The sequence below is a fragment of the Chlorocebus sabaeus genome, chromosome 16, assembly GCF_047675955.1.
Source record: "Chlorocebus sabaeus isolate Y175 chromosome 16, mChlSab1.0.hap1, whole genome shotgun sequence".
Classification (NCBI taxonomy): Eukaryota; Metazoa; Chordata; class Mammalia; order Primates; family Cercopithecidae; genus Chlorocebus; species Chlorocebus sabaeus.
In genome coordinates, this window is record NC_132919.1 from 26,188,154 (window position 1) to 26,476,511 (window position 288,358).

General features: G+C 41.3%; 3 protein-coding genes, 1 non-coding gene and 2 pseudogenes across 5 annotated transcripts; 4 read left to right on the forward strand and 2 right to left on the reverse strand.

The window, feature by feature from the left end:
• Window positions 1-29,188: 29,188 nt before the first annotated feature.
• On the forward strand, window positions 29,189-29,295 carry LOC119621976 (small Cajal body-specific RNA 20). The gene has a single exon (XR_005238605.2).
• A 19,101-nt stretch (window positions 29,296-48,396) lies between these two features.
• On the forward strand, window positions 48,397-208,127 carry NLK (nemo like kinase). 2 transcript variants are annotated; one of them, XM_008010765.3, is made up of 11 exons: window positions 48,397-49,099; window positions 136,201-136,330; window positions 146,125-146,180; window positions 173,792-173,898; window positions 176,195-176,280; window positions 181,103-181,312; window positions 185,281-185,382; window positions 197,965-198,051; window positions 202,734-202,932; window positions 203,840-203,933; window positions 206,342-208,127. In XM_008010765.3, the coding sequence occupies exons 1-11, from the start codon at window positions 48,642-48,644 to the stop codon at window positions 206,394-206,396; spliced, it is 1,584 nt and encodes a 527-aa protein (XP_008008956.1). In that variant the 5' UTR covers window positions 48,397-48,641; the 3' UTR covers window positions 206,397-208,127. The 2 variants fall into 2 exon arrangements, with proteins under 2 accessions (XP_008008956.1, XP_008008957.1); XM_008010766.3 differs by lacking the exon at window positions 197,965-198,051 and having other exon boundaries at window positions 48,420-49,099.
• Window positions 129,746-130,138, reverse strand: LOC119621909 (small ribosomal subunit protein uS14-like; annotated as a pseudogene).
• Window positions 208,128-239,541: 31,414 nt separating the features above from the next.
• Window positions 239,542-241,890, forward strand: LOC119621925 (putative peptide YY-3). The gene is made up of 3 exons (XM_073005547.1): window positions 239,542-240,807; window positions 240,974-241,343; window positions 241,668-241,890. The coding sequence occupies exons 2-3, from the start codon at window positions 241,156-241,158 to the stop codon at window positions 241,792-241,794; spliced, it is 315 nt and encodes a 104-aa protein (XP_072861648.1). The 5' UTR covers window positions 239,542-240,807; window positions 240,974-241,155; the 3' UTR covers window positions 241,795-241,890.
• A 32,741-nt stretch (window positions 241,891-274,631) lies between these two features.
• Window positions 274,632-275,761, forward strand: LOC119621897 (leucine-rich repeat-containing protein 37A2-like). The gene is given in 2 exon segments (XM_037992555.2): window positions 274,632-275,423; window positions 275,425-275,761. Coding segments are annotated over 2 exon segments (960 nt in total). The 5' UTR covers window positions 274,632-274,734; the 3' UTR covers window positions 275,696-275,761.
• Window positions 275,762-283,475: 7,714 nt separating this feature from the next.
• Window positions 283,476-287,070, reverse strand: LOC103242608 (keratin, type I cytoskeletal 18 pseudogene; annotated as a pseudogene).
• Between the last annotated feature and the right edge of the window lie 1,288 nt (window positions 287,071-288,358).

The following is a 288,358-nucleotide window of genomic DNA, read 5'->3' on the forward strand; positions in this document are numbered from 1 at the left end:
GGCTTGTGGACCTCTCGCCATCCTTCCATAGCATTGCCACAGAAAGGCAGGTCTCCATTTGGTTAGCCTCCCTCTGTTCTCTTCAGTGTTTGGGCACCCCCAAGTTCTTTGGGTTTCCTTTTCCATCCTACCAGGCCAACCACTCGCTTTCTGTTCTCCCTGCCTTTCCCAAAAGAATGGACAGCAAATTGCTTGGTTTCTACTTTGTACTTACAGTCCCTTTGGGAATGCCTCCCTGGTCACCTTGAATGGCATTGGAGGTAGCGGGGAGGGAGTCTCAAACTCTTAGGTCACATCTTCACAGGCTGATTTTTATTTCACTGCAAGTGGCTATTCTCACCCATTGTGTAAGGATCTAAAGAGTCTGCTTCTCAAACGGAAACTTTATTTTCCATATCTTCATCATCTGGGTAGGGGAGCCCTCATTATCATGTATGGGTAACATTTTCTTTACAGGGTGGAGGTGAGGATTAAATGAGGTAGTAGCATGTGTGTGTATTGGTATTTGAGTTCTTAGGCCAATGTCTCACAAATCACTCAATAAATCACCATCCTACATCTCCTACCCACTACATGACCAATATGTGAGAGGAGAAAAACAAACACAAGAGCCTCAGCATCTTAGTCTTCGCCAGGAATAAAGCTGGGCTATGGAATAGGAAGGAAGAGGAAGCTGAGGAACAGACATACAGTTTTGATATTTTTCCCCACCCAAATCTCATGCTGAATTGTGATCCTCAGTGCTGGAGGTGGGACCTAGTGGGAGGTGTTTGGATTATGGGAGTGGATCCCTCATGACTTGGTGCTGTCTTTGTGATAGTGAGTGAGTTCTTGTGAGAGCTGGGCATTTAAAAGTGTACGGTACCACCCTCGCCACTCTCCCTTCTTGCTCCTGCTCCCCCTTTGCCTTCCACCATGATTGTAAGCTCCCTGAGGGCTTCCCAGAAGCCAAGGAGATTCCAGCACCATGCCTCCCATAAAGCCTGCAGAACTGTGAGCCAATGAAACCTCTTTTCTTTATAAATTACTCAGTCTCAGGTATTTCTTTATAGCAATGCAAAAAAAAAAAAAAAAAAAAAAAAAAAAAGGCCTAACACAAACAGTTAGTGAAAGAGGGGAGCTACAGCTCAAATTTTCTCTAATAAACACAAGATTTTTATTGAGTCTCTCCCCCTGGGCTAGACACTGTATTACAGCACCTGCCCTTAAGAAACATAATGAGGTCTAGACACATCAAAAATCCAATTATGTAATCTAAGTGTCAAGGTCTGTGGATATAAAATGGGGTCCCATTAACTTTTACTGCCCACATGACAATGACCTGGGCTCCCACCTCATCCAACCTCCCTTACAAAAGGCATTTCCCAGTTATTTGGAGCAGTCCTAAAGGGCATATCTTATATACTCTTAAAACAATCCACCTACTTACAATCACCACACAGCATCCATCATATTCTCCTTCTTCTATTTCAGGTGCCCTGTCCCATGACACAGCCCTGGTAACATTGGAGGGAGATTCTTAGATGCCCCTTCTGAAATCACCAGTGATCTTTGGAGGGTACCAGCTCCTGGTGCTCTCAATATCACCACTATCTAGAGCCCTAGCTCTGTGTCGGTGTCACATTTTGTCTCATGGGCCCCAAAGCAGCACTCTTTGAGCTCGGAGTCCATAAAGCATCTCACCAAGAAGATTCAGACCTCCCATTCTTCCCCTCTATGCCCACTCCCTGCAAGCAACTTACCATGCCCTAACCCAGTGAGGGCGTATGTGGAAATAGCCAGCCAGATAACCTTTGCAGCTATTTGATCAACCATACCTACCAACCAGAACAGTAAAATGGTTCTGCACCTGGTTTTGAAGACAAGCAGTCCTGGGTGCCAGAGGCAGCAGCTCTCCTGTTTGTTAGCTACTTGACTTAGGTATACCATATCTTATACTCTGAGCTATTTCTTCATCTGTAAAATTGAGATAATCATGGTAGCAACTTGAGAGAGCAATTGTAATAATTAATTGACATAAATCGTGTAAAGCACTACTTCCCAAACTATTTCCCATTATAACCAGTGGAGGGCTCCTGTTAAATCTATGGGTTCCAGGGTTTTACACCAAGCCTAGTGAATCAGATCTTCAAGGAGGGGTTCAGAATCTGTATGTTGAATGAGTGTCCCAAGTGGTTCTTTTGAGCTTATGGGAAATGCTCAGTAAATAGTAGCTTTGCAAAGTCACAATTTACATTACTGATATCTATAGTCAGTTTAACAATGATGTCACAATTTCCATCAAGAACAATGAGTACAATGTTTTACTTCTGGATAACAAAAGGGCCATTCTGAGATTTTTTTTCTTAAAGCAGCAGTTTCCTCCAAAGGTAAACTAAGGTCTGTAAATTTAGATTCAGAAAATGATCTGCAAATATTGTTTTATTTTATTATTGTTTTATTTTTTGAGACAGGGTCTCACTCTGTCACCCAGGCTCAACCTCCTCATTGCAGCCTCGACCTTCCAGGCTCCAGTGATCCTCCCTCCTCAGCCTCCTGAGTAGCTGGGACTACAGGCATGTGCCACCATGCCCGGCTAAGTCTTATATCTTTAGTAGAGACGGGGTTTTGCCATGTTGCTCAGGCTGGTCTCGAACTCCTGGGCTCAAACAATCCTGCCTTGGCCTCCCAAAGTGCTGGGATTACAGGCATGAACAACCACACAGGCCCATAAATTTAAAATGAGTACTTATCCTGCTTTTACCTAATGTTTCGAAAACTTTAGGGACTGCTCACATACAGCTAGCCCTATTATATCATATCCTCTGTAGGGTCTTGTACATAATAATCATCTTCAGAATTATGTTAGGTTCACATATGTAATGTCAACACACGTACAATTTTCAAAATATACCAGACTCAAAAACGTAACCCTTGCAAACCTTGGAAAGTGTTCATATACATTTTACTCAATTTTTTCATCCTCTCAAGTCTTCCACCCAACTGTGATCAATGAAGGCTATCTTTATAATCATGGAATTTCTATGATCTTTTCCACAAAAACTTTCATCTCATTTCTGAAGCATCACTTCTCTTCTAATATTACCTAGTTTTCCAACTCATTACACTGATACTTTCTCCTCGGTGTGAAATTACTGACATCAATGAGGTGTGAATTCACCCTCCTGGGTTCTGCTCCTGTACGAATCCTCTGGAGAACCATGAGTCATGACTTCCAGATGAGACGCTTCGCCCATTTTTGTTCATTAACTTCTTGAAGTAAGCTGTCTATAAGAGTTTCTCTATGTCAAATGAGGGTTGAGCTATATTTGAAGGTTTACCCATGTTTTGTAGACTACAAGCCTTTTTCATACGAATCTTCTGATGTTCCAATTCCCTTTTGAGGTGGTCTGTGGTATCTCCACTGGCCTTTTATTTGTGCATTTGTTTTTGAGAGGGGCTCACCAAATTGCCCTCCACAGCCCTACTTGGGGGGCTCTGCTGGCCCCTTCCACCCACCCAGATCACAGCAGAAACATGGAAGGCAAAACTTCCAACTTGGATCCCTTCCAGGAATAATAGTAATATCAACTATTCTGCATTCTCCTCAAAGCTCTATCGAAACCATCCCATTTAATCTTTAAAATGGCCCTTCAAAGTGGAGATTATTACAATACCCACTTTAAATGTTTGGTTCAAAGAACTTAAACAACTTGTTCAAGGTCGTTGAGCCAGTAAGTAGCAGAGCATGATCCTTTGGACACTAACTATAGCTTCCAATCTCCATACAGTTGCCCCAATTCCCTCTCACTTTTCATCTTCTCCCTAGTGACCTAATGGGAGCCCCAATCTTGCCAAGAGAAAGTCCATAGTCTTTAACACTTTCAGCCCAGCTTGGCACCGAGACCTTGCCCAGTCCAGCTGGACTTGCATGACAGAAAGGCTTTATTCTCCAGCCCTGTGTTCCTCCACAGCCATTCTCTGACAGATGAGGTCATTCCTCATAGAATTACTTTCTGCTCCTCCAGCCATACTCCCCTAACTTCAGTGCCCCTCAACATGCTGTAGTCTCCCAGTTCCAATTATCATCACCAGGCTGAGTGGGCCCTTGGAGACACCTCTAGGCAGGAGAGGACTAAGTTAAAAGTCCAGGGCAGCAAAGATACTGTATTATCTATCTCTGCATAACAAATTACCCCAAAGTTTAATAGTTTAAAACAAAAAAAGTTATTATCTCCCAGTTTCTAGGGGCCAGGAATATGAATGAGTCTTAGCTGGATGCCTCTGGCTCAAGTTCTCTGAAGAGGCTATAATCAAGCTGTTGACCAGAAACATGGTCTCATCTGAAGACTCAACTAGAGCTGAAGGCTCCAATCCCAAGCTTGCTCGCATGGTTGTCATCAGGCGTCCATTCTTTGTGAGCTATGAGGCTAAAGATCTTAGTTCCTTGTCACACCACATCGGCCTCCCCAAAAGACTACTCACAATATGGCAGCTTACTTCCTCTACCACATGTGATTCAGGAAAGACAGCAAGAGAGAGCACACCCAGGGTGCAAATCACAGTCTTTTTATCACCTAATCTCAGAAGTGCCATTCTATCACGTCTACTGCATTTTATTTGCCAGAAGTGAATCATTAGTCACTTAGTGGAAGGAAATTACACAAGAGCACAAATACCAGGAGATGGAGATCATTGCCGGAGCAGGGGTTGCAGGATGGTCGGGACTTGGTAATCCTACTGCAGGGAAAGCCACTGAAAGCCCTCGGCCCAGTACTTGCATCTCAAGATGTCCAGAATAAGAGATCATGGCTGAGCATGATGGGTCACACCTGTAATCCCCACACTTTGGAAGTCCAAGGAGAGAGGATTGCTTAGGCCAGGAGCTCAAGACCAGCCTGGGCAATATAGCAAGACTCTGTCTCTACAAAAACATATTTTTTAATTAACCAGGTTATAGTGGTTCATGCCTATAGTTCCAGCTACTTGGTAGGCTGAGGCCAGGGGATCTCTTGAGTCTAGGAGTTGGAGATTGTACTGAGCTATAATTGTACTACTGCACTCCTGTTAGGTGACAGAGAGGGAGACCCTGTCTCAAAACAAAAAAAGAAAAGAAAAGAAAACCAAAATAAGAGATCACGATCTCAGTAACTGAATCCTATGGAGAAGAAAGAATGGGGTCCTTTGTTTCCAGTCTTGGCTCTGCCACTATTTGATTTGCAAATCTGGCAGGTCACTTGGCCTCTCTGACCTTTGGTTTTCCTCCAAGGAAGGAACCCCTAGAGACAAAGATCTTGTCTGATTTACCTCTGTATATATCAAAGACCTCACAGAGCATTTGGCACACAGTCAGAGCTTAATGAATATTTGCTTAATTAATTACACTATGTTGAAAGGTTGTGAGGATCAAACAATATAGTTGAGTGTTGTAAGTCATCAGATCCCAGAGACCTAGTGCTACAAAATCTTAACCATATGAAGGTCTTATCGTGAAACAGAAATGGACTAAACCATGCTAAAGGGCAAAAAACTATTAGTTTGGTGCAAAAGTCATTGTGGTTTTGCATTGAAAGTGATCACAAAAGTTGTGATTACTTTTGCATGACCTAATACCATTCTCCCATCTCCCTGTGTCCGAAGCAAGGTTCTTCTCTTCCTTCCTCAAAATGGAATGGCCCTGAATTACCTGTTGTTTACATGATGGCTTTTCTTATCTCTTTTGTTTCAGACTATGCCTACTATAACTTTTTTTTTTAAATCTAAAGTGTTTTATGACCCCCTCATGGAACCTAAGTTATCCTGTCTCATAAATAAAATGTAGACAACTTGAGGGCCCTCAAAGCATAGTGGTAGACTTAAGAATGAAGAAAATATCTAGAATTGAGGACAACATTAGTGGTACTATCCATTGTAGGGAAAGAAAGTCCCAGGAAGACAATTATTGGATGCATTTTCTCCTACTCTTCATCATGGGATCAGGGTTTTTGTGGGATGGAGGAGACAGAATAAAGGTGGAAAAGATAATAGTGGCAAAAACTTATCTATAATGTCTCTGTAAAGTCTCTTCTCCAATAATCTTGAGATGTCACATCATTTCCTCCTGTGTAACCTCTTGCTTCATAAGGACAATACATTTCCCAAATCTCTGCAAGCTGAATTCATTCCTCTGCATAACCTAAAAGGCCACGACTAAAGAGAAAAGCAATCCTGTACAAGTAAAGGAGACAAGAAGGGAATGTTCATGGAACCTGTGAGGCAGTGTGTATGAATGCAGGACCCACCTGCACCAGGTCACCTAAGGTACTTAGGTTAAAATTCAGAGGCTCAGTCTTTACTCCAGCCCTGCTGAATCGAACTCTCTGGAGAAGAGGGAGGAATAAGAGTAGAAAATCTGTCTAGTGCTCTTTGTTGGGAAGGTGGGAAGAGTTGAGAAAGATCTGCGCATGGCAAGTTTCCAGCCAGGTAGAGTGTTATCCAAAGCAGACAGACTGGAGATACAGGTCTGCCCTTGAAACCACTAAAGGTCAAGGTAGAGATGCTGAAATGAAGGTCATCTTTAAATTCTAAAGAGCAGGACTGAAAGCAAGAGACCATGCCAGTGGAAAAGGAACTCAAAAGATTCTTTCATCAGTCAGGGGCAGGAGAAGGCGGAAGGCCCTAATAAGCGCTGGTAACAGAAAAGGATTGTTATTTGTCATGGTGGTCTGGTCCATGGGTGGGTCTGCCTAGCCTAAATGTTTTTCTTCAATTGTTGCACACCCAAGAGGAATGCTGTCCCGGCCCACCATTTCCCCTGCTGTCACCTTCCACGACTCTAACTCAGATTTGCTGAGATTGACAGAGCTGCCAGGGGAGCCAGCCCGGCTGTCTGGTGTGTGTAGTTAAAAATAATCTTTAGAGTTTGCTAAGCTGGCTTCTGAATATCTGTGGCTCTAATTAATGGGTGATCGTCATGCTGTTATTTGAATTTGAAAACTACTGCTTCCAGAATGCATTGTTGCCCCAGTTACTGTCTGCCAAGCCACCGCCTATTGTCCCCATCACCCGCTGGCCCCCACTCACCCAATCTGTCACCTCCAGGGACTAAAACCTGTGCTTGATCCACTGGATTCTGAGTCTTGGCCTGTTTACCAAAAGATACCCTGAAAAACAGCTTGAACGCAGAGAATAACGAGGGGGCTTCATCACAGCTTATTTTACTTATTTATTTTTCTCAGGGATTTCTCTGCTTCAGCCGCCTCAGGGGGCAGGTACAACAAAATGACAGAAATGAAAACACTGAGCCACATTAAAATGCTCTACCAGCAACAGCCAGATCCTGAGCCTTTGAGAATAAGCTGACAGCAAGTGCAGCTGTCCCTCTACTAGCGACACGAGTGTAGGCTGATTGATGGTTTTGGGCTTAAGCCCAGGAGTTTAATGATAATGATGATGGTGGTGATGATAATTATTATAATAATAACTAACTTTTATTGAGTGTTTTCTATGTGCCAGAAACTGTTCTATGCGTTGCGTATATATCTATCTGCATCTCTCTATATAATATCTACATATCTAAAATCTTATTTAATTCTTACTGCAGTTCTATGAGGTAAGAAGTATTATTATTCCATTTTACAGAGGTGGAAGCTGAGGCCCAGAGGATTTCAATAACTTGGTAAATGAGTTGTGGGGCTGGGACATGAATGGTTTCTCCTTCATCGTTACTCAAGTCTTCCGCAGAAATATGATGAAATATATTGCAGAAAGACAACCTCTGGATCCCCACTGTTTGAATCCATTCCTGAGTTCACATACCAGTTCTGATATTTACTAATGGTGTGACCTTGGCCTCAGTCTTCTCAACTACAAAACAGGGAGTCAATGCCTCCCTCATTTTTTCAGTTGGGTCCTTTTGAGTGTGAATTACAGAGTCATTCAATCAAGTCACCTCAGGAAAAGGGGAATTTATTGAAAAGATATATGCTGTACTAATATATTTTTTAGAACTACAGTATTTGAGTGCGAGTAATAGAAAACCAACTTAAACCAACTTAATCCAAAAAGGAGGTTCCTTGGCTCGCATAACTCAGAAGGATGAGATGAGGTGCGGGTGAGAGAGAGCTTCAGGCCTCTCTGGATTTGGGGCTCAAATGATGTTCCTGAGCAACTTTGTCACCCTTTCCATTTCTAAGTTCTGCTTCTCTATCTGTATTGGACTTGTTCCTTGCTGCTATAGTTGGGCTTCCTCCCTTGAGCCTGCAAAAATGACCACAAGCAATCCTAGCTTCCACGAGCCGGGAATAAGCAAGCAAAAAATCTAACCAAAGTCTTAGAGACAGTGCAGCCCTGCTAATACCTTAATTTTGGACTTCTAGCCTCCAGAACTGTGAGATAATAAATGCCTGTTGTTTTAAGCCCCCCAGTTTGTGGTACTTTGTTATAGCAGCCCTGGGAAGTTAACACAGTTCCCTTCTCTTTCCTCACCTTGGGAGGTGAGAGCTGGCAGGTGATCCAGCTTCGCTGTGTTGAACTTCATGTATGCGACCGTGGCGTCTGCTCCTTTTTATGCCTGGCCACCTCTGCGCCCATAAATCTGTCACACAGGGAGTCCTGAGACTCACGTCCACAGCATGGATGTGGACCCAAATAGTTCCTCAACCTGGCATTCCTTAGCACAATTAAGTACCAACCAGATACAGAAGATTGCAACCTGAACGCCATGCTTGATTCTCAGTAGGTAAGCAAGCTAAGTGTCCTCCTGGAGTGCAGTTCTGCCTCGCCCAGTCACAGATCTGCTATCATACTTTGCTCCTCAGGGGTCTTAAGATTTTTGCATTAATGAGACTTTAATGGAGCAAAAAACGTGGTGACATCTAATGGTGCGCAAGATAAACTGGGCCAGAGGACAAAAAAAAAGCTTGGTAATAACCACATAAATTATTCTACAAAGCCCTGCTTTAGAAATTCTTAACCCCTCAAACCCTTCCTATACCTTATTTTCCATATCCAAACAATTACCAAAACCTGGCAATTCTACTTTTCAATGAGCATTTCAACAAGTAGTTGTTGAGTGCCCACTGTGTGCTGGAAATTGCTCTAGGAACTGGGGACATAGAGGTTGAGCAGAACAGATAAAGCATTTGCTTACACAGGGCTTATATTCTAGTGGGGACCTGGCAAGAGAGAAAATAAGCAAATAAATAAATAGATAAATACTTAATATGTCAGGTGGCTAGGTGCTATAAAGAAAAATAAAAGAAGATAAAAGGATAGTGAGGGATAAGGGGACATTTTCACATAGGACAGTCAAGGAAGGACCATATGATGAGGTGACATTTAAGCAGAGACCTGAACGAAGTGAGAGAGGGATCGCAAAGTGCTAGACCACGCAGATGTCTGGAGGAAGAGCATTCCAGGCAGAAGAAGTGTAAGAGACCTGACATGGAAACAGGCATGTGTTGGAATAATGGCAGGGAGGCCAGTGTGGCTTGAATTTGATGATTGATGGGGAATGGTAGAGAATGAGATATGAGAGGTCGCTGGGGGCCAAATCGCGTAGGGCCTTGGAGACCACTGTAAGATGGGTCATCTTCTGCATGAGATGGGAAGCCACTGGAAGGTTTGAGAAAGAAGCAACACAATGTGGCTTATCTTGTAAAGGATCCCTCTGGCTGTCATGCAGAGCAGTGGCAGGATCACAATTCACTGCAGCCTCAAACTACCAGGCTCAAGCAATCCTCCCACCTCAGCCTCCTGAATAGCTGGGATTACAGGCACACACCACCACATCTGTCTATTTAAAAAAATTTTTTTGTAGAGATGGGGGCTTGCTATATCGTCCAGGCTATTCTCAAACTCCTGACCACAAATGATCCTGCCACCTCAGCCTCCCACAGTGCTGGTATTATAGGTGTGAGCCACTGCACCCAGCCAGTTTTATCTATATCTTGAGGGGCAAGAAAGTCCCCTAGTTGGCATCTGCCTGACATGTAGAAAGTGTGCAGGCGAAGCATAATAATCATGCCTATAATTCCAGTGCTTTGAGAGGCCGAAGTGGGAGGAGAGCTTGAGGACAAGAGTTTGAGACCAGCCTGGGCAACATAGCAAGCCCCTGTCTCTATCAGAAAAAAGAAAATGAATAAAAGAATTAGTTGGATATGGTGTGTCCACCTGAGGTCCCAGCTACTTAGGAGTCTGGGGCAGGAGGATCACTTGAGCCCTGGAGTTTGAGGATGCAGTGAGCACTAATTATGCCATTGCACTCCAGCCTGGGTGACAGAGAGAGAGAGACTGTCAAAACAAAACCCCACAAAACAAAAGTGCTCACAATGTTCATTATTAATATGATTAGTCGAATGCTTAAGTCCCTTCTTACAGAGTGCTGTTTAACTTTCAGCTCAACTCCAAAAAGCTGACTATGAGATTAAGTAGGGGTTCCCGACTCTTGGCCCATGCTCTTCTCCTTATCATCACTGACTGGGTCCTTTATGCAGACCACAATGGATTCACTACCAACAGAACCCACTCCACGTCGACCTAGTGGCTCACGCCTGTAATCCCAACACCTTGCAGGGCTGAGGCGGGCAGATAACTTGAGTCCAAGAATTCGAGACAAGCCTGGGCAACATGGCAAAACTCCATCTCTACAAAAAATACAAAAAATTAGCTAAGTGTGGTGGCGCGCATGCCTGTGGTCCCAGCTACTCGGGAGGCTGAGGTGGGAGAATCATCTAAGCACAGGAGGTCAAGGTTGCAGGGAGCTGTGATCACGCCACTGCACTACTCCAGCCTGGGTGACAGAGTGACCCCCTGTCTCAAAAAAAAAAAAAGAGAGAGAACTTACTCCTTGGATTAAACCATGCCCAGTTAAATCATGCCCAGGCTACTGACAATGACCATCAGGGTAATGTATAGGTCTCAGCAACAGTGCAGGAGGATGAGCAAGTGATGTGGCAAAGGTAACAATAATTATAATGATCACTCCTAAAGCCTGTGGCTCTGAGCTCCCACAGTAAAATCCTAGGTTCCCTACCCCTTCTCCCTCATCCTAAGGCCCTTCTTCTTCCTCCCTTCTTCCACCTTCCCCAGTCCCAGGAGAGTCCCTGAAGGGTCCACTGGCCTTTTCATTACAGAGATGAACATTACAGAAAGGACTTACACAGAGGACACTGCCTGGAGGGACTAAGATCAGAGACTGAGTCCAAGAGCAGGAGCTGGGGTGACCAGCCCACTGTCAGTCATTCTCTCCTTTTAACTGAATTGGTCTGTATTTTGAGCATGATATTAAAAAAAAAATCCTTTGAATTTCCAAAGTGCTTTTACATCCATTATTCCAAAAGATGTGTAGAGTGTGTCTATTTTGCAGATGAAGCAGCTGTGCTTTGAGAGGGTAAGGCATTACCAGAAGGTCACCCAGCTAATTACAAAGGATCTAGGGCCAAAAGATGGTTCCCCCACTTGGACTTGAGTCTCCTGTTGGCTGCCATCACCAATGCTTCGCCAGCGAGAGTGACTCCCAGTCTCTTGGTGGAGGATGGGGGAGCTCCGATTCAGAATATGGAGAATTTTCCAGATGTCAACATTTTAGCCTTAACAAATTTATTGAAAACACATTTCTTCAAAATAATTTATTCCTAAACAGTTAAAGCAGGGGGAAAAGGCAGTTGTCAAAGAACGAATTGAACAGACAGGATAACAGACAGGTTAAGGGGAATAATTAGAGGCTTTTTCTCATTGTTCAACAGCTTCTTTTTCAGGCCTGTCAATCACTGTTTATCACACTTGAACCAAAACAATGATTTTTTTTTTCCTCTCTGAGGCCAGGAGGACCTACTGGGGAGATAGTGACTAACACTGAGGCAGGATCAGTGTGTCATACAGATTGAGACTGCAGCAGCTTAAAATTGTTTATGGCAGCACAGAAACTAGGAGGACCATGCCAATGGGAAGGGCCCATGCCAGTAGCTACTATTACATCTGGCAGAAAGAGGTGCAAACATTTTTCTGAGTTCCTATTTGGGCAGGTATTCTCTATTTAAACTTCTCAACAAACTTGCCAGGTGGACACTTTTACTCCCATTTCATAGATAGAGATACTGAAGCTCAAGGTTGTTAAAAAGCTTGCACACACAAAAAGAAAAAGTGCACGGCTCCAGTGCTAACAGAACAGCACCATTCCAGAAGAGCTGTCCATGGACACAACTAGTATGGGTATTAGGATCCCAATAGCAGGCTGAGGTTCAGGCAAGTCCCTGTCCCACTGGGACCCTAGGGACTAAGAGCAACCAATCTGGCTCCAAATAAGCCATGAAGCAGAGGAAGACCTAATGTTTAACTCGGGGCACAGGGTTAGGGAGGGAGCTCACCCTTGGCAAAAGAGGTGCCTAAACTGGTTAGTGGCACAGTCATGTTCCAAAGTGCATCAAATGAAGTTCTGAGCCTTTGGATGAAGCTTAGCCACCTTGGAAGAAGTAAGCCTGACAAAGGGAAAGAATGAAGGGTGTTAAGTGGGTGCAGAGGGAGGAGCTTACCCAGGAGGATAAGAGAAGACTTCCTGGAGGAAGGGGTGGCCGAGTTGAGTGGTAGCTACGTATGTGAAAGTGGAGAAGAAGAAAAGAGAAAAGAATTCCCAGCAAAGAAGACAAGAAGCAAAGACACACATGTATCAAAAGCATCACAAAATGGGAAGAAAACTATAGCTGGATATAACTTGAGTGTTAAACTTGAAGCAAGAAGTGGCTATTAATAAGCCAATAGCTGATAATAGCTAACGTCTACTGAATGCCTACCACATTCCAGATTTTCTCAGAGTTTTACATATAGTATTCATTCATTCATTTCACAAATATATATTGAGTACTACAGGGATGGCTGTATGATGTGAGGGTGAAAACTTCCAGTGCACATTGAAAATGTGGGGCCCCTAGTTCAAAAGCAGGAAAAAGCTTTTTACCTCCTTCTGTGGTCTCTCTCCACTAGTCATGGTATTTTTCATTTGCTATTTAAGATTGTATTCCTGGAGCACAGGGATATTGGCAGGGCAAGTACAGACCCTCACAGCGACCCACTGCCCTGCCCTGAGACTTGGATCGTAGGCCACACATATGCCCAACTCTGACCCTCTTCATGTCTATGCCCAAGGCCCCTCTGAGGCCTAAGGTGGCAGTTGCTGAGAAGGAATGAAAGAGGAGGTAGGTGAGAACCCATCTGGAAAGGGTGAAGGACAACAGAGGCAAAATCGCAATGCAAATTGGAGCACCAAGCCTGTGGAGCATGCTCCAGTGTCCAATCAGACTCACTTACAAAATGCAAATGTAAAGATCAAATTCTTGAGAATTTCAAGATGGCAACCACAGAGCATTAAACTCCAAGTGTAGGGCCCCCTATCTGAGCATGAGCCCCATGCACCTGCACTGGTTGCATGCCCTTGAGCCCATCACTGGAGTACCACCATGTGTTAAGTTCTGCTCTGGACTCTAAGATACAGCAGTGAACAAGACAAAAACACCTGCTGTCTTGCAACTTACATTTAAGTGAGGGGAGCAAACCAACAAAATTAATGAGGCAAATATATGGTATATTTAAGGGTCATAAGTACAATGGATGAAAATGATGCAAGAAGAGAGTATAGTAGTGCTGGAGAAGGTGCAGTTTTTAAGATGGAGGTCTAGAATAGGCTCATTGAGAAGATGACTGTTGAGCAAAGGTTTGAAGGAAGTGAGAGAATAAGCCAAGAGCACAGGTGGGGAAAGACTGTTCCAAGCAGATAAAAGAGCAAATGTGAAGGCCCTGAGTCAAGAGTGTGCTGGCTTTGTTCATGTAGGGCCCTAAAGGTCATTTTAGGGACTTGGGCATCTCTGAGTGAGATGAGAATCTGTGGAGGGTTTTAAGGGAGAAGTAATACAACCAGACATTTTAAAAGAGTTACTCTGGCTGCTATGTGAAGAAGGGTTGTCTGAGTTGAGTCTCAAATTCTGAATGGTAACAATACAAGTGAAAATGAAGGATGAGGACAGGAGAAGTAGCATGAACTGGAGAGTATTGCAATAATCCTGGTGAGAGATGACAGAGATTTAGACCAGAGTGACATCAGTGGCAGATGTGAAAAGTGATCTGATCTTTGCACGTATTGTATTCTGTTTTGGGGGGGAGCTTTTTTTGTTTTTGTTTGTTTCTGAGACGGAGTCTGGCTCTGTCACCCAGGCTGGAGTACAGTGGCATGATCTTGGCTCACTGCCAAGATCTTGAACCCACTGCCCAGGTTCAAGCGATTCTCCTGCCTCAGCCTCCTGAGTAGCTGGAACTACAGGCGCACACCACCACACATGGCTAATTTTTGTATTTTTAGTGGAGAAGTGATTTCATTATGTTGGCTAGGCTTGTCTCAGTCTCCTGACCTTAATTGACCTCAGCCTCCCAAAGTGCTGGGATTACAGGCCTCAGCTACCACACCTGGCCCCATGTATTGTATTTTGAATCAATACATTTTCCCCCAAACTAGATATGGGATAAGAGAGGAAAAGAGGAATCAGAAGTTACTACAGAAATTCTGGCCAGAGCAATTGGAAGAATGTTGTCATTAACTAAAATGAGGATGAATGTGGATGAATTCTCCTGGTTTCAGGAGAAAACTGGGAATTAGATTTCAGACAGGTTGGGTTTGAAATGCCTATTACACTCCAAACAGGGATATACAGTAGACAATTGCATGTAAGTCTGAAGTTTGGAGGTGAGGTAAGACTGGAGATAGAAATACGTGAGTAGTTAGTATAAAAATGGCATTTTTAAAACAATGAGACTGAATGACATCTCCAAGGATCTGAATGTATGCACAGAGAAGAAGTTTTTTTTTTTTTTTTTTTTTTTTTGAGACGGAGTCTGGCTCTGTCGCCCAGGCTGGAGTGCAGTGGCCGGATCTCAGCTCACTGCAAGCTCTGCCTCCCGGGTTTAAGCCATTCTCCTGCCTCAGCCTCCGGAGTAGCTGGGACTACAGGCGCCCACCACCTCGCCCGGCTAGTTTTTTGTACTTTTTAGTAGAGACGGGGTTTCACCGTGTTAGCCAGGATGGTCTCGATCTCCTGACCTCGTGATCCGCCCGTCTCAGCCTCCCAAAGTGCTGGGATTACAGGCTTGAGCCACCGCGCCCAGCCACAGAGAAGAAGTTTAAAGACAGCCCTGGGGTACTCCAACATAAGAGTTTAAGACGAGGGTGAACCAGAAAAGGAGATTGAAAAGGTGAGGTCAATGAGATGAAAGATAACCAGGAGGATGTGGTGTCTTCAAAGCCAAGTGAAGACAGTGTTTCAAGAAGAGGTTGATCCTCAGTGCAAAATGCTGCTGATGCATCATTATGAGGAATGAACCACAGTAGATTCAGTGGTGTGGTGGGAATGAAATCCTGGCCAAAGGAGATTTAAAAGAAAGTGAAACTGAACCAATTCATTATTTTGAAAATTAGCAAGCAAATGGGAAAAATACTCCCAACATCTATCCTCTTTTTCCTCAAGGTAACCAGAGTTAATGAGGAGAAGTTTCATGTAGATGTATTCAGCTAGCAAATAATGAAGGAATGAAGGCCTACTGCAGTAGCTCATGCCTGTAATGCCAGCACCTTGGAAGCCCAGGAATTCAAGACCAGCCTGGGCAACCTGGTAAAACCCCGTCTCTACAAAAAATACAAAAATTAGCTGGGGATGGTGGTGCACCCATAGTCCCAGCTACTTAGGAGGCTGAGGTAGGAGGATCACCTGAGCCTAGGAGGGTAAGGCTGCAGTGAGCCATGTTCATGTCACTACACTCCAGTCTGGGCCACAAAATGAGACCCTGTCTCAGAAAAAAAAAAAAAAAAAAAGGAAGGAATGATAGAATATCATTTTTGCAACTCCTGATGAATGAATGGATCTTGACAATGCTCACCAATGGCACTACAAAAATAAATGTTACTTCCAAATAACAAAGAGCCTGAATCTGATTAAGCCTCTAGTTCTGACTATCAATTTATAAAAACCACAGGGAGAGAGGAACCCATTTAGCAACACCACCGGGATGCAACAGGAAAATCCAGTCCGGGGGAAACTCTACAGGAAAAAAATGGTCTTGTTTCTTCAATAAAAACATTGCAAAAATGAAAAAAAGGATGGAGAGGGACACCTATAAATTAAATGAGATTTAAAGGTACATCAACAAATTACAATGAATGATTCTTATTTATATCTTGATTCAAACAAACAACACTGAAAAAAAAACTGACGTTTGAAATAATTGAAAATTTGAACACTGACTGGATTCTTGATTATATTAAAGAATTACTGAGGATAGGCACAGTGGCTCCCACCTGGAATCCCAGTACTTAGTGAGACTGAAGCAGGAAGATCACTTGAAACTGAGAATTCGAGACCTGCCCAGGCAACATAGGGAGACCTCCATCTCTACAAAAAAAAAAAGTTTTAAAATTAACCAGGCCTGGTGGTGTGTGCCTGTAATCCCAGCTATTTGGGAGGCTGAGGTGGGAGGATTGCTTGAACCCAGGAAGTCAAGACTGCAGTAATCCAGTCACACCACTGTACTCCAGACTGGGTGACAGAGTAAGATTTCATTACTACAAAAAATAGGGAAAAAATTACTGTTGTTTTTTGGATATGATATAGTGTAAAGTTGTTGTTTTTTTGTGTGTGTGTGAAAGAGCGCCTATCTTTTAGAAGTATATGTTGAAATTTCTACAGATGAAATTGTATGCCTGAGATTCATTGCAAAATAATCCAGGAGAAGAGGTGAGAGATAAAACATTAGCCATAAATTTATAAGTATTGAAAATCAGACGATGCGTACATGAAAATATACTAAGTCTTTCTATCTTTGATGTATGTTTTTTTGTTTGTTTTTGAGACAGAGTCTCACTCTGTCTCCCAGGCTGGAGTGCAGTGGTGTGATCTCAGCTCACTGCAGCCTCCTCCTTCTGAGTTTGAGCAATTCTCCTGCCTCAGCCTCCCAGGTAGCTGGTGTTACAAGCACGTGCCACTACACCTGGCTAATTTTTGTATTTTTAGTAGAGATGGGGTTTCACCATGTTGGCCAGGCTGGTCTCAAACTCCTGACCTCAGATGAACTGCCCGCCTTAGCCCCGCAAAGTGTTGGGATTACAGGCACAAGCCACTGTGCCTGGCCTTCATGTATGTTTGAATCTTTCTATAATAAAACGTTTTAAAAATCCTTTCAAAGAGTTTTGCTGTAAAGGAGATCAAAGAAATGAAGCAGTAGCTGGTACTATGTAATCCTCAAGAACAACTCTTTGAAGAAGATACCATTTTTATTATTCTCATTCTATAGTTATGAAGACTAAGTTAAGTAACTTGTGCAGGGACACACAGTAAAGGCAGAGCTGGGATACAAAACCAGGTAGTTTGGTTCTAGAGCTCTCACTCTTAACCACTGTACTATGTTCATTACATTAAGTGTGGGGAAATAACATGGTCAGCTTTGCATTTGGGATTATACTGACAGACTTGTAGAGGACAAAATTGGAGGCAAGGGGACCAGCTAGGAGTCTACTGCAATAGTCTAGGCAGGAGATGATGGTCACCTCCACCACGGAAGTGGCAGTAGAAATGAGAGAAGTGGAAGAATTGCAAGGATATATGGAGGTAACACCGACCAGGAGAGCTTGGCAAGGCTAGAAGAACGAGAATGAGGGAAGAGTCAGTTATGGATGTCTGATTTATAGCTTGGGTCAGTGAAATCACTGAGACAGAAAGGACAAAAGGAAAACTAGGGTGAGGTAAGAAATGAGTTCATTTGAGACTATTCAGTGCTGCCAGTGCTCCCTATTGGGGAAAATATCAGAATTGAGGTCACCTCCATTTATTGGCAGAGTTGGTCTCACCTTGTTAGTAACTACAAATGATGGGTTCCTGGTTGAGGAAGAAGGTAAGCACTATTTTCACCAGATGCCCCTCTCAGGCAGAGCAAAGGCCATGAAGTTAATGTAGTGCCTCCAGATTCTGGCCTAAATACCTCCTTCCTGAGTCAATTTCCTAGGGCCACCCTCTTTTCCAACCAATAAATATGGTTCTTGGCTTTAGCCCTAGGAAAATTGCACGTGGTAAAAGGATAAACCTTGAAAGTTAGACATATTTCATACACAGAGGTTGAGATTTCAGGAGGATGTCCACTTACTAGTTGTGGAACACTGGATAAATTTGCTTAACTTTTCTGAGTTTTTGTTTCCCCCATTTGTGTATTTATTTACTTATTTATGTATTTATTTGAGATAAGTTCTTGCTCTGCCACCCAGGCTGGAGTGCAGTGGTGCAAACATGGTTCACTGCAGCCTCAACCTCCTGGACTCAAACGATCATTCTGCCTCAGCCTCCTGAGTAGCTGGGACTACAGGTGCACACCACCACGTCTGGCTAATTTTTAAACTTTTTCTAGAAATGGGGTCTTACTATGTTGCTCAGCTGATCTCAAACTCCTGGATCCAAGGGATCCTCCCACTTCAGCTGCCTAAAGTGCTGGGATTACAGGCATGAGCCGCCGCACCTGGTCAGTTTCCCAGTTTAAAATGAGGAGAGTGGCCGGGTGCAGTGGCTCATTCCTGTAATCCCAGCACTTTGGGAGGCTGAGGCAGGTGGATCACTTGAAGTCAGGAGTTTGAGACCAACCTGGCCAACATGGTGAAACCTCGTCTCTATTAAAAATACAAAAATTAGTTGGGCATGGTGGTGGGCACCTATAATCCCAGCTACTCAGGAGGCTGAGGCAGGAGAATCACTTGAACCAAGGAGGTGGAAGTTTCAGTGACTGGGATTGCGCCACTGCACTCCAGCCTGGGTGACAAAGCAAGACTTGTCTCAAAATAAATAAATTAATTAAATTAAATAAGGATAGTGGACTGGGTGTGGTGGCTCATGCCTGTAATCTCAGCACTTTGAGAGGCTGAGGTAGGAGGATTACTTGAGACCAGAAGTTCAAGGCCACAGTGAGCTATGCACTTCAGACTGAGTGGCAGGGTGAGAGGCTGTCTCCAAAAAGAAGAAGGAGAAGAAGAAGAAGAAGAAGAAGAAGAAGAAGAAGAAGAAGAAGAAGCAGCAGCAGCAGCAGCAGCAGCAGCAGCAGCTGTATCTTAAAATTAAAGAGTGATTGGAAGTAAATAGTCTATCACAGCAGTTGGGTGCTCAGTAAATGCCAATTTTATACCTCATACCCTCTGTGACATTCTTGGGATGTGATATCTCCAACTCCTGATGGTGTTTGTGAGTCATATTCTATGTCTAGACAGAGCAAGGACAGCAGGTTTTGATGGCCTTACCTGATTCGAGTGCATTCCATCCTGATCCATGAATACCCCAAACCCCATTTGAAGTACATAAATTCACAAGGTAAGACTCTCCCAGGACTCCAAGATTGTTTCAGGCACTGTTGCTGCCTGTAGCCTCACAGTGGCAACTGGCTGGGGTCGTCAGCACCATGTGTACGGACAGCTCCTCCCCCAGGACTTTCTTAACTCTAATTCCAGAACCTGGCCTCTGCCCATGGTTCTGATCCAGATTTCCCTGCCTTTCTTGCCCTTCTTGCTATAACACAAAACAAACCAGGTTAGACAACATTTTTAAAGCCTGCTCAGGTAAATACATTTTCTAAACCTGTATCACCAACTTTTTGGGAAAGGCTGCCTTGTTATCTATTGAGGCTGATTCTGACACAAAGCTTATGTTTTGAAAACAGTATAACTTTGTAAAGTTTTTTAATGAGCCCCTTCTGGGTTGAAATTAATGTCTTTTATAGTTGCATTCTCCCTGGCTTTATTTTCCATGTCTTAGGAAAATGCTTATGTAGCTGCCTCAGCTTTCCACAAATTATCAAGGGAATTAGGGCACATTTTGGGGTGCTTATTCTTTGGCCTTATTTTGAGAACATGTTACTTAAATAATTCTCTATCTTCTCCCCAAGACAGGCGTGGACTATGGGGGAGGAGAATAATAACTGTTGCCATGGGGAGTAATTTTTGTTTTATTTAAGAGAACTAAACTGAAGCATACCTACACTAACAAATAGAGCAGACTCTCAAATTTTAACACAAAGCCAAAGTGTGTGTGTGTGTCTCTGTGTGTGTGTGTATATATATGTGTGTGTGTGTGTGTGTGTATTTTATATATATATATATAGAGAGAGAGAGAGAGAGAGAGGATCTCACTCTGTCACCCAGGCTGGAGTGTAGTGACACCATCTTGGCTCACTGCAATCTCTGCTTCCCAGGTTCAAGTGATTCTCCTGCCTCAGCCTCCTGGGTAGCTGGGATTATAAGCATGCACCACCATGCCCAGCTAATTTTTGTATTTTTTTGGTAGAGAAGGGGTTTCACCATGTTGGCCAGGCTGGTCTCAAACTCCTGACCTCAAGTGATCTGCCTGCCTCAGTCTCCCAAACTGCTGGTGTTACAGGCATGAGCCATGGTGCCTGGCCACACATTCTTAAATTGGGGTCTTTCTTCTCTAAATTGGGTTGTGGGCTGACAAAGGTACTCTGGTATTAGGACACCTAGAGGAAAATTCCCATTTAAGAGTTCCTAAGAGTACTGAACTGACCCTACTTCTGGAAGGCGAGAAAATGAGCCAGCATTTACCGTATAACAATCATGTACACAAATCTCAAGTCACAAAGCTTTACACATGCTATCTCAAGGAGCTGTTACAGCAACTCTGGGAGGAAGGTGTTACTATCACTGTTTCACAGATGGGAAGCTGAAGTTTGAGGAGGGGTCACAACTTACTTAAGACCACTCAGTTTGCAAGTGGCAGAGGCAAGATTTATGCTCAGGTCAGTCTTAACACCAGACTATAGTGTTAAGCCACTGTCTGTGACATCAGAAACTCCAGTAGGGCAAAAGGCTCTGATGGCATAATAGGGATTGAGTGAGGGGCCTGAAGTTGCTGATTCCAGAATGAATGTGGGAGTTTCAGGAGAATCCTCTACATCTGTGAGCCAATGCCTCTCTAAAGTTGTCTTAGAGGCACAGGCTGGTGCTAGGACAGCTGCATTAGAATCATCTGGTGGGCCTGTGAAGAATGCAGAGACCTGGATTCCATTTCCAAAGAGTTGAATCCAGTAAGTGATATGGTTTGGATGTTTGTTCCCGCCTAGTCTCATGTTGAAATGTGATTCCCAATGGTGGGAGGTGATTGGATCATGGAGGCAGATCCCTTATAAATGGCTTAGTATCATCCCCTTGGTGATAAGCGAGTTCTCACTGAGTTCATGTGAGATCTGGTTGTTTAAAAGAGTGGCACATCCTCCCTCTCTCTTTGTTGCTCTTGCTTTTGCCATGTGATGCACCTGCTTCCCCTTTGTCTTCCATCATAATTGGAAGCTTCCTAAGGCCCTCACCAGAAGCAGATTCTGGCACCATGCTTCCTGTAAAGAACCATGAGCCAATTAAACCTCTTTTCTTTATAAATTATCTGGCCTCAGATACTCCTTTATAGCTATACAAATGGACTAACACAGTAGGAGTGTAATAGAGCCCAGGAACATCAACATTAAAAGATTTCTAAGTGATTCTGATGCATAGATAGATTTAGGAACCACCACTGCCCTTGGCAACATTTATAATCCTCAGGGTTCCTCCTTCTCTCTTTAGCTGTAACACAATCCCCAGGGATTCAGAGCCAAGACAGTTCTGAAGGAGGAGCTATAGTCACCATAGAAGTGATCACACATGTGCCACTGCACTCCAGCCTGGGCAACAAGAGCAAAACTCTGTCTCAAAAAAAAAAAAAAAAAAAAAAGGGGTGATCACACAGATTCAGACTGGTTAGAGCAGAGTGATTCTCAATCAGAAGCAGTGGTGGCATGTGTCAGTACCAAGGACACTTTCTCAAACTCAACACACTCACCTCAGTGGAGAACCACTGCATTAGGACTGTTTGGTTCTCCTAGAAATTAGCTTATTGGGACATAAGAGATAACTGTTTGCTCAGGGATCAGTGTTAATCACTTCTGCATTATTACAGAGAAGCCACTACTTTCTTCATCATATGGCACATCTTCCAGGAGGACTATCTCCAGGAATGTCTCGTGTTTTGTCCATTGCAACTAAAGGGGGTTTGCACTTGGGGGTTCTTGTTAGACTTTTCTGGTTAGACCTATGATACTTCCTTCTTTGGGTTTTGAGTGGTCTGAGACATGTCAATAGCTTCCTGTACACTGAAGGAGGTCCGAGATCAAATGGCCTTGGGTATAAAAGCACATCCATGTGCTGTGTGAGTGGTGGGAACTATGGTGAACTGTCCAAGGGAGAGGCTACTTCTCAGTTTCAGTCTATTCTTGCCATGCAAAAATGCAGAATCAGTATTACCAGAGCTTCTGATATGAGAGAGAGAAAAGCAGACAAGGAGAGGGAGGGGGAGAGAGAGAGAGAGGCATAGAAAGAGAAGAGAGAGCAGGTACGAGGATTTCTAAATATTGGCTCAAATGAAAATTAAAAAATATGTGGGCCAAACAAAAGATTTATGTAGTCCACATCTGGCTATGTGTGCCAAAGAAATAAATTCCATTTTGGAAGCTGCAATTCCAAAGCACTTAGTCATCATGCTGTGTTGATTTGGCCACCTCTTAGGGTGAACCTCTCAGTGTGGTCTTTGCTTTTAGGGAGAGAAATTGAGGGAGAAAGGTGGGATAAAGCCAGTTCTTACTATCACCAACAGGCTCTGGTAGATTGTTCTAAAGCAACTTACTGACACACTGACAGACTTAAATTTCCACTGCTGAAAACCACTCATATCTTACTGTTGTCCAAACCCAAAGAATCAAATGGCCAACTCAATGCTGTTAGAATTTTAATAGTAATACTAGTTCCTCTTCCTCTTATCTTCCAAATCTCCCATGGAAAAATGATCATCTCTATTGACAAGCACTGCCATCTGCAATTGGAGTAATCTGAAGCTGGTATTGTACTCTGCTTATCTCATCAACCCAGATTTCAAGGAGTTGAGGGATTTGATCATTTATGAAGGGGATTCGACCTGCATTTCTACCCTCTACCACCACAAAGTAAATTGTGAAGTCATTCGCCCTTTTCTTCATTTCTAAAAGCCTGTAGTGTCCATCTTTCCTGTTGCAAAGAAGTAGTAGAGAGGCAGAATCAGTCTGGAAGTGACAAATATTCTTTTTGCCTTGCAGCTCCTACTTCCACCAGTTCTCTTCTTTCCCACTCTCTGGTGGGTGAGAACTCTGGTGGGTAAATGTCTTTCCTGAGAAAGAAAGCCTCAACTAGGTGGGTGGTTCTGAAACAAAAATAGTGGCGAAGACTTGGCTGATGGAGAAGTATCCAAGGCAGTTTTGTGGGATCTTCCTGTCCCTTCAAAAGCAACTGGGCTCTGGATTCATATATTAAAGGGATAGTTCCTTTGGTAAGCATCTCTGTGTGTCAGATTCCTGCCCAGAGCCAGTAACCCCACTGAAGTATATGATAGTTCTCACAAGGATGGGAATGGAGAAAGTTTTTCAGAATCGCCAGCAGAGATTATCCAAAGTATGCATGCTTGTCCACTCCACCCACCCCAATCCTCTGGTCTATCAGAATTAGCTTGGGGTGGGATTTTAACCATATAAAGTTCAGAAAAATCTTCATAGATGATTTTACTTCACTTGATTTAGTCCTAATCGAAAGCCACTGAACAGAGAATTATCCAGCCATTTGAGTTACTTTGGGAGTATTGTGGCTACCTGAAGTCTATAAATGAGGTGCCCATCAAAACACACATACACACACACACACACACACACACACACACAATGGGCCTTAAATAAGCTATGGATGGGATTAGACATATGCTTAGTCACCTGAAGGAGACAGGGGCAGCTCCTAGGTATAATTGAAGATATTACCAAGCCTAAAGAATGTGCTGAATTGAATGGATGATAGTGCAGAGGAAAGAGAAGGTTGGTCAGTCAAGAGAACATAGACAAAGGGAAGCCACTGAAGCAAGGACTGGTAGTGCCCATCCCTGAAGGAGCCTCAGCAATTAGACCTTAAGTATCATGAACCATTGGCAAAACCATCACTATCACAAAAAGGATGAGTCAGGCCACCCGAAGCTGATGTCAGTAGGCATCTATCAACCTAATATCTCTGGTGTTAATTCCTTGCTTCTTCAAACAACCTTCTGGACCCCTCTCTTAAAGGAAGAGAAAACACTGGTCTATATTTCTGGTCCCCAAGACAACAGTCTTTCATGGTGAATAGCTTTTGATCAATCATGATTTGGCATCCCATAAAGCTTGATTCCAAGTCCCTGCTTGATATGGCCTAAGCTTACTCTTCAACCTTATCTTAAACCACTAAAGATGAAATTATATAATCTGCTTAAAAGGACTTTTTGTTTGTTTTGTTTTGTTTTTGTTTTTGAGAGGGAATCTCACTCTGTCTCCCAGGCTGGAGTGCAGTGGAGTAATCTTGGCTCACTGCAACCTCTGCCCCCTAAGCTCAACGGTTCCTCCTACCTCAGCCTCCAAAGTAACTGGGACCACAGATGCATGCCACCATGCCCAGCTAAGTTTTTGTATTTTTGGTAAAGACAGGGTTTCACCATGTTGCCCAGGCTGGTCTCAAACTCCTGAGCTCAAGCAGTCCAACCACCTTGGCCTTCCAAATGTTACAGGTGTGAGCCACCGCCCCAGACCTTCAAGGACTTTTTTTTTTTTAAGATGAAATTCCCAAACATAAAATTAACCATTTTAAAGCGAACAATTTAGTGACATGTATCACATTCACAATGTGGGGAAACCACTACCTGTATCTTCAAAAACATTGCATCACCCCAAAAAGAAATCCCCTAGCTATTAAGCAGTTTCTCCCTATTCTCTCCTGCCATCAGCCTCTGGCAACCACCAATCTTCATTCTATCTCTTTGGATTTTCCTATTGTGAATATTTCATGTAAATAGAATCATGCAATAGATGACCTTTTGTGCTTGGCTCCTTTCATTTGGCATAATGTCTTCAAGGGTCATCCACATTATAGTGTGTACCCGTACTTCATTTCTTTTCGTTGCTGAATAACATTCCATTGTATGGATATGCCACAATTTGTTTATACATTCATCCATTGATGGATATTTGGGCTGTTTCCAGCTTTCAGCCATTGTAAATAGTGTTGTTGTGAACATGCATGTACATGTCTTTGAGTAGCAGACAAATACAGTCCTCATTTATATACTTCTTGGAATTGCTGGGTCATATGATAATTCTGTATTTAACTTTTTAAGGAACCAACAAACTGTTTTCCACCACGGCTGAACCATTTTACATTCCCACCAGCAATATAAGAGGGTTCCAATTACTTCACATCCTGATCAACACTTGCTATTATCTATCTTTTCTTAATTATAGCCCTCTTAGTAGGGTCATTCCCTAATAACTAATGATGCTTAGTATTTTTATGTGCTTGTTGGCCATTTGTACATTCTCTTTGGAGAAATGTCTATTCAAGATTTTTCCCATTTAAAAAATGTATTTATTTATTCTTAGAGCCTGGATCTTGCAATATTACCTAGTCTATACTTGAACTCCTAGGCTCAAGTGATTCTTCTCCTGAGTAGCTGGGGCTACAAGCACATGCAACCCTGCCCTGCACTTTTTGCCCGCTTTAAAGTTGGGTTGTTTGTCTTTTTATTGTTGAGTTGTAAGAGTTCTTTATATTCCAGATAGTAGACCCTTACCAAATATATAATTTACAAATATTTCCAACCATTCTGTAAGTTGTCTTTTTACTTTCTAAAAATATCCTTTGATGCATGAAAGTTTCCAATTTTGATGAAGTTCAATTTATTTATTTGTTTATTGCTCATACTTTTGGTGTTCTATGTAAGAATTCATTGCCAAGTCCGAGCTCATGAAGATTTATCTTTGTTTTCTTCTAAGAGTTTTGTGGTTTTAACGCGTATATTTATGTTATTAAAGCATTTTAAGGCAATTTTTGCTTATGATATGAAGTAGGTATCCAACTTAATTTTTTTGTATGTGGTTATCCAATTGTCCCAGCACCATTTGTTGAAGAGATTATTCTTTCTATATTGTATGGACTTGGTGTTCTTGTCAAAAATCAGCACCATAAATGTATGAGTTTATTTCTGGACTTTCAATTCTCTTCTATAGGTCTACCCTTACACCAATACCACACAGTTTTAATTAGTGTACCTTTGTAGTAAGTTTTGAAATTGGGAAGTATGACTCTTCCAACATTGTTCTTTTCCTTCAATATCATTTTGGCTATTTTAGGTCCCTTGCAATTACATTTGAATTTGAAGATTGGCTTTTCCATTTCTGCAAAAAAAGTCATTAAAATTATGATAGGGATTGCATTGAGTATGTAAATTACTTTGGGCTGTACTGCCGTCTAAATAATATTAAGTCTCTAACCTTTGAACAAGGAATGTCTTTCCGTTTCTATAGGTCTTCCTTAAATTTTTTCAGCAATGCTCTCATAGTTTCAGTGTACAAGTCTTTCATCACCTTGTTTAAACTTATTCCTGGGCATTATGTATCTGGGGAGAATGCCAAAAAGGATCATTCTTACTGGTGTGCAGAGAATAGTCTTCACAGGAAAAAGATTAAAAGCAGCAAGATGCATTGGATATTCCTGGTGAGACATAATGGTGCCTTGGGCAATACGTTAGTCTCAGGAATGGCAAGAAGAGGTTGAATTCAGGATGACTTTGGAAGGTACAGCCAAAAGACAAGACTGACTGAGATATGGGGAAATTCTGAGTCAAGGATCACTTCAAGGTTTTTGATCTAAAGCAACTTACTGACACACTGAGTAATTGGTGAATGATGGTGTCATTTACTGAGATGCAGAACACTGGACAAGGCACAAGGGAAAAGAGAACTTAATTTGGACAAATTGAGTTTGAGTTGTCTGTTAGAGATGGTTATTGTTTATCACCATTTATAATTGCATATTCATTTGTTTATTTATTATCATTATTATTATTATTATTTGTAGTTTCGATGGCTAGAAATGTTTACTTTATTAACTGCTGTGTCCCTCAGTAGACAGCAAACTCCATGAGGGTAAGAACCAAATCTGTCTATTCACTGTTGTATCCTCATACCTAACACAATGGCTGGCACATAGTAAGTTATCACTAAATATTTTTTAACAAATCAAAATGCAAGTCCAGTCAGACATAGTGGGTGCGTCTGTAGTCCCAGCTACTCAGGAGGCTGAGGTGGGAGGATCACCTGAGCATGAGAGGTCAAGGCTGCCAAGACTGTGCCACTGCAGTCTGGCCTGGGCAACAGAGTGAGACCCTGAAAAAAAAAGAAAAAAGCCAGGGCGGGTCCAGGTGATCTTTCCTATATTCCTAACGTATAATACTACTTTCAGGTGTACATTCTTGTTCTTTACTTGTTACTGCATTTCCAGTACTTTTTATTTTTGTAAGAAGTGAGGTTCCTTTATTCAAAATTTGACAAATCATGAAATGCCTCTCACCCCATCTCCTTACTCCTTACACTTTACCTTTCCATCCATGTGATCTCTGGCACTATGCCATGACTTAACAAATGCCAAGAAATGTAAGAAGAAAAGACCTCGTACTTCTCAATAACAATAGCTAATATGTATTGAGTGCCAATTATGTGTCAGGCACTGTGTAAAATGCTCTGTATCATCTCATCCAATGTTTTGAACAAATGTATCAGCACAAAACCTGAAGTGTTGTCGCATCTTTTCAGTTTTAGGGTCATATGCTTTGGAATATGAGCTTGTCCACACCGTCAAAGGGAAGAGTTGAGATGGGTACATGAATTTACTTAAGTGAATATATATCAATGTCATTTTTTAGAAAGATGCTGGCTCTGCCAGCATAAATAAAGCCTTGGAGAATCTTGCAACTGGGCAAATGAGTAACTTTAAGGTACTCATAAAAAATAAAAAAAAAATCCATCAGGCACAGCCTGGGCAACATGGCGAAAATTACCTCTACAAAAAATACAAAAATTAGCCAGGTGTGGTGGTGCCCACCTGTGGTCCCAGCTATTCGGGAGGCTGAGGTGGGAGAATCAGCTGAGCCCAGGAGGCCAAGGCTGCAGTGAGCTCTGATTAATCGCACCACTGCACCCAAGCCTGGACAGCACAGTGAGACTGTCTTAAGGAAAAAAATGCTGAGCACGGTGTCTCAACACCTACAATCCCAGCACTTTGGAGGTCAATATGGGAGGATCGCTTGAGCCCAGGAGTTAGAGGCTGCAGTTAGCTATGATTACACCACTGCACTCCAGCCTGGGCAACAGAGTAAAACCCTGCCTGAAAAAAAAAAAAAAAATCCCAAATTTGAGAGACATTCTACAACATACCTTACCAGTACCTCTTAAAATCTTTAAGGTCATCAAGGACAGGAAAAGTCTGGGAGTGTCACAGATCAGAGGAGGCTAAAGTGACATAACAACTAAATGTAATGTGATATCCCAGCTGGGATCCTGGAACTGAAAAGGGACATTTTTTAAAACAGTGAAATTGGATAGTGTGTGGAGTTTAGTTAATATTAATATACCAGGGTGGAGTGGCTCATGCCTGTAGTACCAGCTACTTGGAAGGCTGAGGCAGGAGGATCGCTTGAGTCCAGGAGTTTGAACCCATCCTGGGCAATATAGCAAGACCCTGTTTCTGAAAAAAAAAAAAAAAAAGAATATATATATATATAAAACAATGTACCAATGTTGGTTCTTTAGTTGTGACAAAAGTACCTTAGTAATGTAAGATGTTAGCAATAGGGGAAACTTTGCAAGGGGTATATGGGAACTCCATACTCTTTTTACAACTTTTTTGTGAATCTAAAACCCTTCTAAAATAAAAAGCTAATGAATAAAAAAGGGTACAGAGATCGGGGCCAGAGCAGAGATGACACATTTCAGATCTGTCATCCCATGCAGCGCCCCCGGGTGGACTTATCTATGTGACCTCCCTCCAAGTCTATTCATCCCTTAAAGAGGCATGTCTGAGATGTTGCCCTCTGCACAGTGCTGGGTGTCCAGGTCTGCATAACAGCTCTGGGGAGCTTTGCTGCTTCAGCGTCATCCCAAGGAGAAACCTTTGGGAAGGAAGCAGACACGGGTGTGAATTCAGGCAAAACACTTGAAACCTGGAGTGGAAGTTCAGTCTCTTAGAATTTTTTATTGGCAAGGACCTTAGGTGCTTGTTTCATTTTTGTAGATCGGGACACTGGGAGGCTCCCTTTTCGCCCGAGCCATGGCTGGAGGCCAAGACCACCCCTCAAGGATCATTGTCAGGACCACCACGAGCTGGACAGCCTTGTTTTCCTACCTCAGATGTAAAAAAGAAAAAAAAGGAGAGAAACTGGGGCCCAGTAAAATTGAGTAATTTATTTAAAGGCCATTTAGGGCTAGTTATGGTGACTCACACCTGTAATCCCAGCACTTCGGGAAGCTGAGGTGAGAGGACTGCTTGAGCCCAGAAGTTCAAAACCAGCCTGGGCAGCAGAGTGAGACCCTGTCTCTACAGAAAATAAAAAATCAGCCAGGTGTGGTGGCACATGCCTGTACTCCTAGCTGCTCAGGAGGCTGAGGCTGGAGGATCACTTGGAGCCCAAAGGCCAAGGCTGCAGTAAGCCATGATCACATCAAAGAAACTGGGGCCCAGTAAAATTGAGTAATTTATTTAAAGGCCAGTTAGGGCCAGTCATGGTGACTCACACCTGTAATCCCAGCACTTCGGGAAGCTGAGGTGAGAGGACTGCTTGAGCCCAGAAGTTCAAAACCAGCCTGGGCAGCAGAGTGAGAACCTGTCTCAAAACAAATTAAAATAGACCAGTTAGTAGCTTCAGACACATTTCTCAACAATGTTAGTTTTTTCAATGTTAATGAAACATCCTCCCCTGCCTTTTAATGGATTCTTACTCAAAACCCTAATACATAGAACAGATAGGAAGAGAGCTGTTCTGTCTAAGGAAAGAGGTGGGAGCCTCAGTTCTATCTACACATTTACGTTTTACTACCTTCCAATAGGTTAGTAAAAGGATTCCATAGGGTTCCGAAGAGTTCTATAGGATTTCTGTGGAACCCTTGGAAGCAGAGTTTAAAATCTGTATCACTTTAAGGCTGCATATTATTCCGGTATGGGGTTATTCTGCAATTTACATAACCAGTCCCCTATTGCTGGCCATTTTATTCGGTCAAACTCTCAATTTTATGAACATTCATCTCTGCACTTATTTCTATTTTATCATGATATGGAATTTTTGGGTCAAAGGTATTTTAATGCTTTCAAGACATACTAACAAATCACTCTCCAAAATGGCTATAAGAATTTACAGTCCCAGCAGCAGTATATTCATGAGTGGCCAATTTCCCTATAAAAAAATCAACACTGGATTTTAACAGTATTTTTCATTGGCGAATCTGATACAGAAAAAAATGGAATCTAAGTATTGTTCAAATTTGCATGTCTTTGATCATTACTATGGCTAAACTTTTGGGGTGAATTTTATTGGCTATTTAAATATTTTCATTTGTGTTCTTTGCCCATTTTTTTCTATTTGGATTTTTGTTGTTGTTATTGTTTTATAAAATTTATTCACAAACTAAGACTAAACTTTTTTTTTTTTTTTTTTTTTTTGAGACAGGGTCTTGCTCTGTCACCTAGGTGGGAGTGCAGTGGTGTCATCATAGCTCACTGCAGCCTTGAACTCCAGGGCTCAAGCCATCCTCCAGCCTTAGTGTCCTTAGTAGCTGGTACTTCAGGTATGCACCACTATGCATGGCTTTTTTTTTCAGGGTCTCACTTTATTGTCCAGGCTGGTCTCAAACCGGGGCTAGGCTCAAGCAATCCTCCCACCTTGGCCTCCCAAAGTACTGAGGTTACAAGCATAAGCCACGGTGCCCAGCAACTCTTATCTATAAGTAAAGATTTCTGAGTGTTAAATTTGCCTTTTGCTTATCACATAACTTTTAAATATTTATTTCAAATCTAGCAATCTTTTTCTTTACAGTTTCTGCTGCAAGCTAAATTTTGTTATTATATTGAGAAATGTCTTCCCTACTCCAAACATTTTCTTTTAGTGGTAATTCCTCAGTGGTGGGGGGATGACGGGAGTGTAAAGGTACATACATCTAAAATAACTCCAGGACATCTAAAGGGCAGCTTCACTGCCCGAGCTCTAGCTGATGTCCTTTCTTCTCCCTGAAGCTTTCAGCATACTCCATTGCATGAAGATTTGGTCAGTCCAGATTACTGAGGAAGAATCCTGTAATATTTTGTGACATCTTTTGTTCATTTTTATTTAATTTCCACTCCTGTTCCTTGAACACAGCTTCTACAAATTTACTTGCCAGACACACCTCTAGATAATAGGATATAAAGTGAACAAAATGAAGACCCTGCCCTCATGGAGTTTATAGTTTGAGTAAAGGAAGACAGAAAATTAAAAAAAATAAGGATGTAAATATGTAGTTTGCTAGTTGGCAATAAAGGATGCTTTGGAGAAAAATAAATCTGCATCAGAGGGATAAATATGCAGTACTTACTACATTGTGTTGTAACTCCTCCCCACTAGACTGAGTGCTTTTGAGGTCATAGATTTTGTTTTATCAATCCTTGTAGTTGACTAGTCCAGTGCCTGGAAAGAGCACATGTCTAATAAAAATAGAAAAGCAATATAGGTTACACCTGAGTGAGGCTGCCTTGGCCCAATTCAATCTCTGCCACCAGTTAATCATGACCTTGAATAAGGTACTCAGTTCTGTATGCCTCAGTTTCCTTACCTTAAAAATGAAGACTGGCCAGGCACGGTGGCTCACGCCTGTAATCCCAGCACTTTGGGAGGCCGAGGCAGGTGGAACACCTGAGGTCAGGAGTTCAAGACCAGCCTGACCAACATGATGAAACCCCATCTCTACTAAAAATACAAAATTAGCCAGGCGTGGTGGTGCACACCTGTAATCCCAGCTACTTGGGAGGCTGAGGCAGAAGAATCACTTGAACCTGGTGGGGGTGTAGGTTGCAGTGAGCTAGATTGTTCCATTGTACTCTATCCTGGGCAACAAGAGTGAAACTCTGTCAAAAAAAAAAAAAAAAAAAAAAAAAAAAGAAGGCAAAGAAGGTACTATCCTCATAGGGTTGCTAAGAGAATTAAATAAGATAATATATTAAAGCACTTAAAATTGTCCCTCTGCATAGGTAGTACTCAACAAATGACAACTGTTATTTCTCAGCAATGGTCTGTAATCTGAATGCATTCCAACAACATGGACCTTAGGGCAATGAAAATAATTTACTGTCAGTTGAAGATATTGCTAGTGCTAGAGTCCGATTCTGAATTGACACCAGTATATCATGCAGCTCAAATGCTATCTGAGACATTTACCCAGAACATGGCGGCATGAGCAACTGACACAGCCCCTGGCTGTCCTTTCATGAACTTCAGACCCCACTGTGCATCTAGCAGCCCACCAGAATGGAGGCTCTCTGCCTTGTTACCAGGTTTGGGAATATGGCATTAAAAATAGGATTGTCGAGCCAGATGCAGTGGCTCACACCTGTAATCCCAGCACTTTGGGAGGCCGAGGCAGGCAGATCACCTGAGGTCAGGAGTTCAAGACCAGCCTGGCCAACATGGCGAAACCCCATCTCTACTAAAAATACAAAAATTAGCCAGGCATGGTGGCGCACACCTGTAGTCCCAGCTACTTAGGAGGCTGAGGCAGGAGGATTGCTTGAGCCTGGTAGGCAGAGGTTGCAGTGAGCCAAGATCACGCCGCTGCATTTCAGTCTGGGTGACAGAGTGAGATCCTGTCTCAGGGAAAAAAAAAAAAAAATTGGATTGTCCAGATTTATTTGGTGATAACATGTTCTGACAGTATTTAGCCTACAGGCCATGTACATTTTCATCATCTCTTCTCAGTGAAAGGATTGACTGGAGCGATGTCATGTGTCTAGAAATATTGCCTTCTAAATTGTCAACAAAGTAAAAGAGAGTCATTTCTTAAATTCGTCTGGGGATGCTGTAGTTTGCAAAGCACTCTCCTATCCATTATCATTCAATCTGCAGCAAACACTCCAGAGAGGCAAGACAGGGTGATCATTTCCACTTTACGGCGATGAAATTGAGACTTATATAGTTAAGCCTCAGCCAAGTTCTTCTCACTCATGATTCTGTCTCTATGCCCTACATGAGGTTTCTCACAAATCCTGGGTTCCCTCAAACTAGTCAACATGTTGACATGGACCCTTTATCTTGGTATTTACCAATTTTTATGTATTTTTCAGCATATCCAAAACTTCCCCATGTTTAGAGCCACAAAGTGTATAACTATCTATTTTTTTTCAGGTTAGGTGAAGCCGACCTCAATCCACTGGAGCAGCATGAACCTTCTGCACCCAATACCTTACAGCTCTCTGTCATGGGGGCCAACAACCCCTGGTTGTAGGATGAAGGCTAGAATTCTGAAGTGACTCCAAACAGGTCCATAGTTGCCCTGAGTAATAATGATGACAGTCGATCTGTTACCACGGCACAAATCAAGGCGTACTGGAAAATATACTCTGCTATATACTCAGGTCAGTAACTTTTAAAAAAATTGGTGGTGTGTAGCATACAGTTTGCTAACTTATTATACCATGTAAGGATAGTAAATCATCATCATCATCATCAACATCATCATCAAATAACAATATAGGGACATTTTGACACCAAGAAGGTAGGAGAAATAGAATCTCAGAAGAAGGGACAGTACATCTAGCTTTACAAAGAACTCACAAATCATCCTAATATTTCCTGTTCTAACGAGGTCTGTGTAAAACACTTCATCAGGCACTTGCTCTAGGGCTGGCATTTGAAATCACTGCTCTGGGAGTTATAACATCATTTCTACACTTTTTGGCCTGGTATCCTTAACTCCTGCTATGTTCAGAGCCGAAGAATTCCAGGCCTAAGAAGATAAAGTATGGACTAACAATAAAGGTTCTCTGCACATCTGAGATGGCACCAAGACTTGTGAATCATTCTTTCTGGATATACTATTAAAAGCAGTGGGGGCCAGGCGTAGTGGCTCATGCCTGTAATCCCAGCACTTTGGGAGGCCAAGGTGGGAGGATCACGAGGTCAGGAGTTCGAGACCAGCCTGGTCAGCATGGTGAAACCCTGTCTCTACTAAAAATACAAAAAATTAGCCGGGCATGGTGGCATGCACCTGTAGTTCCAGCTACTTCGGAGGCTGAGGCAGGAGAATTGCTTGAACCCAGCAGGTGGAGGTTGCAGTGAGCCGAGACTGTGTCACTACACTCCAGCCTGGGCAACAGAGCGAGACTCTGTCTTAAAAAAAAAGCAGTGAACATGATATAATTAAGTATCGTTTGGAACAGTACATTTGTTTTTGTAGTGGTTGGAACAACATGTTAATCCCAGGAAGTCTTACCCTGGGAATAATTATGGAACCTGCAGTTAGCAGAGAGAAGTGCTTGATTGGATGCCACAAGTTATTGCAACTCATGGAGAAGTTGTCATTCATAGATGAGATCCTGACCTTTGTATGTTACCAATACCCACATTAAAAAGCCCTATTGTGAACATTTGGGTGGACATTATTATTATTATTATCATTTAGAGAAACAGGGTCTCACTCTGTTGCCCATGCTAGAGAGCAGTGACATGATCATAGCTCACTGTAAGCTCAAACTTTTGGGCTTAAGTAATCCTCCCACCTTAGCCTTCTGAGTAGCTAGGACAACAGGTTCATGCCACCATGCGTTGCTTATTTTTTTGTTTTATTTTTTGGTAGAGTTGGGGGTCTCTTTATGTTGCCCAGGCTGCTCTTGAACTCCTGGCCTCAAGTGATCCTCCCACTCAGCATTCCAAAGTGCTTGGGTTACAGGCATGTGCTACTGTTCCCAGTCCAGACATTATAAATGTCATTATAAAGTGAAAAGCATATTACTAAAAAAAGCAAGAGGAGAGAAAGAATATTTTTTGAGTGTCTATCATGTGTCAGACACAGGCAAGCAAACCAAATACCATTCACAATAACCTTCAAAACTAGCTATCCTTATTTTATGAGTGAGGAAATTGATGTAGATGATAGAGAACTAGAACAAGATCACATAGCTGGAAAGTGACAGAGTTCAAGTCTATTTGAATCTGAAACCATGCTTTCTGTATAATATTACTAGGGAAAAGAGAACCAAGACCTAGAGTCACACCATCTTTTAGCATGGTGAAAATAAACAACTGGAACCAAAAGTACTTGCAGATTAAAACTAAAGGGGGACTTCTTAAAGCTGATAAATACCATCTATGAAAAACCTACCAATAACATTATTCTGAATGCTGAAAGACTGAATGGTAGAAGACTGTTTCCTAAGATTGGGGACAAGGCAAGGAAGTTTTGCTCTCATCACTTTTATTCAACTATTCATTGGAGGCCCTAGACAGTGTAATAAGTCAAGAAAAATAAATAAATGGCCTAAATATTGGAAAGGAAGACATAAAACTGTTTTTATTTATAGATTAATAAGATTAGAGAATCCTCACGAATGTAGAAAGCAAGCCACTAGAACTAATAAATGGATTTAGCAAAGCTGCAAAAAGAGTCAATATAAAAAATTCAAGTGTATTTCTATATACCAGCAATGAACTACTGGAAAATAAAGTTTAAAAAGCAATGCCAGCCTGGTGTGGTGGCTCACACCTATAAACCCAGCTCTCTAGGAAGCTGCAGCCGAAAGATCGATTGAGCCCAGGTCAATCGAGATCAGCTCGGGTAACATAGCAAGAGAGACCTCATATCTACAAAGACAAACAAAAAAGAATCCACAGCTCATGGAACTTAAAATATTTATTGGATGTAAATTACAGCTCAATAAAGTTGATTTTAAAAATAAAAATTAAATTTTGCATTGAAAATTTAAAAAATAAATTCCTAGTTGTGTGCTTGTACTAGCAACTGTAAAGAAAGAATTGCATAGACCCAGTCTCAGGTTGTGAACATGTACTCTTTATTTGGAAATGATGGCCTACGCAGGTAAGCAGAGGTAAAATGTCTGACCAAATAAAAGAAACTAATTGCTCCAAGATTTGATTTTTATTACTAGAGTACTACTTAAAATCTGAATGTATCAACAACAGGTTTTGAAGGCAGGAGACAAGAGTAAAGTCACAGGGACAGCCAATGGAGAGAATTAATGAGGCCATGAGAATCTCACATAGGGCAGTAGGAAAGTCATTAAATGCTCTACTATCTTCAATCTTGAAAGGGTTCCTGAAAGGAATCAAGACTGAAGGCTTTAGGAGAGAGGATATGCACACTCTAGCAGCCAGGAGTTCTGAGGTTACAGTAGGCATTTCGCAGTCCAGGAGAGTAATATTAAACAGAAATATTGTGTAATGGATGGACCCATTGTAGGCATGTATCCTAAAGAAATACTGGGCCAGGCATGGTGGTTCGTGCCTATAATCCCAACACTTTGGAAGGCCAAGGTTGGAGGATTGCCTGAGCCCAGGAGTTCAAGACCAGCCTGGACAACATAGTGAGACTCTGTCTCTACAAAAACATTTTTTAAATTACCCGAGTAGGCCCAGCGTGATGGCTCATGCCTGTAATCCCAGCACTTCGGGAGGCTGAGGTGGGTGAATCACAAGATCAGGAGATCGAGACCATCCTGGCTAACACGGTGAAACACCATCTCTACTAAAAATACAAAAAATTAGCCAGACATGGTGGCGCGCACCTGTAGTCCCAGCTACTCAGGAGGCTGAGGCAGGAGAATCGCTTGAATCCAGGGGGGTGGGGCGGAGGTTTCAGTGAGCCGAGATCACTCCACTGCACTCCAGCTTGGGCAACAGAGCAAGACTGTCTCAAAAAGAAAAAATTACCCAGGTGAGGTGGCATGTGCCTAAAGTCCCAGCTGCTCAGGAGGCTGGGGTTGCAGGATTACTTGAGCCTAGGAAATTGAGTCTACAGTGAGCAAGGATAGTGCCATTGCACCTCCGCCTGGGCCACAGAGCCAGAGATATCTCTTAAAAAAAAAAAAAAAAATGTACATGTGTATAAGAAAACATGGATGGGAATACTTATTGAAGAGTTGCTTGTGAGAAAAAAAAAAGGAGAAATGAGAAAGGATTTAACGAAGTAAGGTACAAAGTCACATCTGTTTTGGAGCAGATCCTATCAGTTCCCCACCCATATGACCTAGCACTTACCATGTCTGTGTATGTCAACTGACTTTCAATTGATAGCACAAGCACCTCCTTGACTGAAGGCTTTTTCTGGCCACCAGAGCCCTCTCTGCCCAGGTGTATGGCAGGCCAAAAGTCCTGAGTCAATGTGCCTCTGAAGTAGCCCTCGATCAATGGCAGATGGAAGTCACTGGATAAATACTCCAGCTTTCTTTAGGTAGAAGCGTTGGACAGTTGTGTACTACACTGGCTCCCAGTTTCCCCATGCAGTTGAGCTCCAGTTTTACGTACAGTGATGACTTGCTTGAAAAAACGCCGTTTATTGGCTTCCTTCCCTTCCCTGTCTCACTTCCGCATTACCCTTACCTCCCACATAAAGTAATTGCACTTAAATCCTGTCTCAAGGTCACCTTTCAAATTCACCATTATGAAAGAACAAAGCACATTAATAAACAGATTATGAAAAGATCCTCATAATATATTAAGTGAAAAAGCATTTTATAGAACAATATGTATAGTATAATAGCATGTATTTTGAAAACACAAAAAATAGAACCATACTTCATTTTTTCTTGAGACAGAGTCTTCCTCTGTCATCTAGGCTGGAGTGCAGTGGCACTATCTCAGCTCACTGCAACTTCTGCCTCCTGTGTTTGAGTGATTCTCGTGCCTCAGCCTCCCCAGTAGCTGGGACTATGGGTGTTTGCCACCACACCCAGCAATTTTTTGTATTTTTTGTAGAGACGGGGTTTCACCATGTTGACCAGGCTGGTATAGAATTCCTGAGCTCCAGCAATCTGCCCACCTCAGCCTCCCAAAGTGCTGGGATTACAGATGCGAGCCACAGCACCCAGCTGAGAACCATACATTTTAAAATGTGCATGTGTGTGTGCAAATGCCAAGAATATATTCATGAATTACTTGTGATTTTATTTTATTTTATTTATATTGAGACAGGGTCTTGCTCTGTCACATAGGCTAGAGTGCAGGGGTGCAATCACAGCTCACTGCAGCCTTGACCTCCTGGGCTCAAGCTACTCTCTTGCCTCAGCCTCCAGAGTAGCTGAGACTACAAGTGCCCACCACCATGCTCAGCTAATTTTGTTTTTATTAGTATTTGTATAGACAAAGTTTTGCCATGTTGCCTAGGCTGGTCTCAAACTCCTGGGCTCAAGCAATCCTCCTGTGCCAAAGTACTGGGATTACAAGCACCGCACTCAGCCACTGCACTTGGCCTGCTTGTGTTTCTGAAAGTAAATTTAAAATACTTTATAATGGATGGAAGAGCTCACTTTACATCAGCTTAAACCAACACTGGGCACTGGGGATGCCTAGCAAAATAGGAGCCCAGTCTCTGCCCTTGGGGAGCTTGTAGAGCATTAAAGGCAACAGATGAGTAAACATCTGCAAGGCCAGGTGGCAAGTACTATGACAGACATAAGCAGAGGGACTGCAGTAACCCAGAGGTGGGGCCCGACCAGCCATCTGCAGAAAAAATTCATTCCTCCCCTACCTGCTCTGCAAGTCTTAGGTACACTTCAACCCGAACGGCTAGAGCTCAGTCAGCAGAGCTGAAGGTATAACGATTAAGAATTAAGCAAATCAGGTACTTACCACCCAGTCAGAATACAGTTTTAATGGAAGGATAATGATATCCCTGGAGCAATGTCCTGGAGCAGGAATTTATCAGTGTTTCTAGCACCCCCAGGAATTTCTAGCGGACAATTACATTGACACATTGCCCCTAGTTTTTCAGATCTCTCAGCAGCCTCCCCTCCAGGACCTCCCACCCGTGCCCCATGCTCTGAGATCAGTCCACGGAGCAACCTTCTGCTGAGGATTTAGCTTTCCATGGAGGCTTGCTAAGGGAAGAAAGTGTACTTGGGGAGGCAAGCGTTACAACCCAGCTGTCACTGGAAGGCAATCAACTGGCCGGTTTCTTGCTTCTGGGACCTTATTACAAGGCCCTTTAGCCCAGTCGTTCCCAACTTTGCTGCATATTAGAATCTACTGGGGAGCTTTTCAAAATCCTGATGCCTACGTCATACCTCATACCTACTAAGTTGTGTGTCGAGCGGGGAGGAGGTGACCAGGCAGTGGTGTGCTAAAGCTGGCTGCTACCTGGCTCTGGAGAACCTATTGTGTACATTTCTTCCCAATTCTGTCTTCAGTGATGTCATACTAGTAGCTTGAAATTAACTATGGCCGGGCATGGTGGCTCACACCTGTAATCCCAGCACTTTGGGGGGCCAAGGCGGGTGGATCACCTGAGGTCAGGAGTTCAAGACCAGGCTGGCCAACAGGGTGAAACCCCATCTCTACTTAAAACAAACAAACAAAAAAATTAGCCAGGCGTGGTGGCACATGCCTGTAATCCCAGCTACTTGGGAGGCTGAGGCAGGAGAATTGCTTGAACCCAGGAAGCAGAGGTTGCAGTGAGCCAAGATCGTTCTATTGCACTCCAGCCTGGGCAACAGAGCAAGACTCTGTCTCAAAAAAAAAAAAAAGAAATTAACCATGATCGAAGTTTTTATGCCATGGATATTGGTTATAAATCAGGGCTTTCTTTTCTTTCTAAACAGCCGATTGTTAAAATATTTACCAGCATACCACTGAAACCAGGCATCAGTATTTTTTGAATATCCTCAGGTGATTCCAATGTGCAGCACAGTCTGGAAACCACAACTGTCTTAGTCTTTCCCAAATAATGCTCATTGTAGTCTTGGATAATTTGGTGTTACCTGCTAACCCTAGCAATAGCTTTTTAAGGTTGTGTCTGTCTAATCTGGGACCACTGTCTCTGAGGACTTTCAGCAAGGACAACTTTTATTCTGCCTTGGAGGCTGAGCTCTGGAACATGGTATATTGGGGTGGATAGGAGGTAATTTTGTGTATGGTTCATTGCTGCCCTTTTGATGAAAAGTACCTTGTTGTATTTGGATTCTAAGCTGAAAATAGATCCACAGAATATTGTCTGTATAACATTATGAAACCTTCCTCATTTTACTGATGTGTCCAATGCATGTGAGTTATACTTTCATTTATTAAGGCTTAAGATGTCAAAGTGATAAAGGGCACTTACAAATGTTAAGCACAACAATTTTGTAATCTATTTTTAAACTTTCTTTTTTACCAACTTTAAGATAAAATGTTCACCACTCATCTGGGAAGAAGGAAGTTTGGGACATTGCCTGACTCACATGGCCAAGAACATGGGTCAGGGCTGAGGTTTGGTCCTGGGGTTTGGAGCTGGGATAAATATCCCATCCAGGGACTGAAAGATGCAGAGGGGTAAGATGAGGCCAACATCCTGAGATACATGCAAAGGGAACTCTCCTGGGGCTCAGAGCCTGTGTTATTAGGATGGGAAGAGGCCCAGCTGTGGGTGAAGAAGGACCAGGTGGTACATGAACTTAGATTTGTCTGGCCTCCCCCAGTCCCCAGCTTGTTGCCATGTCCTGTCTCTATCTTAGTTGCTAATGGCTCCCTGACTGATTCTTCCACTGTCTTGTCTGGCTTCTCTTGTTATACCTTCCAGTAGCTGATCCTGAACATACACGTTGTCCTTCAGCAATACCAAATGCCTGTGAGGTTTGTAGCCTTGCTCCCACTCTCTCTTATCAAGCCTGCACCTTCACTTTGGCATTGATGACTTTATCCCCTGTCACAAGACTGATGGAGGGCCTGTAGGGGCTCAGAAAAATGGACGAAGGAAGATGTGAGAAGCATTTTACAATTTACTAAGATTTAAGTATCACACCTCATCTCCCCAATCAACTCCCCAGACAGACAAACAGAAGAGCACTGGAAGTGAAGATACCAGGAAAATAATGACAAGTAAGCAATGCACAAAAGTGAGGAAAGAGGCCAGGAGTTGTGGCTCATGCTTGTAATCCCAAGACTTTGGGAGGCTGAGGCATGAGGATTGCTTCAGCACAGGAGTTTGACAACAGCCTGGGCTGTCTCATAGTGAGACCCCATCTCTAAGAATTAAAAAAAAAAAAAGTGAGGAAGGGAACTACCGATCCCAAGTGGCTACTCTGTGTCAGGCATTGTGCTAGATATTTCATATAGTAATATATGACCTTAGTTAATTTTCTCCATATTACCTTCTACTGCAAAATAGGTGTGATTATACCCATTGTTCAGATGAGGAAACAAGCTCATGTCAAGTCCCCAAGGTCAGACAGCTAGAAAGTTTTTCACAGAATCACATAAATAAGATTATATACATAAGAGTGCATGTTTCAAATAAATATTGCAGACATTGAACGTCTATATTTTCAGGGGAGAGAGAGATCCAGATTGACTTGTATCAGAAAAACACTTCATGAAAGATCTGAGGCTACAGCCCAGTGCAGTGGCTCACGCCTGTAATCCTGGCACTTTAGGAGGCCAAGGCAGGCAGATTCTAATGAGCAACAAGGCAAAACCCCAACTCTACAAAATACAAAAAAAATTAGTCGGCTGTGGTGGCACATGCCTGTAGTCCCAGCGACTCAGGAGGCTGAGGTGGGAGGATCACCTGAGCCCAGGGAGGTCGAGGTTCTTAAAAAAAAAAAAAAAAAAAGACGACAAAGAAGAAGATCTGAGGCTCCAACAGCAAAGCCTTAAAAGTGAGTAGAACTTGAGACTTGAGTAGAAGAAGAGGTAGAAAGATAAGCCAGGCCCCAAGCGTAGAGACAGAGAATGGACGGGGTATGACCCAGAGGAATGTGTGTGCTAAAAGGTCAGAGGTGATTCTACTGCCTTCTGCTAACAGTTTTGGGTAAGAAATGTTAAAAAAAAAAAAAAAGTGTCATGCACCCAGTGAGGGGCGTCCCTGGCTGCCAGGCTTGAAAGGGTAAGAATTCTCTGCCTGCCCTTCCCGGTACTCCATAGCATCACTTATTTGCCCCTTCCCTCCAGCCGTGGGGTACAGTGGGAAGCCAGCCAGCCCCAGCTTTGTCACTCACTAGATGTGTGAGATTTGGTAAGGTACCTTGCCTTCCTGAGTCTGTTTCTTCATTTGCAAAATGGGACATATTGATGATTGATCACACGAGAGAACAGGTGTTGAGCACCCAGCACTGTTGAATATGAGTTGCTCCTTTTGTAGTCCTTTAATCTTCCTGGGCCCGGTCCAAGTTCTGCAAAGTCTCTGCAGACAACTTATGGGGTGAGCCAGTTCTTGGAAGAAAGGGAAGATCACCTCCCACTTCCTGCACATTATATTCCTGCTTATGCATTCTGATGTCCTGCTTGCTTTTTTAGGCTCTAAGTGCTATCCTGCTGACTCACTTCCGACTTCTCGTTCATCATGCTCAGCTCCTGAAAATGGAACAGAATGGAAAAGGCCGGAAATTGTACTGTCTGATGATGTGTTTAAGGGGCCAGCCACTCCACGTGGATGGAATGCTGGGGACATGAACTGAGTGGTGCCCAAAATGATTTCTCCACTGGACACTTGGGACACTTTGCCTTGGATTGTAATACCTGTACTAATAATAACCATCCCACTTACTGCCAGCAAGCCCCAGGCTATGTGCTTTCCATGGATTGTCTCTTTGAATTATCACAACTGCAGATGTCAGGGAACCTCTCTGTTTCACAGAAAAAAAAAAAAAATTCACACTAAGATAGGTTAAGGAACTTACCCAAGGTCACACAGCTGGTAAGGGACAGATTAAGGATTCAAACCCATGACCTAGATTTGTGCTGTCTAACATAGTAGCTACTAGCCACATGTGGCTAATGAATTTTGTTTTCCTTTTTTTTTTTTTTTTTTGAGATAGGGTCTCACTCTGCTGCTCAGGCTAAAGTGCAGTGGCATGATCACGGCTCACTGCAGCCTTGACCTCCCTGGGTTCAGGTGATCCTCCCACTTCAGCCTCTTGAGTTGCAGGGACTATAGGCACATGCCACCATGCCTGGTTAATTTTTTTTTTTTTTTTTTCAATAGAGATGGGGTTTCACTATGTTGCCCAGGCTGGTCTTGAACTTCTGGGCTCAAGCGATCCTCCCACCTTGGCCTCCCAAATTGCTGGGATTACAGGTGTGAGCCATCACACCTGGCCTCTTTTAACTTTTTAGTGTGACTACTAGAACACAACATTTCATATGTGGCTCTCATATTTCTCTAGGACAGCACTGATCTAAACCATAAACATTATTAAATGATCATCAGACCAATGATTTCCCAGTGTTTTTGATAAATTTTTGAGCACAACTCCTCAATTTGTATATTCTTATTTATTCATAAATGCTATACATTTGTACTACTCTGTAATATTGTGTACATTATAAATCATTGACAAAATGGATATTTTTAAAATATGAAATAAAAAAAAGAGAAACAGAAGAAGTTGTACTAATTTCTTCCAGGAGCCTAGTGGGTCACTTTGTGCACCCCCCACCACGGTATGCACACACCATTTTGGAAATTCTTGCACCCAGAGAGACTTAGAGCTCCTGGGGGCAGAGATTTTAACACAGATTATCCCTGACTTATGATGGTTTGATTTTTCTAGTTTACCATGATTTGAAAGTGATGCTCATTCAGTAGAAAGTGTACTTTGAGTCCCCTTTCAACCACTCTGCTTCTTTTTTTTTCTTTTTTCTTTCTTTTTTTTTTTTTTTTTTTTGAGATAGTCTCTCTCTGTCGCCCAGACTGAAGTACAGTGATGTGCAAGCTCCGCCTCCTGAGTTCACGCCATTCTCCTGCCTCAGCCTCCCAGGCTGGCTAATTTTTTGTATTTTTAGTAGAGACGGGGTTTCACCATGTTAGCCAGGACGGTCTTGATCTCCTGACCTTGTGATCTGCCTGCTTTGGCCTTGCAAAGTACTGGGATTACAGGCCTGAGCCACCGCGCCCGGCCTCAACCATTCAGCTTTCATTTTCACTACAGTATTCAATAAATTATGAGATATTCAACATTTTATTATAAAATAGACTGTGCTAGATGATCTTGCAGAACTGTAGGCTAATGTCAGTGTCTGCGCACGTTAAGGTTAGGCTATGATGTTCCGTAGGTTAGGGTATTAAATGCATTTTCAATGTACAATGGGCTTACTGGGACACAAACACATCATGAGTCCGGGAGCATCTGTATATCTATCTCCTCTCACTCAGAGTTGAAGTTAGCACCGTGCCTAGATATAATCGGTGCTCAATACATGTTTGTGGAAGGAATAAATAACTCTTAATGTACAATTGTTTTCTCGTGGGTTAGATTAATTTATTTATTTCACACGTATCAAGCACTTTCTATGTGTTATTATAGTAGTATACTAAGCGCTGAAAAAGAAAGTTTACAAAGACTAAGCTCCTTTACTCTAGGCCTGTGCTTCTTAAGCTCTAGTGTTTACAAGAATGACCTGGAGAGCTTGTTAAACAGATTCCTCCTCTCCTCCCCCAATTCTTTTCAGTAGGTCTGAGGTGAAACCAGATAATTTGCTGAACATCTAAGAAGCTTTTAGGGAACTACACTTTGGAGGAGAGTGCTGTGCACTGGAAAATTGGAACCATCTCAAATACTACGTGAGGGTGAGTGTTGAAGAGAATTTATATTGCATTTTCACTATTTGCCAAGCATGTTTAAACATATCACCTCATTTAACCCTTGTATCGACCTCATGAGTCATGTATTATTATTTCAGTTGAGACGACTGAGATTGAGAAAGGTTAGTTAAGTTGTCTAAGCTACAGAGTAAGTAAATGGCAGAGCTTGGGTTTGTACCCACTTCTGCACTCGGTAATTCAGGCAAATCTGTAGCAAGTGTCTTCTTTTTTTTCCAGGCACTGTCCTAAGGAACTGGGCATACAACACTGAGTGAGACAGACAAGCTCTCTGTCCCTGGTCAAACTCAACAAGCACTTAAAATATAGATATGAGGGAGGCAGTGTCATGGAGATACACAACAGAAACATATACTCTAGAACAGAGTTAGAACTTTCCAGGAAAAAAAGTAAAATTTACATGAAGACCTGAGGGATGAATGAGAGCAGTGAAGGATGGGCGGGAAGTGTTTTGGGCTGAAGATACGCATGAAGGCTTGAAAGTATTCAAGGAGCTGCAGGAAGTTCAGAATGTCTGAAGTGTAGAGAGTGGAGGGGAGAGATAAGACCCTTGAGGTAGGTAGGCAGGAACCAGATCATGCCAGGCTATTTAGGGTACAGCCAGCCTTTTTTTTTTTTGACAGGATCTCACTGTCACCCAGGCTGGAGTGCACTGGTGGGATCTCAGCTCACCACGGCCTCTACCTCCCTGGCTCAAGCTATCCTCCCACTTCAGCCTCTTCAGTAGCTGGGACTAGAGACATGTGTACCACTAATTTTTGTATTTTTTGTAGACACAGGGTTTTGCCACATTGCCCAGACTGATCTTGAACTCCTGAGCTCAAGGGATCCACCTACCTTGGCCTCACAAAGTGCTGGTATTACAGTTGTGAGCCACTGCCCCTGGTCTCAGATTTGTATTTTTAAAAATTTACTATGCCCCCAGAGGGGGATGGATCAAAGGAGAGCTAGCTTGTAGGCAGGGAAATGGTTAAAGATGCTAGTGGTGTAAATTTGGGTAAATGCTGTGTGACTGGGAAGAAGCAGAAGTGAGAGGGATTTAAAATTGTTTAAGACTTGATGATTCAGCTTGGGCAACACGGCAAAACCCCATCTCTACAAAAAAATACAAAAATTAGCCAGGTGTGGTGGTGTGTGCCTGCAGCTACTTGGGAGGCTGAGGTGGGAGGATCACCTGAACCCAAGAGATAGAGGCTGCAGTGGGCTGTGATCATGCCACTGCACTCCAGCCTGGGCAACAGAGACCATGTCCCCCCATCAAAAAAAAAAAAAAGAAAAAAAAAGACTTGATGATTGATTGATTGGAAGGGACAATGTGGACAGGCAAAGGAGGGATTGAAGATGACCTCCAAGTTTCTGAGTAAACTATGCAGTTTCAGTAGGGATAAGGTTCTGTAAGCTTATTATTTCACATTTTAAGAGAAGGGTAAATTCAGATAAATCAAGTGATGTAAAGGAAAGATGCTATTTTAGTAAGATTTCAATGACAGAAACTTACTTAATAGAAAATATGGGAGAGGCTGGAGGCGGTGACTCACGCCTGTAATCCTAGCACTTTGGGAGGCCAAGGTGGGAGGTGGGAGGATCTCTTGAGCCTAGGAATTTGAGACCAACCTGGGCAACATATTGAGACTCTGTTTCTAAAAAATTAAAGAATCAGCCGGGCATGGTGGTGCACATCTGTAATCCCAGCTACTTGGGAAGCTGAGGCGGGAAGATTGCTTGAGCCGGGAGTTGGAGGCTGCAACGAGCTAGGACTGTGCCACTGCAGTCTAGCCTGGGTGACAGAACGTAACCCTGTTAAGAAAGAAAGATGGAAGAAAAGTATTATTTTTGTGGTCAAGTTTACTTTTTTGTTTTAATTTGCACCCAACTTTATCATCTGTTGACAGTGGAGTTCTGAATGCTGGAGATTCCTCCTCTTTTTGCCAAGATCAGGATTAACCATGGAGAGGACCGGCCGTAGACTAAGAACTGTCAGTCTACTGAATTTCTTTTGTGACTGTCTTCTTGTTGAGTGACCTTGGAACTTGACTTTCTGAAGCTCAGCATTCCCTTTTTCTTACCCTATTTTTCCCCCACACTTTACATCTTAAGTGGTATATTAGACGGCTCGGGGATCGGTGGACCAGTGGTGATTTGGGGTCCGCCTTTTTCGTCTAGGTCCCGCCCACTTTAAGACCCCACCCCTTTCCTAAGCCCCGCCCCTGGAAGAGGTTGTCTCGATATGACAGCAAATTCTCCACAATCCTGTCCTAGAGGAGCTATAAAGGGTGGGACTTACATCAATCTTTTTTTCCATTTGTCAGGTCAAGTGTCTATTTGGCCCAGGTTCCCTCCTACTTCATTTTCAACCCAAGGATTGGTCACTCTGTTCTTTGCCTCTGGCTCATGATTGGTTCTTTCATTCCGCCCCTCTCTTCCAGCTTTTGCAGGCGGGATTAGCACGCAGCTTCCTGCTCCTGCCAAAAAATAAATAAATAATAAAAGAAGAAAAAAGAGGAGAGAGGCGAAAGAAAAATGTCACGAAGATCTTTGCTTTTTCATTGGCTTTAAGCCTTGTCGGTCAAGCCAAATTCTGCCTTTGATTGGTCTTTCTATCTGCCCATCCCGGATCGGGGGCGGGATTTCCCAGAAGACCCACACCTTCTTGCCACTGGCCGAACAGTGCGCCTGTCTGAAGCTCCTGGCCCAGGATTGGAGGCGGTAGCGGACAGGTGGGCGTGGATTGGCTAGGGCAGCCGGTCAGTGCAAGGCGGGGGCGGGGCCTCGGCGGCTGGTTGCGCGTGTCCGCCGCTGGCTCCGGTCTATCCGGCTTTGCTAGGGGAGGTGAGTCCGGCCGCGGCGGCACCGGCGGCTGAGGAGGCGGCGGCTGAGGAGAAAGCGGCCGCGGCGGCTGAGGAGAAAGCGGCCGCGGGGACGGAAGCCGGGTGGGGGGGAGGGGGGGAGACGGAGCAGCCTTGAGCCCTGAGGGGCCGTCGCGCGGGGGACCCACCCGCTCTCCCCCCCAACCCTCCTCAGCAGAAGCAGCCGGCGGCGGGGGCAGGAGTCAGCCCGCTTCCGACCGTACCCCGCCCGCCTCCCGGGGCTCCTATTCTTTGGCCCCGGGACCCTAACCTTCTCCCGGGGCGGTTCCCGCTGTCTGGGCGTCCGAGCGCTGCCCACATCTTTCATTCTTCCCTGCACCTCCTTCCCTTCACTTTTGCCCTAGCTCTCTTTCTCCTCTCTGTCCTGCTGTCGCCTCCTCTCCTCACTCCAGCCTCCTTCCCTGGCTCATTCTGCCCAGGAAAGTTTAGAACCCCCGCCCCCCCCTCCCCAATCAGGTCAACCTGACTAGGAGTAGGGGGAGATGTAGGAAGGCCTGAGAGTTCGAGGGGGGGGGGAGCTGGAAGCTGGTTTCCCAGAAAATTTCCCCCCATCTTCTCCATTTAGGGTAGTGGGAATTTTTTTTAATCCTGTTTTTGAGGAGGTGGTAGGTGTTTAGAAAAGGATGTGGGAATGGAAGGGGTAGATGATTCAACCCTCTTTCAAGATTCCAAGGGTGGTGTGTTACCTGATCCTTTTCGTGTGTGGAGTTCAGGGGGTCGGGAGGTTTGGCCTTTATTCCCACATTCAAAGTTGGAACCTCCCCCAAATTAAGAATGGAGTTTTAGTACCCACTTGTGGCAGGAATCCTGGGGGGAAGGGGTCCTTTTTTCCTTTTTCTTTTCTTTTTTCCTTTTTTTTTTCCTTTTGGCAACCCACACCCTTCCACACACGCTCACCCCAAAATTAAACACCAAGATCCTCTAACTTGTTTGGATTGACTGATGAAGACATAAAGCCAGTTACGCTCTATGTTTTTTGAGGTGGAGTGAGTGGTTTTTCTTCATTTTTAAATGGCCAAATGACAGCTTGACCCAGTTTGCTTTCCAATCAAAGGGCATTTATTTTGAATGTCTCTTTGTGGCGCAAGAGCCAACGCAAAAATGATGGCGGCTTACAATGGCGGTACATCTGCAGCAGCAGCAGGTCACCACCACCACCATCACCACCACCTTCCACACCTCCCTCCTCCTCACCTGCACCACCACCACCACCCTCAACACCATCTTCATCCGGGGTCTGCTGCCGCTGTACACCCTGTACAGCAGCACACCTCTTCGGCAGCTGCGGCAGCCGCAGCAGCGGCTGCAGCTGCAGCCATGTTAAACCCTGGGCAACAACAGCCATATTTCCCATCACCGGCACCGGGGCAGGCTCCTGGACCAGCTGCAGCAGCCCCAGCTCAGGTACAGGCTGCCGCAGCTGCTACAGTTAAGGCGCACCATCATCAGCACTCGCATCATCCACAACAGCAGCTGGATATTGAGCCGGATAGACCTATTGGATATGGAGCCTTTGGTGTTGTCTGGTAAGTATCCAAAGAAAAACACAACCTCTCATGGTTTCTTCTGATGGTTGTGATTGGGTGAGTGCATCCCTCGTGGTTTTCTCCATGTTGACCAAGGTGGAGCAAGCTTCTCAACCCAACTGTAGGAAGCCACCTTCACTTATGTGGTAATGCATTGGCTGTCTAGGCCTAATGCATTGGCTGTCTAGGCTCATGGCAAGTTTTGATGGAGGACCTTCTCATGAGCACCACACATAAGTTTGCTGTCTACCAAACTTTTCTGTTAGAACCTAAGCAAGCCACTGAACACAGCATCGGTAGATGAATGTATGGAATACTAACTCCTACAAAGACCTTGGTCATTTCGTGTGTTTGATTTAGTTTGGATCGGTTGCCCAATGGCATTAAGTGTTAGCAACTGATCCAAACTGAATTCCTTTATAATACTCTTGTCATTACGATATACTTTGCATAACTACTTTCCTATCCTTCTGTCTTTTCACTCCTTATTTTGTGATCTTGATCTCGAGAAGAAAGATAGGATTCATAGTTGAACCAGTTAAGATCATTGCTTGAGTGGTTTATTTTAAACCATGGAGCTACAGTTGGGAAGTATGTAGCTGTAGCCTTTTGATAAGAATGCATTAAATATAGCATCACACATGAGTACCACAAATGAGGTTAGTAGACTAGCTATGCAGTGGCCCACATTCAGTGTAATGTTTTAGTGTCATTTAGTGCCTCTTAAGTTCCTATTATCTGTTGGTCAGTTGCTGTAGTAGGAAATAATACTTTTTAAACAAATGACACTACTTTTGCTAGTGCTAGGACATTTGTAAAAGCCTAAGGGCTTCTTAAATATAACATTTTGGTCTATTTGATCTAACCTTAAAAAGATTAGTAGTTTATAATAAAATATGTTTATTCCTGTCAAAACTAGAATGAACTGGGTTTTCTCCCAAGGACTAATGATTCCACTTTGGATAGATGAATTGATATTTTCAGTGCATTCAAAAATTGATTCTTGTTACTGTCTAGAAATCCCCCATTACCACAGGAAAATGAACTCTTTGGAACTGGCCCGGTAAATATCTCCTTTCGTTATTGTTTTTGAGGCTAAAATTGATGGGCGCATCGTTTATGCATTTTAACTGGCCATCTTATTTATATTTCAGATTTGACAATCTAGGCTACTAAGTGATCTCATCCATTTTTTAAAAAAGCTAGTAGAGTCCAGTATTTTCTCAGCTAATCCCCAAGGAAGTTTCTGCTGCAGCGCAGCCCTTTCTCCAAAGTGTGTGGGATTCAAGGTGGGAAAGAGTATAGCTGGTAATGGTGCCTCGGTCATTCTGCTCAGGGACTCGCCTGTTCCTGCCTTCCTCTCTCCCTTCCACAGACTATCTAAGAGATTTAACTGTGAACTTCCTATTCTTGCCTAACTCTTGAGGATTTCCAAGCTTTGGTTGGGGGATGGAGCAGACAGGAAAACGGTTGTTCCTTGGTTTAAATTTTGTCATTGATTTACTAATAACTTTTAGCACTTGTTTGGATCCTCTTAGATGTGGATGCTTGCTGGCTTTTTTAGTGCCTTACATACAATGCTAAAAACTAGGGATACTGAAAGGGAAATGAGTTGCAGCATTCTTGAATATATTCAAAAGGCATTTTTCACTTACATTTCTATCAAAAAGTGATGTGACTTGTAGCAGTTTTAACTTAGGTGGCAAGGGAAGATTTTTAAATTTTATTTATTTTTTTAAGGAAGGGGTCACTGACTACAAGACAAACCTTGTAAGCCCCTTGAGGGTAAGGATTGTCTACTGTAGTAATCCTTTTCTCCTCAGCGCCTAGCACAGTGCTTTGGCATCTTTGCTGCTTGATTAATTGATCTAGTCAGGTCCTTCTTTGTTTTGGCTTAAACAACAGAAAATTACTTCTCGCAGTTCTGGAGGCTAGAAATCCAAGATCAAGGTACAGATTTGGTTTCTTTTGAGGCCTCTCTCCTTGGCTTGTAGATGGCCACCCTCTTTCTGTGTCCTCACATGATTCAGGTCTTTTTTTTTAACCAAGTTTTTCTAGTTAACTATATTGAGTGTTTTCATCAGCTGTAACAGGTGAAATACAATTTGGTGTGAAAAAAGAAAGAGTTCCAGGTGTATGTTTTAGTATGCAAATACTTTTCTATTTTTATATTTACATGTCAATGACATGCTGTCTGAATTGCTTATTATATTTGAAATTTAACTGTTGTATGACCTAAGTAAGACTGTTCAGAGATTTGAAAACCAAACTACAGGGATTTACACTAGTATTCTGAAACTCAAGGTAAAGATATTAGTGAGGTTTTTTTTACTTTTTAACTGAAACAGAATCTATCTTTTTAATTTAGGAAGTACCTTATGAATTGGAAACAACTTTTTTCTAAAATGATTATAATGGAACATAAAAATATTCTCCCAATATTACATCGTTTGATTCAAACCACCACATAACTAACCACCTGGGTATTATAAGATTCACTTAATTCAAACATATATTCATTTAATGCATTTTGCAAGTATTCTTCTGGAATAGCATGTGACAAGAAACTGTAGTTTGCCCCCATTTCCTTGGGGACATATACCCAGGGGTACTAACTGATGGCTAAAAAAGTGGCATGTAGTTTTGAGAGAGATTGTTGTTTCTCCATGTAGACAAGGAGAGATATTTGTAGAAGTGATGCAGCATTTTACCAGATTTATCACTGAACAATTTAGTCTAGCTGACTTGATTTATCTTTCTGTTGAATTTAACTAGTGGAATAACTTACCAGTATTGGATAGTTGTGTAAAAGTAGTGAATTACTCATTAGCCTGCTGGTAAAGATGGTGCTGTGACAGTTCAATTAAGGTTTCATTAGCAACTGTCTGCTGTATTTTATCTCAAAGTAAGAGTTCCAGTTTACCTGGTAATGTGATTGTGGGATAGCGTGAGATAACATTTGTTGCCACTGATAGAACGTTGTTTATGGGTTATCAAAGTATCATATATAATTTGACCTTCTTTATGAGACATTACAGCCTCCAAACATCCACATGGACATTTTCATAATGTGAAAACAAAACACAAAGCAACCCACAAGTAGTAACTTCAGTCATTTGGTGAGTAATATAAATCTACCTTTTTGTCTGCAGTTCACATTTGCCAGAGGAAAATGCTGTGGTTAAAGATGTAACTACTTTGGGACAAAGAGTTTCAGGGGCTCATAATTTTGAGAGATAGAGGAAGTTGACCACATGAGAGTGGTTTGAGGATTGCTATGCCTAGACAGTTTTTGACATTGGCAACTTAACATATTAGAGATGGAATTAATGGCACATATTGCCACTTTGGTAAAAGTGAGTCTGGGAAAAGCTTTTTTTAAAAATAAAATTAGCGTTTTGGTTTGTGATTTGCCTGATTAATTAAAAGATCAAAAAGCCTGGGATTCACTTGCTCTGTTGCCTTTGTGTACTCCAAGTAATGTTGGATGTCTTTGAATTTTATTATTCTAATAACTTCAGCAGGTTACTTTTATCTGTCTTTCAAAACTGTAGTAATAGTTACTTATTAGCTCTGTGATCTTGATAAATTATTTGACTTCTCTGTTCCTTATCTATAAAATGGGGATAATAATAGTATTTACCTCAGGATTGATGTGAAGTTTAAGTGAGGTAATTCTTGTAAACCGATGATTACACTGTCTAGCACGCAGTAAGCATCAATAAATGTTAGTTGTTTTTGTTGTAGTTATTGTTGGTAGAAAAATCAAGCTGTTGTGTTAATGTGCATGGAAGTGTCTTCAGAGATTGTCAGATTTATCAGGTGAAATCAGCATGCAGACTATTTTTGGAGGCATGACTCTAAATAACATAGCATGTCCCCTCAGTTGTACTGTATGCCAGGGAGATTTGAAAACGGTTGAATTTAAAGCCAAGGGGAAAATACTCTGTGCTGTCCTGTCAACTAATAAAAAACAAATAAAAATAATACACATTTGTATGGAGTTCGTAGGTGTTTTAGTCAGATCATCTGCACTGTTTTAGAAAGTATTATGGCTTTATATACTGGGAGGGAATTATTTTTTTCATTTCAATGTAACAAGTGAAAGACATCCTTATTGTCGAAGTTCAGCTTTAGTAGAAATTCACTTTGCTTATGTTTGGATGAAAAAGTGTGAATTGCTGAAGATCCCAGTGAGGTGGGAGAAATACAGTGATTTAACAAAAAAATTATTCAGTATAAGCCCTTGTGCATGGTAGAGATTGTCTGTCTCGCTCATCTTGTGAACATGAGAAGCATCTTTTTTTCTTATGTTTTCTCTGGTCCTCTTACTCCGTATAACAAACTGTAATTTGGAAAAATGGAGAATGCTTTTGGGATGTGTTTGGGGAAAATTCTGGAGTAAGTTATATCAGAAAGAGTAGTATACTAAAGGGCATTTTGTTATTAACTGTGTTTTACAGGTTAAGAATCTATAGCATTGAGAAGTTTCTCCACTATCAGCCAAGATTAACAGCCACAGCTGGATTCTTTGGGGGCTGTGCTTTGTGAAAAGAGCTTTGAAGAAGCAGAGCCTGCACCATAAAAAGGAAACGGTTGCTCTTCTAGACATAACAAAGCATCCGTGTGAAACTAGAAATGTGGAAATCTGTATTGTTAATTTTAACTGCAAACGAACTTACTTTTAGAAATTACAGGTTCATGATCATAAAGTAGATAAAGCAAAGAGTAGAGAATAAAAGTAACAATCTAATGATACTGCACCCACTTCTTAGTGGTTGAAACTCCATAGCCTGTAACATTGCAAGTCATTTTGTACTTAGACTCCTGAAAAGATTATCCAAATTATGTTCAAAAAACAAAACCACAGCACAAAAAATAAACTTGTTTTATTCTTGGGGAGAAATTTCATGTTATACTGTGAAATATTAATTTAGAAAAAAAGAGAATTTTTTTTTTTTAAAGGCATTTCAGAAACCTTGCCCTTTCAAACAAGCTGAAACAATATCCCTCAACATTAAATGCCATCTTTTTAGCTGTCAGTACCACCGGGCATATGTCCTGAAAGAGAAATGGGGGCAGATGTAGTTCCCTTTCATATGCTATACCAGAACAAAAACTTTGTAAAATGCATAAGTGCGTTAACTGAATATGTGTTTGAATTTAAATTCTGGGTTTTTACCTTCAAAGCACAGGCAGCTGTAGATACAAAAAGTCCTATAATGGAGTACTGGAATGTTTCATTGTCTTCACAACTAGGAGTGTCAGAGTTTTCTCTGCCTTCTATATTGTAAAACTGAGTGGCTATTCTTGTGGTTTTTATTAGATTTATTGATGTCCAAGCAATTCAAGAATTAACTGTTCATATACTGTATGTTTCCTTAATATGCTTATTTGGTTTCTTTGGAGATTGTCAAGGCCAAAGAAACTTTTCATTTGTCGTCCAGCCAATAAATGGACAGAAGCTGTTAGAAGCTCTTTAATTATGCATCTGTTTGGGTTTTAGTTCTGAGTCCCTTTGTCTCTATGCTACTCCAGTGAATTATTTGTTGATTGGGTCATCTAATACAGGTCAACAATAACTAAAATAGCTTGTCAGTGTGATCCTGATGTTGCTTAGGGGTAACAGAGTCCCTGAGGCAACAGTTGTAACACTGTCAGTGAGCACATAACAAGTTATGATAGACATAGTCAGTAGTTGTAAGGTACCTAGTGCGGAAACAGAAAAAGCTGGTACTCTGACATTATGGAAAGATGACTTCTAAGTGAACTCTACTGAGATTGAACTTTAACACTTAGTTGTAATGGTGTGAGTAGAGGGAGTATATACGGGGGTGTCTGTCACTGATAATGATTGGTGCTCTTTACCTAAACCCAGTTTTGAAATAATTTGGCTAATTGAGTCGTATCTCCTATGAGGCAGTGAAAGTTTTTTACACCTTTGGAACTCACTAGTCTATATATTTTTATTGTCACTTTGCTGTGGACCAGCACTTTCGCAGGCACCAAATGGGGATATTTAGTCTCATAAATAATTTTGCGAACCTTTATTAAGCTGCTGCTGCTGTTGTCTGTATTGTGCTTAGTACTGAGGTATAGGGATGTTTAAGTCACCATATTGTTTTGGAGGAGTTGACAGTCAAGTAAACAATATGAACAATGACACATACCTACTCTCAGGGTGTCCTCAGCCTTGGTGGAGAGGTGAAACTAAATTTGAAACCATTAAATAAAAACTTAAGAATATATTATTTTCAGGCTGGGCACAGTGGCTCACACCTGTAATCCCAGCACTTTGGGAGGCCGAGGAGCAGATCACCTGAGGTCAGGAGTTCAAGACCATCCTGACCAGCATGGTGAAATCCCATCTCTACTAAAAATGCAAAATTAGCCAGGCGTGGTGGCACATGCCTATAATCCCAGCTACTCAGGAGGCTGAGGCAGGAGAATTGCTTGAACCCGGGAGGCCGAGGTTGCAGTGAGCCAAAATCTGGCTGTTACACTCCAGCGTGGGCAACGAAACTCCGTCTCAAAAAATGTATATATTATTTTCACTTGTTCTTACAATATTCAATTATTGTGTGTTACTATTTGCCGGGCACTGTGCTGGAGATAAGGATTAAAGGTGATTATGACCTACTGGGGGAAATAGATTTGTAAATGCATTATTATCCATTTATAGTGCCATAAATGCAGCAATAGAGATAGTCCCTGGACATTAAGGGAATGTAGAGGAGGGATGTCTATGGAAGGTCAGGATGCTTCCTAAAATAGGTAATTCTTCAATGAGTTTTAAGAATGAGAGTCAACCAATGGGGAAGGGCAGTGTAGGTGGAAGGGCCTATATGTAGGAGACTACAGGGCTGGAGATGCTGAATGTGCAGTGCAGTGGGTGGTAGGAGGTGTAAGCTAGAGCTCAATCATGGAGAGGTTGGAATGTCATGGTTGAGTTGAGGCACTAAAAACAGTTTTTTATTAATAAAGCATATGTGTACATATAGCACATGAACAGTTAAATAGCGTATCTGTGGTATTAAGATTTTACGAGGGGAATGATTAGGAAAAAAGCCTAAAAAGGCTCCTTAGGCGGTCAATGATGGGAAAAGGTTAAAACTCTGCAAATGGCAACTACTGAAAGTTTTTAAGTAAGAGAGACTTGGTCAGATTTAATTTTTTTTTTTTTTTGCTATGTAAAATAGAAGAGTAGAGAGACTGAGATCTGTCTGAGTCTTAGGGAGTGTTCTGTGTTGTAAGTGGAAGAAGCTACTGGAAGCAGAACTAAAGGACAGTCAGGAAAATGTGTTCACAGTGATTGATAATCTAAGTATGGCAGAAGATTGTTAGGAGAATGGGAGTGATCTTTGGTGCTAACAAAAAGTCGAAGAAGGCCAGCCATGGTGGTTCACACCTGTAAACCCAGCACTTTGGGCAGCTGAGTGAAGCACACTTCAGCCCAAGAGTTTGAGACCAGCCTGGACAATATAGTGAAATCCCATCTCTACTAAAAATACAGAAAAAAAAAAAATTAGCCTGGTGCGGTGGCATGCACCTGTAGTCCCAGCTACTCAAGAGGCTGAGGTTGCAGTGAGCTGGTATCGCACCACTGCACTCCAGCCTGGGTGACAGAGTCAGAACCTGTCTCAAAAAAAAAAAAAAAAGTCAGAAAATTAAGATGGAGAAAAGGCCATTGTATTTAGTGAGTAGATCATTGACAGCATTTGAGAGAATGATTGTGTTTGATTGTTTTTCCCTATACTGTGTATGTTTGATTCTAAAGAATTCTTAAGTATTCAGTATTACTTTTTACAATTTGTTAAACTTATTAATACAATTCTTCCAAATCTCAAGTTTTTTTTTTTTTTAGTTCAATAAACCGGAGAACTTAATGTTCAAGGTGCCATTTCCTTGGGAAGGATTTTTTTTTTTTTTTTTTTGAGACAGAGTCTCCCTCTGTCACCAAGCTGGAGTGCAGTGGCATGATCTTGGCTCATGCAACCTCCACCTCCCAGGTTCAAGGGATTCTCCTGCCTCAGGCTCCTGAGTAGCTGGGATTACAGGTGCACGCCACCACACCCAGCTAATTTTTGTATTTTTAGTGGAGACGGGGTTTCACCATGTTGGCCAGGATGGTCTCGATCTCTTGACCTCATGATCGGCCCACCTCGGCCTCCCAAAGTGCTAGGATTACAGGCATGAGCCACTGCGCCTGGCCTTTTTTTTTTTTTTTTTTTTTTTTAAACAATAGGGTAATAGATTACTAAACTAAACTTATTAGGAGGCAAGGTTCTGGTCTTAGCCTTGCTGCCAACAACACTGTGACCTTGGTAAAGTTATCTAAACTTTCTTAGCCTTGGTTTTCTCATTTATAAAATCCTGTGTTTTCTAAGATTCTATTATAAAATGGTATTAATATTTGCACGGCGTAGTGGCATTGGAGTTTGCTGGTGACCACAAGACAACTTTCTCTCTTCAGGACTACAGTGTTGAATAGCTTCTAAAATTGTTTAAAGGAGAAATGAGATAAATGTCACCCTGTTCCAGTGTGGTGACTTTTATAGTTTTCTAATTTGGGATCAGATTTTAAATGTTCATTTTTTTCAAGAGACTTGTTTTCTTCTATTACTGAGTTATTGGTAAGGATTATACGTGTAGTTCAGCTGTGGAGAAGAGCAGGCCTATTTGCAAATGAGCAATCAATTTCTTCCTACATGTCCATTTGATACTACTATTTTCTTGATAATATTTACCTTTTTAGTGTTTTAGACTTTAAAAACTTGCTTAGTTTCTTATAAATCTTATAGTAGTTTTCTTACAATATTTTGAGTTATTTTTAAATTTTTAAATAAAATTTAATGTTCAGTATTTTGTCATCTTTTGTGTGTGAGTAATCAGGTAAGATGATTTGGGGGCCAGTGCTTACATTAATTTGCAAGTTTCTTTAAAACAAATATCTTTCCAGGAGTCTCCTTTAAATTCTGAATTTGGGTAAGAGACTTACTAGTTTGCATGTGGGCCTCCCAGAAAATGAGCTTTGACACAGCTTTAAGGCTGTAGTAATTTAGGGCTTACAGTGCCCAAAGAGGGCACTTCCTAAAGCTCTTGTCCAAGACACCCTCAGCAAACCAGCAGTGCTATCCAGTAAATACATAGTGAAAGTATGCAATCTTAAATTTTCTAGTGGCCACAGTAAAAAATGTAAAAAGAAACAGGTGACATTAATTTTGGCAATGTATTTTAACTCTATATCCAAAATATTGTCATTTCAACATGTATTCCCTATAAAAATTATTAATGATTTATATTCCTTTTTTTTCCATACTAAGTCTGCAAAACCACTGTGTATCTTTATACTTAGAATATGTCTCAGTTTGGTCTAGCCACATTTTAAGTGCTTTGTAGCCACGTGTGGCTATTGACCAGCACCAGCATATTGATCTCTGGCTTTTTTTTTTTTTTTTTTTTTTTGAGACAATCTTGCTCTGTCACCACACCTGGCTATTTTTTTTGGTTTTTTTGTAGAGATGGGGTCTCACTTTGTTGCCCAGGCTAGTCTCAAACTCCTGGGCTCAAGCAGTCTGCCCACCTTGACCTCCCAGAGTGCTGGGATTACAGGCGTGAGCCACTGCACCTGGCCTCTCTTTGGCTTTTGTTGGATTACATACTCATTTCTGAACCAATCACTGTCAATGAAGATAAGGTTACTTTTGGAGCAATCAGATCCACTTCTGGACCTGGAGATGGAGTCAGTTTTAAAGGGAAGGGATGAATACCAGCAGTGAATGCCAGGAATGCAGTCATTAATGACCAAGATATTGCATTTGTCTGACTTATGTCAGACTCGGAAGAACTTGACTGGGTACATTTATGGAACAAACTGGAATAATGATCTCTATAGAGAAATCCTGTCTGCCCTGAGTTATTTGGAGGCATTTTTCCTTTTCTTTTCTGAAGCTTTGTTTGCTTAAAGTAGCAGAAGGTAAAATTGGTACCTGATCCTTCATGTTTGCTTTCCTTACCAATTAGAGCAGATATCTCCTATTGATTTCTCTTTTTATCCTCTCTGTGTTGTGGTTTTATTATCCGGATAAGGTTCTCAGTCTTGCTTTCAATATAAGCAGTATAGAGCTCAGTAGTGTCAGGCAGCAGACTTCTTACAGGGGAGTGGACAACACAGAAACTTTTTGTTTATCCATTCTTTGACCTAAAATTCTTGCTCTGAGCTACAGAGAAAAGGTGAAAAGAGACATTTGAACAAATAGATAAAATTAGTCATTTGACCCAGATTGCAGCTTTTCTTTCTGTCTGCATAGATAAAAATCATCCTCCAATTTACATAAGCAGGTGATTTTTCTTACATGCTAATTTTCTTAATGTACCATGGCAGGGAGTTGCAGATTTGCAAATTGTGAAAGTTAATTGAAATAAGCCAGGTGACTTTTATTTCACTGTATTATCTTACCAGTACAAAAGTAACCAAAGGGTGCAATTATCAGGTGATTGTCTCATTGCACATCTAAATTAACAGGCAGCGTGGTGCAGAGGTTTTTCCCCACCTTCTCCACTTCCCTCTCTTTTCTAATTTTTTAAAATAGGAAACTATTGATTTCTGTATTTACTTCACTAGAGCTGGAAATTTAGTAGTACAGTTGTGGAGGAAATTTGGACTTTATTAAAAGTAATCCAGAAGCTATAAAAAATTGGCAAGTAATGTGGGTATTGTGCAGAAGAAGGGGCTTGGTTTGGGTTTGAATTGCCTCAGAGAATTATGTGAGCATCTTCAACCATGTTTAATTGATTGGCTTCCTCTGTGTTCATTTTCCCAGGTTCTGCATGTTATAGTAATTGGGGTTATTCTGAAGTTAACTGGGTGTATACCATAGCCAGTGTTCAAAGCAAATATTGACAGGCATTCTTTTAAAAACAAAAGCTAATTGATTATAACAGTGTTTAAGACATTTTAATAAAATATAAATTTTAGAAAGGCACAGCAGTTAGTTGTAGGGATTCTTTGCAGAAGATTTATGAGGACAAATAATGTCAACCAACAAAGCACCTTTCTTTATTAAGACTTTCCAATGTTAAACTTAATAATTAATGTTACTTAATTTCTCAGATGTTATAATATTATTCACTTAGTGATATGTACAGGGAATAAATCATACTCCTTATGCTTTGAAATAATGACTTAGAAAAGAATCATAATTTTAAGCTCGTAAAAGTTGGGCCAGTCTTTTTTCAGTTTAAAGAAAAATAGAGGAACTTTTAGAACAAAAGTAGTTAAAGAATGACCTGAGGAGAACAGTTAACATTTAAAGGGATAGTATGCCTGTAAGCCCAGCAGTTTGGGAGGCTGATACCAGAGGATTGCTTGAGCCCTGGGCTGTGTAGCAAGAGCTCATCTCTACAGAAAATAAAAAAATAAAAACTAGCTGGGTGTGGTGGCACACACCTTTAGTCCCAGCTACTTAAAAGGATAACTCTCTTTAAATCCTAGCTCTGCCCCTCATTATCTGTGGGTAAATTATTTTATCTCTATGTACCTCGTGGTCTTCATGTATACAGCGGAGATAGTATTCCAGTAATTGTAGGGTTGTTGTGGGGATTTTTTTTTTTTTTTTCCCAGACGGTGTCTTGCTCTGTCACCAGGCTGGAGTGCTGTGGCATGATCTTGGCTCACTGCAGCCTCTGCCTCCAGGGTTCAAGCAATTCTTCTGCCTCATTCTCCCGAGTAGCTGGGACTACAGGCACATGCCTCTATGCCCAGCTAATTCTTGTATTTTTAGTACAGACGGGGTTTCATCATGTTGGCCAGGATGGTCTCAATCTCTTGACTTTGTGATTCGCCCACCTCAGGCCCCCAAAGTGCTGGGATTATAGGCATGAGCCACCGTGCCAGGTTGGAATTTTTTTTTTTTTTTTTTTTTTTTTAGTATAGTGGTGCCTTGAACTCCTGGGCTCAAGTGATCCTCCCACCTCAGCCTCCTCAGTAAGCTGGGACTGTAGGTGTAACCCACTACACCCAGCTGATTTTTTTATTTTTTAAGAGGTGGTGGTCCTGGGAGTCTTGCCATGTTGTCCAGGCTGGTCTCAAACTCCTGTCCTCAAGCAGTTCTCCCACCTCAGCCTCCCAAGTAGCTGGGATTACAGACATGAGCCAGTGTATCTGGCTGTTGTGGGGATTAAGTGAATTATTATATATTTAAAGTCTTAGAGCTATGTTTGGCATTATGTAAATGGTAGCTATCATAATTATTATTACTGGTTTCAGTATAAGTGAAAAAAAATAGTACCTCCTGAAAACTTACTAATTTAGGGAAAATAAACAGCTTTTGTGTGATGGTTGACAGGTATCAGGTATGTGACTTCACTAGAGATTTTTTTTCTGATTAACTCCAACTGTTTTTGAAAAATTCATTCAAATTCTAGAATGCTTTCCAAATGTAAAATTTTCTTTAGCACATAAAAGGAAGGTTTTTTTTATTTGTTTTTCACCCTCCTCCCTATTATCAGAGTAATAGTATGTTTATTGTAGGACCCTTAAAAAACACAGAAGAGCTGAAAGGAAAACCAGTTGTTTGTAACCTACAACTCAGAGATAACCACTGATAGCATTTTGGTGTATTGTTTACAAGACTTTTACCTGGAATGTGTGGGTGTGTTTGTAGATTTAGAGTTGGGATCATGATCACACTGTATTTACAATTTTGTATACTGTTTGTTTCACTAACATTGCAGAATGAGATTTTGGTCTTTTGAGGGCTTTTTCATTCTCATAAGCCTAGAGCTCTGCCTCAAAGAAACTGGAGAGTTGTAAGATACTTTAGAATGCATCTAGTCTAGCTGCCTCATTTTATAAATGGGAAAATTGAGACGCAGAGAAGCTAAGAGATTTGTTCAACGCTGCAAAGCTGGTTGGGGGCTAAGCCAGAGATTTTGCTGTTTTGCTACTTTACCAGTAATATCTGTCCAACTAAATGCCTATTGAAAATGGAGGAAGTGTTCTTATAAAAACAAAACAAATAAAAAATGAAAACTATATATAAATGAAACCAGGAACATGCATCTGAGAAAAACCATGGAATATTTAGATTAATCTGTTGGTTATTTTGTGTGGGCCAGTGACTGATTAAATGTTTTCTGATTAAATGTCACAGACTACAAGATTTTTGGTGAAGAACAACTCAGTCTTTTCATGTAATATGTAACTAAGATGTATATCTATTTTGAGCATATCATTCTCCCACATATTTTTCAAAAAGTTTTAAAACCTCAGGAAATTTGAGAGAATTATATGATATATCCGGAAACCACTCTTCTAGATTAACATTTTGTGACTTTTGCATTACCTACTTTTTTTTTTTCTTTTTTTTTGAGAAGAAGTTTTGCTCTTGTTGCCCAGGCTGGAGTCCAATGGCGTGATCTCGGCTCCCTGCAACCTCTGCCTCCCAGGTTCAAGCGATTCTCCTGCCTGAGCCTCCCGAGTAGCTGGGATTACAGGCGCGCTCCACCATACCTGACTAGTTTTTGTATTTTTAGTAGAGACGGTGTTTTGCCGTGTTGGCCATCCTGACGTCAGGTGATCTGCCCACCTTGGCCTCCCAAAGTGTTGGGATTACAGGCGTGAGACACCACACCCGGCTGCGTTACCTACTTTCAGGCTATTTCTACAGAACTTGCGGAGATTGGGTTATGATTAATTTAAGACTTATACAGTATTAAGAAATTTGTGGTCACTGCATCAACTCACTGTTCCATGTAATGAGTTTTGTAAGCTCTCCAACTAGAGAAGGAAGTCGAAGTTTAAAAGCTTGTGACTATTTTGGAATGCTGTTTATTCTCTTAATAATTAAAACAAAATTCAGTGTGAATCAAATGTGTAAATGAAACATGTGCCAGTCAAAACTAAGCTTCAGGCAGTATAGAAATATTCCATTCTACAAACCTTTTTTTGTGTGTGTGGTTTTTATCTCAGGTTGAGACTTAAGGTAACATTTTCAAAATAGTCTAAGATCTGGTTTCACAATTCTGTGACAGAGGGTATGATTTTATTGTTGAAGTTAAATTTTAAGTTGTAGGTTTTTTTTAAAGTAAATTACCCTAATGCAGTCATATGAGCTGATGATGCTGTGATTTGTGTCACCCAATTCACTGCTCTGTATTTTCAGTACGAAATAATTCCTTTGTTAAACTCATTTTCAGTAAATGAGCCATTGTTTCCCCAAGGGTAATGATTGTTTCCCCTATATATAGTACAAAGCCTTAAGAAATAGATTTTTAAATCTGAAATATTAGTTAATGATTGGAAAAGGCTGAAATCGTCACTGTATCAACTATACGTGTGAAAAGGGCAACTGCTGTGTTTGCTGCCTAGGCTATAAGATAAGATACTATGTTTACAAGAAATCAAATGACAGCAAGCCTTTAAAAGTGAGGTCTTAAATGCAAAAAGGGTGGTTCTGTTGAGTCAGCCCAGCTATTTCATTGCATAGTTTCGTAATGTAAACACCTAGAATGAGGTAGCTGGAGTGTAAATCTAAATGGCTCATGACAGGTAAGGAAGTACATAGGCAGCGGTTACTGGTGTTCTTGATGCAGTTGATATCAGTATCTGCAAATAAATCACTGACTTAAAGTACTTCAGCAGGAAAGACATTAAATAGGGACACTGTAATGTTTAACTGGTATAGGTGCTGAAGGTCTAGTTATCAGCATGTATCAGCTTATCTCGGTAGGTGGGCAAATTTTAACTAGTTTTTGTACCCTGATTTTCTTTTCCTCTTAAAGTAGATACTCATTCTTGAAGACAATCTGTTTCTCTCAAAGCTAATGAAAGTGCTTATAACCACTTGTGACACATTCTCAACCCACTGATCCACTAAAAATGATGAGAGATTCAAAGATTGGGGTCATGTCTTAGTTGCTTCTTCAGAGCCTAGCATGGTCCCATGGTTGGTGCTTGTTGGTTGTTGAATTGGAAGTTTCTAGGCTGGACATGGTGGCCCATGTGTGTATTCTCAGCTACTCAGCCTACTTAAGAGGCTAAGGCAGGAGGAGCTTTTGAGCCCAGGAGTTTGGGATTTTGGTATGCAGTGATTGCTCGTGTGAATAGCCACTGCATCTAGCCTTGTTGACATAGCAAGACCCATCTCTATGTAAAAAAGGAAGAAAGTTTCCAATGCTGAGTTTGTATGTGATGCTGACTCTCAAAGAAGAGTACTGTCAGCAGCCAGGCGCCGTGGCTTACACCTGTAATCCCAACGCTTTGGGAGGCCAAGGCAGGTGGATTGCTTGAGTTCACGAGGTCAAGACCAGCCCGGGCAACATGACAAAACCCCATTTCTACTGAAAACACAAAAATTAGCGGGACTGGTGGTGTGTGCCTGTAGTCCCAGCTACTTGGGAGGCTGAGGTGGGAGCATGGCTTGAGGCCAGGGGGCAGAGTTTGTAGTGAGCTGAGATTGTGCCACTGCACTCTAGCTTGGACAACAGAGCCAGATCGTGTCTCAAAAACAAAACAAAACAAAACAAAAAAGTACTGTAGTTGGTTCTTGCCATTATGTATTAAAAGATCACCATTTCTTCACACACTGGCAGAATTTTTATGAGAGAACACTTATTATTTACTATTTATTATTATTATTATTTAGACCCACCCCATGGTGGTAGTTTTGTTTTCTTATGTTTGGATTATTTATTTTTTTTTAAGAGTAAGAGCCTTAATCTAAAAATAGTGTATGGCAACCAACTATGTGTCCAGAAATAGTCCTTTATTTTGAAAAGAAATAGTCCTTTATGTATACTGTTTTCTATAATCTACATAAAGTTAAGAATACTATTGAATTGTTTAGGGAAAATACGCTTTTCTTTGCAGTACTGTGATCTATGTTGGAAAAATAGAGATCCAGTTAATAGAAACTGTGTCCAAAGTCTTATCTAATATATCGAAACATACCAAAGTAGTCTGTGATGCTCGAGTAGAAAAAAAAGTTCAATTCTAAGCTCTTTATTCTGTTTTATAAACTTAAGAATAATGGCAATTTAGTATACACCAGAGATCCTTTTTCAAATTAGCAAAGAATGGCTTATTCCAGTGGTAAGGTGGCATATGTTTAACAAAAGGCTCTCTGAAAAATAAAAAAGCTGTAGTTTGTAGGGTTTGCTGATCTCTGTGGTATAAATACTATAATGGCCAATTTCAAGCCACTAATGTGAAGTCATTAAATGCTGAATTGGAGAAAGATATGCACTAGCACGTCCTTATGTAGTATTTTCACCATATAGATAAAATAGGTGTTAGATAACCTTAACAGCATCAATCGTAATAAAATAACTAGGGAGTGATGATTCCTGAGTATTTGTTACCTTTGTTTTAAATATGATTTATTTTATTCTAAGTTTATATAACATAGTTTTTTATGGTTATGTTTCACAGTCAGCTTACAAAATTCCAGAAAAATGTAACTGTCATGAGCAGTATGCACCAGTTCTAGCACACTAGTTTATTTTGTACCTTTGTTGGGATACTTAGCAAGCAGTGGGGAAGAAATACAAAAATGAAGTCCAAGTGGATTAAAGATTTTAAAAAACAAAGCCAAAAAATAAGAAAATATAACTTTTTATAATATTGGAGGGAAAGACGCTATTGACTTCAAAGCAAGAAAAGAACATCAGATTTGTCTATGAAGACATCTAAGATGTGTATTTGGTAAAATATACCATAAGAAAATGCCTAAAAGAAAAAGCAAAAACTAGGGGGAGGATATTAGCAATATATGTGAAAAATGGAAGTTAATATCTTTAATGTTAAAAGAGCTCTCTTTTTTACTTTTTAAAATTAGAGACAGGATTTCACTGTGCTGCCCAGACTGGTCTCTAACTCCTGAGCCCAAGTGATCCTCCTGCCTCCGTCTTCCAAAGTGCCAGGATTACAAGCATGAGCCACCACACCCAACCTAAAGAGCTCTTAAAATCAACAAGAAATAAACTTGAAGAACCCAGCAGGCAAAAGCTAGAGAATGAGCACATAGAAGAAATACAAATTGTTGAAACACATTAAAGGATTTTCACTTTCATTAATAAAAATGCAGAAATAACACTTTTAAACTGCTAGATATTTTAAAGTAATAATCCCTCTAGTTGTTGCAGATGTAGTGAAACACACACACACTCAAGTTTTTTATGATAGCATGGATGGATGGAGAGCAGTTTCTCAAAATTGAATGCACATGCTCTTTGGAGAAATCATTGACCTTAGATACAAAGATATATTTATAAGGATGTTCATTTACTGTTATTTATAATCTTCCCAGATTAAAAGCAACCTAAATGTCTATGAGTAGTAGAGTGGTCATCTTTGAAATATACCCACAATTTATTAAATGAAAATCTGTGTCAGTGACCCCTTAAGATGAGGTCTGGCTCTGACACCCAGGTTGGAGTTCAGTGGTGTGATCATAGCTCACTGCAGCCTTGAACTCAGGCTCAAGCGATCCTCCTGCCTCAGCCTCCTGAGGGCCAGTTGGTTTTAAATAGACTCCTCTAGTAATCAAGTTGCTGAGAGTTGGAGGTTGATGTGCTAGTTTATCCAGTTTCAGTGTTTTACCATTCTGTAATTCTATGAGCTATTTTTAAAAGGTGTCTGTAACCTTATAGTTAGAAGCAAATTGGAAAAAAGACATTAAAAGAAAAATGGTCTTGAACGAACCCAGAGATGATTTTTCTGCTGCCTTAGTTATGATTCAACAGTGCTAGTGACAAAAGTAGCACTAGCTAATGGGTGTGATATTTCAATGTCACTTGAGTTTCTAACGTGAATTTGAGAGTAATATAAGTTATTACATGGTTTGTGGAGGCCTCAACTGTAAGACACTTCATGGTATCTGGATGTATTCTAAATACCAAGAATATGAAAGTGGCTAATGAGAGTCTGTTATTCCTTAAAACTAGAAATGCAATTTTATTTCCTTAGAAGTTTTATTTTGTGGCTTGAAGATAGAGGAGACACAGAGAGATCATTTTGTCTGGTATACTAGATTAATGCCCTAGTAATTGGTGATTTCTACCTCCAGTTTTTCTATACATGGGATGTATTTCTCAAATCATTTTATATATGTGGGTATGCATATATATATATATAATTTTTTTTTAGAAAACAATGCCACCATGTCAGCTTTAGTTCAAGCAGTTCCTTCCCCTTGCTGGACTTTCCATCCATCTAATCCCTGAGCTCGGGTTCCAGACCTGCAGGTGCCTTCTGACCCTTAAAAAAATGCCATGTACTTTAGTGGGGAAAGTTTAGGAAGTGTTGCCTATTGAAACTGCATAAGTAACACTGGGATATTAAAGTGCCAAAAAGAGCAAGAGTTATAGATGGAGCAGCCTGTTGTCATTTTTCTGAGGATGTCTAGAATGGTGACTCCATAGTCCTCATTTAGTGGCTTAATTCACAGTTTTATTGCCCTCATGATCAAAAGAGTTCTGTGTCTAATACTAACTTTTTGACCATTTCCTATCATTTGGTTCTCTTTTTCTTAATGTAAATACCATTATTGAGCTTCATATAACACTTAGGAAGCTGCTGAAGATGACTGAAGAGTCTTGAAATGAATGTATAGATATTTAGTCCTTTTAAAAATCAAAACCTGGAATTGTACAGTGTTTTAAGAAAACATTTTAAAAATTTACTATAAAGTGTGCTGTTCAGATAATGATGAAAAGTTTAATATTAAAGTCATGTGTATTATAATCTGAGTCACACAACAAATCATAGGATAAATAACATTTTTCTTTTTTGAGACAGAGTCTCGTTCTATTGCCCAGGCTGGAGTACAGTGGCGCAGTCTCAGCTCACTGCAACCTCTGCCTCCCGGGTTCAAGCGATTCTCCTGCCTCAGCCTCTTGCATAGCTGGGACTACAGGTGTGTGCCACCACACCTGGCTAATTTTTGTATTTTTAGTAGAGATGGGATTTCACCATGTTGGCCAGGCCGGTCTCAAACTCCTGACCTCAAGTGATCCACCCTCTCAGCCTCCCAAAGTGTTGGGATTACAGGCATGAGCCACTGCACCCTGCTGGGATAAATAACTTTTATCAAAAATTATTAAATTAAGACAGATTGACTATGTTTTTATTTTTTATTTTTGTTTTTGAGACAACTATATGGCCCAGGCTGGAGTGCAGTGGCACACGGTCATGTCTCACTGTAGCCTCAACCTCCCCGGGCTCAGGTGATCTTCCCATCTCAGTCTCCCAAGTAGCTGGGACTATAGGCCTACACCACCATGTCTGGCTAATTTTTTTTGTATTTTGTAGAGATGGGGTTTCACCATGTTGTCCAGGCTGGTCTCAAACTCTTGGGATCAAGCTATCCACTCACCTTGGCCTCCCAAAGTGCTGGGATTACAGACATAAGCCATGGCAACTGGCAACATTTTTATTTTTAAGGAGTCATTTCTTATCTTTTTCTCTTTGTTACATTGTTAGTTTGATAACACAGTGAGAACATCTTAACCCCAAATAAACACTGGCGAGCACTCTCAATGTTGGATTATAGCATACTTCAGTTTAGTTTAATATGGCATCCAAGAGGAAAAGGAATTTAAAATTGAGGATGATTTATATATATACACAATGTTTTCATCAGTCTATTCATTTTCTCATCTCATTTCTCAGGGTTTGGGTTTTAAAAACAATACATTTTTTGAACTGTTTTGTAAAAAGTATTCACTAAAATTTAGCTCTCCTAAGGGGAGGTAATTTTACCGTCTGATAGTTCTTTTATGTTTTGTCTCTGTTTACATAAAGTTCCTAATTCCCTTTCTCCAAAGATACTGTTTATATAGTCAAACTTGTAGAAGTTTTATTCCCTCACCCTCATAAAAATTCAGTTTAGTAATATGGAACACCTTATTCCTTACTCTTTATTCTCTGGAGCTTTGCAGCAAATAGGAGGTTAGCAGAAGAGAATTGTGACAAAATGAGAAAGGCTTAGAAGTGCATTTGGAAGCTAAGAATAATTAAACTGAACAAAATGAGACAAGAGTGTTGATTTACCTGTTGAAAAACTGCAAACCTTGACAAAAGGTAAAATAATGTTTTATGGAAAACCTACCAAAGTAACGGGTCTGTTCTTTAGCCATTTGAATAGTTTAAATAGCTGTGATTTCAGTTAAGTAGTTGGGTGAATGTTCAGGTTTGAGATGTCAAAATAATTTACTGAACATAAATATAGGAGTTTGCAACACTTTTATTGATAATTTGTCAGGAACATAGTAGGCTTATCAAATTTACTGATCAGAGGAAGTCAAGAAGGATGGCTAACATAGTAGATAACAGGTATTCAGAGAGCTGAATTTAGAGTCATCTTTAAGTTAGCAAACTTTTTTTTTTTTTTTTTTTAAGAGACAAGGCCTCACTGTCTTGAACTCCTGGGCTCAAGTAATCTTCCCACCTTGGTCTCATGAGTAACTAGGGCTACAGGCACGTAACACCAAGCCTGGCTAATTTTTTAATTTTAAAATACTTTTTGTAGAGATGAGGTCTCTCTATATTACCCAAGCTGCTGTCAGACTCCTGACCTCAAGTGATCCTCCTGCCTCATTTTCCCAAAGTGTTGGGATTAGATAGGCTTGAGCCACTGCACCTGGTAGTTAGCAGACATATTTATTGAAGGCCTGTATACTAGGCTTTGAGTCCTGAGGGTAGACTGGGAATAAAATTAATATCATACAAAGCAGGTAAGGCAGACATTTAACACATTATTTTTTAAAAAGTGTTTTTCAGGGATGGGGGTCTCATTATGTTGCCTAGGCTGTCCTTGAACTCCTAGGCTCAAGCAGTCCTCTCGACTCAGCCTCCCAAGTAGCTGGGACTACAGGTCTATGGAACCGAGCCTGGCTTAAACAAATCATTTTAAATGTGCAGTCTCTTAAGATAGTCTACCTAGATTCACATTCTGCTGTTTTTTATTGGCCATGTGCTGTTTGGCAAGTTGCTGTACTGCTTTGTGTCTCAGCTTTCTCTTCTATAACATACAGGTTATAATAGTACCTATCATAGGTTCTTATGAAAATTAAATGTGATAATGTGTATAAAATGCTACAGTGGCTTACCTGTAGCCAGCACTCAAATATTAACTGTTTTAATTGTTATCTCTTAGCACTTTCCATCTTTGTTTTATGGAGAAAAACAGAGTGATTAATTAGAAAATCCTAATTTAACCTAGTCCAAATTATAAGGTCAAGGAAGCTTCCTTGACATAATTCCTACCCAGGGGAAACTTACACTTGAATATTTATAAACAAATTGCAATTAACATATACATACAGATATGTACAGAATGGTTACTGTGGCAAGATATAGATAGGATACCAAGGGCCTCAGTTTGTACAATTCTGATGTGACAATTTTTACATTGTATTATGAATGGTACCCCCTGCAGTTGGCAGTGTAGTTTTTTTCTAGGCAGTGTAGGCCTGATTAGGGGAGTGATATTTGAGTTAAATTTTGATGATGACAGGGGATGAGGGAGAAGGGCACCTGAAGCAGAGGGAATTTCATGTACAAAGTCAGTGAATAAGAGATGACAGTATTTGGGGACCTGAAATTGGTTTATTATGGTTAGAATGTAGGATGAGTGTGATTGCTAAGAGAAGAGAACAAGAGGTTAGATTATGAAGGACCCTCTTTGCTATATTAATACCTTGAGATTTTATCTGAATCTGGGTAGCTATTGAATGACTTAAAGAAATGATTAAAATGATCAGATTTATTTTTAAAAAGTGGCTCAGGCAATACTAAGAAGAATGGTTTGGAGTAGCAACAGGTCTAGAAGCTGGGAGAAGGTAGTTGTAGTAGTCTAGGTGAATGCTACTCCTATTGTGGACCCGAACTTTATTACAAGTTGGCAGCACAAGATAAATAAATACATTTCTCCTTATGCCATAACTTGCTTGAGGCTCATCCCCAGATATTTAGAAACTTTTATGGCAGTTTGACATGGTTCATGGTATATAACCTTTGTTGGGCCTTCAGTGTTCTCTAGCAAGTCTTAGACTTGTCCCAAGTCAGCTCATTTCTCCGCTGCTCACACAGGTATTTCAAACTGCTACCACTTTCCTCAAGTTCCTACTCCACCTCTTCCTCAGTTTCTACAGATGACTTCATTCCCCTATTTCACAGAGAAGATAAAGCCAAAGGATGCAGGAACTGGGTAACTTCCTGTTACACCCACAGACGAAGTTACGTCAACGTAGCTTTCCTCTACTTTTCAGTCTCCAGATCTTGTTCTCTTCCAGTTTTTCCAGAGGCTCCACTATTGTCTTCTTTCAGGTGTTCAACCTCTGCCCCTCTCCCTTTCATCTTACCCTGTAAACTTGCTCAGACCACCACATCCCTAAATTCAACACTTATCCTCTAGATTACCAACCTAACCTCTTTATTTCCCTTCACAGCCAAGGTCCTTGAAAGTGTATTTGTCCATTGCTGTCTCTACCTCTTCATTTCTCATTTATTCACAGTCCACTGTGCAATAATTTCTACATATACCATACAGCTCAGACTGCTCTGACAAATACACGAACAGTTAACTACCAAATCCAGTGGGCACATTTCAGTCCTTACGATTTATGTTGCATGTACTGATAGTTTGTTCTTGTTCATTGTATTAATATATCACAACTTTAAAAGCCTCTTCACTTGTTGATGGACATTTAGGTCATTTCTAGTTTTTGGTTATTACAAATAAAGTTGGAATGAATATTCATTTACAATATTTCTGTAGACATAGGCTTTCATATCTCTTGGGTAAATACCTAGGAGTGGAATGACTGGTTCAAATTACATGTTCAAGCTTAAAAGAAACTACCGAATTGTTTTCCAAAGTGATTGCAATTTGCATTCCCACCAACAAGGTTATAAAAGTTCTAGTTGCTTGTGAGCATTTGGTAGTATCCATTTTTTTCTTCCTAATTTTAGCCATTTTAATAGGTATGTAATACTGTTTAATATTGCATTTCCCTAATAACTCAAGATGTTGAGCATCTTTTCAAGTGCTTATTAGCTATCTCTGTGTCCTTTTTTGTAAAATATCTATTCAAGCCTTTGCCCATTTTTTAATTGGGTGGCTTTCTTAGTAGGTTTTGAATGATCTTTACATATTCTGGATGTAAATGCTCTTTCAGATAAGCGGCCTGCAAATATTTTCTCCCAGTCTGTAGTTCTTTTTTAAAAAATTCTCCTTAATATCTTTTGCAATACAAACATTTTAATGTTGTTGAAGTCCAGTTGATCCACTTTTCCTTTTCAGACCATAACTTTTGGTGTTAAATCTAGAAACTCTTTGCCTGACCCAGGTCATGAAGAATTCTACGTTTTCTTCTAGAAGTTTTATAGTTTAATGGTTTACATTGAAGTCTGTATTTCATGTTTGGGTTAGTTTTTGTACTAGGTGTGAAGTTTAGGTAGACCTTTATTTTTTATGTTTTTTACAAAAAGAACATCTATTCATTTATTGAAGTTTTAACAGTTTTTATGTACATGAACAATGCTTGCACACAAAGTCAGCATTCTGATAATGCACTTTCATGGAGTCAAATTTGCAAAACATGCATAAAACAAGTTAGAACTCTCTAAAAGTCTCTATACAATTATACCTCCAGTATTGGAAATGATGGGAAGATTAACCATGGCACAGAGAAGTGTTAAAAACTGAAAAATTTCAATATATTAAAAAAAACTGGTACTAGGGATAGATCTGGGCAGTTTGCATGGAAATAGTTCGTAAGATCTGGTCAAACATGATGCAACTATCCTGTGATGGTGACTTTTGGGACCTTAGATGTTAAGGATTTAGACTGGGGATTTTGCTCTTTGGGGATTTCAACATTGAGGATTATGGCATTCAAAATTGTGTGTTTTGGTATTATGATCCAAACTGTAGGTAGACCTTCTTTTAAAAAAAAAAAATTGTATGGTCCAGGCGTGGTGGCTCACGCCTATAATCCCAGCACTTTGGGAGGCCATGGCGGGCAAATCACCTGAGGTCAAGAGTTTGAGACCAGCCTGGCCAACATGGTGAAACCCAATCTGTACTAAAAATACAAAAATTAGCAAGACATGGTGGCACACGCCTGTAATCCCAGCTACTCTGTAGGCTGAGGTAGGAGAACTGCTTGAAGCCAAGAGGTGGAGGTTGCAGCGAGCCGAGATGGAGCTACTACACTTCAGCCTGGGCTACAGAGCGAGACACCGTCTCAGAAAAAAAAAAAAAAAAGGTATGGATGTTCACTTGTTCCAATACCATTTGTTGAAAAGTTTGTCCTTTCTCCATTGATTTGACAGAAGTATAACTTTTCTCAAAAAATTAATTGGCCATATTTGTGTATCTCATTTATTCTTCAACCTATAGATTATTTAGAAGTGTGTTTTTAGTTTTCTTTTTTTCTCTTTAGTCAAGTGCAGTAGTCAGAAAGGGGAAGGAGTAAAATAAGGAGTTGTATTTGGAACTGACTGAACAGTCGAGAGAACTTTTAATACCTTCAAATGAGCCTGTTCTTAATTTTCAAAAATGATATTTGTTTTTAGGTTACTATCTTGTGATATAATTTTGTTGTGATTAGAATATGTGGTGTGCATGATTGATACCATTTTGGGGGCAGAATTTGTTGAGATTTACCTTGTGGTCTTGTATGTGACCACTTTTTTAAATATCCTTTTGAACGGGCCGGGCAATCCCAGTACTTTGAGGGGCTGAGGCGGGCGGATCATGAGGTCAGGAGATTGAGACCATTCTGGCTAACATGGTGAAACCCCGTCTCTACTAAAAATACAAAACATTAGCCGGGCTTGGGGGTGGACGCCTGTAGTCCCAGCTACTTGGAAGCCTGAGGCAGGAGAATGGCGCAAACTGGGGAGGTGGAGCTTGCAGTGAGCCGAGATCACGCCACTGCACTCCAGCCTGGGCAACATAGCAAGACTCTGTCTAAAAAATAATAATAATAATAATAAATAAGTAAATAAATATCTTTTTGTGTTTAAAATGTATATTTATTCTGCAGTTGATTAATGTTTTGTATATGTCCAACTAGATAAAGTTTGCTAATTGTATTTTAATTTTTAAAATTTTTTCTATTTTTTAGAGACAAGATCTCTTTCTGTTGCCCAAGCTGGAATGCAGTGGTGTGATCGTAGCTCACTGTAACCTCAAAATTCTGAGTTCAAGTGATCCCCTGCTGCAGCCTTCAGAGTAGCTGGGACTATAGGCATGTGCTAATTTTAAATACACCAGGCTAATTTTTAAAATTTTTATAGAGATGGGATCTCACTATGTTGCCCAAGCTGGTCTTGGACTCCTGGGCTCAAATGATCCTCACGCCTCAGCCTTCCAATGTGCTGGGGTTATAGGTGTAAGCCACCACACCTAATCTTTTTTGATGTGTTTCTACTATAGTAAGCACCACCCAATCAAAATACAGAACATTTTATCACCGCAGAAAGTTCACTCAAGTAAATTCTACCATACATCCCCCTCCCCCTGCCCTAGGCAGCCACTTTTATGGTTTCTATCATCTTTGATTAGTTTTGCTTGTTCTTAGGTTTTATATAGATAGAATCATACAATATGCATGTACTCTTACGTGCGAGGCTTCTTTCACTCTACATAATATTTTTGCAATTCATCCATGTTGCTTGCACATATCAGTGTTTTCTTCTCTTTTTATTACTGAATCATATTTCAGTGTATGAATATAGCACAGTTTGTTTATACATCCTTCTGTTCTTTCCAGTTTTAGATTATTCTTACATAATGTCTTTTTGTGGATATAAGTTTTTATTTCTCTAAGGATAAATAAGGATGGAATTGCTGGGTTGTAGAGTACATATATATTTAATTTTATTAAGATTGCCAGAGCAGTTTTCCAAAGTGGCTTTACCACTTTGTACTACTGCCAGCAAAGATGAGAGTTCTAACTCACTTGCAAATCCTTGCAAAATTTGATGGTCTTTGAATGTAGCCATTTTAGTGAGTGTGATGTAGTATCTCATTTTAGTTTTAATTTGCATTACCATGATGGCTAATGGTGTTTGCCACATTTTCATGTATTTATTGGCTGTTGGCATGTCTTTTTTTTTTTTCCTGAAAATTCTGTTGAAGTTTCCTACCCATTTAAATGATTGTTTTGTCATTATTATACTGTAGGAGTCTTATTTTTTTTTTCTGAATACCAGCCTTTTAACAGATCAATCTATTGTATTTTCTCCTCCTGTAACTTACCTTTTCATTTTGTAAATGATGTCTTTTGATGAACAGAAAATTCTATTTCGAGAAGTTAAGTTTATCAATTTTTTCTTTTATTATTGGTACATTTTTTTGGTTCAGTGTAAGAAATCTTTGTCTAGCTGGGCAAGGTGGCTTGTGCCTGTAATCCTAGCATCCTGCGAGGCCAAGGCGGGCGGACCACCTGAGGTCAGGAGTTCGAGATCAACCTGGCCAACATGGTGAAACCCTGTCTCTACTAGAAATACAAAAATTAGTGAGGCATCGTGGCCTGTGCCTGTAATCCCAGCTACTCAGGAGGTTGAGGCATGAGAATCACTTGAATCCGGGAGGCAGAGGTTGCAGTGAGCCAAGATTGTACCACTGCACTCCAGCCTGGGTGACAGCAAGACTATGTCTCAGAAAAAAGAAGAAATTTTTGTCTAGTGCCAACGTCATGAAACTATTCTCTTTTGTTTTTTCTAGAAGTTTTAGGGTTTTAATGTTTATGTTTAGGTAAGTTTTCCATCTGAAATTAATTTTTTTTTTTTTGTGACTGAATCTCGTCCTGTTGCCAGGCTTGAGTGCAGTGGCGCGATCTTGGCTCACTGCAGCCTCCACCTTCCAGGTTCAAGAATTCTCCTATCTCACTTCCCGAGTAGCTGGGACTACAGGCACGCGCCATCATGCCCAGCTAATTATTTTTATATTTTTAGTAGAGATGGGTTTCACCATGTTGGCCAGGATGGTCTTGATCTCTTGACCTCGGGATCCTCCCACCTTGGCCTTCCAAAGTGCTGGGATTACAGGCATGAGCTACCATGCTGAGCCTGAAATTAATTTTTGTATGTGGACTAAGATAAAGGTTTGAGGCATTTTTGTTGTTTTGTTTTTTAAAATACTAATTTTAAAGTAAAATACTATTTGTAAAATACTAATTTTACCTATTCTCACAACATCTTTCGTTAAAAAGATTTTTTTCACCCTTGTTGAATAGCCTTGCTTCACTGTGGAAAATCAGTTGACTGTGTAAATACAATGAAATTCTAAGCTTTTCTGTTTCATTAGTCTTTTTGTCTAGTCTTATGTTAATGCCACGTTATCTTTATATATTATAGCTTTAGAGCAGGATTTTTCCATCTCAGCACTATTGTGTGATAATCAAAAAATTTCTACAGACAATGCCAAATGTCCCCTAGGGAACAAAGTCACCTTCAGTTGAGAAACATTGTTTTAAAGTAATTCTAGAAGTCAGATAATGTAAGTCTTTCAACTTACTTGTTTTAATCAAGGTTATTTTGGCTATTCTAGAAAGCTTTGTGTTTTCATATAATTGCAGAATTAGCTTGTCAGTTTCTATAAAAATCTGTTGGGATATTTATTGGAAGATGTCAACTCTATAGATCAAATAGAAGACAATTCTTAAGAAAGTTGAGTGTTCCAATCCATGAACATGGTAAATCTCTCCACTTTTTTTTTGTTTTTTTAACAACCTTTGTCAGCCACTCTGATCTCCATTATTTATGTCTTTAATTTCTCTTGGCAGTGTTTGGGAGCTGCATTTTAGAGGTCTTGCACATGTTATCACTGAGTGTTTAATATTTTTCAATGCCATTAGAGGTGGTATTTTTATTTTCAGTTTCACTGTCCAATGTCATTGACTAGTTGTAGGCCCTCCTGTCCTGCCTTCAACCTTACATTCACTTAAGGCACCATGTTACTTGAGGGTGATCCCTCTCAGCAATCTGGCTGTATCCTACATGAAGGCTTCATCAGAAAGAATTGGCAGAACAGGTCTGGAGAGCCTCAGATTTTAATTAATTAAGTCAACTCTCTTCAGCCAATGAAAGGTTGGTAAAAGGTTATTTTGGTTTCTCTTCCCCTGCTTTCAGCATCCAGTTTGCTCTTCTTTCCACTGTGACCCAGGGATGAAAGGGGCTTAGAGTGTTTTCTCTTAGCAAGGGCTTCTCTCTCCCTGGAGTTTAGTTCATTTACATTCTTTGAGTTCTCAGTTTTCTTACATACAACCAGCCAACTAACCAACCAACCACCCAACAAAAAGTATGATTTCATTGCTTATCTCACCTTTCTCCTTGTTATGCAAAGTATCATGGGGCATATTTCTGTGTTCTAACCGGAAGTGGTTAACCGGTTTTCTTTGTTCTGTCTTTTGGTAGATGTTTTAACTTCTTTTTTATTTTTTTTACTTTCAGCTTTACTGTTCTTATATTTTATATGTCTCTGGTATATAGCATACATTTAAATTCAGCTTTTTAATCTAGTCTGACAATCTTTTAAGGGAAACACTTAATTCATTTCCACCAATCATGCGTACTGATCTTTCTTCTTCTTCTTCTTCTTCTTTTTTTTTTTTTTGAGACAGGGTTTTGCTTGGTCACCCAGGCTGGAGTGCAGATGTGTGGTTTACGGCTCACTACAGCCTCTAGCTGCTGTGCTCAAGCGATCCTCCCACTTCAGCCTCCCAAGTAGCTGGGACCATAGTCACGTGCCACCACGCTCAACTCATTTTTTAAAACTTTGTAGAGATGGTCTCACTGTGTTGCCCAGGCTGGTCTCAGACTGCTGAGATGAGTGCTCTGATCTTTTTAAATTTGTCCCTACTACCTTATTTATATATTTCATATGTTCTGCTTCTCATATTTTTCTCTTTATTTGCCTTCTTTTGAATTGCTTGAGATTTTCCACCCCTTATTTGTAAGTTTCATACCTTATTTTCTTCTTTTAGTGTTCTTTTAGTTGCCCTTGAAATTTTAGCATGCATGTTTAAATTCCATGGGTAATAAATATTGTTTATTTTCAAATCTGCCTCGTCCATTTTAATAGTCTCCTGTCATACTTGTTCCCCCTTTTATATTTTTTCACATTAAAAATATTTTATGTTTGCATCTGATAATACTTTTATCTGCTGTCTTTGTTGGTCTAATACATTGGCTCTTACTCATAGGTGCTTGTTTCTTTGGTGATTTTTTTAAAAATTGTGAGCTCATGACATTAGAACTTTATTTTTTGTGATTTTTTTGAAGCAGGGTATTAGATTTTTTTTTTTCCAGAGATGATTTGAGTGTCTAGTGTTACTACCTACTTTTAAGCGAATTTTTGACTTGAGTTTTTCAGGCCACACAACTAGTTTGAATTTAGTCACAAAGGGTGCAGACTTATTAAGAATTCACAGTGGGGACATATTTCTGTTTTACTCTTCTAGCCAAGAACCAAAGCCAATAAAGACCCTTATTCTCATTATCTCCCTCTGCAGAGTGAGCTTGTACCTATTTCACTTACTAAGGATGCAGACTTTTGGGAGACTTCTAGTATATTTGTAAAGGTATAGTTAATCCAGTCTCCTGGGAAAGGCCCCAGGTGGCCTCCTGTCAATCCCAGCAAGTAGCCCATTAAAACCTAGGCTTTTGTCCACCAAGGATTGGCCAATAACTCCAGGGAAAACTGTCTATAGTGTTACTCACCTTTGTGAATGTATCTTTCTTGTTTCTGCTCTCCAGGAATTTCTTTGCTTCCCCCTCAAGGTTAACCATATATTTTATCCAGCATCTTTGGATGCTTTCCCATCTAATTTACTTTTACTCTCTACTCATATCTTTAGGAATTACCTCTAGCTGTTTTTGAAATGTGGCAAGGGGAAAAATAAAGTCCATAATCAGTCCTGTCTCCCAGTTTAGAATGTCTTTTCCTATTTCAACTGTGATAAATACTTCCTCCTCTTCACTCACTTCAGATGTTCTTCTCTTTAGGTATTCTCCCCATCTGGCTCAACTCCTACCCCTATGTATACCCCTGGTAGAATGAATTACTCTCTTACGTTTGTTTCTGTACTTCTTTATATATATATATATATACATATATATATAGAGAGAGAGAGAGAGATTGGATTCTATTTATTTCTATGTTGCTAGCATGTAATATGCATTCACTAAAGTTTGTTGAATTGAGTTTTCAAAGTGTTTATAACCAACTCTTGAAATTTTAAGCTTCTAGCTAGGACGGTTATGACTTAATTTGCTAGTTTTAGAAAATAACTTTTAAAGCAATTAAAGCTTATTCAACACTTTGAAGATAAAGTAATTTAATTTGGTATTTGGTAAATTCCTTGGGCTAGTCTTATTTAAGGACAGATTAAAATATGATAGAAGTGTTATCTTACAATCTCCAGATGGACTGGGGTGATGTAATTTTGGAGCAAATGAACATTCACATCCCAATTCTAAATCTGAGCTCACTTTAAAATTATATACTTATGGGATGATCTGTGCCACAAACCACCGTAACACACGTTTACCTATGTAACAAACCTGCACATCCTGCGCATGTACCCCTGAACTTAAAAGTTGGAGAAAAAAGTTATGCACTTTGTATCTGGAACATCAAAGGGAATTTTTGCCTTTGGGTTACTACTTTTAAAAAATAATTTTAAAAAGTGGATGCAGTGATAGATTTTAGAGCATAACAATTACAAATGGAGAAGTTTCCCAAATGACCTTGATTACTTTGTGTGTGTTGGGGTAGGGGGTTAAGGAGGTTGTTTTTCTCCTGCTGCCTGAATTTAAATGTTTTTTCTATGGTGAATTACATAATTATTTTGTGGCCATTATATATTTGTCTTGCAATTTTTATTTATTTATTTATTACGAAAAGAGATCTAAGGGCCTTTAGGTGTCCATTGGCGAAGCTGATTTTATAAACATGTATTTCTTTTGCCTAGCATCTTTTCACATATTTGAAGATATATAGATGGGAAAAGAGCAGTAGGATGAGAAAGGGAGGTGAGAAGAATACTTCGTAGAGAGCAAAAACAGGTAAGGAAAGTAACTAGTGTGGTGGTCGGGATGACTTAACAATAGAGGGAAGGCACAGGTCAGAGAAGAAGGCAAGAGGAGGTGCCAACACCAGAGGTTGGGAGATGGACACCAAGCTGGCTCATGATGAAACAAGCTGGCATATTTCACTTGTAAATGTTTTTATAATATGCACTTTTCATTTTAACATCTCCAAAATTAGTGTGTTTCTTAAAATTGTTTGCTTTTTCTTTTTGTTGGTACATAAAATAATGGCACATTTACCATTAGTGGCATTTTACAGTTAATGAAACATGTTATAATTTTACATTGCTCACAAGGAGTATTGGCTGTAGTTTACATTATGTGATCTGGCAGACAAACTAGTTTTTAAAAACATTCAGAAACAGACTCAGCATCCAACTGATTTGGACAACTGATTGATGTTATTCCAATAGCAACCTCTCTCTAGGGTGATTCATGTGAAACTAGCAACTTCTTTTTGTAAAGGGTCTGACACTGGACAGGCTGTGTTTGCAGTTGCCACAAATTCTGAATCAAAGGCAAGTAATCATTAGGTGGAAATCAAAGTAACCTTTCTCTATCCCTGTCATTTGAGGGGGTATTTCCCTGAAGCATGTGCAAATTACTAGGCAAGAACAACTTGTATGGCAACTTCTTAGCATTGCTTAGACAACATCTCTGTACAATTTGTGCCTCAAGTTCATCTCTGTTTTGTATTCTTGAGTCTCTTTGGAATTTTGACACAGCAATTGAACTCTCAGACTTACTTACTTATCTTATTTTACAAAATTGGGCATTTGAGTGAAAAATGCCTCAACTTAAAAACTGTTCTTAAGTTTTCTTCTTTTGCTTTGGCTACTCTAAAGCCTAGAGTCAAATGTGCAGCCTCCTCAGTTAAGGTGTGTAGAATTTCTTAGCTTATGTTTTGGGTACAGACCACCTTTTTGGCCCCTTCACCCCCACTTCATAAGCTTCCTACCCCTTTTTCCCCCCTTCCTCAAACCCTTATTCCTCCTCTTCCTCCACCCTTCAATCTTATACTGTATGATTCCGTCATAGCTACCTCCCATCTGTTTTGGAATGGGGTGGGATATAGATAAAAGCCAAAAACATAAACAGATAAAATCTATCTTTAAAAAACATTTGCCCATACAGTTAAAACAGCATATTGAAATGGTGAAGTGAAAAGCCCAGTTTTGTTGTCCTTTTTTTCTATATGTCTTAGGTGAGTTGTTTTGAGGAAAAGCGAATTTTGTTTTGCCGACATTTGTGATGGCTTTAGTGTGTTGGAGCTAAAAAGGATTGTGAGCGCTTTGAAGTTATTTCTAAGTTAGAGACACTAGATTTTTAAAGAAAAGGATAAAAATTTGGATAACTTTAAAAGATGTAATTACTGTCAAAATACCATAGACTAGGTAGCTTATAAACAACAAAAGTTTATTTCTCACAATTGTGGAGACTTGGAAGTCCAAGATCAAAGCTTCTGTAGATTTGGTGTCTGCTGAGGGCCCATTTCCTGGTTCATGGATGATACCTTCTCAATGTGTTCTCATCTGGTGGAAACTGGAAGGCAGGTCTTTGGGGCCTTCCAGTTTTATAAAGGGCCCTAATCCCATTCATGAGGGCTTCACCCTGATGATATAATCACCTCTCCCAAGGTCCCACTTCCTAATACCATCATATTGGTAATTAGGATTTCAACATACAAATTTTCAGGGGACTCACATATTCAATCCAAAGCAGTTACTGTTGATTAGCTGAAATAATGTGACAGAGCTATACTCTTTTCTAACAGAAAAGGTACTTTTAACTTTTCTGTTAGAAATTTTAGTGTTTTTCCTGAGAATGGAGAAGGTAAAAGAGTATCCCCATTTTTGTGCATCTGTGTATTAAATTGGTATGTGACTAAAAGAGGGCCTATGGTTTATAAAACAGTGAAAACAAAGAAGTGGAGTAGAGAGGGTTAGTATCATTGGTTCATGCAGTTTTTTAAACATCTGTCCTAATCTAACCAAATTAAGTGCAATGTAGTAATTGGACTTGTATTACCATATTTTGCCTCTTCCTATTTCTTCTGCCTCTGAAGTAACATTGCAGCTTGTAAGATTGACAATTATATTCGGTGTGATATAAGTAAAATTTGCTAATTTAATGCTGTATGTCATGCCATTTTTTTTTTATTGTTTCTTCTTCGTGATGCTTTCTTTAGTTAGTACTCTTGTTCCTTTTACTTTTTCTCTTTCTTTGCTTTGTACTTCTCTTTTATTTTGGCTTTGTACTTCTTTCCCTGCCTTCTTTTCTTATCATTGCTGATAAAGACGTGATTGAGACTGGGAAGAAAAAGAGGTTTAATGGGACTTACAGTTCCATGTGGCTTGGAAGGCCTCAGAATCATGGTGGGAGGCAAAAGGCACCTCTTACATGGTGGTGACAAGAGAAAATGAGGAAGATACAGAAGCAGAATCCCCTGATAAAACCATCAGATCTCGTGAGACTTATTCACCACCACGAGAACAATATGGGGGAAACTGCCCTCATGATTCAAATTATCTCCCACTGGGTCCCTCCCGCAACATGTAGGAATTATGAGAGTAGAATTCAAGATGAGATTTGGGTGGGGACACAGCCAAACCATATCACGAGCCCTTGAGGATAAAAGTCATTCCTGAGAATTAGTTGTCTTGGAATACTTACATTATAAACAATTTCTAAGGCTATTAGGCATCTGACACTATCAGTTAATGCAAGACATTAATCTGGAGATAAAATCAGGCATCTTGATCAGTTTGATGCCCAGAATGCCATTATATTAAACTTTGCATTAATATGGAGGGAATTAATAAGAAAATGTTTGGAAACTTTAGCTTGTTTTGCCAGTGATGTGTTATAATTCATTCATACTGGAAATAATAAACTAACTCTAGATTTTCATGTTTTTATAGTATTAACCTTACCTTAAATTCCTATCATAGGTCTCTCTCATAAGTTTCGAAGAAAGAGTAATTCTTTTTAACAAATATATAGATGCACAGAAAGTTCTGCTTCTTTCTCAAGCATGTTATAGTTACAGAAAAATATGAAACAGAATTCTTAAAAGGATGTTCTTCCTTAAGGTATGCATTTGTTATTTCACCAATAAAAAGAATTCGTAAAAAAAGTGGTATTGATTGAAGCTTATAAATGCCTCCACATCAGCTAAAATTATGAAATGGTATGCTGCTTTAATCCAGAAAGTACTGTACATTATTTTTTTCTCCCAGAAAACATATGTGATTATTTTTTGTAATGGCAGCTGAATAGGGGTTTAGATCATTGCATATCCAGTAGGAGGAAATTAAAATTTAATTGTCAGAAGGTTTCCTGAAATAACATGCCCTTTTTGAAGCATTGAAATAAAAATGACTGTAAAACCTTTTTTGATTATATGATAAATTAGATCTTTTACCATTAAAAAAATTAACAGACTTTATTTTTTAAGTCAGTTTTAGGTTTACAGCAAAATTTGGAAAGTACGGAGTTCCTGCCTATCTCCCCTGTGCCACACACACAGTCTTCCTCTTGGTAGCAGTATTGAACCTGGCCCAGGGAATTGTTGAAGACTTTGTTGGGGGTCATTCCATCTGTGGCACCAGTAAATTCTGTCACTGTTCTCTCTTTCTGCCAGGATTGTAGTTGGTCACCTTATAGCCACTTTCACCCACTTTCCCTTTTATTTTGCATTCATTTTCAGGCTTATTGGAAGATTAAATAAGATGATACATGTAGTGTGCCCCAGTACAGTGCCAGACTCAGAGTAGTCAATTTGGTTTATAGCACCCTCTTTATAAACTACAGGGTTTATAAACCATGGTTTATAGCACCCATTCTCTCAATTGTGAATAAAGTTCATCTGTAGTCCTAGCAAGGCATTAAAGGACCCTTAAAAAAAGATCTTAGCCTCCCTTCTCAGATTTATTGTACTCTTATGGATTCTTTTTATTGTTAAAAAAAAATTGACCATTGTGACCGTTTAAAAATTATACAGTATAGTTGTGTTAGCTATATGCACATTGTTGTGCAACAGATCTCTAGAACTTTTTCGTCTTGCAAAACTGAAACTACCCATTGAATAACAACTTCCCATCCTCCCTATCAGCTCCTGGAAACCACAGTCTACTCTCTATTTATATTCATTTGACTACTTTAGGTACCTCAGTAAGTGAAATCATGCAATATTTGTCTTTTTGTGACTGGAATATTTCACTTAGCATGATATGCTCAGCGTTCATCTATGATGTAGCGTATGATAGGATTTCCTTTTTTAAGGCTGAATAACATTTCATTGTATGTATATACCACATTTTATTTATTTATTCATTGATAGATAAATGTTTCCCCCTCTTGGCTTTTGTGAATCTTGCTGTAATGAACAGAGATATGCAAATATCTCTTTGAGATCCTGGCTTCAGTTCTTTTGGATATATGTCAATAAGTAGGATTGCTGAATTATATGGTAATCCTATTTTTAAGTTTTTGAAGAGCCTTCATGCTGTTTTCCATAGCAACTGGACCATTTTATATTCACACCAGCAGTGTACATGGGGGGGTTCCAGTATTTTCACATTTTTGCCAGCACATGTTATTTTATTTTATTCTATCTTTGATAGTGGCCATCCTAATGGGTGTGGGACAATACCTCATTGTGATTTTCATTTGCATTTTCCTGATGATTAGTAAGGTTGAGCATCTTTTCATATGCTTGTTGGCCATTTGTGTATCTTCTCTTTTGCCGATTTAAAAAATCAGGTTATTTTGTTTTTGTTGAGTTGTTAAGAGTTCCTTGTGTATTCTAGGAAGTAACCATATATGATTTGCAAATTATTTTTCCCATTCTGTAGGTTGCGTTATCACTCTGTTGATTGTTTCCTTCGCTGGGCAAAAGTTTGTGAGTCCCGTTCATCTGTTTTTGCTTTTGTTGTCTGTGCTTTTGGTATCATATCCAAGAAATAATTGTCAAATCCAATGTCATGAAGCTTTTCCCCAATATTTTCTTCTAGGAACTTTATTGTTTCAGGTCTTATGTTTAGATCTTTAATCCATTTTGAGTTGGTTTTTGTATGTGGTATAAGCTAAGGATCCAACTTCATTCTTTTGCATGTGGCTATCTAGTTTCCCCAGTATTATTCTTAATCTCCAGGTAAACGACTTCAGATCTACAAACTGCTGAAATTATGTGCAATATTTTGTGCATGTTTGTGTGTGTCTGCATGTGTCTGTCATTTTTAAAGAAGAGCTTCCAGTCAGGCACAGTTGCTCATGCCTGTAATCCCGGCACTTTGGGAGGCCAAGGCAGGAAGATTGCTTGAGCCCAGGAGTTTGCGACCAGACTTGGCAACATAGTGAGACCCTATCTCTACAAAAAGTTAGACCAGGCACAGTGGCTCGTGCCTGTAATCCCAGCACTTTGGGAGGTTGAGACGGGAAGGTTGCTTGAGCCCAGGAGTTCAAGACCAGCCTGGCAACATAGTGAGACCCCCATCTCTACCAAAAAAAAAAGAGAGATCATTAACTTTCATCAGATTCTGAAAGTGATTCCCAACCCTTACCCCCAAAGACTAGGACTATGGCAATCTAAAACAGGTAATTACTTAAATTTACTATAGGGCCTGGCTAGGGGAAACTGTGGTTGTTATTGGTACAGACCACACTTATGAATGAAGGGTAAGTTCATGCTGCCAATGAAGTGAGAAGCAGGATGGGACCAGTATCACATGTAGCATTTGGAGGCACTGGAGCATTTGAAGTTTGTTTGCGGTTTCTCATGGACAAGGTTATCAGCTTAGTGCGTAATCATGTCAAATATTTTGAAAGTTTGTTGAAAACAGAAAACCAAACATCCAAAATGTTAGAACTAGTTGCTTCTAAAAGATTTATTTGGTGTAAGTTAATGTTTTTAATTGTGTGCCTTTTGTTCAAGGAGCTTAGTTCCTTGAAGTAATTAGTTTAACTTTCAGATCTGTTTGTGGTTTTTGTTTTTTTTTTTTCAGACAGGGTGTTGCTCTATCACACAGGCTGGAGTGGAGTAGCCCATTCATGGCTCACTGCAGCCTCAACCTCTGGGCTCAATCGATCTACCCACTTCACCCTCCTGAGCAGCTGGGACTACAGGCACAGGCCACCGCACACCTGGCCTTTTTTTTTTTTTTTTTTTTTTTGTAAAGACAGAGTTTCACCATGTTGCCTGGGGTGGTCTTGAACTCCTGGGCTCAAATGATCCACCCGCCTCAGGCTCCCAAAGTGTTCAGATTAGAGGCATGGGCCACCATGCCAGTCCTAGACCTGGTTTGTTGTTGTTGTTGTTGTTGTTGTTGTTGTTGTTTTTGAGACGGAATCTTGCTCTGTTGCCCAGGCTGGAGTGCAGTGGTGCGATCTCGCCTCACTGCAAGCTCCGCCTCCCGGGTTCACGCCATTCTCCTGCCTCAGCCTCCGAGTAGCTGGGACTACTGGCGCGCACCACCATGCCTGGCTAATTTTTTGTATTTTTAGTAGAGACGGGGTTTCACCGTGTTAGCCAGGATGGTCTCGATCTCCTGACCTCGTGATCCGCCTGCCTTGGCCTCCCAAAGTGCTGGGATTACAGGCGTGAGCCACCGCGCCCGGCCGTTTTTGTTGTTTTTGAAACAGGGTCTCACTTTGTTGCCTAGGCTGGAGTGCGTGGCGTGATCACAGCTCACTTCAACCTTGACCTTCCAGGCTCAAGTCTCCTGAATAACTGGGACTATAGGTGTATGCCACATGCCCAGCTAATTTAAAAATTAAAAAAAATTTTTTTAGAGATAGGGTCTCACTGTGTTACCCAGGCTCACTTTTTAATGAATAAGTGATAATGGTTATATGTTTTTGATAGGTGTTAGTAATTATAATACAATATTAAATAAATTTTAGAAATGACAGTGTGTCCACCTCCCCCCACCACTCTTTAGGAAAAAAATAACAAATATAAATTAAAAGAACTGGAAGAAAGTCTCTTTCATTGTGGGGCAAGATTGACTAAAAGCTTACCTTTGAGCTTTATTACCTGAAGCCTCTGTTGTTAACCCTTCACATGGGCCAATGATGTGTACACTGGGGTAACAAAGGTAATCAGGTTTTGTGTTCATTTTAATGTTACCTGTTACCAGGTTTGCATTTGATATTGACATCTCCAGGCAAATTCCCTGTCCCTAAGAAAATCAACCTGCAGGAGCATGTGTTAGGAATGCTTTTATACCCCTCATCACTGAACACTTGGCAGTTGCCCAAAGGGACACTTCTCCCCTCTGAAATTCATGGATTTTGTTTTGTTTTGTTTCCTTTTGAGATAGAGTGTCTCTCGGCCACCCAGGCCAGAGTGCAGTGGAGCGATCTCGGCTCACTGTAACCTCTACTTCCTCGGTTCAAGCAATTCTCTTGCCTTATCCTCCTGAGTAGCTGGGATTACAGGGGCCCACCATTATGTCCGGCTAGTTTTTTTATTTTTAGTAGAGATGGGGTTTTGCCATGTTGGCCAGACTGGTCTCGAACTCCTGACCTCACATGATCCACCCTCCTCGGCCTCCCAAAATGCTGGGATTACAGGCATGAGCCACTGCGCCTGGCCTGAAATTCATGTTGTTTTTTAAGTAACTCCTTAAATAGAAATGTTCCATCTGCAACTTATTAAGACTGGCTTCTTCTGACAGACCTGGCCAAAGAAAATAGCTTTCTGTGTAATCTTGTGTTTCAAGAACATTATTAGCTGTTAAAAGAGGGGGAAAGGGAGGGATATGTGTGCTAGCATAGCATAAAACTTTAATTTGACTTACCTGAATTATAAGGAAATACTTTGGCAAAGTGCATCTTTATATGTCCCAGCAGCCTGAATGTGAGTTTCTGCTAATACGTTCATCCCCTTTTTATCAGTTCCGTTTGTCTGAAATCGGGGTGCCTTCCTGTCCTTGTGAATAGGAAGCTGGGAAAAAGAGTAGGTGGGGTTAAAAGGGAAGCACAGTCCCCTGTGTTTCCCGCAGCTTTTCTTATTGCAGGATCAGTTTGGATTGTGAGCTGAAATTGAAGAGCAGAATTTAATGTTGACCTCTAAAGTTGATGCCCAAAAGGGTTTATTTGTCTTCACTAAAGCCTGTCTTTTTGAATTGAGTAGAGTGCTTTGGCTGTAAAAGCTTTGAAATGTAAACACTTAGGAAATAACATGCTTGTAATGTCTAAGTAATATAACATATGCAGGTGCACATTTTAGAATTTTCTCATTTATCCTAAAAGATACCTAAATAGACATTTAGGAGGGAATTTTTAGCCATAAGAATCGGCTATACTATGTAGTATAATGCCAAGGTTTCCATTGTGGCCCTTCCTAAAAAGTATTTTGGTTGGTCATAAAAACTATATGCAGAAGACTATTTGGAATAATAGTCATCACATGGTTTAGAAATAAGTAGAGTAAAAATCTGTTGTTATGTTATTAAATCTACATTTTCCCACACTGTCCTTATGATACCATTCCTTCTGCTGCTTGACATGTAGAAATCAGCTTGTGCATTTGTTTTCAGAATTATGAGCACCTGTGAAGCAACTTAATCTGTAGAATCTAATTTTATTTGTTTAATTATTAGATGAAAAGTTCTGGATATCAGGATGGGTGTCTGTCCCTTTTGTATCTATGACAGTGCCTAACATAGCACCTTGTAGGTGATTGATAAATATTTGCTGAGTGAATAAGTATGTATCATCCTTCTTTGAAAAATACATGAATTTGTGGAGACTTTGATTACTTTTTAACCAAATATGTTTTTGGAACAGAGAAGAATATTATTTTACATTATACTGACAGGATGTTACTATTATATCACATTAGGAAAGGCAAAGCTTCCTGTACTAGATTACATAAAAGTAAAATATAGTGTCTGAGCCTTTGTAGTGAATGCTAACCAGGAGTGTATATCAGATGTCTAAGTTCCCAGCCCAGAACTGCTAAACCCAAGTCACAGCAGATAGAGACATCCATTTTTTAAAAGTTCTACCAATAACTCTAACAGATTGAGGGTACATTTTATGATTGTTTTTGTTGTTGTTGTTGGTTTATATGTTTGTTGTTAGCAGTTAACCATTCTTTGACATGGATTTATAAATATTTGACATTTTGAACATAAGTCTTGTGAACATTGTTTTAAATCTCTGGCCATTCAATAGATGCTGCTTTAATTTTCTCTTAGAGGTGGGATTTTCATAGTCCCAGATAACCATGAAAATTCTTTGTATGACCCTTAAATAATATATAGGCATGAAGACACTATATAGAAGTAACCACAGAGGAGTGGTTTAAGTTAAGTAGTCCTCAAAATCTCACCCCACTCCCCCTAGAAAGCAAACTTCCACGAGAGCTGCTTGTGCCTACCACAAAACAGTTATGAAAGGAATGAGCGATATCATGATAACAGCTGTGAGGGCTGTGTGGAAGACCCATTAGCCCAGTATTCAAGAAGACTAAGGCCCACTTGAGTTAAGTATAGTGGGTTTAACACTGGACTCAGAGGCAGCAACCTAGCTTGCCTCCTAAATTCTGCATTTAATAAGTTGTGTGACTATGAACACCTTCTTTTAACTACCTGTGAGTATTGTTTCCTCATCTGCAAAGTGAAAGACCCTACATTACATGGTTATCATAAAGATTAAATGAGATAATCTTTGATGTAAAAAGGTTTAACACAAGGCAGGTAGTCAGAAAATGTTGCAGCACACACTTATTGATAACCTTCACTGGTTTATTAAGATGAAATAAGTTTCTCGAGTTAGGAAATACTGTTTTGTTAAGTGTCTAACTCAAAGTCTGAAAGCTAGTGAGTGATAGAACCAGGAACAAAAAGAATGCAACCTTCTAAGTGCCAATGCAAAAAGAGGTAGTAATGGGGGTGAGTCTTCCAGGCTTCTGAATTGGCCTGGGCTGTGACTTGTCAACAGTGCTATATATTCTGTCCCACTACCTTTTCTTTTCTTTTTTTTTTTTCCCTTCAAGATGGAGTCTTGCTCTCTCACCCAGGCTGTAGTGCAGTGGTGCAATCTTGGCTCACTGCAACCTCTGCCTCCCAGATTCAAGTGATTCTCCTGCCTCAGCCTCCTGAGTAGCTGGGATTACAGGCACCTGCTACCACACCCAGCTAAATTTTGTATTTTTCGTAGAGATGGGGTTTCACCATGTTGGCCAGGCTGGTCTTGAACTCCTAACCTCATGGTCTGCCCGCTTTGGTCTCCCAAAGTGCTGGGGTTACAGGCATGAGCCACCACGCCCGGCCCCTGTCCCACTGCCTTTTCTATTTTTTGCAGTATTGTTCCGTGCTGCACAAAAGTTTGTGAAAAAACACAAATCAGTACATCAAGTTTCAGTATATGACTAATCTAATTTTAGCCATTAGAATCAGCTGTACAGTATAGTCTAATGCCAAGATTTCTCTTGTGGCCCTTCCTAAAAAGTGTTTTGGTTGGTCATAAAAACTGTATGTAGAGGACTGTTTGTTTGAAATAATAGTCACATGGTTTAGAAATAAGCAGATGAAAGTCTATCTTTATTTCAGGTGCCCAAGATTTGTAATCCATCAGGTTAGGTAAAAATTACCACATTTTATGCCTTTTCCCCTCCCCTACCTCAGCCCCTGGTGACACTATTCTGTTGGCACATGGAGTGAATAAAGTTTACATCAACCAGCAGAAAAGAGGTTTCCATTATCATCCCCCAACCCAGAGCATTTTTTGGAGTATTCTTCACAAATAAGTAATTAAATTTTTACATACAGTCATGCACTGCATAATGATGTTTCAGTCAATGTCGGACCACATACACAATAGTGATCCATTAAAATTATAACAGCTGAAGGCTGGGCGTGGTGGCTCATGCTTGTAATCCCAGCACTTTGGGAGGCCCAGTTGGGTGTGTCAGTTGAGGCCAAGAGTTCAAGACAAGCCTGGCCAACATGGTGAAACCCTGTCTCTACTAAAAATACAAAAAATAGCCAGGCGTGGTGGCGTGCAGCTGTAATCCCAGCTACTCAGAAGGCAGAGACAGGAGAACCGCTTGAACTCAGGAGGCGGAGGCATCAGTGAGCTGAGATGGTGCTACTGCACTCCACCCTGGATGACAGAACAAGACCTTGTCTCAAAAAAAAAAAAAAAAAGTAGAACTGAAAGATTCCTATTACCCAGAGCCATCATAGTCATCATAAAGTCATAGCGCAATGCCATTACATTTTGGCTGTTTAGATCTGTTAGATACACAAATTTGTCACAGTAACATGCTGTACAGGTTTGTAGCCTAGGAGCAATAGGTTATACCATCTAGGTTTGTGTAAGTACACTCTGTGATATCTATGACATCATATGACAAAAATCACCTAATGACACATTTCTCGGAATGTATCCCTGTTAAGTGACACATGACTAGTGAAATTGCCACTTTTTCGCCCAAACCAGTAATACTTTTAAAAGGTAACTATAGTTTTTAAAATCATGTGTGTGTGTTTTAATAAATAAGACATTTACGTAATTCAAAATTCAAAAGATACAGAAGGATTTACAAGTTTTCTGTTTCATCTCTCTCCCAGTTACCAACTGTCACCCAGTTACCCCTTTTAGAGGCAGTGAAAAACAGGTTACTAGTTTCCTTTTAAGGATCCTTGCTGGAAATCACATAACAATTCCTTTTATGTTCCATGGGCTAAAATTGAATAATATGGGCATAATAGCTGCAGAAGAAAAGGAAAACACTGTCTTTTAGTTGAATGCATTGCTACTTTGAAAAAAATTGAAGTTCTGTTTCTGAGGAAGGGGGAGAGAATGTGCTGCTAGATGGCATCTAGAAGTCTTTGCCTAAGATTAAGAGCTGATGTATACTCACCAATGATGTATGAAAATACAGTTTTATAGTATTATTGTTATTTTTTTACCAAACATACATAAATGAACTTTTATAAATTAAAGATTTTGTTTTTTTGCCTTAACTTTATTTTTAAAAATACCTTAAAATTTATTTTTCAAGATCTCATGAGGTTGCATTGCCTTCACTTTAATATCTAACTCCAGCATAAGTGACTTTGTGATGAGTCACTTACATCTCATTTAAAATTGAGAGTTAAGGCTGAGAGTGGTGGCTCACGCCTGTAATCCCAGCACTTTTAAGAGGTGGGAGGATCACTTGAGACTAGAATTTCAAGACCAGCCTGGGCGACAAAATGAGACTTCATCTCTAAAAATATATATATATAAAATATTTTAGCTGGTTGTGGTGGCGTGTACCTGTAGTCCCAGCTACTCTGGAGGCTGAGGTAAGAAGATCACTTGAGCTCAGGAGTTCAAGGCTGCAGTGAGCTAAGATCACATCACTGCACTCCAGCCTGGGTGACACCCCGTGACCTTGTCTCTCTTAAAAAAAAAAAAAAAAAAAATTGAGTATATGGCAAACAAAATAATTTTATAAGGATTATGAGTGAATCTTTTGCTGTTAGATAAAATAAATGAGTTTTCAGAAATGGTAAAGTTAACCACCTTACATTTATGTGAAAATTACCAGTACATTCTAACATGCTTAGAGTTTGTAATTTCAAATATTATCTGATTTAATTTTTTTACCTTTTATATAGGCTGTCTATATGTGCCAAATTAGGGAAAATTTGGGAAATGTGGGTCAGAGATGAGTTAGAGCTATGTGTAGGTATTAACAAGTGGTATTTGAATTGGACTTGGTGAGAAAGATTTGGTTGTATCTTGGTTCTTTTGAGTGTTTTATACTTGATCCTGAATATCAGAGATACTGTAGAAATGCTAATCATTCACCACTATTGTATAGAGGGGTGTAAATCAGAACAGAAAATCATTATCTCACCAATGGGAATATTTCAGCTAATGGAAATAGTAGATGGGGCTATGGTATGGAAACAGATTAGGTAAGAGCATACAGGCATATTTGGGGAATAGCTATTGTCTAGTTTGTCAGTGGAGTAGAATGTATGTAGAAGAGAAGGAAGATAAAACTAGAAAGAGGGATTGGGCTTTGAATGTTAGGAAATTTGGATTTTATTTATTTTTTGTTCAAAAATTTGCTCCAAGTTTTTTAAAGTGACCTTGTTTGTATTAGATCAGTATATTAGGTAGATGGTTAGCTTGGATGATTTCTAAGATTCCTTTTGGTCCTGTGAATCTGTAACCCATGATGAGGCTGAGCTTTAGACATGTCACCTCTTCGGTGTCATCATGAGAGATTTGATAATCAGTCATAAAGTTTATAGCTTAATATGGTAAATGAAGTCACCAAGGAGGAAAGGAAAGAGAAATAAAAAGGTTGAACTTGAGAATGTCAGCATCTAGGAAGTGGTTCCCTTTCCACATCTCTCCCCCTTGGAATTTAGTTTTGAAGAATTCAGGTGGCTTTGTCTTAGAGTTTACCACAATCTGTATTTTACTGTTGCATCCATGTGGTATAGCATGTTATTCTGCTCTCTCTTCTGTTCATTGGTAGTTTAATCTGGAGGCTTGATCACATTCATGTTTCTGTTTATTTGCTTGTTTGTTTTTTGATGGGTGACTATGACTACTTCACTAGATAGTGCAAGTGATCTGTACTTAATCAGGAGGCACATAATGTTGGATCATCTCTCTTTTTTGATATTATAGATGTTGATGATTAATACCTAGATTCATTAATTTGTTAAGGTTTGCAAAATGATAATAATCTAATTCTACCAGTTCTTCTGTATTTATTAGCTGAACAGTTCTATAAAGTGAAACTTTATTTTCTATTTGATTACTTTTTGGTAGGTATGGTTTCTATAAATGATGGGATAAACGAATAATTTGTTTGCTTTATTCATTTTCAAAATAATGAATTGATCCACTAGCATCCTCTAACAGTGACCAGTTAATTAACTTATGGATTTAAGTTATATTTCATATCGAAAAATATTTCTTACTTTTCAAATATAAAAATATTTGGTATTTTTATTTCACTGAAATCATTGTCTTTATTGGTATGCAAATTGTTATTTTGGCCACTGGGCTCCTGAGTCCTTTTGACATAATCTTGGTTGCTTAGATTTGACAACATGTTCCAGGCTCATCTGTACGTTTTCTAACCCAGACCTGGAATCAGCCATTTCTCCAAGGTTCCCTTAGCACTAAGGTACTCATTGCTTGGGTTTGTCATTGTTTCTAGGCTTTTTTTAGTGGGCAAATCTTTAGGATAAAATGATACCAGGAGTTCATACTGATACTTCAAATTCAAGTGATTAAAATTCTGATCTTGAATCACCTTTTTCCCATGCAAAGTATTGGTTACCTTGGTTTTCAGTGGTGCCAGAAATGATAGAATTAGAACTTCACATAAGTATTCATTTGTTCACCTCACAGTGAATACACAGTACTCAGAATACCAGCACCAACAATGTGATTAATGAAAACAGGTTTAGATTATGTAAAGAACTTTGTTAAAACCATATGGTTTGGTAAGTTTGATGTACGTATACACATGAAACTATTGCCTCAGTCAAGATTCTGAACATATTCATCACCACAAATTCCTCTACCCCTTTGTAATGTTTTCTTTTTACACCTTTCTCCTCCCACTGTCATCTGTAGGCTTTTTGTCACTATAGATTAGTTTTCATTTCCTAGAGTTTATGTAAATAGAATCATATAAAATGAACTCTTTTTCATCTGGCTTCTTTCACGCAGCTTATTTATTTTGAGATCTATCTATGTTGTTCCATTAATTAATAGTTCATTCCTTTTTTATTGCTTAGTAGTAATCTGTTGTAGTGATATACTATAGTTTTTTTTGTTTTGTTTTTGTTTTTTTCATTACTGATGAACATTTGAGTTATTTCTAGTTTAGAGCTATTAGAAATAAAACTCCTTGGACATTCATGTATAAGTCTTTGCATGGACATATGCTTTCATTTCACCTGGAATGAAATGGCTGGATAATAAGCTAGGTGTATGCATAATTTTTTTAAGTTAAATTGTTTTCCAAAGTGGTTTTACCACCTCACATTTCCACTAATGGTTTGTGAGTTCCAGTACCTCCATATCACTGCTGTTACTTAGTATGGTTAGTTTTTTAAATTTTAGATATTTTAATGTTTGTGTAGTGTTACTTGTGGTTATAATTTGCATTTTGCTGATGACTAGTAATCTGCCATCTGTATGTCTTTTTTGGTGAAGTATCTGTTCAAGTCTTCTCTCTACTTTTAAAAAAATTGTGTGTGTTTTTTAATTGAGCTTTGAGGGTTTTCTGATGGCTGAATACAAATCCTTTATCAGCGACATCATTTGCAAATAAGTACTCGTAGTTTGTGGCTTGTGTTTTTATCCTTTTAACGGTGTCTTTTGAAGAGCAGAAGTTTCTAATTTTAATGACTTCCAATTTATCAGAATTTTTAAACTGAGTCATGCATGTTATGCCCCCATTTTATCTTTCTTGTTGGCTTTTTAGTTGTAACTGTTTGCTATATTGTTTTAATGATTGCTTTACAGTATATGGTATACATCTTTAACCTATCACGGTATACCTTCAATTGGTATACTATTTTATGCATAGCATAAGAACCTTACAGTAGTCTATATCCATTTCTCACCTTCCAGCCTTTGTGCTACTGTTGTCATACATTTCACTCTTACATATGTTTTAAGCCCCACACTACATTGTTATTTTGCTTTAAACAGTTATCTTTTAAGGAGATTTAAATAATACCAAAAGTCTTTATATTTACCTGTATTGTTGTTGTTTCCTGTGCTTGTTATTATTTTCATGCTCTTCATTTCTTTGTAGATATACAGTTTTTCATCTGTTAGTCATTTTACTTCCTTTATGACTACTTATAGTGCCAGTCTGCTGGTGATAAATTCTTTTAATTTTTTTTAATGCCTGAAAAAGTCTTTATAACATCTCCATTTTTGAAAGTTTTTTTTAGCCACATGTGGTAGCTCACATCTGTAATCTCAACACTTTGGGAGGCTGAGAAGTGGGAGGATCACTTGAGGCCAGGAGTTTGAGATCTCCTGGTGGGAACTTGTTAAAAACATAGCGGGAGCTTGTTAAAAAATAATAATAATAATGGAAGTTATTTTTGCTGGGTATGCAATTTTAGGGTGATTTCCTTTAAGTACTTCAAAGATGTTACTCTGTTATTTTCTAGGTTGTTTTCAATGAGAAATATGCTATAATCCTTATCTTTGTTCCTCTGTGTGTAATATGTCTTTTTTTCCTCTGGCAGCTTTTAAGATTTTTCTCTTTATCAGTGGTTTTGAGCAATTTGATTGTGATGTCTAAATGTAATTTTCTTCATGTTTCTTCTTGGGATTCAGTGAGTTTCTTGAATCTGTGGGCTTATAGTGTATTGATATAGTGGAATACTATACTAGATATATGAAATAAATGTACCAGATCTAGATATGTTAACATGGATCAATTTTATTTCATTTTATTTATTTACTTGTCACTGACTTGAAGCACATCCACATGGATAGATTGTAAAAATAAGGCTGATTTGGGAGAAAGCAAGTTATATATAAAAGCTTAGGCCAGTGTGAGCCATTTATGTACATTTTAAAAACATAAAACAACCATATTTTTATGGCTACAGTCATATGTATCAAAATTTAAAGTATGAGTATCAAGGATTCACACCAGAGCCAGAATAATGGTAAACTCTGGGACAGATTCAGTTAAAGATGCAGTCTTTGGATGGATCTGTAGTAGCATTATGTCTTAATAAAATGTATCTGAAGCAGATGTGGTAAACACTTTATCTGAGCAGTGAGTACACGGCGTTTAATTTCTACATTTACACACGTCTAAAATATATAATTATATTTATATATATACACACATACGCAAACACACGCATATATACAATCATTGATTTGAAAAAGGTCAATACAGTTCTTGTAGCTTCTATTGCTTTATTTTATTAGACATAAAATAACCCCTTCCACAGTTACATTTCAGTAATCTACCAAATAAAAGTTATTCCCATAGATGTAAGACCTGTTTCCTTAGAATGTCATGACCAGAATTTCCACAGTAATCTCTAAAGTGAGACTCCAGTGAGACAATCTGATCTGTGGGTCATTTCCTTTATTGTTAAGAGACCCTTGTTAATTTCATTTTGCGGTGTCCCAGAGGAAACATTGCAGGTGTGCAACTAATCCAACTAAGACAGATAATACTGGGTAATGCTCCCTTCTTACGCTTTCTTTTTATTAATGTACTTGTTACCCATCTTCCAAAATAAAAAGTCTTTGTCATACTGGCATCTGATTTTTTTTTTCCTTTGACAACCAGCCTGTCTTCTGTCTCTTGCATTTCATTTTAGCATCTTTTGATATGTTGCCAGGTAGGCACCCCTTGTTGAACAAGAAAGACCTGGAAATCATTAGAGCTAACAATATACAGGTTTTTCTTAAATGTGCTGCCAAAGGGCATAACCTTTTTGGATTGGTGACATGTAACACTTGCACAGCAGCTTTTTCCTCCCATTTCTAATGGTAAAAAGTAAAATAGCCTTCTGTCAGGACCAACTTTTCTTTGGTCACATGCTTCTAATCTTAATGCATTAAGACTGGTGTGTTGCTCAGAGCTTTTTTTAAAGAAACCAAAAAAGAAAAGGGGGGGGTTTGGGGGGACAAGGAAAGGTAAGGAAAGCCTACTCACCATTTTCATTTGTCTTCCAAAAAGAATTTACGTTGAAATGTAATGTTAGCAGTTTCAGAAAACTTGTGGATATACACATTTCTTTACAGCAAATGGAAACAAATTTAGAACATTTACTTAATATGTGGGAGCTCTTCCATTTTGGTGATACTTATTTTTCTTTTTAGAGGAAGCCATAGTTTGTGAGGGAATTTTCTTGTTCCCATTAACTATATAAATATTTTAGAATGGTCTTTTAGTATTTCTGTTTCCTGTCTTAAAGCTGTTCCACCCTCAGGCTCAGGCAACTGTGTAACTGCTTGATTTCTAACCAGATTTAAGTTAGTAAAGCCTTCCCCTTCAACAGTCACCTATAGTGTAACAAGTTCAGGGAGATAATAGTCAAACAAAACAGACTGTATCCTGCCTCAAAGTAGAAAGAGCTAAGCAACTAAGTGACTTGTTTTTATTTTATTTTATTTATTGAGACGGAGTCTCACTTGCCCAGGCTGGAGTACAGTGGCACCATCTTGGCTCACTGCAACCTCTGCCTCCTGGGTTCAAACGATGCTCCTGCCTCAGCCTCCCGAGTAGCCGGGACTACAGGTGCGTGCCACCATGCCCAGCTAATTTTTGTATTTTAGTAGAGACGGGGTTTCACCATGTTGACCAGGACAGTCTCGATCTCCTGACCTCCTGATCCACCCACCTCAGCCCCGCAAAGTGCTAGGATTACAGGCGTGAGCTACCGCACCCGGCCTAGTGGCTTGTTTTCTTGTTTTATTTTTAAAGTTTTCCTAAACCAGGTTTCTGAGACTAAGAGTAACTTCATTAGTTGGGCAGGTAGTTGCAGGGAGGAGGGGACATGCATTAACGAAACAAAGGGCTTTCCTTTCTTTAAAATATTCTCATGACCAGATGCTGGAAAAATATACAATGGATTTCTTAAATATAATTCTGGCTCTGAAGTACATGCATACTTAATGAAACCAAAATTGAATGCTCCTAAAGTAGGCTGATCTATATATAATGGCATTTCCAAAAGTAGACCTTTTGTGGGCGATCTCCATTAACTCTCCCTCGGTATCTTAACTGCATATTCACCTTACTCCATAGGCATTCCAAGAGGAATAATTTATAATAAAAAAAATTCTGTGAAATATGATTGTCATCAAAGGGTTCCTTGGAAGATATGGTGGGAAAGCTTTGTAATTGCTGCTTCACAGAACTTCACAGTTGAGGGAGAGCAGTCTGGTATAGTAAAAAGAACATACACTGTAGGGTCCAACAGACTTTAATCCAATCCCAGTTCTGCCCCTTATTCTTAGGATGGAAGCAATCTGACATCAGCTCTCAAACTACTTGAGAGTTGCATGTAACACGTGGCAAGTTCATTAACTTCTCTGTGCATTAGTTTCCCTGTTTGAAAAATGAAGGTAACAGTTCTTCCCATGAAAATTGCACACTAAATTCTCACCATATATTTCATTTGTTCACCTCATTTATTTGCGTTTTACTGGACTAATGGTTTCTGCTACTGTTAACAATTGATGAATATTGTGTCAGGACTTATTCTATTGTCAGACTGCCTTAGTCAGGATATGATCTGCATTATAACATTAGAATTTCAATCCAACATCTCTAGAAAGAGTATGACAATGCAAAAAAAAAAAAAAAAAAAAAAAAGACTATTATTTAATAGTGTAGCAGAAAGAAGCTGTAATATTTTTACTAGAATATGATTAATTCACAGATGCTGACAAGAGCCATTATATTCTCATCAGATGATACTTAATAACTTGTGAACAAATAAGATAACTTGTTTTTATTCATGTGAGATGATATTAAACTCTCTAGAAAGGCTGTAATTCTTCAGAACATCCTAGAATTTACTATGTAGGGAATGGTTAGATTCTTAAGATTTCTGAGCAAAAACAACCCCCACAACAAAACCAAATTACCCAAGTAGTTTGAGAGATGATGTCAGATTGCTTCTGTCCTAAGAACCTAAAAGCAAGAACACATTTCAATAAGGCTGCCTTTTTCTTTTACACCTTTGAAATTACTGCCATGGATATATTTACTATTAGTGCATTATTAACCCAGCTATGGCCACTTGCCTTTTGCTGACCAAGTTCAAAGCTTATGTACCAGAGAGGGAGGTAGTACTGGGAGGGAGTTCTTGACAAAGTAGCTACTGATTTGCATCTATGGTAATATGTAATGTAAAGTCAGTCATCAAAAGATTAAGTATCTGAAAAGGATTATTTCAAACATTGCCATCCCTAGGGGTTTGCTGCAGAGGCAAATTATAGTCTTTGAGGCAGGTGGGTGTGGGGGAAGAGAGACAAAGCTAGTATTTTTATACAGGTGAAAATAAGCATCTGGTAAAGGGAGGTTAAGAGTTGGAATTCTTGGATTACAAAAGTTCAACTTATACTGGCTAAAAAGTGGGTATATTGGCTTCAAGATGGATAGAGTAGAACTAGGCTTTGATAGTGCAAGACTTGAATATTGTCAAGACTCTTGACTCCTTTCTCTGACTTTCTCTGCAAATTTGTGTTTATTTTTTAAATTGTTTTCTTCACATGGCAGAGGTAGTTCTCAGTCCACATATTTACAGCTCTTCTTTAACCAAAGAGGAAAGGAACCTGACCTAGCTCCATTTTTCATAATATCTAAGTCTTTTTTGATGGTGGAGAATGTAATTTCCTTACCAGAATAAAATTAGAAGGAAAAATTGGGAAGATACAAATAATTGCCACCTCATGTGGAAGTCATAAGTGCCAGAAAAGGATTGTCATCATGGGGAAAGAGACCATGAGTTATACACGGTGCTAGCAAATGTTACATGATACTATTGTTGCTGCCTTCCTGTGCTAGTCCTCCTGCTTTATCCCCATACTTCCCCTCCATAGTGCAGTACTCCCTCAAACTGGGAGGGTAGTCAACTTGGACAGCGGCCTGGACCCTAGGGAAGAGTTTGCTGAAAAGTCTACATGGCCATGTTATCAGATTCATTCCATTCCTAATTCAGATTAACAGCTTCTACATGTGATGGAATTGTATTACTTTCTAAAAAAAATTTCAGACTGTAACTCAGCATAGTTGTGGAAGAAATTCAGAGCTTGTGGGAAAAGATGCATCTCTCTATCCAAGTCTCACTTCTAGAGGCAAGGATCCCACTACTCAGGATTGTAGTATAATTGTACACTTTAATCTTCAAGGGCTTTATTGTAAAGCAAGGTACCAGTATTATTATTGGTGCAGATTATCCTATGATTCCAGATTTCTGCAATTACAATATATATAGTTGAAATGATTATTCCATTAAGCAATCCACTTGCCCCCTGCTGTGACCCTTGCTATGGTGTAACTTTTAATGTTTCTGGTTCTGCAAAAGAAAATCTGCATCAATCCTTAAAGTTACATTTAAATTTACATCAACAGTACAACCAGATGGCATTCTGACACTCACGTAAGTATTCTAGGATTTTTCTAAAATAGCTGGCTCAAATAGAAAAGTCATCTTTTTCCTATGTATGTTCCTGTCCTTTTCTCTTGTGTGTTCTAACTGTTGCAATTATATTAAAATCATAAAACCAGAATGGAGAATTTATTCCAAAAATTCTCATGCATTTCTCCATCCAATCTTACTTCCTGATGCAAGGACCCACTGTCACAAATGAATTGTAATTGTACATTCATGATGACGTCTTGCTTATTAAATAGTGACATTCAAGAAATTGTCAGCACAAGCATTATTTTATAGGTCAAGGATGTAGTTATTTTGAAAACGTTGAAAAATAATGGTAATTATTTAACTGATTTCAGAAGAATCTATTTCAGTGGCATCCTGGACTTTCTACTGACTCACTAAAAATAGGGATTTTTGAAGACGATGACAAAATTCATAAGTCCTTGATTCTACTATGTAAAATTATAATTTTACACAAGAAAAAGTACAATGTGGTTTACTTTTAGCCTAGTTTACCATTTATTAAGCCAAGAAAATGTAAGCTAACCAAAACCTTGCAGAACTGTCATTATTGTGACTCAGTGGTATAGACTTGTTTACAAAAATGAAATGTTCTTGTAATTTTTTTTATCCTCCTGCAATATAGTCTCAGCTCTCTAGTCCTAAGGAGCTATAATTGAAGTAATGTTGAAGGAGAAAAAAATGTCTGTCAACAATTTGCATTTGGATGGAGAAGATTATGGGAACTTTAATACTGGAATCCTGACACCTGGGCATCGAAAGGGAAACTTTCAATGGGTCCTTGCTATAAATTAATCAAAGCCCTTGTAGATCTTGAAGATGCTTCTCTAGTTTCCCACTCCCCTATCTATTTCCAAACAGCAGAGAGAATAGGAAAAATAATTTTTCAACATCTTAATTTTCTTCAATAAAGAAATAAGTCCCTAATAAAAATCAACTGTTAACAAATCACTGGTGTCAGAGAAACAGTTTAAGAAGAAATCCCTTACTATTGGCAAATAAAGAATCGTTACCTTTCTGCTCGAAAATAAGAGGTGCATACTTCTTCCAGCAGTTGCCTTGTAGCATGCATAAGTGAGACACTGAGGGGTCTAAACAGTGATAGGATGGAGCCTTTCCCTTGTTTTCATGCTTTGTGTTACCTAGCTGTGTCATTTATGTTACAGTACAACATCCCGTCACCACCATCTCTAGCCAGACTTAATGAGAGTAAGTTTTATTCTTTTTCCATCTAATGAAACTTCGCTTGAGCCATTGCCTTGTATTTCAGTTTTGTTTGGGATATAACTTAAAAATGAGGCACCAAAGTACAAAATGTATACGTTATTTTTATTGTGTAACCTCTGAAGGCAACATTAAAAAGTGTTCAAATAACAAAATACTTTTTGATTATAGAAGTTTTAAAATTATACTAATGTTATTAAGAATTGGCCATGCTTCTAACTGTAATTGTTTCTTTTATTAAGAAGGTTTAATAAATGAGTTTCATTTCTTGTGTGGATATCTGTATTTAACTTGGTTTCTTTGACTTGGCATTACACAAGTAAAATTCAAGTTTCCTTTTTCTGCAGTCAAACTTATATATATGTATTCTCTTCTTTGAATTACATAATGCTGAGTTGTAGGAAAAATTGGTTAAGCATGGTCCTTGTGAACCCAAGTTGTATTTCAGTTTTATAAATGAATTATCCTTACTCAGTTTGAATATCTGAACCTGGTTGGATTGGGAAATGTTATTTTAAAGCAGGCACGATAAATTATTTACCTTAAATAATTAAAAGTATATTGCATTTTTCTGTTTGAAATTACCTATAGTTGTTACAGGAGTATAAGGCAGCTTACCTACTGTTGATATAATGACAGATACTTGTACATTTTCAGTGTCTTCAAATAAGATGATTGACTCTTAAGTTTTATCAACTAGGAAACCCTTGAGGATATATCACTTTTCAGTTGTGATTCCTGCCTTTATTAGTCTCCTTGACAAATCAAATTTCCATTTTATGTTATAGTGTGGGTTTAAATTCACCAAGCTTTCATAAGGATCCTGTTCCTTTTCGGTTTTTCTTTAAGTGAATGTTTACAGGGTAATCTAGCTGACAAAAGTTTGTTTCTTGGCACTTTGCATTTGCCACTTCTGTAATTTTTTAAGGTGTCGACTGGTTGTTAATAGATGAATATTCCTTAGAACTACAAATGACCAGATCCAGCACTGTGCCCTTTTCTTTTTATAGATAAGGGAACTGAGACCCAGATAATAAAAACCTACAAAGTGTACCCTAGAACCTTCTGTTACTTCTTTATCTACCGCTGGGCAAACTGTAAGTAAATAATTAAAATAACTGATTCAATTTGTGAATCAGAGCTCTCTTGAAATGATACAGTTGCTCATGTTAGATCTTTTGTGATAACAATGATTGAAGTCCAAAGGTAATCGTTTAAAAAATTGTCATAAGAATTAGGCAGAATGGGTAGCCTCATATGCCCATGGAGTAAAAGAGAGTAGAAATTATGAATTATTTTTCTTCTAATAATATAAATCTGTTGTGATAGTTATTACTCATTTATTTGTACCATAACACTTCCAAGTAGAAGGTAAACATTTTTGTGAAAGGTACCAGCATAAAATGCAGGAAAGGGGAAGAAAACTGACATTGAGTACGTGTTTATTCATCAGTAAGGACCCATGTATATTATTGGCCACATCTTTTTTTTTTTTTTTTTGAGACGGAGTCTTGCTCTGTCACCCAGACTGGAGTGCAGTGGCCAGATCTCGGCTCACTGCAACCTCCGCCTCCCGGGTTCACGCCATTCTCCTACCTCAGCCTCCCGAGTAGCTGGGACTATAGGCGCCCGCCACCTCGCCCAGCTAGTTTTTTGTATTTTTTAGTAGAGACGGGGTTTCACCGTGTTAGCCAGGATGGTCTCGATCTCCTGACCTCGTGATCCACCCGTCTCGGCCTCCCAAAGTGCATCGTTTTAATTGGATGGATATTTCGTTATTTAACCAATCACCTATTGTTGGGCATACAAGTTTTTTCCCAGTTATTTTTCACAGCTTTTCATTACCATTCTTTTTTTTTTTTTTTTTTTTTTTTTTTGAGATAGAGTTTTACTCCTGTTGCTCAGGCTGGAAGGGCAATGGCGCCATCTCGGCTCACGGCACCCTCTGCCTCCCAGGTTCAAGCCATTCTCCTGCCTTAGCCTCCCAAGTAGCTGGGATTACCGACATGCGCCACCACACTTGGCTAATTTTGTATTTTTAGTAGAGATGGGGTTTCTGCATGTTGGTCAGGCTCGTCTTGAACTCTCGACCTCAGGTAGTCCACCCACCTCTGCTTCCCAAAGTGCTGGGATTACAGGTGTGAGCCACCGTGCCTGGTCTTCATTACCATTCTTGTACAGGCTTATTTTGTTTGATTGTTTCTGTAGTAAACATTTCCAGAAGTAGAATTGCTGGGACAAAAAGGTCCCCATTTTTTAAGGGTTTCGATAATACAATGCCAAATGTTAATTAGGTGTACTCATTAACACCTTTCATTACTAGTGTAATTCTTGCCAAGTCTATGAGAAAAAAATAATATCTCAGTTTCAATTTTATTTCTTTTATTAGTGCAGTGGAGCACTATTTGTTTTCTGATTTTGTGTTCCTTTTTTAAAATTAAGATTTTGTTTACATACAAACCATACATACATACAACATACAGTACAGTTTTATTTTGGTAATTATATACAATCATGGAACCACCACCACAATCAGAACATTGTGGGTCTTTCACCCTAAAAAGTTTCTTCCTGCTTCTTTGCAACTGATCCCCTCTGCCATCTGCAGCGCCAGGCAACCATTGGTCTAGTTTCTGTCACTGTAGTTTTGTCTTGATACAAGTCATTTTGTAGACATTTATATTTTCAAATAAATGGAGTCATATAGTAAGTAGTCTTTTGTGTTTGACTTTTTTTACTTAGCATAATGTTTTGAGATTCATCCATGTTTTATTAATATTTCATTTGTTTTGTATTATTGAGTTGTATTCTTTAATATGGGTGTACCAACATTTATTTGTGTGTTCACTTGATTAGCATCTGGATTCTGCTGAAGTTTTGGCTTTTATGAATCACACAATTGTGAACATTTGTGTGCAAATTTTTACATAGCTCTTGGGTAAATACCTCTTTTTTACATTGCTCTTTTACATGCTCATTTCAGATTTTACATTTTACATTACATAGGTCTTTTTACATTGCTCTTGGGTAAATACTTAGGAATGGAATTGCTAGTTCACATGGTAAATATATGCTTAACTTTATTAGATACCACCATTCTGCTTTCCAAAGTGTCCACACATTTTGCATTCCTACCAGCAAATAAGGATTTGCTCCAAATCCCCATGACCACTTATTATTTTCAGACTTTTTTTAAAACCGTGAGCTCATGTTTTATTGGAATAGAGAAGCATGGCCATAATTACAATATAGTATGATTAGTGTTAAATATGTCAGTCTTTTAAAACTTCAGCCATGCTAGTGGCTGTGTAGTAGAATCTTACTGTGGTTTTAATTTGCATTTCTCTGACTAGTGATGTTGAGCATACTTTTATGAGCTTATTGGCCATCTGCATAAAGTGTGGAGACCTTTCCTCAGTTTTAATTGGATTATTTATTCTGGATACAAGCCCTTTGTCATGTAGGTGTTTTAAAATAGTGTCTCCCATTTGGTGGCTTGCCTTTTCGTTTTCTTAACAGTATATTTTGAAGAGCAAAATTTTTTTATCTTACGAAGTTCATTTCATCTATTTTTTTTTCACTTTCATAGTTTTTGCACCTTTGTGTTCCAAGAAATCTTTACCTAACCCAAAGTCACAAACATTTTATTCAAATGATTTTTTTCCCAAGTTTAATCAGTTTTACCTTTTAAATTTAGTCCTGAAAGGGTAGCCTCATATGTCTAAGGTGGGGTAAAAGAGGGTAGAAATGATGAATTATTTTTCTTTTAATAATAGAAATCTGGCTAACTCTGAAGTTGTGTATAGTGTGAGAGTAAAGGTCATGAGTCATTTTTCTCCATGTGGATATCCCATTATTCCATCACCATTGGTTTAAAAAGCTATCTTTTGTTCTGTTGAATTACCTTGGCCTTTGTTGAAAATTACTTGACATATAAGCATAGGTCTGTTTTTGAACTTCGTTTTCTGTTTTATTGACCTCTATGTCTATCATTATGCCAATACCACCACATATTGATTTCTGTAGCTTTATAATAAATGTTGAAATCAACTAGTATAAATCATTCAACATTGTTCTTCAAAATTGTTTTACCTATTCTAGGTTCTTTGCCTTTCCATACAGATTTTTTAATCAGCTGTTGCTTTCTTCAAAAAAGCACGCAGGATTTTGATTGGAATTGCGTAGAATCTAAAGATCAATTTTGGGAGGTTTGCCATTTGAACAATATTAAGTCTTTTAAGCCATGGACATGAATCCATGGGCATGGTATATTTCTCTTTATTTAGGTTGTCACTAATTTCTCTTTGCAGTGTTTTGTATTTCTCAGTGTACAAGTCTTGCACATCTTTCATTAAATTTATTTGTATTTTTTTGTGCTTCTTTTGTAAACAGAGTTGGGTTTTTATTCATCTTTATCTTCTGATTATTCAAAGCTAGTATATAGAGATGCAGTTGAATTTTATAGATTGACTTCATATCCTGGAACTTTGCTGCTTTCATTTATTCTAGTAGCTCTTTGTAGGTTTCTTAGGATTTACTACATGTATGATTTTATCATCTGTCAATCAGTACATTTTAAGTTTTTCCTTTCTCATCCGTATGCCATTTATTTATTTACTTGTTTACTTATTTTTTTCCCTATTGGCTAGGGACCCAGTGTACATGCACTTTTACAATTGCTATGTTTTCCTGATAAATTAGCCTTATATAGGTATAAAATGTCTCTATTTCTCATATAAATTTTATCTTGAGATTTATTTTATCTGATTCTAATATAACCATTTTAGCCACCTTATGCTTACATGCTATATTCTTTTTCATTTATTTACTTTTAACCTATCTATATCTTTTGTTTAAAGTGTATCTCTTATAGACAGCATATGATTGGGTATTCTTTGTCCATTATGATAGTCTCTGCCTTTTAATTGGAAACTTAGTTTATTAATCATTAATGTAATTAGTGATGTATAGTAAGGTTTGAGTTTACCATTTTGTTGTTGTTGTTTTCTGTTGTTGCCTGCATTTTGTTTTTATGTTCCTCTTTTCCAGCCCTCTCACTTTTGGATTATTTGAGACATTTTTTTTTTTGAGATAGAAAAGCTTATATTAACTAATCTTTTTAAGTGATCTGTAGACATTTACTGATAGTAATTGCTTTAATCAAACATTTTTTGGATATTGTTGACTTATATTAAAGTAGAAAAAAGTTTTTGGCCAGGCGCGGTGGCTCACGCCTGTAATCCCAGCACTTTGGGAGGACGAGGCTGGTGGATCCTGAGGTCAGGAGATGGAGACCATCCTGGACAATATGATGAAACCCTGTCTCTACTAAAAATACAAAAATTGGCTGGACGTGGTGGTGCGCACCTGTAGTCCCAGCTACTCGGGAGGTTGAGGCAGGAGAATCGCTTGAACCCGGGAGGCAGGTGCTGCAATGAGCTGAGATCACACCACTGCACTCTGGCCTGGCAACAGACCAAGACTCCATCTCAAAAAAAAAAAAAAAGTTTTTATCCCCTTCAGCTAGAAATATTTTATGTAGGGATGTGATGAGGTTGCAAAAGAAATTTAGCAGATTTAGAAAGCCTAATGAATAAAAGTTCATTTATTATAGAGTCTGGCTTGCATTTTTTTCTTTGTAGTTTCTTCCATGGGACAGAAGTTTCCTTCAGGGGGGCATCAGCTTTGTCTTGTTCCTCTTTATATATGTAGTACCTAGTGATGGCTAGTTAGATGCCCGGTAAAGGTATGTGGAAAGAGTAAATGGTTTGCAGGTGGCTATTGTGTCTGTCTTTCTGCTATAAAGCATTCATGTGGAGCAACTCTGCAATTTCTAACAACCTTTTGGTAGTAATTATCCCTTCCTTTATATTTCCTTTCATTCTTCTGAGGGGGAAAAATGGCAAAAAAAAAAAAAAAAAAAAAAAAAAAAAAAAAAGGTTGAGGAATGGTAGAGTGAAGGGAAGTTTTGTTATATGTGAATCCTAGTCTGTTTCTTGCAACTTTGTATAGAATAATATGCTATCTGAGAGTAACAAGAATGAGTCCTGTAGATTGTTCTCTGGAAGTATAGCTGAAGTTCCATAAGCCAGCCACCATTGATATTATGCATTACATGCATTTTTACCATGATTTAAAATCTTTTTCACTCAAACTTTCTGAGATTGTGCTTTACCCTTTTTTCTGAACTTCAGAGCTTTTGCAGTGTGAAAATTTTTGTTTGAAAGTTGTATTCATCCATATATATTTCTGTGTTTACATATAAATACATGCAAATTTACAAAGCTGCTTCACATAGTCAATATATATTTAAGGTCTTAAAGATTCAATTAAGGGAACTTTTGTGTATGTGTATTTACAAGTGAGATAATGATTTTGGAAATATGCATAGATTTTAAGCTTTTTGTAGTTATCACAGTGGTAGGAAATTACTGTGTTAGTAATGAACTTTTGAAGCCAAGTTTTAAATACTTTAAAAAAATCTAGTGTCTTCTTAAACTTAGCAGGTGCGCTCTCCCTCTCTATAGTTTAAGGTCTGATTAAGGTTTGTAATTTGAGAACATAAGAGATAGTGGCCAGTTACATTAAAGTACCAAGAGAAATAGTTTTAAGACTGGTAAGCTCTTTGAAAAATGTATTCTGACCACTTTACCTGCTAATTTTTTGACTCATACATTTATCATTTTGTTGTATACACTCACTCTATTTAAGTTGTTGATTACCATTATTATTTAATAAATGAAACATTCCAGAATTCTTTTTCAACTTGAAAGAAATTTCCCATTGACCCTTTGTCTAGTGATAAATATGTTTATTGCCTGATACTCATTTTGTTACATTATTCACTGAAATTCCTATATTCTTTAAGAACAGAGCAGGGATTTTGAGATGTGGTCTTGGAGTAGAAGTATGTAAAATGCTTTTCCTTTTTTTTTTTTGAGATGGAGTCTTGCTCTGTCACCCAGGCTGGAGTGCAGTGGCGCAATCTCGGCTCACTGCAACATCCACCTCCCGGGTTTACGCCATTCTCCTGTCTCAGCCTCCCAAGCAACTGGGACTACAGGCGCCAGCCACCATGGCCAGCTAATTTTTTTTGATTTTTTTTTTTTGTATTTGTTAATAGAGACGGGGTTTCACCGTATTAGCCAGGATGGTCTCGATCTCCTGACCTCATGATCCGCCCGCCTCAGCCTCCCAAAGTGCTGGGATTACAGAAGTGAGCCACCACGCCCGGCCTGTAAAATGCTTTTCTAACCAGTTTCTCAACTAGATCTTGGCCGTTTCTCACTCTAGTTTCTGGGGATTTGTAATCCAGTAATAATTGCTATATATAAACAATTTTTTTTCTTTATCAAAGTGGAACCAAGTCAGTGGAAGATAGGGACTGGACTTTAGTTTTTGTTTTTGTTTTTGTTTTTTGAGAGCGAGTCTCGCTGTATCGCCCAGGCCGGAGTGCAGTGGCGCAATCTCGGCTCACTGCAACATCCGCCTTCTGGGTTCAAGCAATTCTCCTGCCTTAGCCTCCTGAATAGCTGGGATTACAGGCGCGCGTGCCACTATGCCCAGCTAATTTTTGTTTTTTAAGTAGAGACGAGGTTTCACTGTGTTGGTCAGGCTGGTCTCGAACTCCTGACCTCATGATGCGCCCGCCTTGGCCTCCTGAAGTGCTGGGATTACAGGCGTGAGCCACTACACCCAGCCGGGTTTTAGTTATTTTTATTGGATGTTGTAAGTAGTAAATTCAGATAGACTTTTTTGGCAAGCACACTTGATGTTTTTTGTCCATATCACTTTGATGGTTAGTTTCATCCTTCTTACTGGGGAAACGTACAGCAAGCAGACCAAGGCTCTCAAGAGATTAAAAAATGAGGATCCATGTGGAAGTAACTTGCAGTTATTTAGTAAAAGGGGATAATAGTATTGAAATGTTCTTACATGAAATGCTGTAGATTCAGGGAAAATTCCCTTTTCACCCCTGGGGTGGTATTTTGGATATTATTAATAATAGCCAAAGAAAGAAACTAAGAACAAGTTGATGCTGTGCTGTCCTAGTTCTAAATCCATTTTATAGTTTTCGTATGGCCACCTTTCCCAAACTCCCACACTGAAACTGTTGCATTATTGAATCTCAGTTTTAGTTCTGTTTGACTCCCATTTTAGTTCTTTTGATTTAGTAGCCTTCCATTATTCAGGTGGTTTTCTGTTATGTGTTCAATTCCTCAGTAAGGTGCCGGGCTGCAGACTGTTTTCCTGTATTCAGCTACATTCTGCATGACTGTCTCTGATTACTACCTTGAATCTTCACCTTGGTTCAAGGTTTCTGTCACAGCTGAAGGGAAAGGAAATAGGTACCTTTTTTCACCCAGCACTTTTTAAATTTATATCCCAAAGGAGGATTAAAAATCCTCCTAACCATGTAATATATACCTGAAATTCTAGCTGTGGTAAAACAGTTGACTTCTCTAACATGGCTAATGAGCTGTAGCAGAAGAAAATATATCCCTCTTTACCTGAGATTTCATAGTTTGTGTATATGTAGTTTGTGTATATTTCATAGTTTGTGTACCAGTTTTTTTTTTTAATTGGTAGTATAAACTCTTAAAAACTGTTGTTTGATCCAAAGACTAGTGTACTTCACATATAAACCTGTAATAGTGTTTTCATCTCCTTCCTCCAGTTAGCTGACTTTTCAAATGGGAGAAAATATGAATTCTTTTTCAGAGTTTGCCGATGTCATTTGTTAGTAAAAAATTGATTTGGGAAAAAGTAAGTTTCATTCATCAGATAAACCCCTGTCAGTGTTTGAACAGTCAGTTCTTTCCCCCGCCCCTTCTTAAGTGAGCTATAAAGAAGACCTGGTGATTCACTCATAGGTTGGCCACAGAAGAAAGCCTTTGTTATCTCTTGCTAGCAGCTTTTGAGCCTACCTCCATGTCTCCAGGTGATCTGGAGTAGACATTGTTAGCTAATGATGATCACTTTACTCATTTAGAGTCGTTCTGCTCCCTGCATCATGCCAGCAGGCTTCAGTGCCCAAAGCCAAGGCCACAGCCCTGTGTCAGACATTTTGTTTGCAATGTTTGATGTTGCTATTGTGGGTGATTTATTTAATTTCCATTATTGCTCTATTTACCGTTGTTAAAAATCAAGAGTAAATTGCAGTATTTGTCCCATTGCATTTTTTCCAAATATGTTTCCCAAAAACTTATTCTGTATCTAAAGCATCCATGTTATGGTTGGAGAACCTAACATGAAATAGATAGAATAATGATTTGAGTACCTCACTCTACATATTTTATTGAAAACATGCCTCAAGCAACATTAATTTCTTCTATTTAACTTTCAGAATAATTTTGCATATTTAGAACTTATCTTCAACTAAATAAATTATTTTGTACAGTATGCTTTATTTATATGAACACTATAGCATTTCAATTTATATTACCATTTTATAGTAATTTCAATTCGTATATAATGAATATAAATAAAATATTCTAGAACTTCTTTTGTAAAATTGAGGTATGTCTTATATACTGCTTCTTATATGCTAACAGATATATTCCTTATAACAGGAAAACAAGGAATGCACAAAAACCAATAAATAATAGAGCTGTATAGCGAACACTTGAATAAGAGATAATATCGCACTATGAGAAAAAAAAAAAAATTTAATTGCCCTCAGTAGTGTAGTAAGATAAATTTTTAAGGGAATGAAATGGAAGTAGTAGGCCTGAGCACTTTGCTTTAGACGCACAGATTTGAATACACACAATTTTGTAGTAAATACTTTCGACGTAAATTTTACATACAGCATCCTCAGATTATGGTGCAAAAAAATTGAAAATGTATAAGAAAACAGATTTTCAACCAAATGAAAAGAGAAATACATACTACAATAAAACTATACTACTTGAAAGACATAAAAAATCCCCCTCACCAATTATCATGAGGCTGGCACAGCTTAACTCATAATTTTGTTCAACTCTACATGCCAATTTCAACGAGAAAAAATAGAGTATATATAATGTACTGGTTAATCCCAAAAGGACCTAAGAAAAGAACAGAGTAAGATAGACAAAATTAAGATGAAAACTACTGAAATGAATAATTTAAAAAATTTTTAACTTTAGAAACTAGATAACAAAAATTTAAAACACTACACAACTGGGTATTTTGAATACACTAGTTGCAATAGGAAGCACAAGAATCCTATGGAAGCACTGGTGAATATTTTTAAGTATGTAATATGTATATCATAGGAATAGCTACTAAGCCAGTCACAGTGGCTCACGCCTGTAATCCCAGCGCTTTAGGAGACCGTGGTGGGTGGATCACCTGAGGTCAGGAGTTCAAGACCAGCCTGGTCAACATGGTGAAACCCCGTCTCTACTAAAAATACAAAAATTAGCTGGGCATGGTCGCGGCGCCTGTAATCCCAGCTACTCGGGAGGCTGAGGCAGGAGAATTGCTTGAACCTGGGAGGCAGAGGTTGCAGTGAGCCAGGACCATGCCCTTGCACTCCAGCCTAGGCAACAAGAGCGAAACTCTGTCTCAAAAAAAAAAAAAGGAAAAGGGGAAAAAAAAGAAATAGCTACTAAACACTGAAGTAAATTGAAGTTTACCCAGTTTATTTTGTGAGGCAGACAGGTATAGTGCCTACTAAGGTCAGAACATAAGATTGAAGGCAGGCTTGTGTTGGAACCTAGTTTTTAGATTCCTTCCTGGGCAGGGGTCGCCGCGAGAGACCACTCGACACGGAAGTCACAGCGGAGAGATTTATTGCTAGCGCGCTAGGGTCCTATGTCCTAAGTTGGCCACAGGACCCCGAATGCTTGTTACAGACAGTTTATAAAGGCAAAAACCACAAAAATTCACAAAGCTTGAGGCGCAAGATGATTGGAGCAGGTTATGGCCTGAGCAAGGTGTCTTACTCTGATTGGTTGGTTTGAACCTGGTTTGAAGCCGCGCGGAGTATTTCCCGGACTTGTTCTTCTGTTTGAGTTCCAGGAATTTGGGTGGGTGTTTTAGATAGCCACACGGACATCGGGCGGATGCTTTAGATGGCCATCTGGTCATTGGGTGGATGCTTTAGATGGCCACCTGGTCATTGGGCGGGGGCTTTTAGATGGCCACCTGGTGTGGCTTTTCTAAGCTTCTAAGTTTCTAAGTCTCTAAGTCTCTAAGTCTAAAAGTCTAAAGGTTTCTAAGTTTCTAAGTCTATAGGTCTCTAAGTCTCTAAAGGTTTCTAAGTTTCTAAAAATATTTTCATTCCCTCCTCTTTTTGTGACCAAGAGGCTCAATCTTGAGCCTCCTCTTCTGTCCTGAGGGCTTGGTACTGTTGGGTCAGGACCATAGCCTGCACAATGTTTAACTTATCTTTAATAAAGGCGAGCAAGCAGTTAAGTATACACGGCCGGAAAGTCAGGATGAGCATGAGTAGGATAAGGGGGCCTAAGATGGTGGAGACTAAGGTGCTGAACCAAGGGGACTGGTTGTACCAGCTTTCAAACCAATTTTGTTGAGACTCTCTTTCCTTTTTTCGTTTGTCTAATCTTTCTCTTAGTTTTGCCATAGAATCTGTAACCACTCCTGAATGGTCTGCGTAAAAGCAACATTGTTCTTTGAGGGCTGCACAGAGCCCGCCTTCCTTTAAGAAGACAATTTCTAGTCCTCGCCGGTTTTGCAATACAACTTCAGACAGAGAGGTTAGAGATTCTTCAAGCTTTGAAATAGAGTGCTCTATGGCTCTGAGGTCTTCATCCATGGCTGCCCTAAGTTGTTGTAGGTGGTAGCTACCACGTACTAAAGCTGCTGTCCGGTCCCAACCCCAGCTGCTACCCCCACTCCTAGCATTACAGCGAGGGTGAGTGAGACAGGTTCCCTTTTGGGTCTACTATAAGCTTTCTGTTCATACCGGAGGTCAAAGGAGTCTCCAGAGTGATAGTATACCCGGGGAACAACCTGTACTAACACGCAGTAGTCTGTGCTGCGGTTAAACGCTACTGTGGATACACAGGGAGTGAGTCCAGTGTTGCAAGCCCACCAGTCTGTCCCGGAAGGGACCAAATAGTGATTGGAGCTAGGCACTGTCAGAGTCTTGTCACAGAGATGCTGATGGCTAGTGGGCACCTTTCCTATACAGATTCCTGACCCGGAAACTTCAGCCAGGGTCAGCTTTTTATGCTGATCCCATGCACATCCAGTAGGATTAGTGGAGTTGGTGAAATTATTAGTGGAGGCAATGCCCTCATAATAAGGGGGGGCTGTCGCTAGGCACAGCCAACAAGAGGAGGTGGATTCTGGCCTGGTCTGGTTCAAGGCAAAGTAAGAGCCCTTTATGAGATTAAGGAGCCTGTCACCTAAGCCCGGAGAACTCAAGGGCAGGGTAGTGCCTTGAGGGGCCTTTGGCTGAGGGCCCTGAGGGGCCTCCGGCTGAGGAGGCCTTGCTTCTGGTAAAACTGGGTTTTGCCCTATTGAGACAGGAGCTGAGGCAGGGCTGACTGCTAGCCTAATTTGGATGGGGATCCCAAACAGTGGCTTTTGGTGTAAATATAGGCCCCATATTAACCCTGACATCCAGCGGCCATCAGATTTCGCCGCTTTTTTGAATTTGATGCAGACCAGATTACAATCGGCCGAATACCGGGTTCTGGTGCAGGGCTTAACAAAGGACATGGTTATGTACCATGGTGTTGTGGCCCATTTCCATTCTCCATCATTAGTAGTTACACAAGTCCAGCTAGCGCAATACAGGGAAGTTATATCCCCGCAAGTTTGTTTCATTTTTCCTGTCCGGAATCCGGGGCAGGCATAGAACCTGTTCCGGCTTATGGACACCCTTCTAGCCTGTTTTCTCCATGCTCCCCCTTCCATGTTATCCACCCCTGCTACTTTATCTAGGTTGAGATAGAGGTCAGGGAACCAAGTTCCCACAGGGGCAATTTGTGAAGTCTCATATAGGACTTCATGGGTATTAAAATTAGTTATTCTCCAGGTTAGGTTAAAAGGTTGGTGGGGGTTTTTGGTGTCAGCGACGCGGGGAAGGAGGGCTAGTAGTAAGCAAAGGGTTAGGTACGAGAGAGTCTTATCTTGAGGGGGTCCTCGGAGCGACGGAGTCTCCATGTCTCAGGTGGTCCGGGCGTCTCTGGAGCAGCCTTGGCGTGGGATGCGTGGATCCAAGTGGCGATTCCGTCAACCTTTATGGCTGTGGGTGTGGTCAGGAGAACAATGTAGGGTCCTTTCCACCGAGGCTCCAGTCCTTGAGAACGGTGTCGTCTAACGTAGACGGAGTCCCCCACCTGGAAGGGGTGGCTTGTCTGCGAATGTCCTGGCTGGTACAGTTCTGCCAAGGGGGCCCAGATTTGGGCCTGTACTGCTTGTAGTCCTTTTAGCCGGGCCTGCAGGTCAGTCTTAGAGTTGGAGGGAGAAAAGGAGTCAAGCAGGGTTGACAAAGGGGGAGGTCCTCCGTAGAGGATTTCATATGGAGTGAGCCCAAAGCGGTTAGGCGTATTTCGGGCTCTTAAAAGAGCTAGAGATAGGAGGCGTCTCCAATCTTTTAAGCCAGTCTCTAAGGTCAATTTAGTAAGGGTCTCTTTTATTGTTCTATTCATTCTTTCTACCTGTCCTGAGCTCTGGGGTCTATAAGCACAATGCAATTTCCAATTAATCCCCAGTATCCTGGCTAGCCCCTGACTTACCTGGGAAACGAAGGCCGGCCCGTTATCTGACCCAATTACCTTGGGAAGTCCAAATCTAGGGAAGATTTCTTCCAGAATCTTCTTGGCTACTATGTGTGCCGTTTCTTGCCGGGTGGGGTAGGCTTCTACCCATCCTGAAAAGGTATCTACAAACACTAGTAAGTACTTATACCCAGCATAGTGAGGTTTTACTTCAGTGAAGTCTACCTCCCAATAAGCCCCCGGGCGGCTGCCACGGGTTCGTATTCCTGCTGGCACTCGAGTAGCCCCAGTGTTCACCTGCTGACAGACCTTACAGGCAGAAGTCACCTGTTCTATTAGAGTACTTGCCTTAGGAATTAGAAAGTCAGTTTTTTCAATCAACATTTTTAACTTCCGGCTACTTAAATGTGTCCAGGCATGCATCTGCTGGATCATAGCCACGGCTTCTTTTTGTGGGAGGACTGTCTTCCCTTCTTTTTCCCAGTTCTTGGTGTCCTTGTTTTCTATAGCTCCTATGGCTCTTGCCTCTTCCTGGTCTTCTGGGGTGTAGGTGTGTCCATCCTGGTCGGTTTTGTCGGGTTCTGAGGCTAAGGTTAGTACTTTTGCCATGGCTGCCTGCTTGGCCACGTGGTCTGCCTGTCTGTTTCCCACTGCAACTGGATCCTGTCCTTTCTGATGTCCGGGACAGTGGATTATGGCTACTTCTCATGGGAGGAAGAGGGCTTTTAATAAGGCAATTATTTCAGCTTTGTTCTTGATTTCTTTCCCCTCTGATGTTAGGAGACCTCTTCTTTCATAAATACTTCCATGGGTATGAGCCGTTGCAAAAGCATATCGGCTATCTGTATAAATATTAGCCTTTTTCCCCTTGGACAGCTCTAGGGCCTTTGTTAGTGCTATTAGCTAAGTCTTTTGTGCAGACGTGCCAGGGGGCAGCGACTGTGCCCAAATGGTGGTGTGGCCATCTACCACTGCCGCTCCCGCCCTCCGGGTACCTGAGTCAAGATAGCTGCTGCCGTCTGTATACCATGTGTGGTCTGCGTCTGGGAGTTCTGTGTCCTTGAGGTCCTCCCACGTTCCGTGGGTTTCTGCCAACACCTGCCAACAGTCGTGAGGGCTCAGTTGGTCTTCTGGTAGCGGCAGCAGCGTTGCAGGGTTCAGGGTGACCGGAGGGCCAAACCGGACACAGTCTGTGTCCAATAGGAGGGCCTGGTAGTGGGTCAAGCGTGCGTTGGTAATCCACCGGTCCGGGGGCTGTCACACTATGGCCTCTAGAGCATGTGGAGTAATAACAGTCAATGGCTGCCCAAGGGTTAACTTAGCAGAGTCTTTGACTAACATGGCGGTGGCTGCCATGATGCGGAGACACGGGGGCCAACCGGCTGCTACGGGATCTAGCTTTTTAGACAGATATGCTACCGGTCTCTTCCAGGGCCCTAATTTCTGGGTTAAGACTCCTTTTGCAATTCCTTGCCTCTCATCTAAGAAGAGGGTGAAAGGTTTTGAGGTATCCGGTAACCCAAGGGCTGGGGCAGAGAGGAGTGCTTTCTTTAGAGTCTCAAAAGCCAATTGATGTTCCTCCTGCCAGGTAAAAGGGGTGCTTCCCTTGGTGAGGGTATAAAGGGGGGCAGCCAGTTCAGCGAAACCGGGTATCCACAAGCGACAGAACCCAGCAGTTCCCAGGAATTCACGCACCTCTCTGGGATTCCGGGGCGGTGGAATGCGAGCCACAGTCTCTATGCGCCCAGGGGTGAGCCACCTTTTCCCCTCACTCAGTATGTACCCCAGGTAGGTTACCTTGGTCTGACAAATTTGTGCCTTCTTGGCGGATGCCCGGTATCCTTTCTCACCCAGTTCCTGGAGTAGATGCCTAGTACCTTGCATGCAGGCTTCCTTTGTGGGGGCCTCCAGGAGGAGGTCATCTACATACTGGAGCAAAGTCACTTCTGGATGCTGGGTCCAGAAGTCGGTTAGGTCCCGGTGGAGAGCCTCATCGAAGAGAGTGGGAGAGTTCTTGAACCCTTGGGGAAGTCGGGTCCAGGTCAATTGGCCTGAGATTCCTCTCTCAGGGTCTTTCCACTCAAAGGCAAAGAGTTCCTGGCTTTGGGGGGCCAGGGGTAAACAAAAGAAGGAATCTTTTAAGTCCAGTACTGTATACCAGCTGTAGTCTGGTTTTAAGGTACTGAGCAAGTTGTAAGGATTGGGGACCGTGGGATGGATATCCACAGTTCTTTTGTTAATTTCTCTCAAATCTTGGACGGGCCTGTAATCCTGGGTACCAGGCTTTTTTACTGGCAGAAGAGGAGTATTCCAGGGTGAGCGACAAGGTCGCAAAACTCCAAGTTCTAGAAATTTGATAATGTGCTGCCGAATACCCATATGAGCCTCTCGGCTCATGGGATATTGTTTGATAGACACAGGCACCGCCGTGGGCTTTAGATCAATAATAATTGGGGCTTGACACTTGGCCCGCCCAAGTCCTCCCGTTTCCGCCCAAGCTTGGGGAAAATCTTGTAACCAAACATCAGGGAGGCTGGTGGTGACCGGGGTGTCAAAAAGCCGGTGTTCATCTTGCAGAGACACAGTCAAAATTTGGATGGGCTGGCCGTCCCGGTTTAACACTTGGGCCCCTTCCTCGGAGAAGTGAATTTGAGCTCCGAGCTTGGTCAAAAGATCTCGCCCTAGAAGGGGGTATGGGCATTCGGGCACCACCAAGAAGGAATGTGTTACCATCCCTTGTCCAAGATTAACTGTCCAGTGGTTGGTCCACTTGTGCAGCTTTCCCCCTGTTGCCCCTTGAACCCAAAAAGTACGAGAAGACAGGGGCCCGTTTGCCTGTGTCAACACCGAATGCTGGGCCCCTGTATCCACCAGGAAGGTGGTGGGGTGCCCCCCTACAGAGAGAGTTAGCCGGGGCTCGGGGGGGGGGCTCCAGAGCCTTGACACCCCTATTCACTGTCCTCACCTAAGGTGAGGACAGGGGCAGGTTTCTTCTGGTCTCTAGGACGCTTGGGACAGTCCTTGATCCAATGCCCTCGTTCTTTGCAGTAGGCGCACTGGTCCTTGTTTACTTTTGGCCGCCTCCGCTTCTCCCCCTGTCTCCCTGGCCCTTTCTCTGTTACTACTGCCGCCAGGATTTTTGTCAAGTGCTTATCTCTCTTTCGATCTCTTCGATCCTCCCGTTCCTCTTGTTCTTTCGCTAGCCTGGCCTCCCTTTCCTCGGGGGTTTCTCTCTTATTATACACTTTTTCTGCCTCTCTGACTAATTCCTGTAATCCATAGGTCTGGATCCCATCTAATCTTTGGAGTTTCCCTTTAATATCTGGTGCTGCTTGGTCTATGAACGACATGGCCACGGTAGCCTTATGTTCTAGAGCCTCTGGATCAAATGGGGTATACATTCGGAACCCTTCCAGAAGTCTTTCCATAAAGGCTGCCGGGTTTTCGTCCTTTCCCTGAATTATGGTCCTTACCTTGGCCAAATTGGTGGGGCGTTTCCCTGCCCCCTTGAGACCCGCCAACAGAGCCTGGCGATAGATTCGGAGACTCTCCCTACCTGGTGCTGTCTCATAATCCCAGTCCGGGCGGGTGAGGGGAAATCCCTCGTCTATTTCGTTGGGGAGCTGGGTTGGAAGGCCTCCTGGCCCCGGCACATTTTTCCGGGCCTCCAGGAGGACTCGTTGCCTTTCTTCGGTGGTCAGAAGGACCTGCAAAAGCTGTTGACAATCATCCCAGGTAGGCTGGTGGGTGAGGAGAATGGATTCTATCAATGAGGTTAAGGCCTGAGGGTCTTGGGAAAAGGGGGGGTTGTGAGTTTTCCAATTATAGAGGTCGGAGGCAGAAAAGGGCCAATACTGGATCGCGCGGTTGACCGTGCGAAGGGGGAAAAGGGAGGACTGCCAGGTGGGAGTGCCATCCGGGTCTTCAGTCCGCCGCAAGCGGAGACGAGGTGTTGGTGGCGGCGTTCTAGGGGTTAATTCGGGCGGGGTTGGAGAGGGAGGCGAGGTCGAGGAAGGGACCGATGAGGGGGCTGGAGAAAGAGTAGGGGCCGAGGGAGTAGTGGGAGGGATTGGGGATAGGGTAAGGGACGAGGGTGAAGCGTAAGGTGGAGGCCTCAGGAGGGGGTTGTGAGGAGGAGGAGGCGGCGGAGGGTCGAAAAGGAGGAGGTCTTGCTGAGTTCCATCAGGGAGGACTGGCTTAGGAGGATCCGGAGTCTGATTCTTTGGGGCTTCCACGGCAAGGAGGGTAGATTGGGACGGGGAGGGGGAATGGAAGAAGGGTTTCACCCAGGAAGGGGGGTTTTGGACCAAATCTTCCCAGGTGATTATGTAGGCCACTTGGTCCTGGTATCCTTGTGGCCCAGGATTCATCACTTTTGCTTTAACCTGTAAGATAATGGAGAGGTCAAATGTTCCGTCTTGGGGCCACCCTACATGGAGGGTTGGCCATTCAGTGGAACAGAAAGTTTGCCATCGTCCTTTACGGACTTCCACGGAGAGATCGCGGGCTCGCGCCCGGACGTCAGAGAAGTGGGTCAAAGTCAAGGCTAAAGGAGTTGTTAGTGTCTGTCCCATAGTTTCGTCCAGAAAGTCACGCACACACAAGGACGAAATGACAACAATATACACAGTGACCAAACAAACACAGAGGAGCCGCGCGGCCAGAGAGTGGCGCCACAAGTTTACAAAAGATTCAGACGGCAGGGGCGACCTTCCTACCGATTTGAGGAGGCCAACAGAGTCGTCAGCTTTTCCTCCCAACAACCGCCAGGGCATCCCCCAGGGCGCAAGGGGGAAGGTACCGGACACGTCTGTCCCCTTTCCCCACTTGATCATTCAGACGGAGTACTCCTCAGAGCTAGCCGGCAAGACAGACAGAGCGAAACGAAAGTACCTGACAGAGGCCGTTCGTCCGGTCAGCAGTCGGTGGCCCGGGCCAATTTGATCTCCGCCGGAGGGGTCAAGGGTCCTCGGGCGACCCCCTTTCCCGGCCAGTGCACCAAATGTTGGAACCTAGTTTTTAGATTCCTTCCTGGGCAGGGGTCGCCGCGAGAGACCACTCGACACGGAAGTCACAGCGGAGAGATTTATTGCTAGCGCGCTAGGGTCCTATGTCCTAAGTTGGCCACAGGACCCCGAATGCTTGTTACAGACAGTTTATAAAGGCAAAAACCACAAAAATTCACAAAGCTTGAGGCGCAAGATGATTGGAGCAGGTTATGGCCTGAGCAAGGTGTCTTACTCTGATTGGTTGGTTTGAACCTGGTTTGAAGCCGCGCGGAGTATTTCCCGGACTTGTTCTTCTGTTTGAGTTCCAGGAATTTGGGTGGGTGTTTTAGATAGCCACACGGACATCGGGCGAGTGCTTTAGATGGCCATCTGGTCATTGGGTGGATGCTTTAGATGGCCACCTGGTCATTGGGCGGGGGCTTTTAGATGGCCACCTGGTGTGGCTTTTCTAAGCTTCTAAGTTTCTAAGTCTCTAAGTCTAAAGGTTTCTAAGTTTCTAAGTCTATAGGTCTCTAAGTCTCTAAAGGTTTCTAAGTTTCTAAATCTATTTTCACTTGTTGATGAATATAGGTGAAAAAACTCTAAGAATAATGTAAATAGAACACATATTAAAAGGTATCCAACAATTAAAAATAATATTCACCATGACCAAGTGAGATTTAGTATAGAAATTCAAGATTGGTTCAGTGTAAGTCAAACTATTAATATAATCCATTTCATTACTAGGAAAAATAGTAAAATCAATTAAAACAATGTTCATTGACCTGGGATGGGATACTGTTCTAGGCACTGGAAGGATACAAAGAGACATATATCAGTAGAATCCTTGTGCTCTCAAGGGTTTATAACCTAGTAAATTAAAAAAGAAAATTAGTGAAAATCATGATGTGCCCCAAATATTTGAAAATATCCTAAAAATGTCTTATAAAAATTAACAGACTGGGCGCGGTGGCTCACACCTGTAATCCCAGCACTTTGGGAGACCAAGGTAGCTGGATCACTTGAGGTCAGGAGTTTGAGACCAGCCTGGCCAACATGGTGAAACCTCATCTCTACTAAAAATACAAAAATTAGCCAGGTCTGGTGGCATGTGCCTATAGTTCCAGCTACTCAGGAGGCAAGAGAATCACTTGAATCCAGGAAGCAGAGGTTGTAGCCAAGATCACGTCACTATGCTCCCGCCTGGGCAACAGAGGGATACTCTGTCTTTTAACATACATTCCTGACAATTCAAAAAAGTGTAAAAGAAATGTAGGCTTTTTCATATATATTTGTAACTAAGATTTAACATTAGCCTAAAAGGAAAAGTAAAGGCATCTTCTGTTAAAAAGTAAAATAGCGCTGCCTCATATCAAATGTTAGCTATTATATAAAAGTTAAGAAAACAAGGTACGGATATATGCAAGAAGGAAATTAAACTATCAGAATTCAAATGATTGTTATATATCCTGAAAATCTGAAAAATTAAGCAGCATAATAATTGAATTTAGAAATGTTGCAAATTTTAAGTTAAGTAAAGCATGTTACTGTATTTTAACAATAGATAATATAGCAACAAATATATACCCGTTTACAATGACACACATAAAATACTTTAACATAATGTTCTGTGTATATGTGAATACTAAAACTTTAATAGCAAGTATGAAACAAGTTTGAATAAATGGAAAGTTGTACCCTGGCTAGTGGGAAGGCCAGATGTATTAAAATCACATGCTTACTATATATTAATTACTAGATTTAATATTTAACCAAAATACCAATATAATATCTTTAGAAGCCTTGATACCAGCAGCAACGTTACCTGAGAATCTCAATTCCCCACCCCAGACACAGGGAATCTATCTACGTTTTAAGATTTTAAGATTTCCAGGTGATTCCTGTTTGTTTAAATAAGTCATTAATATGTGACCTATTTGGATGCATGGGAAAACTATATATCAAAGGGGATAGAAGGAAACTGTACAGAATAAAATCAGAATAGTGCCTATAATATTGTAAACAGTTAATATTCTATGGTGATGATTTTTGTCCTAACAACTTTATTGAGGCATAATTCATATACTGTAAAATTTACCCATCATACGTATATAATTCAGTGCCTTTTAGTTAATTTATAGTGTTATACAACCATCACTACCACCCAATTTTAGAATATTTTCATCACCCCAAAGACTTGCTCATTAATAGTAACCCACTCCCAACCCCAGGCAACCACTGAAATGTTCTGTCTCTACACATTTGTTTTTACCAAGAATTTCTTGTAAGTGATATAATATATTATGTAGTCTTTTGTGTTTGGCTTCTTTCCCTTAGCATAATGTTTTTGAGGTTTATCCATGTGGTAATAAATAAAAGTTTGTTCTGTTGTATAGATATATCATAGTTTGTTTATGCATTCACTAGGTAATGGATTTAACACTTTCCAGTTTTTGACTATTATGAATAATGCTGCTATGAATATTTACATATAAGTCTTTGTGTGGACTTAAGTTTTCATTTCCCCTGTGTAGACACCTAAGAGTGGAGTTGCAGGGTCATGGTAAGTTTATGTTTATTTTTTTAAGATGCAGGCAAACTGTTTTCCAAGGTAGATGTGCCATTGTACAGTCTTACCAGTAATGTAAAAGGGTTCCAATTTTGATTGGGATTACATTGAATCTGTAAGTCACTATGAGGATAATTGTCATCTTAACACCATTGAGTTTTCTGATCCATGAATATGAAGTGTTCCTTTATTTAAATCTTCTCTGATTTATCTCAGCAATGTTTTGTAGTTTGCATTCTATGTCTTACACTTATTTTTAAAATTTATTCTTTAAGTATTTTATTCTTTATGATTCTGTTGTGAATGAAATTGTTTTCTTAAGTTCATCTTTAGATTATTTATTGCTTATATATATATATATCTTGGTATATTTTCATTTGGACTTATTTTTAAAGGATAGGCTCTTTTTAGTCAGATATAGAAGTTTTGCTTTCTCCACTAAAATATGGCATTCCACTGCCTTCTGACTTCCATTATTTCTGATGAGAAGTCAGTCATTTATCATATTGTTATTTTTCGCTTGGTATTTTTGGAGTTTTTCTTTGACTTGAATTGATGTTTGACTATGAAGTGTCCAGGCGTGGATTTCTTTGTGTCTATCCTACTTGGGTTTTGTTTTTGTTTTTGTTTTTGTTTTTTGACAACTTTTTGGATCTGTAGATTATTTTTCATCAAATTTGGAAATATTTCAACCATCATTTCTTTTCTTCAAATACTTGTTCTGCCTCTTTCTCGCTCCTTTCCTCCTGATATTCCCATTGAATGCATGTTGGTATCCTCAGTATTGTTGCATAGATCTCTGAGGTTTTGTTCATTTTCTCAAACCTTCTTCTTTGTTTCTCATATGTACTTTTCAAATCTAGAATTTGATTTTGTTCTATTTTTGTAGTTTCTACTTCTGTGTTGATATTCCCTGTTGAGTCGTCGTCACCGTATTTTAATTTCTTAAACAGGTCTCCTTTAATTATTTGAGCATATTTATGATAGCTAGTTTGGGAGTCTTTTTCTGAGTGGGACATCTGAACCCACTCAGAAACAGTTTCTGTTTGTTCGTTTGTTTTTTTTTTTTTTTGATCTGTTGCCCAGGCTGGAGTGTAGTGGCGCAATCTCAGCTCACTGCAACCTCTGCCTCCCGGGTTCAAGCGATTCTCCTGCTTCAGCCTCCCAAGTAACTGGGATTACAGATGCATGCCACCATGCCTGGCTAATTTTTTTTTTTTTATTTTTAGTAGAGACGGGGTTTCACCGTGTTGGCCAGGCTGGTCTTAATCTCCTGATCTCAGGAGATCTGCCCACCTTGGCCTCCCAAAGTGCTGGGATTACAGTCAATAGCCACTGTGCTTGTCCAGAAACAGTTTTTATTGACTGTTTTTTTCACCTGAGTATGGGACATATTTTCCTGTTTCTTTACATGTCGTGGAATGTTTTTGATAAAAACTGGACGTATTAGATAATACAGCGTAACAGCTCTGGTTCTGATTTTCCTCGCCCCTGACAGTTGTCATTATTGTTATTATATATAATTGCTTGTTCTTAAATGACATGTGCAGACTTAATGTGCAGAATCTCTCTCCCCACTGAGTTGCAGCCAACTCGGGTCTCTGTTCAGTTTTGTTTTTAATTTTTAGCCTAGCTTTCTTGGAGTCCTGCTTGTGTCTGCATAGCTGAGTGGTTGGCTGTTGGTTAAAGGTGCTCAAGCATTTTGAAAGGCTTATATCTTTTGGGGTGTGTGTGTGTGTGTGTGTGTGTGTGTGTGTGTGTGTGTTGGGAGAGCATGTAGTTTTCAAATTTGCCCAGCTTTTATTTTCTGCTGAGCCCTCTCAGTTTTTCCTCACATGCAGGAAGCCTCTCAGTCAGCAAGAGATCTATGGAGAGTTCAGGCTCTCTCCAGTCTCCTCTGGACATATATTCAGCCATCAGTTAGCCAGGACTGTGTGGGGAGTTTAGCCCCCCTCTGTGACTCTCTCATTTCCAGAATCTGCTTGTTAAATTTCTGGATTTCTGATAGTCTGCCCTTCTTCTCAACCAGGACAGTAGCCTTTGAATAACAGAGTATAGGCTTTCTCTCTTCTTTTCTAGTTGGGTTTAATGCTTTGACCCTACAACGCTACTGGGTGTGGGTTTTTTGCCCTCTCCTTCAAATCATGTTAGCTCCCTGCGACAATGAAGCTGCTGGGTTTTGTAGCCAGCCTTGCCCAGGAACTATTAGATGTACTGGTGCTTGGGTAGGGTGTGGCAGGGGTGGGGTAAGAAGCAACCCCAAGCTGTGACTTCCACTATTCTTACACACATTTCAGCAGTTTTTTGTAAAAACACTTAAATTTGTCATTTGACTTTGGCCATTTTCTGGAGTCCCAAAATGGCTGTTTTTGACACTTTTATCTAGTTTTATAGTTGTTTTGAGGGGAAAGGATTTGCTGACCTCTTCAGTTTGCCACAGCTGGAAGTCCTGCCTCCTGTTTTGTTTTGTTTTTGTAATATTTTTGGGTTTGGTTATTTTTAACAGGCTAATTGAAAACCTGAAGCACATCTATATGTTGTAGCTGCTTCAGCGTTTTGCTTCACAATGGAAGAAGTTAGGAGATTGTGATTAGATTAGGGGTGGGGCTGTAGTCCTAAATTTGCTGACAGCACTTTCCTGTGGAATGCTTCCTAATAATGTATTCTTGTGTAATGATGAAGAAAATGTTTCTTTTTTTAAGCAAGCAGATTCCTTTGGGACTCTACTACAACGTAAAAAAGACATTATAGTATGCTCATTTCTACAGAATGAATTTGGCACAGGGAAAGAAGTGACAAAGTTCTTTGGGCTGGTATAGATGTATATCTATATGAAAAATAATGGAAAGACTCATCCTTTTAAAAAGTTACTCATTATACAGGTTTAAGCTAAAATACTTTTTTTGTGCTAGAAAATTAAGCTGGGCAGTTTGCCTTTTTAAAAAACCTTTCTAATTTAGTAACACACATACAGAAAATAAAATGTATAACTCAGTGGCATATCACAAAGTGCACACTTCTATAACCACCATTCAAGTGAGATACAGGACATCACCAGTACCCAGAAGTTCCCTGTGCCTTCTGGATCCATACCCCAAGAGAGGATTCTTGGATCTCACACAAGAAAAAATTTGGGGCAAGTCCATAAAGTGAAAGCAAGTTTACTTAAGTAAAGGAATAAAAGAATGGCTACTCCATAGGCAGAGCAGCCCTGAGGGCTGCTGGTTGCCCATTTTTATGATTATTTCTTGATTATATGCTAAACAAAGGATAGATTATTTATGCCTCCCCTTTTTAGGCCATATAGGGTAACTTCTTGGTGTTGCCATGGCATTTGTAAACTGTCATGGCGCTAGTGGGAGTGTCTTTTAGCATGCTAATGTATTATAATTCCAGAGGTCACTCATCACCATCTTGGTTTTGGTGGATTTTAGCTGACTGCTTTACTGCAACTTGTTTTACCAGCAAGGTCTTTATGACCTGTATCTTGTGCTGACTTCCTATCTCATCCTGTGACTCAGAATGCCTTAACTTCCTGGTAATGCAGCCCAGTAGGTCTCAGCCTCATTTTACCCACCCCTTACTCAAGATGGAGTTGCTCTAGTTCAAATGCCTCTGACACTGCCATCGTTGTCCTCTCCTCCCAAGATAATCACTATCCTAACTTTTATGCTAACTACTTCCTTTCCGAGCAGTTTCTGTCTCCTAAGTGTGCATCCCTAAACATTATAGTTTAACTTTGCCTTTTTTAAAAAAATATTATGGAAATGGTATCTTGTAGTATATATTTATTGTGACTGATTTATTTTGTTCAAAATTATGTTTGTAAGATTTGTCTATGTTGTTGCATATAGCAGTAGTTTATTTTAATTGCTGGAGAGTATTCCGTTGTTTGAATATACTACAGTTTGTATACTGTATATTATATATTAAACATTCTGTTTGTGGATATTTAAGCTATTTCCAGTTTTAAGGGTATTACAAATATTGCTGCTCTGAATATGCTTGCATGTGTCTTAATGTATAGATATGCATATTCCTTTTGGTTATATACCTAGGAGTCAAATTGCCAGGTCATAGTGTATATATATTTTTGACTTAATAGATATGTCAACTTGTTTTCCAAAGTGATTATAACAGTTTACCCTCCTAAACTATAAGAATTTCCATTGCTCTTCATCTTAAGAAAACATTTGCTATTGTTAGACTTTAAAAAAATTGATTTGTAGGATTCTGTATACATCTGGATAAGAGCCCTTTGTTCCTTATAAGTGTTGCGGGCATCTTCTCCTATGTGACATGCATTTTTACACTCTTAACAATGTAGTTTTGAAAAGACGTTCTTGATTTTAAAGTAGTCAAATATATCAATATTTTCCAGTGTGATTAGTGCTTTTTGTGTTCAACTGATGAAATCTTTCCCTGCCTTAATATCATATTCTTCTATATGTTATCTTCTAAAAGCGATGTGATTTTGATTTTCACATTTATATCTACGTCCTACCTGGAATTCATTTTTGTGTATAGTGTGAAATAGGTTTGGAGGTTCGTCTTGTTTTTCCATGTGGATATTTCATGGTTCCAATAACATAGATTGAAAAGATACTATATCTGACAGGGTTCAATCAGGAGAAAGAAACCACACCAGTTATTTAAACAGAGCTGAATATGGGAAAAAATGTTAATTAGGTATAAAGTTGTCAAGTAGATAACTAAAAATTCAAGAAGAAAACACATAAGATATCACAAAAGTAGCGGTTTCCACCCCACAGCAGGAAGAATAAAGGGAAGAGGTTGGAATTATTAAATTTAGAACCCCATGATGTCTGAGGAGAGGATACTGGCTCACTGATGCTGGTATCTGGCATGGAAGATGTGGTGAGGCTAGTTCTGCAAGTTTTGGCAGAACTATAAACTGAATTCAGCTACTGCTATAAGAAGGTACTATTGCTGGGAGTGAAGAAGTATTGCTTGGGTGTTACAGAAACAAGAAACAGACAGGAAGCCCATAGGAGGAGCAAGTCCCTTCTTCCTCCTCCAGCCTTGTAGTCTCCCTCTACAACCTTCTGTTGGCAGAGCCTAACATGGAGCTAGTTGGCAAAACCAAAATGTGGTTTGTAGAGTTTAGCTCCACAGCATTATAGAGCAGTGTTTAGGTGGATGGGTTTGAAGCTGAGAGAGAATAGCTTAATAACTGACACAACCTTCCTGTCTCCACTGCTCTGCAGAGCCAACTTTTTGGTAAGTCAAGTGTTCATATAGGCGATAGTCTCTTTTTAGATTATATTTCTGTTTCATCTATCTTTGTACCAAAATTACACTATGTAAATTACTGTAGCTTTATTATGTCTTCATACCTAGTAAAGCAATTTTTCAAAACCGACCTATCCTTCTTCAAGTGTTTTAGCTGTCCTTAGAACACTTGAATTTATAGAAAAACTTTAAAACTACTTCATCTATCCCCCCATCAATTTGGGGGGAACTGAAAATTTTACAATGTTGAGTCCATGAATATGATACATCTTTCCTTTTATTCTTTAATTTTGCTCTGTAATATTTTTTAAACATCTTGTATAGAAGTCTTGTGTAGCATCTGTTAGCTTTAATCCCAGATATTACATATTTTTAATATTATAAATAGTATTTTTTATAAATTTCATTTTATTTTTATTTTGAAAATTTCAAACTTACATTATTTTCCGTTTGTATAATTAGACCCCATTATACCCACCACCTAGATTCAGTATTTAATAAGATCTGCTTCATTTGTTTCAACTGTTTTTTTTATTGTTGCTGAAGTATTTTAAAACAAATCCTAGATCTCATGTCATTTCACCTATTTATACTTACAAGTATGCATCTCTAGAAAATACGGACATATTATTTATAACTAATTCTAAGCCATATTCACATTTCCTCATTTATATTTTTAAAATTTTTTATTTTATGTATACAGAGCTAACATGGTTTCTTTCATTGAGTGGATGCCTTGGATAATTCATTCAACAAAGATCATTTAGTCCAACTTAATGAAACCTATATCCTTCACGTACTGATGGAAACACTGGCAGCACCTATTGAGGCCATGTTTCAGGATCAGAGCATGCTGGTTTGAGCAGACGCAACAAGTGTGAGAACCCCGGCCGAATTTTCATGGGTGGCTCCAGTAGAGCTGCTGGTGACCCATCTTGCTTTCAGGAGTGCAACCAGGCGAAGGGCCTCTTTTATTTCAAAAATGTTTTTTACTGTTGATATGTTCAATTTGCTTTTAACTTCAGGCATATTGTTCACATTTTGTATTAAGTAATTATTAAAATATTAGCCATTAAAATATTAAAGTATGCTCTATGACAATTCAGAACAAAGTTTTCTGATGTGAGCTTTATTTCTAAATTCATGAAGATTTTTGACATCTGCAAAGCCACACTGTCACAAACCTACCATGTGAATAAAACTGTCTTTTTCTTTCAAATGTTTTCTATCCTTACATAAACCTAATGTGCAACAAAAATTGCCATTTGTTAAATATAAATTTTTTTCTAGTCCTCAATGTTCCTATTACTGAACACATATCTTTCAGGAAGTCATCAGTGAGATTAAAAGTAAGTGCATTTTTGTGTGACATATTTTTAGTTTTACTTGCCCTTTGTAACCTCTTCTTGCCTAGACAAAGTTGTTAAAATGCAAGAGGGAGATGTAGTTGTGAATTATTTTCATTTGTGGCTTTGCCTAGAAACCTTTCCTTCATTGTTTCAACTGGTTTTCCTCCCCATGCAATATTCGTAGGTCTGTTTCTAAGCAAGGACTGTGACTAGTGGGCCATGAAAACTACCTAGACTTGGCAGACTGGGCTGTATCATGTTCACCCCCTAACATGAGAAAATCCGGCATGGCAATTTTCCTGCAGGCAGTTCAATACTCCTTGTAGACATATTGAACAGTGACTGAGGAGGAAGTCTCTGTATCTCCCCAGCATCTACAGTATGGATGGAACTAATTAATTCATGATCTAAAAAACAATTAAATATTCCCAAGACCACAAGAATTATCATAAAATGATTTAGCTACATTTTGACTTATCCAGTATTATTGGTGGGGACTGAAAGGGTCTTAAGAGTTAGGTTTCACTCACTAGTACTAAGTACTTGAAAATAAATATGACAGCTTGATACTGGATGGCTTACCTGTTCCTTATCCTTCCTCCATTATCAGCACCCTCAGGTGTCTCACTACAGATCAGAATGGCCCAGTGCTGTCTTATCTGCTGAGATCTTTGCTATTTTTAGTTCATTAAACACAGAGTTAGAGGATGTTTAAGTTCTTATTTAACTCTTTGAGTCAAATATAGATATTTTGCTACTCCTAATATTATTTGCTCCTCCTAATATTATTCAATATTAGGAGGATATGAAGAAAAGAATGAACTGTTTCTCAGCCTTGGTTTATCTGTTGTATAAGGCCTTTTTTCTTTGTAATACAAATTAGCAAATTTGGGAATCATTTTATATATCCTAATAAATTAGAAAAGGATCTCTTTCTTAATGCATACAGCTAACCCAACAATTACCAAACTTGGATAAACAAACAAATGAGAAAAGAACTCGGCTAATAGGATACATTAAATATAGAAGGTGAGAATCCATTTTTTATTTATGTGTTTTGGATGGGGGAAAAGCCTAGAAAGATTTCTTCTAAATTGTGTACAACTGTATAAATGTGGTGGAGTGCACACAAATTATAGCCTGTTAAAATTGCGATTAGAAAGACCAGTGAGAAATAAAAATAAATTTGTTATTCCATAACTTATTACATAAATTTCTTGTGTATCCTTGAACATAAAACAAGGACCAAGGTACAAATAGGATACATTTCCTAGACTTGTTTGTTGTCAAAAATTTGGCCCCAGTTTGCTATTGTTTTATGAAACAGACTAAATCTAAATACAAGTAAAAATAAGGAAATGAATTTCAAAATAAATGTGAAGGCAATAATCTAAATATTTAGAGTTAGGAGGTTCTATTACTGAGATATGTACTGTATTGGTGTAGTTGACATATTGTAGTATGTGTAGCAAGAAATGGAGGATTGCTGATTACAACTTTATGTGAATAGAATCAGAAGAACCTGATTTTCTTAAACCAAGTTGAAGCACTTTTTAAATTATATTATGTATTTGCTTTGAATAGCTAAAAATACGTATCAGAAACATGAACTTTAAAACTGCTAAAACATGGGGGATTCTTCACATAAAAATGAAAGAGAAACAATTTCTTGGAGATTCTTGCTGTCTAGTTTAAAGATGTTTTAAGTGACATTTTAGTGGCTGAGAAAGTATTCCCAGTAATAAGTTTCACTTTTGTTTCATTACAACTTTTCTGCTTGTCAGTAATTTAAGCAGATTTGTGGCAGTGTTCAGTTTTCTGGGATTAAGAAAACTCAACAAAATGACCACAACAAATCTAAAATGCTTCCTGTTTTGTTATTGTACTCTTTTGATCAATTCCATATCTCTCTGAAAAATGACTTGTGGATTCTTCTGGCTTTTTAAAAAACAGTTGAATTTGTGAGGACAAAGAAATATTGATAAACTCTGGACAGGTGTCAGGAAGGATTCTTTCTCATGACTCTTAAACATGCTGTTTGAAGTATTAATTTAAGACTTAGAAAGTAAACTCCTGTTAGTAAAACTTGACTGTTTAAGAAGGGAATCAGATGAAATGACAGATGCACTGTCTTATTTAAGGCATCCAGTGTTTAGCAGAGAAAGTAACTGCCCCAGAATTGTAGGTATAAGGATGGCTCCTTTTTTTTCTGAAATGAAGAAACTTGTCCTAAGTGTTGTTCATTATCTCTACAGCTGGAACTTCATTAGCAAGTGCCGTTAGAATAACCAGGGTATTGCAGCAGCAGAGAAACTAAGCGCCTCAAGCCTTTGAGTAACAAGGAAAATAAAAGAATTCCTGTATAACATGCCTCCACACTTATCTATGTTCTGTGGTACTATTTGTGCTGAACTAAAGCATCTGCTACCTCAAGTTAAGAGAGAACAAACTCAACATGGCATGAAATTACTGCACTGCCATTCACATTCATTAGAGTTATATTGTTGCCAGCTACAGGCATGACTGGCTTTTGCATGAATAATAAAATACTGCTTTGTGAATTTTACTTTAAAACATTACAAGATACAGTACTCACCTTGAGCCTGCGTCAAGTATTTTCAGGAGTGGGTTTATCTCCTTTAGTGGCTTTTCTAACCATAATAGGGTGACGAGTAAGTAGTAGTCAGAAGTTAGGAAGAAGTATTGTATGAGGCCTTTGGAAAGGGCATTGTGTTAAATCAGTTTACCTCATGTTTTAAAACTAATATTTATTGTGCCTATAAATATAAAATAAATATATTTATTTTAGTTAAAGATACTAAAATTATTGTCATTTGGCAACCATCGTAATAATTGATTCTGACAAAAATCGTGAATGGATACTAAAGTTAATGGATCAAAGTTCAGTGAGGAGATATTTACACAGTTACAAAGGGAAAAAAATTGTAACCTTATAGTGGAGAAACCTGGCAGACACCTCATTCAAGTGATTAAAGTTATCAGCAGTAATGAGACATATTGACATTATATGCCTCCTGAGATGATGCACTGAGAAGGCATCAGTTCTTTGTTGTTTCTGTCAAAAATGGGTAATCTGAATCTAGTTATGAGAAAACACCAAACCCAAATTAAGGGCTAGTCTTCAAGGTAACTGGCCTGGTCTATATATTTCAAAAATGGCAGTCATGAAAGACATGCCAGATAACTTCTAGATTAGAGAAGACCAAAGAGACATGACAGTTGAATACAATGTGTTATCTGAAGTTTTCCCTTTTTCGTATTTCATTGACATTTTTCTCTTCTAGTAGCTAGATACTGGAGTAGTATATTTAAACAGAAAAAAAGTACGACTAATAGTTTGAATATAGCAATATATCAGTGTCCCCTCCTATTTTCTAGTTTATGTGGATTTTAATCAGTATTGCAGATTTGGTTGGGGTGTGTGTGTGTGTGTGTAGGTGAGATACAGGGTCTCACTGTGTTGCTTAGGCTGGTCTAGGACTCCTGGCCCCAAGTGATCCTCCTGTCTCAGCCTCAGTCTCCCAAAGTGCTGGGATTAACAGGTGTGAGCCACTGCACCCTGCCTGGGTTGGTATTTTTTAAGCAACAGTCATGAATGTTAGGTCTCCTGGCCTACTTGAGTTACATATGAAGCTGTTGAAAACTCACAATTGCCTGTAGTCCCAGCTACTCAGAGGGCTGAGGCAGGAAGACTACTTGAGCCCAAGAGTTCCAGGCTGCAGTGATCTATAATTGTGCCACTGCACTCCAGCCTGGGTGACGGTGAGACCCTGTCTCTAAAAAATAATAATAATAGATAATACTTGTTTTATCAAAATTTTGGCCAATGGAAGAAAGTGAAGCCATCATGTTCTTAAAAAATACTAGAATACTCAATAGAGATAGCACCATATTAAGGAAAAAAAAATACTAGAATACATAATTTCAGAGTTTCATGAGCACTTAGAAAGGAAGTAGTGATCACTAAAATGAATCCATAAAGAAGTTTGATATGGTTTTTAGACAGATATGTAGATAATAGGAATTTTGATTTTCAGGAAAGCAATTTGATGAGTTTCTGATTTCCTGAGTGATTGTAGTTCATTGAATGAGTAACTGAATATCCATACCCAAGATTAATGATTGAATGTCAGTCTTGTTGATGATTTCTAGTATTGTATCTGTTGCAGAGATCTATTCTCAGTCCTATTCTAAACTTTAATTAATAACTTAGAAAGAGACATTAATGCCACATGAATCAATTTTTTTTTTTCGTTTTTTTAAAATACAGACAGAGTCTTGCTGTATTGCCCAGGCTGATCTCAAACTCCTGATCTCAGGCAGTCCTCCTGCCTCAACCTCCCAGAGTGCTGGGGACACAGGCATGAGCCACTGAGCCCAGCCTCAAATTTTAAAATGACACAAATTTAGGAGGAATAAATACTCAGAGCATTGGATGATCAGAACAGGGGCTGAACGAATAATAGCTGAAAATGTTAGGCAGGAATCTAGCCAAATAAATTGGACAGAAATAAATTCTACCAGAACAACCAATCTTAGTATGATAGGTAGAAGGAAAAAAAAAAAGCTCTAGGTTAGTTAATTTATGGAAAGTCAATTTGCCAAATGACCAATTGGCCACGTATACTCAATTTATTGGTATTTATTTTTTCTTTCTTTTTTTTGAGACAGAGTCTCGTTCTGTCGCCCAGGCTAGAGTGCAGTCAGGAAATTTTGGCTCACTGCAACCTCCGCCTCCAGGTTCAAGCGATTCTTGTGCCTCAGCCTCCCAAGTAGCTGGGATTACAGGCACCCGCCACTACACCTAGCTAATTTTAGTATTTTTGGTAGAGACTGAGTTTTGCCATGTTGGCCAGGCTGGTCTCAAACTCCTGACCTCAGGTGATCCACCCACCTTGGCCTCCCAAGGTACAGGGATTACAGGCGTGAGCCACTGAGCCCGGCCTGATATTCTTTTAACTGTTTGGTTAATATGTATCAACTGGGTTCAGTCAAAAAAACAGAAACCACACTCCTGTTTCAAACATAGGGAAATATAATACAGGAAATTGGTTATATAGGCGTTAGAAGGCTAAAAGGGGCGGGTGGTGGGGGACACAGTTGTTAAAGAGATAGTAACTACAAGAAGCAACTACCACACTAAGAGCTGGGAAATAAAAGGGATGAAGTTATCGTTACTTGGGAGCTAGAGGGATCCCTAAGCTGGCACCCAGACTTCTAAGGAGGGGAAATTGTTCAACTGCTGCTTATATTGAAATCTGTATTACTAAAAGATGTTCATATACATAAGAAGTCAAAATATTTAAATTGTGTTTGAACATGTCTTCCCTCTCAATGTAGTTCTGAAAATAAAGCACAAAACTAATTTGACTTTTATCAAATTAATATTATCTATACGATTTCTGTATGTTTGTTTTTTCCTGTCTTTAAAATGGCTTTACCACTAATACCTCTCCTACCTCAGATGTATAAAGTGACTTCTCAGAAGGAGTAAGTGTTTATATAAATTTAGACAGGGAATTTTTTTTTAAAGCATGGCAGATGACTTGGGTGACCAAACATTCTCTTTAATTGTTAGTGTGTACTTTTTTATCTTTCTCACTGACACCTTAAGCTTCATTAAGTGGACTTAATGTTGAGTGTTTTAAGATAAAGATATTGTCATGATCTGAAACATTGGAAAACAAGGTGTGGAACTGATTTCTCTGTTTTTTTTTTCCCCCTTCCCCAAATACTGCTTCTTTAGGTCAGTAACAGATCCAAGAGATGGAAAGAGAGTAGCACTCAAAAAGATGCCCAACGTCTTCCAGAATCTGGTCTCTTGCAAAAGGGTCTTCCGGGAATTGAAGATGTTGTGTTTTTTTAAGCATGATAATGTAAGTGAAATTGGTATTTGGGGGAAACTATTTCCTAAGCCTCCTGCATTCAATTAGTAAAGAGCAAATGAGAGTTTAAAAGGGCACCTATAAGTAAAATTTGGAAATTGGCTACAGTTTTATGCCAAAATGTGAAAAGAAATAAGCGCACCAGTGAGGTTATAGGAGAATACTTATTGTTAGGCTTTCAATTCATACATTCTTATTGGAAGAGATGCACGCATACAGAATTTTCTAAGCTGTAGTCTTTCAGTGCTTTGCTCTCCTTTTATATATACTCTTTATGTCTCTCTATGACTGTCTTAAATTTTCACTATTGAGATTAGTGGTTTTCAACCTTAGCATATTAGACACACCTGGGGAGTCCATTTTATGAGCATTTTATTTGAAGGTTTGAAAATTACACTATGAATTATATGACATGCACAAGCTCTAAACCTCAAATCAGGAGTTTCACATTGGCTTCTGGAATGTGGTGTGCACTCTCATTTGTCAATCTGAATGTCTTTTTTAATTCTAAGAATACAAGCTATTAAATATGTTTAAAGCCCATAGAAAAGGAGCATGTATTTGTAGGGAAAATAGGTTATTAATAGAAACCACAACCAAAGTTTTTATTGAGGTGCTTGGAAACCTGAGACAAATTAGACCCTTTTTGTGACTGAACGATGAGCAAGTGTAAGTGAATTCAAGTGAATTCTAAGATTGATTGATTGACAGATAAATATTGATTGATACAAAGCAAATATTGATATTTAGCCGAGGAATAATACTAATATTCAACACAAAAATAGACTGTAGTGATTTATGTAGTGAGTGATTTAAGTGGAAATAATTGACCCTTGATTTTAAGTGCTTTATCTTTATCTCATAATATTTTAAATCAGAGATTAAGTTAGAGATGTGGGAAACAGTTTCTCCTATAAAAACAGTACATCCCAGTACATCCCTTAAGTTAACATAGGCTAGCTTATTTTTGGCTGTGTTTAGAGACGTGAAGACTTACAAATAGACTCATTGTGTTTTGACAGAGCTTCAACTAATCCTGAATTAAAAATTTGATACATGTAAAATTTACCTGGAGGTTGCCAGCATTAGAATATGTTTTCATTTTCATGTGAAAAGAAAAACTGCCTCAAATTCTTTATATAATCCTCAACCTATGCTATTTTAATTGCCACAATAAAAACATCAGAAAAAAAAATTATGATTTCTTATGAGTCTGAGTACTTATTTGCACAAAAAACTTGAGAACTTTGGCCAAAAGTTTGGTCTCACTTAAGAAGCAAATTTGCAAAAGTTTGAGGTATTTGTTAAAACTGAAGTACTAAACTTACCATATGGTTCACTCGAAGCTCCTTGGTTTGACATATTTCATTTTATTGATTATTCTTCTTGAAATTCTCTTGCCTTATTTTTTTTTAAAGGGTATTGCTGTGTTTTAGTCAATTGGAACTGCCTTGCAATGTGCTTGTTTTAATACATTTCAAAATACCACTTGAAGCCGGGGACAATGGCTGCATCTGTAATCCTAGCTACTCAGAAGGCTGAGGTGGTAGGATCACTTGAGTCCAGGAGTTCAAGACCAGCCTGGACAATGTAACGAGACCTCATCTCTAAAGAAGAAAGTTTTTTAAATTAGCTGGGTGTGGTGGCACAGATCTGTAGTCTCAGCTATTTGGGAGGCTGAAGCGGGAAGATCACTTGAGCCAGGAATTCAAGGTTGTAGTGAGTTGTGATCACCCCTGCACTTCAGTCTGAGTGCAAAGCAGGACTCCATCTCTAAAAGAAAAACCACAACACAAAACAAAATACCGTTTGAGTTACTATTTTACTACCAATTCCTCAGATTTTAGAAATAATTTAGAATAATGTCTAGTTATTTATTAGTTATTTCTTGACCTTACCTTAGTGTGTCACCTCAGTATCAAAGAGTGCAGACCTTCTTTCATTGTCAGAGACTCAAGTAAAGGTGTCCATGATGAAGAAATATCTGAAGGGTGGCATCAGAAATTTGCTTACTCAGGGCCGGGTGCAGTGGCTTATGCTTGTAATCTCAGCACTTTGGGAGGCCAAGGCAGCTGAATCTTTTGAGTCCAGGAGTTCAAGACCAGCCTGGGCAACGTTGCAAAACCCTGTCTCTACAAAAAATAAAAAATTTGCTGGGTTCGGTGGCACACGCCTACAGTCCCAGCTACTCAGGAGGCTGAGGTGGGAGGATCGCTTGAGCCTGGGAGGCAGAGGTTGCAGTGAGCCAAGATCACGACACTGCCTGGGCACAGAGCAAGATACCATCTCAAAAAAAAAAAAAAAAAGACAAAAAAGAAATGTACTTACTAATGATGTCAATGGCTTGCTATATTCAGACCAACCTTGGCCTCTTCTATAAAGGAGGGGTGGTATAATAAACTGCTGTTTGTCTAGTTGGTATTTTTGCTCAAGACTCATTCCTAATAACTAATTAAGTTACAAAGACAGTGTCAAAGGGAGCAGTGTAAGAAAAATAAACTGAATTTGTGAAAATCGCACCGATTAAAACATACAAGCAATTCTAATATAGTTTCTAAGAGCTATGCTTTAAAGTCAGAACTAGGTTTGAATTTTGGTTCTAATGTTTTTTACTGATGCATCTTGGACATTAACTTCTCCAAGCTTTAAGTTTTTTCATATTCAAAGCAGGCATGGTAAAAGCAGAAATAACTGTATATAATTGTTGCAGAAATTAAATTTTTTTAATGCATATAAATCTGCTCAACATACACACAACCACTGTTTGGAGCTGCTGAGCTCTATCATAGAAGAGTACCTGTGACATCTGTGAAAGTGTTTAAAAGTGAGGCACATAGTTGAAGATGGCACAGCACCACTATTTTATATATAATGGATCTCTGCTATCTCTGAGATCTATTTCCAAAAGGATCTCAGGGCCAGCATACCTAGTATGTGTGGAATGCCAGTCTAAGAGACAACTGGTATTTGATCTAGTTAAGGCAGCAAATGTTTATTTATTGTGTCCTATGTAAGGAGTGCAGTGCTAGGTCATGTAGAAGATACAATAAAGACTTAAAACGCTTCCTTTTTGAAGAGGTGTGTTTAATATTGCTGTGTGTCAGGAGATATGCTAGATGCTTTACATATATTAATTAATTTACTCCTTAAAAATCTTGTCATATAGGGCTTGTTAACCTTACTTTGTGGAGGAGGAACCAAAGGCTTGGAGTTACGTAGCTTGCCCAAGGTTAAGGTGGCACAGACTGGACTGTAAATCTGTCTTACTGTAGAACCCATATTCATTAATTCAGTAAACATTTGTTATGCACATCCTATATGCCTAAACTACATTAGCTTCTGATGTCTTTATCTTCAAATAGTTGAAATTATTTTCATAATGTGATAACTACTATGATAAAAGTACTATGGGAGCGTTGCCTCCCTGGTTAAACATTAAGCCAGGACAGCTGTGTGCATAGCAAAGCTCTGGACAACCAAAACCTAGAAATGTATTCAAAGATTCCCTGGAGAGGGGGGCCTTAAAACACAGATTCATGGGTCTTACCTCACACCTACTAAGTTGTAATCTCTGGGATTGAGGCCCAGGTATCTGTGATTTTTTAAAACTTCTCAGGTGTCAGGCGAGTACCATAATAAGAAGAGAGAAAAATTGTTGTGAACTTAGAAACTCAAAGATGCATCAAACACAGAGAAGAAAAATCTTAATATGAGCCTTTTGAGAACAAGATTTGATTGAAACAGAGAGGAATGTCATGACAAAAATGGCATTTAGAAAGATTTTGGTCATTTTAGGAAGGTTGGATTTTAATTTGGATGGCTTTTTATGTGTCAGAGAATAGTAACAAAGCCTGAGAGGCTTTGGATTTTCTTTTGAAAGGAACCTTCAAAGTCACTGTATCAAATTCATTGATTTCAGGTGATCTGACTGAATTTTTACACACATACACACACACATCTGAGTACCTACTTTGCCATCTTAAAGAACACGTTCACCTTGATGAAGTAACTTGGGGAAACAGAAATGGGTTTCGCTTTCTAAAAATTGGTGTTTAGGCTTATTACTAGTATCTATCTGAGCTTTTGTAAAATCTGGCAGAATCTTCTGTCTACCCATTTGTGCTTGTGTGTATACACATGCATAGTTATCATATGATCAGCAGGGAAAGTGATGATTTAGGTTTTTTGCATCTTTGTGATGAAAGCTATGAATCCTCTCAGAAAAATGGACATATATACAATTTTAATGTCATTTTAGGCTTTCGCTTGTCCTCTAAAGCCCATTTAGAGCCCCCTTAGGGTCTGTTGATTCCTGCCAAGAGCCCCTGTGACACAAGTCTTGGACGTTTTTCTTGTCTTTAGACAATAACACTAAGTATACAGTAGGCAGCCATTCTATTTGAAGAGTGAGTGAGTGAATGAAAGTGACAGAAAAAAAGAAATCTAAGGGCCTGGAATGATAACTTCTGTGATCTCTCTCGGGGTTAATTTTTCTTGTCCTAGCTCTGGAGTGCTCCAGAGAGGGCTAGAATGAGACAAAGAAACTTCATTCATTTTCCTTTGTATAGTCTGACCTAACTCATACAACACCCCTTTCGGTTCATAAGTAGGTTACAGAATCATACAATATGGGAAAAGCAGATATGGCCTATCTCTTAATACAGACATGCTGTTCAGACATTGGTAATACTAAGTGCTAACTAATAATAACTGTTGTGCTGCTAAGGAGTTGGAAAAAGCAAAAGATGCTCTAGAGGTATGTTACTTTTCAAGGAATTTGGTTTTGTTTGCTGTGTGCCTAAATTTTGTGGTTCTGGGCAGATTACTGTCATATTTAAAATAATATGGTCTCCCATGTTCATGGATTGGAAGACTCAATGTGATTGATAGGTCTTTTCTTCGCAAGTAGAGCTATACATTTTAGTGTAATCTTAATCACAGTCCCAGCAGGGTTTTATGTCTATATGTGTATGGAAATTGACAAATATCCTAAAACTTATGGAAATGCAAAAGATCTAAAATAGCCCAGACAATCTTAAAGATGTTAAATAAAGTTAGAAATTCATACTACCAGGTATTGAGACTGTTGTCCGATATTGAGACTGAATCCAAGGAGCAACAGAAACAGAAAGTTTCTAAACTGGCATACCACATACATGTTCACCTGATTTGCAAGAAAGGTGCCACTATAATCCAGTGGGGAATGGATGACCATTTCAATAAACAGTTCTGAGTCCATGAGATATCCATATTTAAAAAATTAACCTTAGCCATATACCATATACATAAATTAATTCAAAATGGATCATACACTTATATATGAAAGGTAAAATAATAAAACTCCTAGAATAAAACATAGGCAAATATCTTCATGACTGAGATAAGCAAAGATGTCTTAACTGGACAGATAAAACAGCCATAAAAAATTGTTAAATTGGACACCATTAATGTTAATTTCTGTTAACATTAATGTTAAGAACTAAATGTTCATCAAAAGTTAAGAGAATGAAAAGACAGACCTCAGACATATATCCAATAAAATACTTATTTCCAGATATGGGCTAGAACAATTTTTAAAATAAATATTCAGTGTTTGAGGAAGACAATTAGAAATAAATGTTTTACTTGATATTTTTCAGACTGAATTATATATCTAAATATCATATATAAAGAGCTTCTATAACTGAAGATGTTTTGCCCAAAGACTTAATGAAAAATTTCACAAAAGAGGATAACATATCAAAGTGTTCAAAGTCATTATTCATCAGAGAAATGTAAATTAAAACGACATTGAGTTAACCCTATGTACCCAACAGACTGGCTGAAATTAAAAAGACTGACAATACCAACTGTTGGCAAGGACGTAGATCAACTGAAATTCTAATCCATTGCTAGTGAGAGCATAAATTTGTAAAACTACTTCAGAAAACTGGCAGTTTGTACTAAAGCTAAATATACACCTACCCAATGACCCAGCAATTCTGTTTAGTATACACTCAAGAGAAATGAATGCATATATTTACCAAAAGAGTGTACAAAAATGTTCGTAGCAGCATTATACATAATAGCTAGAAATTGGAAACAGTATGAATGTTTGCCAACAGCACTCTGGATAAGTACTTTGTAATATAGTCCAGTTGAATAATAGCACACTACACATCACCAAAAAGGATAAACCACTGATTCACACAGGAACATGAATGAATCTCACAGGCGTAACAGTAAATGAAAGAATCTATACACAAAAGACTTTACTCTTTATTATGCAGTTTGTGTAAAGTTCAATAACACACAAAATGAATCTTTGGTGACAGAAGTAAAAACAGTGCCAGGATGGGTTTTGACTGAAAAAAGGGCAAATGGGCTGGGCGCAGTGACTCATGCCTGTAATCCCAGCACCTTTGGAGGCCGAGGTGGGTGGATCACGAGGTCAGGAGTTCGATACCAGCCTGGCCAACATGGTCAAACCCCCTCTCTACTAAAAATACAAAAATTAGCTGGGCGTGGTGGCGCATGCCTGTAGTCCCAGCTACCTGGGAGGCTGAGGCAGGAGAATCGCTTGAATCCAGGAGGCAGAGGTTGCAGTGAGCCGAGGTCATGCCACTGCCCTCCAGCCTGGGCAACAGAGCAAGACTCCCGTCTCAAAAAAAAAAAAAAAGCAAAGGGGCTAAAATGCCTAATTTCTTAACCTGGGTGGTATTTACATGGAAATATGTGTGTATATAAAAATTCATCAAGTTACAGTCAGGATTTGTATACCTTATGCTACAACTCTATAAAAAATAATAATAATAATATAGTCTCTACCGTAAAAAACTTAGAATCTAGAATCTGTTGTGGGGAGAGAGTGAGAAAAGAGTAGCTCCTTTGCTAAATGGGATTTAACTGTGTTCCTTATAGGTGTCTTATTCTTGTCTTTGAGTCTTTGGTGGAGTAGAAACTCAATAAATGTTGATTCTATGAATGAACAGATAAATTTCTTGTCTTTATAGTTAGGATTGAGATTATTCACAGCAATTAATTATTTTATTGATAAAGGGCTGACTGAAACTAAGCTATTTTCTTATGTAACCAGTTTATAGTGAATCTTCTAACATCACAGAGGTTAAAGTCCTAAAAAGCAGCTAACATAATGAGCTTTTATGTTTCTTAAAAGATTTGTGAAATGTGCAGAGACACTGTTAAGAAATGTGTTTGGCAGTGACTATCATTTAAAGACATAACATTAATTCATGTTTTAATTAGACAAGTTTGCTTGCATTTTTTTTGTATTTGAAATCCTTTGAAGAGCGTGGTATTTGAGGATATTTCAACTCTTTACAAGCCAAAGTCTTTATAAGCGTCCACCTATTTATATCTTAAGGCTAATCTCATGTACTTTATTCCCTCAAATATTAGTGGGGTTTATAGAGGATCGCCAGCTATTTAAATGAAGTCTGGAGTTTCGAACTCTGCCACTATACCTTCTCACTCATTTACGTGCTTTTGAGATTCCTAGATCGTTACTGATCTAAATACTGTTTTTACCACCTAGAAGCACTGTAGAATGCCATCCTCTGATAAACATTTTGGAGTAGAAAGAGCAGGAGGATAAAACAACAGGCGTTTAAAAAAATTCCAGGCATAGTTTAAAATATTGTACCTTTCGAACTAACAATCACAACTAAATGCTGTAGTGCAAATGTCTATCCCTGTTTTATATGGCTTTTTTACAAAAGGCCTCATCAAATATGGAGTAAGAAAGCCTCATTCTTCTCTATCAAGGTTTAAAATGTATGGTTGTCACTTTCTTCTAGATAACCTCTAATTATAGCAGATAGATTTGAAGTGTAAAATAGCTTTGTATAATGGACACTGTCACTCATTGCATTCTGTTTCCCCCTTAGACAGGATGTGTGTTGCTCAGATACAGAGTTTAGAGTCCGAAAGATGTCAAGTAAAACACTAATTTCTAACTGCCTTCCTCAGTTGTCAGATATTCATGTTAAAAATTGTTCTGGCACATAATGAGAAATTTATGTGAATTTATTGGTTTAAAAAATATAGCTGGCTAATTATAGGTTTAAAAAATACATAGAAATGAAATAATGTATCTGTCATATGAAAAAAATTACTCTTCAAAGAAACTGGAAAATCTCTTATTTTCTGTTTATACCAGAATTCTAAATATAAACATTTTAATTCAAAAGGAAAGATAGATATTCCTTATAAAAACATCTAAACTATTTAAAAGCCTCTAACTGGCTTTAAAGTGAGTGAAGAATTTTTCATTACAATAGGCTTTAATTCATAAAATAAATTTTTGCTTAAAATTTATAGTGAGAAATGCTTGACTGAAACAAGAATAACCTTTAAAATGAACCAGGTTTCTTCTACACATAAATTACAAGAGGAAATGAAAAAGAAATGGTGGAGAAACCTTTGGATTATCAGTCATACTATGTAAATCTTATTTAGCTCCTGATTTAGACTAACAAACTGTTTTTTAATATGAGAAAATAGGAAATTTGAGAACTGGATATTTGATGATGTTTTTAAACATTTACATTTTAGATTTGATCATTGTAATTTTAAACTTTTTTTTATTAGAGATACTGATTATGACTGAAATAAGTTTGGTATATGCTTGAGATTTATATAGGGAGAGTAAAGGATAGAGATAAAATAAAAATGTTCATGTGTGTGAATAACTGAGGCCAGGTATTGATTACATGGGTATTGTTTATACTATTCTGCCCACTTTTATATGTTTGAAGTTCTCTATAATTAAAAAAAAAAAAAATTTAAGCTACAGATCATAAAATTTGAACTAGTACCACACAATTTATTTCCTGTTAATCATTTCTTCCATGTCCTTTGAGCTTGGTATTTCTCATTAGCTTAGCAAGACAGCTGGGAGGGGATTTGTTTGTTATGTTTTGATGGCAGAAGTTACACGGGTACTATGCTGCTTTTATAAAGGACTTGCGTCGTAAAGTCTTTTTTCCTCACCCTAGTGACTTCTTTTCTTACAAGAATCTTGGAATAAAATCGAAAATGCTTAGTATGATTTAAAGACTTTGTGTAGTGTATTTCATACCTTCCTTTTCTACTTTATGTTAGTCTATTTTCTTCCTACCCTCTATATTCCATAAGCACTAGTTTTTCTGTTTCTAGAATCTGCCTCAGTGTCTTTACACTGCCTGCCCGTCGACCAACTCCTACTCAGCCTTCAAATTCTAGAGTAGTGTTACCCAGGGAAGCTTTTTCTCTCTACCCTTCTTTACATTTTTCCTCCAGAGTAATAGATGTTGTAATTACATATCTGTAACTATTTGTTTGTTTAGTGCTTACCTCTTCTGTAGTCATGAGAGCAGAGATGATGCCTATTTTGTTCAACAGGGTAATCTAAAAGCTTAGTGCTTGACAGGTAGAATGCACATAGTAAAGGTTTGTTGAACAGAGGAATAAAGGAATGAATGACAGATGTGGCTCCTCACACTCTTAGAGTAACGTTGATTCTTTAAAATAGGACGTTTATTTCAAAAACTCTCCTGTGCAGGGATTTTGGTTGCATGTGGTGTAACCCAATTGCCTCTCTCATTTTGTAAGTCTTTTGGATAGTAAGTTTACAAATCCATCTTAATGTTTAGGACTGTGTTTCTTGACAGATGAATTTAATTTTCAGTGGGCAATTGTAACTAAGCTTTAAATCATTAAAGAGTTGTTAGTATTTACTTGCTTTTATGGTGAATTTTGTTTCCTTTTTAGTTCTCTAAATTTGACTTTTTTTTTCCTTTTCTCAGGTACTCTCTGCCCTTGACATACTCCAACCTCCACACATTGACTATTTTGAAGAAATGTATCCTAACCAGGGAATGTGAAAGAAGGGGACAATTTTTAAAATTAATTTGTTCTTCTAGCACCTTTTGGGGTTCATGCCTTCAAGTATTTTAAATCTCATCCTTGCAGAAGTGATTGAGTACCTGGAACCAGGTAATTTTGAAATCCTAAGTGTCTGGCAGAGCTCAATATTATCAACATATTCTGTGTGGTGATGCCACAGAACAGAACATCTGAACAGATAATTAATCCCCACACAGCCTTATGAGATAGATTATTACCATCCCCATTTTGCAGATGAAACCATTGAGGCAGCTTTGTTGTAGTAGAACCCAGGGAAGTGCTTTTACCACTGTGCAACAGCTGCCTGTCAGTTAAGAGAGTAATACTGCCCTTTCTTATAACACTTGGGGTAAGATAAAAATTACAGGATTAATGTAAGTTAAGTTGTCTTATTTTCCTTAGAATGGTGGTGGTGGTAGTGGTGATATTGACCTAATAGCCTTTACTTATATAGTTTTTATCAGATGCCAGGCACAATTCGAAGCTCTTTACACATATGTTTAATTTAATCCTACAAACATCCTCTGGGGAAGGTATTATGATTATTCCCATGTTACAGAAGAGGAAATTGAGGCACAAAAGGTAAGAAATTGACCAAGATCACAGAGCTAGTAAGTGTGGGGATGGAGATTTGGTTCCAGATATTCTGACTGTGTAGTCTTGCTTTCAGCCCTTACCTATGTGATTCTCAGGATAGAGCCCGTAACGTTCTCCTGTTACTACTGTTAATGTTTAAAAATAGTATGTTAGACATTGTGAATAATAATGAACTATAAAATAATGATAAAATAATGCCTGGTGATAGCTCCATGGTAATAATAAAATAATGCATGGTAATAGCTCCTGGGACTGTGCATGAAAAAAACTGAGACATAAGTTAACCTCCCTGACATTCCTGGGCAAAGTGTTACCAGTTTCCATTCCACATTTAACTTGGTAAAGCTTTAAATAAAAGACAGGAAATCCTAAGTCATTGATTTTGGTAAGCTCATGATTATGCAGTTTATTCAAACTCTAGGCTTTTTTATTAATACTTTAGACCTATGACTCAGAATGGAAACCCATGTAATAGTGAGATACTTTTTCTGATTCACCAGTGAGGTAATGAAAATCTCATTCTTACACAGGGGGTAGGTAATTCCATATGAGGTTGTTATCTTTGATAACTTCCTGAGAAAATAGGAACAATTAAGAGCTTCCCAAGATAACTAAGCTGGCTAAGGATTTGGGAAATCTTATATGATAATAGAATTGTCACTGATCAACACTGCTGGGATGTTTTGATCTTTTAAACCAAAAGCTCTTGAATGCTAGTCAGCCCTCCATAGATGTAAGACTGCATCCATGAATGGAAAATATTTGAAAAAAATAATAATAAAAAATAAAAAGTAATATGGCTGGGCACAGTGGCTCACACGTGTAATCCCAGCACTTTGGGAGGCTGAGGCAGGGTGGGCAGATCGCTTGAGCCCAGGAGGTGGAGAACAGCCTGGGCAATATAGCAAGGCCTTGTCTCTACCAAAATTACAAAAAAAAAAAAAAAAAAAAAAAAATTTGCTGGGTGTAGTGGCACATGCCTGTAGTCCCAGCCACTCGAGAGACTGAGGCAGAAGGATCAGCTGAGCCCAGGAGGTCTGTTATTCTCATGGTTACAGTTTATTATAGCAAAAAAGATACAGACTAAAATCAAGAAAGGAAAACAATTTAGAGAGTCTGGCATGAAGTTTTCATTTGTCCTTTCCCAATGTAGTTGCATGGACAGTGCTTAATTCTCCCAGTAATGATATATGACAACATGGGCAAGTGTTGCCAACCAGGGAAGTTTACCTGAGCCTTGGTGTTCAGGGTTTTTATTGTGGGTCAGTCATATAGGCATGAAGCCCCCATGTGAGTGACCTTAGCTGCTCAGTCTCCAGCCCTCCTTTTTCCCTTCCCCTCCAGAGGTCAAACTAATATAGCATAGCCCAAGGCCCAGGCAAAGACAGGCATTCACCATGTATCATATTGTTAACATAAACTATCTGGCATGGCCAAAGCCCCAGGTATACTAAGATACTATTATCAGGTGGATATTGCAGTGACCCAAGGTTATTTCCCAAAAGTCCGGGGCCAGTCTTGAAGACTTTTGGAATGAGCAGGGTTTGGACAGCCCAGGTCTGCCGAGTTAACCCTTTACTGCACATAGGCCATATGTGAGGAAAGAATGTTTCTATGTAAGTTAATTGGTGAATATGGGTATATTGAATAAAAGCCAAATATATTTAGGTTCTCTTCATTGAACACTTAGTTAATTCATTATATCCATTTTTTACCTTATAGTTCAGGCACATATTGTTTATATCAGGCATTAATTTTGGTACTTGGTTTGAAAACTGTGTATGTGCTTCTGTAAGATAAGAGTTCTCAATCACTTATTATTATTGGCCATAATTTAATTGAGTCTAGGAAATGTTTGATTCATCATTATTTCAAATAACAGAGGGAAAGTTAGCATAGTTATGGTTTAAAACCATGAGCGATATAGGTGGCTTAGTAGCTGTTGGTAGCAAATTTCAATCCATTTCATCAGTTAGAATGTTTCTTTGAAATTTTCCTCCTCAAAATTGTTCATAGATGTTTAAGTAAAGAGCCTTTGTCATAAAATATTCATGGAACCCTCTGGTATACCATTTACTTAAATGTTTTACTTTATTTCATCCTGTCATATCACTTAATTTTTTAACTTCAGGTTAAAAATTTGACACGTTACTCTCACAGTAATTAACTGACTACAGATGGAAAAATCAAATCTTTCAAACCTAAACTTCAGTAGTCTTCTGTTTTCTGCCTTATAATTCTTAGCTATATGTAGAAGCATGCATAGAAAAAAGGTAAGCGTTTTCCAGTAATGGTGTCGATTGGAAAAAACTGAATCCTTTTAACATAAAAAGGAATTATACCTATAGCGGCCACAGGATTATAAAGACTTTTTAGGAAGGAATGGTTTAGCTTGGAGTACAGGATACTAAAAAGTTGTATTATAGAACAACTATTAAATGAAAATGTAAGAAATACCTTAGTTACGTATATGCTCTGCCTTCGCTGCTGATTCTTTTAGTGTCCTAAATGGGAAAGTTTTCTGTGTCCTTTGTTTTGTTTTGAGACGGAGCTTCACTCTTTGTTGCCCAGGCTGGAATGCAATGGCACAATCTCGGCTTACTCCACCTCCTGGGTTCAAGAGATTCTCCTGCCTCAGCCTCCCAAGTAGCTGGGATTACAGGTGCACACCACCATGCCTGGCTAATTTTGTATTTTTAGTACAGACGAGGTTTCACCATGTTGGCCAGGCTGGTCTTGAACTCCTGACCACAGATGATCTGCCCGCCTTGGCCTCCCAAAGTGCTGGGATTACAGGCATGAGCGCCTGTGCCTGGCCATGTGTCCTGTGTTTTTGATACAAATAAATTGATTGTAGCCAAAGCAAAAAAAAAAAAAAATTCCTCAGTTTCCTTACTCTCTTTTTTCTCCTTGAAAAATAAAAACTTATTACCTAAAACTTAAAAATATTAAAGATTAATAGGACCTCAAGTTACTATATGAATTCAGCATACTATATTATCTATGTCAGCAGTTCCCTCTGTAGTATCTCCGAAATATGGCACACACATTACAAATGGTTTTAGATGTTTTTTAATTTGGAGGATTATTGTGTCTACAGATTTTAGAGTAGGTAATATTTTGAATTTTAAATGAGTGATCCTGGAATTATGCTTTTAAGAAACTATTTTGAGGTCTGTATGAAGTTCTGTTGTTTTAGGCAAGTTCTTAGTATATTGTTATACATCTAATGAGTTTTTTAATACTTAGTTGAATGGGTCAGTACATCAAGTCAAAAATATATATTTATATTAAGTTGTGAGGGAAAATAAATAATCCTAAGTGATTATCCACTGTACATAAAGTACCACATCATTACACTTTTTCTAAGATTAGAAGAGTTGGGATATATATCACATATTCAAGTTTTAATAGACAAACATTTTAAACCAGCAGGCGCTTTTAAACCTAATATAATAGTTAATATAATTTTAGAAAATTTGAGTTCTGTGTGCGTTTTGGTGTAATCAAATGTGAAGTAAGAGTATTGGTGTATAGTGTCATGCGGTTAATCATGTATTTCCTAAAGAGACTGAAACGGTAATAAAATTATTACATCAGTGCTCCCCAAAAATTTAGTGTGGATTTTGAAACACCATGCATTTTTAGATAACTTCTTGAAGCAACAAAAAAAAGTCAATATCTAGACTGTAAGTTTTTGTAAATCTGCCTACAGGGTTCAACAGATGTAGGACAGACAAGTCAGATGTGAAAGGAGCAATAACTTCTATCATGACCTCTGTATCTTTTAACTTTTTGTCTTCATAGTTTTTAATCTATCTAGGAAATATATTATTTAATAATTTTAAAGATTATGTATTTTTCTGAGCTGATGTTTTAGCTTTTAAAGGATTACATTTTTCATTTTGTACTTTGAGTTTCTATTTGGAAATCTGTGTGAAAACAGTTTGGTACTTAATTACTTTGAGCCTACTGAAATTTAAATCAAGAGAAACCAGTTCTAATTGTTTGATTAGAAAACGGAATTTGTTATGCTTCAGTTTGGATTCTGGATGCTCTACAATGCACATTTACAGGCCCTTTCCCAGAAAGCACTAGCTACCTACAGAGTTGGAAATAAAAATTTGGTTTGGTTTGGGAAAAGCTTATTTTTGACTTGAAGGATAACTTAGCATTTTATGAAGATGAACATAGGTGGTGTGAGTCTTCTATGCTAGAAGCAATTACATTCTCAGTGGAAATGAGAGGTCTAGTGGAGTGTCCGTACACACTGGTTTGTTGAGTCGGTCTCAGATTTTACTTGATGTTCTGGCATAATTATTGTGAGGTTTTCATTCTCAGAAGTGTCACTGTTTGTATGATAGGTTTTTCCTGTGCAGGCAGTGTTTTAAATAGGAATCTCTTGTCATAAAGACTGAGGAAACCTATGTGTCCATTGCAGCCAGTAAGAGTCTCTAGTGCTTTGAAATAGCTGTATAACCCTCAGGGAATCTTAGGAGTCATTGAAAAACTAAGAACAATGGAAACAAAATGCATATATGCTTATGTAAGTGTACTCTTTCTTCAATAATGGTACTACTAAGGACCAGAAATTTATATCCTGGGAGCTTTGAAGATTCCCATATTGTAAGAACTTCCCGTTCATTTATTCCATAAACATAAGCATCAACTATGTTTCCAGATTCAAGACATTCTGTCTGTTTTATTCATTGTTACATTACCAGTACTTAGAACAGTGCCTGACATAAAGTAGGTACAAAATAAATATTTGGTAAGTGAACCAATAGATGATTTCTGGTCCAGGTTTATAATCTAGTGGAGGATACAGTCACATAAATAATGACAATAATATAGTTTGGAAAGTATAATGATAGAAAAGAACTGGCCAGTCATGGTAGCCCATGCCTGTAATCCCAGCACTTTGGGAGGCCGAGGTGGGTGGATCACTTGAGGTCAGGAGCTCAAGACCTGTCTGACCAACATGGTGAAACCCTGTCTCTACTAAAAATACAAAAATTAGCCGGGTTTGGTGGTGTGTGCCAGTAATCCCAGCTACTCAGGAGGCTGAGGCGGGAGAATCTCTTGAACCCAGGAGGTGAAGATTGCAGTGATCGTGCCACTGCACTCCAGCCTAGGTGACAGAGAGAGACTCCATCTCCCCACCAAAAAAACAAAAGAACCAAAGTATCCTGAGAGCACTGGGGGGTTCTCATTTTTACTCTCCCCCACTTTAGTTTCCCACTGAATTACTAGAAAAACATTTGATGATTTAAAACAAAAACAAAAACTTTCACTTACCCACTATCACTGATCCTTTCTTCTTATCTCTGAAGCCTAGAACAGAAATTTAAAGAAAGGAAAAACCAAGAAAGGTTGATAGAACAATCCAGGAACAGATAAATTCCTGACCTAACCACCATTTTTGTCAGTATCTGGTTAACCTTGCTTATTCATTCAGCCAAACCTTTAGCACTACTATTATATATGACATTGTACTAACCTCTGGGATAAATACAAAGATGCATTGTTCATTAATTTTAATTTTAAAAATGTAATATGTGAGATGCTATCCTAAATACTTTATTCATATCTCCAATTTATAGATGAAGAAACTGTAGCTCAGAGAGGTAAATAACTTGTCCGAGGTCACTTAGAAGTAACAGAGCTGTGATTTGAACCCGTATTGTATAGTCCAATGGGCCAGGAGTACTCTCAACCCACCATGCTCTGCTGCCTCTTAATGCTTTCCCTCAAGGAAGATACTATAATCAATGAGGGGGAGATGAGAGGAGATGTAAAGGGATAACTAACATGTGGTAGAATGTGCCAAAAGAATATAGTAAGGTGGTGTGGGACTTTAAAAGGAGAGACTACTTCAAGCAGAAAAAAACCATAGGGAAATTGTGTGGAGAAAAGACATTTCAGATGAGCATTGATGGATGAGAAGAATTTGGACAGGTAGCATTTAAGAGGATGGATATTCCAGATGGTGAGACTATCAGGAGCATTATTAGGGAATGGTAAATCATCTAGTTGACCAGAGTTTGATATGCAGAAATAATGAGAAATTAAGCTAGGTTGGGCCAAGTCATGGGGGATTTTGAATGTTGAACTAAGGAAATTGGTCTTTATTCAGTTGACATTGGGCCCCAATGAAAGATTTTTGTGATGAAGAATAACAGAATCAGAAGTGTACTTTAAAAACTTAACAAGGAGTTTGTATTTGATAATGGAAAGGTTCTGGAAATAGTGCCGATGGTTGCACAACATTGTGAATGTGCTTAATACCACTGAATTGCACACTGAAACATGATTAAATGATCAATTTTGTGTGTATTTTAACATAATTTTTTAAAAACACCATAACAAGGACCTGACTGTTGGAGCTGAGAGGCAGTGACTGTCGTGAAAGAAGAACAGAATGATGTTTGGCATCTTCCCAGATGGTTTTTCATGATGCTCAATGTTTGTTTTATGCCCTTTCTAACTTTACCCTCAGCAAAGATGTACCAGCAGGTAATTCAAAATATGGTTGTTGCCATCACCTTTAAGGAGTTCATGGTGTAATAGAGATGATAGACAGTTTTCAAATAATTATAGTACCAGAGTAATCAATTTTACAATAGAGACATTAACCAAATTATCTATGGATAAAAAAAAAAAAAATGCCCTGCACTCCTTCTCTACTCCCCTACTCCACCCCCCAAAAAAGAGCTTGGAAGACTTACCTGCAACTTAATAATTTTCATAGAATAAAACATGTTCAGTAGTCCTTCCAGCATCAATTCATATAAGAACAATTACATATTAGTAGGATAAGTATATTTTCAGTATTTCTAGTAACACTCTCATTTTTCCACAAAATTTTAATCCATGTCTAATTCCTGTTCATGGGTCTGTGTAACCCTTTTTGCATAGCTTTTCTAATTAAATAACAATATGAAACAGTGCTGATAGATGGTACAACTAAGTGGATAATCTAATATTCATTCTGTCAGAGGTAGAAAGTGGGTACTGTGAACAAATGTTTTAGATACTATGTTGTATCATCTGTCTAGACAGAGGAGGGAGATCCTTTTAAATGGACCACCATTTTATTTCATCTCTTCTCAATTCCCATAAAAAGTACTCAGAAACAGACTCTTTGATATACTTTTCCTAAATTTTTTTTGTAGATTTTTGTTCTCTGTTTATTTTGAATCTTCTCTGTTCTTCCGAACTGTTTCTTTTAGTAACTTTGTCTTTTAAAATCTCCGAGCACAAATGAGCTACACTGGTGATGGGTAACACTGGCTAGGTAAGGACTAGCATCTGTAGATTGGTGTGTTTAGAGACTTGTAACACTGGTAGCAGTCTGCTCTCAGGTTTTGATGACATTTGTGCAGCTTTACAATAGATCATACGGGAGTAAATGCTCTCAAATTCTGTTGGGCAGAAGGACATTTGACACCAAATTGTCTGGACATGGAAGTAAGTTTTTCAGACCTGTTAAGGAAAGGTTACTCGGATCTAATTTGAGGGGTCATTGTCTTTTGGAGAAAGTGTTGATATTCATTGTATTGTCAGTAAGAAGGACAATGAAGTTATATGACTGATAACGTTCATCCCTTACCTTCTGAATGCACTGAGAGATAATTGAAGAATTTGCCCTTTCTCTTCATGAATGAAGAAATTGATACAGTAAAATGTTCCTAATCTATATAGAGGCTCCTCTTTCAAATATGGTTTTTTATACTCCAAAAAACAGTGACATTCCAGTCACTTTGGCTTCTGTTCCTCAGCTCATAATCTCTGGGTTTGTGTACATGTTCATTTGCTTTGGAGGGTTATGATGGTGGAAGATTAATCACCAGTCTCTACCATCTGTGTTTGACAGACACGGAGCTTGCCTTGCCTTCTCCAGAGCACTTTCTAAAGGAGAGAGCTGAAGTTCGAAATAACATCATTTTCTCTAGAATGCTCTTCTTGTTTTATTACATACATGGTTATAGCCTTAGTGAAAACTCATCTGACAGATCTTATGGACTGTAACAGAATGACAGCTTTCCCGCTTTTTTCTTTTTTTTCTGGTGATTGGATTGATTTTTTTTTTTAAGTCAGTTTTGAATTACCACTGAGGTACTTTTAATTTTTGACATTCTATACAACAAATTTGTTACTTTACAAAGAAAAGGAATCTGCCTTTGCCTGGGAAAGAGATTGTCGTATTCAAACGTTTTAACAACATGACCTTTTATTCCATTGATTTCTATAGAGAAGCACAGGCATGCTTCAGAAAAGGTCAGTGATTCTAATTGAAGCACACCGATTTTTTTCTAGTTGCAAAGGCTCCCATGCTTTTTGTTGCAGAGAAGATGATGAGATTTAAGGCTGACCATTTGTTACAAGAGAACACAATTCTCTCTGTGACACATTGTTGTTTTTCTTTCATGTGGAAAGCATTGTTTGAAATCAACCATATCTGTAAACCAGATTGTCATTATCCACACTATTCAATGCCTTCACTTTTATTTCAGATCAGCCAGTTTCATATCTGAGTACTAGGTTGAAATTTCCTTCCCCTGTGCACCTGATTTTGGAAGAAAACAAAAATGTGAGCAGAGAGATTTTATTAAGTCTCACACATTTATGGCTGTAGATTCTTTTTTCAGACAGGAATGGCAGGATTTCAGAATTTGTGTTTAAGGTGCCTAAGCATGTTAGTGCTTAAAGTGCTTAACCATGTTATCACTTAAGCATGTTTTAACTGTCATTCATGTACTTGTCATGTAAGATAATCTATGGCTTGAGGGGGCCAGGCTTGGGCTTCTATGTACTACAGTTTATTAAACCAAATTTACTGTGTCTTTTGGAAAAGTCACCTGACTCATATTTGTTCCAATATATATCACATTGAAGATGAAAACCTTTTTTTTTTTTTTTTTGAGACAGAGTCTTGCTCTGTCGCCCAGGCTGAAGTACAGTGGCGTGATCTCATCTCACTGCAACCTTCACCTCCCGGGTTCAAGTGATTCTCCTGCCTCCGCCTCCTGAGTAACTGGGACTACAGGCACATGCCACCATGACTGGCTAATTTTTGTATTTTTAATAGAGACAGGGTTTCACCATTTTGGCCAGGATATTCTCGATCTCCTGATCTCATGATCCACCTGCCTCGGCCTCCCAAAGTGCTGGGATTACAGGCGTGAGCCACCGTGCCCAGCCGAAGATGAAAAGTTTTAAAAAAGAATTGTAGAACCTTTGACCCGTATGGGACCTACTTGATAAATATTTAATATTGTAAGATTTCTTTTTTTGTAATCTGGCTTAGCATTAGTTTCTGTCCATATTAAATGAAGAAAGAATGATTAAGTTTCCACTATCTGAAATCAGTAGAGAGGTTAGGAATTAAAGTAGGGTTTTCAAAGCTTTCTGTCCGTATTCATTCTGTAGGAAATAATTTGATACAACACGTTCCCATTTTCTTTTCCCAACTCAGATAAACTAAGTAAATACCTTTATTTTGCTATCTGAAGATTTTTAACACATCATTAGAACATCATACAACATCAGTAGCTCATTGCACTTGGAACATTAAATATGTTCTCAGACTTCAGTTGAGCAGGGAAGCCAGCCCACTGTCCTTTTGAACTCTAGATGGCAAAAGCTTTTGACCTGATAGTTTTTTTACATAAGACAGTATCACAACTTTTTTATAAGCACAATTTGAACTGTCCACAATGGTTAGATGTCTGTTATCAAGTGTTTATTCAGCAGTGCTTTATTATGACATACTTACACAACACCTTGTCATTAGTAAGCATTTATTTTTAATACTTTGTAAATTCTCCCAGTTCTTATTGACTCTCTAAATGCTGTGTAATGAATCAGCTTTGTTTTTCCTCTTTTTTTTCTGAAAGGCATGAAAAATGTAAGTCATAGTATGTTGGCAGGCCTGAACATGGGAAGATGGAAAATTGGCCTCCATCCATACACGACATAATTTTCTCCTTCAGCCTGAGATCCCAAGGACCACTCCCCTTATGATGCCCTGTAGTGAAAGTCACATCACCTCTTTTAGTTCATTTAAAAGGCCTTCCTGTCTGCATAACGATTACTTAGGCTTTAGTGTATAGCAAATCCTGAGATTGTTTTAAAGAAGTGTTTAAAGTTCAAACTCAACAGCTGGATTTTTTTCCCTCTCTGCTTTGAAGAGAGTCACTATAGTTGGAACAACTTATTCACGCTAGCTCTTTGAAACACCTGTGTTCCAAGTGAAGCCAAAAAAAAAAAAAAACTAAAGCTTGAATCTAGTCTTTTCACCTCTCCATTAAAAAATAAATATAGCTCTAAAACTTCCCAGCTGGTGGGAATGAAATGCTGTCAGTGCTCCCAACTGTTAGATGGTAATATTGAATAACAACAAAGTCACACTTAATTTGAGCTTCTGAAAAGCCTCATAACCCCATTATCATTCTCCTGAACTGCTTAACCTTCTGGTTAACCTTCTGATTATTAGCCTCTTGACATATTTAATTCAGGTGTGAGAGTTTAGCGAAGCTCATGGGACTGTATTTCATCTTTTTGTCATGTCCCACTGTGTTGACTTTATTTTTTAAGGTTGCTAGACACCAGGAGGCGTGTGTTTCGTGGAGACCTAGAGGTTTCAGAAGCCACTAAATGTATCAGACTTGCCATAATTGGAGGATATGGAGAATCAGTGGGGCTTTTAGGCACTTCATAGACCAGCTGAGTCTCCTGCTATCAACCGAATTTATTTGAGAGCAGTACCTCAGGAAACTTAATAGACTTATAGCACACTAGCACAAATCTGAATTTTAGCCAGTGTACAGTTTATATATATACTGCTGATATTATTTTGCTCTCTACATATTCTGTGCCTGTCATTATTAAGTATTAATCAAAAATATTGAATTGTATCTTTGGCAGTGGGTTTAAAAATTGTATGTTTAATTGATAGTTTACCTCACTTAGAGGTGGCAGGAGAACCAGATGGTAGAAAATAGGATCAGGTTGAAGTGGTGTTTTTTTTCCCAAAAAAAATATGATTTGCATGAGTAAGCAAAGTTTTGGGGTTTTTAATGTGTGCTTTTGTTTTGGGAGGATATGGGGACTTTAATCAGTTATAGGATATTAATATTTTTCTCTAATTAAAGTTAAATATGAAGAATATTAATCTGATAGGTAATATTTATCACCCTGAGCTCAAGACTAAGAAACCCTTCAGGTTATTAACCCTTTACCAAAACCAGGAGTTACCCTGTGTGAAGGTTCTCAGAGGTCTCACAGAAACTGGTACTTTTAATTGTTCCCTCAAGTTCCCATCTGTCAAAAATATGTCCTGTAGGAAACCTTTCTTGGTCTAAGAAAGGGCTTTTTGTCCTTATATGAATGAATGAGTAAACTCTAAAGGAATGTGTCTGTCATGGACATGTTTTTGATGCCAAAAACCCTGCATGAGACCACATTAATAAAAAGTGAATAAAGTTTTTCTCCTTCTTCAATGGTGATATACTTTTGAGATTACCTAGTCTTTCCTTTTGAGATCACAGTGGCTTAAAGGAGCCTTTATTTATTTATTTATTTATTTATTTATTTATTTTATTTTATTTTATTTTTTTTTAAAGACAGAGTCTCACTCTGTCACCCCAGGCTGGAGTTCAGTGTGACATGATCTTGGCTCGCTGCAGCCTCTGTCTCCAGGGTTCAAGGGATTCTCCTGCCTCAGCCTCCTAACTGGGATTACAAGTGCCCGCAACCACACCTGGCTAATTTTTGTATTTTTTAGTAGAGACAGAGTTTCACCGTGTTGGCCAGGCTGGTCTTGAACTCCTGATCTCAGGTGATCCACCCATCTCAGCCTTCCAAAGTGCTAGGATTACAGGCGTGAGCCACTGTACCAGGCCAAAAGGAGCTTTTTTGAGTGGTCACCAATTTCTTTGTTCCTTATATTCTTTTGTTTTTTTCCCTGGAGAGAATGTTGGAAAGAAATAGAGGCACAATCATACATTTTGAAAAAGCCTATGGACTTTGATATTAGGCAGCACTGAGTTCAAATCCTGATTTTTTTCCTCCACTTACTAGCTTTTTGACTTTCAAAAAGTTATTTGATTCTCCTCCCTAAGCCTCAGTTTCCTCAATGGTAATGGAGATGATATTCTTACAGAGCTATTTTTAAGGAATAAATGAATTAACATATGTAGAACATTTGGCATACCACCTAGCATGTATTGATGTTTAAAGAAAACTCATTTCCCCTCCTCCCTCATATAATGATGATGACGATGATGATGATAGCAGCTACCACCTGATTCATTTTCTGTGTGCCAGGCATTTATATGTGATTCTAAATCCTAGCAGTAACTCTGTGTAGTAGGTGTCCCTGTACCTGTTTTATAAATGCAGAAACAGATTCAGAGAAGTTATTTAACTTGCCTAATGTTATCAGGCTACTAAGTGGCAGAGTCAAGATTCTAACCTTGGTCGTTTTGATTCCAAAGCCTACAACAAACACACCGCCTCCCACTGCTGAACCTGTTAACTCCTCATTTAAAATCAATTTCCAGGCCTTCTCCCTCTAAAGTAGAATTGTTTTGTTGTTACCTCTTCCTTTAGTTTTCTATTTTTGAAGTTTGCTTTATCTTTTGAAGGACAGAGTACAAGAACAAGGGCTGTGATCTCTAATGCCATGTCCACTGCACGCTAGCTAAGACCTTTGATTAATTTCTTTACCTCGCTAAACCTCTTTGCTCATCTATATAATGGGAACCCATAATGGGACCTACTTCTTACAATAATTAGGAGTAGGTGAGGCAAAATAAATTTAAAGCTGGATGCCTAACACAGAAAATTTCAGTAAATTTAAGCTGTTTTTCAGTCAGACGACTTTGTTCATTTACATTAAAATATTTTTGCACCTTCTTGCCCTCTCCTTGATTTTTACATGTCAGTGTCAGTCTTTTTCCAACCTCTTGGCTATTGCCTTGCGTTCATCCATCTTTTTTCTCTGTCTTGTCATTGAGTTAACATGTTCTCTACACCCATTTAGTACCCAGTCAGTGTTTATTGATGCTAATGATGATGGTTAAACAAAGACGCTGTTGGCACCAGTCCTGCAGGCTCTGAGACTGCCTGAGTAATCATGACTTCCTAAAAACAGAAAAGTACTCAATCATCTTATTTGTAATTGAAGGTCAGAATTTGATGTCAGCATTTGTTTCTGTGGTGACTGTGTAGCTTTTTCTGAAGAATTACCTTTGACAGTTGGGGTAGTCAGTATTTCTGGTGTGAGGCTGATTATCATGCATTCTTAAATTACTTCCTAAAATAGATGCAGCATTGTAGAGGTGGGTTAAACAAATATTGATCATGGTACAGATCTGCTTTAATTGAAGCAAGAGGTCAGGAGAGGCTTATCATTGAGGTGTAGATGGCTGCCAGGCTGTAGATTAGTTTCCTGGTCTTCTTGCCCATAATCTTTTTTGCATCAGAGAAAATTGTACAGGCCTATTTTTAATTCTAAGCACCCCTCTCTGTTCTCTCCCTTTTTGATATCTCTAATATGTTCCCACCTAATGTCCTTGATCTTCAGAAGATGTCTCATTTCTTGCTTTTTCTTGCCTCAAATTCTGTCCTCCATGAAAACGTTTTCTTCTCAGCAAACTTTGTGGGAATCTGCTTATTATATTTGGGCACTGTCCACTAACAGTTCAGCTGCTGACACTGGTTGCATTATTCTAAAGAACGTCATGTTGTTAAGGTTGAATTTGAAACCCATTAATGGTGACAAGCTTCCATAATTTTAATATCCAAGTTTTTTAATAAAAGGAAGGAAATGGAAAAAATATTTTTAAGATAAACTTTTATGCGAATAAAAAGAAGATTGTAACCAAATGCAAATAAATACCTCACTGTGGCATATTTCATTTAGTAGAAAGTAGAAATTGTTATTTTTTACACTATCTAATTATTCCCAAACTTATCTACCATCAAAGGCCTGTCCTATATTTCCAGCAATCTCTAATTTAGACTTTAAAAACAAATCTGTAAAGGGCTACTAGTCCAAGCCCTGTACCCCCACCACCACACACACACACAAAAGTAGCCAGCAGTTCCTTTTCTTTTGTACACATGCATATAAACATTTATATATATGCATACACTAACTTTTTAGTTCTCATGCACTTAAAAAATATGAGGGGATATGAAGCTATTTAAGCATATATGATTCATAAGTGCAGGGAAAATATTTCTTGTATTGTCAAGATTATTTTTATAATTTGACTAAAGAAGGGTAAGAGGTAAAAGACTTGAAGGAAGTAAATACGCAGGAGGTGGAAAGAGACACTGAGATAAAGAGAATGAGGTAGCAAAATTTGCCTCTTGATTTTTTTATCCTTTTTATTTTTAAGTCATTGGCCAAAAGGTTATCATTATTTGTCAGACATTTCTTCACTAGCAGTTTAGACTTATTATGTGGAAATAGCCACATGTTGTTATAAGGATTAAATGAGGTGACCTATGTTAAAAGTGGCATGGTAAGCTCAAAAATACTTTTCAGCAAACAGATAAATCCTCTGCAAATGTGGGATTATTTCTTATTTGTGGTTGTGTTCTGCCAGTAACAGAACTAAAACTAAAATTCAGGTGCTGGAAGAAATGAATAAAAGTACTTGGGTGGATTGAGCAGTTACTTCAGGTGTCTTTGGATTCAATTTCTTCCAAAAGGATATACTAAACCTCAAAAAGAGAAAAATTAGTTTTTTAGCATAACTTGCTACTTGTGTTGTGGGGATTCATGAAATAGTTCATATAAAGTACTTAAAGAAGTGTCTTGCAAATAGTGAGCACTCAATAAATGTTCATTTTATTTTTATTACTTTTCATGTTGTTTTTTAAAAACTTTTTTTTTGAGACAGGGTCTTGCTCTGTCGCCAAGGCTAGAGTGCAGTGGCAATCAGGGCTCACTGCAGCCTCGAACTCCTGAGCTTAAACTTAAAATCCTTTCACCTTAGGCACAAGTAGCTGGGAATACAGGTGCGCACCACCACAGCCAGCTAATTTTTAAATTTTTTTGTAGAGACAGGATCTCTTTATGTTGCCCAGGCTGGTCTCGAACTTCTGACCATAAGCGATCTTCCTGCCTCGGTCTCCCAAAATGCCGGGTTAATAGATATGAGCCACTGTGCCTGGCTTAAATAAATTTGTTAAGGATGAACCATTTTAGGAAACCAAATATGAGTGTATATGTTTTTTATACAGTATAGACAAATTGCCAACTAGTTTGCACATCTGATGCAGTAATTTGTAGGTGCTGAAGAAAGCTTTTTTTTTTTTTTTATGGTTTCTCACTTGTTGGAATCTCTTTAGTTACTGGAAATTAGTAATTCTAATTTAGAGATTTATCTCTTTAGAAGAATATATCTTTGTTGCGCAACTTTGTTGCTTTTATTCCTGGTGGCTCTATGATGGCAAGTCTGGCTTGTTCAATTCGAACCTAAGGAACTTTATGAGATGAATAGCCGTAACGGTGTTGTAATCTTTAAGTGAATTGCAGTTGCTTGTTTGATTGTCTGTCTCCCTTGTTAGGCTGTTGAGTTTCTCAGTGAAAGCAGTAGGCTGTCTTGTACACCACTGCATTTCGAGTACCTAGATTGGCATCTTGTACATGCTGCTATTCAAAATTTGTTGAAGAATGAAGACAGTGACTTCTCATTTGGAAAAAACATGGCAAGGGAAGGAATACCACATTATGTAATACAATATTGATTTTCTGATTTTGCTCTAAGCCTGGTTTTTGCAACATTTAAGTAATGGCAGTCTCATGTATTTCGTTTTCTCTTTTAATAGTAAACAAATAGAGGTAATATAACTTCATGGAAAGGGTCAGACTTCAGAATCATTATAGTCTAGATTTAAATGCAAACTGTGTAGAGCAGCTTAACCTCTCCCAGCCTCAGTGTGCTTATTTCTTAAATAGAAATACAGCAGCTATAAAGTAAGTGTTATGAAGATTAAATGAGATCACATATGAAGTGGCACATAGTAGCTTCAAATAAACATTAACATCCTTTCTCCTTCTCCTCATAGCCCATAATTAAGAATAATTCAACTGTTTTTTGTTTCATAGAAACCTGCATATGGTGGTGATATTTGGTTAAGAAATTGGAATAACAGACCTGTAAAGGCAAGTTTCCATGGGAAACAGCTTGGCGGGAGTGGAGAGAGCACTAGATGAGGAGTCAGGAAACCTGAGCTAGTCTTGGCTTTTTACTGACTGGGAATGTGACCTTGGGTAAAGAATCTAACCTCTCTAGCCCAAGTTTGTGTTTCTTTTAAGTGATATTCTCCAGTGACTAACATGAGAAAGCGGTAAAAAAGCTCGAAATATTATTTTTAAAAATTAACTCTTTAAAACAGTACAGAGACATTGTTATTTCTCTTGGGCACCTGAGACATCAGAGCTACCCTCCTCCCCCACCCCCACCAAAACATTTGCATCATTCAGGTTTTTTTTTTTTTTGAAGCAAATCAGTACATTTGGAATCCATATTTCATGGAGCTACTTAACTAATTGCTGCAATCAGCAGCAATTTGTTTTATAGTAGGGCTGTTCAAATCACTTTGAGGTTGGCATACCATGCACAGTGTGTTTTTAACAATCATATTTTTAATGGCACGTTTAAATAGGAGAGGTGGTTAATCTGCTCATATTCTTCTGAAAGCCTTAACTTTGGTCCTATAGTTTATCTTCATCCAATGGTAACTTAAAGGGCCATAGCAAATTCATTGACCCAGTGGGTGCACCAGCTGTTGGAGTGGCTGTCCCATTTAGAAAGACCGGGAGAGGGAAGGAGCACCCTGTTTTCACTCTTGTTTGGAGACCCTCATTAAATTTCTCAGAAACAATAATCAGATAGATGCTGTTCAAGTTAATGGCACCTCTGAATCCCTGTCAAGAGAGCTTTATTTAATGTGCAACAAACCTGGAGTGATGCAGGTGCCTTTTCAGGACCTCATTTAATTTAAGCTGCTTTAGTTGGCATGGCAACTAGTTGAGACATCTGGGAGACATTATGCTGGGGATTGAGACTGCAGAGGATTTCTGCTAGAGCAAAGCAAAAACCGTATCATAAGGTGGTGTGTATTGCTTCTGAATTTTTGAAGCTATATTGTTAGAGCTTCAAATTCAGGAATTATTTTCCAAAGAAAATTTTAAAATGTTGGCCTGGTTGTTACATTGTTTTCTATAAAGAAAAACACTGCATTATTCATGGAGTGAAAAATGTATTTCCCCTAAGAATTTACTTTGCTAAACTAAAGCTTGACAAAACGTATTCTCTGCAAAGTGGCTGTTTTAATCACTTTATAAAAATCCTATATTTAAAATTTTCCAGTCTTTTATGTTTAAAAGATACTAAAGAAAGGGAAAGCATTTCTGCACAAGGGTAAATGGGAAATGGTAGAGGTAGACAGGAGCTCTATGTATTTTGCCCTGAACTTTCCAGTTAATTAAAGTTAATTAACCTGCCCCTATTCTTTTTTAACCCAACCTGTCATCTTCTCAAGAAGCAGAGATATAAAAGTAGCATTATTTTAAACTCTCCTTTCTTAAATATTATAATAGATCATAGAAGGTTGAATGAAAGGTTTTTGAAGTTCATGGATCCTGAAGATAGTGACATAGTGATGTAGTCATTTGTGCTTAGCAGAAGGCCTGCTAGTTTATATTTTGTGAGAAATTATGCACGTGTGTATGTGGTCTTAGTATGAAGGAATTGACTTACCATTTGGAATCATGCTCTATATTCATTTTGAATACCTTTTCAGTTTTTTGATATCTGGTAATACTTTGCTCAGTGTTGAATCATATGAAAGTGTTATTGTTGGTCAAAAATAGTTCAGTTTGTCCATTCAAATCCAGCAGGTATAGGGTGAGCAACACCCTGACCTGATAGGTTTCATAATGCTAGATGAAATGTCGGATTTCTTTTTCTGAAATGAGTATTTAGTTATAAAATATCTGCTTAGAACAGTACTCCCTCCAGTCAGTTTTCCATTTTCTCCTTTCTTTGAAAATGTAGTCACTGTTAGAAGAAAGCATATGACATTATTTCATGCTTATTCTGTTTTTGGCTTTTGTATCAGTTTGTTTCATTTATAAATTTATAAGTCAAAGCAAGATTTTCCAAGTGCCAGCACTATGATTTCAACCTGATAAACTTGAAAATTAAGATGTTTTCTCTCCGCTGCTTGCGAGCTTACCAACTGTCACTACTAACAGTAAGGATTCTGGCATCACAACTTGGCTGCCAATTTTGAAGATATGTGAAGTAGAATAGAATATAATCTGTTCTTCACATCCATGGAAGAACTCTTCAATCCTGGCAAAAGCAAAAAAAAAAAAAAGTCAATAAACTCAGCAGATCTGACTGACATCCCATACACATAAATGCTTTCTGCTTTTTTTTTGAGACAAGGACTCACTCTGTCACCCAGGTAGGAGTGCAGTGGTGCAATCATGGCTCACCGCAGCGTCGACCTCCTAGGCTCAAGTGATCCTCCCACCTCAGCCTCCCTAGTAGCCGGGACTACAGATGCATGCCACCATGCCCAGCTAACTTTATTTTTTTTGTAGAGACAGCATGTCGTTAAGATGCCCAGGCAGGTCTTGAACTGCTGAGCTTAAGTAATCCTTCTGCCTTGACCTCCCAAAATGTTGGGATTACAGGCATGAGCCATCATGCCTGGCCATTGGTACTTCAGGATTATTATTATTATTTTTTTCCTGTATAAGAGCTCAAGTTTCGGCCAGGCCCAGTGGCTCACACCTGTAATCCCAGCACTTTGAGAGGCCGAGGCAGGCAGATCACCTGAGGTCAGGAGTTCAATACCAGCCTGACCAACATGGAGAAACCCTATCTCTACTAAAAATATAAAGATTAGCCGGGCATGGTGGCACATGCCTGTAATCCCAGCTACTCAGGAGGCTGAGGCAGGAGAATAGCTTGAACCTGGGAGGTGGAGGTTGTGGTGAGCCGTGATCATGGCATTGCGCTCCAGCCTGGGCAACAAGAGTGAAATTCCACCTCAAGAAAAAAAAAGCTCAAGTTGATAACTGTCTTAGTCCATCCATTCTGCTATAATAAAATGCCGTAAACTGAGTGGTTTATAAACAACACTAATTTATTTCTGACAGTTCTGGAGGCTGGGAAGTCCAAAATCACAGTACTGGCAGATTTGGTGTCTGCTGAGGGCCCATTTCCTAGTTGACAGTCTTTAACTATAACCTAACATTGTGGAAAGGACTAACAAACTCCATTAGGCCTCTTTTTATAGAGAGGCTCTCCCCTCATGACCTAATCACCTCCCAAAGGTCCCACCTCTTAATCACATCTTCTTGGGGGTTAGCATTTCAACCTATGAATTTTGGGGAAGACACAGATACTCAGAACATAACAAAACACTTAATACAGGGATGGCAATTGTGAAATTTTTGTTTTTGTTTTGTTGTTTGGGTTTTTTCTGTGTAATGGTCCTTTGTTTCCTCTCCCTTGAGAATTCTGGAACCAGTGCAACTCAGGAATATTGGGACTTCTGATTAAGACTTAAAGGTGCAAGCAGCAGTTTTTTTATATCACCATCCTGTCACTTCCTAGTGGAAAAGAAATTTTCAGTACATACTAGCGGGTTAATATCCTTACTATGAGAAGCAGTATTACAAAAAAATTATCACCCCTGTAGAAAATTGAGCAAAGGACAGGAACAGTTTGCTCTCTTGCTTTTCCTTTTTTTTTTTTTTCGGTCTTTCATGGTCACACATATGTGCGGCCAATAAACATGTAAACAGTTTTCAACCTTAAAACACAGTGGATAGAACATAAATCTTTACTACCATTCCTTCCTGTAGTCCCCTTAAATTTCACTAAAGGGTTAAAAATTCAGACTAGAAAAGGCAGAAATCTAAGGTGGCAGTAATGAGAACCCAGAAACAGGTTGGTTCTTGCTACAGAATGTCAGAAAGTCTCAGGAATTAGAGGCATCAATTATCTCAGAAAGTGGGGATACAGGTGGGCGTAAACATCGCATTGGTTGCAAGACTGTTTTAGAAGTAGTAAGATGCTCAGATCTTCCCCCACCCTGCTGGAGACTAAAAGTTTATTCCCTGGACACCCACTAACATAGAATTCTGGCAGCCTGACCTATTCATCCTAAGAAGGAAGATTGGAAAACTCTTCTGAATAAATGCTTGACCCAGGAAGGAGGATCTATATATAATTGAGGGTTCCTCATGAAATAATACCTTAAAGCTCTAAGCACTCCCACAGAGCTGCATAATAGTGAAACAGTAATATTGTAAACATCCAGTGGCAGGAGATGACTTAACTCCTGACATATTACGTAAAATGGAGTACTATTTAAGCATGTAAAATGATATAAAAGAATATATATAATATCATGGAGTTTACAGTATTTTAAAACTCTTTAAAAGTATATATAATATCCTCAGATCCACATAAAATTCTATGTATAGGATGTTTATCTCAAGGTTATTTAAAATAGTTAAAAATAGGCCAGTCTCAGTGGCTCACACCTGTAATCCCAGCACTTTGGGATACCGAGGTGGGCAGATCACTTGAGGTCAGGAGTTAAAAACCAGCCTGGCCAACATGGCAAACCCCATCTCTACTAAAAATACAGAAATTAGTCGGGCACAGTGGTGTGCACTTCTAATGCTAGGTACTGGGGAGGCTGAGGCACGAGGATCGCTTGAACCTGGGACATGGAGGCTGCAGAATTCTGAGCCGAGATCACGGCACTCCACTCCAGCCTGGGTGACAGAGCAAGACTCCATCTCAAAAAATAAAATAGTAAAAAGTAAAATTAGAAATAGCTTTTTAACAATGATCACTTGGTTAAATGAATTATAATATATCCACATGTTAGAACACTATGCAGTCATTAAAATTCTGCATTATTAGACCATTGAATGCGATAAGCAAGGGATTCCTTTGCTTGTTTTGTGTCTAGATCCTTACATTTTATTAAAAGAATAGGCAACAGAGAAGTTAAAAAGTCATTAAAAAGTCAGGAAACAACAAATGCTGGAGAGGATGTGGAGAAATAGGAATGCTTTTACACTGTTGGTGGGAGTATAAATTAGTTCAACCATTATGGAAGACAGTGTGGTGGATTCCTCAAGGATCTAGTACTAGAAATACCATTTGACCCAGCAATCCCATTACTGGTTATATACCCAAAGGATTATAAATCATGCTGCTATAAAGGCATATGCACACGTATGTTTATTGTGGCACTATTCACAATAGCAAAAGACTTGGAACCAACCCAAATGTCCATCAATGATAGACTGGGTTAAGAAAATGTGGCACATATACACCACGGAATACTATGCAGCCATAAAAAAGGATGAGTTCATGTCCTTTGCAGGGACATGGATGAAACTGGAAACCATCATTCTCAGGAAACTGTCACAAGGACAGAAAACCAAACACAGCATATTCTCACTCATAGGTGGGAATTGAACAATGAGAACACTTGGACACAGGGCAGGGAACATCACACCCCAGGGCCTGTCAGGGGGTGGGGGGCTGGGGGTGGGATAGCATTAGAAGAAATACGTAATGTAAATGATGATTTGATAGGTGCAGCAAACCAACATGGCTCATGTATATGTAACCTACACATTGTGCACACGTACCCTAGAACTTAAAGTATTAAAAGAACAATGTATATAATACCAGTTTTATTTTAAATATACATGCATGTACTCATGCACATTATTTTCATCAAAATGTTATAGTTCACCCAAAGAGGTAGAATTCTGGATATTTTTAATATTCTTGCTTTTTAAATATATTTTACATTTTCTACAATGAAGTTTAAGAAAACTATTATGGAAATTTTCAAAATATATAAAAATATGTACAAAATATGCAAAAATATATACAAAAATATAAGAGGTAGTAGTATGTAAGTATATGACTTATGTACCTCATGCTCAGCTTTAACAATATTTAATCATTTTGCCAATCTCATTTCCTCTATTCCTTTTTATTGAAGGGAAGGGAAAGGAGGGCTGGAGTATTTTAAAGTAGATAACCAAACATCACATTATCCCACCTATAAATACTTAAATGTGAATTTCTAACAGATAAGTATCTTGAAAACCCATTATGCCATTATCACACCTAATAAAATTAGCTAATTCTGTTCTCTGATTGCCTCAAGAGTCACTTTTTGAATAAGGATCTAAACAAAGTTCACATGTATGTATGGTTATTATGTCTCTTGAGTCTCTTATCCCAAACATTTCTGCCTGCCCTTCACCCCGTAACACACATTTTTTTTTTGTGACCATGGGAGGGGGATGGTCATTGATTTGTTAGATAATTTTTTCCTGAAGAGTGGTCCACATTGTGTGTTTAGCAGATTGCTTCTTCTTAATGTCTTGTTTTTTAATTCCACATATTTCTAGTTAACTGGTCATTAGAGCTAGATGAGTGATTACATTCAAATTAAGTTTTTTGGGGCATGAATACTTCTAGATAGTGTTGTGCATATCACAAACATAATATTCTTGTTCCACATTAGATTATGCTAAGATTGAGTGGTGGATTGAAGTGATGTCAGTCTCACACTCATCCTTTTCAAGTGATTTTACCAGCCATTGATGGTGCCTAGCTCCAGAGATTGCAAAACTGTGATTTTTTTCCTAATTCTATAATTGTTTCTGCATTTATTAGTTGAAATTATTCTATAAAGAACGCAATGAACATTTAGTATATTTTGTGATAGTTGTGGGGGTTTTTGTTTTTTTTTGAGACAGGGTCTCACTCTGTTACCCAGGCTGGAGTGCAGTGGCAAGATCAGGGCTCACTGCAACCCCTGCCTTCCGGGCTCAAGTGATCCTCCCACCTCAGCCTGCTGAGTAGCTGGGACTACAGGCACCAGCCACAATGCTCATCTATTTCTTAAAAAAAAATTTTTTTTTTGAAGACAAAGTCTTGCTCTGTCACCCAGGCTGGAGTGCAGTGGCACGATCTCAGCTCACTGCAACCTCTGCCTCCTGTGTTAAAGTGGTTCTCCTGCCTCAGCCTCCAAGTAACTGGGACTATAGGTACCCGCCACCACATCAAGCTAGTTTTTGTATTTTTAGTAGAGACACGGTTTCACCATGTTGGCCAGGCTGGTCTCAAACTCCTGACTTCAAGTGATCCACTTGCCTCAGTCTCCCAAAGTGCTGGGATTACAGGCGTGAGCCACCGCACCTGACCTATTTCTTAAATTTTTTATAGAGATGGGATTTCTCCATGTTGCCCAGGCTAGTCTCGAGCTCCTGGGCTCAAGCAGTCTGCCCTCCTGGGCTTGCCAAAGTGCTGGGGTTACAGGCATGAGCCACCCACCTGGCCTACTTTATTAGAGTTTTTAAAAATGTTACTTTAAAAAAAAGAATAAGAAAAGAAGATAAATCCAAAATTGCATAGAACCATTGAAGCAATGTTAGACATGATCAGATCTAAAAGCTTCTACTATGTAACCATAGACAGGTTGTCTTCTGTTAATGTCAGTTTCTTTATCTAAATTTAGGGTACCACTACATACCTTGTAGAGTAACTGTGAAAATTAGATGAGATTATATATTTAAAATACTTAGTAGAGTACCTAGTACCTAACAGGTACTCAATATACATTAATTCATCAAATATTTATAGGGACCTGCTATGTGCAGACACTATTCGAAGAGTTTGGGATAGATTTGTGAACAAAGCAGACAAAAACCCTTGCCTTCATGGTGCAGGCTTGGCAATACAGACAGAATAAACATAAGGAAATTATAGGATAATAACTACTAAAGGAAGAAGAAAAAGTAAAGCTGTGCAAGGGGATAGCAAGTAGAGAGGGAGTACAGGTTGTTACACAAACCTAGATGGTCTAGCCTATTACACACCTAAGCTGTGTGGTATAACCTATGGCTCCTAGGCTACAAACCTGTACAAGTGTACAACCTGTTACCGTACTGAATACTGTAGGCAGTTTTAACACAATAAGTATTTATATATCTAAACGCATCTGAACATAGAAAAGGTACAGTGAAAATATGATGTAAAAGATAAAAATGGTGCACCTGTATAGGACACTTAACTGGAAATTGCTTGGGTGTGTCAGTGAGTGGTGAGTGAATCTGAAAGCCTAAAACATTACTGTGCATTACTATAGGCTTTATAAACTCTGTGCTCTTAAACTACACTAAGTTTATTTTTTTCCTTCTCCCCCCCCAAGTTTCTTTTTTAATGTTTCTTTAATATAAATTAACCCTAGCTTACTGTAACTTTTTTACTTTCTAAACTTTTTAATTTTGTTAAATATTTTACTCTTTTGTATTAACACTTAGCTTAAAACACAGGGACATTGTACAGCTATATAAAAATATTTTTTTCTTTTTATTTATTTATTTTTCTCACTCTGTTGCCTAGGCTGGATTGCGTGGTGCAGTCATGGCTCACTGCAACCTTGACCTCCCAGGGTCAGGTAATCCTTCCACATCAATGTCCTCAGTAACTGCTGGGACTACAGGTGCAAGCCACCACACCTGGCTAAATTTTTTGTAGAGTTGAGGTCTGAGTTGCTTTTTCACTTTTTAAAATAAGACACAAACATATACATTAGCCTAAGCCTACACAGGGTTAGTCACCAAGACACCCCTAGGCAATACAATAGGACTTTTCAGCACCGTTACAATCTATGGGACCACCTTTATACATGTGGTCTATCATCAACCAAACATCATTATACAACGCCTGACTGTAGTGTCAGAGTGGTTGAGGTAGGCCTCATTTGAAAGATAAAATTGGAGCAAAACCACAAAGGACGTGAAAGAGTTAACCAAATAGATGTCAGGAAGTACAGTCTGTGAAGAGGGAATAGCTAAGGCCTAAGGTTGGAGTGTGTCTAGTATGGTCAGAGAATATCCAGGAAGAAAACAATAGAAGAGGTCAGAGAAGTAAGAAAGCCAAATGATTTATGGCCTGTGAGACCCTTTTAAAGACTGGCGTTTGCTCTTAAATGAAATGGAAAGCTTTTGCAGAAAAATGACATAATTTGGCTTTCATCCTACAAGATCATTCTGTGAAATGCATCCAGTTTTGGATGAATTGATGGATGGAAAGAGCAATAGATAGATGTGTGACAAAGCAAATATAGCAAAATATGCAGTGTAGATTCTAGGTGGTAAGTGTGTATATGGGTCATCTCTGTGTAATTTTTTGTGCGTTTGAAAATTTTTTAAGAAAAATAGTTTGAATAAAAACATTAAAAACTGTAACCCTGATGTCATTATTTAACTCTTCATCATTTTGTAGAATAATTTTAACATGTCACTGAAAACTGTCCTATAAGTGAATCCTACATGCCAAATATCATTTTCTCATTAACTTTCATTACGAAGTAGAATATATTTCTTTGGAAAGAATCTGGATGATAAAACCTAAGACTAAAATATCTTAGAATGTCTAATAAAGCCTTAAAAATTATATTTTCTATATAATAAAGTAAATTTCAGTATATAGGCAAAATAAAAAATATAATAGTAAAAAAAATTATCCTGGCTGCTGTGTTTTAGAAATATAGCAGTCTTGGGCCAGAGTAGTAGCAGTGGATATAAGAAGTGGCATTAATTCTGGCTAAATTTTGAAGGATTTTCTGAAAATTGGAGGTATAGTGAAAGAGAAAGGGCGAGTCAAGGATAACTCCTTGATGTGGTTTGTGGTGCAAGCAACTAAGAAAGATTTGGACAGTTTTGGACTTGTTAGTTTGAAATGTCAATTAGGTATCCAGGGGAAATAATAGTTTGATATACAAGTCTGCACTTAAGGAAAGAAGATTAACAAGAGAAAGAAATTTAGGAGTCATCAGCATGGATATTATTTGAAGACATGGGACTGGATCCAAGTATCCATGAGTATGGATAGGGAAGAGGACTGAGGACCAGCAGCCATGGGGCATTTCAACGTACAGTGGTTGAAGAAAAAAGGAGACTAAAGCAATTTGGAAAAAATATCTCGAGGAGGAGGGAGTTTTCAATTGCTTTTGTCAAAGGCTATTATCATTTCTCCTCCCTGTTCCCAAGTTATCCCCTTTCCTACTTGTTTTTGCTAAAACATTAAATTAGAAATTGCCTTAAGAAAACTTAATACTTTATAAGATTTACCATACTTTTGCTTCTCTAATGTATCTAACACTCATGTGCTTCACAAGAGTCTTGGATTCCATATCTCCATGGCTCTCCAGGCTCCAGCCTTTAATCATCTGCCGTGTGTCCATTGAGCAAAACCCTAGACATACAACAGAGTATAGGAAGCTTGAAATCTACTGGTGGTAGTGGGGAGGGGTGTTTCATAAATACATACAAAGTTAAATAATAAAAGAACTAAATTACTAAGATTGTGGAGAGACTTAACTAATTACTTTACATGTGTTTAGGAATACCATATTTTATAATGAAACAAGCCACGGCCCTTGGATAGGTCGTGATCTTTTCCATTGGTGTCATGGTGGCCTAAGATGAGATCACCAATCCCCATTTGTTTGGATTCAGAGGACATTCCTGTAACATGTCTAAGTAGAACTCAAGACTGTTTGGTTGTCATACTTTTCCTGGCCTGGCTGTTATTTAAAATGTTTACCTTTGGTTTTGTCTTTTATAATGCTGATTATAAGGAAATCATTTGGTCATTTACTCCTGCTGACTTTTAAACGTGTAAGTTCTTTTGATTTTAGTAGTGTTTTATCTTGTGAGGGCTGGAATTCTCACCTATGTCATGCTGTCTAGAAGCTTTCTTTGCCCATTTTTCCAGCCTTGAGAATGGAAGTTATTTTTTGGATCTGGTCACCACTTTGAGGGGGTAGGGGACTGAATTCGTTGAACTCTCCTTAACTTAAAACTTCAAGATATGTTGTCACAGAATTGATGCAGAGTGACCTACATAAAATTATCGTCTCTCCTCAACCACTCAGCTCAGATCATGTCAAAGTTTTTCTTTATCAGATTTTGCGAGGTAAGATTTCTTTATGAAGAAAAAGGTGCTGTCACACTGTAAATGAAATGTTTTGCTTCTCATTTAGACTTTAATCTGACCTTCCAAGGTTTTCTTCTTCTCTAAAGACTTTTTTCTTTTGACAAAGCATATTTTATAATTTCTATATTTAATGTTAATGAAGAAGCTTTTTAGGGTTGCCAAATATTTCTTGTTTTCAGTAATGAAAGAGAAAGCCCTGTCAAATTCATTAGGCAGTTGAGTGGGCTAATCTAGGTGAATAAGCAGGATGGTTTGTCACAAGTTCACAAAACAGCCTTTAGTTTTCAACGGAATAGGAATATATGTCATCAGACGACTCAGGTGAAAAGTGACTGTATCCCCTATGGATGACGTCCATCCTGCAAGCCAACAGTAGGTGGGCCTGTCTGAGTATTGGCTGGCATACCTGAAGCCAACTCCAGAGAAACAAAATGACCCTTAAAACCAAAGTAGATTGGGAAGATCAATAAACAGAGCCAGCTAAATAACTCTAGACTGGCTCATTAAAGAGCACGTACTTGACTGAGAAAGGATTTGGGCCAACATTATTGACACTTCTGGCCATCAAGTATGTCCATGAGAATTTTGCCGTTACAAGTAGAGAATTGCTTAAACCTAAAACAGCTTTCTTACCTAGTAAGTAAAATACTTCCCCCCACACCCGCCCCAGAATTCATAGAATTAAGAGATTCTTTATAGCGAATGAAAAATAAATGCCAAAAGGATGAAAATACATAAGCTTTTTTTTTTTTTTTTTCCCCAGACAGAGTCTCACTGTGTCGCCCAGGCTGGAGTGCAGTGGCACGATCTCGGCTCACTGCAAGCTTTGCCTCCCAGGTTCACGCCATTCTTCTGCCTCAGCCTCCCAAGTAGCTGGGACTACAGACGCCTGCCACCATGCCCAGCTAGTTTTTTTGTATTTTCAGTAGAGATGGGGTTTCACCATATTAGCCAGGATCGTCTTGATCTCCTGAGCTCGTGATCCGCCTGCCTTAGCCTCCCAAAGGGCTGGGATTACAGACGTGAGCCACTGCACCTGGCCACATAAGCAATATTAAAACTAAAAAGCTCACCTCCAGGCCAGGCATGGTGATTCTTACCTGTAATCACAGCACTTTGGGATGCTGAGGCAGGCAGATCATCTGAGGTCAGAAATTCAAGACCAGCCTGCCCAACATGGCAAAACTACACTCTACTTTAAACAAATACAAAACTTAGCCGGGCATGGTGGCGCTCGCCTGTAGTCTCAGCTAGTTGGGAGGCTGAGGCAGGAGAATCAAGTGAACCTGGGAGATGGAGGCTGCAGTGAGCCGAGTTCGTGTCACTGCACTCCAGCCTGAGCGACACAGTGAGACTCCGTCTCAAAAAAACTAAAAATGTTCACCTCCAATAGATTTGTTCATATTCTGTGGTAGGGGAAAATGGGGAAGATATTGGCTCTTTTTGTACTTGTGAAAAATGTGATTTGCTACATTTTATCCAAAAAAGACTGAACCCATTAGCCAGATATGGTGGTACATGCCCATAGTTCCCGCTTCTCAGGAGCCTGAGGTGGGAGCATGGCTTGAGCCAGGAAAGTTGAGGTTTCAGTGAGCTGTGATCATACCACCACACTCCTGCCTAGGTTACAGAGTAAGACCCTGTCTCAAATAAAAAAAAAAAAGAAAGAAAAGAAAAGGAAAAACGCACACAAAAAGGACTCAACGTTGAGGCTGGGACCTTTAGCAGTACTGAATGAAGGCACTGGTCTTCTAAGATGTCAGAAATATTTTTAAAGTGGTTCATTACCCTCTTGATTCTGAGTGGTAAAGAATACTACTGACAGTGTGGGCAAGTTCCTGAATTTTGTCTTACCAGTGAAACACTTGTCCTGGGAAAGGCTCCATGTGGGTTAATGGAAACTGTTTTGTTGGAGAAGGCTCCGAGTTGCAGGTTAAGAGTATCAATAACAGCAGTCCAATAGCCACACTGACTAGCAATCTAAGGTTATTAATATGGTCTTAACTCGAGTGCCTAAGAAGCTTATCTGTATTTAAACTTACATAATTGTTGAAATTATAGACATTATCTCTACACTTTGCAAACCTTTGGTGACATTTTTACTGTAGCAAAATTATGGTATTTTGAGGTGAAACTAGCTTTTAATAATGTTCGTTATGCAGTTATTTAGGGAACAATTTTAAATCCTCTACTGTTTTCTTCCAAGGTTTTTAAAAAATTATTGGTTGAGTAAAAGGAATTAAATATCTGCAATTAAATCTGTTTGTTATTTCAGGTTTGAAATATCTCCATTCAGCTGGCATTTTACATCGAGACATTAAGCCAGGGAATCTCCTTGTGAACAGCAACTGTGTTCTAAAGGTAGCTTTTCAGTTTATTTAAATACTTGGGAAAAATCAGAATGTCAAGGCAGGTTAAAGAACAACATATTTTTGTGAAAGAAATAAGTTCATTTCCATTACTTTACCAAAAGTTAACCCAGTTTTCTCCATATCACTACTCATAGCCATAGTAATAATTTGTAGTCCTGCCTCATGTTCTTTTCATGATAGTTTGCCTATGTTTTAGAAACACTGAAATTGGAATTACAGGGTAGCTAGAAAGAATAGAGAAGGTGACTCCTTTACAGATTGTTCCATTATTAAAAGAAGCACATATCAGAAGAAATATTAGAACAGCAAGCATCTGTTTATATAAGAGAATGAAGTGTGACTTTTAGGAAGACCATCTACATTTTTACACAGCTAACGTTTCTATATGCTGTTTGACCAAGGTAGCAAAGTCAGAAGTAGAAACATATTTAAAAGTGATAGTGCTGGCCAGACACGGTGGCTCATGCCTTATAATTCCAGTATTTTGGGAGGCTGAGGCGGGCAGATTGCTTGAGCCCGGCAGTTCAAGACCAGCCTAGGCAAACAAAACCCCATCTCAATAAAAAATACAAAAATTAGCCAGGTATAGTCGTGCATGCCTGTAGTCCCAGCTACTCAGAAGGTTGAGACAGGAGGATCGCCTGAGCCCAGAGCATCAAGGCTGCAGTGAATTGTGATCACACCACTGCACTCCAGCCTAGGTGACAGAGTGAGACCCTGTCTCCAAAAAAAAAAAAAGAAGTGAAAATGCCAAACCAGAAAAGGGTAATAGGCACCTATTCGATGTATTTCCATAATGTATAGTAGCCAATTCTTAATTATTCCTCTGGAGAGGAATTGGTTACAGAATTATATTTAGTAGTTCCAAAATTTCAAGTCATCAGTTTCAGTTTTACTTCTCTTCCCTAGTACAGCCATTGTCTTTCATTTAAAAAGGGGCTTGCAAATAGCAAAGTCCACATATTTGTATTTCCCTACCTCTAATACAGATGTGTATTGGCAGAACTCTTGAATAGAGAGAGGTCCACTATATTTTTCCTCATAATAGAAATTGGAAATAAGGGCCTTTAACTGCTGTATTTGAGAAGAAAAATAAGTTTTTAAAATGTTACCCACTTTAAAAATAATCAAGACTATCATTATTACTTAGGTTGCTGGCGGTTAAACTAAGTAATAAAACCAAATGTATAAATAAAGTTCATTTTTTATTTTAAATGATATCTCTGAACTGTAGGTCAGTTCTCTTGAAAAGCTGGTGGATGATACTGCTTATGAATGAAATTTCTCCCTTCGTTATAGCCTTGAAGAGCCTTCACCCTTATTTTAGCTCTAGAAAGACGAAAACCTATTTTTCATATTTTCCCTAAAAATAGCTGATGTTGTAATTCAGTCTTTTGTTTCCTCAGAGAAGTTAATTGCCCCCAAAATCTAAAGTATTTCTTCTATAGGTTATTGAGTTTTTCCTGCCACCTTTTCACTTTTTAAAGAGAACTTGCAACTTATCCCCATAATTGTTTTTATTTTTTAAAAAAATTTTAAACCTTAAAGTTAGAAATTTTTTTGTCCTATTCATACCTAATCAATCTTATGACCGTTTAAGCCAGTTTCTTCTTCTTTTGGTTTTTGATTGGAAGACTTCACACAGGATTTTGTGCAGGACCTGTCATGTTTGATGCCATTAACTGCTTGAAGTTCATTTTCCAAATTGTCTGTTATGGTTTTATAACGTCGGACCGTATGAATGGGCAACTAAAGGAAAATGCCATTCATGAATACACAACACACAAATCAGAACAAACAAATTTTACTCCACTCCTTTGACTCATCTTACGGGCCTACTTTTAAAAAGCCAGAATAGAGTGCTAGACTACAGATGCTAGTTCTTTCTTCTCAAACATACAAATTCATTGAAGATCATTATAACAAAATCGTTTTTAAAAATCGGTATCCTTCCATATTGTGAATGTGTTTTGTTTCCTATTAAGCCCAAGATGGATAATTTTGCTGGAATTTTTTTAGTTATCTGATCATGTTAGCTTCCTATTTTGGACTCAGGTTGTCTTCCAGATAAGTTACTAAAAATGACAAATCATACTGATGTTTTTAATAAGGGATTTGCTTTATAACAGAAGTCATTTTTTGTTGGATGGGTGGTTGGTTGGTTTTTTTCATATATGAGAAAAAATTGTGTTCTTTCCTTTTGTCGGTTTAGTTTTTTAAAATACCCTCAAGAGTCATGGCCAAGTAATAGAGTTTTAAAAATATTATATGTTATTTTGGCTGGGTGCAGTGGCTCACGCCTATAATCCCAACACTGGAAGGCCGAGGTGGGCGGATTACTTGAGGCCAGGAATTTGAGACAAGCCTGGCCAACATGGCAAAAACCTGTCTCTACTAAAAATATAAAAATTAGCCAGGCGTGGTGGCGCGTGCCTCTAGTCCCAGCTGCTCAGGAGGCTGAGGCACGAGAATCGCTTGAACCTGAGAGGCAGAGGTTGCAGTGAGCCAAGATCGTGTCAGTGCACTTCAGTCTGGATGACAGAGTGAGACTGTCTCAAAAAAAAAAACATATATATATATATATATGTTGTTTAAACATATTTGATGAACTTGGGCTTTTGTTGTTATGTTATATGGTTTATCTGTATAGTATGGAAAATTTTCCTGCATTCTTAAGTTGTTAAGATGGTGGCTTCATACTGACTCATTCCTACATACACATCTGAATTCATTTGATGTAACCAGACATAGTAGATTCAAATCAGAAAGAGGGGATTGCCAAAAATTGGGGAGTAAATTTTGTTTTCTTTAGAACGGAGTTTTCAGATTTTCTTTTTAAGCTGCCAGAACTCTTTTTCAAATAAAATCTTATATGGGGACTTCAATTTAGAAAACAGATTTAAAATCGTATTTTATCACTTGCAATATTGTGACTTGTAAAGTTAATCAGTGAGAACACTGGAGTTTAGATGGTCATTACTATCTGATCTCATCCTCAGTGCTCCTAGTTGTTGTGTTTTGATTGCCCCATATCAAGAAAATTTTAATTCCTAAAGATAAGCAGTAGTTGCTGGTGGTGGCACTGCTGCTGTTTATTAATAGCTCACCTTGTAACCCTCAGCATACTTTTCAGTTGAGCAGAAATAGCAAGAAAAGATTTATTTCTAAGTTTGTATAGAAGTTAACCAGTCTTTATTACTTATTACTGTATCTCCAGATTCTAACATACCATCTGTAATATAACAAGTACTAACTTATTTATGGCATGAAGAAATGAATGAACCCAGTAGCATTAGTATTCTACAGTGTACTATGTTTTAACGTATTTATACATTTGAGTGTGAATTTGTATTTTAAATAGATAAGTACATGTGAAGTTTGGATATAATATTTATGGAATGCCTAAAGTCAGAACTAGATTCCACTGGAGTCAGTTTGAAACCCATTGCTTTAAAGAAATTTATATATATTTCATAAAGACGACAGGCATAGTCCCCGCTAAGGAGCCTTCAAGATACACCCCTTTGTCTTATGATATCTTTGTCTATAAACTAGTCTTGAAAGTAGTTGGTTTTGTCGTGGTTTTTAAATTTTTTTTAAAGATAGGGTCTCAATCTCACTCTGTCTCCCAGGCTGGAGTGTGGTGGCACAGTAATAGCTCACTGTAGTCTCAAACTCCTGGGCTCATGCAGTCCTCCCACCTCAGCCTCCAGAATAGCTGGGACTACAAGTGCACACCACCACGCCCAGCTATTTTTTTTTTTTTAATTGTTTTGTAGAGTTGAGATCTTGCTATGTTGTCCAGCCTGGTCTTAAACTCCTGATCTCTCAAGCAGTCTTCTCACCTCAGCCTCCCAATCCCTGGGGTTACAGGCATGAGCCACTGTGCCTGGCCAACAGTTGGTCTCTAAATCAAACCTAGAAGTATGCAATTGGCCAGGTGCAGTAGCTCACGCATGTAATCCCAGCACTTTTGGGAGGCTGAGGCAAGCAGATTGCTTGAACTCAGGAGTTCAGGACCAGCCTGGACAACATGGCAAAACCTCATCCCTACAAAAAAAAAAAAAAAACCACAAAAATTAGCCGGGCGTGGTAGCATATGCCTGTAGTCCCAGCTACTCAGGAGGCTGAGGTGGGAGGAGCCTCAGATTGATCACGCCACTGCACTCCAGCCAGTGAGACAGAGTGAGACCCTGTCTAAAAATAAATAAAGTCGTTTATGTTCACCTAGTTTTTTTGCTTTGATTATCAACTGAAAACAGACATGTTTTTATTAATAAATATGAGAAGAATATTTTTAAGAAAATGATGTAAGTTTGAGATTTTTTTCCTCTCTAACCAAATAAAACCAGATTGTATATTGACATAAATATACTATACCTGTATCATTAAAAGTGTTTCAGAGTGGCTGGGTGCGGTGGCTCACGCCTGTAATCCCAGCACTTTGGGAGACCAAGGCAGGTGGATCACCTGAGATCAAGAGTTTGAGACCAGCCTGGCCAATATGGTTAAACCCCTTCTCTACTAAATATACAAAAAAAAAAAAAAAAAAAAAAATAGCCAGGCGTGGTGGCGGGCACCTGTAGTCCCAGCTATTTGGGAGGCTGAGGCAGGAGAATCCCTCAAACCCGGGAAGCGGAGGTTGCAGTGAGCTGAGATTGTGCCACTGCCCTCCAGCCTGGGTGACAGAGTGAGACTCCGTCTCAGAAAAAAAAGTTTCAAAGTTCAGTGCCCTATCAAGGTTTTGATGTTTTGTTTTACTCTTTCATTTGTGTTTGCTTGACAATGTTTTGACTGCCTTTTCTGTTTAGATTTGTGATTTTGGATTGGCCAGAGTGGAAGAATTAGATGAATCCCGTCATATGACTCAGGAAGTTGTTACTCAGTATTACCGGGCTCCGGAAATCCTGATGGGCAGCCGTCATTACAGCAATGCTATTGACATCTGGTCTGTGGGATGTATCTTTGCAGAACTACTAGGACGAAGAATATTGTTTCAGGCACAGAGTCCCATTCAGCAGGTATGATTTCAATTTAAGGCTTTAGTTTCAATTCTATTACAGATTTGAAGGAAAAATCCATCCTGCACATGTGTCTTGGGCTTATTCATTATACTGTCTAATTTGCTTTTAGGAAATTCAGGTTCACTTAAAATTTAGAAAGTTATAAAGTTGAAGATTACAAAGAGATTCATTTTGTAACTTATGAGCCTTTAGAGTGTGTATTGACTTTATTTATTTATTATAATTATTATTTTTTTATTTATTTATTTTTTTGAGACAGAGTTTTGCTCTTGTGGCCCAGGCTGGAGTGCAGTGGTGCCATCTTGGCTCACTGCAACCTCCACCTGCCAGGGTCAAGCGATTCTCCTGCCTCAGCCTCCCAAGTAGCTGAGATTACAGGCGCGCTCCACCACACCTGGCTAGTTTTTGTATTTTTAGTAGAGACAGGATTTTGCCGTGTTGGCCAGGCTGGTCTCAAACTCCTGACCTCAGGTGATCCACCTGCCTCAGCCTCCCAAAGTGCTGGGATTACAAGCATGAGCCACCGCACCCGGCCTGTTGACATTATTATATGCACTGATGCATAGCCGCGAGCTCTGCTGTGACAATTTGCACAGGCATAATCTTCAGTTGTTAGAAGGCCTCTTTTCCTTCTAAGTGAATGACTCTGACTTGAAAATGTATTGGTGACTTAATGTACTTACACTTTGTGCTTAGAATGTAAATTTTTATTGTGTTGATTTCTTGAAATCTGAACATTTAGGAAAATTTCTAACTTTTATTATTGGACTAAAATATCTAAATATGGCAGAGAACATCAGGAGAGGATTAAAATATAATCTCAGAGAATCCTTTAGAAGCTACTTTGTTAGCTACATGTTACTTTAATTGTCTTTAAAGGTAATTATTCACTACTACACATATTTTCTTGGGATAATTACTAGGTATTTTTATTAATTCGCTTGCATGAAAATAATGTAGTAACCATGAGCTCAGATTGGTGGGTTCAAATCCTAGCTACACCACTTATGTTAAATCTTGAGTAAGTTACTTAACCTCCCTCTTCCTTTTTTTTTTTTCTTCTTTTTTTTTTGTTTTTTGGCCCCTAAAACTGTTCTGAGGCTTGTTGTACAATGAAGCAGGAAAGCTGAAAATGGGGCCTAGCACATAGTAAGCACTCTGTAAATGTTTGCAATTACGATGGTGGTAGTGTGCCAGGACACTGGGGATACAGCAGTAAATAAGACAGCGTTGTTCTTAACCTTTGTGAAACTTTCACATGAGACAAAAATAAGTATGCAAATAAATATGATCTCAAGTAATGGAAGTTTCATAAAGAAAAATGTAGCCAGGTTAGGGATAGAGAATGGTGGCAGAGCAGGCACTAAAGGATTCTCTGAGGAGATAACATTTCACCCACATAAAATGAGGCAGCAAGATGCTGAAGAAGTTACAAGAAGAGGGACAACCACCATAACAAAGCCCCTGAGGCAGGAACAAGCATGGCATGTTGGAGGGATGGCATGTGATGGAAGATGCTGTAGGAGATGAGGTCAGAAAGTGAGAAAGAACCTGGCCTTGATGACATGATAAGGCCTTAAGATTTTATTCCAAGTGTGATAGAAAACGTAAATGAAGGTTTTGACCAAAGGAATATTAAGATTTGATTAACGACATTTTAAAAGATCACACTGACTACTGTGTCTTTGTAAATAATTCATGCACTTTACCAAACAGAATTATTTCTTTTATGCTTTTTCTACAAAGAATTTTTACCTAATAGGTTAGAAACTATATCTGCTTTTATCAACATTTTAATTTTTCTATGCTATACATTCAAACTGTCTTTTTAAAATTTTACATCTTAAAAATTGATTCTGGTGTTAAAAAATTATGTACATATAATATGTAATCTAATGTTGGGTACTATTGACAGTATTCACTTTTCAATTTCTTTAGAAAGTAAAGTTTAACAGACTTAACCTATAAGACTCTCATATCTGGACATAAGCTGTCATAAAATGAATATGACTACTACCTTGCATACAGAAAAGCTTAAGTAAAAAATAATAATGAGGTATTCAAATCCTATATATGGAACAAGAATCTTGAATTGCTGCTGCAAAAAATATGTGAGGGAAAGTGTGAAGCAACTGGACTGGAGTTCAGATATCTCATTTGCTAGAGAAATACATAGATCTTCAGTTTGGCACTCTGACATAGCCACTACAGGAGAATTCATGTCTGTCTAATTGTTGGTGTGTGCTGGGGTGAGAAACGAAGATCTAAAATAGGAAAAGGCTCTAACTTCTTTTTTTTTTTTTTTTTTTTTTTTTTTTTTTTGAGACAGAGTCTCGCTCTGTCACCCAGGCTGGAGTGCAGTGGCCGGATCTCAGCTCACTGCAAGCTCCGCCTCCCGGGTTCACGCCATTCTCCTGCCTCAGCCTCCCAAGTAGCTGGGACTACAGGCGCCCACCACCACGCCCGGCTAATTTTTTTTGTATTTTAGTAGAGACGGGGTTTCACCGTGTTAGCCAGGATGGTCTCGATCTGCTGACCTCGTGATCCGCCCGTCTCAGCCTCCCAAAGTGCTGGGATTACAGGCTTGAGCTAATGGAAGTCATTATTTCCTGTTCTATTTTCTCTGTATCTTTGAGATTTAATTACCCAATACTAGCAGACATCATAAAAGTGTTTCTCATCTATGGATCTGACCCATTTTAGACAACTTTCTGAATGTTTCAATTTGTTTTTAGAAGCTAGTCATTTCCTTCTGCCTTTAGTGTGGTTATTAGAGATCCAAAAGTATCACCTACGTACTTTTCCCAAAAAGCTTTGTATAGAGATCTTTACTTCTGTGGAAAGCAAGCTTCTCAAGTTTCTCCATTAACCTGTAGGGTGGTGATGCTGATGGCTACCCCATGGTTTAGATAAATAGTGCTTTATATTCGGCAAGCCCAGAACCAGGAAAAGAAGTGTTCTCTAGGTAAGAATTTCCCATCCTGGAGGAATCCAAATGAAATGTTACCGATAATTAGTTATGAAGTTAGAACAATTGTGACACTACAGAAAATTGGTAAGATAGTTTGCTACCCAAAGACTTGTTTGCAAGAAGACTGTTTTATTGGTCTCTTTTATTGTGTCCAGCTAACTAAATGCAGTCTTATACAGTGTCATATTTTCTAAGTATCACAGTTTTCTGGCAGTGTAAGATTTCTAGCATGACTAGAATGTAAAGGATGTACACTGGCCCAAGCATGGAGAGCTTAGCTTTCATTTCAGGTGTGAATGTTTTCAGGATTTATTAAATCACAGGTGTCCGATTTGTGGATTAGCTCCTTGGTGAGCCTGCATCCATTTGAAGCATCAGAATCCATTCATTAACTGTTTGGAAAGAATAGTCATTAGCCATCAATAGAAGAGGAGTTCAACTCTGCAAAGATCTTAGATGCTATGGTATCAAGAAAACAGGGCAGACAGATGCAGACTCCCAAATTGCTCTAGTCTTAGAATGTTATGCTTATCAAAACGTATTTCTATATTTCTATCATATAAATAGGAACTTTTATATAAATAAATAGGAACTTTAAAATAATAGGATAAATAGGAATGGGATATATAGGATAATCCTATATATATTATAAATAATAGGATAAATAGGAATAGGATAAAGAGGAACCTTTAAATAATAAATAGGAATAATAAAATAACAGGAATTATAACAGGATTATTTATTTTAAATATTAAGAATAACAAATTAACAGGAATATATTTAAATTCCTTTATGTGAGGAATTTATTATAAATTCCTAGAAGTCTTTTTTAATAGGCCAGAAAGTGAAAGTAGGGGCTCCTGTCAGTTAATCTAGAGCTTGTCTTAAGGTTTTTCCCCCCAAATTTGGTCCACATCTCTAAGGCTATGATTTAAGAGTAATGAAAAGTTATTTCCATGAGATTGCTATCTATCTGTATTTTATTTCCTTATAGTTGGATTTGATCACGGATCTGTTGGGCACACCATCACTGGAAGCAATGAGGACAGCTTGTGAAGGCGCTAAGGCACATATACTCAGGGGTCCTCATAAACAGGTGAGAGGACGGGGGAATATTTTTCTGGTAACTGTTGGGGCAAGATTTCCCTTCCAATAGAATAATCTATTAAGGATTTTTAAGCAAATGTATTATTTGTAGGGTTTTTTTTTTAACATCATGGTCCTAAGTAAGAAAATGTTCAATATTTGTCAAACTAAATAAAATCTCATTCCTAATGTCGTGAGAGAAAGTGCGTATTTTTGTAGCTCCTTTGCTAATAAATTACCCTTGGTTTTGTGTCTCCTGATTTATTGGTGTCTATGAGAAAAATTACCAGAGTTGGAGCTTTGACCTCAATGCCATAACCTACTACATGTATATCAAGATGTCCTTTCCAAATACTGAGCCAAAATACCTGGTATTTCTTATTCCAGCCAGGAATGTGAAGCTGTTGCTATTGCATTCTTGCTACTGACACAGAATCAGGTGTGAATGTTGTTAGAAGTATGAAGATAGATTGCCAGATTTGCATTCAATATTACTTACAACTAGCCAAGTCACTGCTGAGAAAGACAAGATGGTTTTTTATCTCCACCTGTTGATTTAGCAGCAGTTTTTACAAGCACTTCCTAATCTCCTTTGGACAGAACAGCTTAATCATGTGAAGAGTGAGTAAGGGGAATACTTTTCCTAGGAGCAACAATTAAAACAGAACAGATAAGACTTGAATAGGATGACCCAGCAACAAATTTTCCTGAGTTTTGCTTTCTTTTGAATGGGACATTTAGATTATCTGATTGATGGTACCAAATGAGAGTGAATTTGACACTGCTCCTCTCAAACTGTCAGCCGGACATTTACAAAGGGAAGACCTCACCTTCCCTTTGTGGTTCTGTCTTTGTAATTCCAGTGTGACTCCAGAGCTTTTGTTGTCACAGGCATAAAGGGCAATGAGGTAAAGTGTGTTCTCTTCTAAAACCAGCCCAGGCTAGTAAATAGAGATGCATGCTTGTATGTTAAATAGCCCCCTGATGGTTACATCTTTCTTTAGTATTTGGTTTAGAACTAGAAAATAATGAGGCCCAACACCCTTAGAAGAGCACAGTAAGTCTTAACCTAGAAAAAGATTCTATATTATAGAAGGAACTAACAAGATCTATTATGTTCCATTTATTGGCCAGCATCAGGAACATTAAACTAATTTACTAATGCCTCTTGGTAAATGTGTCCTTAGAAGTAGCAAAATAATTGTCCTCTTTCACTGACTTCATTAATTAGTAAATCTTGCCTGGTTCAAGGTAAACAATAATGAAAAGTGAAGAAGATCAGACGCCCTTATGCTACCCTGCTGTCTCTAGAGGAGTTTTAACTGTTGTTAATGGTTACTATTAATGTTAATTAATCATCTGTGTCAAAGAGTTGCTAAACAGCAGCCTGAAGAACAAGATTTCCTGAGGAGTTTCCTGTCTGCTGTCTAGATAGAATGGCTGGAAAATGTAACTTACTGCACCAAAAGTCACTGTGCACTGTTCTGAGCATTCCTGGCAATTGAGTACTTTTTCTGTGAAAATTTTAAAAATCTGTTAGTTGTAAAAACCTAAGGCTTTCCATGAAATAAAAAAAGAGTAAATATATTACTTTGTAAAGCGAAAGAAGAGGAAAGGAAAATCCAAAGTTCCACTATTATTTAACTAGTTAAATAGGTTGAGATGTCTAAACAAATCACTTCTTAGATATTTTGCTATTAATTGGCCTCTTAACATAATCCCTTTGCTTATCACTGAGTTTAGTGATGACCTTAAGGGAGTACTGTGGTAGAAGTTAGGGTCAGCCCTTTCCAGTCTTGGTGTCGGAATATTTTGATTTTGAAGAGAAGACTGATGGAGTGAAAACTAGTTAGGAGGCCATTTCTGCTTAAAGGCTAGATGCACGTTACAGAGACTTTAAATTCTTTAAATGGCTTTTATCCACTGCTAGAAGTGGTCTCCTTAGGCAGATGTTCATGGTCTTTTAGCACTAATCCAGCTAGATGTGTATAAAGTTATACCAACCATATATAATTGATTGTAAAAGAACCTAGCATATTGCCTGCTTCTACTTTTCCTTCAGCATGGAAATTGAGTTTTTGATCTATGTTTGCTAGTTGATCTTTATCATCACTGCTCTTAAGATGTCAACAGGTTCTTGAAGTGCTTTACTTAAGCCACCAATCAGATTCTACCTTTTCACTTCCCACTCCCTGCCCACTCACCAACCACGTGATACATATCCTATGCGCCTCTTGTTGGCCTATTGACAGCTGCTTGAAGGTATCGCCATTCATGTTACAGCTATTTACAGCTGAGGTTGGAAGACACCTACACACAAATATATTTGGTATATAGACACCTGGATTTTTTTTTTTACTTTAAAAGATTAATTTGGTCTTTGGAATATGCAATATAGCTTATGTTTCTGTACCTCATGACTTTTCTGCAAAATGTATAGGGTTTAGCTTAGTGCTCTGTGCAGATTATGTACTCAGTTTATAACCTCTGGACTGTAGTGATTAAGAGCGTAGTGTCAGCCAGGCGCGGTGGCTCACACTTGTAATCCCAGCACTTTGGGAGGCGGAGGCAGGCGGATCACAAGGTCAGGTGATCGAGACCATCCTGGCTAACGTGGGGAAACCCCATCTCTACTAAAAAAAAATACTAAAAAAAAATTAGCCAGGCATGGTGGCAGATGCCTGTAATCCCAGCTACTCAGGAGGCTGAGGTAGGAGAATGGCATGAACCCGGGAGGTGGAGCTTGCAGTGAGCCGAGATCACACTACTGCACTCCAGCCTGGGCAACAGAGCGAGACTCCGTCTCAAAAAAAAAATAAAAAATAAAAAAGAGTGTAGTGTCAATCTCAGTTTCACCATGTTGCACATGTTTTGAATGGTGAACTGGGAGTGGTACAGTACAGTTTTCAGACAGATTGAGTATGAATCCTGGCTTTACTAGTACCTCCCTTTGTGACTTAGGCAGATTATTTAACCTCTGTGTATATCAGTCCATTCATCTGTAAAATGGTGATTAAAAATGATTTTACCTCATTAAATTGTTATAATGAGAAAAGAGCTAATGCATGTAAGGAGAGCATAGAATAGTGCCTGGCACATACTAAACATTTAGTAAATATTAACCATTAAAGTTATGATTCCAAAATAGCAGATGAAGCTTGTGACTTTTAAAAAATTATACATTATGGTCAAGTGGGGTTTATCCCAGTAATGCAAGGATGGTTCACCTACAGAAAATCTATTAATATTTTAAAACAGAAAATCTATTATTTTATAACATCTTAAACGAGAAGAATCATGTTTATCTCAATTGATGTAGAAAAGGCATTTGATAAGGTTCAGTCTTTTTTATGCCTTAATATAAAGGATCTTTACAAAAATCTATAGAAAAATTTGGGGTGAATTTCTTTTAAGCTTACAAACAATACAGAATGAAGTATATAACACTTTACATGAAATAAAAATGTGTGCACACAGAGCCTCTGACTTTTAGAAAAGATTCCTAGTCTCAGTGATGCTGCTTAGGCCAATTGGAGGTCTTCATTTGGGGGTCTAACTGGGGCAAATTCTATCTCACTGTATTTATTTTAAATTACTTAATATAGGAATATTAGATTGATGGTGTTTAAACTCATGAAGAATACTTATAAAAATTCAATACAAGTTTTTGAGTTTGGACTGAGAAAAACTAAGCTTCTTTCAAGTAGTTTTCATTTAAGTAATTACTCAAAGTTAGCCATAAATTATCATTTTTGTTCATAATTTCTAACAATAATTAGAACTTTGCTATGTACTGAACACTTCTTATATACTAGCTCATTAAATTCTCACAATAACACTATAATGTACCGTTACTATTCCTTTTTACAGATGGGAAATGGAAGATTAACTGAAGTTAAATAACATGCTTAATGTCATAAGCCAGATCTTAAAATTAGGTTTCCTTAACTCCAAAATCTATGTTCTTAGCTAGTATACGCTGCCTGGCACTTATGTCTTCACAGCAGATTTATTAAAATTTCATTTGTATATATGCATGTAATCTGTGAGAACATATAAAATAAAAATTTTGCAGCAAGTTAATTATCTGCAACTACCACCCCAATCCCAGTCTCGTCTGGATTAACTTGAGAATATCTTTCTGGACATATATTCACATATTTATATTCATTTATTTACATATATTTGTATAAATACAATATGAGACTTTTAAAAACATACAAATACAATGGACCCTTAAGCAATGCAGGGGCTGAGGTGCCAACTCCATCCTCCTAAACCCCTGCCTACAGTTGAAAATCCATGTATAAGTTGATTAACACATTTTGTATGTTTATATGTATTATATACTGTATTCTTAAAGTAAGCCAGAGAAATAAAATGTTAAGAAAAATCATAAGGAAGGGAAAATAAATTGACTGTTTGTTTGTAAGTGGATCATCATAAAGTCTTTATCCTCATTGTCTTCATGTTGAGTGGGCTGAGGAGGAAGAGAAAGGAGGGGTTGCAGAGGCGAAAGTGGTGGAGGAGGTGGAAGGAGAGGCAGACACACTCAATATAACTTTTATTGAGAAAAGTTCACATATAAGTGGTCCCATGCAATTCAGACCTGTGTTGTTCAAGGATCAACTGTATACATATACGGAAGGAGAACCTAACTGACTGTCATCTTAAAGTCACAGATTAATGTGTCAAATTAATATATTTGTGTTGGTTGGTTAATATAAGTGCTTCTATGTGGCATATGTAGTCAATATGCCAGTGAAACTTAGTTTAAACTGGCTTAAGCAAAAAAGGGAACTCTTAAAGGCTCATAACTGAAAAATCTTGAGCACAGCTGACTTCAGGCCCTGTTGGAATTCAGGTTGTGAGATGATCTTCCATGCCAGGAATCTGACTCTCCTCTGCTCTGTTTTCCTGTATTTTGACTTCATTTTCAAACAGGCTTTCCCCATGTGTTTGCAAAGATGGAGCTAGCAGTCCAGGCCTACATTCTATTACCATAACAATTCTTCTGGAAAGAGCTTCCCAAATAGCTCCAGAAAAAAATCTTTGAAAGACTTTTTATTAGGAATGTGTTTGGCTGTAAGTAGTAGAAAATTATAGTGGTTTAAGGAATAAGAGTACACTTTTTCCTTATATCAAGAGGTTTCCTCCATAGTCTGGAGCTGATAGAGTAGCTCACTTGTGTCAAGGATCCAGCTTTTTTATTTTCTGCCCTGCCATCTTTAGAATGTTGCCTGCATACTATATGGTGACCGGTTACCATATAGCTGTAGCTTGTCCAGAAATCCTGTCGATATTCAAAGCAAGAAAATGGAGGAAAGAAGGTGCATTAGCAGTATCTGTTCCCTTAATCAGGAAAGTAAAAGCTTTCCTAGAAGCCTGCCTAACAAACTCCTGCTCATATGTCATCGTCCAGAACTGTGTCATATGTGACCTCCTAGCTGCAAAACAGGCTAAAGTGAGTATTTAGCTTTTCTATTCTATATAATAAATTCAGATAAGGAAAAGAGGATTGAGGGTATATATTGGGTTAGCCATCCCATTTTCTGTCCCTTGTCTGTTTCATGACTGGAGCCAGTCATGGTGCTCAGGGAGGAGGATATCATTTGATTGGCCAGGCCTGGGTCAAGTGCCCATCCTTAGGAGTTGGGAGATTGCAATCAAGCCTAATCAAACGACTTGGTTTGGGAGTGAAAGGGGGTGGTTCCCTAGAGGTCAGGGAATACTGGGCAGAATAAAACACTGTGATGTTTCAAGTTTATTATCTCTTTTCTACAACTCAAAATCTTGAATGAAGGGAAGTATAGCTGCCACAGCCCGTGTATCTATTAAAGAAGATAGTTCTTCAACTGACGTGTTGATAGGATTGAAAAGTCTATTGTCTGCTCTTAGTCCTTTTGTTCTTCTCTTATAATAAGGTTTAGGTCTTCAGTTTTCCTCAGTTTGTTCCCACCTAATTGTGTCAGAAATAGATAACAATATTTTTGCTCAAGTGAAGATAGTCCTGTCTCCTGACAGGAACTGTATCTTACATTTAGCAGACTCTAAGGATCTTAGAGAGTTCATTCAGTTCAAACTTATTTTATAGGTGGGGGTTTATGTCACCCCAGAGTGCTTACTATTGTGTACTCACTGTGCATGCTCATTTAATGTTACTGACTGATCATCGCAGCTTCTTTGCTACCAACTAAGGTCTAAAACTTATGTGTAGTTGGATGAAAACTAATAGGAACGTCTGCTCAGGACACTTGCACAGTTCAGCTGACTCTGCTGTAGCAAGCAGCATGCTGCAGTTAGCTTATGATGACTGTGGCATATTGTTTAGGGCCACTCACCCAAGTCCGGAAGCTCATCTTTGCTTCATTTAATTAATCATAGTCATTAATAGAGCACTCTTTATACCCCTTCCTGTCCTCATGATTCAGCACTGGTACCCACTCACTCCCACATTGCTAAGTTACTTATAAACTTGCAGAACAAACAGAAAATGGAGCAGTTTATTTTAAAGGAGAAAATTTAACATGGGTGAATGTTAGAAGAATTGGCAAAAATATTTCTAAATGAGATGTTTAGGGCATTTTTTTTTTTTTCTTTTGAGACAGGGTCTTGCTCTGTCACCCAGACTAGAGTGCATAGCTCATTGCAGCCTCAACTTTCCAGGCTCAAGCAATCTTCACACCTGAGCCTCTCGAATAACTGGGACTACAAGCACATGCCACCCTGCCTAACCTATTTTATTTTATTTTATTTTATTTTATTTTATTTTATTTTATTTTATTTTATTTTATTTTATTTTTATTTTAAGAGAGAGAGTCTTCTGGCTGGGCATGGTGGCTCATACCTGTAATCCCAGCACTTTGGGAAGCCAAGGCAGGCGAATCAGTTGAGGTCAGGAATTCCAAGACCAGCCTGGTCAACATGGTGAAAGCCTATCTCTACTAAAAATACAAAGAAAATTAGCCAGGCGTGGTGGTGAGCACCTGTAATTCAGCTACTGGGGAGGCTGAGGCAGGATAATTGCTTGAACCTGGGAGGCAGAGGTTGCAGTGAGCCAAGATCGTGCCACTGCACTCTAGCCTGGGTGACAGAGTGAGACTCAAAACAAAACAAAAACACAAAAACAAAGAGACAGGATCTCCCTAAGTTGCCTAGTCTTGACTTCCTGGGCTCAAGCAGTTCTCCCACCTTGGCCTCCCAAAGGGTTATGATTACAGGCATGAGCCACCGTGCCCAGTCTAGGGCATATTTTTAGGGCATATTCTGACTTTTTTTTTTTTTTTTTTTTTGCTTATTCAGATTGATTCTAATGCATTTAAGAGAAATGTAAACTTCTTGTTTGTTGCTGATATCCTGGCCCAAATGGTTTTAACCTAATGGCTGGTGAGTTAGAGGGAAGAATGTGAACTTAGAAATGCAGTATCTGTAGCACTCATCTTTCCTGTGGAGCCAGTGCTGGAAACTAAAATTTTAATGGTTGTCTTTCTGAAGAAGCATTGGTATGAATAAATTGACACAGAAAAGGAGAAAGTATGTAATATGACTGTTCTAGGCTGAAATTATGCTTTTATGTTTATTGTATTTGTTGGGGTGTGCTTCTATAAAGAAAGGTGAAATTTGGTGGAGGGAGAAATTTAAAATTTCAGGTAGCCTTAACATCCACTAATTTTATTTTCTCTAGCCACTCATTCCATACCCAGTTGTCTTCAAGTATTAAAAATTCTGCCTTTTAATTTGTTCTCTATCCCTATTCACTGGTATATAGAACTACTTATTTGCCTGTCTTCCTTGCCCACCAGAGGAGTCTTTTTCATCTTCATTACTTCAATAACTAACCCAGGCCCTGACATTGGGTAGTTTCTAAATGAGTATCAATGATATTAGGAGGTAAGGATGTGTGTACTGGTGCAGTTTAACAGATGAGAAAGCCAAAGCCTGAGTGACTTACCGAAGTCTAGTAATGGCAAGGATAGGATTCAAACTCATGTCTTCTAGTACTTCTTCCAGTGTTCCCTTTGCTAAGCTATGACATACCTTCACCACAAAAATAGGATGAGTAGTTTCACTTTGAGAGTGGAAGGGAAAGAACTGTTTATGGTGAGACAATTCAGTTGTACAAATTGTCTGGAATTTGGCTGCCAACCTGCACAGGCTAGTAAAAAAGAAGACAGCTATGCACAGTAAAAATTTTTCTGGAATATCAAATTACTTCACTTTACACAGTAACAAAATTCTTGTGTAAAACACATGTAAATTAAGTTATAAGTTAAAGCCTCTCCCCCATCACTCTCCACCTCTCCTTATTTTGACTGATACAGATAATTTCAGAGCTTTATAGACTCACACATTTCTAAACAAGAAATACTTAGGCTGGGCATGGTGTCTTACACTTGTAATCCTAGCACTTTGGGAGGCCAAGATGGGAGGATCTCTTGAGCCCACGGGTTTGAGATCAGCCTGGGCAACATAGGGAGACCCTATCTCTCCAAAAAAAAATTTTTTTTAAAGTTAGTGAGGGCCGGCTGTGGTGGCTCAAACCTGTAATCCCAGCACTTGGGGAGTCCAACGTGGGCAGATTGCCTGAGCTTGGGAGTTCGAAACCAGCCTTGGCAACATGGCGAAACCCCGCTCTACTAAAAATACAAAAAATTAGCCGAGCGTGGTGTCAGGCGCCTGTAATCCCAGCTACTCTGGAGGCTGAGGCAGGAGAATCACTTGAACCTGGGAAGTGGAGGTTGCAGTGAGCTGAGATCACCCCACTGCACTCCAGCCTGGACAACAGAGCGAGACTCTGTCTCAAAAAAGAAAAAAAAAAAAGTTAGCCAGCCGTGGTGGCACATGCCTGTAGTCCCAGCTACTCAGAAGGCTCAGGTAGGAGGGTCACTTGAGGCTGGGAGTTCAAGGCTGCAGTGAACTGTGATCGTGCCACTACACTTCAGCCTGGGCAATAGAGCAAGACTCTGTCTCTTAAAAAAAAAAAAAGAAAAAGAAAAGAAAAGAAATACTTCTCTTTTTATTACCAAGGAATAGCGAGTTGGTCTACAGATACTTGAATGCCAAATATGCTGTATGGGCTCTGTGCATATATGTAATTTTTTTATCCAAAGTAATCTTATCAAGACTCACACAAGGCTGGGTGCAGTGGCTCACACCTGTACAAATCCCAGCACTTTGGGAGGCCAAGGAGGCCAATGGCTCGAGCTCAAGACTTTGAGACCAGCCTGGGCAACGTGACAAAACCGTGTCTCTACAAAAATACAAAAATTAGCTGGGTGTGGTGGTGCGCACCTGTAGTCCCAGCTACCTGGGAGGCCAAGGTAGCAAGATCGCTTGAGCCCAGGAGGTGGAGGCTGCGGTGAGCTGAGATCACACCACTGCACTTCAGCCTGGGTGATAGAGCAAGACCCTGTCTCAAAACAACAACAACAAAAAAGACATACAATTTATAACTAAAGTAAACTTCAGAAATCAGATGGTCCAACACCCTCATTTTATACTTAAAGATACCAAGGTTGAGACATGTTGATTTATCTAATTACTTAGTGAGGAGACAGAGCTAGAACCTCCATCTAATTTTATCTCTATTACTCTTTGATCCTGAAGAAAACTTATATATAATGAATAATTACCTCCTGATGATTCTGAGGTATTTTCTTGGTCGGTTTTTTTTGTTGTTGTTTTTATGGGGGGGGGGGGGCGGATTTTCCTACGTGGCTTTTGTTTGAAGGAGGAAGATATATAAAATTATTGACATTAATAGTTGTCCTAGCGGAATTATGAGGCTATGACTAAGGTCCAAGGAAACCTTTTAGTGTTCTGCTTCTCCTGTTTCTGGTGTTGTGGAGAGCTTGACCCAATGAGACCTGCTTGTATTGCTGTTCGTGCTGCTGTTTCTGGCCTTCCAGTGCTCAAATGGCAGGAGCTTTCTGTGATATTTTGAATTTTCATCTGCTGACAAACAAGAAAATACAAGGCAGACTACCCACAGGAAATTTATATAAGAGTTTGCAAGTAAAACTTCCTTCCAGTTTGCCTTGAAAGTAACACAGTGTTGGTGAGATGGTCAAATTCTCCCAAATATAAGCCAGACTGCCTTCCCCCCACCACCCCACCCCTTTTTGAAGTTCTGCTCTCTTGTTAATAGACCATTAATGATGTAGTAACAAAATGTAAATGCCCTGACCCTAAAGTGATATGATGAGGCAGTGTCTGCAGAAGAGATCAGGACCAGATAAAGATACCACACAGTTCACAGATGGCTTTTAAATTGTTTTTCAAATGAGAGAAACATATATGTTTTTAAAACTCTCTTTTTAGTTTTTCCCACAAGTATAATCATAGTGAAGCAGTCTGGGCGTTATATAAAACAAGAAGCCCAGGAACTATGAAAGGCTACTCTAGTCTGAGATTATATCCTAAAAGTTCAAAGTTTTATAGGGAACCCCTGAAGAAACAGAGGATGTAAAAAGGATTTAGAGAAGCTGGGCACAGTGGCACGTGCCTTTGGTCCCAGCTATTCGGGAAGCTGAGGTGCGATGATCGCTTGACCCCTGCCTGGGCAACATAGCAAGACTCCATTTCTTTAAGAAAAAGAAGCAGCAGCAGCACTTAGAGCTAATGGGAAGAGATCAGATCCAGATAAAATATAGTTTATGGCACTTGAGTCTCTTCACTTTCCCAATCTTAGTGAAGGTCAGGGGTCATTACTCCTAAAGTTAGGTTTTCTTTAGGCTAGGCTTTGACTTTTTTTTTGTTTTTAGAATCTCATTCTGTCACCCAGGCTAGAGTTCAGGGGCATAAGCACGGCTTACTGCAGCCTCAACCTCCTAGGCTCAAGCAATCCTCTCACCTCAGCCTTCTGAGTAGCTGGGACTACAGGCATGTACCACCAGGCCTGGCTAATTTTTAAGTTTTTTGTAGCGATGGCATCTCACAATGTTTCCCAGGCTGGTCTCAAACTTGCAAGCTCAAGCAGTCCTTCTGCCTCGGCCTCCCAAAGTGCTGGGATTACAAATGTAAGCCATCGCACCCAGCCTTAGCCTTTGACTTTATTGTTATTTGAGTTGATTTTCATAGGCTTTGACCTACCAAACTTTCTGACCACAGAAAGGTTATAAGTAGACGCCAGGTCTAAAACTCATTAGGAAAATCATTTACCCCACTAAGAGATTAGTTTTTTTTTTTTAAAGTGGTGTGAAAGTCAAGCCAATAATAATTTGGCCATAAGTCTAGAACTTTCAAAGCTTGAGGAAAAAATTCTCTGCCATGCGGTTATATTAAGCATTGGAAGAAAGGGAGTGTCTAAACATTTTTTGTCACCTTCCTTAATTCTGCCTTTTTTACGTTAGAGATAAAGAATTTACTTGTGTGAGAGACAGAGCAATGATGCCATTTACCTGCTCTGTCCCCTGACGCTTCTAGCAGTAAAATGGAAGCTTTATAAGCCCTATGGCTTCTCAGGTCGTTAAAGCCACCTCTCTGCTTCACGGAAGTCAGATATGGCCATGTGGATATGCCTACCACTTATGAAGGCAATTATTGAGTGAGAAATCAATGCTAAAGACAATTCAGATTGAACCAGTGGTGTCAAAACCAGTGGTGTACTTTATTAAAGGTTCTGTAAGTTCTTGCATGTCCTTTGGCTCCTTTAGGACTAGTATCTCAGCACTTTTTATGGTAATGTTGTCGTAAGACATAGTTCACATGCTTATAGTTTACGTGCTTTGCATGTGGCCCAGGTTTTAAAACCTTTCAATCTTTTCTCTCCCACCCCTAGGCATGTTTGATTATCATTCTTGCCAAAGCATTTAAGATGTAAGGCTAAAACCCGTTTTTGGCCATGCTCTGAGCCCACATTGTTTCTATAACCTCAAGCTTCTGTACCTCATTGGGGGTTTTGGGCTTTATTTTGAAGCCTCCTGTGTACCCATGATAAATAAATGTGCATGCCTTTTCTCCTATTTAAAAAAAAAAAAAAAAGATGGCTAGCAGGAGTGCCATATTTACAATTCGTTTTCATTTTTTTATAGGCTCTTTTGTGCTTTCCCCTACAGTGGGCAATCATGCAATATAAAAATATACGGGGCCAGACGTGGTGGCTCACGCCTGTAACTTCAGCACTTTGGGAGGCCGAGGCAGGCAGATCACTTGAGGTCAGGGGTTCGAGATCAACCTCGCCAATATGGTGAAACCCCCATCTCTACTAAAAATGCAAAAATTACCTGAGCATGGTGGCACACACCTGTAATCCCAGCTACTCAGGAGGCTGACCACAGAAGAATTGCTTGAACCTGGAAGGCAGAGGTTGCAGTGAACCGAGATGGCGCCACTGCACCCTAGCCTGGGCAAGAGAACGAGACTCTATATCAAAAGAATAAATAAATAATAAAATAAAAAAATAAAAATGCTACTGGAAGTTAGTAACAATTGTTGCTTTTGAAGACTGGTTAATGAAGGGAAAACTCATTCTCTGAGTTTAGACACACATTGCCTTTTGAGCTGAGTACTTACCTTGTCATAAGTTGGCTGTATTCCATAGCTGTTTACACAGAGACTCACTTAAATATTTGAATTTTTAATTTTTTCACAGCCATCTCTTCCTGTACTCTATACCCTGTCTAGCCAGGCTACACATGAAGCTGTTCATCTCCTTTGCAGGATGTTGGTCTTTGATCCAGTAAGTAGTGTTTGTTTTTATGTATTTTTAACGAATTACAAATACATGTGTTTGAGAGAAACAGTGTGGTTTTGAATAGATTGGCAATGTAAATAATTACTTTTCAAAACATAAACTTCAATCCCCCATATCATATGTATCATGCACGCTCATCACACAGAAGTTTGATTATTAACACATAAGAATCTAGGGGAAGAGATAAGGAGCTGGATCTTATGTACCTCTTATTTCTTATCTCAATATTTGTAAAAGGAATTTGACACCAAGTTAAATCAAGACAAAATAATTTTTTGTTTGTTTTGAGACAAGGTCTTGCTCTGTCACCCAGGCTGGAGTGCAGAGGTGTGATCTCAGCTCACTGTACCTTCAACCCCCCAAGCAGTCCTCCTACCCCAGCCCCTTGAGTAGCTGGGACTACAAACATGCTCAGCTGATTTTTAAATATTTTATAGAGAAGAGGTCTCACTATATTGCTCAGGCTGGTTTGAACTCTTGGGCTCAAGTGATCCTTTTGCCTTGGCCCCCCAAAGTGCTGAGATTACAGATGTGAGCCACCACGCCCAGCTAGGACACAAAGTTTTTTAAGATTATTTGAAAAAAATCTGACCATTATATCGCATAAGAAAATGTTTGCTCTGGGTTTTTGAGATGGAAGCTTTTCCCAATACCCTTTCTGGACTTGACTCTTCTGGAACATACTACAAATTATACTGTAAGTTCAGCTCTTCATTTATTCATTCATCCAAAGAATATTTATTATTCATATCTATGCTGATTACCATTGTCAAAGAAGACTTACAAATGGAAGCGTTTAGAAAAGAAAATTTAACTTGCCGAGAATACAAAGTCACCAAATACAAAAAATACCAGATATTTAAAAGATAAAACAACCACAAAATTACCAGAGTTATTAAGTTTACGTTGGTCCATTTGTAGTGAGAAAGCTGCAACTTTCTCAGAAGATATCAAATTCACAATCCTTCAGACATCAGCACAGCAAAAATTAGGGATAAAAATAATTCTGTTAAGAGTCCTGGTTTGTGAGAAACAGTCAAGGTTTTTTTATTTGGGGGACCAGAACCAATTAGGGTGACCCAAGTTATTTTTGTAATGTCTCAGGGTACAATTTAGATTGCTTATGTGTTTATTTTGGTGTTTTTTGCTGTTGTTTTCTGTTTTTTACTGTGGTGTATTAGTCCGTTTTCATGCTGCTGATAAAGACATACCCAAGACTGGGCAATTTACAAAAGAAAGAGGTTTAATTGGACTTACAGTCCCACATGACTAGGAAGCCTCACAATCATGGTGGAAGATGAGGAGGAGCAAGTCACGTCTTACATGGATGACAGCAGGCAGAGTCAGAGCTTATGCAGGGAAACTCCCCTTTTTAATACTGTCAAATCTCATGAGACTTACTGTCACGAGAACAGCACAGGAAAGACCTGCCTCCATGTACCTCTCGCCAGGTCCCTCTCATAGCACCTGGGAATTCAAGATGAGATTTGAGTGGGGACACAGCCAAACCATACCATGTGGTATGTGAAGTGCTTAGTGATACTATAAGCCTGACAAAGGCTTATATTCTTATGGAATATTCTTATGGAACCTATATAAGTAACTACACAGTCTATTTAAAAATAAAGAAATTAGGCTGAGCATAGGGCACAGTGACTCACACTTGTAATCCCAGCACTTTAGGAGGCTGAGGCGGGAGAATCCCCTGAGCCCAGGAGCTTAAGACCAGCCTGGGCAACTTAGGAATTAACAAAATTAAAAATTTTTTAAATTAGCTGGGCGCGGTAGCACTTGCTTGTAGTCCCACCTACTCAGGAAGCTGAGGTGGGAGGATGGCTTGAGCCCAGGAGGTTAAGGCCAAGGCCACAGTGAGCCATGAGCTCCCCATTGTACTCCATCCTGGCCAGGGAGACAGAGCGAAACCCTGTCTCAAAAAGAAAGAAATTAATTTATTTAATGCACACTACATAATAAATAACCGTTTTTATCACTGTGTTACAAACAAAGCCAACAAGTTTGTTACTTTGTTACAGAATTATTTTTAAATTGGCCTGATGCTTTATTCGCTTTTGATCTATATTAAGGATTTTTTTTTTTTAATTTCCAGTTCTGAGAGTTCAATCAGAACAAGAAACCATTTAAAGAAAGTTTTTTTCTGATTGTAACCTGTTAAATTGAAAGTCAGAATACATTAAGAAGGAAATGAGGTGTATGTGTGTGTCAGGGTCTCACTCTGTGGCCCAGGCTGGAGTACAGTAGCATGATCTCGGCTCACCGCAACCTCCACCTCCTGGGTTCAAGAGATTCTCCTGCCTCAACCTCCCGAGTACCTGGGATTACAGATGTATGCCACCACACCCAGCTGATTTATTTTTATATTTTTGGTAGAAACAGGATTTCACTATGTTGGCCAAGCTGGTCTCGAACTCCTGACCTCAAGTGTTCCACCCGCCTCGGCCTCCCAAAGTGCTGGGATTCCAGGCATGAGCCACTTTTTAAATATCCATGAAGAACAGACCATTGACCATATTTAAATCAGTGTATTCATTTAGTCCATTTAGTCTGAGGTAACTAGTTATTCTTGTTTTGTTGATCTTGGGTTAAGCAGTCTACTGCCATGGCATGTCTGCTCCTGGACTGAAATGCTGACTCAATTACTTGATTGAGTCTAAAAGGCAGGTGTCTGTGGTGAGATACACATACACAGACAAACACAGACACACACACACTCTCTCTCTCTCTCTCTCTCTCTCTCTCTCTCTCTCTCTCTCTCTCTCTGAACATCTGTAATCTGGAACTCTGAGTGCCAACATAACAACATAAATGACCTGACCTCATTGACAGGTCACCGTCAAAAAGCAGGCATACAACACACAGTTTTTTCAGTATCCCCAAGGGAAAAAAGACCCTCCAGCCTCCTTCAGCTGTGATTCTATCTTCCCCAAGCATATCCAGATTCCCCCATGCAAGTGTCCCCACAAAGGGTAATAAAATGGCATATGTGCAGGCCAGATGCACCAATGACAGGTTCCCCACAATGTCCCACATGCTGCCAAGACCTGTGGGCATTACTTACTGTATTTTTTGCCTATTCTGTGCTCTTTGGAGTAAAAGTATTATTGAAAATGTCAAAAAGTCCTGCAGATAACCCAGCAGGTAACTGATTTTTTTAAAAAGAGGAAGCATTTATGTTTATCTATAGCACAGAATGCCAAGCTATTGGAGAAACTGGACAGCGGTGTAAGTGTGAAACGTCTTACGGACAAGTATGTTGTTGGAATGATCACTGTATATAACCTAAAGGAACAGAAAGATAAACTGTTGAAGTTGTGTCCTGAAACTCATGAACAGAAGTTAATGAAAAATAGAAGGAAGGGGAAGCCCAGAGCTCAGAGGGGCCCAGGATCAGGCACGTATACTGTCAGCCTACTTGTTCCTTTGGGTTCAAACAGTGGAACACTATCCCAGTGGAATCTCTAGGAATAGCTATCAAAGGACTCAGACTTTTTTAGAAAAAAAGAAAAGGAAAAAGTTTACTTGCTAAGAATGCAGGGAAGTCAGACTTCAAAAGAGCTAGATCACCAAATACAAAACATAAATTTATTGAAAGGAAAAAAAAACAAGGTTATCAAGTATACATTTGCCTGTTCATGGTAGATAAACACCCGCTTTCTTATTTGGGGACCAGAACAGTTGTTTTTGGTTTATTTGAGAACAAAAGTGGTTTTCATTCTTAAATTGTGTAATGTAAAGTGCTTGGTCATATTGGAATCAGGGCAAAGTGTGTGTTCTTGTTTTTGTCCTACTCTGTACTATTGAGTTCATGCTTAAATCTTTAAAATTTATTTTCAGTAGTACACACATGTCTACTGAGCTAAAAGAAGGGACAGTTTCTTTAATTTTTTTCATGGAGTAATGTTAAAAGTTTAGATTTTCAGGCAAACTTAAAACTCGTATATTAAGTATTCTGATCTAAAGTGACAGAAAATTACTAGGCGCAGTAGCTCATGCCTGCAGTCCCAGCACTTCGGGAGGCCAAGACTGGAGGCCAGAAATTCAAGAATACAGTGAAACCCCATCTCTACAAAAAATTTAAAAAATAGAGTGCCAGAACACAAAAAGATAGACTAGATTCCTGATATTCAGACTGAGCTATATCTCAAAACATGGCAATCAGACCACTATCTACTGCCTAACTCCAGCAGCTTTTGCCATCATCCATTTGGCAAAAATAAAAATTTCAAGCAGCTTTGAAAATTGCCACTGTGAACACATCTTCTGGATGCTGACACATATTTAGAAAATATAGCCTGTTATTTAAAAGGTAAACGTAACCCCTTCAAAGCGCTACATAGTTAAATGTCATGGTATTTGTGGTTTTTGACCCTGCATACATCTATTTCAATGTAGTAATTTCTCAGAATTTTAGAAGCAAGGCACTTCTAAGTACTTTATGATGGTAGATAATAACAGTAGTTGTCCTAAATCATACACTCCCTCTGCTACTATGTTACCCACCTCTAAATTCAATTATCCCTCTTTGGACGTGATGTACTGTAAATTACATATATGCTGTGTAAAGCAGTTAATGTGTCTTTTGAAAGATCCTATGTGAACAGTCATATTTATCTGTAGTGTTGATGTGCTGGTCTCTAATTTGATTTCAGTCCAAAAGAATATCCGCTAAGGATGCCTTAGCCCACCCCTACCTAGATGAAGGGCGACTACGATATCACACATGTATGTGTAAATGTTGCTTTTCCACCTCTACTGGAAGAGTTTATACCAGTGACTTTGAGCCTGTTACCAATCCCAAATTTGATGACACTTTTGAGAAGAACCTCAGTTCTGTCCGACAGGTTAAAGGTGAGTATCTGTTTTGGCCTTCGGCCAGGCAATATGCCTAGTAACATTTTCCATTAGGTGGCCATGAAGAGCTGAGATCTGGATGGTAACCAAAGCTCCCCTCTATGTTTATTTTACAACCTTGCATATAGCTATGTGTCAAGGGCATAACAAAGCATATTTAATATTATATCCAGGTGAAGGTTGGGGAGATGAATGAATATTTTGTTCTTATTTTCAAAGTTTATTTAGTGAGTATGACTCAAAATATGTTTAATATGTATTCACTCAATGTCATCTCATTGATTCAAACGTATTGAACTTCTTTATATAACATACAAAGTTCCATAAAGCATAAACATTCACTGAGGGAATTATTCCTTGGATGATGACAAGAGAAGGGAATTTCTGATAGTGTACTCATAAAATTTTGTGGCAGGATCTCCTATTGGGATACAGTGGGAATAATGACATCCAAACTTCTGAGTGATTTTAGTGTCTAACGTAGGACATTTTACAAGAGAGAGGGTAGTCCCCAAAGTAACCACCTGAAACTACACACCTAGATACAAACTGAGGTCTTTAAGTGATCTTCAAAACGGCAATAATTGCCAGCAACTTAGAAGAGTTCACTCATAATGCCAAACTCGTGAAGTCTCTCTCAAATTTATAGACCATTTTACTCTTCCCACTGATGGGGTTGCAGTCTGCGTAATGCCACTAGTACGTTTCTTGCTTATATTTAGCAACAGCTGTCATTTTAGTTTTAGGAAGTTCAGCTGAATTCTGCTTGATAGATGATGTGTGTGTTTGATTCAACTAAATCAGTAGGAAATGCTTTTCAGATGCTGGCTAGAGTTAGCTGAGAATTCACTGCTCCCGGGCTTGCAAATTGTCATGGATTGTGTGATGTTTGTTTTCTCCACAGAAATTATTCATCAGTTCATTTTGGAACAGCAGAAAGGAAACAGAGTGCCTCTCTGCATCAACCCTCAGTCTGCTGCTTTTAAGAGCTTTATTAGGTAACTATATGTATTTCTAACATTCTTGTTAGAATTAAAAGGATGCCAGTGTTACTTCATTATTCAGCATTTTTCTGTTTTTATTTAGATAACATAGATAAAAGATGCAACAGAAAGTTTCTGTTATGAGGTTTGGCTTTAGTCAAAAGTGTATTAAAACTGTAAGCATCTGGGCTGGGTGCAGTAGCTCATGCCTATAATCCCAGCACTTTGGGAAGCCAAGGCAGACAGACCACCTGAGGTCTGGAGTTTGAGACCAGCCTGACTGACATGGAGAAACCTTGTTTCTACTAAAAATACAAAATTAGTCAGGCGTGGTGGTGCATGCCTGTAATCCCAGCTACTCAGGAGGCTGAGGCAGGAGAATCACTTGAACCCAGGAGGCAGAGGTTTCAGTGAGCCAAGATCGCACCATTGCACTCCAGCCTAGGCAACAAGAGCAAAACTCCATCTCAAAGGAAAAAAAAAAAAAACACCATAAGCATCACATTTTACACTGGTGCCAGTTGACTGTGGTTGCTTTGGCGATTTTTTCCCCAGATGACCATTGTGCTGCCTCATCACATACGTGGCAATCCTACTGCAGCATTAGTATGGTGGCCACCTGTCCTGGAGTTAGACGTGGTCATTTCAGTTCCCACTGCCATTCCCACTCCCTAGTAATAACTGCAAGCAAGAAAATAATTTTTGTATGTGCAGGTGGACTGCTGGTGTAGCGTATTTAGAGGAGAAGTCAAAAGGCTTAGTGTAGCCTATTTAGAGAAGTCAAAAGGCTTATGGTAGAGCTATGAACCTATGTTGGAAGTTACCAGGCTTCATTCTCCTTGTCTTTCTGTCCTTTCCTTCTCTTGATCTCTTTTTCCTTAACTCCTTATATATTGATCAGGGTCTAGTCAGGAGAAATAAACCACTTCCCTATAATATGAATGGGGAAAATTCAGTAATAAGAATTGTTAACAAGGAAAGATGATCAACTGCTAAAAGGCATAAAGAGGATTCTGAAGGCTGCTGAAGTAGCAAATGCAGAAAGCAGCCACTCCCTGTAGACTGAGGGAGAGTAAACAAGAAAGAAATTAAGAAAATTAAGAATTTAGAAGAGGGTCCTCCATGTAAGGACCTCTTTGGAGAGGGTATGGATGCCACAGAAACAGGAACACACAGCACAAGGGTGGTGCGGAAGAGGAAGTGTGCCAGCAGGTGTGGGCAGAACTGGTCCATCAAAGACCGCCTGCCAGGAGAGTTCGGGTGGACCAAAGCTGAGCCTTCCACATGACCAAAAAAAAGCACAACAAACCAAGGAAGGGAGACTGCTTCCTGATGCTACAGCCTTGCAAATGCCCTTCCAGCACCGTGTGTTGACAAAAGCTAACATTAAGCTAGGTGGAAAAGGGGAACCATGAACAGGGTCTGGCTCCAGTATCACAAAGCAGGACAAAGGGTGGATTCGGATCTGAGTGGTGACAGTCTCTATCTTCCCTGCTGCCTTTCTCCTCTCCTTTTTCTCTCTCCCTGATGCTCTTTCCCTTTAATCATATTAAAGTTGGTTGGATTTGTTGGACTGCAGTCAAGATTTTATGCTTAAAGTTTGTAAAATCGGGTGACTTTCATTTCTTCCATGTATTTTTCTATTGGAAGAGTTAAGTTGCATTTTTATTTATCTGTGGTTTTAAATTACTTTGTTTTACTATTTTCCCCTAAGAGTCAGTGACCCAGTCAGTTAGGCAGTTTAACGGCTTAGGTGCAAATGATCCTGGGCCTTGGGGAAACAAGGGGTTATACTTTTCCCTCTCAAGTTTGTAATCTAATTAGCAACCTTAGACATAGGAAAAAGCCAATAACAGATCTGTGGATAACCAATGCTAAATGATTACCTATACTTCTCCATTAATACTTGATAAAAGAATGCTTATGAGGCCCATTCAAAATAGGCCACTGTATTTTGAGAGGCTACTTTTAAATGGATAATTCTACATCCCTTAAGGTTATTTTCCTGATTGATGATTGAAATTATTACTTGTAATACCTACATTTACTTTACACTTTCAAGTAGGCACTGCGGAAAAACACTTCACATCTGTTATCATTTATTCATCACAGTATCCTATGAGGTAAACAGCATCATTCCTTTCCAAATGAGAAGAGATTAAGGCACTTGCTCAGTGCCATACAACTAGTAAATGACATATTGTTTTCAAGCCTGCATATTAACCACTATACCAGATTGCCTCTCCATAGATAACAGGTCCATAAACAAGCAACTTAGAGCAAATTCAACTTCAAAGAAACAAATAAAAATCCAGAAGTGGACTTAATTTTTTCAGAAGAAGAGAGGAAAACAGGTAGTAGTGAATTACCCTTTTGTCCATTGTGACATTACAACTAATTTCTCCATCTCTGTTTTCTTCCAGTTCCACTGTTGCTCAGCCATCTGAGATGCCCCCATCTCCTCTGGTGTGGGAGTAATGGTGGAAGATAATGTACTACTGAAGATGTAATGTAGCTTTCCACTGGAGTCTGGGATTTGCAATTCTGGAGGTTAATCATGCTTGTACTGTAATTTTACTAATGAAGTTTTAAATTAACAACCACTACTTGTATGATATGAATAATATTTAGAAATGTTACTAGACTTTTAATCTTGTAAAGTGGTTGTGCTTTTAGAAGAAAAATATTTTACCCAGAGTTGCACATGTTTTATGGATTCAGTGCAGCTGTTGTGGCTCACCTCAGAACAAAAGAGAATTGAACCAAATTTGGGAGTTTGGGATTTTATGTTTTCGTTTTGTTTTTGTTTTCTAAAATGAAGTGAGATTGTTCACACACACACACACACAAAGGACAGTCATACATTTTGATATTTGAGCCATTCCTAAAGATTTGGGGTTTTCTAAAACTAAAGAATCTAGAAACCTTGCCTGCGACCAATCATGGAGCCACATGAGCTGATCGTGGCTGCACCTGGGGGGAGGGTAGGGAAGAGGGGCATGCCACCTAATGATCAAGCCCTATAATTAGCTTCTCATTAGAGCCGTGATGGTGATGTGTGCTGTCTAAAATCCAATGTTGTGGGTAGAGAGAATGAGTTTGTGACTAGGAGAGACGAAACTTTTGTTTTCCTTACCCAGTATAAATATATATATATATATTTAATCTATTTTTATTAGAAGTTTTTCTGCTCTTTCTTACATAAAAGAACCCCAAGCATGCATCTTTCATGTGTGTAAATAATTCATTTCTGGGCTAATTTCAAAAGAATCCCAACATTGCTGTATAGAAAGAGAACTAGCTTGCACATTTTAGGTCTGTGAAATTTTGTGAGACTTTTCCTGCACTGGACAGTAAAAAAAATAATAAAAGACAAAAACAAATTTAAAAAAATTTTAAGCCACAAAAAAGGCACATAGGGAATTATGTCAAATGTGTTTGTGTCCTTAGGCAAAGCTGTGGGAGTCTTGAAATGTCACAGTAGTAAATAACTTATTACTTTTTGACAAGTTCTTTTTTTCTGTTGGAACACTGAATTCTTCTGTGCATATGTACATATGAATACAAATCGAAGGCCTCTACCTCCTGGAGTTATACAACTTGGCTTGTTTACCTCCACATGCTGATGATGACTATTTTTTTTTTTTTAAGTTCAGTGTGGAGACTTGAAACTTGAATGTCCCTTCCAACTTTTATATTAAAAATAAAAAGACAAGAAAATTGAAGATCATTTTTCACCTGTACAAGGAATACTAATGGATTGTCTTAAAATTGGTCTAGGAAAAAACCTTGGTGTGTGTTATGGACAATTAACTGTTAAAGTTATTGTAAGTTATCTGTATTTAGCAGAGTATTTTCAACTTGAGTGATCTGAGCTGAATTTGAAGACTATTAATAAGTTATGTTTGGAAGTTTTAACTTCAATGAAGTAATTATTTGCTGTGAAAGAAACAAACATTGAATTACTAAACAAAGATGGTGCAATATCTTTGTTTTTTTTTTATGAGGCTCCTGAGAATCAACCCAACTGAAGCATTTCAATTCACTTGAATGAGAAACGTGTTTAGTATCAAAAGAGCCCAAGAAGACACTGGTGTGAAAGGTACAATCTCAGAGGTTGGTCAATTACCGTGGCACACTTTCTGGTCACTTTGTACAATGTAGATTTGAAGTACAGTGGTGAAAACATTAAATGTGACATTTGAAAAAGTTGTCTCATCTGTTTTATTTCAGTTTCTTTTGTTTTCTCTTCAGTACAACTCATATCCTGACTTTGCAAAGTTTTGAGACACTTCCTATTTCCACTTTGATCTTTGAGGAAATAGATTGTTTTTAAAAATCTTCTCAGAAACTTTAGACTGACAATATATTGAAAATTTAGTTAAATCAATATCAAAGACGTGATTTAAATACACACAATATAGAAGTCTTTTTAGACCTTAGAGTCTCTAATCCAGTGGTTTTCAAACTTTTTTTTCTTTGAAGCAATATCTTGGAGTCCAATATATTAAACAAATAAAAGTAGATTGCTTTGTATGAAGCAGACTGGTAAAGAGGGACTTGACACCTCCCTCCTCTTCACTTCTGCCTCCTGCCCCTAGCAGCCCAAAGGTACTTTCAGCTAAGGAAGAAGTCCCAGCCCAGTGTTGGTGTAATCAAGGCCTGAAACCAGGCTGCCTAGCTTCAGAATACTTTCCCTGAGGCTAAAGAAACATTACTCTTGAGTTTGTAGTTGGTGTGTACTTCTCCCTATCTTTTCTTTATTTAGCAAAATGAATGGATTTTTTTTCCTGACATTGAGGCAGTTGACTATTCTAACTCGTGTAAATTAATATAAATACATTTATTATTTTATTCATTCAACAAAATTTTGAATACTTACTAAGAATTACTTGTCAGGAAGCGATATTAATATCACCAATGCTTAGATAAGGAAACCAGTTTCATCACTTACAAGAGATCGTTTTGAGTTATACATATCATTTTGAAACTAAATTCTGGCCGGGCATAGTGGCTCACATCTGTAATCTCAGCACTGTGGGAGGCTGAGGTGGGTAGATCACTTGAGGTCATGAGTTCCAGACCAGCCTGGCCAACATGGTGAAACCCCATCTGTACTAAAATTACAAAAATTAGCCAGGCATGGTAGGTGGCAGGCGCCTGTAATCCCAGCTACTCAGCAGTCTAAGGCAGGAGAATCATTTGAACCTAGGAGGTGGAGGTGGCAGTGAGCTGAGATCGTGCCAGTGCACTCTAGCCTGGGCAACAGAGCGAGATTCTGTCTCAGAGGAAAAACAAAAACAAAAACTAAATTCCTTTACAGATAAGTATTTGGGAAAATATATTGACCTGCTCTTACTGAAACCTACTTAGAAAACCAAGGAGATTTGTTCCTTATTGCTTTATTGTTGGGAATTGCAAAACTGTGGAGTTCCCAAAGCCAATAGAGTCAGTGTGGACAGGTAAGTTAGGGCTATATCACCTACAATTTGTATGCAGTTTGAGAACATGTGGAAGATGCAGATTATCTCTTGCGATGACTCATAAGGTTTAGAAATTTTTTTCCCCTCTATGCTATGTTATTTAAAATATTACTTTATATTAAAATAAAAAATAAAGAATAGAATACAAAATTTGAATTTTGAAATTAAGACAACTTGTAAGATATTTTCAGAAAACAAATTGAGTTTACTATCAACAGAGGCAGTTCTAAAGGGGACTTACTTTACTTCAAGAAGATGATGTACTTCAAGAGGAAGAAAAAGAATAACTAAAAGCAGATCTTCAAGAATGGTGAACAAAGAAATCGGTGAACACTTGGGGGAAACTAAGCAAACACAGATTGCATATAATAATAATAATAATATCTGGTTGTGGGGATGATAAATTACAGCAGCATTCTTTAAACTGGGGTACAGACACCCCTAAGGATAAACGAAGACTCTCCAGGAGGTACGTGGGCACATAAGTTTGTTTGGGTCTGCTTGAGACAGAGTCTTGCTGTGTCACCCAGGCTGGAGGGCAGTCGCAGGCTCAACCTCCTGGGCTCAAGTGAGCCTCCCACCTCAGCCTCCCAAAATGCTGAGATTACAGATGTGAGCCATTCACCCAGCCGAGCACATGTACTTTTAAGAGAGTCACTAACTTCTTTTTTTTGAGACGGATCTCACTCTGTCACCCAAACTGGAGTGCAGTGGTGCAATCTCAGCCCACCACAATCTCCGCCTCCCAGGCTCAAGCGATTCTCCTGCCTCAGCCTCCCAAGTAGCTGGGATTACAGGCACACGCCACTACCACCCAGCTAATTTTTGTCTTTTTAGTAAAGACGAGGTTCCACCATGTTGGCCAGGCTGGTCTCAAACTCCTGACCTCAAATGATCCACCCACCTTGGCCTCCCAAAGTGCTGGGATTACAGGCGTGAGCTACCGGACCCAGCCATCTTCACTATTTTTTTTTCCTCCATTCTCTTTTGGAGTTTTATTTTCACATCCCTCTTCACAGTTATCATTCTCCCACTTATAAAAGAAAGATGAATTTCTTACACATCTTAGGTATTAATGTGGTGCAGTATACCTAAGTATAAAAACTTTCTGGGTTGGCAACTAAAAGGACAATTTGAAACAGTTTTTGCTTATAGAGACCTCACCTCTTGCATCTCACTACTGTCAGGTAATCCATCAATCCTGAGAGAGAACCCCTGGAAAGTAAAGCTAAGAGAACATTAGGAAGAAATACTGGGACTGGCGATATTTTATTTCATTCAGGCAGCAAATTTGTGGCACAGCTGTGTCTGACTTAAAATTGAGAAGTGAGATGGTTTTTGTGGAAACATGTATAAAACGAATGTAGACCTTTCCCAAGAGAAAGTAAATCGGTTTTGACTGCGTGGTTTGCCAGTTAGGACTTTCCAGTAGTGTATATGGTAGACGTGTTCTGTAATTAGAATGAGCCTGAATCTACAGCCACAAAATTTTGGCAAAAATATATTTAAAGCAAAAGATTAAAAATTAACCAAAAACATTGTAGAAATATTGGCGAAGATGTAAAGAAATTGGAATCCTTGTGCATTGCTGCTGAGAATGTGAAATGGGGCAACAGCTGTGGAAAATGGTATGCCAGTTCCTCAAAAAAATTAGAAGCCAGGCACAATGGTGTGTGCCTGTAATCCCAGCTATTTGGGAGGCTGAGGCAAGAGGATTGCTTGAGGCCAGGCGTGGTGGCTCATGCCTATAATCCCAGCACTTTGGGAGGCCGAGGCAGGCAGATCATCTGTGGTCAAGAGTTCAAGACCACCCTGGCCAAAATGGTGAAAACCCGTCTCTACTAAAAATACAAAAATTAGCCAGGCATGGTGGTGGGCGCCTGTAGTTCCACCTACTCAGAAGACTGAGGCAGGAGAATCGCTTGAACCCAGGAGGTGGAGGTTGCAGTGATCCAAGATGGCACCACTGCACTCCAGCCTGGATGACAGAGTAAGACTATGTCTCAAAAAGAAAAAAGAAAAAAAAAAAAAACTAGATAACCAGAAAATACAACAGTCACTAAAAAGAAAAAAAAAGTTATTGAGTTGTACTGAGTTCTACTTTGTGTTCAATATCTCTGTGTGCTGGCCATGGAGATTATCAAAACAATAAAATGTCAAGGTGCCTATGGTTCATGGGGATGGAAATATAAAGAAATCACAACATGGTTTCAACTCTGCTCTGAGACAGAGTTGAGTGCCCTGGAGTACTCAGGGGTGACAGCTAACCCAAAGCAGGTGAAGTGGTCAGGTAAGCTTCCCTGGGGAGCTGAACTGAGGATAAATTAGAGTTAGCCTGGCAAAGAGAGGTGGTCTGATCTATGCTTTCAGTTACGCTTTTATGACATGCACACCCATTTTAATGCTTGTACAGGCAAGGCTGTTGACCTTTCTCTTTGTGAGTTCTTCCAGGGCTTTTACTCTCATAAAGCTCTCTTTCCACAAGAGGTCTGATGATTCTGCTTCCTGTTTTTCCACAGTTCGATGTATTTTTACATTTAACTCTTTAGTCTACCTGGAAGTTATTTTGATGATTGGCAGTGGGATGAGACCCTTGTGGAAGGATGAAGAGGCAGAAACAGGAAGAAACGTCTTCATTCTGCTTCCCTTCTTCCTGAGTCGGTGACCCTGGGGTTCCCACCAGTCACCTTCTCTCCTCCCTGTGGTGTTTCAGTGATGGGTGAGTGGGAGGGTGTGGCTGCAGCCCTGGGTGATTGGAGGTGATGGTCCAGTAGACCATGTTGGCCTGAAGTAGGAGGGACTGTTGTGAGGACTGCCAGCATGGGGACTGGACAGGGCAGATAGAGGTGTATGTGCTACCTCTCCCTGCCCATCGCTGCCACCCAACTGGCTTGGCCTCATTCTCTCTGGGAAGCAGCAGGAAGGCGGGAGTGGGTCATTTTCTTGTTTTCTTCTCTCTCTGCTGTCACTTTCCACCCCCCTCTCTGATGGATGGCACAGGCTGAGTCACAGCTAACGGCTTTCTACGGAGCCCTTGGAACTAATGAAACTGCTAACAAGTGCCTGGGTAAATGAGTTGCCGCCCCTGCATCACTCTCCCCCTCTATCTCCCTGTTCTGATGAAGGCCATGGCAGGCCACAGGCTGCACAGCAGCTCATGGACACTGGAGACACGGAATGGGAATGGAGAATGGGGCCTGTCACCCTAAGCCAGGAAGGCAGGGTGGGGCGAAATGAGAGGGCAGAGGTAAGCACTGGGGAGAAGCATATGTGGAGAGAGAGTTGGTGACAATTGCGGAGAAGTGTGGGGAGAGGCAGGTGGCAGAGATGTGAGCAAGAAGGAAGAGGCATATGTATCAGGGTGGGGTGGGGTGGATTGATGGTACCCGTCTGTGCCAGGCACTGGGGCACAAAGATAGGAAGCCCCTGCCTTGTCCTTGAGGAAACCTGGTTGCTGCGTTGTTTTTTTTTTTTTAAACAGGGTCTAACTCCCGTCACCCAAGCGGCTGGAGTGCAGTGGTGTGATCTCGGCTCACTGTAGCCTCGACTTTTTGGGCTCAGGTGATCCTCCCACCTCAGCCTCCCAAGTAGCTGGGACTACAGGCACACGCCACCACACCTGGCTAATTTTTTTGTGTTTTTAGTAGAGATGAGGTTCTTATGTTGCCCAGGCTGGTCTCAAACTCCTGGGCTCAAGCGATCCGCCCACCTCGGCCTCCCGATGTGCTAGGATTACAGACGTGAGCCACGGCGTCCAGCCTACCCACTGTTTCAGTTGTCAAAAAGAAGCCTGTGACACGAGCTTTACTATTCTCTTTTTACAGTGAGACTCAGAGAGGCCAGGCAACTCTCCCAAAGTCACACAGTGGAGAAATGCGAGTGGGATTCAAACCCAGAAGATCTGACTCCAGAATCCATACCCTTTCCACCACCTTGACATGTTTGGAAGTACATGTCAAGGAAAGACATGATCAGAAACAACTAAGAACAGATCAGTCTGGGTTGCTGTGATTTTCCCTGTTGACGGAATTATTTGGTTAGGGATGGAGGTGCCACAAGCTCCTCATTTCCAGACTTAAGCAAGGCACACAGCAAAGCCTCTTCTGACATCCTGTGGACACGGGGTGATATGTGGGTGAAATGGCTCAACGGCTGAAAGAATTTTGTTGCTGTTTTTGTTTGTTTGAGGCAGAGTCTTGCTCTATCGCCCAGGCTGGAGTGCAGCAGCCTGATACTAGCTCACTGCAACCTCTACCTCCCAGGTTCAAGTGATTCTCCTGCCTTAGGCTCCTGAGTAGCTGGGATTACAGGCACCTGCCACCACGCCTGACTAATTTTTGTCTTTTTAGTAGAGATGGGGTTTCACCATGTTGGCCAGCTTGTCTCGAACTCCTGACTCAAGTAATCTGCCCACCTCAGCCTCCCAAAGTCCTGGGATTACAGGCTTGAGCCACTGCGCCTGGCCAAGAATTTCTGATTAGATGAGAGGCTGTTTCTAAAGGCTCTAAAAGTTTCTAAAGTCCATGACTGAAAGTGGGAAGTGATGACTTTGCACCACAGGGCTCTGCCCCTGGTCCTGCTCTGTTGAACCTTTTTTTCCTTATCCTCTCCTCCATATTTATTTCTAATTATCGACATAATGTATGTCGCTGTAGAAAAACAGAAACTATGGCTAAGCCAAAAGAAAGAAAAAGCATCCTGATTCTCATCAGCACCACTTGCTGAACAGCCATTTTCAATTTGCTGTAACTTTGAACGTTTTTAGAATACAATATTAGGACCTGAAACCTACAACAAAAGAACTCACCGTTCACATTAAGGGTGCATCCTGCCGGTCTCTTTATTGCAAACAATAGCAAGGAAATGTAGCATGTTATTGGGTGCTAACAATGAGCTGGCAACAGTCCTGTGCTTCTGACAGGCATTATTTCATTCAATCCTCCTAACCCTTTATGGGCACTTTAAAGACCTGTTTTTCACAGAGGAGAAAACCAAAGTTTAGAGATGTAATAATTTCCTCAGGCCACAGAGACTGGTTGAACACTTGAGGCAGGGTTTGAATCAGGTTTTGTCTGATTCTGGAGTGGGGCTCTGAGCGACTATGGGATGCCTCCCTCCAAAGGTGCCTGCAGGTTCACCTGGACCCATCCACCACTATCTGCCTTTCCACCCCGCCCTCTTACTGGGAACTGTGCAGGACAGTCCAAATCTCTCCGTTGCTGCTTTTCTGCTTGCACAGTAGCATCTGGGGACATGGCTTAGAATGTGATCCCATACTAGGCACAAAACCCAAAGACTCCTGATCTGTCAGTAGCCACCCATGGGTGCTTATTTTATAATAGGAGGGTGGCTTGCCTAGGAAAGCCAGGAATTTAAGTAACAAACGCTTGTTGAAAACTTACTGTTTTTCAGGTTCTGTTCTAAGCACTTTAGAAATAACTTTTTCTTTTTTTAATGACTTTTTTGGCAGAGTGCTGTGGCCCACGACTGTAAATCCCAGCACTTTGGGAGGGTGAAGCAGGAGGATCACTTAAGGCCAGGAGTTTGAGACCAGCCTGGGCAACACAGTGAGATCCTGTCTCAACAAAAATAAATAAAAACAAAAATCACCAAGGTAAAGTGGTGCATGCCTGTAGTCCTAGCGACTAGGGAGGCTGAGGTGGAATGATCATTTGAGCTCAGGAGTTCAGGGTTACAGTGAGCTATGACTGGGCTACTGCATTCCAGCCTCGCTGATACAGTGACAGCCTGTCTCAAAAAAAAAAAATTTTTTTTAAAGTAACATAAAGTTGACCAGGCATGGTGGCTCACGCCTGTAATCCCAACACTTTGGGAGGCCAAGGCGAGTGGATAACCTGTGGTCAGGAGTTCGAGGCCAGCCTGGCCAACATGGTGAAACCCCGCCTCTATAAAAAATACAAAAATTAGCCAGGCGTGGTGGTGCACACCTGTAGTCCCAGCTACTTGGGGGGCTGAGGCAGGAGAATCGCTTAAACCAGGGAGGCAGAGGTTGCAGTGAGCTGAGATCACGCCACTGCACTCCAGCCTGGGTGATAGAATGAGACTCCCTCTCAAAAAAAAATTAATAATAATAAAGTAACATAAAGTAAAATTGACTCGTTGGTGTACAGTTTTATGAGTTTTAACACATGTATAGATTCCTAGAGCCAACAATGTCTGAATAATGAACATTCATATACAAAAAGAGAACTTCAACCTAAACATCACACCTTATACAAAAATTAGCTCAAAATGGATCATATATCTAAAAGAAATGTAAAATGATAAAACCTTTAGAGAAAAGTAGGAGAAAATCTTCATGACCTCAGTTTAGGCAAAGAGTTCTTAGGCTGGACACCAAAACCATGCGTTACAAAAGAAAATGATTGATAAACTGGACTTTATCATAAATAAAAACTTTTGTTCTATAAAAGACAATGTTAAGAAAATGAAAAAAACAGCTACAGACAGAAAGAAAATAGTTGCAAATCACATACTCAACAAAAGACTTGGATTCAGAATATATAAAGAACTCTTCAAACTCAACAATAAGAAAACCAACTACGCACTTAAAAAAAAAACATGAACAGACACTGCACTAGAGAGGATATAAAGATGGCAAATAAGCACATGAATAGATGTTCGACATCATTAGACAATAGGAAAATGCAAATTAAAACCACACACCATGAGGCGCCACTATCCACATATTTTAGAATGGGCAATATAAAAAAAAATCGACAATCCGAAGTACTGAGGGGGTGCAGAACAGTTAGAACTCTTGTCCACTAATGGTGGGAATGCAAAATAACCATCCCAGAAAACACTTTGACACTTTTTTCTAAAGTTAAGCATGCAATTACGTATGACCTAGAAAACTCTCTCCAAGGTATTTATCCAACAGAGATGAATATGCCCACATGATAGCAGCTTTTTTTTGAGACGGAGTCTTGCTCTGTCACCCAGGCTGGAGTGCAGTGGCATGATCTCGGCTCACTGCAACCTCCGCCTCCCAGGTTCAAGTAATTCTCCTGCCTCACCCTCCCAAGCAGCTGGGACTATAAGCACGCACCACCACACCCAGCTAATTTTTGTATTTTTAGTAGAGACAGAGTTTCACCATATTTGCCAGGCTGGTCTCAAACTCCTGACCTCATGATCCACCTGCATTGGCCTCCCAATATAGCAGCATCCCCCCGCCCAATATAGCAGCTTTATTCGTAGTTGATCCACACTGGAAACAGCCCTAATGTCTTTCAATGGGTGACCAAGTAAACAAACCACATTAATATATTGGGATATTTACTGCTCAACAATAAAAAGGAATGGACTATTGATACACAGAACAAATCTCACAGGCATTAGGGGTGGACAAAGCCTGTCTCAAAAAGTTACACACTGTATTATTCCAGTTGTATGACATTCCCTAAAAGATGAAACTATAGCAATGGTAGTGGGTGCCAAACATTAGGGGTGAGAGGAGGAGTGACCACACAGGGATAGCTCCAGGGAGTCCTTCGGAGTGATACAGTCATTCTGTGTCCTGACTCCAGTGGACACCGTCTAGGAATCCTTTCTCTATTCAGTTGCTTTTGCACTTTGGTCAAAAATCAATTTGCCATATTTGCGTGGATCTATTTCTGTATTTTCTATTCCGTCCCATTGACCTCGCTGTCTGTCACTCTGTCATTTCACCTGTATCACACTTTTTTTTTTTAGACAGGGTCTCCCTCTGTCGCCTAGGCTGGCATACAGTGGGTGTGATCTTGGCTCACATAAGCCTCCACCTCCCGGGCTCAAGCAATTCTCATGCCTCAGACTCCCGAGCAGCTGGGATTACAAACATGTGCCACCATGCCCAGCTAATTTTTTTATTTTTAGTAGAGATGAGATTTCGCCATGTTGCCCAGGCTGGTCTTGAACTCCTGGCCTCAAGTGATACTCCAACCTCAGCCTCCCCGAGTGCTGGCATTAGAGGCATGAGCAACTGCACCTGGTCTTTTTGTTTGTTTGTTTGTTTGTTTGTTTAAGAGACAGGGTCTCGCTTTGTCACCCACTCAGGCAGGAGTACAGTGGTGTGATCATGTAACTTCAAACTCCTGGGCTTAAGCAATTCCCCCACCTCAGCCTCCTGAATAGCTGAAACTACAGGCACTACCATGTCCAGCTAATTTTAAAACAAATTTTTTTTAGAGACAGGGTCTTAACTACGTTGCTCAGGCTGGTCTTGAACTCCTGGCTTCACGTAATACCTCTTGCCTTAGCCTCTCAAAGTGTTGGGATTACAGGTCTGAGTGACCCAGCTGGGCCTAAGAGTACTATTTTTTTAACTGTGAGTGAATTTTGAATTTTTGTCACATTTTTCTCTACCAATATCATCATTTGATTTTTTGTTCGTTTGTTTGTTTTTTACTTTTGAGACAGAGTCTCGCTCTGTCACTGAGGCCAGAGTGCAGTGGCACGATCTTGGCTCACTGCAACTTCTGCCTCCTGGGTTCCGATGATTCTGTTGCCTCAGTCTCCTGAATATCTGGGACTACAGGCATGAGCCATGACGGCTGGCTAATTTTTGTATTTTTAGTAAAGATGGGATTTTGCCATGTTGGTTAGGCTGGTCTAGAACTCCTGATCTCAGGTGATCTGCCCAGCTCGGCCTCCTGAAGTGCTGGGATTACAGGTGTGAGCCACTGCACCCAGCTTTTAATTCTTTTTTTTTTTTTCAAGACGGAGTTTCACTCTTGTTGCCCAAGCTGGAGTGCAATGGCACAATCATGGCTCACCGCAACCTCCACCTCCCAGGTTCAAGCAATTCTCCTGCCTCAGCCTCCCTATTAGCTGGGATTATAGGCATGTGCCACCACGCCCAGCTAATTTTGTATTTTTAGTAGAGACGAGGTTTCTCCATGTTGGTCAGGCTGGTCTCGAACTCCTGACCTCAGGTGATCCACCAGCCTCGGCCTCCCAAAGTGCTGGGATTACAGGCGTGAGCCACCGCGCCCGGCCCTGCTTTTAATTCTTTAGGCTGTTAATATGCTGAATTACAGTGATTGATTTTTGAATATTGAACCAGCCCTGCATTGCCAGGATAAATCTCACCTGATTGTAGCATTTTTAAAATATATATTCCCGAGTTCAGCTGGCTAGTATTTTGTTTTTGTTTTTCTTTCTTTCTTTTTTTTTTTTTTTTTAATTTTTGACATGGAATCTCACTGTCGCCCAGTCTGGAGTGTGGTGATGCGATCTTGGCTCACTGCAATCTCCACCTCCCAGGTTCAAGCTATTCTTCCTCAGCCTCCCGAGAAGCTGTGATTACAGGCGTGCACCACCATGCCTGGCTAATTTTTGTATTTTTAGTAGAGGTGGAGTTTCACCATGTCGGCCAGGCTGGTCTCGAACTTCTGACCTCAAGTGATCCACTCACCTCGGCCTCCCAAAGTTCTGGGATTACAGGCATGAGCCACCATGCCTGGTCAGCTAATATTTTGTTGAAAATTTTTACATCTGTGTTCATGAGAGATATTGATCAGTAGTTTTTTTCCTTAAAATATCTTTGTTTAGTTTTGGTCTCAGGGTAATGTTGGCCTCATAAAATGAACTGGGGAGTATTTTCTCTTGTTCTATTTTCTGGAAGAGATTGTGTAAAATCAGTGTTATTTCTTTTTTCTTTTCTTTTTTTCCTTTTTTCTTTTTTTTTTTTTTCTTTTTTTGAGACAGAGTCGTGCACTGTCACCCAGGCTAGAGTGCAATGGTGCGATCTCAGCTTACTGAAACTTCTGCCTCCCAGATTCAAGCAATTCTCCTGACTCAGCCTCCCGAGTAGTCAGGATTACAGGCACCCGCCACCACGCCCAGCTAATTTTTTGTATTTTTAGTAGAGATGGGGGTTTCGCCATATTGGCCAGGCCGGTCTCAAACTCCTGACCTCGTAATCCACCCACCTCGGCCTCCCAAAGTGCCGGGATTACAGGCGTGTGCCACCGCGCCTGGCCATTTCTTCTTTAGTTATCCCGCTCTACTGCACACTTCCTATGATTGTGTCCGTGTTCAGGGCCAGGTGGCAGGAGGACACAGAGAAAAGAAAGCTATGGGGGTTCTCCTTCTTGGGACTACAACTCTTTTGAAAAATAAACACACACACAAGTATGTGTGTGTATGAATGTGTGTGTGTGTGTGTATATATATATATTTGTAGTCCAGGCTGGTCTCATACTCCTGGCCACAAGTGATCCACCTCAACCTCCCACAGTACTGGGATTACGGGCATGATCCACTGCCCCGACCCACAACTCTTGATCAGAGGGAGAAAGATTTCCATTCCTCCAAGTTTTGGGTGTCTGTGGACCCTGCAGCCACTGATACTACCGTCACCACTTTTACTCCCATGGAATTGTCTGGGGGCTGGAGCAGGGGAGAATGAAGAAAAGAAAAATTGAGCTCCTCTTCTCTCAGTGCTAGACCTTCCCTTTCCATTCCTCGAGGCAGAGCCAGCATTTCTCCTGTTGATCTTTCTTTCTCTTTTTTTTTTTTTTTTTTTTTTTTTATGAGATGGAGTCTCACCATGTTGCTCAGGTTGGAGTGCAGTGGCACAATCTCAGCTCAAAGCAACCTCCGCCTCTCGGGTTCAAGTGATTCTCCTACCTCACCCTCCCACATAGCTGGGACTACAGACACCCGCCACCACACCTGGCTAATTTTTGTATTTTTAGTAGAGATGGGGTTTCGCCATGTTGGCCAGGCTGGTCTTGAACTCCTGACCTCAGGAGATCCACCTGCCTCAGCCTCCCAAAGTGTTGGGATTACAGGCATGAGCCACTGCGCCCGGCCCTGTTGATCTTTCTCATCGCCCCAGTGCCCATTCTGGATTTGGGGCTATCTTGTATCCAGGCTGGGGAATATCAGAGAAAAATGGGAAACTCGCTTCAACTCAGTGGAACGCTGACTTCTGACTTTCTTCCCCCATTTCCCCGCTGTGTTTACTTTCACACTCCTCAGAGAGCTGCCCTGTGCATGTCTGTCCATGTTTCACAGCAGCGTTCAGTGGGAGAGACAGGGTGGAGGGTGCTTACTCCATCTCATCTGGAATAGCTTTTTAAACTGTCACAATTACATGAAGTAGGTATTATTGTTATCTGTATTTGACAGATGACAAAACTGAGGTTCCTAGAGGGTAATTTTCCCAAGATCACACAGCTAGTCAGTGGCCAACCCAGTCATCCTAGCCCCAGAGTTTGTGGTCTGATCCGCTAGTTCTGCAGCTTTAGAAGGAGCTGAACACAACAGTTCTGTGGGGTGAGATATGGGGCTCATGTGTTGTGGACAGGGCCTGATATATCACTTCCTTTAACCTGCACGACGTATGAAGGAAGAGTGCATAGTGTTTAGGGAATTGCTTTCTTCTTTGATGAAGATCTGGACTGTGGTGGGATAGGAATAGACTTCTGTCTTCAAGACATATGCATGTGTGTGTATGTGCGTATACATGCTTATATATGTGCCTGTGTGTAAGCCATGCGGCCATTGAAAGTGAGGATGTGGATCCATTCATTCAACAAGTATTACTTGAACCCCCACCATGTATCACACATTATTCTAGGCACTGAGGATACATCAGTGAAGAAACAGACAAAAACCTCTGCCCTCATGGAGCCCCCGTTCTAGTAGACAGACAATAAACATACAAATAAATAAATTACATAGAGCGCTAGAAAGTGGTAAGTCCTAGGGAATAAACAGGGCAGATAAGGAGGATTGGGAGTGTTGGGGTAAAGGGCTGGATATATTTATTAACACGAAGTGATGTCTGCCATGTACTGTTGAATGCACTTCCTAAACTGTGATTTCATATGACTTCTTGGTATTCCAGGGGAAACTCATCCAGTAAAGTTCAGCCCTTTATGAAGAATTCCCCTGTGGTCACATTCCGATTCCTGGACCTGCTGCCACCCTCAGAGCTGCATGCTCCTTCTTCAGACTTTCTAAGAATGACTCAGGTCATTGGTGGAGTGAAGCCAAGATTTCCAACTCAGTCACCTAAAGAGACAGAGATACCATTCATGGAGCTGGAGATCCTGGAGATTTGGGAATTCAGATAACAAGCTAAGATAAGGGTGAGCTACTGACTTGACCTCTCTGTGTGTCAGTTTTATATCTGTAAAACTGGGCTAATGATGGCACATTATGTGTGGTGAAGACTAAGATAATAAGTGAGACGTACCTGGAATAGTACTTGGCACAGTGTAGGCACTTGAGAAATGTTGATTTATTATTTTTGCTTTTAGACTGCATTAACTTTAAGCTGACTGAGAGATATCCACGGGGATATGTCTGGAAACAGTGGACAATGTGGATCAGGAACTCAGCAGAGGAGCAACCACACAGATTTTAGGGGAGGTTAAAATCTTGGGGGTGGATGACAACTCCATGGTGCAAAAGAGAAAGAAGAAGAAAAAAGAAAAGAGAGTCAAAGATCTCATCTTGGGGAGCACTAATATCAAAGGGAAGAAACAGGAAAAGCCAGTAAAAAATCACTTTTTGTTTTGTAGTTACAACGGCTACAAAAAGAAAGAATTATTTTAGTTGTTTCTTGGTTGTTTTTTGTTTCTCAATAGATAGTTTAGTTTAAAACTTTTTATGGTACTGGTTGACCTCTATCTCCTCATTCTTCCCCACCACGCCCTGCCCCTGGTAACCACTGTTCTACTCTCTGCTTCTTTATATTTAGCTTTAAAAAGAAATCCACATATAAATGAGATCATGCGGTGTTTTTCTCTCTGTGTGTGGCTTATTTCACTTAGCTAATGCCTGCTAGGTTCATCCATGCAAATAAGTTTAGACCTCTAATGTACAGCACGAGGACTCCAGTTAGTAATGTTGTATTGCATGCTGGAAATTTGTTAAGAGAGCAGTTTAGGTGCTCTCTTAGACACACACATGCACGGAACTATGTGAGGTGATGGATATGTTAATTCGCCTGATCCTAGTAGTCATTTCTCTATGCATATGTATATCAAGATATCATGTTGTATCCTTTAAATATGTACAATAAAAACAAAACAACAAAAACTTCCATTTTTATTGTAAAACAAAACACTAATATAGAAAACCAGGTAAAACAGACCAGGCATGATGGCTCACGCCTGTAATCCCAGGACTTTGGGAGGTTGAGGCAGGTGGATCACCTGAGGTCAGGAGTTTGAGACTAGCCTGGCCAACATGGTGAAACCTCGTCTCTACTAAAAATACAAAAATTAGCCAGGCGTGAGGGCACATGCCTGTAATCCCAGCTACTCAGGATGCTGAGGAGGGAGAATCACTTGAACCCAGGAGGTGGAGGTTGCAGGGAGCTGAGATCGCCCCATTGCAGTCCAGCCTGGGCAACAGAGCAAGACTCTGTCTCAAAAAAAAAAAAAAAAGAAAAAAGAAAAGAAAAAGAAAGAAAAGTATGATGAGGAAGCTGCATTCCTTCTTGTGCTCCTATCCCACTGGCCAGAACATAGTCATGTGGCCATCCCTAGCTACAAGGCACTTGGTCTCTGTTTTGCTCCATTTTCCCCAACCCTCATGTCATCCAGTCTCTGTCTTCTCTGCCTCCAGACTTACCTGTCCCTTACCACAAGCTTGATGAGTTACAAGATGAACACCCCAAACCCCTGGTCAAGAAATAGAACTTTGCCAGCCCCTCCCCACCCAGAAGTCCCTCTGTGTGCCTCATCGCAATCACAGCCCCACCCCGGACCCACTCCAAAAGTGGCTGCTACTAACCTGACACTTTCAATCATCACTCCTTGTTTCTTTATGGTTTTATCTCCCATGTGCATTTCTATACACTATAGTTTAGTCTTGCTTATTTTAAAAATTCCGATACTTTTTTTTTTTTTTTTTTTGAGACGGAGCCTCACTCTGTTGCCCAGGCTGGAGTGCAGTGGCACGATCTCGGCTCACTGCAACCTCCATCTCCCAGGTTCAAGCAATTCTCCTGCCTTAGCCTCCCAAGTAGCTGGGAATACAGTTGCACACCATCATGCCCAGCTAATCTTTGTATTGTTAGTAGAGATGGGGTTTCACCATGTTGGCCAGGCTGGTCTCGAACTCCTGACCTCAAGTGATCTGCCCACCTCAGTCTTCCAAAATGCTGGAATTACAGGCATGAGCCACCATGCCTGACCAAAAATCTGATACATTTTAAGGTTCTTCTTCTTCCTTATCCTTCTTCTCCTCTACCTCCTCCCAGTCCTCCTACTCCTCTTCTTCTCACCTCAACATCATTGGGTATAAGATTTCTCTTTAAAGGTTTCTTCTAATCTGAAGTTTCCTCTTCTGTCTCTTTCTTTTTCTTACAACTTATCTGTTGTAAGAAAAAGAAGAATCTGGGCTGTTTGACGTCTCAAGTTTCCCACAGTCCAGATTTGGATGACTGCATATTCATGATGCAGTTCAGTAAGTTCCTCTGTCCTCTATTTCCACAAATTGGCAGCTGGATCCAGAGGCATGATCAAATTCAAGGTTGCTCCATTTGGCAAAACTATAGGTGCTGGTGTGTTCTTTAATCAGGAGACTCATAATGTCTGGCTGCCTCTCTTTTAATTAATTAATTTATTTATTTTTGGAGATGGAGTCTCATTCTGTTGCCCAGGCTGGAGTGCAGTGGTGTGATCTCAGCTCACTGCAGCCTCTGCTTTCTGGGCTCGATTGATCCTCCCACCTCAGCCTTCTGAGTAGTTGGGATTACAGGTGTGCCTCACTATGCCCAGCTAATTTTTTTGTATTTTTAGTGAAGATGGGGTTTTGCCATGTTGGCCAGGCTGGTCTTAAGCTCCTGAACTCAAGCAATCTGTCCGCCTCAGCCTCCCAAGTGCTGGGATTACAGGTGTAAGCCACCGTGACTGGCTCTCTTTTTATTTTTTATTTATTTTTATTTTTCTGTGGAGATGGGGATCTTGCTGTGTTGCCCAGGCTGGTCTCAAACTCATGGCCTCAAGTGATCCTCTCACGTCTGCCTCCCAAAGTGCTGGGATTACAGGTGTGAGCCACCATGCCTGGCCATCTCTTTCTTTTGATGACAACAGATATTGATACTCAATGAGTAGATCCATTAATAAGCTGGGGAGGGCCAGTGGTGATAAATGGTGATGATTTTCTAATTCTACCCTTTGTCTTTATTGATTGATGGAATAAGTTCATAGAGAATAACTTGCCCTCATCTGCTGTCTGGCTATCCAGTTCATATAGGACAGTCAAGATAAATGCTTGATGCCTTGTCTTTATTTATTCAGTTTTCAAGATAATGAAAAATATTAAAATGAACTCATAATTATATCATCATGAACTCAAGTATTTAAACATGTTTGACAGGTTTCAACCCATTACATTTTATTTATTATTATTATTATTATTAGTGAAAATCCTGCTCTCTTGCCCAGGCTGGAGTACAGTGGTGCGATCATGGCTCACTGAAGCCTCAACTTCTCAAGCTCAAGCCATCCTCCCACCTCAGCCTCGTGCGTAACTGGGACTACAGGAATGCACCATCAAGCCAGCTCTTTTTTTTTTTTTTGAGATGGAGTTTCACTCTTGTTGCGCCCAGGCTGGAGTGCAGTGGTGCAATCTTGACTCACTGCAACCTCCGCCTCCCAGGTTCATGCGATTCTCCTGCCTCAGCCTCCCGAGTAGCTGGGATTACAGGCATCCGCCACCATGCCCAGCTAATTTTTGTATTTTTAGTAGAAACCGGGTTTCACCACATTGGCCAGGCTGGTCTCCAACTCCTGACCTCAGGTGATCCGCCTGCCTCAGCCTGCCGAAGCACTGGGATTACAGACATGAGCCACCATACCTGGACCAAGCCAGCTAAATTGTTAAGGTTTTTGTAGAGATGAGGTCTCACTATTTTGCCCAGGCTGGTCTCAAACTCCTGGGCTCAAGTGATTCTCCTGCCTTGCCTCCCAAAGTTCTAGAATTACACGTATGAGCCACTGCACCTGACCCCAATCCATTACAATTATTACCCTGATGATGCTCATTAAGTCCATCTTTGGCCAGACGGAGCTTATTCAGGTTGGTTCTTTTGTCCTTTGGACATGCCCACATGCCCGGAGCCTCCTTGTTTTCTGGTTTGACAACGTGTTCCAGCCTCAGCTTGTGTATTTCCAGTTCCAGAGCTGGGCTCTACCACTTCTCCAAGAAATCCCAGTTCATTCAGCTATTTAAAAAAAAAAAAAAAAAGACTGAAATCCTGCCATTTGTGACAATATTGATGAACATGTTGAGTTTTAATGCTAATTAAAATAAGCCAGACACAGAAAGACAAATACAATATGATCTCACCTATATATGGAATCTAAAAAACTCACAAACTCATAGAAGCAGAGAGAGGAACAGTGGTTGTCAGGGGCTGGATGAGGATGGGGAGATGGGAAGATGTTTGTCAAAAAGTACAAACTTTCAGTTACAAGATGAATAGATTCTGGGAATCATGGTAAAGCATGGGAATTCTGGTAAAGTGTGGCAATTAGAGTTAATACTATTGTATTGTTTACTTGAAATTTGCTAAGAAAGCAGATTGTAAGTGTCCTCACCACACGCATACACACAAATAAATGGTAACTGTGTGGTGAAGGATGTGTTCATTTGATTGTGGTAATCATTACATAATGTATACATATATTAAATAATCACATTGTACCCGTTGAATATTACAATTTTTTTTTGAGACAGAGTCTTGCTCTGTTGTCCAGGCTAGAGTGTGGTGGCACAATCTTGGCTCACTGCAACCTCCACCTCCGGGTTCATGCGCTTCTCCTGCCTCAGCCTCCCGAGTAGCTGGGACTACAGGCATGCACCACCATGCCTGGCTAATTTTTTGTATTTTTAGTAGAGATTGAGTCTCACCATGATGGCCAGGCTGGTCTCAAACCCTTGACCCCAAGTGATCTGCACACCTCACCCTCCCAAAGTACTGGGATTACAGGCGTGAGCCACTGCACCCGGCTGAATATATGGAATTTTTATTTGTCCATTATTCCTGAATAAAGCTGGAAAAAAGAAAAAAGAAAAAAGGAAAGGAAAGGAAAAAAAGACCAGTCTGGATGCTAGGGATGTTCATTGCTATTGGTTTCAACATTGTTTCTAGGCCTTTTCAGTAAACAGAGATTTCCAAATCAAATTCAGGACTGATGGGTGTTTATTTAACCTCTTCTATATTACATCTGTACTCCTTTCTTCCACATTGTAAATTCTGGTTCTCAAGGACACAGGAGATGAAAGCATTAAATATCCCATTTATTTCAGAATATGCATTTGTTTGATCTATATTATGCAGAAGTCTCACAGAATAACAATACTGACTGCCACCACCAGTTATTACTGAAAACAGTTGATTTTTTATTTTTTTATTTTTTTTTTTTATTTTTTTTTTGCTTATGCTACCCCTTTGCTCCCCCTGCCCACTTTTCTCTGGTTTTACTATATATAGTTAGAGTATATAACCATTACATAATACACCTTCTTCCTTTTAATCCTCATTTAGTATTAGTTCTATGAAACTAAACTTCATGCTTATCACCAGTCCTTATGTCAATATCTTTCCAGTCATTTTGGTTGTCAGAGGTTTATTCTCTAGGAGATTCCTCAGGAAAGGCACATGGGCATGATATTCCCTGAGATCCTGCATGCTGATAATAGTTTGGTTATGCATTTGAAGATCAGTAGAGCTAGGTATAAAAATCTTTGGTTCACGTTTTCTTTCCTTGAGCATCTCAAATATACTATTCCATTTCCTTCTTGTGTACAGTATTGCTGTCAAAAAGTCTGATTAGGCTGGGCGCAGGGGCTAACACCTTAATCCTACCACTTTAAGAGGTGGAGGTGAGAGGATTGCTTGAGCCCAAGAACTTGAGACCAGCCTGGGCAACATAGTGAGACTCTATCTCTATAGAAATAAAAGAATAAAACAATATTGTCTGGGTGCGGTGGCTCATGCCTGTAATCCCAGCACTTTGGGAGGCCAAGGTGGGTGGATCACCTGAGGTCAGGAGTTGAAGACCAGCCTGGCCAACATGGCAAAACCCCATCTCTACTAAAAATAAAAAAATTAGCCGGGCACAGTGGCAGGCACATGTAATCCCAGCTACTTGGGAGGCTGAGGCAGGAGAATCGCTTGAGCCTGGGAGGCAGAGGTTGCAGTGAGGTAAGATCACCCCACCGCACTCTAGCCTGGGCAACAAAGTAAGACTCTGTCTCAAAAAATAAAATAAGGTCCCTTCCAAGATTGCCAAATTAGAACAGCTCCGGTCTACAGCTCCCAGCGAGATCAACGCAGAAGATGGGTGATTTCTGCATTTCAAACTGAGGTACCTGGTTCATCTCACTGGGTCTGGTTGGACAGTGGGTGCAGTGCATGGAGGGTGAGCTGAAGCAGGGTGGGGTGTTGCCTCACCTGGTAAGTGCAAGGAGTTGGGGGATTTCCCTTTTCTAGCCAACGGAAGCTGTGAGTGACTGTACCTGGAGGAACGGTACACTTCTGACCAAATACTGCACTTTTCCCACAGTCTTCGCAACCAGCAGACCAGGAGATTCCCTCCCGTGCCTGACTCGGCAGGTCCTACGCCCACAGAGCCTTGTTCATTGCTAGCGCAGCAGTCTGAGATCGACTTGGGATGCTGAAGCTTGGCAGGGGGAGGGGCATCCACCATTGCTGAGGCTTGAGTAGGCAGTTACATGCTCACAGTGTAAACAAAGGAACAGGGAAGCTTGAACAGAGCAGAGCCTGCTGCAGCTCAACAAGGCCTACTGCCTCTCTAGATTCCACATCTCGGGGCAGGACATATCTGAGCAAAAGGCAGCAGACAGCTTCTGCAGACTTAAACGTCCCTGCCTGACAGCTCTGAAGAAAGCAGTGGTTCTGCCAGCATGGCATTCAAGCTCCAATAATGGACAGACTGCCTCCTCAAGTGGGTCCCTGACCCCCATGTAGCCTGACTGGGAGACATCTCCCGGTAGGGGCCAACAAACACCTCATACAGGTGGGTGCCCCTCTGGGACAAAGCTTCCAGAGGAAGGATCAGTCAGCAATATTTGTTGTTCTGCAGCTTCCACTGGTGATACCTAGGCAAACAGGGTCTGGAGTGGACCTCCAGCAAACTCCAACAGACCTGCAGCTGAGGGGCCTGTCTGTTAGAAGGAAAACTAACAAACAGAAAGGGATAGCATCAACATCAACAGAAAAGACATCCACATCAAAACCCCATCAATAGGTCACCAACATCAAAAACCAAAGGTAGATAAAACCACAAATATGGGGAGAAACCAGAGCAGAGGCTGAAAATTCCAAAAACCAGAACACCTCTTCTCCTCCAAAGGAGCACAACTCCTCGCCAGCAAGGGAACAAACTGGACAGAGAATGAGTTTGACAAGTTGACAGAAGTAGGCTTCAGAAGGTTGGTAATAACAAACTTCTCCAAGCTAAAGGAGCATATTCTAATCCATTGCAAGGAAGCTAAAAACCTTGAAAAATGGTTAGATGAAGGGCTAACTAGAAGAACCAGTGTAGAAAAGAGCTTAAATGACCTGATGGAGCTGAAAACCACAGTACAAGAACTTCGTGAAGCATACACAAGCTTCAATAGCCAATTCAATCAAACAGAAGAAAGGATGTCAGTGATTGAAGACCAAATTAATGAAATAAAGCAAGAAGACAAGATTAGAGAAAAAAGAGGGAAAAGAAAAGAACAAAGCCTCCAAGAAATAGGGGACAATGTGAAAAGACCAAATCTACATTTGATTGGTGTACCTGAAAGTAACGGGGAGAATGGAACCAAGTTAGAAAACACCCTTCAGGATATTATCCAGAACTTCTCCAACCCAGCAAGGCAGGCCAACATTCAAATTCAGGAAATACAGAGACCACCACAAAGATACTCCTTGAGAAGGGCAACCCCAAGACACAGAACTGTCAGATTCACCAAGGTTGAAATGAAGGAAAAAATGTTAAGGGCAGCCAGAGAGAAAGGTCAGGTTACCCACAAAGGGAAGCCCATCAGGCTAACAGGGGATCTCTCAGCAGAAACCCTACAAGCCAGAAGATAGTGGGGGCCAATATTCAACATTCTTAAAGAAAAGAATTTTCAACCCAGAACTTCATATCCAGCCCAACTAAGCTTCATAAGTGAAGGAGAAATAAAATCCTTTACAGGCAAGCAAATGCTGAGAGATACTGTCACCACCAGGCCTACCTTACAAGAGCTCCTGAAGGAAGCACTAAACACGGAAAGGAAAAAGCAGTATTGGCCACTGCAAAAACATGCCAAATTGTAAAGACCATCAATGCTATGAAGAAACTGCATCAATTAATGGGTGAAATAACCAGCTAGCCTCATAATGACAGGATCAAATTCACATATAACAATATTAACCTTATTATACCAGATGTAAAGGACGAGTTGACGGGTGCTGATGAGTTGATGGGTGCAGCACAGCAACATGGCATAAGCATACATATGTAACAAACCTGCACGTTATGCACATGTACCCTAGAACTTAAAAAGTATAATAATAATAATAATAAAAGACAAATTACATAAAAAAATAAAATTTAAAAAAACATACAAAAAAAAACAATATTAACTTTAAATGTAAATGGGCTAAATGCCCCATTTAAAAGATGCAGACTGGCAAATTGGATAAAGAATCAAGACCCATCAGTGTGCTGTATTCAGGAGACCCATCTCACGTGCAAAGACACACATAGGCTCAAAATAAAGGGATGGAGGAAGATCTACCAAGCAAATGGAAAGCAAAAAACAGCAGGGGTTGCAATCCTGGTCTCTGATAAAGCAGACTTTAAATCAACAAAGATCAAAAGAGAGAAAGGCCATTACATAATGGTAAAGGGATCAATTCAACAAGAAGAGCTAACTATCCTAAATATATATGCACCTAATACAGGAGCACTCAGATTCATAAAGCAAGTTCTTAGAGACCTACAAAGAGACTTAGACTCCCACACAATAATAATGGGAGACTTTAACACCCCACTGTCAACATTAGACAGATCAACAAGACAGAAAATTAACAAGGATATCCAGGACTTGAACTCAGCTCTGGATCAAGCAGATCTAGTAGACATCTACAGAACTCTCCACCCCTAATCAACACAATATACATTCTTCTCAGCACCACATTGCACTTATTCTAAAACTGATCACATAGTTGGAAATAAAACTCTCCTCAGAAAATATAAAAGAACAGAAATCACAACAAATGTCTCTCAGACCACAGTGCAATCAAATTAGAATTCAGGATTAAGAAACTCACTCAAAACCATACAACTACATGGAAACTGAACAACCTGCTCCTGAATGACTACTGGGTGCATAACGAAATAAAGGCAGAAATAAAAATGTTCTTTGAAACTAATGAGAACAAAGACACAACGTACCAAAATCTCTGGGACACATTTAAAGCAGTGTGTAAATTTATACTACTAAATGCCCACAGGAGAAAGCAGGAAAGATCTAAAGTTGACACCCTAACATCACAATTAAAAGAACTAGAGAAGCAAGACCAAACACATTCAAAAGCTAGCAGAAGGCAAGAAGTAACTAAGATCAGAGCAGAACTGAAGGAGACAGAGACACAAAAAGCCCTTCAAAAAAATCAATGAATCCAGGAGCTGGTTTTCTGAAAAGATCAACAAAATAGATAAACTGCTAGCAAGACTAATAAAGAAGAAAAGAGAGAAGAATCAAATAGAGACAATAAAAAGTGATAAAGGGGATATCACCACCGACCCCACAGAAATACAAACTACAATCAGAGAATACTATAAACACTCTACGCAAATAAACTAGGAAATCTAGAAGAAATGGATAAATTCCTGGACGCATACACCTTCCCAAGACTAAACCAGGAAGAAATTGAATCTCTGAAGAGACCAATAATGAGTTGATGGGTGCAGCAAACCAACACGACACATGTATACCTATGTAACAAACCTGCACATTGTGCACATGTACCCTAGAACTTAAAGTATAAAAATAATAATTTTTATAAAATAAAAATAAATAAATAAAACAATATTAAAATTAGCTGGATGTGGTGACTTGCCCCTGTAGTCCCAGCTACTCGGGATGTCCCTGTCCTCTCACACACACACCCAAAAAAAAAACAAAAGCGACGGTAATATAACTTTGTAGAGACAGGGTTTCTCTCTGTTGCCAGGCTGGAGGGCAGAGACACGTTCACAGCTCACTGCAAGCTTGATCTCCTCCACTCAAGCAATCCTCCCACCACAGCGTTCTGAGTAGTGGGACTACCAGTGCATGCCATCACATTCAGCTATTTTTTGTATTTTTTTTCTATTTTGACCATCCATGTCAGAATTTTTTTTTTTTTTTTTTTTGTATTTTTGGTAGAAATAGGGTCTCTCTATGTTGCCCAGGCTAGTCTTGAACTCCTGGGCTCAAGCAGTCCACCCACCTCAGCCTCCCAAAGTGCTGGGATTACAGGCATGAGCCACTGTGCCTGGCCAGGGCTATATTTCTAATAATAGTTTTGTATGGGATTTGATCGTAATACTTTTACTGTGCTGATTTTTACGTGAAACAAATTTTCCTAAATTTTCAGAAGGAGGCTTCATCAGAGAATTTTTCTAACTTCATGGATCTCTTCCTTTTATTGTTTTCATGAAGTGTGAAAATGACGGTGGCTTTGGTTTGAGCTTTTTCTGGCTCTGTTCCTCTCCCCCTTTTATCTGAATCTCTCTCTCCCCTTTTTCTTGTCTGTGCTGCTTAATTTTGATCCTGCTCTTAGTGGTTTATCCCCAGCGTGGGTTCAGTACCGCAAGGGAGCCCTGGCAGGTCGGTGCTGAGAGCTCAGGAGACAAACACTTCTCCAGGCCCTTTAGACTTGAACAAGGGCATTGGTGCCCTTGCCCTTACCTGCTATTGTGATGGCTGTTTCAGCAGCTGTGTGCCACCCAAAAAATGCCCATCACACTTTCCAGGGAACACCTGTTGGCTACATCTCAAGTCATACAAATCAGAGGCAAACTGAAGTGTGTATACCCCTGCATTCATCAGTCATTGGTTAAAGCTGCCCCTGGGGAATGGGGAAGTCCCAGGCATTTCCAGAGTGATGCAAACAAATTGGTCCTGGCAGTCTGAGGGCACTCCTGTGACTAAAAGTTTCCTTCATTCACATGGTCAAGAATGGCTCATTTTTTGTACAGCATGGTGACTATAGTTAATAATACTGTATTGTATACTTGAAATCTGCTTAGAGAGTAGATCTTAAGGGTTCTCACATGAGAAAAGGTAACAATGTGAAGTGATGGATGTGTTCATTGGATTGTAGTAACCATTTAACAATGTGTACATATATCAAATCTTCACACTGTACACTTTAAGTATATACAATTTTATTAGTTAATGATACCTCAGTAAAGCTCAAAAATGGCTCATTTTTACATTTCCATTTGGCATTGCGTTAAGTAAGGGTCATGGAAGGGGGAAAATAGAGGAGTGAGAGGGTACCCCCATTCCTTCTAATAGCACATTTTGGGAGTGGCACACATCACTCTTGCTCACATCCATTGGCCAGAACTTAGTCACAAGAAGCCACTCAGCTGCAAGGGAGACTGGGAAATGCAGTTTTTAGCTGGGAAGCCGCATGCTCAGCTAAATTCTATTACAAGGGAAGAAGGGGAAAATAGATACTGGGGAATACCTGGCAGTCTCTTTCACTAAGAATGATGGGAAAGAGTGAAAGGAAAAGATGTGTGAGGTAGGGCAAAAGGCTCCCACTTCCAGGAAGGGGGTTGAGGAGGAGGAGGCTGTATGCTGAGGTGAAGCCATACAGCCTTCATTGTGGTAAGGGACAGGTAAGCAGAGAAGACAGAAACTGGGTGACATGAGGGTTGGGGAAAATGGAGCAAAACAGAGGCCAAGTGCCTTCTAGCTAGGGATGGCCACATGACTACATTCTGGCCAATCGGATAGGAGTACAAGAAGCAATGCAGTTTCCTCGCCAAACTTTTCTTCTTCTTCTTTTTTTTTTTTTCTTCTTTTGAGACGGAGTCTCGCTCTGTCACCCAGGCTGCAGTCCAGTGGTGCAATCTCAGCTCACGGCAACCTCCACCTCCCAGGTTCAAGCAATTCCCCTGTCTCAGCCTCCTGAGTAGCTGGGATTACAAGCAAGTGCCACCACGCCTGGCTAATTTTTGTATTTTTTGTAGACAGGATTTCACCATGTTGATCAGACTGGTCTGGAACTCCTGACCACATGATCTGCCTGCCTTGGCCTCCCAAAGTGCTGGAATTACAGGTGTGAGCCACTGCACCTGGCCTCTTTTTTTTCTTTCTTTCTTTGATTTCCAATTTTTAAGTTCAGGGGTACATGTACAGGATGTGCAGGTTTGTTACATAGGTAAATGTGTGCCATGGTGGTCTGCTGCACAAATCATCCCATCACATAGGTATTCTGCCCAACATCCATTAGCTATTCTTCCTGATACTCTCCTTCCTCCCCGACTTCTTTGTTTTGTTTTGAGATGCGGTTTTGCTCTGTTGCCCAGGCTGGAGTGCAGTGGCACAATCTCAATTCACCGCAGCCCTGACCTCTCAGGTTCAGGTGATCCTCCCACCTCAGCCTCCCAAGTAGCTGTGACTACAGGCACACACCACCATACCAGGCTAATTTATTTTTCGTTTTGGTAGAAACAGGGTCTTGCTAGGTTGCCCAGACTGGTCTCAAATTCCTGGGCTCAAGTGGTCCCCCCGCCGCAGCCTCCCAAAGTGCTGGGATTACAGGTGTGGGCCAGGAACCTGTCCTTCACCACACCACACTCTTCAAGGGCAAAATTGCTCTCTCCTTCCTTGCTTCTCATCCCTGTGCCTGGAATATGAATGTGGGGTAATGAACATTCTTTTTTTTTTTTTTTGAGATGGAGTCTCTCTCTGTCATCCAGGCTGGAGAGCAGTGGCACGACCTCGGTTCACTGCAACCTCCGCCACCCGGTTTCAAGCGATTCTTCTGCCTCAGCCTCCCGAAGAGCTGGGACTACAGACAAGCGCCACCATGCCCGGCTAATTTTTGTGTTTTTAGTAGAGACAGGGTTTCACAATATTGGCCAGGCTGGTCTCAAACTCCTGACCTCGTGATCTGCCCGCCTCAGCCTCCCAAAGTGTTGGGATTACAGGCGTAAGCCACCATGCCAGGCCCAGTAATGAACATTCTTAAACTATGTGGATGGGTGCACAATCTTGGAATAGACAGACAGTGCTTGGGCTCCTTGTAGATCAGAGGCACCCTACCTCCCAGCTGCCAGCTTGGACCCTTACATGAGAGAGAAATAAATATCTATGGTATTTAAGTTACTGTTATTTGGTCTCTATTAAGGCAGGTACACCAATATTTTAACTAACATGTTCACTTGTTGACTGATCGATTCAATAACCTAAGAGCCACCACGTACCAGCACCACATCAGATACCAGGAGCCACAAAGACAAAAGTCCACAGGGGCCTGGTGAATCAGGGAGCTGACCATGTCTGAACCAGGTCAGAACTGCTTCTCCTTGAATCCATACCTCTTTCAGGACTTGAGCTTCTGCAACAGCAGCACAAGCCTCTTGAGACTGTTGAGCCCTAGAAAAAGTTTTGGATTCAGACTGGGAACAGGGGCACTTGTGTGGAGGGGATGTGCACAGAGCTTCTGGGGACTGGAGCCCAGGGCCCCTCACAGTATCTGATTTCAGGCTTCACAACACACACCAGCATTTGATTTATATCGGTTTTTAAAAATTCTTCGGTTGTTCTTTAAGCCATTAAATAGAAATACCCTGGCCAGGCATGGTGGCTCACGCCTGTAATCCCAGCACTTTGGGAGGCCGAGGTGGGCAGATCACCTGAGGTCAGGAGTTTGAGACCATCCTGACCAACATGGAGAAACCCTGTCTCTACTAAAAATACAAAATTAGCTGGGCGTGTTGGTGCATGCCTGTAATCCCAGCTACTCGGGAGGCTGAGGCAGGAGAATCACTTGAACCCAGGAGGCAGAGGTTGCGGTGAGCCGAGATCGCACCATTGCACTCCAGCCTGGGCCACAAGAGCGAAACTCCATCTCAAAAAGAAAAAAACAAAAAAGAAATACCCTATAAAACATTCAAACTATATTGGAAATATATACAATACTGGAAAAGCCCTTGTTTTGATACAAGCAGGTCTGAGTCATTGACCAGTCTTTTGAAAAAGTCAGTTCAAGTGGGCAATCATAAAAACAGACATGTATACAAAATTCATATTCAGGCACTAGTTTTTCTTTGGGTATCTTGACTCAAATCCCCCTTTGACTTTCTTGCATAAATCACACCCACAATCCTGTAATTAATCACCTATTATTTTCAATTTATTTAAACTTAAAGATACTTGTGAAGCAATCTGATGTAGAACACTTCTAGATTTTTAGGATTTTCCCTGAATAGTTTATCCTTCACATCTAATTCAACATGTCAGCAAATCTTTGTGTATTACTTCCAAAGCATTTAATGTCATTTGCAAGGAAACAATTCTTTATACACTCATATCTCATCAGTTTATGTAATATTTAATTCCACTATATGATTACAATGACAATACACCTGGCATAAACAGGCTAGGGACACACCCAATCAACTCTTGGTAAACAGACTACTCAACCCAGGGCAGAGGTAGCTGAGTTCTTGCTTTTCTAGACCAGGGGTTGGCAAACTATGGCCCTGTGGGCCTGTTTTTATACATCCTGTGGGTTAAAAATGTCTTTTAGGGGCTGGGTGCGGTGGCTCACACCTGTAATCCCAGCACTTTGGGAAGTCAAGGCAGGCAGATCGCTTGAAGTCAGGAGTTCGAGGCCAGCCTGGCCAACATGGTGAAACCCCGTCTCTACAAAAATACAAAAATTAACCAAGCATGGTGGGGTGCACCCATAGTCCCAGCTACTTAGGAGGTTGAGACAGGAGAATCCCTCGAACCCAGGAAGGGGAGGTTGCAGTGAACTGAGATCACACCACTGCACTCCTGCCTGGGCGACAGAGTGAGATTGTCTGGAAAAAAAAAAAAAAAAAAAAAAAAAAATGCCTTTTAGGCCAGGCACAGTGGCTCATGGCTATAATCTCAGCATTTTGGGTGGCTGAGGCCAGAGGATCCCTTGAGCTCAATAATAATAAAATAATGGCTTTTTAAAGTGGTTGAATCTGTAAGTGGTTGAAAAAAACTTTAAAAAAAATTTATGCCATGAAAATTATATGAAATTCAAACTTTAATGTCTGTAAGTAAAGATTTACTGAAGCACTACCACGTCCATTCTTTTTTTTGGTGTATTCAGTGGCTGCTTTCAAGCTACCATGGCTGAGCCTAACAGTGTCAACAAAGACTGTCTGGAGCACAGAGCCTAAAATATTTACTATCTGGCCCTTTACAGAAAGAGTTTGCCTACCTCTGTTCTAGAGCGAAGCCTGAGCCTTGGGCGCGCACCATGCCACAGGTATCTGTTACTGCGTTTTGCAGAAGCTTCAGGTAAGAGGGAGGGCTCCTAGGAGAACGCCTACCACAAAAAGTGAAAATTCCTTCCTTCTTGGCATCACTGTTTCCCAAACCTATTTCCCACTCTTCCCAAGGTAGCTTCATGGTTTGCTTCGTCACCTCCTTCCTGAGCTCAAGTGACCCTCCCACCTTGGTCTACCAGAGCACTGGGATTACAGACATGAGCCACTATACCCGGCTCTGATTTTTCTCTATAGCACTTATCAGACATATTCCATGCTTATTTATTTGTTTATTTATTTATTTGAGACAGAATCTCACTTTGTCACCCAGGCTGGAATGCAGTGGCACCATCTCAGCTCACTGCAACCTCTGCCTCCCAGGTTCAAGCAATTCTGCCTCAGCCTCCTGAGTAGCCGGGATCACAGGTGTGAGACACCACACTTGGCTACTTTTTGTATTTTAGTAGAGACGGGATTTCACCATGTTGGTTAGGCTGGTCTCGAACTCCCGACCTCGGGTGATCCACCTGCCTCAGCCTCCCAAAGTGCTGGGATTATAGGCGTGAGCCACCGCGCCCAGCCTCCATGCTTATTGATTTCTTTTCTATTTCTATGTCACTAGAATGTGAGCTCTATGAGGGCAAGGGTTTTGTTTTGCCTGTTTGTTCACTGCCCTATCCCAGTCCCTAGATGAGTGCCTGGCACACAGCAGAGACTTCCTAAGTGCTTGTTGAATGAGGATGGAATTACTCTTGCTGTATAACAACCTGCTGTCTGCAGGACCCTGGGCCTGAGGAAATGCCTGCAGGTGGAAGGGCAGTGGGCCAGTGCTGCACAGTGCACAATGATCAGAGAGGCCTTATGTGTGGGGAGTGGGTACGGGCAGGTGGGTGATGGGGTGCAGAATTCTAAACCTCTAGGGATGAATGGCAGAGGCCACACCCTCTTGATGAGTGGCCCTTGAGCCCACCAGACAAGGGGAATTGTTGGCTGGGGTCCAGGTCCATGGTCTCCCTGACTTAGGGTGGCCTTGCCCGGTGCTCTGAGAATGGGGCCAAGGAAGTCTTAGTGATTCTGTCCCTTACCCTTCAAGGACAAGTTGGAGGCAGGCCCTGGTCTCAAACATCTACAAAAACAATTGTTTCTGAACTTTCTGCCCAGACACGTCTCATGGCCACTGAGTCATGCATCAATGATGGGTGTGGGTGTGTGGATGGAGGTAGCCAAGCCCATTGATAGAGGGCTGAGACATACTCCTCGCTAATCAGCAAGTTAACAAGCTCTCCGATGAGGAGGCGGTGATTAATGAACCAATCGGCTTGCCCTATAATTGGGGAGTTAAATTGGAGGATGGGGGTATGATGGATAGGGAGAGCTTGGAGGGATGTGTGAGGCTGGCTTCTGGTCCACACTGAGACTACCCAGGCACCCATTTACTTTGGCTATAAATGAGGAAGTGACTTCTTCAGAGGTTGTAGCCTAAATTCAAGCCATCCCATACCCTTTAGCTTCTATAATGTCTCTCCTCTCTTCCCATCTGTCCTTGGACCCCATATTCCCCAAAGACATGACGGAGTTCCAGGGATGTCAGATTCCCTGTGGGCATCTCACAGGCTCCATCTCTCTGCCCAGAATCAGTGCACTAGAAACCCCCTATCACCACCATGGTTAGTGCCGCAGGGTCAGAAGAGCAAACAGCCCCCTACTCTCTGGTATCCTTGCCCCTGTTAGCCTGCAGGGTCCTTCTGTGGGCCCTGACTCCTGGGATCACAGATGTCCTAACCAGCTCCCACTGCCCCCTCCATCCTAGGCTGCACACCTGTCTTTTGTCTTTCCATGGAGGAATGGAATTCTTTGATTTCTGCTGTCACCCTCCAAACAGGACAACAGCTGTCTCTCTGTTTGTCTCTCTGTATCTATGTTCTGGGAACCCCTCAGATTGAGGATCCCCCATGGTACGGCCATGTCTCTCCTTTGAGACGGGTTCTTGAAGGACAGGGCTGTGCCTTACCCCCTGGATGAGGAGTCCCTGAGAAGAATGATTTTTCTCCTTCCTCCAAAGGTAGGATCTATATCCCCTGTCCTGGTGTCCTCTTCCACCTCCATGCTCAGCAGGGCACCCTGGTGTTTCCTAGGAGGTGGAGTCCCATGGGGCCTGACTGACTGATAAGGAGCCATTTGCAGAGAATGCCCATGATTGAACCCATAAAAGGGTGACTGAGAGAGCCCTGAACTCTCCCCCTCAGGAGAGCTCTAAAAATAGCACCCACAGCCATCTGTCCTGGGGCTGGAGGGGCTGGCTCAGAACCAGCGACCTGGACAAGTTGGCCCCTTCAGCCCCCATAGGCTGATGGGACATCTGGAAGTATTGGAAGTCTGGCCAGGCCAGGGAGAGGAAGCTGGAAGGGCTTTATGGAGAGACCTTCCCACAGCCCTCTCTCCTACCGGGCAGGTGGGTTTGAGGGGCTTGGCAGTCTGGAGGCCCTTCCCCTACTCAGCCTCCCGTAGTGGGTGGTGGGCCCCAGACATAGCCTTCGGGTCCCAGCTCCCAGGCCTGCCTCCGGCACCACATGGCTACTCCAGGTGCTGAGCCTTTTTGCCCCTCACAATTGAGAGGTCCTCTTCCTGGGGTCTGCCTCACCCTCCTTTTCCTGTTTGAATCATGGGTGACTTTGGCTGCTCCATCAGGGATTCAGTTTCCTCATCTGGAAAATGGAGATAAACTCAGCTCATTGTTTTGTGATGTCTGAAATTATGTGCTACCTAGTGCACAGTAGGTGCTTAATAAACATGAGTCCTTTCCTTCAAAGGATCTGGGCTTCAGAGGCCAGTGGAGACTGCCATGGGCTGGGGACAGTGGCATGTGCTTGGGAAGCCTTGGCATCACTCAGGCCCAGAAGACACCAGTACCCTGATTGACACCTGCATAGGGGTGGGGACATTGCCTGGGGAGGGGGCTCTATGCCACACATGGCTGGACCGGGGTCTTTGTGTGCCAGGCTGGATACACAGGCAGCCGACTCAGCTGCTTCTGGTGGGGGGACTGGCTTCTGCCTCCTCCTGCCTCTTTCCCCAACTCTTTAATGGAGAGAGAACATAATGGAGTGTTCAGAGAGGTCTCTCCCCCAGGATACCATAAACTGCAGGTCAGGAGCCAAGGTCAGGTGCTCCCACCCCTGCCTCCAGGAGAAAGACTTTTCCCCCAGAGGTCCTGTCACTCCTAAGCCCTTCTCCAAGGTATTACTGAGCAGAAGCTGAAAATGATTGTGTTTTGGAAAGAGTGGTCACAGATCCCACAGGCTGGAGGAAATGTGTCCACCCTCCCATCCTCCACTCCCACCCACGAACAGGCTAAGGAAGACAGAATCTCATCCCTGGTCCTAGGGGCTGCCCCAGGAGTCTAGGTCCAAACACTTCACTTCCTCAGGAGGCTAGACCTGCCACCTGGGGGCGCGGGGCAGGGGGGGCTGTGGGCTGAACACAGGATTCAGGCTAGGTACCCCATCCAGTGGGACCCCAAATTTGAGCATGGCAGCTGCCCCCTGAGCTCCTGTGAGGTGGAGACGTCACACACTGGCTGGGTGTAAGCTCAGGGATCTGGCGGGGGTGGAAGGAGGAAGAAGGGCTCACCCCCTGCTGGCTCTCCCTCCCCGTGGGACTCCTTTTCCTTTCCAGGAGGGGATATAAGCCCGGAAAGGAAAGCCCTGAGCAGAAGAGGCCTCAGCTTGACCTGACCCAGTGCAGCCCTTGAAACTTCCCTCGCCTTCTACCTCCTGCTCATCTGCTTCATAAGCTGTCGCTGTGAGCGGCTGGGGGCTCAAGCATGGTCTGGTACCAGGAAATCCAGGCTGTTTTGTGGGGAAACTGAGGCTGGAATGGTGGAAGCTGGGGGTGAGTGGTGGGAAACTGGACTGGAGGGGGCCATTGGAGGTGGGAAGGAGGCCCGCGAGTCCCCGGGAGTCCCGTTGCCAGCACAACCCTCTTCTCTAATTTACCTCTCTGGCAGCAGCGGTGCGGGGGCGGTTTATGTCAAGCAGGGCTTATGTCTCTCTGACAGATTAGGAAACTGAGGCAGAAGACGGTGCAGTGCCGGAGAACACACGGCAAGCTGGTTGCTGAACCTTGGTCCGCTACCAGCCCCAGGGAGAGCGCCGGAGCGCGGCCCCGACGGCAGCCGCAGCCTCCTGCGGTGGAGGATCGAGGTTCGGAACGACCCACACCCCAACGTCACCTTCCCAGATGGTGTCGGTGCGCAGGTCGTGGCCTACCATGGCCACAGTGCTTTTGGCCCTGCTCGTCTACCTGGGGGCGCTGGTCGAGGCCCACCCCATCAAACCCGAGGCTCCCGGCGAAGACGCCTCCCTGGAGGAGCTGAGCCGCTACTACGCCTCCCTGAGCCACTACCTCAACCTGGTCACCCGGCCGTGGTGAGTGCAGGCGCGGGGTGGGCCGAGCGGGACCCCTGGGGCTCTCCCCCTGCGGCCACTCTCCACCGGGGGCGTGGTCAGATTTGACCACGCCCTTCCAGGCCCCGCCCCCAGGCATGGGAAGACAGCCCGGACACACGCCTCTCCAAAACGTTCTTCCCAGACGGCGAGGACCGCCCGGGCAGGTCGCAGTAAAAGCGCCCCCGTCAAGTCACATAACATCCTGCCTCCGAGAGTGCGGTCTGGCCCCACCCTGGCACATCACTTACGACGTCTCCCAGGCTCGCCTCCCCAGATCGGATTCCTTTCCCTTCACTCCCGCAGGCCGGAGGCGCAGACCTGTGGTGAGGACCCCCGAGGCCTCCTGGGAGATCTGCAGACCACGCCCACCTCATTTGCATGTTCACTCCCGACCCCGGAAACCCGGATTCCGCCTCCCGACGGCATCTAGGCAGGGATCGGGGACCGCAGTCCTGCGTCTCGGTGCGCTCGCCTCTTGAGCTGCAGGGCTGTGTGTGGTCCTTCCCTGGTCCCAAAATAAAGAGCGAATTCCACAGAAACGGAATGTGTGCCTTTGTATTTCCTTTCCTTTCCCTTCGTGGAGGTCTCGTGGAAGTGGAGGGTGGAGGCGTGGGGGCCAGAGGAGCGAAAACCGACTCGGACAGAGGCGGGGGCGGGGGCGGGGGTTCCCTCTGCTGGGAGCCCAAGGAAGACTCGACCACCCAGCCTGGGGCTGGACAGCGCCCAGACCAGGGACTGCTGTGGAAGGAACTCTAGTTGAGTTGGGGCAGGGGTGGATGGGGTTCTGGAAGAAGGGGCAGGGAGCGTGGACAGGAGCCTGCTAGGCAGATTAGCAGAGTAGATGGGGACACGGCTGTCCCTCCCGCACCCAACCCCGTGAAACCAAGGACAGCCTGGGCCGGGCCGGGCACCAAGACCTCGGGGCGCTTCCCTAGGAGCTGTATTAGTAGCGCCCAGGACTGGAATGGCTGGCGGTGGCGTGGTTCAAGATGGGGCTGTGGAGGAAGAGCCGGGTGTGTGTGTGTGTGTGTGTGTGTGTGTGTGTGTGTGTGTGTGCGCTGGCGGGAGAGGCAGGTAATTTCTACCGTCTCCCTTCCCCGAGCAGAGCAGCAATGGGGAATGTGGAGGCTGCCCGATCGCTAAAAAATCGCCCTGTCTCATCTCGTTGAATTCACACTCAGTGGATAAGACACGAACTGTGCTTTCCTAGTGACAAGGCCATAGGGACACCCTCCCATGTACCGCCCCCACCTCCCCTGGACTAGATACTGAAACCTAAAGGCGCTGTGGATGTTTAAACTCACCCTTCTGCACCGATTCCAGAGTCTGCCTATAGGGTGATCTTCCCTGACATCCACCCTTCCCTGCCCCTTTCCTCCAAGAAGCTTGCCTTGATTGCCCAATTGCACTCTTCCTGCCTCTCTGGCTGCCCAGCTCTCAGGGCCTCTGCTCTATTCACTGAGAGTTTTGTCTATGTCTCTGTGTCCTGTCTCCCTCCCGGGGCCTCAGGAAGGAAAGGCCTATGTCTCCTTCCTCACATGCAGCCTCCTGTATCTATGGGATGTCTCCTGGGCTTCTAGTTCAGCAAGACCTACCCAAATCTGGCAGGGGACTAGGAGATGAGGGGGAGAATCAGGTTGAGGCCAAAGCCTTTGACCCAGAGAGGGTAAAAAGGACAGGAAGACTGCAGGCATCCCTGCGTGGACCAGGGTTTTGAAGTACTGTTTGCAGTTCCATGGCTCTGGAAGAACAGAAGACTCTAAAGCTGACTCTGCCGTAGCTGCAGAGTAGATCCCTGCTTGGACACAGGTCCCCAGGGGGCCACAGGGCTCTGACACCCACCCTTCCCTGTGCTGCCCTCCAGCCTCCCTGGAGGTAGAGCTGAAAGGGTGAGGCTGAGGAGGCAGGTGTAGGTCAGTGGTTGTGTGGATTCTGATGCTCCATGCCTTTGCCCATGCCACTCTCCCTGCTTGCAGAGACCCCTTTCCCTCTCTTCAGCCTGGAAGATACTCTTAGGATAGTGGTCACCTCCTCCCGGAAGCCTTGCCTGATTTCCTGGGGAGGGAGTTAGTTTCTCTGGCTGCCTCTCCCCACTCATTGTCTTAGACCCACTTTCCATCCCATTTTGCTGCCTGTCTTCTCTCCTGCGATAGTACAGGTGGGATGGGAGCACACAGTGGCTACCCGGAGCTTCGGCTCATTGTGTGGGTGGGGAGTGGGATGATGTGTCTGTGTGTTGGTGTCCGTGATCCCCTATCTATTGGTCTGCCTGGGAGAGCTGTATTCAGTTTAAGGTGGATGAAAGAGAGACCTGGTATGAATTACGCATCACCGCAGACAATTTCTGCGCAGCTTGACGTGTCTCATTGACCATCAGTGACATGGGTCCTCCTCATGTTCATTTTGAGGAGTGTGGAGCAGTTTAGGGTAATAATATTAATAACTACTATTAGTATAATAATGAAATAGCAATAACTACCTTTCCAAAAAGCACTTATTTATGTGCTAGACACTGAGCTGTTCATTTTACATATACGATATTACTAGGCTATTGATTTGGTTTAAAAAAAAAAAAACAGATGCAATTAACAGTGACTTAAACAGGATGGAAATTTATTTCTCTTACCTGAAATGCAAGTGACCTCTGGGGAGCTGGCAGCTCTGCTCTATGAAGGCATCCAAGAGCCCAGGCTCCTCATTTGTGGCTTCACCATGCCCTCATCTATGTCATTTACAGGACTGAAGACAGCTCGCCATGATCTCATCTGTGTTCCAGCCAGTGGCAAGTGGGAGAAGGGAGAGGGCAGGTGCTCCGGTTCCTATGTTGTATAATAAGTTACCCTAAAACTTGGCAGCCTCAAACAACCATTGTATGTCACTCATGAGTTTGTGGGTCAGGAACAGGAAGCGCTCACCTCAGCAGTTCTCACTTTGAGTCTCACATGCGAATACAATCAGAGGTTGGCAGATCTGCAGTTATCTAAATGATCCACTGGGCTGATGCCTGAGAAGGCTCACTCCCATGCTGGTGCTGGTTGTTGAGTTCAGCCATGGCTGCTGACCATCGTACCTACATGTGGGTTCTCCAGCATGATATTCTTGGGGTAGTTGGATTTACATGATAACTGGCTTCCTGTTATTTCCAGAGAATTGGATGAAGGTGGCATTGCTATTTAGTTTGCTAGGGCTGCCATAACAAAGAATCCCAGACTGGGTGTTTAAACGACAGTTCTGGAGGCTAGCCGTCTGAAATGAAGGTGTTGCCAGGGTTGATTCCTTCTGATCTATTCCAGGCCTCTCTCCTTGCCTTGAAGATAGGTGTCTGAGCTGTGTCTCTTCACATCGTCTTCCCTCTATGCATGTCTGTTTCTGTGCCCAAATTACCCTTTTTATAAGGAGACCAGTCCTACGGGATCGGGAGCTCACACACTGTAGTATGACCTTATCTTAACTAATTAGATCTGCAGTGATTCTCTTTCTAAATAAGAACACATTCTGAGGTAGTAGGAGTTAAAACTGCATTATATGAATTTGGCGGGGGGCGGGGGCATGCAATTTAACTCATAACAATTGCTTTTTGTGACCCAGCCTCAGAAGTCACATGGCATCATACCCCATACTCTGTTGGTCAGAGCAATCACAAGTGCACACATATTCAAGAAGAGGGGACATAGGCCCCACTGTAGAATCACACATGAGATAGGAGATATTTTTGTGGTCATCTTTGAAAAATACAATCTGCCACAGGCAGGCACATCCATTCCTAAAAACCAAAAGGCGGAAATCACTTTAACTCTCAGCCCATTGGTTAAAGCCTAGTCTCATGGCCCCACTTAGCTGCAAGGACAACCTACGAGATGTCTTTAGCTGAGTGTCTGTGTGCCCATCTCCAGCTCTTTGTTTAAAAACATTTTTATTTATAAATGGACTTTTTTTGTTATATAACAAACCTACATATGTACCATCTCAAGCTCTCTGATGATGAAAGGAGAACGTGAATATCTGGGCACCTAGCATTATCCGCTAGAAACATGATGTCCTTTGGATGTCATCTAGAAGTCATTGGTCCTATCTCTTCATTGAGACTGAGACAGGAGAATCACTTGAACCCAGGAGGCAGAGTTCGCAGTGAGCCGAGATTGTGCCACGGCACTCCAGCCTAGGTGACAGAGTGAGACTCTGTCTCAAAAAAAAAAAAAAAAAAGAAAAAGGAAAAAAAACCCAAAAACAAAAAACCGTCTTGGCCAGGTGCAGTGACTCACTCTTGAATTCTACCACCTTGGGATGCTGAGGCCAGTGGATCACTTGAGCCCGTCTCTACACAAAATTTAAAAAAAAAAAAAATTGTGGTGTGGTGTGGTGGCACACACTTGTGATCCCAGCTACTTGGGAAGCTGAGATGGGAGGATCCCTTGAGCCAGGAGGCAGAGGCTATAGTGAACACGATCGTGCCACTGCACTCCAGCCTGGGTGACAGAGTAAAGGCCTGTCTCGAAAAAAAAAAAAAAAGCAAGCCATCCCCCGGCTCCGGCTCCTCATGCAGCTTGGACTTCCTTGCAGAACTCTTGCTTCTTCATCTCCATCTGCTGCCCCCACTGCCCCCACCAGGCCCAGAACAGATGTGCAATAAATGACCACTCATTGGTCATTAACTGAAAGCAGCCGGGATTGCAGTCAGACAGCAAGGACACAATGCGATGGAGGACACAATGCAGGCCAAACGTGCACATTTGAACCACAAATGTGCAGGCCAAATGTGCACATCACAATGTGATGAAGGACACAATGTGATGGAGGACACAATGCAGGCCAAACTGCTGCCCTGGGTTTACGTATGTGGGGGCCCTATTCCCATTGCTCCTTTACCTGCCTCGTTCACTCTGTGACCTCAGGTGTTTCTGGGGTGTTCCTCTCCTAGGCTCATAGCACTTACTCCATCCCCATCACTGCCAGTGGCCATCCTCCTTGTGCCAGAGAGCGTGGTGTGGGCAGGGGAAGAGGCACCACCATCATATTCATTTAGTGCATCTGTAGGCCGGGAATTGGTGATTTCAGGGCAGGGCTCTGTGGCAAGCACTATGGGAGTTACTGAAAAGGAGTCCTGACCCAGACCCCAAAAGAGGGTTCTTGGAGCTCCTCCAAGAAAGAATTCAGGGTGAGTCCACAGAGTAGAGTGAAAGTAAGTTTATTAGAGAAGGAAGGAAACGAGGGCCAGGCCCGGTGGCTCATGCCGGTAATCCCAGCACCTTGGGAGGCCGAGGCAGGCAGATCGTTTGAGCCTGGGCAAAAAACTGAGCCCCCATCTTACAAAATAAATAAATAAAAGGGAAGTAAAGAAACAAAAGAGGGCCAGGTGCAGTGACTCATGCCTGTAATCCCAGCACTTCGGGAGGCCGAGGTGGGTGGATCACCTGAGGTCGAGAGTTCAAGGCAGGCTGACCAATATGGAGAAATCCCATCTCTACTAAAAATACAAAATTAGCTGGGTTTTGTGGCACATGCCTGTAATCGCAGCTACTCGGGAGGCTGAGGCAGGAGAATTGCTTGAACCCAGGAGGTGGAGGTTGCAGTGAGCTGGGATTGCACCACTGCACTCCAGTCTGGGCTACAACAGTGAAACTCCATCTCAAAAAAAAAAAGAAAAGAAAAGAAACAAAAGAATGGCTACTCCACAGGCAGAGCAGCCCCCATGGCTGCTGGTTGGCTATTTTTATGGTTATGTCTTGATTATATACTAATAAACAAGGGGTAGATTACTCATGAGTTTTCCAGGAAAAGGGTGGGAATTTCCCAAAACTGAGGTTTCCGTCTCCTTTTAGACCACGTAAGTTAACTTCCAGATGTTGCCATGATATTTGTAAACTGTCTGACACTGGTGGGAGCATCTCTTAGCATGCTAATGTATTATAATTCGTGTATAAGGATCAGTGAGGCCGGGCATGCTCACGCCTGTATCCCAGAACTTTAGGAGGTCGAGGTGGGCAGATCACTTGAAGCCAGGAGTTCGAGACCAGCTTGGCCAACATGGTAAAGCCATCTTTACTGAAAAAAAAAAAAAAAACAGCAAGGATTATCAGAGGTCACTTTCTTTTATTGCCCTCATTTTTTGCATGTTTGTACCGGCTTCTTTTTGTTTTATCAGCAGGGTCTTGTGACCTGTATCTTGTGCCAACCTCCTATCTCATCCTGTGACTAAAAATGCCTAACTTCCTGGGAATGCAGTCCAACAGGTCTCAGCCTCATTTTACCCAGCCCCTGTTCAAGATGGAGTCGCTGTGGTTCAAACGCCTCAGATAGGAACACATGAATGTGAGCGAGCATTGCTGTGTTCTAGACATGATGACATGGTTAGGCTTTGTGTCCCCACCCAAATCTCATCTTGAATTGCAATCCCCATTGTCCCCATGCGTCAAGGGAGAGACCGGGTGGAGGTCATTGAATCATGGGGGCAGTTTTCCCCTTGCTGTTCTCGTGATAGTGAGTGAGTTTTCATGAGATCTGATGATTTCATAAGTTGTTCTTCCCTGCTTCAATAGGCACTTCTTCCTGCCACCTCGTGAGGAAAGTGCCTTGCTTCCCCGACGCCTTCTGCTACGGTTGTAAGTTTCCTGAGGCCTCCCCAACCATGCTAAACTGTGAGTCAATTAAACCTCTTTCCTTTATAAATTACCCAATCTCAGATAGTTCTTTTAGTTTTTTGTTTTGAGACAGAGGCCCAGACTGGGGTGCAGTGGTGTGCTCTCAGCTCACTGCAACCTTTGCCTCCCAGGTTCAAGCAATTCTCCTGCTTCAGCCACCCCTGTAGCTGGGACATCGGGCCCAAGCCACCACACCCGGCTAATTGTTGTATTTTTAGTAGAGACGGGGTTTCACCATGTTGGCCAGGCTGGTCTCAAACTCCTGACCTCAGGTGATCCGCCCACCTCGGCCTCCCAAAGTGCTGGGATTACAGCATGAGCCACTGCGCCCAGCCTCAGGCAGTTTTTTATAGCAGTATGAAAAATGGACTAATACACTTGGACAGGCAGTATAGAAAGCACCTCCACTACCACTTCTAGATTGTCACCACATCTCTGAGAGGACCCAGAAGAGAAATCCGTTGTTTGTAAAGGAGAAAATGAAAGCTGCAGTTTGGCTGACATTTGTGGAGTACCTGTTATTTCTTAGGCACTTAGGTTTATCTCTGCGACAGAACAGAACGATAAGTGGCCCCGGCATCTGAGTCAATCCCTAGACCCACGTCTGTCAGGTGGGGCTGGGTCCCGACATGAATAGCAGCCAGAACAGTTCCCTCCAGGCCAGGGTCCTGTGGAAGCTCCAACCCTTTGAATAAGGGTTGGAGCCTGGTGTCCCATGGGGGGAAGCTGCAGCCTCTACCCGCCAAACTCAAAGCCAGCCTGAGACCAGCCACCAGTTCACACCCTTGTTTTGCAAGTGGAAAACCTCAGTCCAGAGAAAGACCCAGGCTTGCTGAGACAGAACGACTTTCAAATTTGCCTTGTGGAATGTGAGTTGTCCGGTGAAGCATTACTGCTCTTCTTGTTACCAGAAATCAAAATTAAGAGGATCGGCCAGGCACAGTGGCTCACGCCTGTAATCCCAGCACTTTGGGAGGCCGAGGCCGGCAGATCACTTGAGGTCAGGAGTTTGAGACCAGTCTGGCCAACATGGTGAAACCCCATCTCTACCAAAAATATAAAAAGTTAGTCGGCTGTGGTGGCACGTGCCTGTAATCCCAGCTACACAGGAGGTTGATTGGGAGAATTGCTTGAACCCAGGAGGCGGAGGTCGCAGTCAGCCAAGATCGTGCCATTGCACTCCAGCCTGGGTGACAGAGTGAGACTTCATCTCCAACAAAGAAAAGAAAAAAATTGAGAAGATCAAGGCAGAACACTGATGTTCGCTGAGCCTTCCTTTATTCTGCTTATCTTGAGATGGACTTGATGAGCTCATTTTACAGAGAGGAAAAGTGAAGCTCGGAGAGGCTAAAGAAATTACATTCCCTGGCTCAGCCAGGCAATGGCAGAGCCAGTATTTGGACCCAGGTCTGTCTGACTCTGAGCTCACCCTAACAGATCCCTGGAGTTTCACCTCCAGCACCCTATTCCCCAACAGTTCCCCCACCAACTTCTTGGTGTCCTGATCTGGGACAGCAGAACGTCAGCAGTGAGAAGTCCTTTGCTCCCTACTTGGGTGTCACCACGTCATTCAGACACCGTCAGTTACCACCTTGGCCTGAGCAGGGGAAGGAGACTTGGGGTTGGGAAGAGACGCTGGGCAGGGGAGACTCGGGGGATTCTGGTGGGGATGGATTAGTGGGTTGAGAATCTAAGCCAGAATTGGAGACCTAGGTAGCTATGAGATCTTGAGCAAGCCTCTTTACCTCTGTGAGCCTCAGATTTCTCAGCAAAAAAGTGGGAAATTATGCCAATACTTTGACACTCCCGCTTAGAAAAAAATACAGTTCAAGTTTGGAGTTAGATTTTGTTCCAAACCCCAGATCTCCCTCTGACTAGCTGTGTGGTCTAGGGCCAGTTACTTGACATCTCTGAGCAGACTTTGGACCCTGAATCTGTAAAGTGGGTTGTTGTGGGGATTTAGTGAGGTGACTGAGCTGGGAGCACTTTGGAAAAAGGGTGAAGCTTTATAAATGATGCTGGTTTTTAGCACTCCCCTGGAATGGGGGCTCTGGGATGGCTCCCAGAAACTGGCACCCCCTCAACCTTTCCCCTGAACCCAGGCACATTAGTTCTCATTCTGTATCCTATGTACCCACCAAACAGCTTTCTCCAAACCTGGCACCCCACTCCTTTCCACCTTGCCTGAGGACCTGAGGCCCCTTCCCTCTTCCCACCTTGTTCTAGTTCCAAACTGCAAAGGATGGCCTGAGTTTCCATTCTTCATCCTGGAGGCTCCAGCTGCAGCCTCCATCTTCTGTCCCGAGAGAATCCGTTTGATTTCGGTTGATCCTTGGGAGATGGGAGGGCCAGTTCTAAGGCCTGTGACCAAAACCTTTCAGTCATCCTGAAGTCCCAGAACTCCATCTTTCTTGAACCAAGCCTGCTCTGGTGCCCAAAGGGAAGGGGTGTCAGCGATGGGGGCCCACAGGAGACTTTTGCTGTGGTCCAGTTTTATCGACTATGCTGCTAGTCTGGCACCCCCAGCACTGCCCTGTCCCCCTCCCATCTCTGGCCCCAGTACTGGCGTTGGGAGTACCAGGGAGACAGTGGGAGGAGTGGGTAAGGGCTGTGGAGTGAGAGAGGCTGACAGGAGGCGAGGACTCTAGGGGACTGAGGGCTATGAAGCAGCCCAGCCGAGGGCAGGGACCTGTCCTTGCTTGGTCCAGTGACTGTTTATTCCTGACTCTGGGTAAGTGGGCTCAGCCTGCTTGGGGCTCTGGAGGACTCCCCCAGGCTGGGGCCTGGGATGGAGGGAAGGAGTTGGTGCTTTGCAGGGCCAGGGGCCTTTGAAGGTCTAAGGTCCTGCTTGGCTCTTGCTCTGCATCTGGACAGACCTGTCGCGCTAGAAGCCATCTGATGACAAGTGTGTGCGCACTCGTGTGCGTGGCTGTGAACTGGAATGTGTCCCTGTGTGAGTGTCTGTGCCGGTCTGTGCAGGATGACACGGGCAACAGTGTCTTCTCCAGGACCCATGTCTGTCTCTACAGATGAGTGGAGGGCCAGACCCACAAGGCCATGGATTTCTGTCCTTTGCTTCCCCAGTTCATTCCGCGTCCCGCGCCCTGGGGGTGACCTGGTGTGCCCTTATCTCCCACTATCTACTGCTGCCTCCGAGCCACGAGGCCCTGGAGGCCATGAAACATGTGTCTCCAGGACTCACGTCCCCATTTTCTCTGCTACACTTTTCTAACTTGTGAGGACCTGGCTGCTGGGCTGCTCACAGGACGGGCTCTCCATGCCTCCAAGGCAGTGTCTAGGAGGTGGAGCAGTCAGCTCAGAGTGGCCCTTTTCTCTGCCCTCTTGTCCCAGGCTTGGAGAAATGGATGATGGGCTAAGGGGCTGGGTAGATGGGCCCTGCTTCCTGGGCATAGGAAAATCTGCAGCGCAGGCTCTTCTGCCTCCACCTCCCCTCTGCTTGCTCCCCAGATGGCTGCTGCACGCTGCTGCCTCTCCCTGCTGCTCCTGTCCACCTGTGTGGCTCTGTTGCTGCAGCCACTGCTGGGTGCCCGGGGAGCCCCGCTGGAGCCATTGTACCCAGGGGGCAATGCCACGCCAGAGCAGATGGCTCAGTATGCAGCTGAGCTCCACAGATACATCAACATGCTGACCAAGCCTAGGCATGTGCCATGGACAGGGAGAGAGACCCCAGCCCCTGGGACCCTGGGCCCACTCCACTTTCCTGGCCACACCTTATTCCCAGCCGAAGCCCCATCTCCAGCCCCAGCCCCTTCCAGGCCACTCTTGGGGAAACAGAGCTTCTGTGCTGACCAGGCCTGGGCCCATGTGCCCTGGGCAAGTGGGTGCCTACCAGCGGATATGAAACAGGTGGGCTGGCACCTGGGCACAGGGCTTCCATGTATAGGGAAAGAGACAAAGAGGACATGCTGGCCTTCTCAGAGTGGGGTCCTCCCATGCTGCTGCCCTCAGGTGAGTTTGACTCCCTGCCCTGTCTGTCCAGCTCCCTGGGGCTGAAATGGGGATGGTGGGACTGAATCAGGGCTTAAAAAGGTGTGGTGGGGGTGGAAGAGGGAGAACAGGAGCCCAGGGCTGGCCTAAGGCCTCCTGACGGCACAAGGCCTGCCCCCCACACTGCCATGTTCCACCCTGAACTCACAGGGAGCTCAGCCTGCTGGAACTGTAATGCTACCTCCTGCCTCCTACCACTCCATGGGCAGTGCCAGCCCAGCTCTCCCCTCCGCACTGTTGGCTCTGGCCGAAACTGGCTCCTTGTTCCCGCATAGGCTCAATAAAGCAAGTCAAAGCCACAGTCTACCCCTCCTGTGTCTCTGTGGACTCCTGGTGCAGGGCAGCAGGAAGAGCTAAATGCATGGAGAGAAAGGGTAGGGCAGGGCAGAGGCAACGGGGAAAGCAGGCTGTGCTTGTAAATCATCCAGAACGTCCATGGGGTCATCAGTCACTCAGCTCATCCTCTCCACTTCACAGAGGGACAAGTTGTGACCAGAGGAAGGCAGGGACTCCTCTATGGTCATTCGGCAACCTGTGAAGTGGCAGTCTTGAGCTTGACTCTTCCCAGTTCAGCACCTGTAGACCCTCCCAACCCAGCCCCATGACAACCCTGCCCCAGGTGCACCAGTGCTTTCCTGTGGCTGAGGCAGCAGGAGCACCAAAATGTGATATGAAAGCATCCTTGGCATGGGGGTAGGGGATCAGCCCAGCACAGAGGCACAATTCTGGTGCTATGGCAGTCACGGCTGCATCCAGGGGCCTGAGCTGCTGTCCAGAAATTTGGAGAGAATGGGCTGTCCAGAGAGGTAGCGAAATCCTGGGCGCAGGAGGTCTTCAAGCTGCTGTGGAAGGGGAGGAGGCTAGATTAGCTGAGAGTTCCAGCCACGGCCATGAGTCCAATCTGTGGATTCCACACTCCAGCTCTGGGAGGGTGAGGACATGGATCCTGCCTCAGGGAGGACTGCTCGGAGTCCCAGTGCACCTGTCTCTTCCTGGCCCTTCTCAGGCATCCTGAATAGGTGGGGACAGAGCACACGTGCATGCGTGTGTGTGCGTGTGTGTACACGGGAGAAGTGAGGGAACTAGAATGTGTCTGGTTCCTAGAATGGCTTCTCCTGCCTCCCCCACACGCTTGGCCTGAAGGGATGGGGTTATGCGTTTGGAGAATGAGGCGTCCACTTTCCTGGGCTCAGCACCTTGCACAGATCCCATGGAAATGACACCACAATTGTGTTTCCCCTCAAGTCCTGACTCAATCTGGTGTGTGCAAATGACCTGGAAGTAGAACCAGGTCCTAAAAGACAAAGAGCTTTAAGAGGATGCAGCTGCTTGGCTCAAATTGATTTTTTGTTTGTCTTTGGAGACAGGGTGTTGTTCTGTCACCCAGGTTGGAGTGCAGTGACATGAGCACAGCTCACCATAGCCTTCACCTCCTGGGCTCAAGCGATCCTCCTGCCTCAGCCTCCCAAGTAGCTGAAACTACAGGCACATGCCACCATGCTCAGCTAATTTTTTTATTTTTATAAAGACAGGGTCTTGCTATGTTCCCCAGCCTGGTCTCAAACTCCTGAGCTCAAATGATCTGCTCACCTCAGCCGCCCAAAGTGCTGGGATTACAGGTGCGAGCCACCGTGCCCAACCTCAGGTTAATTCTTAAATCCAAGGGGTGTCTGGATAGAGAGATGGCTTCAGCAAGAGAATGGTTTGAGTCTGAATAAGGGAGCCTGAAGTCCCAGCATTTTCTCTGGCAGCTTAAGGGGATGGGGTGTGAATGGGGAAAGGTGTGGATACTTCCTAAGGCCAGGAGTTCGCACCCTGAAGACATACCTGGATGTGAGAGTAGGATCAGGGCACGGGGCTCTGCCCCCACCAAGCCTCTCTGATGGCCATGGGAGCCCCCAGAAGAGAGAGAGCCACCCTCACACCCAGCTTCTCAGGGACACGCCCTGGCCAGGTCCACCCCTTCCCCTGCTCTGCTCACCCTAGAAGGGCTCAGAAGTCCAGGAGGCAAAGGCGGCCCCCCATACTCTGCATGCTGAGGAGCAAAGGCACCTTTTCTTGTTCCTGTGCCAACTCTGACAGCCCAAACTGGGCTGTTTGGTAGAAACTTGGGCGAGGTGGGACTGGGGGTGTGTCGAGCTGAAGCCCTCCTTTAAGGTTCCAGCTTCTCTCACCTTTGCCCTCCCTCTCCCTCTGCATTGGAGTCCCCACCCCCCGACCCCGCGAACCCTGGTGGGAGAAGGTTGCTGGGGAGCGAGGGGAGGACCCCTCCACCCCACAGCTGAGGTCCTTTTCTCCCACAGCAGGAACTCCAGGGTTCCCCTTCCCTGTCGAAGGACTGGTCCCTCCCCGGCCCACAGAAGTCACTGAAGCAACAGAGATTTGTCTTTATTGTTTTCATTGAGGGGATGAGGAGGAGTTGAGGCCCCTCTCAATATAAAGGGGTTGGTGGGGGGTCAGGCGTCTGGAGGCCAGGCCCCAGCCTGGAGAAGGAAGTCCCAGGGCGCCAGTATCTCCCCGCACGCCCGCCCCCGAGGGCTTCCTCTCGCTCCCACCCAAGCAGCCCCCAGTCCCGAGGCCCCTGATTCGGTGCCGAGTATACAGGCTGTCCTACCTGGGGCCTCGGGAGGAGGTTGGTGGTCGGGGTTCCGAGGTGTTCAGCCACTGGGGTTTCGTAGTGGTCCATGGAGGGGGTTTCGTAGCTTTCGATGGGGAGGTGTTTGTGGCGTTCGCAATTTTCCTGTGGTTTTTAGATTTCTTCGAGCTGAGAACACGTCTTTGCAGCGGTCATGAGGCCGCTCCCAGAGCCCAGCTTGGGCCGCGATGCGCGTGGGTGTGTCCGGCGGCGTCCGTGTCCCCCAGCACCCTCCGCCGCCCTCCCTCCCTCCCTCCCTCGCGCCCTCCATCGGCTCACCTGTTGTTGAAGAGCCTCCCCCACGTACTTCTTGATCCAGCCTAAGTTCAGCCAACTGGCGGCCATGGACTGCTGCGGCACATGCAGCTCCTCGCCCAGGGCGCCCTCCGGCGACAGCAGCAGCCACATGAGGCCAGCTACGACCAGAGCTCATGCGCAGAGCGGAGCCGGCGTCTGCAGAGCCCGGGACTCACAGAGCCGCGGGCGGTCACGTGACCCCGCGGCTACGGTCGGCCGGCGTCGGCCGAGCCCGGACCGTAGCTTGCGGGTGTTCCGCGCGGTGGGCAGGCTTGGGTGCAGGGGCGCTCAGGCCGAGGGACGTGACTATTTCTAGGACACACACCAGTGCACGGAAGCCCTAAGGGACATCCTGGTGCCCGGGGGAATGGTGCACACCTGGACATGCCCAGTGATGCACGCTGACAGCATCGAGGTAAAAATGAACGGGGAGACACACCCTAAGGTGTACGCACGAGGTCGGCGTAAAACCATTGGACAGCTCCCTAATCTCATCGACCTCTCTCCCGCAAATTTCTTACTTATCGCCCTCTTTTCTCCCTGCCGTTCCCTCAAAATGTCAGTCACGTTGTTCTCTGCCTGGAAGACCCTTCCTCTAGACAGCCTCATGGCCAGCTCTGTCGCCCCCTGGAGGCATTAGCTCAAAATCCACCTTTGCGATGGGTCTTACCCTGACACCCCTGTTTAAAATTGCAACCAGGCAGGGTGCGGTATATAACGCCTGTAATCCCAGCACTTTGGGAGGCCGAGGCGGGCGGATCGCTTGAGCCCATGAGTTCAAGACCAGCCTGTGCAAAAGACAGAGAGCCCTGTCTCTACAATTTAAATATATATATAGAGAGAGAGAGAGAGAGAGCAACCCAACCCCTCATCTTGCTCTATCTTTTTCTTGCTCTATTTTTGCACTTTTTTATTTTTTATGAATTTTTTTTTTTTTTTTAGACAAGGACTTGCTTTGTTGCCCAGGCTGGAGTATAGTGTCGGGATCATGGCTCACGGCAGTCTCAAACTCCTGGGCTCAGGCCATCCTCTTGCTTCAGCCTCCCAAGTAGGTAGGTCTACAGGTGCACACAATCATGCCCAGCTAAATTTTAATTTTTTGTAGAGATGGAGTCTTGCTAGGTGGCCCAGGCTGGTCTCAAACTCCTGGCCTCAAGAGATCCTCCTGCCTTGCCTCCCAAAGTGCTGGGATTACAGGTATGCGCAGCCACGCCTGGCTGCACTTTCTAACTTATGTATTCTATACTTATTGTATTTATGTCCAAGTCGCTTCCCTCAATGTGAGCATCATTAATCACAACTGGGCTCTTTGCTTATTTTGTCTATTGATGTATCACAAGCACCTAGAACAGTGCCTGGCACTTAGTAGATACTCGATAATACATATTAAATGAATGACTAAGTGTTACACACAGGAAAGCCAGCCTGATGATTCACACACCCGATGCACAGAGAATTTTGTGCCTGCAACACACCATGATTCAGACTATGTGCCCATAAATGTGATGCACACCCCCAGAGCTCCTAAGCCCCTCAACCCTCTTTTAACTGGGAACTCCACTCATCCCCACCACCCCAAGCAGGGATAAGAAGCCCTAGTAGCTGTCCTGACCATCAGAATGGTAGATGAGGCTGCCCTTGCCTAACTCCTTCATGCCCTTAGTGGGCCTGAGGAGGGCCTTTGGTGCCAGGCCCCATCCCCAAGCTCCTAGAGAATACAGCTGATAGTGAGCCCAAACTTGGCCACCAGACATTACCATGGTGCTGGGCAAGTGCAGAGGAGCACAGCAAAGTGTCTCTGGCCAGGACCTGAGGCCCTTTATATTCCTAAGGATCCATGCCCCCTTTCCCACTAAGGTTCCACTTCCAGCGCAGCCTTCTTTTCCTCCCTCTGTCATGACCTGAAAGTCCAGAACAGAGAGAAGGCGAGGCTGGAAGCACATGGGAACCACCTGTTCTGACCAGGGCACAGTCCCTGCCAGGGGCCCAGAGGTGTGGGTGGCAGAGGCGGGGAGGCCTGGGGAATAGAGTAATGTTTTGCTCCAAGTATACAGATCCAAGGGAGAAACTGGCTCTGGGTTTGAGAGGGGGCTGTGCTTTTCCCAGGGGCTACTGTTTGGAAGGGAGTTATGCTGAGACCAGATGCCCCTCCCCATCTGACTAGATCCAAGGTGCCTCCTTTCCCTACAGGGCTGCTGTGGGGTCCCAGCACCCCTATTCCCCTCCCCTAGGCCTGCTGCCATGGGGAGGGGGTGGGGTTGCGGTTTCTGGTTTCAGGATTGCAGGCCCTACTGCACAGCTTGGAGATTTTCTCAGCCTGCTTGGCCATTTTGGAGCCCCTGAGGCATGACCTGCTAAGGCTTCTGGAGGGTGGTGGGTCTTGGCTGCCGGGATGAGGAACTTAGGCCTTGGCTACCTCAGGTCCCCTCTACCCGTTCAATATTGTCACCTTTCTGGGGCAAGATTGTGAAATGTGCGCCGATTCTTCATGCCCACCCCAACCCCAGAAGGGGCGCACTGGGAAGAGCAAGGGCTTCTGGGTAGGAATCCTAACTTCACTACCTCCTGGCTGTGTGACCTTGATTAAGGGACGTTATCTCCCCTGAGCCTCCACATCCTCATCTGTGAAGAGCTGGTTAGGACTGTTGTGAAGATGGATTTGGATTAGGTAGCTCAGCCTCTGGACAGCTCCTGGCACATGCTAGATGATTAACAGGCGTGAGCCGCTCCGTTCATAAAAGAAACCCCTTTCTCCCATCTCCCCTTCTCCTGAAAGTGTCTCATCTTCTGGCCCCTTCTCCTTATTAAAACCTGCTCCTGGCCAGGCATGGTGGCTCATGCCTGTAATCCCAGTACTTTGGGAGGCTGAGGTAGGAGGACCACTAGAACCCAGGAGTTTGAGACTAGCCTAAGCAACGTAGTGAGACCTTGTCTCTACAAAAATCTTTTTAAAAGCTAGGTGTGGCCGGGCATGGTGGCTCATGCATATAATCCCAGCACTTTAGGAGGCCGAGGTGGGCAGATCACCTGAGGTCAGGAGTTCGAGACGAGCCTGACCAACATGGAGAAACCCTGTCTCTATTAAAAATACAAAATTAGCTGGGCGTGGTGGCGCATGCCTCTAATCCCAGCTACTCGGGAGGCTGAGGCAGGAGAATCACTTGAACCTGGGAGGTAGAGGTTGCGGTGAGCCGAGATCGTGCCATTGCACCCCAGCTTGGGCGACAAGAGCAAAACTCCATTTCAGAAAAGCTAGGTATGGTGGCACATGCCTGTGGTCACAGGTACTGGGGAAGCTGAGGTGGGAGGATTGCTTGAGCCTGGGAAATTGAGGCTGCAGTGAACCAGGATTGCACCACTGCACTTCCAACCTGAGTGACAGAGCAAGACTCTGTCTCAAAACAACAACAAAAACAAACAAACAAGCAAACCCTGCTCTCAGTGAGGGTGTGAGAAACTCAATGTCAATGTCACTGAAGTTTATGGGATGGCCCATAGCCAAGTGAGACCAGAACTGCTTTTCTGTGGAGCCAATAATCTCTAGAAAAAGAAAGGAGATTCCCATGAGAAAGTTCCATAGTACAGGGTGGGAGGAGAGATCTAGGGACCAGTGTACCCTAAATACCGGCAAACAGGCTATTCCTTATCCCCATTAGTCACAGCCCGGTGCTGAACGTCTGCCTGCCCCTACAAGAGCTCAAACGATGTGTCCTTTTGCAGCCTCAACTGTCCTTACAAACCCAGGCTCTTTTGCAGGCACTGAGGGCTCTCATCCCCTCACTCTTCTGGACTCCCTTACTCATTCCAGGAACTGTGGAGGGGTATGGGGAGGAAGGAAAGGGGGAAGAGAGGAAAGGAGGAAGCTCAGAGGCTGCCTGCCACCCTCTGAGGGCAGGAGGCAGTGGTGGCAGCGCTGCGATGGGCAGGACAAGGGAATGTGACTTGAGGACACAGCTCCGAGTGGGTCTCCCTGTCAATTGCCCCTTAAACTCTGACTGAAAGCTGCCATTTAAATGGACCTTCCAAATTCACTGTGGAGTATGTGCCCAGATTCCCAGAGAGCAGCAGGACAGGGGCTCCTGCCTCCACTTCTCCGAGAAGAACACTGAGATGCAAAGAGAAGCTACTCAGGCACCTGGTGCAGGCACAACTGGGGCTAAACCCACCATTTTGACTCCAAGTTGGTGTGTGACCGTTTGGACCAGCCCATTTCCAGGGCCCGTGAGATAAGTGGGCTTCCTGTGATTGCATGAGTATTCTCAAATGTCATTCTCTGCTACCCACTGTGGAATAGGCCCAATGATAGTGACCTTGAGTCTCCTGGCTGACTCGCCCCAGACTGATCATCCCACCCACCACCGCTACTCGTCTCTGCTGGGGGTGGCCCAAACCTGGCCTCTCAGGGGCTCACTCCTTCCTACCTGCCCTCCAGTGCATCTGGGGTGCTGGTGACGTCCTGAGAGAGACACAGAGAGAGGCCATTAGTTCGACTGCAGACCATGGAGAGCAGCTGGCCTAGGAGGGGCTTGACTGCCCTGTACAGCATCACTGCATGTTTTTCAAAAGTCCCATAGAAGACCTTTTCGCTTGGTGAGGGAGTCCCATGGTGTCCTGTGTTCTCCTCTCTAGACTGCATGCTTCCCGAGGGCAGCTGGGGTCTTGTTCAGCTCTGAACCTCCAGCATCTGGCACAGTGACCAGCTCACCATAGGCCTCCATGGCTGCTTAGGGGGTGGGTGGAGGCGGGAGGGAGGCAGGAGGAAGGGAGGAGCAGCAGAAGGGAAGGAGGGACTCATGGATAAATGGATGTGACCCACAAAGGGACAAAGGGACAGATGAATGAGCGAACAAATGAGCCAGGTATGGCCTGGCTCACGTCATCAGGCCTGGAAGCAGCTGCCGCCCATCCTCCCATGTTCATGCGCTTTGTTTCGCATGTGGGTGTGGAAGAGGCAGAGGGAGGAAACTGAGGGACCCCCCCATCTCATCTGTGGGCTCCTCCAAAATGGGCTTGTGTCTCCTCCTCTCTTGGATCTTCCTTGCTCCTTTGCTCCCCCAAACCTGAGGCTAGGCCACACCTGGCCTTCAACTGTCCCTTATTACCTCCCAGGACTCTTCTTATCTGGGACTGTGCTAGGGCAGGAAGGGCAGTGTGGCCTGGACACAGGGGCCAGGGAAGAGGAAAGAGTGGCCTCTCCCAGCCTCCTCCTCCCCCCAGCTTTCTTCCCCCAGCCCTCCTCCTCCCCAGCCCTCCTCCCCACCTCTCCTGAGGGGGCCCATCCTGCCCTCCAGGCTACAGTTCCAGCACTCATGACGGAACTGGACCTCAGGATGGAACTCAGGACGGCACTGGAACTGGAACAGGCTGAGATGTGCCGCTTCCCACAGGGTCTCAGCCAGGCTGGGGTCCTTCCAGCAGAGTTGCTTCTGCCGCTGGGAAAGCTTCAGCAACAGCAGGTCACACTGCTTTAGGTGGGCCCCGCCCTGTGCTGGGGCCACCGCGGTGCCCAATCCTGGGAATGGCGTCAGGACCTCCCACCCCATCAGGTTAGAGAGGGCGAGAGGAGGGAGATGGGTGAGGCTTGGGGGTGGCGTGGGGCACGTGAAGGGAAGGGGGCCTTCTCGGGGGCTTCATTTACTACCCTTCTGGGTGGCAGGCTGACCCCATGGGGGTCCCGTCCCCATTTTACAGATTAGGAAACCAGAGTTCATGGAACAGGGTTGCTGCAAGTTTTCCAGATTCCAGTCTCTGCTCTTCTGTTTTTTTTTTTTTTTTTTTTTGAGATGGAGTCTCGCTCTGTGGCCCAGGCTGGAGTGCAGTGGCGCAATCTCAGCTCACTACAAGCTCCGCCTCCCGGGTTCACGCCATTCTCCTGCCTCAGCCTCCCGAGTAGCTGGGACTACAGGCGCCCGCCACTGCGCCTGGCTAATTTTTTTCTATTTTTTAGTAGAGACAGGGTTTCACCATGGTCTCGATCTCCTGACCTTGTGATCCGCCCGCCTCGGCCTCCCAAAGTGCTGGGATTACAGGCGTGAGCCACCGCGCCCGGCCTCTGCTCTTCTTATCCACCCTGTTTCCCAAACTTGCCCAGTTAGAAAAATCATCTGGGGTGCTTATTAAAAATACACTTTCCCAGGATTTATGTTGGGCAATTCTGAGTCTATTGGTCTGGAATTGAGCCTGGGAATCTGTATATTTACCACATTCCCTGACTAGCTTTTGTGATCCAAGAAGTTTGGGAAATAGCGCACACAGTATTGGTCACTGCCTGGCCAGGAGAGCCACATTCCTAAGAGGAGGCTGGTAGATGGGATGTGGACGTTGAGCAGATACCCAGCCAAGGTCCCCTGACATCCCTCCCTCCCTTACACGATGTTGCTGCCCAGGTAATCCCATACCAATCTCACATGTTTCCGTACTTCCCAGATAGATCCTCAACCATCTGACCACTTGGTGCCTGGTACAAATAGATGTCTGGAGAGGGAAAGGGAGGAAAGGAAAGATAAGGGAAGGAGGGAAGGACTGATGGATGGTTAGATGAAGGTGAAGGAGCTGAATTCCCATCGGGCCATCAATCCCAGACTTCTTGTTCTCCTAGATCCAAAGTTCATTGATTCTGGAGCAAAGCTGCCAAATTCTAAGACTGACTTTCTAGCTGTGCGATTTCCTTGGTTTTTCTCTTCTGGAAATTGGGGAGAGTGATATTTTCTACCTCCTAGGGTTGCTAGGAGGATTATATGAAATGGACTAACCACATGTAGGCCCTACCTGCCTGCTAACTGGAGTTTCCCAAACTTCTCTCATTTTGCAATATGCTTTACTCTCCAACTAAGCGGAGTCTCCCCTTTGTCCAGATGAGGAAATGAAGGTTTCATGAGCAGGCCGCGACTGGCTCGGTCATTCAACATATCAACAGCAGGGTGGGAATTGGAATTAGAGCTCGCCTTCCCTCTTCCCCGAAGCTGTGAGATGGCGCTGCTGCTGTTTGCTGTCCTACACCCCGGTGCCCCAGTGTGGGTGGAATATACATCACTCCAGGACCTCCTGCCCATGAAAGAAGTAACGCCATTCTGGGGCATCCTGACCGCATAGCCAGGGTAAAAGAGCAAAGGTGGGCTGGGTGTGGTGGATCACACCTGTAATCCCAGCACTTTGTGTGGCCAAAGCAGGTGAATTTCTTGAGTCCAGAAGTTTGAGACCAGCCCTGGTGACACAGCGAAACCCCATCTCTACTAAAAATACAAAAATTAGCCGTGCATGGTGGCACAAGCCTGTAGTCCCAGCTTAGGGGGCTGAGGTAGGAGGATAGCTTGAGCCTGAGAGGCAGAGGCTGCAGTGAGCTAAGATCGTGTCACTGCACTCCAGCCTGAGCAACAGAGTGAGACCCTGCATTAAAAAAAAAAGAAAAAGAAAAAAAAAAAAAAAAAGCAAAGCAAAGGTGGAAGCAAGGGATAGCTCTTAGAGCTCCTGCTTGGATGTAGCACTTGCCACTGTTGCTCAGGTGCCACTGGCCAAGGCAAGTCCTGTGGTCAAGCCAGGAGTGGTCAGAGGCCCACATCCCTCTGAGCCAAGGGCACAGCTCTCCTGTTTGGAGCCACCTGCCTTAGCCAGGACATCTGGCTGGATGCCACACCCTCTCTGTATGCCCCGGAAGTCGGAAGCCTCACCAGAGGGTATGCGGCCTGGCCAGGCCCCAGGTGCCCTCAGAAATCACTCGTAGATTCCAGACCCATCAGGTCCAGTCAACCCATCATGGAGCATATATCTGAAACCCCCAAGCAGAGATAGGTGCTATCGGGCTCCCTCTGGCCCAGTCTGGAGTTGGGCTCCTCTCCCAGACACGGTGACGGTAGTAACCCGTTAATAATTAATCTGGGGGCAAATCGATACATTTCCAGTCCACCAGGTCTATACCGAAACCCCTCCCTACAGCCTGGCAGGAAACCCTCAGAGCTTGACCCTTGACAGCTCCAGAGCAGGACAGGATGTCAACCCCAGCTGAGGAGGCCACACCTTGACTGGCTTCCAGTGTGGAGGGCAGCTTGGGGGCTGCGACGTCTGCTCACATATTTCCCGTGTTTCGGAAACTAGACCTCCCTGGTAGCAGCTGATTGACTGACAGAGGGGAGAACAAGCAGGGAGTGATGGAAATTTTGGTCAATGAGGCTGCATATCCTTCAAGACCTGCCTCAAATGCCATTTTAATAGCTATTATTATATCATTATAGCTACATTATATTTCATATGACATATGATATATAACACATTATTTTACTTTAAATCTGGGATACATGTGCAGAACATGCAGGTTTGTTACATAGGTACACATGTGCCATGGTGGTTTGCTGCACCCATCAACCCGTCATCTAGGTTTTAAGCTAAGCCGCATGCATTAGGTATTTGTCCTATTGCTCTCCCTCCCCTTGTCCCCTACCTCCCAACAAGCCCCAGTATGTGATGTTCCCCTCCCTGTGTCCTTGTGTTCTCATTGTTCAACTCTCACTTATGAGAACATGCGGTGTTTGGTTTTCTGTTCCGATGTTAGTTTGCTGAGAATGATAGTTTCCAGCTTCATCCATGTCCCTGCAAAGGACATGAACTCATTCTTTTTTATGGCTGCTTATTATTATTATTTTTGAGACAGAGTCTTGCTGTATGGTCCAGGCTGGAGTGCAGTGGCGTGACCTCGGCTCACTGCAACTTCTGCTTCCCAGGTTCAAGCAATTCTCCTGCCTCAGCCTCCCAAGTAGCGGGACTACAGGTCCCTGCCACCATGCCCAGCTGATTTTTGTATTTTTAGTAGAGGTGGGGTTTCACTTTATTGGCCAGGCTGGTCTCAAACTCTGACCTCAAGTGATCTGCCCACCTCGGCCTCCCAAGTGCTGGGATTACAGGTGTGAGCCACTGTGCCCAGCCCAAGCTGTACTCTTGTCTGGGACTCCACCATAATGTGGAGTGAAGGCTCAAAGTTGTTTTGTCTAACTAAAGGCGTCATCCTTGATTATGACCTCTGACATCTGGAGAGTACCAGAATTCCCTAGGCTGCCCTTGGGGGGCCTAGGGAACCTTGTCTCTACAAAAAAGTATATAATCATTAACCAGGCATGGTGGTGTGCACTTGCGATCTTCTTCCTTTGCGGTACAAACTTTTATTACCTACTCAATTGCCTACTGGCCAATTGGCCAGGAACATGCACCCTGGTGTTTCAATCTCCGAACACTAACATTTTGCCTAACAACCAAACTATTCAGGTTCCTTTAGTAATCCCTATTTCCTCCTCCTCCACACACACCAGGTGGGCTGTACACTTCATTCTCTTCAGCAGGGCGAAACATCTCTGCTACACTCGGCACCAGGATAGCCAGTTGGCCCTTTCTTAGGACCCCACATTTTCCGCCTCATAATACTAACAGTTGGCCTATGTGTACTCACCTTCCTATCCCACTTTCTCTCTTGTCCTGGCAACCACCCAGAAACACATTAGTACCATCACTCTCTTCTCCCAGGTCTGATATCAGCGCCTCAAGGAAAACAGCTCCGGGCAGGGTGTGCTGGCTCACGCCTATAATCCCAGCACTTTGGGAGGCCAAGGCAGGCAGATCACCTAAGGTCAGGAGTTCAAGACCAGCCTGGCCAACATGGTGAAACCCTGTCTCTACTAAAAATACAAAAAATTGCCAGGCGTGATGGTAGGTACCTACAGGCTGGAGGCTGGACAATCACTTGAACCCATGGGGCAGATGTTGCAGTGAGCCAAGATTGTGTCATTACACTCCAGCCTGGGCAATGAGGGCAAGACTCCATCTCAAAAAAAAAAAAAAAAAAAAAAAAGGAAACAATGATGAAGTTGAACACCCACTGCTTCAAAACCCAAACCTGAGTACAGCGCCCTATTCAGCAAGAAGCAGCTAGCCAATCAACAATGCCCCTCTTCCTTTGAAAGTAAAAGGCAAGAATGTTAGTCCAAACTGCACCATCTTGTAAGCTCCCTGCTATTTTGCAGACCTTGGTCAAAGTGAAACATTTCACGGGGGTTTGGGCCATGAGAAAACATCCTGCCTAACCAACTGATCACAAGGCAAAGGCCCAACTAAACAAACATCCCTATCATGTCTTGCTGGACAAAGGTCCAAGGAACACCATAATGACATCCTGCTGGAACAAGGGCCAGAACAGCCGCATCATGGGAATGAATATCTCATCAATATCCTGCTGGGCAGCAAGCCATACTGCCCAGACCCCTCCCACCCATACCTACAAATTGTCCCAGCCTGTAAGCAGTAGTGGATTCTGGCATTAGGCTGGTCCCACACTTCTGTAGGTTTTATGCTGGATGTAAAGCCTGCATTTGCGTTGAGCTGCCTTCTTTCGGTGTCTTTCTTTAGCCCTCGCCTTCCCTTCCAAACCTAACAGCAGTAACACATGGTACAGGTTTGTAGCCTAGGAGCCGTAGGCCATACCATGTAGCCTAGGTGTGCTGTGGGCTACACCACCCAGGTTTGTGTAAGTATACGCTGTGATGTTAGTGCAAGATGAAATCACCTAATGACACATTTCTCAAGCTCCTCCTCATATGGCAAGCAACGCATGACTGTATATGAAAGCTCTTAAATAGGGATTAAGTTTCTAAATCTCTAAAAGAAAAAAGTCATTATTTACTACATATGGATTTTTTTTTTTTTTTTCCCCCGAGACGGAGTTTCACTCTTGTTGTCCAAGCTGGAGTGCAATGGCGGGATCTTGGCTCACTGCAACTTCTGCCTCCCAGGTTCAAGCAATTCTTCTGCCTCAGCCTCCCAATTAGCTGTGATTACAGGCGCCTGCCACCAAGCCCAGCTAATTTTTTTTGTATTTTTTGTAGAAATGGGGTTTCACCATGTTAGCCAGGCTGGTCTCAAACTCCTGACCTCAGGTGATCTGCCCGCCTCAGCCTCCCAAAGTGCTAGGATTACAGGTGTGAGCCACCATGCCTGGCTGGAATGTTTTCTTAAAACATTCATTTCAGTGGGAACGTAATTTGGGGCTAGAGTCTTTTATTTAACTTTCACCCCAAAGTTGCAAAGTGTTTTGAGGTTTTTCCCTGTAAAATAATTATTTTAATTCAATTTAAATAAAACCCATCAAGGAAACTTCAACCTTTTAGAAGTCTAGCTTTCTGTGAAATGTGAGAGGAAGTCAACACTGATCTCAGAAATCTGATGACAACAATAGATCTACCCCTTAATGAGGCGAGTCTTGAATCTCTTCCACTTCAAACCGTTAATCTGCACTATGTGCCTATGCTAGGCACTGGAGTAAGATGAAGCACCTTCTTGGAGTTCACATGCTATTGATTATGCCAGACAATGAGCAATAAAATAGGTAAGAATGGCTCTAGGGGAAGTCAGCTGGGTTCTAGTTACAGTCGTATTTCAGGAAATTATTTAATATGCTGACTTTAACAACCTAAGCCTCTTGTCCATGTGTGCACACAGGGTAGACCTCTGAAGAGTGGTGCTGTAATTTCTAGGGTAATGGCCGTGTTAAGTCAAGGCAGGATGACAGTTCAGCCTCATCCAAGAATAGTGCAAAGGGCTCTTCACTCAGATTACAGCCTTCTCTCCCAGACTGAATTGCTCACCCCACTGTGAACCCCCTAAATTTGAGACAGGTCTCAGTTAATTTAGAGAGTTTATTTTGCCAAGGTTGAGGATGCACCCGTGACAGCCTCAGGGAAGTCTTGACAAAATATGCCCAAGGTCATCAGGGCACAGCTTGGTTTTACACATTTAGGGAGACATCATGAGACATCAGTCAATATATGTAAGAAGTACATTGCTTCATCTGGAAAGGTGGGACAACTTGAAGCAAAAGCAGGAAGACTTAAGTGGGGAGGAAGCTTCCAGGTCACAGATGGCTGACACACAAACGGTTCCATTCTTTTGAGTTTCTGATCAGCCTTTGCAAAGGAGGCAATTCAGATAAGCATCCATCTCAGTGGGCAGAGGAGTGACTGAATCAATGGGAGGCAGGGTGCCCTAAGCAGTTCCCAGCTTGATTTTTCCTTTGTGATTTTGGGGGCCACAGATATTTTCCTTTCACATTTCCCCCCTTTTCTTTTTAAAAATCTGTTGGAGAAAGCATTTTACAAGAAAATAGGTCTCTGGTCTCAGGTTTCATTTGATCTCTCATGGCTAGGATGGTTTATTACTTGATAAGTAGGTCCCAAAAGCTCATTTTTAGCAGGTTGTGAAGTCTCATGTCCTGTGAAGAGAAAATAGTGGGGAGGAAGAGAGGAAAAACAACAACAAACAAAAGAACAATCCTGGAAAAATTGATATAGGCCACATTACTCTGAAGTCCATGGTTTAGTAGGCAGGGATGAAAGTGGTTTATGTATGTAAACAGGTTGCTGTTATTTTCTTCTGAAGTTTAAGTTGTCTGACTTCAGTTCACAGGATTTTAAGAGAGCACAGCTTAGTTTCCAGTGACTCCAAATTAGGAAAAATGGAAAAAAGAAGGAAAAAAATTGAAAACATTATTTTGGAGACTTGTAACCAAGACAAATTAAATTTGGTGCAAGCTGTAGAAAGCAATCCAAATTGAAAAAAAAATAGGCAAGACTAGAATCTAACAACAAGTATACAATCATTTGGAGACAAAAGTTTTTCTCCAGTTTCCCATTTTACTAAAGACAAATCATGGTAGGATTCATTAGCTTATTATACTTGGTCTATATATTTGTATACAATGCAGCAAGAATAATTATTGTTGTTGTTTTTTTTTTTTTTACATAGGCTTTTAAATTGCCTTTGATGGAACTTTGTTCCATAAGAGAAATCTAAGACTTTTTAAAGTCCAGCCCAGCCATGGATTGTGCCATCAAATACTCATGAGCTGGGTGAAATTTCCTCTCCTCTTGAGGTTCTAAGATAAACCTGGGGCTTCTGTGCCTGTCAGAAAGTGACATTCTTTACTTACCACAGGTCAGAAACCCTGTTCAGGGACTGTGTACACAAAATATGAGGCTAGTTTTCCAGGTTTGATTCCTTAAAGGAAAGCACACCATTCCAGTCAAAGCCTTGGTAAACTAACCAATTTCTCCAATTGCATCCTGTCACAAGTGAAAACAGACTCTTAGTGCACTTATGCAAATAACTATATTGCCATAAGTTAAGAATACTCACAAGTAGTTTCCAATTCTGGAGAAATCAGGTAGAGAGAAACAAATATGCTCCAAATTTTGTTGATAAGAGTATACAAAATTGTTAAAAGCTTTCATTACCTCAAAAGAAGTTAAGACTCCGAAAAACAAAACAAGGGATCAGTAAACATATTAAAGAGTCAGAAAGATTGGTTAAATCTATGCAGCTAATTCCTGTTCTCTCATGTAGTTCATCAGTATCAACTCATGAACATTTTAGCTCTCCATGAGTCCTGAAAGTTTTCCCTCTATTCTAATGTCACAGTCTCCAAAGTTATCAGAAACCTGCATTCTAGAGCACCAGTTGGAGGCTGGGTGTGGTGGCTCATGCCTGTAATCCCAGCACTTTGGGAGGCTAAGGCGGGCAGATCATGAGGTCAGGAGATCAAGACCATCCTGGCTAATGCGGTGAAACCCCGTCTCTACTAAAAATACAAAAAATTAGCTGGGCATAGTGGCAGGTGCCTGTAGTCCCAGATACTCGGGACGCTGAGGCAGGAGAATGGCATGAACCTGGGAGGCAGAGTTTGCAGTGAGCCAAGATCGCACCACTGCACTCCAGCCTGGGTGACACAGCGAGACTCCATTTCAAAAAAAAAAAGCACCTGTTGGAGATTTATAGCTGATTATAAGACCACCTTCTAAAGAGGACCAAAACAAGATTACAATTGTCCATGGATGAAAAAAAAGTTTTAAGGTAGCCATAGTTAAAAGACACAATTGACAAGGAAATTTGTTATCTCTGTGGCACATAATAATTGTAATATAACAATTATGATTATTATTGATAATGTATACTAAGTTATATCAGAATTACAGGAGTTTCCCATAATTTTGGAACACATACCAATAACATATTTATACATATACAGCCCAAAGAAAACCCAACACCACTTCATATTTGACAATGCCTCCTGTATAATTTTTTATACCAAATAAGCCAAATTATGTCTTTTTGGGCTTTAGGGAAGCTAATATCTTAAAGGATTAATTAGGTTAGAAAAACATATAATTCATAATTTGATTTTAGAAAGTTTGTCAAATATAAAAAGTTTAAAACACCTGATATTACAAAATAGGATCACAGGTCATTGTAAAGTCATGTATTTAATTGAAGTGATAATTCAAGGATTAGAAAAACACACACACACACACACAAACTGGTCAGGTGCAGTGGCTCATGCTTGTAATTCTAGCACTTTGAGAGCCCGAGGCAGGTGGATCATCTGAGGTCAGGAGTTCGAGACCAGACTAGCCATCATGGTGAAACCCCATCTCTAGTAAAAATACAAAAATTAGCTGGGGTGTGGTGGCTGGTGCCAGTAATCCCAGCTACTCAGGAAGCTGAGGCAGGAGAATCACTTGAACCCAGGAGACAAAGGTTGCAGTGAGCCAAGATTGTGCCATTGCACTCCAACCTGGGTGACAAGAGCGAAACTCGGTCTCAAAAAAAAAGCAAAAACTTTCATTCTTTGAGGAGACAACTTTCTAAACAAAAAAGCCCTAATAAAAATAGCATGAAGCCAATTACATTTGTTTTCAAAATTTTACAATCTATACAATTTAATCTTGATTATAAAATATAACTTCCATAAGCCTTTTATAATCTTTATAACCTTTATAATAGAGTTGGCTAATGCTTCTAGAAAACCTTGTTAATCTGATATAGTCCATATACTGATTTTGCATCAGTGTGCCTTTGACATTAATTAATTTACAAAGAAACTGAACTTATTTTATCTTTGAAAATTGGCCCTTACAATCTTACATGCCCACCTCTTCTGCCTCAGGAACTGACTGAGATTTTGATGAGACTTTGATTCCATTCCTGGACACAGATTCAACTGGAGAGCTGCCCCTGGGGCCAGAGGAGTTCACTGCTGCATACCAGGATCTGAATGACAAGCTGACTCAGCAAGAAAGGCTCCCAGAAGTGGTTCCAATGCTAGACTGGGACCAGAACCAGGCCCTAGCTCAGTCTCTTCACCTCAAAAGTAAGGTTCAAACTGTAGATCGAGATCAGGCTGCAGATCATCAGGCATATGAAATACTTGTTCCACCTCTAGACAGTCAGAATTCAAAAGCAACCAAGTTTATTGTGTTGATGAAAAGAGTCAAACTCTGTAAAATATTTGAAGAGGTTTATTCTGAGTCAAATCTGAGTGATCAGGGTCTGTGACACAGCCCACAGGAGGTCCTAAGAACATGTGCCCAAGGTGGTTGGGATACAGTTTGGTTTTATATATTTTAGGAAGGCATGAGACATCAATCAAATACATTTAAGAAATACATTGGTTTGGTTCAGAAAGGTGGGACAACCCAAAGTGGGGGCTTCCAGGCTACAGGAAGGGTGCCTGGCTCTTAGCTGGTTCTCTCCTGGATCTGGAAAAAAAGGAAGGAAAACAAAGGGGGCAAGGGGATTCTCTATAGCATGTGGATTTTTCCCACAAGAGACTTTGCAGGGCAATTTCAAGGTATGGCAAGGAAATATATTTTGGGTTAAATATTTTTTCCTTGTTTCATAATGTTACGCCAGAGTCAGATTGAAAAGTAAGTCATGATCTATAGGGTCAAATAAAACCCATCTGATGAGAATTTGTGGTTTGTAGGGCATGCCTCCCTTAGACCCCTTAGGTAGGAATTTGGTCAAGATAAAAACTCAGAGCTTAGTCCTCAATTGTTTTGCCCAAGAACCTGAAGAAAGATCTAGCTCAGCATTGGAGGCTTGCTAAGGTTGTTGGAACTCCACGCTGATTTGTATCAAAACCTCAGCATCAGAAACAAATTTTGCAGGCTGAGTATTTAGATTCAGGTACGGATATGAGTGACCATAGCTCGTGACACAGCCCTCGGGGGGTCCTGAGAACATGTGTCTGAAAGATTCTCCCTGGGGCCTGAAAGCCTGGGGAGATGAACAGCTCCTCCCTTCCCAGGCCCAGTCCCAAGGTGCAAGGCCACTTGTGCCAGCACCGTGTGCCAGCAAGATAGCAGAAGCAGGAAGGGGGCTTGCCAGAAAACATGTACCCCTGCAGATTGAGAAGGAGGCCAACCGGGTACCACGTAGCAGTTATACCAGACTGGGACACTTCTTGTTTATAGGAGACTATAAAACCCCAGCCCCGTCCTCACTTGGGGCTGTCACCATTTTAGGCCTCAGCCAGCCTGCACCCAGGCACTCATTACCTTGTGTTGTTTGTTGGTGCGCTCTCGGGGTTCAAACAAACACAAGAACCTTACAGTGCCCAAGGTGGTTGGGGTACAGTTTGGTTTTATGTATTTTAGAGAGGCATGAGGCATCAATCGAATACATTTAAGAAATACAATGGTTTGGTTCAGAAAGGCAGGACAACTCAAAGTGGGGGCTTCCAGGCTACAGGTAAATTTAAACATTTTCTGGTTGACAATTGGTTGAGTTTATCTGAAGACCTAGGATCAATGGAAAGGAATGTTCAGGTTAAGATAAAAGATTGTGGAGACAATATTTTGTTGTGCAGAGGAATCTCTCAGCAGACTTCAGGGGGAAAGCAGGTTATAAATATTTCTTATCAGACCTAAAAGGGTGTCTGGCTTTTAGTTTATTCTCTCCTGGATCTGGAAAAAAAGGAAGGAAAACAAAGGTGAAAGGGGATTGATTCTCTATAGAATGTGGATTTTTCCCACTTGAGACGTGGCAGGGCAATTTCAAGGTATGGCCAGGAAATATATTTTGGGCTAAATATTTTTTCCTTGTGTCAGAGTCAGATTGAAAAGTAAGTCCTGATATATAGGGTCAAATAAAACCCATCTGGTGAGAATTTATAGTTGGTAGGGCATGAGTCCCTAGACCCCTTAGGTAGGAATTTGGGCAAGATAAAAAATCAGAGCTTAGTCATCAACTGTATCCGGGCAGCCTGCCTCCAGAACTCCAGTGAATTCAGATAAGCCTCAAGGGCACCCTGAGCAAGTTGGACTTTCTTAATTCCATCTAGAGCCTGAGACTCAAAACCCAGAGACCCTTGAAGAGATCCAGTCCTCTTAGCTCCAGCAAGAAGCCCCAGCACAGCTTCCACAAGCTCCCTGAGGAGGTAGAACCTTCTTTAACCCAGCAGGAGGCCCCAGCTCTGCCTTCTCAGTTCCTTGAGGGAGTCCAGTCTTCTTCAACAGAACAGGAGTCCCCAGCACAGCAGTTAACTCCCTCTGAAGAGATTGTAGCTCAGCCATCAATACATCATGAGGTAAATGTCCCATCGAAAAGTTGGAATGAAGCTTAGCACTCACACTTGCCCAATGTCAAGCCAGGCACAGGCTGCCTCTCAGCCTCCAGAGCACCCCAAGGAAGTCAACTCTTCCTCAGCCCAATTAAAGGCCCCAGCTCAGACACCAGAGTTCCCTGAGGAGATGAAACCTTCTGCAACTCAGCAAGGGACCCCAGCTGAGCCTCCAGGTCCTCCTGTGGAGGTTAACCTTCCCCCAGTGAGCAGGAGCAGCCAGTTCGGCCTTCTGAGTTTCCTACGGGAGTTGAACCTTCTCAGACCCAGCAGGAGGCTCTAGCTCAGCCTCCAGAGTCTATGGAGAATGCAGCTCAAACTCCACCGAATCTTAGGGTGACAGTTCAACCTCCAGGCGAGGATCAAGCTCATTATAACTTGCCCAACATTACAGTTAAACCTGCAGATGTGGATGTTACTATAACTTCAGAGCCTACCAAGGAGACTGAATCTTCTCCAGCCCAGCAGGAGGCCCCAACCCAGTCTCCAGAGGAGGTGGAACCTTCTGCAACACAACAGGAGGTTCCAACTGAGCCTCCATGTCCTTCTGTGGAGGCTGACCCTTCCCCCAGTGAGCAGGAACAGCTTAGCCCTCTGAGTCTTCTGGGGATGTTGAATATTCTCCAGCCAAGCAGAAGACCCCAACTCAGCCTCCAGAACATCATGAAGTCAGTTTCACCTCTAGGTCACCATCAAGCTCAGCATTCTGATTTGCCCAATGTCACTGTTAAGCCTCCAAATATGCAGCTTACCATAGCAACAGAGCCTACTGCAGAGGTGGGAACTTCTCCAGTCTATCAGGAGGGTACAGCTCAGCTCTCAGGGCCAGTTAATGATGTAGAACCTTACAGGGGCCCACCTCTGCCTCCAGAGTCATTGGAAGAGGCTAGGCCTTTATCAGTTCAACAGGAGACTTCAGTTCAGTCTCCAGAACCTGTTAAGGATGAGAACCCCTCTGCAACCCAGCAGGAGGCTGCAGCTGAGCATCCACAGACCCCTGAGGTGGTTGAGTCTTCTCTAATCCAGCAGGAGGCCCCAACTCAGACTCCAGAGCCCTCTCAAGAAGTTGTAGCTCAACCTCCAGAGCATCATGAGGTAACAGTTTCTCCTCTAAGTCATGATCAAGTTCAGCCTCCAACATTGCACAATGTCACTGTTAAACCTGTGGATCACATGGTTACCATGACTTGAGATTTCACTAATCAGGTTGAAATTTTAACCCAACAGGGGGCCCCAGCTCAGCCTTTAATGTCCCCTGAGCAGTTTCAATATTTGAAAGACCAGCAGCAGAGATTATAATTCAGCAGCTAAATACCCTTGAAAATGATGAACTTCCTCCAGTCCATCAAAAGCCCACAACTCAGCCTCCAACTGAGCTCTCCTCAGACTTTGAAGGTTCATTGAAAGGTGGGATGATATTTTTCACCTCTAGATCTTTCTTCAACATTCAAAAGTAATTCAACTTTGCCTAATACCACAGTTAAAAATGTGAATATGGAGCTTCCCATACCTTCAGCAGTCACTGGAGGTTGAAACTTCTCCAGTCCAGCAGGACAACCCTCCTATTCCCACTGAGCAGGCTGACTTTTCTCTAGCCCAGCCTGATCTCCCTTCCCCATCTCTGCATTCTCCTGAAAAGATTGAACCTCCAGTCCAGTAAGAGGCCACAGCTCAGACTCCAGGTCGCCCTAAGAAGGTAGAACCTTCTCCAGTACAGCAAGAGTTCCAAGCTGAGTCACCAGAGCCCCCTAAGGAGGTTGAACCATCTGCAACCCAGTAGGAAGCCTCAGATCATCCTCCAAAGTCCACTGAAGAGGTCAGTCCTCCACTGCATCAGGAGATACCAACTCAGCCATCAGAGCCACCTGAGAAGGTCGAACCATCTCCAGTCCTACAGCAACCCCCAACTCAGCTTTTAGAGCCAGCTGAAGAGGTAGAATCCTCTCCAGCCTAGCAGGCAGGCCCTGCTCAGTCTTCAGAGCCCCCTATGGTGATAGAAACCTCTCTGACCCAGCAGATGGCCCCACCTTTGCCTCCAGAGTTCCCTCAGGAGTTGGACTATATCTAACTCAGCAAAAGGCTCCAGCTCAGATTCCAGAGCCCCCAGTGGAGGCAGAACCTTCTCCAACCCTGCAGGAGGCCACAGTTCAGACTCCAGAGTCCCCTAAGGACAGAGAACTTTCAAGACAGCAGATGGTACCAGCTCAGCTTCCACAGCCACCTAAGGAGGTTGCTGCTCAACCTCCAGCTCACTACGAGGTGACTGTTCCAACACAAGGTCAGGATCAAGCTCAGCACTCAATATTGCCCAGTGTCACAGTTCAACCTTTGGATCTGGGGCTTACCATCAATCCAGAATCCATGACAGAGGTTGAACTTTCTCCAACCATGCAGGAGACCCCAACTCAGCCTCCTAAGAAAGTTGTACCCCAACTTCCAATATATCAAGAGGTAGCAGTTGCGACACTAGGCCAGGATCAAGCTCAGCATTCAGTGTCACCCAGCATTACAGTTCAACCTTTGCACCTGGGACTTACCATAACTCCAGAACCCAGTACAGAGGTTGAACATCCTACACCCCTGAAGAAGACTATAGTTCCTCCAAACCACCCTAAAGTGACATTTCCACATCCAGACCATGTTCAGACTCAGTATTCAAACCTGACTCAAGCCACAGTTCAACCTTTTGACCGGGGGTTTACCATCACTCCAGAATCCACTACAGAGATTGAACCTTCTACAGCTCTGACGACTACATTTTCTCCTCCAAAACATCCTGAGGTGACACTTCCACCTTCAGACAAGGGTCAGGCTCAGCATTCAAACCTGACTCAACTCACAGTTCAACCTTTGGATCTGGGGCTTACCATCACTCCTGAATCCACTACAAAGGTTGAAACTTCTACAGCCCTGACGATTACAGCTCCTCCTCCAAAACACCCTGAGGTGACATTTCCGTCTCCAGACAAAGGTCAGGCTCAGCATTCAAGCCTGACTCAAGTCACAGTTCAACCCCTGGACCTGGAGCTTACCATAACTACAGAACCTACTAGAGGTTAAACCATCTCCAACCATGGAGGAGACCTCAACTCAGCCTCCAGACCTGGGGCTTGCTACAGAGATTGGACATTCTACAGCCCTGGAGAAGACTACAGCCCCTCATCCAGACCAAGTTCTAACTCAGCATCGAAACCTGATTGAAGTCACAGGTCTACCTGCTGAACTAGAACCTACTCAGGATTCACGGGTGCAGACTGAAAGTTATGCTCAAAATAAGGCTTTAACTGCACAAGAGGGAACTGACTCAACAGCTCAAGTTTGAGGATTCTACAGCAACTCTTTTCCACGAAACAAATGATATGACTTTTTAAAATTAATTTTGTGTGTGTGTGTGTGTGCGTGTATATATATATATATATATATATATATATATATATATATATATATATATATAAAAGGTTTTTTGTAAAGATGGGGGTCTCGCTTTGTTGTCCAGGCTGATCTTGAACTCCTGAGGCTCAAGTGATCTGTCTGCCTTGGCCTCCTGAAGTGGTGGGATTACTGGCACCAGCCACCGCGCCTGGCTCAAGCGCCTCTAGATTCACAGTAGACACTGCACTAGCTGATCCTTCCCATTTCTGGTTCAGGTCCTTCATTTCATACGTTAAGGTGCGCTGACTCCCAGTCCATGGCCTTTTTGATATCTTTATGGGAGTAGAATGTGGCAAGATTTTTATTAGCCTCAAAGACTCTCAAAGTTTAAAAAGTATTGTCCTAAATGATTTTTTTAAAATATCCCTTATTAGAAGAAGAAAACCCACTATTTTTGTAGAAGCCTTTTGCTGTAGAACAATGGGATGGAATAAAGGTAGCTCACAAAATAAGGGAATATTTCTAATCTTGTTTTTTCTCTCCAAATTCTTGTATACAGGTCCAGACAGATAGGCATTGTTTCCTTTCTATTAACTGAGGAGACAGGATGACAGGACTGGGGCATGTCATCACTGTCCTAAATGTACTGAAATCTTAACAACTTTAGCTGAAAAAAAGGCCAAAGCAGGCTGTGAAAATATATTTAAATGACAAACTTCAAAATGATCTATGCTAGAATCCCAAGGCAGGCAGGGAAAACTGATTCCTTGGAGGAAGGTAGTCAAAGAAATAAGCAAAGTGACCTAGACCCTCATCCAATTATGTGTGATGTACTTGGGGAGGGAGTAACCCCTTTCCTTTATTCATCTACGTATGTCCATGAGCCACAAGAACACACCTCTCCACATGAAGTTCCTCAATACAAGACCTCTGACTGCATCACGTAAACCCTCTTACAGGGGCAAAGTCTAGAGAATCTGAAATGGTGAGCCTATATCTTAATTAAAGCCCTGAGAATAACCTTGAAGAAGACTGCCTGGTAATGAGGAACAATGGAAGAAGCAAGGAGCCTGGAATCAGGCAGACCTGGGTTTGAATTCTGGCTCTGTCAGTTTCTGGTGAAGTGACTTGAATAATGAACATGACCCTTTCTGGGTAGCATTTACAGCACAAGGGCATTTGGGAAATAAATGAAAGACAATGTATATAGCACCTAGCAGGGGGCTGGACACAGTGCCGGTGCTCAGCCATCATGATGTCACATGTGCACTGGCCAGTGAGCATAAAACCTTGGGATGTCCAGAGGTGGTAAAGCCAGGAGTTCCAAAAGTGTGGGATTCTCAGAAGGAAATGGAGCTCTCTTCTCTAAAGGTCCTATTCAAGTTAGAAAGTAAGATACAATGCACACAAAGCCAAATTGTCATCATTCAGCTCCTATTACAGGGGAATGAAGAGCTTCATGGAAAATTACTTGCAAAGCTTGTAAGTGGTTTTGCCACTTATTAGCCATGTGAACCCAAGCAAATTACCCAGCATCTCTGAGTTTCAACTTCCTCATCTACAAAATAGGAATGATAATAGTATCCACATCACAAGAGTTGTTAGAAAAATGAAAATGAGATCTTATAGGAGGTAACAGGTATTGAGCATTTACCATAGGCCAAGCACTATTCTAAGAACTTTGGACATGTTATCTTGTTGGAGGCCACACAAATGTTTCTTATGATTAGGCATAATTGAAGCCTGTCAGTAACAACATGAACCTGTGATCAATTAAGCAGCTGACCAATCATTACCTCCTCCTCCTTGATCTTGTTATCCAATAAATACAAAGGGCTGTAGAAGCTCAGGCGCTGCCTTTGCTCACTAGAAGCAGGGAGCTCTCTTCTTCTTCCCCATGCTAGCCTTTCCTTAAAACAGTTTATTTTGTCTTAAGTTTTCATTTCTACGTTCATCCCTTCGTTCAGTCTTGCAACGACAGTCTCAGGCAGTAAAAGTAAGTGCTGTAATGATGATCTCAAGCACTTAACAGTAGTAACTGCTATAATGATGGTCTCAAGCAGTAACAGTAGTAACTTCTGTAATGATGGTCTCAAGTAGTAGTAGTGGCCGCCGGCCACAAGTGGCACCCAAACAGGGATATCAGGGAAAAAAAGAGACCTGAAGAGACCCAAAGGGACCTGAAGAAGCCTGCAAGGATAAATAGAGATAGAGACAAATAGAGATAGGTAGAGATGAGTAGGTAGAGATGAGATGAGAAGGGAGAGATGAGTAGAAAAAGAAAGGGACTTGCAGGAACTTGCAGAAACTAACAGGTACCATAGGAACAGATAGGGATAAAGACTAGCAAACACTAGCAATATAAGGTCAGTGCCCTAAAGAGGTACAAAAGTAGAGACTAGTAGAGACTAGCAATGACTAGCAGAGATTCTCAGGGACAGATAGGGTCCTATAGGGACTTGAAAGAGGATGGTCTGCTGGAGAAAAAAAAAAAAAAAAAAACCCTAAAGCCCAGAGGAAAAAAAAACTAAAAACCAACCAGAACAAGAAGTCTGCCAGCAGCAACATAAGATCAGTGCTCTAAAAAGGTACTGGTCAGTGCCCTAGAGGTACAAAGAATGGGAAATTTTTGAATCAGGGTAACATGAGGAAGAATTTGGTTATTTTCTCTTTTTTGTTTGGAGTTTGGTATGTACCATCTTTTTGTTAGTTCAGGGTCTGAGATAATTTTTGCCCCACCTACAGCACCTATCAAAAGTGGTGAATAGGAGAGGGAGGATGAAAATTGACTTGTACCATCTTCTTTTGTGGCTACAGAAAGGCTAACTTGAGCTTTGGCTTTCACGGATTGTAAACATGTGCTGGCACCTGTGAGCTGTGCAGACGACTTGAGAGGTTTTCTCGGAGCTTGTCAAGATGTAGGAACTGAGCTTCATTGCTCTGCAGTATTGACTCAGGTAATGGCTAATTTGGTAGCTGACAGATCTAAAGGAAGCCAAGGGTCAAACCCTAAAGTGGGAAAGTGTTATAAGTGTAAAAAAACTGAACCTTTCAAAAAAGAACACCATCAGACCTCTGGGCAGAAGGGATTTTATAATGCAGCTTCCCACCCCACAACAGAAAAAATGCCAGGACTTTGCCCTCATTGCAATAAAGGAGATCATTTGGGCTAATCAATGCCACTCAAAATTTCATCAAAACAGCACCCCCATCAGGAAGTGAAAAGGGGGCCTGGACCTGGGCACCTCAAACTATGAGGGCATTCCCTGTCCAGGCCACAACTCCATTTCAGGGGTGGGTTTCTGGAGGCATATTGACTCCCTCTCCCCAGGAACACCTGGAAACACAGCATTAGATCTCCTAGCTAGAGAACAAATTACATTAATTGAAAGAAACAAACTCACTAAGATTCCCATTGGTATTTGGGGACCTCTGCCAACAAGATACATGGGATTGATTTTGGTAAAAGCTGTCTTAACTTACAGGCCCAGGAGTTGTTGATTCTGATTGTGAAGGAGAGATTCAGGTAGTGGTAATGTCACAAGATCTTTGGGTTTTTGAGCTGGGAGAATCTGTTGCTCAACTGTTGCTTATTCCCTGTATATTGTACCCTTCTCTACATAAGAAGGGAGGAGGCCAGGGATTTGGAAGTGCAACTAGGAGAGATATCTAGCTATCACAACCCATAGCATCTAGTGGTCCCACCTGTACAGTGCAAATTGAAGGTTTAAGGATTGCTTTTTGCTATACTGTTGTACAAAAAGGATAAGCCTCAATTTTCTTTCACTGTGCCTTCTGTTAATCAGAAAGAGCCTGGTTCTCATTATCAGTGGAAAGTTTTACCCTGTAGTAATTAACCAAAGAGGCAGAAGCTGAGTTGCAACTTGTAGAACAAATGCTTCAGCAATGGCATGCCTCCTGGCTACAGCCACAAAAGTTTTTTTGCTTCTGTTTCGCTAGATTTACTGATGTGGGGTTGAGGGTATGCTTGTGTCTTTACAGAAGATGAACCACCATGTGGGTGCCCTCAAGGTGTCTTGGACCATGGAACAGGAGACTGGAGGGACCCATGGATCCCAACCATGGACCTGGTTCCCCAGTACAAGCCATGAGCCCGTTGAATTTGAATGTGAAGACAGAACAAGAACCGACTGGAGTCACGCTGACATCAACCCCCATAATATGGGGACAGATCAAGAAAACCACACAGGAAGCTCAGAAACTGCTGGAGCACCAGGGTTTCACCTTTTGCTGGAACTCAGAGGTACAATCGATGCTTAACGGACCAATGCTTTCTGACTGAGCTCCTCTCTACCCTGAATACAAGAGACCCTAATAGTTAGGCAAGAATATCATCACCCCTATTCAGCATGAAGAAGTTGCAGAAGATGGACCTTCGTCCCTCTGCAACCCTTAGGATTAAAGGTCCTCTTGTAAAAGGGAAGGGGGACATATGTAAGAAGCATTCAAACCAGAACAACTCCATTTTGAATAAAGGCTAAGAAAAATGAAGGTGGCTCACCAACTGGTAATTAAGGCTCAGCCTGCAATTAACTTGCTCAATTAATTTAAAAACAAAAAGGGGAGACGTTGGAGGCCACACAAATGTTTCTTATGATTAGGCATAATTGAAGCCTGTTAATAACAATATGAACCTGTGCTCAATTAAGCAGCTGACCAATCATTACCTCCTCCTCCTTGCTGTTGTTACCCAATAAATACAAAGGGCTACAGAAGCTCAGGGGCTGCCTTTGCTCACTAGAAGCAGGGAGCTCTCCTTCCCCATGCTAGCCTTTCCTTGAAACAGTTTTTGTCTTAAGTAGCCTTTCCTTAATACAGTTTATTTTATCTTAAGTTTTCATTTCTACATTCCTCCCTTAGTTCAGTCTTGTAATGAGGGTCTCAGGCAGTAACAGTAACTGCTGTAATGATGGTCTTAAGCAGTAACAGTGGTAACTGCTGCAATGATGGTCTCAAGTAGTAGCAGTGGCAGTCGGCCACATTATCTCACTTGTATAAGTATGCCTAGAATATAAATAGCACCTAATAAATGTAAGTATTGAAAAAATGTTATGGGGCAGAGGAAGAAATGCTAAGCTTCTGTGAGAAGGGAGTACAGCTTGTTACACAGGTGAGAAGAATAAGCTGCAGCTGAGAGAAGAAAAGCATGAGTTTCCGGGTGCGACACTCTCAAGACTTTTCAACCATTACAAATTTAAACAGCCACCCTAAATCACCCCAAAGGACAGACCCGACTTGTTCTTTTCATCTTTAATGTTTACGCCTCTCTGAATCAGAGAAGAAGCTGCCAGGATTCCAGTATATACCAAAACGTGATGACAATACCCTCAACTGTGCAAACTTTTGCGCATTCACTGCTATGTAAAGGAAGCTGATGTCAGTAGACTGTGGGGGCAACAAGGCGTGTTTGTGACCGAAGTTCAATTTGCCATCACAGTGTGGCCACACCTACCTCACTAATATTCTAATATTGGGATAAATAATTCAATAGGGATAAAGCCTGGATTTTCATCTTGTTCTCTCTTGGTGGTTACATTCTTGGGATGATATTGATGTGCCACAGACAAACCAGCATGTGACTGTGCTCTATCTGAATAAGGTATAGCCTTTCTACATTGCAGAGTCATTCAGTTTCTAAAATTATGGAGCTTTGTACTGTTAGAACCAATGAAGTGACTGATAATTTTTAAAAAGCAGTCTGGACCTGTGTAGCTAAATGAAAGTGAAGCATTTTAAAATCAGGGAAAAAATATACACAATACTTAACATTTAGGATTATCAGACACTGCTGGTTTTCCACAAACCATTTCATTCCTCATTTCATCTGTAACAGATACGATTATTGCTCCCATTCAGAGGGGGATTTTGATTGTTAGCTACCTAGTCCTCCTTGCTTGGCATCCTGAAAACAAATGCCCCTTCTCCCACTGGAAAACCTCCCACTGCAAAACCAGTGCCAATGTGAGAGGATAGCTTGAGGCCAGTAGTTTGAGACCAACCTGGGCTACATACAGAAACACCTTCTCTACAAAAAAGTTTGTTTGTTTTTGCTTTTTTGAGACAGAGTCTCACTCTGTTGCTCAGGCTGCAGTGCAGTGGTAGGATCTCAGCTCACTTTAACCTCCACCTCCTGGGTTCAAGCAATTCTCCTGCTTCAGCCTCCCGAGTAGTTGGGATTACAGGTGCGTGCCACCACACCCACTTAATTTTTTGTATTTTTAGTAAAAGACAGGGTTTCACCATGTTAATCAGGATGGTCTCAATCTCCTGACCTCGTGATCCGCCTGCCTCAGCCTCCCAAAGTGCTGGGATTACAGGCATGAGTCACCGTGCCCAAACTTATTTTCATTTTTTTGAGACAGGGTCTCACTCTGTCACCCAGGCTGGAGTACAGTGGTGTGATCTTGGCTCACTACAACCTCTGCCTCTTGGGTTCAAGCAATTCTCATACCTCAGCCTCCCAAGTAGCTGGGATTACAGGTATGCACCACCATGCCCAGCTAATTTTTGTATTTTTAGTAGAGACAGGGTTTCACCATGTTGGCCAGGCTGGTCTCAAACTCCTGACCTCAGGTGATCAGCCACAAGGTTTTTTGAGACATGTCACCCAGGATGGTGAACTCCTGAGCTCAAGAAATCTGCCATCTTGACCTTCCAAAGTTCTGGGATCACAGGAATGTACCACTGCGCCCAGCCCTAGTAGTGCTGTTTTTACCACCTAAACACCAGTTTCAATTGTCACAAAGAAATTATGCCACTGTTTCTTTGCTGCTCGGATTCAGAATCGTTTTGCACATGTGCGTTTTCAACTGCCCTGCTAACAGGCGAGCTCCTCACAGGTAGGAGTCTGTTCTGTTAATTTCCTCGTGTGCTTTACTCCTAGTGCCTTAACTAGTGTTCTGCATGCAACTAATGCTCAGTGTATCAAAAGACACTAGTGTTTGAAAGACTCAATTAGAGACTTCTCTTCAGTAATTTGCCAAGCACTTACAGAATGCCATTTATCTACAAATCTTTCTTACCCTCCCATCTGAAAAGGTATGGCTGATGGTCCATTATCTCTCAGAAAAATGTATTATAGCTCCAGATGGCAGAATGACCAAGAAGAAGTTTCATCTTCTTGGTCATTCTTAATAAACAAGTCAGTGTTTATTAAGAACCCACTGTATGCACAGCATCACACCAGGCTGGCAAGAAACAAAATAATCCTGAGCGATCATCCTTGGTGGAAAAAAGACTTGAATCATAATTGTAACAATCTAAAATCCAAACATCATCTTTTAGTGTGTCTTATACTTCATTAATTTTTTGAATTGTTAAACACTGTGACTTGGCCAGGCGTGGTGGCTCATGCCTGTAATCCCAGTACTTTGGGAGGCCGAGATGGGCAGATCACTAGAGGTCAGAAGTTTGAGACCAGCCTGGCCAACATGGGGAAACCTGTCTCTACTAAAAATACAAAAATTAGCCAGGCATGATGGTAGGCACCTGTAATCCCAGTTACTAGGGAAGCTGAGGCAGGAGAATCACTTGAACCAAGGAGGCAGAGGTTGCAGTGAGCTGAGATCACACCATTGCACTCCAGTCTGGGTGACAGAGCGAGACTCTGTCTCAAAAAACAAAAACAAGCAAAAAAATATTGTGACTTGATTGCTTACTCTGGAGAAGCAAAAACTACACAGGCACACTTTGAAACACTTGGGGAAATTTACTGCAAAGCAAGGATGAAGCATTGAGGATTAAACATCTGCAAAGTGGGAAATGATGTGAATTCTAACGACAGGCTTAGAAAGCTAACATCTCTAGAAAACAAACCTCTAAAAAACAAAACACAAAAAGCCAAAGCACACTTCACTTAGTGGAATACATTATGACACAGAAAAGTCCAGTATGTTCTACAGCCATGTTCAGGAAACGGTCCGGTTAAGACTAAAGGGCAGGGACAATGGGTTCTGAGAAATCAAATGTGCAAACCAACACACTTTCAGACAGACTCAGGCAAACAATCCATCTAACCCTAAATATATGTTAACAAATTCCTTCAAATCACTGCTCAGACTAGGGACAAAAACATTTTAATGCACCTGACACCAGAACCATGCACAAACTCAGCACAATGGCAACTGCCCACAGGCAGCTTTGAAATGTTGCCCTCTCTACAAATGGCCTAAATTCTAATAATCTGTCTCTATCTGATCAGAAACACATTTCCACCATGTGAATTTCCACCTTTCTGTCTCAGACCAGTCCAATCAGGTTATTTTCACCTCTGCCTAGTCCCCTTCAATTTAACTACTTCTTCTTCAGGTTTTTGTGTTACCTGATTATTCTGTCTAGGTCTAGTCTCTGTGACAATGCACAAAGTCCCTGTCATTTCCAGTTGGTTTCCTCCTCATCAATCTTTTTCAGGTACCCCCTAAAAAAGATGATGCTCAGATATCTGAACTCCAGTCCCCACAATCTGTCAAGGGCAGGCCGACACCCACCGCAAACGTGGCTTACGTTAGCAGTGAAGGTTCGAGACAGAAGCTCTTCTCGCTGTCTCTCCTGCTGCTCCCTTGCGTAGCACTGGTACTGGAAGTTTCTGAGCGCAGTCTACAGTTGCTGGACATCATACTTTCACTGCTCAACCCAACTGCAATTGATGGAGAGAGAGATTAAATTCCAGGAACTCAGGGCAGCAGAGTCTGAGGGGGCCTGGCTTTGTACTGACAAAAGACAGCATTTCCTTACTTCTCCCTACACCACCCCCACACTATCCCCCACCCACCACGAAATCTGACTTTGATCAATGATGTTGAAAGTAAAGAATTAGCCTGTGGTTAAAGTGAGATGGTAGCACATGAGATTCTGGCAGCTTGACTTCAGAATCTGCTGATCTCTGATTCTGAATGCATGGCAGGGAACAGGGGACAGGAAGCAGGTTCGCTGACCTCTTCCTGCCCTTCTATGGGTTATATCATTCTCCTGGAGAAAGCCCAAGGGCATCTTTGAGGTAAAGCATCCATGAAGCTTCATAAAACTTTCGGAAATGGGAGCTGGGGGTGGAGGTGGCAACAGCGGTTTCATTTTAATTTCATGGTGGAGTATCAAACATTAGATCAGTATTTCATTATAGATGGACCAACTGAAGTGATTTTTCTTTTCAACCCAAGAAGAACCCAGCAGCAACCAAAGAGCAGAACAAAACTCCATGGCAGCATTAGGCTTCAGGTGGCCATGGGTCTTGTCAGAGAAACAGAAGTGGAGGCAAAATTTCAAAATGACACAAAGAGGTAAGGGATCACAAGGCTTCTAAGTCACAAACCTCACAGGCTATTTATTTTGAGGGGGCATCATCCAGATAGAATTGCACCCTTCGGGGGGAATTTTTCTTTGTATGGTCTTAGTTTTTCAACAGGTACATGGGTTTTCAGAATATTCTATCATCTCCCCGCTGGGAGAAAAGCCTCTCTTAATGGGTCTGGGGTATCAGAGCCATGTCAGAGGTCAGCACTCACAGTTTGACATTCTGCCTTTTGTTAGGGGGCTCCTTGCTGGACAAAATCTCCAGACTTCTAGACAGCTGACTATCTTGCCTGGTCTATGCTTGCTTGGATTTTGTTTTCTACTACTGCACAAAAAAGAAAAAAGAATAATTGCTGGAAAAGAGATAGTGAATGTAAATTACAATGATAAATCAAAGATTGTTTTCAATATCCAATAAGCTAGAAAATACACATTTCAAGAGAAAAATGTATATACTAATGAATAGAAAATTCAAGTTATGCTATAAATGTTGTTTGGAAAAAAAGTACATATATATAACTGTTAATGCCATAACAATGCCAGTATATTTTTTCTTTTTCTTTTTTTTTTAACATCTGAACTTGTTATTGGCCTCCTGTTCCCCAAAGGGTCCCCTGCTTCTGTTGGCTTGATGTCTCAGAACTTTGGCATTGTAGGTCTCAGACACCACTTTGCCATCCAATATCCGGCAGGTGGTGGTCTTTTGGATGGTTTGCATGGAGTTGTTGCTGTCCAGGGCATCGCAAAGATTGAAGTCCTCGCTGTCTTCCAGCAGGCAGCAGTAGGTGGTGATCTCAGCCTCCAGCTTGACCTTGATGTTCAGCAGAGCCTCATACTCCTGGGCCTAGTGCTGTCCCTCTGCTCAGGTCTGTGCCAGCTCTGACTCCAGGTGCAGCAGGATCCCGTTGAGCTGCTCCATCTGCAGGGTGTAGCAGCTCCCTCAGGCTGTTCTCCAAGCTGGCCTTCAGATTTCTCATGGAGTCCAGGTCAATCTCCAAGGACTAGACTGTATGTCTCAGCTCCATGAGCGTCATCTCAGCAGCTCCAACCTTGGCAGACTGCGTGGTGACCACTGCAGTGCTCTCCTCAATCTGCTGAGATCAGTACTTGCCCAGTTCCTCTCAGTTCTTTGGAACCAGATCGTCATATTGAACCCGATGTCTGCCATGATCTTGGTGAGGTCGTGAGATTTGGGGGCATCTACCTCCATGGTCAACCCAGAGCTAGCAATCTGGGCTTATAGGCTCTTTACCTCCTCTTCATGGTTCTTCTTCATGAAAAGCAGCTCCTCTTTGAGAGCCTCGATCTCTGCTTCCAGCTGCAGCTGAGTGACATTGGTGTTATCAGTGACCTTGTGGAGCCCATGGATGTCGCTCTCCACAAACTGGCGCATGGCCAGCTCTGTCTCATACTTGACCCTAAAGTCATCACCAGCAAGACAGGCATTGTTGATCTGCAGAACAATGTGGGGATTGTCCACAGTATTTGCAAAGATCTGAGCCCTCAGGTCCTCAATGGTCTTGAAGTCATGGCTCCAGTCTCTGACCTGGGGTCCCTTCTTCTCCAGGTGCTCCTGAATTTTGCTCTCCAATTTCCAGTTCTTGGTCTCCAGGCTCCTCATTCTGTCCAGGTAGGAGGCCAGGTGGTCGTTCAGACTTCGCATGGTTTCCTTCTCATTCTAGATGACTCCCATTCCTGCCAGACCCCCGGCCATCACCGCGGGCAGGCCCCCGGACCCCATGCTGCCCTGGAAGCTGGTGGAGCAGGACATGGAGATCCGGGAACCAGAGCCCCTGACGCCTGCATAGATGCTGGCCACACTGCTGACCAGCTGGGAGACTGGACAGAGCCCAGGAACTGGTAGTTGGTGGAGAAGGTAGAGCAAGTGGTGAAGTTCATGCTGTCCAGGGAGGAGAGCAAGAGGACAGGACTCAGGTTTTGATGGCCAATTTTTTTTTAAAGCTGAAGATAAATCTGTAGAAATAAATTTTCTACCTTTAGAAAATAAACATTTAAATGTTGTCCAAATAAATACCTTAAGCTAAATTTTCTGATACAGGTCTCTTTCCTTTGAGATTGTTCTCACACATAGATTATAAATACCTAGTAAAAAGACTGCAGATTAATTCCCTATAATAATGAGGTTTTTTGTTTGTCTGTTTAAAAACAAAAAACAAAAAGCATAGGTGGGGCACGGTGGCTCATGCCTGTAATCCCAGCACTTTGGGAGTTCGAGGTGGGTGGATCACGAGGTCAGAAGTTTGAGACAAGCCTGTCCAATATGGTGAAATCCTGTCTTCACTAAAAAATACAAAAATTAGCAAGGCGTGGTCATGCATGCTTGTACTCTCAGCTACTCGGGAGGTTGAGGCAGGAGAATTGCTTGAACCCAGGAGGCAGAGGTGGCAGTGAGCCGAGATCATGCCACTGCATTCCAGCCTGGGTGACAGAGTAAGGCTCCGTCTCAAAAAAAAAAAAAAAAAAAAAAAAAAAAAGGCACAAAGGAAGGGGAAGATTAGTATGTGAAACATACAGAGAAGAGTTCGCTTAAGGCTTTCTATACCAATGAGTGGGCTAAACAATGTTGACATCCCCAAAATAAAACCAAATATCAACGGGAAAGGCCCAGGAAAGAATTCACAGACATAAAGAGATATGATAAATATGGTCATTTTTGGCCGGGTGTGGTTGCTCACACCTGTAATCCCAGCACTTTAGGAGGCTGAGGCGTATGGATAGTGAGGTCAGGAGTTCGAGACCATCCTGGCTAACACAGTGAAACCCTGTCTCTACTAAAAAAAAATTACAAAAAATTAGCTGGGTGTGGTGGTATGTGCCTGAAGTCCCAGCTACTCGGGAGGCTGAGGCAGGAGAATTGCTTGAACCCAGGAGGTGGAGGTTGCAGTGAGCTGAGATTGTGCCACTGCACTCCAGCCTGGGCAACAGAGGAAGATTCTGCCTCAAAAATACATATATATAAAAATATATATATATAAATATATATAAACACATATATATGTAGTCAATTTTCCTTATCCCTTTTGATAAGACAGTCAAAATGACCTCTTTCCATTTCTAATCATGTAACAATGAGATTGTTGAGGAGGCAAAGTCCGATGAGCAAAGAAGCTAAACTGTGCACAGAAGAAAGCATCCAAACTGCCTCTTGCCCCATAAAAAAGTGACAGCAGTGACACTGCCCCTTCCTAGGCCGTTGTGCCCACCGTGAACAAAGACAATTGATATTAGAACAAGGTGGGGGGCCGGGCACACTGGCTCACGCCTGTAATCCTAGCACTTTGGG

Excerpts from the sequence above, each read along its gene's own strand:
- NLK (XM_008010765.3), top strand. The coding sequence starts at position 48,642 with ATGTCTCTTTGTGGCGCAAGAGCCAACGCAAAAATGATGGCGGCTTAC. Across the intron at positions 49,100-136,200 it reads GGAGCCTTTGGTGTTGTCTG|GTCAGTAACAGATCCAAGAG; the intron begins GTAAGTATCCAA and ends CTGCTTCTTTAG. Across the intron at positions 198,052-202,733 it reads GGATGTTGGTCTTTGATCCA|TCCAAAAGAATATCCGCTAA; the intron begins GTAAGTAGTGTT and ends ATTTGATTTCAG.
- LOC119621925 (XM_073005547.1), top strand. The coding sequence starts at position 241,156 with ATGGTGTCGGTGCGCAGGTCGTGGCCTACCATGGCCACAGTGCTTTTG. Across the intron at positions 241,344-241,667 it reads AACCTGGTCACCCGGCCGTG|GCCGGAGGCGCAGACCTGTG; the intron begins GTGAGTGCAGGC and ends TCACTCCCGCAG.